Source organism: Tursiops truncatus, chromosome 4 (assembly GCF_011762595.2).
Source record: "Tursiops truncatus isolate mTurTru1 chromosome 4, mTurTru1.mat.Y, whole genome shotgun sequence".
NCBI lineage: Eukaryota > Metazoa > Chordata > Mammalia > Artiodactyla > Delphinidae > Tursiops > Tursiops truncatus.
Window position 1 is genome coordinate 116,257,372 of NC_047037.1, and position 288,358 is coordinate 116,545,729.

The window sequence follows — 288,358 nt, forward strand, 5'->3', positions numbered from 1 at the left end:
ACACATGACTAGAAAGTGAAGTGACTATGAAACAAATGGATTTGAACACTGTCCAGGCTCAGAGGTAAATTTCTAGGAATTCAGATACAGTACATCCAAGAAGTATGAATAATAGCAACTAAAAAAAAATCTGTTTCAGAATCTGTTTCTTGACCTAAATTAGGATTTCAGATAAAGTAGTCATTTTATTTGAAAATGCAAGTAGGAATCAAATGGAAAAAATTACAAAAATAATAAAAACTACCTATAATCAGTTGAAACTGTGTACCAATTCTGCAGAATGTATGCATGACAGAGTTTGCAATCAAAATGTGCTTACTTTCATCTAGTCTACGTGGAAAACTCTGTCCTGAGTATAACTGATTATAACCATGACCAATTCAACTGTATATCATTCTGTTAAAATAAATATTCAATCAAGAAAATAAAAAACAGGTAAATTGGACTGCATCAAAATTAAAAACTTCTGTGCATTAAAGGACACTATCAGTAGAGTGAAGAAACAACCCATGGAATGGGAGAAAACACCTGCAAATCACATATCTGATAAGGGGTTAATATCCAGAATATATAAAGAAAACTCAACAACAGAAAAACCAAACAACCCAGTTTAAAAAATGGGCAAAGAACTTGAATCTACATTCCTCAAAAAAAGATATAAAAACTCTCAATAAACACATAAAAAGATGCTCAACTTCACTAATTACTAAGGAAATGCAAATCAAAACCATAATGTTGTACCATTCAGTTAGGATAGTTATTATTAAAAGAAAACAACAACAGAAAATAATAAGTGTTGTCAAGGATGTGGGGAAATTGGAACCTTGTGCATTGTCAGGGGTATATAGAATGAGTCAGATGCTGTGGAAAATAGTATGGTGGTTCCTCAGAAAATTTAATATAGAATTGCTATGTTCCAAAGTTCCATTTCTTGGTATATCTATACCCAAAGGGAATGAAAGTAGAGACTTGAACAGATATTTGTACACCCACCTTCATATTAGCATTATTCACAGCAGCCAAAATGTGAAAGCAACTTAAGTGCCTATGGACAGATGAATGGAGAGACAATATGTGGTATATACATACAAGGGAATATTATTCAGCCTTAAAAAGGAGAAAATTCTGACACATGTTACAACATGGATTACCCTCGAAGGCATTATGTTAAGTGAAATAAGCCAGTAACAAAAGAATAAATACTGTATGATACTGCAAATATGAGGTACCTAGAATAGTCAAACTCAAAGAGACAGAAAGTAGAATGGTGGATGCCAGGGCCAGGAGGGGTGAATGGGGAGTTATTTTTTAGTGGGTACAAAGTTTCAGTTTTGTAAGATGAAAAAAGTGTTTGAGATGGATGGTGGTGATCATTCACAAAAAAAGTGAATTTAATGCACTAAACTACACATAAAAGTGGTTAAAATGGTAAATTTTACATTGTGCATATTTTATCACATTTTAAAAATAAACAGGGCTTCCCTGGTGGCGCAGTGGTTGAGAGTCCGCCTGCCGATGCAGGGGATACGGGTTCATCTCCCGGTCCAGGAGGATCCCACATGCCGCGGAGCGGCTGGGCCCGTGAACCGTGGCTGCTGGGCCTGCACGTCCGGAGCCTGTGCTCCGCGGCGGGAGAGGCCACAACAGTGAGAGGCCCACATAATGCAAAAAAAAAAAAAAAGGAAAAAAAATAAATAAAATAAAAAATAGAAAATTTAAAAATATATTAAAAAAATAAAAATAAACAAATAGTAAAATAATTAAAAATAAAATGAATATTGGGAACAAGATTTGGACTTTATAAAATGCCTGTGTTTCCATGATAGTGGTTCTTAATGTCTCGTGTAGAGAACTCTTTAACATATTCTTGTTTTGTAGAATGAGATAGTGATATTTGTGCCATTTCTGCCCTTCCAAAATTTATATTTTGTATTTCTGATTACTCAGGGTTTATAATTTACTGAAATCTTCCATTTGAGAAGGTAACTCTGAGCAGATTTGAGTTTCACCATCTAAAGATGGCTTATGAAAACTATTTTTAGCCTTCAAAATGTTTATTTCTATCTCAAAAACTTTTTCATGCAATGCAGGAATTTCACCAGGTGGTAAAATGTCTTTATGACATGTTGGGAGAAGATTTGTGCCATTCTAGATGTGATGATTCTCTTCCTAACCACTCATAGATTTAATTTTTTTCATTAAAATCATATTTTCTTTGTTACAGAGGCTGAAATCAAGCAAACATCAAAGGTGACACCCAAATATTTAGGTATTGGTATAGGCAAAACTAGAAAATACATCATCATCTCTGTCCATTTTCTGCTAATAGTAACAATATTGGCTACTAATAGATTATACTAATAATAACAACATTTATTGGCTGCTTTCTTATGCAAGTACATGCAAAGCCCTTAATATTTTTCTACACTTCTTAATACTTTTATTCCAGTATACAATAGTTTATCGAGTCAGATTATGAATATTTCATTTTAAGGAACGCATTTTGTGATGATATCCGTAGGCTTTGAAGCAAATTCCTTCTGTATTTTAAAACCATCCTTATTTCCAGCCAGCCAAATAATGAGATGAAAGTGTCAGCTCTTGAGAGAGAATTCTTTGTGAATACAACGCTTCTGGTAATAGAAAGTTTTTATATCATTTTACTCCAAAGAAACAAACAAATAAAAGAAAAGAAAGAAAGAAAAAAGAAGTCTCTTGACATCTTAGTCAGAGAGTTGCTAGAGCATTCTTCATGTAGAGAAATGTTCTACTATGAGGAAGCCCTAGATGAGGGATAATTAAAAAGATCTGGGAACCTATATTAAATGTTCAAGCTAAGAAGTCCAGGAAGAGAGTGAATAAGCTTAACGTCACCACTTTAGTCTGGAAGTTTCTCCCTTCTTATTTCTCTAGGTGATGAGTCTTTGGCTAATTATTGCTTCTGGCCAATCCTTTGACTTCAAAATGTTTTATAGTTGCCTTTCATGTGTCAGGTCTAGTTTTGTACTAGAGATAAGTATTCTTCATTGCGGTTTTTAGAATCTATGCAATCCTAGCTTACCATTGATGTCACATTTTTGGAAGGATGTGAATGGCTCCATGCAATGTTCAAGATACTTAGACTTTGAGAGTGTCTTGATATGACTGGAAGTTTTCAAATACTGATGGTGATGTGTACCTGGCACAGCAAGAACTCAGGAAGTCATCAAATGGGATTCTCAAAGATAAATACCAATACCAACTTTTTCAGTCTCCCTGAGAACACTATAACTACTTATGGGACATGAGTTACTTAAGTGACCAGAAGAGGAACAACCAAGCAGGGATTCATTAAAGAATTTGCATGTTGGGGAAGTCCTTAGCCTAGTTAAGGTTTATAAAAACTCACTTCTTTGAGATGGACTTAAAGTATAGCATCCCATGTTGCCATGACACTGGCATGACTCACGGGATCAATAATCTCTTAGACCCAGATTGGTTTTTGTTTTCACCAAAAAGTCATGACTACCATAGGGAGGGGACAATAACACCAGTGATAACATTTATTAAATTGTGTATGAATAAGAGAGAATTGCTTTAGAAATGTACTTCTTTTAATATGTTTTAAATGGTAAATTTTTGGCAAAATGTTCTAGTAAGGCTCACTCTCCATGTATTGGAGGTCTTAATTCAGAATTATATGGGCCTTTTAAAAGTCCTTAAGCCCAATTTTACACTCTGTGTGGATATGTCTTCTCAAGCGTCCTCTACAAATGTAATGGAAACTCCACTTGAATACCTACAAAGATACAGCATGTAGCCTTCCAAGAAAACACATTATAAATAAGTAAAATGTATAGCCATTGTTTTCAGACATGTTTTGTTGTTATACTTACCTATGATATCCATCTTAACTAAAATTTCCAAGCTTACAAGAAGTACTCCTTGCTTGTGGAAGAGGATTACTACATGATGATACTGTGTCTTAAAAAAAGTAAAAAAGAAATAGAGGGAGAGAAGATGGGGAAATCTACTTCTCTAGTTGCTTCCCTTTTTTTCTCCACAAATGTGCCACCAAAAGGTTAGCAAACACTTTTAGCAATTAAAATAAACCTAATAAACACTTCCAAACAGCTTTATTGACATATAATTTATATACCATAAAATTCATCCTTTTAAAGTATACAATTCGGTGCTTTTAATATTTTCACCAAGTGGTGCAACTATCATCACAATCCAATTTAAGAACATTTTTATTGCCCCAGCATACATACGTTTTTATTTTATCTATTTATTTTATTTATTTATTTTGTTGGCTGCGTCGGGTTTCAATTTCAGCACACGAGATCTTCACTGAGGCATGAGGGACCTTTCATTGAGACCCAGGCTTCTCTCTAGTTGTGGCATGCGGGTTTTCTCTCTCTAGTTGTAGCACACAGGATCCAGGGTACGTGAGCTCTCTAGTTGTGGCACATGGGCTCCAGAGCGCATGGGCTCTGTAGTTTGCAGCACACAGGCTCTCTAGTTGAGGTGTGCGAGCTCAGTAGTTTTGGTGCATGGGCTTAGTTGCCACGAGGCTCGTGGGATCTTAGTTCCCTGACCAGGGAACAAACCCGCATCCCCTGCACTGGAAGGTAGAGTCTTTACCAGTGGACCACAAGGGAGGTCCCCATACATGCTTTTTTAGTTCATTTCGTTTTTTGTTGTTTTTATTCTTTTTTAATATATTTATATATACAATTTTAAAGGCTACATTTTATTTACAATTGTTACAAAATATTAACTATATACACTATTGATACTATGTATAAAATAGATAACTAGTGAGAACCTATTGTATAGCACAGGGAACTCTACTTAGTGCTCTGTGGTGACCTAAATGGGAAGGAAACCTGAAAAAGAGGGGATATAGGTATAAATATAGCTGATTCACTTTGCTGTGCAGTAGAAACTAACACAACATTGTAAAGCAATTATTCTCCAATAAAAATTTTTAAAAAAATCAAAAATAAATAAAACAGTGTTTCTCAACCTCTGTACTATTGAAAAAAATATATATATTGGCTATATTCCCCATGTTGGACATTACATCCTTGAACCTATCTTATACCCAATAGTTTGTACCTCCTACTCCCCCCACCTCTATATTGCCCCTCCTGGTAACCACTAGTTTGTTCTCTATATCTGTGAGTCTGCTTATTTTTTGTTATATTCACTAGTTTGTTGTATTTTTTAGATTCCACATATAAGTGATATTATATAATATTTGTCTTTCTCTGTCTGATTTATTTCACTTAGCATAATGCCCTCTAGGCCCATCCATGTTGCTGCAAATGACAGAATTTCATTCATTTTTTATGGCTGAGTAGTATTCCAATGTATATGTATATCATATCTTCTTTATCCATTTGTCTTTTGATGGACACTTAGGCTGCTTCCATATCTTGGCAATTGTAGATAATGCTGCTATGAACATTGGGGTGAATGTGTCTTTTCAAATTAGTGTTTTTGTTTTTTTGGATATATACCCAGAAGTAGAATTGCTGGGTCATGTGGTAGTTCTAGTTTTAGTTTTTTGACAAACCTCCATGCTGTTTTCCACAGTGGCTGAACCAATTTACATTCCTATCAACATTGTAAAGGGTTCCCTTTTCTCCACATCCTTGTCAACTTTTGTTATTTATGCTTTTTTTGATGATAACCATTCTGACAGGTGTGAGGTGATATCTGTGGTTTTGATTTGCATTTTTCTAATGTTTAGCGATGTTGAGCATCTTTTCATGTGCCTGTTGGCCATTTGCATTTTCTCTTTGGAAAAATGTGTGTTCAGTTCTCATGCCCATTTTTTCATTCGGTTGTTTGTTTTAATGTTGACTTGTATGAGCTGTTTATATATGTTGGATATTAATCCCGTATCGGTCATATTATTTGCAAATATTTTCTCCCATTCAGTAGGTTGTCTTTTCATTTTGTCGATGGTGTCCTTTGCTGTACAAAAGCTTTTAAGTTTAATTGGGTTCCATTTGCTTACTTTTGTTTTTATTTCCTTTACTTTAGGAGACAGATCTTGTATTTCTGGGTAAACATAAGAGGTATTTTTATTAATTTGGCAATGGCTGTGTCAAATCTAAAATGAAGGAAAAAATAGGTGAAAATTTAGACAGTTGGCAAAAAGAAGATAATACAAAATAACTCTTTTATTCATTGTCTTTAGAAATGTGAAGATTTCTGAGAAGAATCCTCAAATCTGAATTTTCAGTAAAGGAAATTCTGGAAAGTAAAATGTGCCAAGCACCAGATGTTATCATTCAAATTCTTTTAAGCAATAATAGATTGTATTTGTTAGGCAGATTTCTACCTCAGATTACAAAGATGTAGTTATAGATCCCTTTTGAAGAATGTGTACTATTTTAAGGAGAAAACAAAACCACTCAGCTTTAATCCTAGCTTCTGGCTCTGTCAATGCATGAAATATATTATCACGTGATTACACAGTAATAAGCGTTTTTATAGTGCTTATTCATATAGAAAATATTCTTTGTGGTCCTATGGAAACTACTAAAGACCAGATAGATGCTATGTTATAGCATCTAGCTAGAAAAAACAGGTGTACATTCATTTTATGTTTACAAGTCTTATACAATTCTTACTAATTTGTGTGTTTTATTTTAAGTTTGCACTGCATGAGTTGAAAGAGAGCTCAATGGTCAAGTATTTGGGGGGATTAGCCATTGTTCTTTATCAGGTCATTGTTGCACTGGGTTCAGCTGTCTTTGATAATTTTCTTCCAAACGTGACTTAATGTGCTTACCAAATCAATAATAAAATTGTTTTTTAACTATTCTGTCACCCCAATTTTCAGATATTACAAAATTTTTCTGCTTTTCCCATGTTGCCTCCTCCCCCCAAAAAACACACATTTTACTTATTTATTTATTTATTTTGCGGTACGCGGGCCTCTCACTGTTGTGGCCTCTCCCGTTGCGGAGCACAAGCTCCGGACGCGCAGACTCAGCGGCCATGGCTCACAGGTCCAGCTGCTCCGCGGCATGTGGGGTCCTCCCGGACCGGGACACGAACCCGTGTCCTCTGCATCGGCAGGCGGACTCTCAACCACTGCGCCACCAGGGAAGCCCTATTTATTTATTTTTGACTGTGTTGAGTCTTCATTGCGGCGAGCAGGCATTCTCTAGGTGTGGCGAGCAGGGACTACTCTTTGTTGCGGTGCGCGGGCTTCTCATTGCGGTGGCTTCTCTTGCTGCGGAGCACGGGCTCTAGGCGTGCGGCTTCAGTAGTTGTGGCTCACGGACTCTAAGCACATAGGCTTCAGTCGTTGTGGCTCACGGGCTCTAAGCACATAGGCTTCAGTCGTTGTGGCTCACGGGCTCTAGAGCACAGGCTCAGTAGTTGTGGCTCACGGGTTTAGCTGCTCTGCGGCATGTGGGATCTTCCCCGACTAGGGCTCGAACTCGTGTCCCCTGCAGTGGCAGGAGGATTCATAACCGTTGCACCACCAGGGAAGTCCCCAAAACACACCTTTTAGAAGAATTTTTAAAACACATTTTAAAACTTTTTCAAAATATACGAAAATATTTTAAAATAGAAATTGCTGGGTCAGTCTTGCTTATTGAAACAGAATCTCTGGGCCTCACAGGCTGAGAATCTAAACTTTTTAAAACATCCCACGTGGTTCTTTATGAAGTTGTCTTATTCCTTTCTGAGAGAAAGAATTTGGGAAACACTGGGAAAATACAGTGCAGCAGAATTTGGGAAGCAACTTGTTCAAAATTGTGGGCTACGGTGTTTCAGGACAAATTCATGAGGATGAAACTATCATGAAAGGCAGGTACCTCTCTGCCTTGTTCTCCACTCTTTGTAACAGTTACTACCACATTGCACACCCACAAATATTCGTTAAATGAAAGAATTTTCTTTATGGGCAGATCTCAAATTAAATTTGAAGTCACTTCAGAAAAAAGTAGGCCTGGGGATAAAGGAATCCAGAATGAAATGAATATTTCATATAACTATTTTTAAAAAGACCTCTGGTTATTTTAGAGTCAAGAAAATTCTAGACATTTTAGTGAAAACTACGCCCTGATTTGATCCACCTTTCTGGATGTCCGTTAAATCAGAAGAAAATGGACAGAAACTGAGAAGTATGGCAGACGTCTTTCCTACACCCTGAAATACTTATTTGAAAAATCAGTTTTTTTAGAATATTTAATAGAATGACAGAAGGCTATCCTTATTGCAGCGCTTTGCCTTTGTTGCGTATTTCAGGGGATGTTGTACAACCCCTTACTCACCAACAATTTTACCTGTTGACTCTCAGTTGTTTGGAGACACCACTTCACTCCGTCTGGAGAAGAACAGAGAGAAAATAAAAGGAACAGCACAGCTGGTTCCTCAGGCAGCGTGACTGGAATTCTTTCTCAGCTTTTGTGTTCACTTAGAAATGTTATCTTAATCTCAACTGACAAGAGTGTTCTTAAAACAAAACTCAGAGGTAGAAGGCTAGAGGAATGCTTCAGAGTCATCCAAGAAGAACAAAATGAATAGGATCTGCACAGCAATTACATTTAGAAACTGAAACTTACTACCCACAATTTAGACACTAGATGGAAAGACAAATTGTTCCTTTCTATTTTGGGGTGAAGATTATAATAGACCATAATAGTGGCTTTTCACATTAAATAATGTTTTTCCATTTCTGTAAAAATGCCTTAATGTCAAAAAGGAAGGAAAATCACTTAGACTAAGGGGGAAAATAAGCTATGTAGTGGCAATAATTCATTTATTCTTCTATCCAGCAATTATTAAACACCTACTGTGTACCTGATTTTGTTCTAAGCAGAGAAAGAGATAATTATCATAAGGCTCTAAGAGAGAATCTCTTTAACTAGGGGGCACCTCCAAACAAAAACCAGGGATGAGGGAAGGTTTCTTAGAAGAATTGTAAGTAAGCAATATGGAGATTTTAGAAACTGAAATTTGAAATATTTTAAAGCAGTATCATAAAATTGTCTATCTACATAAATGTAGCTATTATTATTATTGAAATCTCTGTGTGTCCTAAGCATATACAACTCACAGAAGGAGAAAAAGCATCTCCGTGCCATATGTAGAAGGGATGTATTAGATTTAAACATTTCTGATAATCCAGTCTTCATTAAAAATAACTAATGATGTTCACATGATTCAGACATTATGCTAAAAACTGAAATTAGGAGAGAAGAATTTTTTCAGGAGTAACTGAAGTGAGCAAACTTGAATCATAAAGCTTTGTTTCTTTATTTTTAATTTTTATTCATCATTGTGGGAAGGATTCATTTTATTCTCCAGGGACCCAAGGGCACTTTTTTTCCTTTCCTCCCTCGCTTCTTCCTCCCTCCTTCCCTTCTTCCCTTTCTTCCTTCCTCTGTCAACTGAAAAAAAAAAAAAAAAAAAAAAAACAAAAAATGCACAGCCTGAAAGTTGAGAATTATGTTTTATTCAGGGAACTTACTGAGGACTATAGCCGAGAAGACAGCCTCTCAGATAGCTCTGAAGAACTGTTCCAAAGAGGTAAGGGAGGAACAAGGATATATCCGAGTTTTGCTGACAAAAACAAAAGCCAAAAAGCTGCCACGTAGTCGAACATCAAAAGAATTACTGCTAATCACCAAAACCAGACATCCCAAGTTAATGATTTTAGCGCTTTTCTATGTATGGGAAGATGCAAGAGTCTGGGCTCATTGAAATTATCCCTTTGACGTGAATTCTAACTATCCAGGGCCAGTATCCTGTTTTTCTCCATCCTGAATTCCCCTTAGGGTGCGCTTTCAGGAGTGGACACAATGTCTCATGGCTTGATGGTGGGCATCATTGATCGTTTCCTGAAATGGCAGACAACATTCTTTGTCCACATCTTTTCACTCTTTCTCTGTCTTTTCCTTTTTGGATACCTCAGACCTCTAAGATAGATGTGACACAATTATTTTCAGTTGCTCTTTTGTATCCACTCTAGAAGTTCCAGGACTCTTGTAGAGTGTGCAGAAAAATGCACAATCACTTAGGCATTCAGTGAGGATTGGGGAGGGACAGAGATAAGGGCTGTTATGCAGGAAGCTAATTGTAGTCATCACAGAAGGGAATCTGAGGAATGAGAGGCAAGAGGGAAGAAAAGATATATTAAACATCATGTTTTCAGTACTGTTGATGTTGCCTTCTATCCTTTCTTATAAGATGCAAGATTTAAAATAATAAATAACGAAGGAATGATAGTAATATTTCTAAGCCCTTTTATGCCCGTTCTCTACTCTCAGTCCTTATGATACTACCAGAGTCAGGAGAAATTTTAGGTCATAGGCTAAGAGGAAAACAATAGTCAAGGAGAAGAATTCCAGGTGTGGTGAAATGGAAAATGCTATAGTTTTCAGAGCAATGATCAGGACACCTTGCCTTCCACTTCCAAGTATGGGGCTGGGGAGGGAGAAAGGAGATAAGCCTGCAGCAGATCTGATGGGATCACTGCTGCACTCTTGACATCGTTCCCCCACTTTCAGCCAGTGTTCTCAAACTGCAGTGCTTATGGAATGGCAAGGGTGCTTGTTGAAAATGCAGAAAACTAAACTCCATGTAAGTGTTTCTGACAGCATACCTCTTTCTGAGACACACAGGCTAAGAGATAAGTTGCTACAAGTTCCTTGGAACACAGTGTAAAGTCTGTTGGGGAACTAAAAGAAGCCAAGTTGACCATTTAACAATTATCAGGTTCTTTGGGCAAATATTGACAGCTCCCAGTGATTAGAGGGAGGTGTTGGCTGACGATCACATAACTTTGCTACCTCATGGTATGTTATGAAAACAAGTTTTAGATTGAGGCCTGTCTAACGTTTTCTAACAAGCCAGCACAGTCACATAAACTGTGCTTCTAAGATTGTGGTATCAAGGCTAAGATGTTCTGAAAGCAGATTAGCGAAACTTCTGGTTTGGGTCAAGCAAAAGTGTCCCCTCTGAAAAGAAGGTGCTTCGCCAAAGGGAGCTGTGGACCTCGCAGGCTGCTCCAAAGATATTAGCTGCAGCCATTGCCATATCCTGACTCCATCTTCATCCGTGGGTATTGGTGCTTGTTGCCTCTTTGTATTCAATCACACAACTCAAGCACAACTCATTTTACTATTTTAAAAAGTCATCCTTCATATTTCTTATGAACTAAAAACTCTGGTATAGACTTCCAAAATGATATTTGAAGTTTTTATACTGCTACGTCTGAAGTATGATTACCTGTTTAAGGTACTACAAATGTTAAAATGATCTTAGAGCAATGAATATAGGAAGCATTCAGATGTTAACTAATACTGTTTTTCTTGCAGTTACCGTGGTTGTCATTTTCCTCTCTGTTATAGCATATGACATGTTCAACTATTTCTCTACATGTCTAGCTTACAAAACTAGTGTTTTTCAAACCCATTAGAAGGTTATAAAATCAATTTAACGGTTTCTATGTAGCATTTTTGAATAAAATACACAGAAGAGAATAGAAAATATTAGAGTATATCAGCCTTTGGTTCAGTCACAGGTGTATAAACTGAGTAGCAATAGAAAATCTATTTTCTACTATAGGTCATGGTCAAAGAGAAAAACCCTATACTAAATTGTATGCCTCAAAATAAGGGAATAACAGCCACTGTCTTATTTATGTTTCTATCCTCAAGGTTTAACATATGTGTAGCTGCACAGTAAATGTTTGAAGGCATGGATTCTTTTTTTTTTTTTACTGCTAAGATGAATTTCACCGTAAAATGGAACCAAAGATCTTTAAACCTTCTGCATAAGCTGAAACTGAGTGTAAGTAAGTGAGCATTTGTAATTGATATTTGTAGAACCAAACAGTAAAAGCGTTCTCTGATGCTCTGGCTTGAAGAGAACTGCAATTATTTCCCTAGAAATCTTTATAGCTCACTTTTTCTTATGTCATAGGGTTCTGCTTTTTTAAAAACTTACTTATTTCTGTGAAATGCATGCCTGTGTCCTTTATACTAGTTTCCTGTGGTTGCTGTAACAAATTACCACAAACACAGCAACTTAACACAAATTTATTATCTTACATTTGTACAGAATAGACATCTGACATGAGTCTCACTGGGCTAAAATCAAGATATCCACACGGCTGCATTTTTTTTTTTTTTTTTTTTTCAGGAGAATCTGATTCCTTAACTTTTCCAGCTTCTAGAGGCTTTCCCAGGCTCATGGCTCTTTGCTCCATCTTCAAAGCCAACAGTACAGCACAGACTTCTGTTTCGATGGTCACAACTTCTTCTCTGACTTTGACACACCTGCTTCCCTCTTTCATTTATAAGGACCCTTCATTTATAACAACTGCCCCAGGGAACAATCTTCCCAAAGCATTTTAGATAATTTTCCTTCTACTTGATTTAATGACATCACCATCTGGGTAATTTCTTTTTTTTTTTTGCTTTATGCAGGCCTCTCACAGTTGTGGCCTCTCCCATTGCGGAGCACAGGCTCCGGACGTGCAGGCTCTGGACGCGCAGGCTCAGCGGCCCAGCCGCTCCACATGTGGGATCCTCCCGGACCGGGGCACGAACCCGTGTCCCCTGCATCGGCAGGCGGACTCTCAAACACTGCGCCACCAGGGAAGCCCCCTGGGTAATTTCTTAAAAGACTTTTTTTTTTTTTAATCCACACCTGTAATTTTATTTTATTTTTTTCTAGATTATATTTTCCCTTATAACTCAACTCTCAGAGAAGTTAGAAACTTTTTTTACCTTCATCATTTTTAACCAAAATTATAGACCGCAATGTTATGAGTGTGGCCTTTTTTGTTCTTGGCTAGGATGTGACAAGGGAAGTGTTTGTTAAAGGGGACGTAAAGGGAAGTCACAGAAATAGTATTAAACAAAGAAATATAAATGTACATGCATCATAAGAAATTAAGACCAATATTCTTTTTTAACATAGGAGGCATTTTGGGTAACAAACTATTTTTAAAGGTCTAATTAAAGAGTATACATTCTTTAATTAGTTAATAAAATGCAGTAGCCATGTGTTCAAAAACAAATGCAAGAACCACTTATGTAATAGAATGATAATGCTTTTTGATATAATATTTGTAACACCAAAACTTGTCTACTTAGCAGCCAAAAATAAAAACATGAATTGGAAAAATGTAGTTATTAATACAAAGTTCAGACCTAATACATGTTTTTCTGATCTTTAATTATTATTTCCTTCCTGTGAATGCATCATGGTGATGCTAGGTTTCAAATGCATTAGTTTTTATAAATAAACTGTATTACTCCACATGTTGAAAATATGTTCACACCATGCTTTTTCAAAAAATTTCATATGACTTTGGGGATAAGGGTGAATACAGTAACATCTTACTATCTGTGATTTTAGCATCCTTAGTTTGACAATTTGCTGAAGTTTGTGTAACAATTCTAAATTTTATGTTGAAATTTTAAAAATATATAATTTTTAACATCTGTATGGTTTAGTTAATAGCCTGAAAAGAAAGAATTATAGAAATAGACATACAATGCACAAAATTCTAAACCAGTGAAAGTGGTTTGTTAGTTTACAAAGATGCATGATCTGCATAAATCTGCATAACACAAAACTCTGGGGAAAGAATATGGCTGTCCAGAAGAAAGTCATTGCAGTGTTTCCTGAACAATTGAGGAAAGTGATTCCTAAGAGCAGCTACCTATTGGCAGAATGTTCTAACCCTGTCTACTCTGGTTTCTTTTGGAAGCCAATGTCTTCTAATAATCTTTTTTTTTTTAATTGAAGTATAATTGATTTACAATATTATGTTAGTTTTAGGTATACAGCATAATGTTTCAGTATTTTTGCAGATTATACTCCATTATAGGTTATTACAAGATAATGGCTATAATTCCCTGTGCTATACAGTATATCTTTTTTGCTTATCTATTTTATACATAGTAGTTTGTATCGATTAATCCCATACCCTAATTTGTCCCTCTCCCTTTCCCTCTCCCCTTTGGTAACCATAGGCTTTTTTTCTGTATCTGTGAGTCTGTTCCTGTTTTGCATATACATTCATTTGTATTACTTTTTAGATTCTAGATATCAGTGATACCATACTGTATTTGCCTTTCTCCATCTGACTTATTTCACTGAGTAATACTCTCTAGGTCCATTTTCAGTAACCACATTTCAATTTTTTTCTGCATGTCCCTATTTTCTATGAGAATTTGGATTTCCAATCAGATTTTTGCTATTTATGGGATTTATCAGCAGCACAGATCCTTGGCCAGGAATTATGTCACTTTACCTAAAAATTTTACGGCTCCTTTTAAAATAAAATGTGCTCTGCACAGCAAATTTTAAAATCAAACATCTCTCAAAGGATTACATATTTCTTATTACCTTGAAGATGTTAAATTGCTCTTATAAATTAGTTTCCAATCTTCTTTTTCCAGTCTTACCTTAATTCTCCATGGTTTTAATAGCAAGGTGAACTTGCTGGTTTCTCTTGGTTTATTGCTTTCCCTAAAAATAATCTTAATAGCTTAAGTAGGTTTGTAAATTTGATTCTTTCTAATAGTTTTATTTATAAGTGGTCACATTTCCTCTCTCAAGCACAAGTTAATATTTCTATAAACAATCGAGTTCGTTTGGTTTTGAAATTATGCATCCATTTCAGTTTGAAACTACTATTGTTCCTAACCAATATTAGCTGAGGCAGATATAGTACAACTTACCTTAATAGTAAATATTTCTTGGAGTGTTTACACTAAGGATTCAATGAAAATTGGTTTGAGTCAAAAGGATTAAGTTATAAAGCAAGCAGAGTCCTTGCTGGAAGAAATCAACTGTAAACTTTGAAGTCAAAACCAGGTTTGAATCTGGCTTTACCACTGATTAGCTGTGACTTGGAGTACATTACTTGTCCTCTGTGAACCTCAGTTTTCTCATCTGTGCAATCTGGAAAGCACCTATATTGCAAAAATGATGTGAGAACAACATGAAAGATTGTAGGTAAATCTTTATTATAGGGCCTACAGTAAGCATCTAATCAACCGTTGTTACTATTACCTTGAATGTTTTGCTTTGGCTTTTAAAGAAGTTGCAACTATTCTTAAAAGATTTTTAATTGATGCATGCTATAAACTGTTTTTAACATCACAAGGAATACACAACATACCAAATAGACAAAGATCACAAAAAAATTCAAATTAAAAAAATTCAATCTACCAAAACTAAATCAAATAATTTTTTAAATGTTAGATTGACAATAATTTTTTAAACAGAATCTTTTTATGAATAGACTGGCATTGCAGATAAGTGTGTGTATGTGGGAGGGTGAGGGATGAATATTTCTATTAAGCTGCTGAGACAGTTAGTTATCTGTATATAAAAGAACAAAACTGGTCCCTTACCTCACACCGTATTGAAATACCAATTCCAAGTAGACAAAAGACTTAAATGTAAATGAAAAACTGCAAGACTAAACCAAAGTACAAAATAAATATACATGAATATATACTAAATGTACATAAATATATACATGAATAAAGATAAATGTTTGCATAAATAAATATATTGGGAAGAGGAGACAAATCTTTCTTACAGAAGATTAAAGTTAACATTCCCAGTGATGTCTTGTAGATATCATGCACCCCTTGATATTCTGGGATGAGAATATCACTTATGTAGTATTTTTTTTCAAAACACCCTTAACCCCATTCTGATCATGAGAAAAAACATCTGAAAATTTAGATTCAAGGACTTTCTACAGTTACCTGGCCAGTACTCCTTAAGATTGTGAAGGTCAAGAAAAATGAGAAAAGACTGAGAAATTGTCACAAATTAGCAGAAGTGACAAAGAAATGCAATCTTACCCAGGACTGGATCCTGGAATAGAAAGGTGAAAAACTGGTGAAACCCAAATAAAATCAGAGTTCAATTAACAACAATGTACTAATGTTGGTTTCTTAGACTTTTTTTTTTTTTGTGGTACAGGGGCTTCTCACCGCTGCGGCCCCTCACGTTGCGGAGCACAGGCTCCGGACGCGCAGGCTCACTGGCCATGGCTCATGGGCCCAGCCGCTCCGCGTCATGTGGGATTTTCCCAGACTGGGGCACGAACCCGTGTCCACTGCATCGCCAGACGGACTCTCAACCACTGCACCACCAGGGAAGCCTAGTTTCTTGGTTTTGACAAGTGTACTATTGTAATGCAAGATGCTAACAAAGGATGGAACTGAGGGAAGAATATATGGGAACTCTGTACTATTGCTGAAACCTTTCTGTAAACCTAACATTATTCCAAAATAAAAAGTATACTAAAGAAAGACTGTAAGACTTAGAAAATAATATGAAAAATATCTTTACATATTTACGATATAGAGGGATTTATTAACCAAGAAAAGAAAGTACATAAAATTGTCGATAAATTTGACTGCATTAAATTCTAGAATGTCTGTTCACCAAACAATGCTGCAAAGAGAGTAAAAATAAAAATCACAGCCTGGGAGAAGATATTTACAGCAAATACATTTCCATGGCAGAGATCTCTTGCAACGCAAATTGAAAAAGACAAGAAACTCTGTGGAAAAATAAGGAAAAGAGTTAAAAGACACTTCAGAGAAAAGAAAATCTCAAGGATCAATGAATATATAAAGGATATTCAACCTCATTACTATTCAGAAAAAGTCCACAGTGAGATATCATTTCATATTTACCTGACTGGAAATTGTAAAGACTGAGAATGTCAAGTGTTATCAAGTATGTGAAACACCAAACATTTATGCACTGCAGGTGGGAGTGTAAGGCTATATTGTCACTTTGGAAACAATTTGGCTGTATCTAAAGTTGAAGATATATTTATCCTACGTGTGGCAAAACAATTGCACTCCTACCCTAGAGAAACTTTTCTATATATGAACAAGAAATATGTACCAAAGTACTCCCAGAAACTCTATTTGTAATAGCAAACAAACAAACAAAACAAAACAAAAAACAAAACTAGAAGCAACCCAAATATCTACCACAACACAATTCCATCTAACAATGAAGATAAAATAGTAACAAGCAACAACAAAAATGCATTTTAAGAATATAAGTTGGAGAGAAAAGAGGAAACTATAGAAGAAGGCATACAGCATGATTTCACTACATAAAATTTAAAAATGTTGAAATAAACATAGTTTAGAACTTAGTGTTTAGGGTTACGAACATGAGGGAAAGCTATAAAGAAAAGCATGAGAATGGTAAACATGATTCGTACAGCTGTTACCTCTATGGAAGTAAGCACACAAGAAACTAAAAATTATGCAATATACTCTATATTTAATGGGATGGTGGGTTTATGAGCATCTGTATTGTTATTATTTACCTATTATGAGTAGCGTAAAGAGGATTTAATGTCTACCTAATAAAAATAAATGAAAGAGAAAGAAAAAGAGAGATGGAGAGAGGAAGAGAAACATGAGAGGAAGAGAGAGGGAGAATGTGGGTTACCACTCCCGCTAACAACCATACCCAGGAAGTATGGTTACCCCAATGTACTAAGGGATTCCCAAGGTTAGAACTAAGTTTGTTAGTTTGGTAGATTTCACTTCCTCTTTTTGTTATCCCATATCTAAGTGCCATTTAAATTAGCTGGGATCAAAGTACAGATGTGAAACTCCATTATCTGTTCCCTCTAGCTCAGCCTCTCGTGACACGCAGCGTCACAGGTCTGGCCCCACGCTTGCTTTGGTAGAATTGCAGTCCTCTCTTCTTCCTCTTCTCATTGCCACAACAGAAACTCTAAATGTCTCTGTCTACAAACCTGGACTCTTCGATACTGTAATAAGCTGTCCTTCCTGAGGGTTTATCTCCAGAGACTGGGCTGCCTTTTCCTTCCTCCCTACAACTTCCTTCAGCCACACTTTGTTCAAATCCATTAATGCAATGGTAACGGAAGAATTTCTAAAGCAAAGCTGGCCGATCATTGCCAGAAACACCTCTTATCTCTTCCTGTTCAAGGAAGCTGTCAGGGATCCTGCGAAAGTAGCTTGAGAGAAATGCAGACCTTTTTTTTAAATGAAAGATTCGTATTAGGTTTGAGAATGTCTTGTTTGCCTCCGATTCCAGAAGAAAAACATCGAGCAAGTGTAGAGGTGGGAGACAAATGGACCAGTCCAGATAGAGAAGATGGTCTAAACCAAGGCAGTGGATGTGGCAGAAGTGGAAATAGAAAAGAAAGGACAGATCTGAGAGAGATTCGTCTGGAGCCTTCTTTTTTAGTAGATGAAAAGCTGTCTAGAGGGAATGATGTAAAAGTGAGCCACCCTCTCTATGAAACAACAGTGGATGGAGACTTAAAACTTTAAACCCTAAACTTACCGTCTACAATGACACAAGGAGAAAATGGAATACATACGAAAGCTCAGATCATTGGAGCAAAAGTATTAATGGAGCACCCAGCTTTCTATTTACTGCAGGAAGCAACAGAGAAAACATTACTTGTGACATAGTAAAACCTTATAAAATCAATGATTAATCTTATTCATGACTTGCTGTAATTATTAGTATTATACATGGATTGGACTAATTTTTAGGATTATACATGATTTGCACCATGTCACTTTGACGGTTCTCAACTATTCACATTTATCCTTCTTTGTTCCATGGCAAAGAAAAGTAAACAATATATTGGGAAACATGGAAGTGGTTTATTAAATGCTTTTGGCTGGATAATTTATTCTTTTAATATTTATAATACAAGGGTTTTCTGAGAAAATATTAAAAAACTATTATGAAAATGTTTTAAGAATAATTTATGAATGATGATAAAAGATCTGGAGGAAGGAAAGTGGTTTGCTTAGATCAACACCTCATGCCCTAGACAGAGTTTTTAAAACCAAAAAAAATTCTGGAAAAAAAAAAAAGAGTTCAGCCACATTATTTTTGTCAAGGAGACCAAGACAACTATTTAAACTATAGAAAAAGGCATCAGGTAAATGTATTTTATGACTCTGAGTTCATCATTAAAAAAGAGCTTCTAGATCTCAGGTATATATTTTGCTCTCCCATGGGACAAAAATATTTTTATAACATAATTTGGCACATTTTATGACCAAGGTAAAGCAAAGAATACACTGTAACATCAATGAAAACTCTATAAGCAAACTACAAGGGGGAAATATTACTCAAATATCAATTAAGTAGAATTCAAGATAAGTGTGGCATTTTTTATCCTCTCTTACATGTAAAATGTTTATGTGCTGTAAGTGTTTAGGGGGAATTAGCTCTAAATGTGTATTCCCTGAACAAGTTTGTTTTTTGTTTTTGTTTTTGTAGGCCTGTATATCTATTTTGCTTGTACTTCAATGGAGGCAATATCCCAGGTCACATCTTTTACCGTTGCTCTCATTACATTGTACAATTTTTTTCTTTTTTAGTTTGTTTTCTCCCTTAGAATGTCAGTGCACTGAGACAAAAACTACCATTCTTTATCTGGATTTCTTTAGTTCTTTGCACAGTGCATGGCACACAGTAGATGCTCAATAAATATATAATGAGTTGATTTCTATCAGTGAGTAAACACATGTAATGTTTATTCCAAGATACTTAATTTCCCTAAAAATTGTTATCTCTGAGGATAGAGTTAGATAAGCAATAAAGACATTCTCATCTTTGCAGATGCCTGCTTAGACTCCATAATTATATAAAGTCCTGTAGTAAAAACTTTGTACAAACTCCGCAGTAAAATCTTTGATTCATCCCTCTAAAATACTATGTAAATTTTGGAAACCAAAGAAAACCTCAGAGTACCTTTTCTCCATGAAATATAATACAATTAAATGGCTTTCTTATATTTTGGAGAGGGACTATCTCATCCAGAAATGTAATAGAAAATCATGAATTTTAACATTTCATAAAATGTAGCATAAAGGAGTATGAATCTTCTCTCTACCCAGGCATACATATTCGGCTCTGTGGGTTGCTAAGATACACTAAAAAGTACAGAAATGCGATTTGGTTCTTTAAAAATAGGCTAGGCAGCTTTCTTATTTCTGACAAATTTAGTCTCTAGGGAATATACACAATCTCAGTACAATCATTTATTTTAGTCACTTTCTGGCCTTAATCAAATTGTGGTTTGAAAAGATTTTAATCTTAGGTTTTAATGTTGAGGTCAACGTTATCTTCAAGCCTTAACCAAATAAATACTAAAAGGCAGAGAGGTCTTTCGGCTTCCCACTCTTTATTTAGGCAATCTGTAGAGAACAAGCCAGATCCATTCCAGTGAAAATCAATGATTTCAATTTGCACAAGTAGCTAACTCATGTTCTCTGCCATGTCTTCTCCTTTTTGCAGAAAAAGAAAGGTTACACCACAGGACAAAGCCCATTTATTTTGAGGTGAAGTGGTGGAGAAAATGAGTGAGGGATATCATGCTGAATTCTTAGGTTTTAGCAGATCTTTGGCAAATATATGTTTTCTAGTTGACCCAGATAACAATCATTATGGATATCTTTAAAAGGTTCAAATTATTCCTGTTGTAGAACCTGACTTCAGAACCTATCACTTGTTTTCAGCTTTCAGTATTTTCCAGCTGAATGACACTCCTGGTCATGCCCCTGACCACAGTCTCACAACCTGTTCATGGATAAGAAATAAACAGAGATGATTTTTTTTACAGTATCCTGGTCCTAAGTTGAAGGTATAAAAGGAATCTATATATACACACATACACTAACATGTATATATTATATATACTATATATAAAATATATATCTTGTATCTATGAAAGTTTGAAATATATATATATTTTTAACAATCAATACAGACTTTAAAATCCCACCTATGGGATTTTATGAGATGTCAAATGAGAGCAGAAAAAGGATGGGCAGTAAATTAATCTGCAAATCCAGCAGACGGGAGGCTGGTAAACCAGTGGCCACTGGCATTTCCACCAGATGCTTACTGGAAGGGTAAGAAGTGGTCCTCACAGGCAGGATCTGTCCCAGAGCAACAAGGTATGTAGGCCACCAAGTGATCCAACCAAAAAAAAAAAAAAAAAATATATATATATATATATATATATATATATAAAATACATTACATATTTTAGACGTTATAGAATTATGGACCTAGAAATAGTAGATGCAGGTCAAAAATCTCTGCCTTGTACTATCTCCTAATCCCTAAATTGGCTTCTATTTTTAGTCTTCACGTTATTCACATTCCCTGTGTTTCTTTTACATCACAGCCTCTCTTAATTCTTTGCAGAATTTCATTTCCCTTCCATCTCTCTTTCATATAGCATCTCTTATTTTACCGGCCGCAGAATTCCATCTTTTTCTTTCTTCCTTCCTCACTACACACTCAGTCTAGGTGAACATGTCAATGTCATGCTTCAATTAATATCTACATATAAGTGAATTTAAAATATTTATCTCAAACCCGTTCCTTTCTCATTTTTATGCTCTAAATTCACTTCTCTGAAGTTATGTTTTCAAATTAATACTCATAAAACGAAACTCATTCTTCAGTACTTCATATCTGCCCCTCCTCCTCTGTTCCCCATCTAAAATTCTCATGACTCAGTTACTGATACAGTCAAGGGTCTGATGGCAGAGATTTCTAGTAATGTTTCCCAGTCCAGTGTCGACCCTCTCCAACTACCTCCATTTATTTATTTACATATTTATTTGTTTTACTAGATAATGCATAAGTGAGGTAGCAAATGCAAAAGTTGCAAGTTCTCCAATTCCTCTCCCCACAGGAACTATGACCAGTTACTGAACTGTTACAACTTTTTCCAAGATAGCTTTTTCTCTGTAAGCATATATGTAAATACATCTGTGTACACACACACATGCGCACACAGAGGCAACATATTGTTCTTCACTTTTTTCATTTGACAGTACATTTTGGAACATATCCCATATAATTCATAAAGTGGTTCCTCATTTTTTTTTTTAACTGTTGCAAGTTATTCCATTAAATGTTTTATGTAGTATGGCGTTCCATTAAGGTAGAAAAGCAAAATGTATGACAGTAGTGCAAAGCCTGGGAGAGGAGAAATGGAAATATACTATTGTGAAGTTATATTGCATATGAAGTGGTATAATACTGCTCTAAGCTAGATTATGTTAAAGATTTAAAGATATGGTAAAGATTTATACTATAAACACTAAGGCTACCACAAAGATGCCGAAAAGATAGCATCTCTTTAAACAAGCTTCAAAGAAGATGCAGAAAATTACTTGGTACGAACAATAAGTCATTGATTTTGGAGAACTATACTCACCTGACTCCACAACAAAATAAAAACAATTACACATAATGGGAATAACTGCCAATATTAACAGCAGAGACCACTGAACTTTTTCTGGAGAGGGGCTCCTCAAGATAATTGGAGGCTTTCAATTTTTAAAAAGCAGACATTGCCTTTGTTCCCCTTTCTCTTTTCTGAAACCAAGTAATAATTTCATAATACAATATCTTTATTTCTTGCTGTCTTCTTAACCTTGATCAAATTTTCCCTGCCCCTGGTTGCCCTACTTCATACATATATACTAAATTACGGGGCTAAATGGTTTCATCATTTCCTTAAAGTTGGCATTTCCCTTTCTATGTCTTTATGTTCATTAAATTATTGATGGACTTAAGAAAGGAGAAACAAGGAAGAAACAATGTCTGCTCTTTTAAAGCTTCAAGTACCTATTTCCCCTTCAGGAATTTCTTCACACAAAAAAATTCAAGAGTCTCTACCAGAGATGAGATGTTTGCATTTACTCACAGCTACTATGCTTAATATTTTGTTTTTTCTGCATTCAGGGTACTATGTTTGAAAATCTTTATACCCTTAAAGACTTGAAAGTCTAATTATGCAGGTATAAGGAAAGGGAAAAAAATGATTCTGTGAGTTGTAAAACTAAAAATTGTCCTTTTTTTTTTCTTATACCATCAGTAAACCTTTCCCATATTCCACTAAGCAAAAATAATTATTGCCAAAATCAATTCCCAAAACCCAACTATTAGACTTCAAAAATGTTAAAGAAATAAAATATGCTATGAGAATCTTAGGATACACAGTCAAGGACCGACCTGGGTTGGTGCAATCCTACCTTTTCCTGATGTTTCAGAAATCCAAACAGATTGTTTTAAACCCTCCCCCACCCATAATCTAGATTGTTTTAAACCCTCCCCCGCCCATAATCTACATGTAAATAATCTACTTTGTAGGATCATCTGCATTAGCATGTATGTGTTTACATCTCAGACAACATTAATTGTCCCTTCTCTGTGCTATGATAGCACTTATTACTCATGTATCATTATTTCTTTCCACCTGAAACAGATTTTTCAGCCAAGCAGAGGATCTACTGCTATGTGTTGAATGCTTCCTGTGTCCTGGCACTGTGCTAAATTCTGCACATATTTAATCCTCTGCAATCATTTGGCCCTCACAAAAATCCAATGAAGTAGGTACTATTGCTATCCTATTTTAAAGATGCAGAAATGGAAGCAAACAGAAGCTAGATGACTCGTCCACACAGCAATAAATGATGGAGTCAAGATGAGAACCCAAGCTGTGCAGCTCCAGGGCTTGTACTCCTAACTAGTACCAAACTAATTCTCTTAATAAGACATATGTAGCCAATGATTTCTTAACCAAAACCATACTGATGGACATTTAAGTTGATTCTAAACTTTTGCTTTTATGAACAGTGTTATAATGAGTATCTTTGTACATACATTATTTTATATGGGAGGGTTTATCTATAGAATAAATGCCTTGAAGTAGAATTTTTAAATCAAAAAGCATGTACATTTTACATTTTGATAAGTATTGCCAAAATGTTCTCCACAAGCGGTAGTAAGAATTTATATTCCCAAGAGCTATAAGTTAGAGTAAAGCAATTATATTCTACAAATTTTAAGTTATTTTTGGAGTGTATCAACAGGTTCTTTACTTTTCCCTCAGGTTCCCTCCTACACTAAAAATCGATGCAATTATCCAAGGATTTGGACCACAAAACATTTTGTTCAAATATTCAAAATCTAGGTAAAAGTATGTCTTTGTTACTTTGAAGGATAGGGAAGGATGAAGTTATCTGGACAATTATATCTGTTACCCCATTTCAACTGGTATGTTTAAATTTAAAGATGTTAAAAAGGGGACCACTTTATAATTAGATTCTCTGTGAATCAAATATCAACTAGACATGGGAAAACTTGTTTTTCCATACATAAATTGTGAAAAATCTGAAGTATGTTCAAAGCAAACTAACCACAAAATGATTTAAGAAAATAAACTTTTTTTTAAAAGAGGGAAATTAAAATGGAAGATTGTTTCAAAATAAATATTTGGCAATATTGAAGACTTTTTAATACAAAATTTTTCATCTCACAAATTCAATGTAGAGAACTTTCATACCTCGATTTTTTCAAATGCCAAATGAAATTTTAATTGAACCTAGTGCCAAAAATGAAAAAAGTAGATAATTTTATGAAAAGTTATAGTAATGTTTAAAGAGCCATTATCTTATTTAAATTGAATTATACAAATGGAAGTTTTAAATCAATTTGAGGTTTCAAAATAACTCAGTTGCATTTTAAAATAACTTAACTTGTATTATGATGACATATTTTGAATGTTTTCTAATTGAGTGACTAGTAAGAATTAATCACCTTCTCACGTTAGCTCATTTAAGACCTCCAACAGCCAAGTGAGATAGAAATTCTTCATCTCCCTTTTACAGATAAAACTGGAGTTCCGGTAGGTGATGTGACTTATCCATAGACATGTATAGATAAAGGTAGCCATGCTAGATCTCAAGTCCCACAAATATAAGACAGCAGATTCAGTTTTGACTAACAAGAAGATATTTCTGTCTGATTTCTGAGTGTCAGCTGAACTAGCAGTGGCTACCTCAGGTTTTGAATATTGATTGTTTTAAGTCCCTACTATTTTGTTTTTAACTGTCCAAAATAAAAGGGAGGAAAATCATTGTTCTTTGCGAGTAAATTACTTAACTCTTTGCACTGCCAAGATCTTCATGCCCAGAGAGATGCGAGGCATAGTCAGTAGCTTTACCAAGACTCCTTTAATATGGTCTTATTAATATTGTTAGTAAAATAGGCAACTTATTATTGAAAACCAACAGAGTAACTTTAAGAAGTCACATATTCAAATGCCTTCAAGAATCTTACAATTCTAGAAGTAAGAATAAGGCTATGGGAAGTAGTAGGTCCAGAGGTTTATGGAAGAGGTACGCTTTTATAAAGGTGTCCAACTTCAAAAATAACCACAATCATAGGGACCAGAGAAACAAAGTGTGCATATTGGACCTATGGCTTTGGGGTCAGTGTCTTGGCTATTTTACCAAAACTGAACCTGAATAATTGTGATAACTAGAAATAAAATAAAATAATATTAACAATAATAACAGAAAGATGATTGTAAATTGGATTCCAAAAAATAAACTGCTTGTTAATCATAACAACTGGCAGAATAAAGAATACTGTAAGTATATATTTATTTTCAGCTTTGCTTGGAAAGAAAATACTAGTTTTTTAACTATGTACATATTTAGGTAGAATAGGCTAAAAACCTTCCCTACACAAATTTTAAATTTAAATAAACTGCTACTCAGATCTAACAACAGAAGCCCAGTTCTAGATCTCAAAAGAGATGTAAGCCACAAATGAGAGAATATGATGCTGCCTACAGTCAGTCACACTCCTCAGTTTGTTACCATCTCTTCTCATTGGGAGGCTCTCCAGTGATAAAAAGGATTTGCAATGACCATAGCTCTGAGGGTGGCTTCTGTCCCCTAAATCTCTGATCCCCTTTCCATGGTACCTTCCCAAAAGAAGAATGAAGTTCTGCATATTTTTATACAGAGAATGATGCAACAAGCTAAACCCACTTAAAAAAAGCAAAACCATAAACAACAAGGATTTATTGTATATCACAGGGAACTATATTCAATATCTTGTAATAACCTATAATAAAAAAGAATATGAAAAAGAATATATATATATTCTGAATCACTTTGCCATACATCTGAAACTAACACAATATTGTAAATCAGCTATTGTAGAAAACAAACAAACACAACCCAAAAAAACCCTATGCCATATTGTTGTGCATTTGGTATTCAAGTTCTATAATAGTCTATACTTTCTAAGTGAAGGAATGCTGAATAAATTGTCCATTATATTAGATGTGTCAGAAAAAATGCTTATGGGTTCTAACTAAATATCCAATTCGCTAGAACTTAAGATACCTGACAAAAGATACCCATAGACCCCTATTCATGATCAGGACTGAAGAGTCTCCTGTGACTCAACATATCCACACCCAAACTCATTATCCTTCCCTGATAAAGCTTTTTCTTCATCATACATTTTTTTATAAGTTATTCAAGGTGCAGCTTAAATAATCATCCATGACATGTGTTGTGAGTACCCTAATCACAAGATCTCTCTTTCTCTCTCTTCTGAAATTCTGTAGTATTTGTCTGCAGTAATCAGATACTTTTATACTCCCATATAAAATAAAAATTAAATTAAAACAGAAAATAAAGACTTATTCATCATTGACAGGCACTAATAGTCCACTCCAAAAGAAGAATATTTTGTTCCTGGAAATGCTACTTGGAATTGAATAGCCAATACAAAACGAATTGTCATCTGCACTAAGTACTTCCAAATTCTCAAAGGACCATCTTCAGAGAGAAAACAGGCTAAAGAGATTTAAAAAAAAAAAGAAGAAGAAGAAGAAGAAAAAGAAAAGGTAGATACACTGAAGGGAACTGTGAACGAGAGGAAATCCTCATTTTCCAGAACAGTCAATTACAATAAAGCAAAATAATTCTTTTCGGTTCTGTTAAAAAAAAATCAGGTATTTCATTTTATCATAGCTGTTTGTACATAGTTACCATTTCCAACAACACTGTAGGCTCCAAAAAAATAAGGGTAATATTGTATATCTTAACTATGTTTTAGTAAGAAGATGACTATAATATATGGTCCCAGCTGTCAAGGCACCAGAAGTCTCAATTCTTATTCTTCCACAAATTACCTTACATAAAATAAGTGTTCAGTCAAATTTTTGAAATTCTTTTACTTGCTTCCCAAGCCCATAATAATAGCCAGAAAAGAAATGCAGACAAAGAATTTTTTTTTTTATTTTATGGGATATCATATGAACATGCCAATTTTTTAAATAGCATAAAAATTACAGTATAAACAGGACAAATTATTTACTTAATACTTTCAGTTTCATTAATGTATTTTGGGAGGAAAAAGGAAACCATAATGAATAATATAATATTACATTATATAATAATATTAGTTTCTGTTTTTTGATTTATTCTTTAGTTTTAAAATAATTAAATAAAAAGAACAAATTTTAATTTCATTAATATTTAGATTTAGTAAAATATTTCATATAAACTAAAATAGGTATTTATCAAGTAAATATACCACACTTTGAAGTTCATGTTTTTCCACTGTTTTAATGTTTAAATACAAGTAAAAACTACAAGTGATCATATAGACCATGACAAAGGAGCCAAGAACATGCAAGGGGGAAAGGATAGTCTCTTCAGTAAATGGTGTTGAGAAAACTCATATGCAAAAGAATGCAACCTGACTACTATCTTACACCATACACAAAAGTTAACTCGAACTGGATTAAAGACTTGAATGTAAGACCTGAAACCATAAAACTCCTAGAAGAAAAAGTAGGTGGTAAGCTCCTTGACATAAGTTTTGGAGATGATTGTTTGGATTAGACACCAAAAGCAAAGGTAACAAAAGCAAAAATAAACAAATGGGACTACATCAAACTGAAAAACTTATGTACAGTGTAGGAAACCATAAACAAAATGAAAAGATAACCCCCTGAACAGGAGAAGGTATTTGCAAATCATATATCTGATAAGGAGCTAATATCTAAAATATATAAAGAATATATGCAACTCAATAGCAAATAATCCGATTTAAAAATGGACAGAGGATATGAATAGACATTTTTCCAAAGAATACATACAGATGGCCAACAGGCATATAAAAATGTGCTCAACATCACTAATCATCAGAGGAATGCAAATCAAAAGCACAATGAGATATCACCTCATGTTACAATAGCTATTATCAAAAAGACAAGAAATAACAAGCATTGGTGAGGATGTGGAGAAAAGGGAACCTTTGTGCACAATTGGTAGGAATGTAAACTGGTGCAACTGCTATGAAAAACAGTATGGATGTTACTCAAAAAATTAAGAATAGAACTACCATATGATCCAGCAATTCCATTTCTGGGTTCTTACCTAAAGAAAATGAAAACACTAATTTGAAAAACTATAGGCACCCTCATGTTTATTGCAGCATTATTTCTAATAGATAAGACATGGAAACAATCTAAGTGTACATCAATAGAGGAATGTGTAAAGAAGACATGGTATTTATATACAGTAGAATATTATTAGCCATAAAAAAGAAGGAAATCTTGCCATGTGCAACAAGGTGGATGACCTTGAGGACATTATGTTGAGTGAAATACGTCAAATGGAGAAAGACAAGTAACATATGAACTCTGTTATATGTGTAATCTAAAAACAAACAAAAAGAGTTTATAGATACACAGAACAGATTGGTGATTACCAGAGGCAAGGTATGGGGGGTGTGTGCAAAATGGCTGAAGGTAGTCAAAAGGTATAAATTTTCAGTTATAAAATAAAAGTCATATAGCTACAGCATGGTGACTATAGTTAATAATACTGTATTGCATATTTAAAACTTTCTAAGAGAGTATATCTTAAAAGTTCTCATCACAAGAAAATAAATTTTATGACTATTAGGGTGATGATGGATGTGAAATAGACTTATCATGGTAATTATTTCACAATATATACAAATATGGAATCGTTATGTTATACACCTGAAGCTAATGTAATATGTCAATTATACCTCAATAAAAAAAATTGCACTTTGAATTTCATACTTTTCCACTGTTTTAAAGTTTAAATAAGTGAAATCTACAAGCGGTAACATAGAATGCTAGAATTAAAGTAAATTGAGTTCTATTTCTTCATATTTTCAGTATGCTCTCATCATTTATTTTGACCCACTGTTTAAATATAGGAAGATGTGCTATCATAGGAGTTATAGGAGGAACTGCTCCCAAAGAAAACTCAAATGAGACTAAACTGCTACAAACTTAAACTACGAGAATGAAACTGTGTACCTGAGTCTGTGTGTGTATGTGTGTGTGTGTGTGTGTGTGTGTGTGCGTGCACTTGTGTGGGGGGAGGCAACTATATCCAAAGAATTTTCCAGAGTTGCTTCCATTTATAAAACAATGTTCATTGAAGGGTAACTAATTTAAAAATGTGCCAGTTTGTAGCTTGCACACAATTATCGAAACACAATAGTTACCACAGCTATTGTTTAGAATTTAGACCAAGAGATCTTTTTCTGGCAGGAGTACTTTAGCACTGACATTGTTTGGAGATGCTGATGCCTGGTGATAATAAAAAGCAGACCGACTTTAGTCAGTTTTATTATTGTTTTTGCAATATTTCCGTGCAATGCACTCCTTCATCCCTGTTCTGCCCTTGTTATTCCACTGCCTGAAGCCTAACTGAGATAATGAATGTGAAAGTACCTGGCACCGGGTCATGTTATATTATGGTGGTGATTGCAATGGTGAGTGTTAATCATTGGCAGAGTTTATCCTTTGTAAAATACACAGGCGCTTCTTTTTAAACCGCTTTCAAGTTTAGTACACCAACCATTTTGTCAGTGGAATACTACTATTTCTGGATTTAAAAAAGTTGACATCTGAGGCATTTAAGTTTGGGTGACTCATTTTAAGTCAAGGACTTAATTTGTTTAAAAAAAAACCATGGGGACATTTGCATGTCTAGGCTAACTGGTACAAGTGTAACTCTCAATGAGCAAGCATCTTCTGGTGTTACCAAGAGTCAGATGCAAGAAAAATCCTTTTCTAGTCCAAAGAGTTTCAGAACAAGTGAAATATAAATGTGAACAGGGCAGTGCACCAAAATCTCCGTCAATGGATAATAAAACTAAAGGAGATCGCAAACCCAAAACGTTTTATTTGAAAACTACAAACTCAGCTTGACACCAATAAAATTTTACAGCCTCTTCAAAAACAATAAGTTGTTCAAAAAACACTTCATAAATTTATCAAATGAGAGACCAGATTGTTGAAGAAAGTGACAGAGGGAAACATTTTGATCGGTTAAAAACCAACTCAGAAAAAAAAAAAAAAAACAAACAAACAAACAAACAAAAAAAAACTCAGTATACCCACCTCATCCCTAACTAGTTTAAACTCAGAACTGGAAATTTTTTTGATAAAAATAAACTATTATTCAACTATGACACTGATTCATGTTGATTAAAAAATAAATAATATTCAATTTTTAATATATCATGATTACACTGTCCTCATTTTATATAGTGTTGATTTTATTTTTAATGAAACTTTTATTAGTCTTACCTACTAATCATTTATAATGTATATTGATTATATAATAATAATGATGTATATTGATTTTTTGTTATTAAACCTATGTTATATATAAGCTTTATAAATGTTTATAAAAGTATCTATAAAAATTTTATAAATTTGTACATAAACTGTATTAAATCTCTAGTACTGGTGCTTTATTTTATTAGTTCTAGCAGTTCTTAATGAAATATTGGTATTAATAGCAGTATTTAAGCATTTCCCAAGTTAACCATATTACACCGTATCAAGATACAGGTACTACAGTTACTGTATGCATGCTGTCCTAGCTTGCTCTGAAGAAAAGAGAGTATCTTTTTTTGTTTTCTTATTGACAAATATACACTAATACGTATAAAATAGATAACTAATAAGAACCCACTATATAGCACAGGGAACTCCACTTTGCTGTACAGTAGAAACTAACACAACATTATAAAACAACTATAACCCAATTTAAAAAGAGAGTATCTAAAATCCATCTTCAGCTTATCTTCAAACTCAACTGACTCAATTTCTGGATAAGCAAAAAACATGTTAGACTAAAGTATGATGATCAGCAATTTTTTTTCTACTTTAACCATTTTTTCTAGCTTTTAGAATTCTATAATTTTATATTATAATTCTATATCTATAATTATATCTATAATTCTATAATTTTCAGTACATTTCATGCAAGATCGTTGAGGCAAATTTAAATGTGTCCTGAACATTTACTTATCTCTGCACAAAAAGTCAATCAAATGTCTGGTTTTCTTGTCATTTTGCAAATGAAAATATGTTCTCGGGACTTCCCTGGTGGTCCAGTGGTAAAGAATCTCCCGTACAATGAGGGTTTGATCCCTGATCAGGGAACTAAGATCCCACATGGCACAGGGCAACTAAGCCCTCATGCCACAAATTACAGAGCTCACGCGCTGTGGAGCCCAGGCATCGCAACTAGAGAAGGGAAAATCCATATGCCACAAATAGAGAAAAGCCCGCACACCACAACGAAGAGCCCACGTGCCGCAACGAAAGATCCTCCGTGCCTCAACAAAGATACCGCATGCCACAACTAAGACCCGATGCAGCCAAAAAAAAAAAGTTCTAATGTACTGGTGTTGAAGGAAACAAGAAAGTGTTCCTTGGAATGTTTTTGATGTCACCTTGAGGAAATTGTCATACACCATCTGCTAGTTTATTAAGCCAACAGAATGGCAATATTGATGAATTCTTCTTTAATAAATGATATATATTTATATAGTTACCAGCCATAACCTAATGCCCAGAAGCATGGCCAGGTACTTTGAAATACATTCAGCTTAAATTATCTATAGGTGTTTTGTATTTGTAAAGTGACAGATACTCTAAATAATCTATCTTACTTTGTGCTGCACTTCATTTGTACATGCTGGCAAGTGTGTATTTAAATCCAGCTCACAAATGACAAGGTTAATAATCTTCCCTGTCTTCATTGTCCTTGTGGGTTGTCATCTGAGAATTCTCACCCTGTTAAGAATGTACAGGCTGAGGAAAGTTCAGCCTGGTTGAATGTCAAAAAATATTTCAGAAACTATCCTCTCTGTTTTATTTTCCTTGGATTTAATAACATGAATGGGGGATGGTTACAACTATAGCCTAGAAATGAGAGTTCTTTCATAAATCATTAAAATCATTCAGTGACTCCCAAGGAAGAAGGAAATTCAATGAAACTTCTTAAGCCTCCCAAAATGTGGGTTATGAGGAGAGAGAGAGATTGCTCATATAATCAATAAATAATCAATAAATAACTAAGTTTAAAAATAAAGGAATTATGTGGAAAAAAATCAAGGAATACTTCAGGATCTCAATTCTACAATTTAGTTTATGGGAACACAAGCTGATAGATTTAAGAGAAAATAGAAATATGCGGTCAATCATTGGATCTCTAGCATTTTGGCATTGCTTACAATTAATGGTATTAGTCAGAGTTCAGTTTCGCAGTTGGAATCACTCTAGGTACTTTAAGAAGGAAAGCAATCAAATCAAGGAATTATATAAAATCCTTGGAAGAACTGAAGGTGTGGATTGAAGACTGGGCCTCCATATCTGACTTGCCAGAGTCAGGAAGGCAGGGAAGCAGGAATCACTGATGAAACCACTGAGTTATAAAAATTCATCATTGCCATTCTGCTCCAAGGATTAAAAAAAGTCACTGCCAGAGGAACTCTCACAGCTCCGGGGAAACTGGCGCTGGAACACTGGCCCCCAGAGACCAGCTGCCTTCTCCAGTGCAGTTTCCTCCTGACATCTCTAACGCCACATCTCAAGTATGTCCACCAGCAGAACAGAGTGTAAGCAAGCAGGAGGTGTCTGCAGCTCACTCCCACTTCCTGGGATCTGGCATCTCTGTTGGAGGAACTCATTTTATGAAGGACCCATAGGTGCAAGAGAGACTGGGTGTGATGGATTTTGGTCTTCCAGTCTCTGCAGTACAGAAAGACCCACTAGAAGGAAGTGGGGATGGATGTTTTACCCCAATAAAGCATATTCGATATATTTACAAAGTGTTTTCACTGTCAGAGTGATATGTACTCTTTATAAAAACCTACTGAGATAGGTAGTGCTATGCCCATTTAACAGGAAATTTACAGTGTGAAGTTTTTCCATGTCTAAAATTACAGAGGAATAAGGTGCTAGGAGGAGTAACTTGATAACAGTTTTGCTTTTGAAATCCTCCCCATTAATACCATACTGCCTCTATAGCGGGTTGCTGAGTGAAGGCATTATTCGTATTTTGTTTATCAGACATCCATAAAAGATTTACTCAGTTAAAACTTAAAAGAGAAAGACCATTCAGCGAGAAATAATAGATACTTCTGTAACAAATATGAAGAAGTTATGTTCTGAAATTGATTCTGTTAGCCATTTATTGAATCAAAGAAATGATATGCCTCAGATTGATTACTTGAAGAAGTAGTGACATATCAAAAATCCTGATATATTTGGAAATGTTCACTTTTAATAGTTTTTTTAACATCTTTATTGGAGTATAATTGCTTTACAATGGTGTGTTAGTTTCTGCTTTATAACAAAGTGAATCAGCTATACATATACATATATCCCTGTATCTCCCCCCTTTTGTGTCTCCCTCTCACCTTTAATAGTTTTAAATGACAGAAGTTATGAAATACTGTACCATGTTATCTCAATTCAGAAAAATACATATATGAAGACTACATCAAAATCAAATGGCTATCTCTGGATAATGGTAATTTGAGTGTCTTTATATCCTGGAGATTTTACTCCTTTTCCAAATTCAAATTTTAAGCTAACAGAGCAATAAATATTCCTCTTAAGACAAAACAAAAACTTTTAAGAGTACTTAAGCATTAAGAAATAATACACATAGGGCAAGGGTAGGTAGAAGAATGTTAGGCAGGCAAAATTATCAAAATAAAAACAGTTGAAAATAACTTTTAAAAGGTGTGGTTCATGTTAAGAAGGAAAAGAGAAAATGTTCTCAACTTCTTCCCCATATTTTTTAAAACAAAATCATAAGAACATTACAGATTCGGGATCACAGCTAGATTATGTTCTAAATGGATTTATTTTCTTTTTAAAAATAAACCATAAAGCATCACTCACATACATTATTTTTAAAATCCTTTCTTTATAAATGCAAATTTTCTTATAATAAAACTAAAGCTATATATCAGCAAGAGACAGTGTTTGTTCTCAGCATCATCTCTGAGTATCTTAAGTGACGTTCTTATTTCCTTAACTCATTTGATATATAATCATTCAGACAAGTTGTAAACCTTATTCACTATTTTACGTTATTCAACATAGCATCGTTCCAAATAATTTCATTTTTTTCTATAAATTGCAACTTTAAGAAGAAAATGAGTACTGTGAAAATCTCATAACAACTGTGAAAATAAGGTTTTGCCTACCTTGATCTCTAAAACGGACAATAGAAAATAATCTTCAAGCATATCAAGTCATCTAATTAGAAGAAAAGAGTGACAGTATATAGAAGACCTGGAGTCTAGTGTCTACAGTGTCTTATTTAGTCTCAAAGAGGTAATGTGAGGCTAAAATAATAATATATATAGAAATGAGCTTTCAAATTATAGAATGCAACATATATGTATATATATGATAGAATGACTGAGCTCTTTATTTAAAAAAAAAAAATAACAATTAGAAAAAAATTATTCCTAACCCAACATTTTAACAATGGACCATAATCTATACTTCTACATTTCAACCAATGGAATGAAAAACCAAATAGAAAGGCTTTTTCCTAAATACTCTTCATGGCTGAGTAATTTTAAAAATATCTGCCTGGGGCTTCCCTGGTGGCGCAGTGGTTGAGAGTCCGCCTGCCAATGCGGGGCACACGGGTTCGTGCCTCGGTCCGGGAGGATCCCGCATGCCGCAGAGCGGCTGGGCCAGTGAGCCATGGCCACTGAGCCTGCGCGTCCGGAGCCTGTGCTCCACAACGGGAGAGGCCACAACAGTGAGAGGCCCGCGTACCGGAAAAAAAAAAAAAAAAAAAAATCTGCCTGGAGTGGGAGGACTGTAATTCAGCTTCCCTTTGTGCCCCAAGCCCATTGAAATTTAGTTTCTAAAATAAAAAGAAACCTTCAAAATAAATCTGAGCAAGTAATCAGTATTGCTTAACTGAAAAATGATTGACCAAAATTAGTTATTGAACAAGTTTTCTTTTTTGTTGTTTTTGTTTGTCTTGGGTTTAACTCTCTGGACGAGATTATTTGGTAAAGCAAATATGATTTTGAAGTTTTTACAATGGTGGTGATTCACTTTCTTTTTAAACTGAGAATCTCCCATTTAATTTGCATTTGATGTTATAATGTGTTCAAAGATGAATCACTGAAAATGACTTCTTTGCTTGTGTTTTAATTTCAAAAAAAAAGATAATTACATAACAGTCTAAAAGGAATCTAGAAATAATTATTATTGAATTAATATGCCTCTATATTGCCAGTGATTATGATTTATGTATAATCTAGTTAAAACTTTATGTGTTTTCCCCATCTCACTTCAAATATTGTTTTTGAAATAAAACCTTAAATGCTGAAGTTCATTATTAAATTAAAGTAAAATCATACATTTGAAACAGAAGTTTATCTTAAATACTTAGAAATTGGTAACTTTACTTTTTATCCCAATAAACTAGTACTAGGATAACACATTTTTCCTTCTGGGACCTTGAAACACTGCGTGCACACACACACACACATAAATAGCTCTGGTTCAGATAATATGATTTTTAAAAGCATGTCAACTTAGTTGTGAATTATTACCCCAATAAGATATAATTAGCCAATCATTTATTTCCCTCATGAGTTTACTGAGAATTAATAATGCTATTCCTGAAATGACCTTTCAGACTTCACCTCTGGACTGTAGCACACCCATGCTTAGCTTCACGTTATTAATACCTTTGTACTGAATTAATTCCAGCTATTGGAATTAAGGTGTCTTTGAAGAAATCAGCAAATACTGTACATTCATACAAACCTGAATATTCATGGATAATTTATAGCTTCCTACGTCAAACGTTGATGGAAAGCATTAGAGAATAGATTGTGGATTATGCAGGGATGAAATTTCAAGAGGATTGAATGGGGATTAGCTGCTACTGTTTTGGAATCTCAGGCCTATGGAATGCTAGACTGCCAGACCTCTCGACTCAGATATGCTAGCGCAACAGATTTCATAGTTATTAGTGCCACTCACCCCAATAGCTTATGTCATCTCCTGTGACACATCATGTCTGTTTCCTAATTGTTCACTTTTTCTTCCCCAAATATGTATTTGATCCCTTTCAGGAATAATTCTTATGCTCTCCCAAGCCTGGCAGTCTCCTCTCTGACTTCTCTATTCCGAAATGGACATCAGCCAAGACATTTTCAGGAGATGATTTGCTGTCTCCAGTGCTACTCTACTGACAGCTTTGAAAACCTAGATGGGGTCAGAAGACACTCCAATGGTGATCACACTCTAGTCAACACTGCATCGATATCAACATGGCTTATTCATTTTGCTTAACTGTTAAGGCTCATTTTTTCCTGTCACTCTCCCCACTCATCCACTCCACTGCCTGTGTTATGAACTACCTGTGTTTTCAAGTAGTCCTTGTGTGTTTAGAAAATGCAAACACGTTGGACTATCAGCCCAAATAAAATGTTATAATATTAACCTATAAAGTCCTGCTACGACCGGCCCGGAGAATACAGGGATTTATTTATTCTTTATTTTGGGGAAAACATATTTTCTTAGAATCATGAAATTTTTAAATTGGGAAAATGTTGCTCGTTTGTGTGGTAATAAGTAAGAGAGTTTGGTGTTGACAGGACTGAACAGAAGAACTTGAATCAGATGGGGAGCGTGGGTAGATGTGTGCTAAAGAATTCAATTTCAGTAAAAAGTGAAGCCAGAGATATATGCGTCCGTAGATCTCACTAAGCACATCTTCCTCACTTTTTCCCTTGTTCTTTGCCCCATTCATTTAACTCCTGCTACCTTAAACACCCTAAGTGGCTACTGGAATGTGGGTAGGGAAAGGTGAGGTGGGGGAAGAGGAAGGAGAGAGAGTAGAGGAGGACAGAATTTTGAGGATTTTAAGGAGGGGTTGAAGGACTGGAGTTTCCACTGTCACTGGCCAAGTCAGACTGGAGAAGTAGCAGCAGCTTCTGCTGTGAGCTGAGTAGCTGGTGATTTCATTCCAAAGGCAGCCACACAGAGCTCTTTCCAAAGAGGGAATCAGTAACTGTTTATATAAAGGGCAGAATTGCCCAACCTTAATCCTAAGAGACTTACATTACCTGTTTGTGAGATAAGTGTCAAAATATTTGGGGATACCTCCCACTAATTCCGTTTACAGAGAACAGGCTAGCATTGTCGGGGGAGGTTTGGGGAGAGGTGCTTGACACTCACCTCCCCACACCTTTCTAAGAGGGACAAAGCAGTTTTTACCCCAGTAATGTGGAAGAACTGTCATGTTACTTAAAGAAATCAGCTAAGTCAAACAGAAGCCTGAAGTTGCCGTTGTATTTGCTTATTAACGGTGTGAACTTTTCATTGAAAAATCTCAGTATAGCATATACCAACCTACAAATGCTGTTAGCACTTTGATCCAAGGATGGTGTAAAAATATTTAACAACTGGTACAGCACGGGAAATGACCAGTTAAAAAGGACACAAACCAGGGCTTCCCTGGTGGCGCAGTGGTTGAGAGTCCGCCTGCCGATGCAGGGGACACGGGTTCGTGCCCCGGTCCGGGAAGATCCCACATGCCGCAGAGCGGCTGGGCCCGTGAGCCATGGTGGCTCAGCCTGTGCGTCCGGAGCCTGTGCTCCGCAACGTGAGAGGCCACAACAGTGAGAGGCCCGCGTACCGCAAAAAAAAAAGGACACAAGCCAGAGCATTGGCAAAGAGACCTAGAAGATCTGGGAGTTCAGAGGAAGGACTAGGGTGACCAAGGCATTACAAGTTTTTCATTACTTAAGTGACATGTACCAGGCAAACAATGTACCACCTGAATTTCAGCCCCACCTTGATATAATTCAGCTGTAGATGACATACCATTCACGGTCTTTGGCTGACTGATGTGATTCTGCCAGAAAGAACTTGCTAGTTCACAGTGGCATCCTGTGCAACATAAATACATGTTTTACTCCACTGAGTGTTTTAACATTGACTAATTATGGTTTCCTTACCAAAAATCTGACTCACATGAAAATAATGTCAAAACAAATTCTGTTGCTTTTCACAAAAATTCTAAGAGTTTGGCTACTATGTTAATCAAGGGTACTAATTGTGAAATAATGGATTAATTCATCAGATGTTCAGTCAGTGTACAGCTAATACAATATAAATATAAATAATAACAAAATTTCACATCAGGAATCTGCAGCAAAATTTACCAAATAAAGGACAAAATAAAGCTTGAATGTTTAAAGAATATTGGTATTACATTTCCATTTCTTAGATTACTTTATAAATGTCTGACTCTACGTACGCAAAATGTTTAGGTATGTTTTCTCAAGTTCAATTAGTATGATTTTTTTTTTTTTTTTTTTTTTGCAGTATGCGGGCCTCTCACTGTTGTGGCCTCTCCCGTTGCGGAGCACAGGCTCCGGGCGCGCAGGCTCAGCGGCCATGGCTCACGGGCCCAGCCGCTCCGTGGCATGCGGGATCCTCTCAGACCGGGGCACGAACCCGTGTCCCCTGCATCGGCAGGCGGACTCTCAACCACTGCGCCACCAGGGAAGCCCAAGGTATGATTTTTATGTGATTACTTCAGCCAACTTACTGTTAAACATAGTGATCGTGGTAAAAAAAGTACCTATTAATTTATCAAATTATTAATGTCAAGTTTCCAGAAATCCTTGGCACCCCTGGGCTTGGAGCTGCATCACCCCCAGCTCTGCTTCCATCATCACATGGCTTCCCCTCTGTGTCTGTGTCCAGATTTCCCTCTTCTTATAAGGACACCAGATGTTGGATTTAGGGCTCTCCATAATCCAGTATGACCTCATTTTAAGTACATCTGTAAAGATCCTGTTTCCAAAATAAGGCCTCATTCTGGGTTCAGAATGGATATAAATTTGGAGGGACACTACTGAACCCACAGCAGTGGGTGAGGTGCTGGAGGATGAAGGGAACGAGAAGTGCCCACCATTGAGACTGAAAAATGAGGCAGGCAGCTCCATGTAATCAATGGATCGGTTTATTTAAAAAAAAAAAAAGTGGGTAAATATTTATAAGAGTTATGTTTATTTTTTAATGCTTACTGAACCTCTTTGACATTAAGGCTAGAATTCCACATATTGCTATACTGAACACCTTCAACTCTTCTGAACTTAAGAAAGTGCATAAAATGGCTTATGAGAGTTTTATGCCTTCCTAAGTAATTTTATGTAATTTAAATTTTAAAACGTAAAAGCATAAATAATGAGGAACTGTTTGGGGGAACACTGAGATGAAATCTAAATAAAATAGTGAAACAGATTTCAAACGGACTGAAAAACAGGAGAAAACTCTTTCACATCTAAGATGGAAATACTACTCTGAAAGAAGCGGAGAACAGTTAAATATCAAAACCCAGTTACCACAGGACGAGTCGATATGGAGGATTATAACAAAAACTATAACAAATACAACAAATGAGAGGTGTTCCTACCAAGAGTACTAGTATCAGTTAGAATACTTTGTTTGCAAATAATAGTTTTTCTCAGTTAGATTAGGCTCCAAAAGAAAAGAGAGAGAGAGAGAGAGAAGAAAGGAAGAAAGGGAAAGAAGGAGAGAGAAAGGGAGGGAGGGAGGGAGGAAGGAAGAAAAAAACTGGCTCCTTTAATTTCTAAAGCCTTGAAAATAAGTCTCCTTCAGAATGTAGAAAAAGACTTCATTTTCTGCTCACTTAAATGTACTCTTCAAATACTAGAACTTCAAAAAAAACAAAAGAAAAAAATATTTTCCCATTTATGCTTTATATCATAATAATAATAGAAGAGTTATAAAAGTGTTTTCATCAGTATTTTTGCTACAAATATATCTTGAAAGAGCCTCGTATTAAATAGGCTTTGTAGGCCAGCCTGGGAACTAGAATGTTTACAATAAAGCAACATTTTCTTTGTTCCAAACAACTTAGAAGTCTGCTTTTGAAACACAGCTAACTCATATGCTAACTGCTTATATCAATATACAGTTGTAAAAGGGATACATTTATTACCACATTTATAGTGCTTAGTAACATTGATCATTCTGACACATTAAATTAAAGTCAGACTTTGTTTACTTATTGTAGATATTTTTAGCTGATCAACTCTCACTAGCACTACTTTGTTTTTTCTAGATTAAATTAAATCAAAGGCACAACAAAATATTTTGGAAAATATGAGTTTTACTTATGTCTGAATAAAAATATTTTTCCCCTTTAGAGTATCCGTTGATGCCTGCCCCTGGCATCTAGCCCATTCTTTTATCTCAAAAGCACTGAAATATTCACAAAGGAGTGATTCTGTATCCTTCATGTTACAGATTCCCCTAGAGGTATCAGCTAAAGAAATAAAATTTGAGTCCATTTCTGTTTTTCGTAAATTAAGCTGGGTCATGTTTCACTCATGATCCATTTTTGTTTCCTATTCAAAGATGATAATTCAGTCCAAGGATCTTCTAACACACATGGATATCATGTGTGTTATACTGTGTTTATCAACGACAGGGAGCAGTTTTCCTTTTGTATTCATCTGTAGTTGGATTTAACCACTGCTCTCAGGCTGTCTTGAATACACTGAATGAAATCCTTTCACTGCTTTTGGGATCTTAGCTTCCTGACCAGGGCTCGAACCTGAACCCCCTGCATTGGAAGGCAAAGTCTCAACCACTGGACCGCCAGGGAAGTCCTGACTCCTGGGTGTTTTTTTTGTTTTTTTTTTCTGTACATGGGCCTCTCACTGTTGTGGCCTCTCCCATTGCGGAGCACAGGCTCTGGACGCGCAGGCTCAGCCGCCATGGCTCACGGACCCAGCCGCTCCGCGGCATGTGGGATCTTCCCGGACCGGGGCACGAACCTGTGTTCCCTGAATCAGCAGGAGACTCTCAACCACTGCACCACCAGGGAAGCCTCTGGGTGTTTTTTGAACTGATGTCTCTATACTGTAACAAGAAGTTTAGTAATTTAGGGGTAAGCTGGTTTCATTAACACCAATAGTGAATGAAGATTTTCAACAATTTTTTTCCCCATCTTGATAGGAAGAGTAGAAACTAAAATTCCATATTAGTTCATTTAGGTCTTATATTTATTGATATTTTAAGGGGGGGTGTGTTAGTTTCCTAGGGCTGTCATAACAAAGTACCAGAAAGTAGGTAGTTTAAATCAATAGAAATTTGTTGTTCACACTTTAGAGACAAGAAGCCTGAAATCAAGGTACTGGCAGGGCCATGCTCCCTCTGAAGCCTCTAGAGAAGGACCCTTGCTTGCCTCTTCCAGATTCTGGTAATCCGGGTACCCCTTGGTGTGTGGCAACTCCAGTCTCTGCGCCCACCTTCACGTCATCAACTTCCCTGCGGGTCTCTTTTCTCTTATGAAGACACGAGCAATATTGAATTAAGGGCCCGCCCTGCCCTGGCATGACCTCATTTTAACTTAACTATGTAAACCTGCAATGACCCTATTTCCAAGCAAGTTTACATTCTGAGGTACTGGGAGTCAGGATCTCAACACATCCTTCTGGGGGTGGGGTGGGACAATTCAACCCATAACAGGGAGCTACCAACATAACACATTTGTTTCCTACATGAGTTCTGAACTAATTGAGAAGTAAATCTGAAGAGAAGGTGAATGGTGAGTACAATATCACTTGTATTGATGATAAAGCTCATTTTCTGACATACCTGAGAGCAGCTGAGCTTCCTAATTCTAAGACACTGAAATTCCATTACTTACTTATTCGTTCACGGACAGCCTTGGGCTGCCGCAGCTCCTTCGTATGACTGCTTGCCCCTGAAGGATGTATAACATAGGAGCAGAGCAAAATACATCTTTTCTGCACACAGGTGCACTGACCCACCACTCCACCCCCCAAAAAAATACAAAGGGAAAGCCTCAAGCATGTCATGTTATTAGAACTCCCTCCGCAGAAAAGTTTCTGTTTCATCAGAAACAGGGAAGGAGTTTCTGCACTGCAATAACTGAATATGCTTATCAAGACATTTTCATTACTGTTAATACCATCAGTAAGGCTCAGAACATTTCTTCTGGAGCTGATTTTAAAGATGTTTTCTTAATATTTTTATTATAAATGCATATATAGTTTATTGTATATGTTCTGCAGAACTTAATGTTCCGTTTTACAGAATTTTAGCCTAAGTTTAAGGTAGAATATTAAGATAGAATGTAAGTCTACAATATTTTGTGTGATAGTAAATACTTTAGAACCACACAACATTAAACCCATCCTATGTTGAATAAATTAGGGCTTGTCACAAAGCGGGCTACCAGGAGGGTCACTTGTCTAGAATTGCATGTTCGTGAAGGGTGTCAAACGTTGACTTTTAAAATATTCTCCAAAAGGAGAAACATAAAATCGTACAGGATTGAAAGAATGTGTTTCACAACTTTAATTTGTATCCTGATACCAGACCATACCAGTTTTTATAAATTCTGAAGTTATCTTGTAAATAGAAAAATTATATTTCATCCTAAAAGGATTAATTTGTTTAATATAAACAAGAAAGTTAAACTACAATTTTATTAACTTTTTTTAGATAGCCTTATTTCTAATATGTTAGAAGTTTCAAAAATAAGAAGAGAGCTGTGCCTCTCCAAAACTCTCAGCGCCTAGCTGAGGCTTCCCATGGGACTGCAGCCCCAGCCAACAGCTTGACTACAACCTCATGAGAAACTTTGACCTAGAGGCACCCAGTTGAGCAAGGCCCAGGGGCCCTGATCCACAGAAACTGTGAGATAATAAATGTTCGTTGTTTTAAGCCTTTAAGGCACTTATTGTATAGGAATTTGTTATGCAACCATAGATAACTAATGGAGGAAAGGGGAACGGCCAAAGATTCTATTGTAATATAGTGTTAAGATCATGGTTTTAGAAGTCAGTTTTTCCAATAACTTGGAAACATTTCATTTAAGTAATATATAATGCTTTCTTGATCAAAAAATATCAAATACTATTTGATGTATTTGGGGTGTAAAGAGTAAAATTCAGTCTCTCATCTCCCTAAATTCCATGTCCCTCCCCTAAATTAATCATTACATTATTTTTCCCAGACCCTTTTCTCTGCATTAACATTTTCATCTGGAATGTTTCCTTCCACAGAAATAATATGGACTATTCTGCACATTTTTTTTTTTTACTTAACCTGTCTTAAAGATTTTCTCACAGCCGCACATAGATATCTAACTTATTCTTTTACCTTCTCTAGTACTCCACAGCACAACCATAACACAATTTTATTTAACCTGCCCTGTTCTGATGCATATTTGAGTTGTTTCTAGTATTTTACCCTGACCAAAACTGTCATAATTAATAGACTTGTATTTATCTCTTTGTGCTCATGGACTAGCATATTCCTAATGTAGACTTGTACATGCGGAGTGTCAAAGGGCATGGGCTGTTTTTTTCTTTTATAGATTTCCCAAGCTGTCCTTTATAACAGTAACAATTTACACTGCCCCTGCAGTGTATTAGAACACTGTTTCCCCCACATCCATGTCAATACGAGATATTTCCCGTCTTTTGAACACATTCCACACTCTTCTTCCACCCCGCTGATAAGTGATGCTTTGTATTTCTTCTAATTTCTATAGTTTTGTTTTTAAATTGTTTAGATGTTTAAATCAACTGTTAGTTTTTGAATAATGTTTAATTAACTTACAGATCAAATTGGAGAAGATGACAAGAAGAAAACACTTCCAAATCAGAAATAAGTAATATTTTTCAATTGACTTTAAATGTAAACCCTGTTGAATCTCTTATTTCCTTCTTATTAGAATATCCTGCAGTTTTTCTATATAGTTAAGACTCAATGATTGAATTGAATTGATTAAATTATCTTGAGGTTTCATGTCAACTGCCCTTAAATTGTACAGTGGGTACCTATAGCCCAGACCTTGGTTTCTAAATACCATCCTCCACGAAAAAATAATTGGGGTTCCTTAGAAAAATGAATTAGTCAGTTCACAGCTGGGGCAGGGAAAGTACAAGATAAGCCTGGAACATCTTGTAACAGAAAGTATGGAAGTACTCAAGCTATGATGGTGACGTGCCAGAAGGACACAGGAGCTGGCTTGAAGGGCCTCCAACTGGTCACATTAGAACAATTTAGCCATAAACATGAATAACAATAGTAACTGATTAAAACCTATTGAATAAAATAAGAACCCATGAGTTTATGCTGATATAAATAAATATATAAAAAAATAAATGAAGAAGAAAGGAAAGTTTTTCCTTAGAAGGCCAACTAAATGAGGGGATGACAGAAAATTACCATTCAGCAATCATCATAGCAATGCTTGATACAGGCAGGAATCATCGGTGAATGCTGAACCTACTGAGCAAAAGTCTTATGAGGAATGGATTGTATCAGTCAGAGATCTCCAGAGAAACAGAACCAATAGGAAATATATATAGAGAGAGAGCACATCTCTCTCTCCCTCTCTTCTTTGTATAAAGCCCTATAAAGATATATAATCTATTATTTATAATATATATTTATATAAATATACACAGTTCTAAAAACATCCCAGGTTTTCAGATGGTAACTAGACTTGTGGTGATCATTACATAATGTATAAAGATACCAAATCACTATGTAAAACACGTGAAACTAATATGATATTGTAAGTCAATTATACTTCAATAAAAATTTAATAATAAAGATTATTATTATAAAAAGTAATAAAAATTTTTAAACTCAGGTTGTCCTCCTACGGTCTTCAACTGATTGGATGAGGCTCACCCACGTTATTGACAGTAATCTTTTTTTTTTTAACATCTTTATTGGAGTATAATTGCTTTCCAATGATGTGTTAGTTTCTGCTTTATAACAAAGTGAATCAGCTATCCATATACATATATCTCCATATCCCCTCCCTCTTGTGTCTCCCTCCCACCCTCCCTATCCCACCCCTCTAGGTGGTCACAAAGCACCGAGTTGATCTCCCTGTGCTGTGTGGCTGCTTCCCACTAGCTATCTATTTTACATTTGGGAGTGTATATATGTCCATGCCACTCTCTCACTTCGTCCCAGCTTACCCTTCTCCCTCCCCTTGTCCTCAAGTCCATTCTCTACATCTGCATCTTTATTCCTGGCCTGCCCCTAGGTTCTTCAGAACCTACTTTTTCTTTTTTTTTTTTTTTTAGATTCCATAAATATGTGTTAGCATACGGTATTTGTTTTTCTCTTTCTGACTTACTTAATTCTGTATGACAGATTCTAGGTCCATCCACCTCACTACAAATAACTCAATTTTGTTTCTTTTTATGGCTGAGTAATAGTCCATTATATGTATGTGCCACATCTTCTTTATCCATTCATCTGTCAATGGACACTTAGGTTGCTTCCATGTCCTGGCTATTGCAAATAGAGCTGCAATGAACATTGTGGTACATGTCTCTTTTTGAATTATGGTTTTCTCAGGGTATATGCCCAGTAGTGGGTTTGCTGGATCATGTGGTAGTTCTATGTTTAGTTTTTTAAGGAACCTCCATACTGTTCTCCATAGTGGCTGTATCAATTTACATTCCCACCAACAGTGCAAGAGGCTTCCCTATTCTCCACACCCTCTCCAGCATTTATTGTTTGTAGATTTTTTGATGATGGCCATTCTGACTGGTGTGAGGTGATACCTCACTGTAGTTTTGATTTGCATTTCTCTAACGATTAGTGATATTGAGCATCCTTTCATGTGTTTGTTGGCAATCTGTATATCTTCTTTGGAGAAATGTCTATTTAGGTCTTCTGCCCATTGTTGGATTGGGTTGTTTGTTTTTTTTGATATTGAGCTGCATGAGCTGCTTGTAAATTTTGCAGATGAATCCTTTGTTAGTTGTTTCATTTGCAAATATTTTCTCCCATTCTGAGGGTTGTCTTTTCCTCTTGTTTATGTTTTCCTTTGCTGTGCAAAAGCTTTTAAGTTTCATTAGGTCCCATTTGTTTATTTTTGTTTTTATTTCCATTTCTCTAGGAGGTGGGTCAAAAAGGATCTTGCTGTGATTTATGTCATAGAGTGTTCCACCTATGTTTTCCTCTAAGAGTTTTTTAGTGTCTGGCCTTACATTTAGGTCTTTAATCCATTTGGAGTTTATTTTTGTGTATGGCATTAGGTAGTGTTCTAATTTCATTCTTTTACATGTAGCTGTCCAGTTTTCCCAGCACCACTTATTGAAGAGGCTGTCTTTTCTCCATTGTATATTCTTGCCTCCTTTATCAAAAATAAGGTGACCATATGTGTGTGAGTTTATCTCTGGGCTTTCTATTCTGTTCCATTGATCTATATTTCTGTTTTTGTGCCAGTACCATACTGTCTTGATTACTGTAGCTGTGTAATATAGTCTGAAGTCCAGGAGCCTGATTCCTCCAGCTCCATTTGACAGTAATCTTTATTCAAAGTCAACAAATCATAAATGTAAACATCTACAAAATATCTTCACAGCAACATCTAGATTAGTGTTTATCCAAACAACTGGGCACAAGAACCTAGCCAAGTTGACACATAAAATTAGCTATCACAGAGATATTTATATAATCTCTAAATAACTCACCACAAACTTATTGATTTTAAAGGGAAAGGTAGTAACTTCATAAACACCAACCTATTCATTTGGTCAAACTTAACATCATCAATAATGGGAAAAATCCTCATTGGATAGGAATCCTCGTATTCCTGTCCAAAATGTCTAATATTATGTAACTATGGGAAAACATCAGAGACACTCAGATTGAGGAATGTTTTACGAAATAATTGACCTGTACTCTTAGAAAAAGTTAAGGTCATGAAACAAGACGGAGAAACAGTTCAAGATTTAAAGAGACTAAAGAGATGTGCCCACGAAATGCAATATGCGATCCTGGGTTGGATTCTAGACAGAGGGCGGATCACAGGAGGAGGGCAAACAGGGCTGTAAAGGGTATTAGTCATTAGTGGAACAACTTGATGAAATTTTAAAAGGAATATGTGTAGCTAATAATGTCAAATCCATATGGATTTTCCTGATTTTAATAATTATACTGTGGTCTTTTAGAAGCATGTCCTTGTTCTTAGAAAATATATGCTGTTATTTAGGGGTCAAATAGCAAGATGTCTACACTTATTCTCAAAAGGTCAGAAAACGTTGATAGAGAGATAGAGAGAGAGAATGATAAAGTAAATGGTGCTAGTTATAAACAGTTGTTCAATCTGGGTCAAGAATATACGGGAGTTATTCATAAGAGTCTTATAACTTTACACTGTTTGAAATTATATCAAAATATAATTTGCCCAGAAAAGCAATGTTTAGGATTTGTTTCCCATACTATTGATAATCGATGTTCTCTAAAAGTGGAAATTTTTTCTCAGAGCATTTGGCTATAGTTCTCTCTCTTAGTTACTGAGTTCAACACAAACTCCACTTTTAATTCTCTAAGGAATTTGGGAGCTCTTTCCCACAGTTAAATTTTCATTTGGTATTATAATTACTATGAAACCTATGAGTTATAGGTTTCAAATTGCTGCAAATCACAAAGCAACACAAAATCAATTGAAAAGTGTGCAGAATCAGGAGACTAGGCTAATAGTCTAGAGGCATGAGTTTTATTTGGAAATTAGCCCTCCTTTACTCATGAATACTGTGGCTCTTAATGTTCATGAACTATTTTATATACTCAACTATTTTTAATTAAAATTGTCATTGCATATGTTGAGTTTTAATACAGAAAAGAGAATGAGACTCTAATCCAGGAGGTAATTATACACTCCTCTAGGAGGTATAGATTCACTTAGGAATATTTTTAATTATAAGTAAAACAGAAAGAGAATAGCCCTTACTAGTCTACACACTGACTAGCCTTCATTGAAAACCCTTTGTTTTTATGTCTAGTAAAACTCAGAAAATAATTGGGGAGAAAAAACACATTTTTTTCAAATATTAGTTTCACTTTTCATTCCTGGTTCAAATGTAGAAAATTTAAACCAGAAATATTATTTGTTCAATACTGTTAATTAAAACATTCTGTGTCCGTGAGTTACACTTTCTGTGAGTTACAGTTTCAGAGACCAAAAATAACAATGGATAAAGAGAGTATATTTTCAGGAATGTAGAGTTTGTTATTTAAAAACAAGAGCAGAAATTTTGACATATTTTTGAAAATGGATAGATCATACTATTTGAAATTATATGGTTCTGAACATGAATGCAATTTCTTACATATAAAAATAGTTGTTTCCCTATAAATATTAAGTAAATTGAATTTGTAATTAAAAGACTCCCCAAAAAGAAATCTCCAGTACCAGATGGTTTTACAGAATCCTACCAAACATTAAAGGAAGAAGTAACTCAAAATTTACACAATCTCTTCCAAAAACTAAAAAAAGGAGGGGATACTTCCCAACTTCTTTTAAGATGCTAGTATTACTCTGATATCAAACAAGAAAATAAAAACCCAGTTCAAACAAAGAAAATTACAGGCCAATATCTCTCATGAATATACATACAAAAATCCTCAACAAGATATTAGCAAATAGAATTCAGCAATAAATAGAATAATTATACATCACGATCAAGTATTTATTCCAAGGATGTAAGGCAGGTTCAATATTTGAAATGAGACAAGGATGCCCACTATCACTACGTCTGTTCAACATTTTATTGGAGGTCCTAGCCAGTGAAATAAAGCAACAACAACAAAATGAGATGCTTAAGAATTGTATAAAGAGAAGTAAAATTTAATTATTTGCAGTAATATGATTGCTAACAGAAAACACAAAACAATTTATAAATTATTAGACATAATTGGAGAATTTAGCAAGATAGTAAAATCAGTTGCATTTCTATAAACACACAGCAAACAACTGGAAAGTTAATTAAAGACAAGATGCCATTTGTAATACGGTCAGAGAATATCATGTATCTAGAAATGAATCTAACAATAGATGAGCAAGACTTCTACAGGAAATTATAAATCCTCATTAAGAGATATTAAAGCAAACAAACGTAAATGAAGAGATATATCCTGTTTATCAGTAGGAAGAGCTATTATTGTAAAGATGATATATTCTCCACATTGATCCTATAAATTCAATGCAAGTTCAATAAAGTCCTAAAATGGATTTTCATGAAAAATAATAAAATCTTCCTAAAATTTATGTGAAAGAATAAAAAGTCAAAAGTAGCCAGGCAACTTCTGTAGAAGGAGGGAGAGGAGATATGTCCTATCAGATATCAGGACTTAGTATAAAGTTATAGTAATTAAGACACTGTTGGTAGCAATGGTGTACCCAAGTCAACCAATAGAATAGAATAGATGCATGGATACACCTAAGAATGTATAAAACTTTGGAATTTGATAGACATGGCAAATGAGATAAGTGGAGAAAGACAGGGCTATCCAATAAATGGAACTGAAAAAATAGTTACTTCTTGCCAAAAAGATACTTAATACAAAAATGGTTCCAAATGAATTAAGAACTTAAATTTAAACATTTGAAGCCTTAGAAGAAAAAATTTAATTGAATATCTTTTACACCTTAAGCTAAAACAAGATTTATTCAACAGTACAGAAAAACTGATTATAAAAGGAAATATTAATAAATTTACACACAGAATTAAAAACTTTGGTTTATTAAATAAATCTTAGAGATAATGAGCAGTAAGCAATTACAGACTGGATGAAGATATTTGCAATAAACACAACAAATAAGGATTTAATATCAAGAATATGAAATTAAGTCTAAAATCAATAACAAACTGCAAAGAATTTGATAGTAAAATGGGAAAAAGACAGGAGCAGTCATTTTACAGATGAAAAAACACTTATGTCCATTAAATGTATGAAGAGATGTTCAATATCTTTCATCATCAGGGAAATGAAAATACCCAGATATTAATTAGATAACTCTTTATATCACTTTTATTGACACAATAGAAAAATCTGACAATACCAAGTGTTGGAGAGGATGTAAATCCACAGGGTCTGTTATTTTTCACTGGTGGGAATGTGAATTGATTCAACTACTTTAGAAAACAGTTTGGTATTTTTTTTCTTAAAGTTGAATATTTACATTCCTTAGGATCCAACAATTCCTCTCCTAGGTATTTACCCAAGAACAACTTTCGCACATGTACAAGGACACATAGTTTATTCTCCAAGCAGCAAAAATCTGAAAATAACCCAAATGTCCATTAACAAGAGATTGTATGAATATACAGTAATATTTGTAGAATGGAATATTTTAGTCAATATGAATAAACTGTAGTGACATGCATCAATATGGATGAATGTTAGCAATATATTAAATGAAAAACTCAGTTCCAAAATATTAACAAAGTAGTTATAAAGTGAAAACAATGAAAATAAAAATATGCTTTAAAAAATAGTTGTTTCATGAAGAACTACACTTTAGTAGAAAACATGATTTGGAAATTATTATTCTTTAAATATCATTTACTGCTACTAAAGGAACTTCCGATTTTCTTTAATAGTCTTATAAATTCAGTCCCATCTAGCACGATGGTGATGTAAAATTTTATTTATTTCATAAATTCTAATTTAAGAAATCAACAAAGTATTGATGTGTTATACTCTGGTGATTAACAACCTTAATGTCTTTGGCCATGGAAGTAAAATGGGCTCTAATCAAAGCCTAGCATGAAAGGATTAACCATGTTATACAGGTGATTGTTGTACATTGAAGCATCGGGTTTTCCAATGTAAAAAAAGCAGGTACAGGGCTTCCCTGGTGGCGCAGTGGTTGAGAGTCCGCCTGCCGATGCAGGGAACACGGGTTCATGCCCTGGTCTGAGAGGATCCCGCATGCCACGGAGCGGCTGGGCCCGTGGGCCATGGCCGCTGGGTCTGCGCGTCCGGAGCCTGTGCTCCACAACGGGAGAGGCCACAGCGGTGAGAGGCCTGCATACCGCAAAGAAAAAAAAAAAAAAAGCAGGTACAGTTGTCTACAAGTATTTTGGACAATGGGGTGAAATAACTAGAAAGCTATTCTGTTTTTTAAGTATTATTTATTTGGTAGTACTTGTATTTACAGAGTACGTTCCAAATTTAAAAATACTTCAGGTCTTAAATAAGTTTTAGTTGCCTTTCCATTCTCTGATTAGAAGATTAATCTTGTCAGTGTATGAAGTTACCACTTCTTTTACTAAAATGAGTGCCTTGATGAGGCATTATTGTCATATTTCATTAATTGTAGGGTATCTGTTTTCAAAAAGTTGATAATATTCATCCCTTTTCAATACCATGACATATTTATAACTAAAAGCAAATATTGGAAAGATGGCTGACTGAATCCAACATACTGGCTGAACTCAAAGTATTGTTTGTTAACTGAACCTGTATATGAAATAAACCCATTACTTTAGCCACAGCTATAACACGCTTTCTTAAAATGGCCTGTGGAGAATGGCAGTTGTCTTATGGAGAAATTTCCTATGTAAGATACCTGCTCAACTAGAATTTATTTGCAGTGTTTGTGTATAGAGTTACGTTTTGAGTCCAGTTTTATGGCTACTGCTCTGATTCAAGCTATCACCAGCTCTTCCTTGGTCTAATGCAATAACCAAACTGATCTCTCCCTCCTTCTTCTCTTGTTCAACTATACTTTATTTCCTATTACCGCCAGAGTAACTTTTTAAACTTTACATCATTCCTGCTTGAAATTCTCCTGTGATTTCCAATTGTAATTAGAAATCAAACCTGCATGATCTGGGCACTGTCTCCCTCTTTGGCTTTGGGCCATCTGACTCTGTTCCTCTGAGATGTCACCATGGTTTCTGATGTAAGTCTTCTGCATCCTTGTCTCTCTGTCCTTCCTCCAGCTCTTTGCAAGGCATTCTTCTGCTCAGGATTCAAGTTTCAGCTCAAACATTTCCTTTCCAAATCAATCCCCATAACTCTATCTTGATTCACCCTGCATTGTCTTCAAAATATTTATCACTATCTATCATTATCTTGCTAGCTTCCCCTAATGAAAACATTAGTTCCCTTAGTATAAGGACATTTGTCTCTAAGAAGATACTTGGAGTAAAAGCAGAACTCAATAAATATTTGTTTTATGAATAAATCTTCAAAATCAGCATCATTTTTTTTTCTTCTGGCTAGGAACTATTCCTTTTGGTGAAGCCCTGAAGTTTCGTAAACTGCCTCTTGGCTCTACATAAACAAAAACTTTAAAACTAAGATGGGAATCATCAGATTTTTTTAATGTTTATATTTTTATTCCTTTTAAAATTAAAAAATATAGAGGTACAATTCTGTTTTGTGAGTTTAGGGAAAACATCAAAATGTCTGCTTTCTGTTCAAATATAGCTGCAATGGAAATGCGATTGCTCTAGCGTTATGAAGTGTGTAGTGTTATTTTTCTTTAAGCATTTACGTAACAGAGATTCTGATCATTGTTGAATTTGCAAACAACACTTAGTGGAGAGGAGGAGATGGCAAAAGGCTATGTCTTGCTTCATTGCAGTGGAATAATATTTAGCCACTGTGTTGTTTAAAACATAGAGCAGGCAGATCATACAGGTCTTCATCTGGAAAATGACATGAGTCAGATTCTAACCATGCCCTGATTGCACAGTCTCCATTGTAATCATAGGTTTAGACAAAACTGAAAACTGTGCACAAGCCTCTTTCAGGTCATTTGAGCATTGCACAATCAACAGGGAGTATGTGCTAGACTCAGCTGCCCAAGGAGAGGGGCCCAGCTAGATTCATATCTATATTCCCAATACCTTGCATAGCCCTGGTGGTGGATAAGAAATGAACAAATAAACAGATCATATAGGTGAGAACTGATCAGCCTAACATATTATCTGTCATCCATGAATTTAGTTGTTCTAAATTTTCATTTCCAAGTCAGTCATTTTTCTATTTGCAAATATATCCCTCATTCTAATGTTAGCTAAGTTGGCTCATTAAAAAAGAAATTTTGCACGTATCCCTTCATCAATATTTATTAAGTGATTTCTACTATGCTAGGCAATATAGGTATAATGGAGGGAGCGGGGGGACAGACAGACCTGCCCTCATGGGACATATGATCATTTAGGAAGAAAAAGTGTGATCAACAATCACCCAAGTATATAATTATGAGCTGTGCTAAGTGCATTTAAAGATGCTTATGAGAGTGTGTGGCAAGGACACATGACTTAGTCTGAGGCGTCAAAGAAGGCTTTGACAAGAAAGTGACTTTTGAGTTGAGATTGGAAAAATGGTTAAGCATCAAAAGTGAGGAGTTTGGGGAGAGTAGTATTTATAGGGAGAGAAGATCATGAACACAGGCCTGAGGTGGAAGGGAAAATGGAATATTGAAAGAAATGAGATAATAGCTGTGTGGCTGGAGATGACACAAGGACGGAGAGAGACTGGCGTAAAATGGGACTGGAGAGCAAGCCAGGAGATAGATCATGGGGGAGGTGGGATTAGGAGGCATTGTTAACAGACATTGGTAAGTTTTATATCTAGATAACAGGATCAGATTTGTGGTACTGTTATTCCTGCAACGTGTTGGAAGTGGGACCAAATGCAAGGCTTCTACTGGAGACTTGGAACATCTCTCAGGCAATGGCAGTGGTGGCAAAGGGAACTAGCTAATGGCATCTGACCTCTTAATCCTACCATTTCCTGGCACACAGATGAACAGGCTCTTACAGTAAGCTAGCAGAAACCTATGCTTAACATAAACCATTGGGTCTGGGGTTAGTGGGGGGAGGTGGAACACAGAGTTTGCCATGATTACACCATCACTGAAAAAGAATTGTTTAATGATGCTATAAACAATTGTAAATGAAATTCATAATGTTAAGGTCTTGTCATAAAATGATTTTCAACTCCAAATAATAATTTTATAGAATTTTCTCTTTGCTACATAAACAGATTTAGTGAGTATATAATTTTGATATGTTTAATTTATAGAAGCATAGAATTCAAGCATTTGATTTTACAGTGACCCTCAATGTCCTCCATGACTTTACTACTTGAAATGTGGTCCAGGGACCAACTGCATCATCATCATCATCTAGGAGCGTTTAGAAAGTCAGAACCTCGGAATCTCAGCCCCTACCCAGACCTACTGAATTAGAGTCTGCATTTTAAAAAAATCTCCATGTGATTTGTTTACACATTAAAGTTTGAGAAGGATTGCCTTCATTCATGTCCAGTGTAGGAAACTCTATTTGAATAATTGAAAGGACTAAGTTGTACGACTTTTTGTTCAAGTTCATTAAACATTAATATTCTGCTCTTTCAATAAGGAGCTATTTAACACTGAGTTGTCAGAGGCAAACTGGAAGAGTTTGGCAAATCAAACTTTTAAAAGTCCTATTCCTCAAGCTTTTCCCCTCCTTTCCCTTTGATAAGCACGTTATTTATATATCCCTCTTTAAAATGAATAGTGTGAGATACACAAACATATTTTAATGCCTTCCTGGTAGAGGAATAATGTTATTTCTGGAGTCATACTTTGAACAAATGTATTTGTGATAGAAATAAAAAATGTCATAAATATGATAAGAGGGCTTGAGCATGAGAGGGTTCTTTTCCATTCATTTTAGAGTTAGATAACTATTTTGTAAAGCAAAGTTTGTTAATGTTCCTTTTGATCTGGCAAAGCAAAGTCCCAGAGCTTGGACTAGAGCAGATGTTGAGTCAAAAGAATTAAGATATTTCACATCAAAATGAATTTGGATTTGTTATCTTAGTGCTTGGATTTGTGCTCTATTTGTTGCTGTGAAAATTATTACAAACTTAATGGTTGGCAATAACACAACTCTATTATCTTATAGTTCTGTAACTTAGAAAGCAAACACGGGTCAGCATGAGGGCTCAGTCCCTTTCTGGAGACTCCATGGAAGAATACATCTTCTTGCCCTTTCCAGCATCTAGGGGCCTCCAGCATTCCTTGGTTGTGGCCCCTTTCATCTTCAAAGCCAGTAATGTTCATTGGGGTCTTACTGACATTGCTGTCTCCCTCTTCACTTTTATTTTTATTTTTTTTAACATCTTTATTGGGGTATAATTGCTTTACAATGGTGTGTTAGTTTCTGCTTTATAACAAAGTGAATCAGTTATACATATACATATGTTCCCATATGTCTTCCCTCTTGCGTCTCCCTCCCTTCCATCCTCCCTATCCCACCCCTCCAGGCTGTCACAAAGCACCGAGCCAATATCCCTGTGCCATGTGGCTGCTTCCCACTAGCTATCTACCTTACGTTTGTTAGTGTGTATATGTCCATCCCTCTTCACGTTTAAAGAGCCTTGTGGTTACATTTGGATCCACCCAGATAATCCAGGCTACTCTCCCTGCTTTAAGGTCAGCTGAGTTGCAACCTTAATTCCCCTTTGCCACATAACATATTCACAGATTTTGAGGATTAAGACATGGACACATTGGAGAGACCATTATTCTGCCTACCATGATCCTTGTAGGGAGGAGTGAGTGGCACAACCTGGGAAGAAAAGTAGAGAAGGAATTCTGGAGAGAGGTAAGGATTGGGCATCTCCTGGAAAGAGTGGTAGGTCATGTTTTCATGAGAAAGATATCCAGTCAGAGTTTCCCTATAGTGGGAATTGATTGTCAATGAGACTTTCAACTGTTTTTTATGATGGTCTTTAATACCTCACGTTGCATTGATTGTTTTGCCGCATATTTCTTCATTTCTCCATTAAACCCTTACATGGAATGAAAAATCTGTTGCTTAGGGTGAACTTTCTGGAATGGAGAAAGAGGGTCGGGAAGCCATGGTCAGTGGAGCCTGGGGTGAGGCTAAGCTCAGAGGGAAGAAGAGCTACAGGGAGAAGATGATAAGAAGGAATAGTGAGTGAAGCCAAAAGCAGAAATTCACAGCAAGAGAGTACAGGAAGCTCACCTCCATTCCCACGCCCTGCCACTCACAGTGTTCAGAGGAGGTGTGTTCATGACAATTCATTTCATCTAAGTAAAAGGGATCATTGATTTAACAAATTCAGACGAAGTTCCTCAAATGCGTTAGGCTCTGAGATACAAAGGCACATAAAATATGCCTCTACCTTCAAAGTGTTTGCAGTCCAAAGGAGAAGACTGACAAGTAAATGTCTATTATAAGGCAAAGTATGCATAGAGCAATGCGCGGGGAGCATCTGAGAGCACGAAGAGAAACTTCCAGAGCAGATTGCACTTGCCAGGGAAGGCTTTCCAGAAATGATGTTTGAGCTATGTGTGGCAATATGGCTAGGAGATGTGTGTACATGGAGGGAGGATGTTGGGCCTTTCAGAAACAGCAAATAGCAATGTGTACAAATGTGCACTCCGAATATAGATACTAAGGATAGACTCCAATCTTATCTTTGTCACCCATTAATTCTTTCTCACTTCTATTGCAATGGTGTAGAGTTTCTCTTCCTGTAAAAAAGAATCCCATCTGATCCTATCCACTCCTACCATCTAAGGGTCTCTGGGATACATGGGTTATCCTCTTTCCTACTTGAGTCTTCATTCTTTCTCTGGACCCTTTTTTTCTGTTCTTAAACTAGTTCTCTAATGTCTCCCATGTTTAATAATTTTGCAATCTCTATCCCAGCCCCACATCTTTATTCTGCTGCTTCCTCCTCTCTCTTTCCTTCCCTGTCAAACTTCATGAAAGGACTCTGCACTAGATTTTTCTACTTTCTAACATCTTGTTTACCTCCAACTCTTAGCTAGCTGAGTTCCAAATGCTCCCTGCAAACCTGCCTAATACTGCTTCCATCGAAGATACCAACTTTTTTGTTGAAATAAAACGGTGTTTTTTAGTCACTAATTTTCTGAACTCTGACACATTTGACACTGTGACAGACTTCCTTCTGGGAACACTCTCTTCCTTTCTCTTCAGGGATGACAAGATTCTGATCCCCCACTTCGCTGGCCAAGCTCACATCCCCTTGTCAGCTTCCTTTTCTTCCACTTCTCCACTAAGAATCGGTGTTCTATAATGTACATTTATATACTTTTTTATTTTAAAGTTTATTCAATCAAATAGATTCCTTGTTGAAAAAATGTGTCTTAGAATTCAGTTTAGTAGGACTCAGCTTTAAAAGTATGCTTCAAATAGACAAGTATTGCTTCAGAGAGTTGACATTGTAATTAGAAAAATAAGTGAAGTCCGCAAAGATTACAAATAGCTTTGTTATAAGGAATAGAGCGTGGGAAATATGATGACTTGTGCTTGTCCGCAGACACATTTTCTCCCAGACATTTCTGTTACTGCTATTGAAGGAAAGCAAATATGCCAACTTGACTTGAAAAATTCTGTTCAAGAGTGTAGGAACAGGACAGTGCAGTTGAGAGAAGAGGGTAGAAAGTAATTGTGGTTTTGAACTTCACTTTGAAATAATTAATGAGTGGCATAAGAATAATCAATAGTAATGAGCTAACAGTATGTACATACAACTTCTATTTCATGATTTTTTTTTAATTGGGGCAATTTTTCAGAAGAATAAATTAAATTATCAGCATCAAATAAACTGCCATCTCATTCCCTCTTCAATGACTGCGGTTAAATTTTTTAAATTGAAAACATCCTTTAAAAAAGTCAAGAGTATTTTTCTGGTGTTGAGAAATGTTTTACTAATTACAAGGCTCTACCACAGCCCTCTGCCCACAAAAAAGTGGTTTTGAAATAAGAGTTTATTTTCTTAAGAAAAACAAAGTGTTTATACAGAACCGGCCAAAGCAAGTCTCTACAGGTTGAATAGATTAAAAGGTCGGAGCTATTGGAACCCCAGAGTGCCTTGCACAGGGAATCAAGTGGGAAGGAATGGAGAACCTAGGCTTGGGAAATGCAGCAATGCTCTGTGATGGTTAGAGAGTTATTCCACATATCCTATAGTAACTTGATTATGTAGACACATCTTTGTAGATGGAGACACAATAGTCAAATGGTATAATAGTGTTTACATTTTGACTTAAATTCTACAGAAATGTAGCAGTCACACTAAAGATAAATGGTATTTTACCTAATCTAAGTATTCCCAAAAATGTGTTGGTACCTTACAATTATTTTGTAAAAAGTCATCATTTTTTAAAGTTCTGGATAAGTTCAATATTTTCTGAAAATATTGGCTCTTTTGAAGTCGAATAATTATATACTAACTTATTTTGTAAGTATGAATTATTTTTATGTCTGGCTCAGACTGTCCTTTTTCTGTGATTTATTGTGGAATCACATTTTAGGGGAAGGCTTCGTTCTGGGGAATTATTTATAAAATACATGTGACAAAGGGTTAATAAAGTGCTTTTATAAGTCAGAGTACGTATCACTAGCGCTACCATTTATTGATGTGAAGAAATCTTGGATATAATTAGGTTTGGGAGGAAAACTAAGAATTTTTTTCAGAGAGCTCTCGATTTGAGCTGCCTGTACAACATATGTTATGTATATAATTATATATCATATTTACATAACTAAAAGGGCATTCAAAAGTTTTTTTTGCTTATTAAGATTTTACCTTTAATATGCCATGAAAGTCTTAACTTTATATTTTTCAAAATATGTTCCCAGGTGCATCTCTCAGGCCTCCAAAGATTGCTCCCATCTTCTTAATGCAATAAAAAGATGCTGGATATATAACAGATTACTGTGCAGTTACTTAAAGTTGTAGTTCTAAGTAACTTATAACGATATGGGAAATACATGTGATATAATTTAAGTGAAAAGCAAGATATATTTTATATAAAGTATGATCACAACTAAGTAAAAAAAATGTTGTATAGAAATAAATATTTGGAAATAAATATGCCAGAATGCTAATTTAAAAAATATGCTGGATATAGCTCTATCCTCCTCTTTTTCAAAGTTATTATAATGTCAATGACTTTATTTGTCACACATCTTTATCTAACAAAGGAAAAAAGTTTGTAAATGTTAGAAACCTGGGACTTCCCTGGTGGTCCAGCGGTTAAGAATCCACCTTCCAGTGCAGGGAGCATGGGTTCAATCCCTGGTGGGGAAAATAAGATCCCACATGCCGCGGGGCAACTAAGCCCTGGCGCCACAACTACTGGGCCCACACGCTCTGGAGCTCATGAACTACAACTAGAGAGAAGCCCATGTACTGCAACTAAGACCCGATGCAGCCAAAAATAAATAAATAAATATTTTTAAAAAAGAAATGCAATTTTAAAAAAATGTCAGAAACACGGTTTTGAAACATTTCCATTAGTTTTTTAATTGAATAAGCATTTTGTGGGTTTAAAAAAGAAAGGCAGCTGTTTGAACTCATAGCTTGCTGGTAAACACATTTCTGCTTAGGGAAAGGTAAGAGAGTGAAAGTGACCTTTGCATGTCTTCATTAGCTTCAAAAGTTACATTACCCCAAAGGACACATCGAAATTAAACCCACAGTGATTATTTTGAAACCCAGACAACTACCAATTTTTACCCAAAACAAGCAAAAAATGTGAACACGAAACTATGTTTTTGTATAGTAAGTATACACTGTAACTGTACAGCTTCCCAAAGAATCTAAGAATTGTCTTACATTCAATGGTCAAGAAATTTTTTTTAATTGGTAATTATTTTCATTTAAAGAGAGTGTTTCCCTTCTCTTTAAATACAAATACTGTATGATTTCACCTGAGCATGGAATCCCCAACAAACAAGAGAAATGAACAAACATAATTTTTCTGTAAATCTAAAACTGCTCTTAAAAATAAAGCTTATCAGTCATCTTTTTTTAATATTTGGTAAATTAAAAAATACTTCACTGCTCTGTCAGGGGTGTTGAAACCAGATCATTGACATGATCTCATTACCATATTTGCATAAGACCAACCTGTCGCAAGTGCTCTCTGCATCTTCAAAAAGGCTTTTACTAAGACTCTTCCAATGTGCTGTCAGTGGGTATTGGGCTAGTAGTCACAGGTGTCCCCACTGGCTTTTGTGCAGGTTTCTCTTGTTTAGTTTCAGTAGTAGGTGCATGTTCAGAAGATGGAATCCTTGATGCTGGAGCGATGGGTACAGGCGCAGAGGTGGGAGCCAAAGCAGGGACAGAGGTTGGCGCTTGAGCCAAAGCTTCTGCTGTGGCCGAACCACTGCAGCAGTGGTGGCTGGATTTGATCTCTGGGCTGCATGTATCGGGGCCTGCTGTTTCACTGCTTTGGGTTTCGTCACCATAGCCATCAGGAAATTTTCCTCATTATGATTATATTCTTTGTAGATAGTATCGTTGTTAAAGATTTTGTCTGCAGAAATGAATTTTTGTCCCACTACCCACAATGCATTGCTCCCCTTCAGTGCTTTTACTGCAAGGCTGCAGCCGACTCCAAAGGGTCCAGTCAGCTGCACTAAGCTGAATTCTGGAACCCAGGCCCTCACTAAGCCTGGAGCCTGCAGCCTAGATCACATTCCCAGGGCCAGACTCCTGCCCCCTTCCCCAGCTCCCCATGTCACAGTGCGCTGTCCAGGTCTCTGGAAAGCTCTCTTTTCCTCAGACCCACTGACACATGTGGCCCAAATTATCTTTAAATGACGAAATAGAATCAGGGTTTCTTGGTTTCAAAAGAAAAAGGGAGAAAACAGTCCTATACTGGTTAGTTCTCTTTACCTTAAAGTAAGCTAAAGAGGCATAGTTCACACTGGAGAGATTATATCACACTATTTTTAAAAAATAAATTTTAAATATTAAAAATGATTTTAAAACCACCTTTCTGTTTTTGGCATTTGGTAGCCGGCAAATAATAACACCCAAAGGTATACAGTGAAGAGGCTTGTGGAGGAACAGATTTAATCAAGAGTTCAATTTTGAACAGTCTATGTGTGAGGAACTTGTCAATATCCATGTGGAATTGTTTGTTGAGTAGGCAGATATTAATTTTAGAAAGCTATGGGACTAAGTAACATTATCTGAAAAGTGAATATACGTAGAAAAAAATTCTCTGGGGCAGAGCGATGTAGAGACTGTCAAGGTAAGGCAGAACCAAGTTCCTCAAAGGAGGCTGGGAGGGAGTGGTCAGAGAGATAGAAGAAAAATCAAGAGCAAGAAAGGTCTTGACATGAAGTGAAGAAAAGTGTTTCAGGGAGGAAAGGATGATCATTTGCTAAAAAAAAAAAAGCTGTTCGTGGGCCAAAAGCTGTTTATAGGTAAGGCTATATCCGGACTGAGAAGTGACTATTGGGTTTGGCTGCATGGAGGTAACCGGTGACCTTGAATAAACAGTTCTTGTGGAGGAAAGGAGACAGGAGGCAGATTGGAATAGGTTCAAGGGAGCGTGGGAAAACTGGACTTGTAGACAATGGGTAGAGACAATTGTTTTTAAGAGCTTTGGCTCTAAGTGGGAGCAGAGAAATGGAAAATGTTGGAATCAAGGTGAATTTGCTGTTCTTTTTTTTTTTTTTTCCTTCTTTTTTTATGGAAAAGAGAGGGGGAAATTGCCGGAGTGAAGTCTGAGTAGGTGAGAGGAGATGAGAGGCAGTACACAAGAGCAGGAGTTGACCTTAGGACCAGGGACGGTCCATCATGTTTAACTACAAAAGGGAATATAGGATACATGAGCACAGATGCAGGTTGGAAGGTTGGTATTTTTTCTATGAAATAAAAAACAAGGCCGTCAGTTTAAAATGATGGGAGGAGGTGCTGGAGGTTTTTGTAGAGAGGAGAATGTGTGAAATAGTTATGAGAGAGTGGGAGATTGAACTGACTTGGGGAGATCTCACAAACTCTCCTCTTAGGCAAGTCAGATACCTATACAGGGAATTCAGACTGATAAAATAGTTTGGGGCCTTTTTGTAAATTTCATTTCATTGAAAAATTGAGAAAACCCAACTAGTTTCCATTCTTCATGAACTGCATACAGAAGTAGTAGGCTTCAAAATTTACCTTCTTGGGCTTCCCTGGTGGCGCAGCGGTTGAGAGTCCGCCTGCCGATGCAGGGGACACGGGTTCGTGTCCCGGTCCGGGAAGATCCCACATGCTGTGGAGCGGCTGGGCCCGTGAGCCACAGCCGCTGAACCTGTGTGTCCGGAGCCTGTGCTCCGCAACAGGAGAGGCCACAGCAGTGAGAGGCCCGCGTACTGCAAAAAAAAAAAAAAAAAAAAAAAAAATTTACCTTCTTCATTGTCCCACAGAATTTCAGGGTTTCAGTTTACTTCAACTAAGAATACAGCCCCATTTAAATTTATTTCTATTTAAGCCTATAATTATAGAGCAATTCAAGAAACCACCAAGGTGTTTGAGTTATACAGAGGTACCCTACTTCCGAGGATTGGCTGATTGAAACCACAGCCTTAGACAAAAGGTCACAACCCTGACCCACAGTTGGCCTGACATGTAAGACAAGATATCAGATTATCACAGAGCCCCTCGAATGAGGACATCCTTCATTATGATATACCAAAGTAATGATCATTTAAACTTCGGTAATGTTAATGGTTTGTTACAACATCTGTCAGTGACCACCTCATACTAACAAAAAACAAGAGACAAAAATAAAACTTTCTCTATTTATAATGTTTGGAAGAAAAAATAACACTTTCCTTTACCTTTCAGGTTGTTGGCTGGATCTCTGTAACAAAAGACAGATTAATTAGAGAAAAGCATATAAATTTATTTAATGTCAGTTTTGTGTGACACAGGAGCCTTCAAAAGGAAGTAAAGACCAAAGAAGCAGTTAAACCTAAGTGTTTTTTATGCTGGGTTTGATGAAGAGTGGAAAGATGAGAAAAGGTATGACAGGACAAAGGGTATGATGTAATTGTAGTCAAATGGGGGAAACTTAGCAGGACCTGTACATTCACGTTCAGAGATAAGGCTGCTCCTTTCCTCCTGCTATAGAAAGGGCACCTCTCACTTGAGGGCCTTATGCCTTGTTTCAGGGGAGAAGGGGGTGGAGAGTCCTTCTAGCACCTTCCATTTCTCAAATTCCTTCAATTTAAAATATTCAATATACAACAGTGCCATATTTGGAGTTAGCACGTTCTAAACCCCATCAGTAAGAATACTTTCCCTTTATTCCAGAAGAGCTTCAATAATCAAAATAATCCTGGGACTTCCCTTGTGGCGCAGTGGTTAAGAATCTGCCTGCCAATGCAGGGGACATGGGTTTGAGCCCTGGTCCAGGAAGATCGCACATGTCTCACAGCAACTAAGCCCTTGTGCCACAACTACTGAGCCTGCACTGTAGAGCCTGTGAGCCACAACTACTGAGCACAAGTGCCACAACTACTGAAGCCAATATGCCTATAGCCCGTGCTCCGCAACAAGAGAAGCCACCTCAATGAGAAGCCCACACACCACAACGAAGAGTAGCCCCGGCTCGCTGCAACTAGAGAAAGGCTGTGCCCAGCAAATGGCTTGGTTGCAAAGACCCAACACAGCCAAAAATAAATTAATTCATTAAAAGAAAAAAAAACTCTGTAGGAGGTGCTTTACCTATTTACAAAAAAAAAAAAAATTCCTGAGATTGTGACACAAAATGTGATTTTTAAAAGTATTTTAGGTTAAGAAACCAGAGCAAGTAGTTTCATAAATACAGTGAAATGCTGAACTTGATCAAAGTTTCCAGATACTGTAAGTTATTTAAATAAATATATTAATACCCAAAATAGACAGAATAAAATAAGACCAAACATTACTCTTGATTAATGGGAGTATAAATAAGGTAACCTCTGAGGAAGATTTCGTGAAATGGCAGTGACTGCTATTACTATGTTTATTAATTGAGAAGCAACAGTTTCATAAATTAAATAACTAAAAGCAATGTTCACTATGTCAACAGTGAAAACTGACAAAAATTAAAATATTAAATGTCAACAAATACTAAACACTGACAGTTTTTTTTAATTAAGTTTTACAATATACTTAAATGACAAGATATTTAGTTCCGATAGAATATTTTTAAATCTTGCATTTAACTATTATTTGTGCCTACAAGTTTAGAAACATACAATTAGAAATAATTTGATTAGACTTCTGGGTTCAGCTCTGACAGACAAAAAATTTGGAAGTTGTTACTGCTGTCCTTACAATAAGAAAAGGCTGGATCAACTGAAAATCCATGACTATCCTTGAACACGTCAGAGAACTGAGGTTGCAGGGCAAATTACCAGGCAGAAATCTGAAGAGACAAGTTCATGCAGAGACACACAGGTGAGACTTGCTGACCTGAAGCAGAAGCTGCTGGAGCCATAAACTGGTAGGAACAGAAACAGTAATTTTGGTGAATACCTGGCTGGAAGCAGAACGTGGATTAAGATAAGAGCGAGAGACTTCTCGGGCTGCAGTCTTAAGAGGGTCCCTACATTTTCATGGGCTTTGTGTCTGGTACCTCCACTAGGTTCTCACCATGAAGATCCAAGAAAGATCCCTGTGGCGTTCGGGGAGAAGGGAAGAGTAATCATTGTGAAATAAACCAACAGTTGAACCATAATGAAGGATACTCTCCTGGCAAAAGGCCTTTTTCAGAGCCTTATCCCAGCTGGTGGAAGGGAACCCCTCCCGTTCCACCCCCCTCCAGGCTTCCTGTTTCACCTGAAGAGGGAAAACAAAAACAGAAAACAAAAGCATAGTCAACAGGGATCGGAGGTTCAAGGAAATAGATTGGGAAGGCTGCAGCCAGGGAAGGGAGTGCAGGGCGGTGGGTAGGGGAAGCTGTACCATGGAGAAACACCTGTGAAGGTCACAGTCCAAGATCAAGGCTGATTAAAACACTGAAATTTAATTGAAAGATTATAGAACGCTCCCCCTTGCCCACACCATACTACCACACCAACAGGGCTCCAGTAAAACAGTAGATTACACCTCTAAGTCCTACAAGAAGCAGACTCTGTCTGAGGAGGCATTCTCAGGAAAGCCCAATGTCAAGAGGAAAAACAAAGCAAGCACACTAGAGGAATTCGAATCTTCTAGAACCTATTGCTACAGCAAAAGTTAACATAAATCTTCATACTAAAACCCTATTTACCTCATTCTAATTATTCGTACATATCATATTCACCTTTCTTTTTTTTTTTTTTTGCAATACACGGGCCTCTCACTGTTGTGGCCTCTCCCGTTGCGGAGCACAGGCTCCGGATGCGCAGGCTCAGCGGCCGTGGCTCACGGGCCGAGCCGCTCCGCGGCATGTGGAATCGTCCCAGACCGGGCCACGGACCCGTGTTCCCTGCATCGGCAGGCGGACTCTCAACCACTGCGCCACCAGGGAAGCCCCATATTCACCTTTCAACCAAAAATTACAAGGCCTGCCAAAGCCAAGAAAAAACAGACTGAAGTGACAGAGCAAGGCATTAGAACCAGACTTAGATGTGACACAGATTTGGGGATTATCAGACAGAGAATTGAAAATGGCTGTGATTAGCCTTTATGTGCTACCCAGAGAGGGGTCCATACAGCATTGTTCTGGGTTCTGTTGTAAGTTAGAGGGAAACTTTCACAATGTCCAGAGCCCTCAATGTCCTGCAAATAAAGAGGAAGAGTTCCTTAAATTCCTCGCAGCAGGAACACACTTAGGTGGTACCAACCTTGACTTCTAAATGGAATAGTCCATCACCAAAGGTAAAGTGATAGCATCTACGTCATAAATCTGAAGAAAATCTGAAAGAAGCTTCTGCCGGCAGCTGGTGCCATTGTTACCTTTGAAAACCCAGCTGATGTCAGTGTCATATCATCCAGGAATATTGGCCAGTGAGCTGAGCTGAAGTTTTCTGCTCTACTGCTAGCTGCCTTACTCCTAGAACTTGGAACTAGATCCAGGAAGCCTTACTGGAGCCGAGACTTTTGGTGGTTACTGATCCCAGGGCTGACAACCAGCCTCTCACAGGGACATCTCCTGCCTACTATTGCTCTGTGTGACACAGACTCTCCTCTGTGCTATGCGGACATTGCCACCCATACAAGGGAGCTCGCTCAGCAGGTCTGATGTGATGGATGCTGCCCCAGAAGTTCTACATGTGCGTGGCACCGTCTCCCAGGAACACTCATGGAAGGTCATGCTTGATCTCTACTTCTACAGAAATCCTAAAGAGATTGAAAAGGAGGAGGAGGGTGCTGCTGAAAAGGCTGTGACCAAGGAGAAATTTCAGAGTGAATGCACTGCTCCAGCTCCTGAGTTTATTGTTACTCAACCCGAGGTCTCAGGCTGGGCTGAAGGCATGAAGGTTCCTCCTGTGCCTTTTCAGCAGTTTACTGCTGAAGAATAGTCTGCAACTCCCACTGCTCAGGCCATTGGACATATAGGAGCAACCACTGAGTGTTCTTAAGCTGTTCATCTACAGATTCTTAAACAGAAAATGGAAATAAGGTTGTTGGAAAATAAACAGTTTCTGAAAATTTTTTTAATAAAACAAAATAACTATGATCAATATGGTAAGGGCCCTAATGAAAAAAAAAAAGGACAACATGCAAGAACAGAGACTTAGTATAAGCAGAGAGATGAAAAATCTAAGAAAGAATCTAAAAGAAATGTAAGAAGTCAAAAAATACTGTAACAGAAATGAAGACTGCTTTCTATGGGCTCATCAGTAGATGTGACATGGCCGAGGAAAGAATCAGTGAGCTTAGAAGTGAAGATAGTGAAGATAGATCAGTAGAAATAGTTTAGTTAAAGAATCTAAAGGTTGGAAGAGACATTAAAAGTTATCTAAAATATCTTCTCATTTTCCTTCTGAAAATTTGGATTAAAAATACATTCTCTTTTCTGATGGTATGCCAATGATGTAAATAATTATCTAACTCTTGCCATCAAGACTATTGCAAATAGAAGCATATCATTTTGACACAACTAACACAGATGTAACAACTTTAGGCATTTAAATACCATTTGCCTATAAAGAACAATGCAACACACAAGTTATAAACATTTATGATTTAATTTGGAAAATTAGAACAGGATTTATCCCACTATTGCATATTATCATGAACGATTCTTTTTAACATCTTTGTACTGTCATTCTTTACTAAATGCCCTACATTTTTCATGCTTTATTTTTATACTTGTCTACTGCTACTTTGATCCTATCTGGCATTAAGGATCAGTTGTCAAACATTGAAACTAAAAGCTTTTATCTATGGCCTTGCCTCCTTGGATTCCAGTATTCAACATCACTCAGTCAGTGTTCAACTTCAGTCCAGCTGTTCATGTTTGCACATTTAGGTAACTTGCTTCCAAATATTCATGACAGTGAACTACTGAAAGTCAAGTTACTGCTAAGTGGACTTTTTTATATATTGTGATGTCAGAAGAATAGTGCAGTAGTTTCTTAAGATTATTAGCTTTTCCGGGTTTCATTGAATGAAATTGGTGTTTAAGCGCGTATTCACATATTTCATGTACTCATATGTGAAATTCTGTGCTAGTGTAGAGGTGGCTAAGAAGAGGTGGCCCCTGCCTTCAAGGCGTGCTCAAGCTAGAACTGTAGTATTAGAATCAACTTGGAAGATTTTTAAAATTCTGTCATTCAGCCTTGTTTAAGTCAAAGTCCAGACATATAATATTTCTTAAGAATGTCTCAGATAATTTTAATGTGCCACCAGGATTAGAATTACTGAACTATATTGATAAAAAATATCATGCAAGTAGATTGAAAGTGATAGATAAGGATGTTACACACACATACACACACACACATGCATGCACTCGTGAGATTTCAGAGGGTGGGGAGTTCATGTTCAACGGAGAGAGGGCAACAAATGTTTCTGAGCTTAAAGGGCTGTAAAGATTTTGGAGAGGAATACCTGACTGAGTGGAGTCGCATTCCTGGCAGGGGGACACTAATAATGAAAGAAAACAAATAAATGCACTTGACAATGACCTTTTTGAATGATATAGAGAGGAGCCAGACCCAGAAGAGAATACTGCAAGGAACTGTGGGAAGTAAGGTAAGACAGAGAGCAGGGTCCCACACTGAGAAGACCTTAAAAACTTGAATTTCAGGGTGATGTCATTATAAAGCATTTCTTAAATAGTTTTTGTTTTTTGCATTATTTAACTATCAGGACACTTAAATCCATGATCCTGTTACCCAGCTTAAGTATTAAACTTTATTAATGCAGTTGATATCTCTCCCTTCCCTAATCATAACTGTCCCACCCTCTGCAGAGGTAATCCTCATCCTAAATTTGGTGTTTATCATTCTCATACATTTCTTAATACTTAGATACATAGGGACTTATTTTCCCAAACAAAACCAATTTTTCAAGTTAAAAATTTATTGTAAAGAATTGAAGGGAATAAATATGGCATTGAGTTTACAGATAAAGGAATGGATGTCAAGGAATGGGAAGGAAATTTAGCACCTTAAATATAGAGAATGAGGAAACAATGAGTCAGACAAAGGTACTGGGCTTTGACCTGAGAGATTAGAATCATGATGTGGTGTTGACAGGTTCAATGAATCATGGAGGGAGAACTGGTTCCTGGCAGTGTAGACGCTGTTTTGTGGAATTTGGCTCTATTGACCATTCCCTCCTTGATAAAGCACTCGCCTCATGGCTTTCTGCCATAACTCTCTTTCAACTTTGTTTCTCCCTCTCCCATTGTTCTTTCTCAGTCTCCCTCACGGCTTCCATTTTGTGTTACAGCTCACACTTCCCTGGATAGACTCATTTCCTTCCAGGGCCTTAACACACAAATGCTGATGACTTCCAAATCTGTCTGGTCAACATGTATGTTTCCTCAGTTCTAGACCTGGATATCTAATTGCTTGTGGTTATCTAGCTCCACAGTCACTTTCAGTGTGTCCAAAATTAGTCCTATTACCATCTTATTCTCCTTCTGTTTTATTCATCTTTTTAATGACATATTCCCTCTCCCTTTACTCTCTATCTTTGCAAATCACTCCCAAGATCTATCTTCTTACCCAAGCTAGAAAACTTTCCCATGCTTTTCCCTAAACATCAGCTGTGCCCGCTAATTCATGCTATGTCAAGTCAACTTCCTTAATTGTGCTTGTATTGACCCCTCCCCAACTCTCTCCACTACCCGAATCTCAGGTTCATTTTGTCTCTTCCCTGGTCAATTATGACAGTCTGTAACCTTATCTCCCCAGCCTCAGTTTTGTCCAGCTCCTGCTATCTGTCTCCCATCTGCTCTCAGAGCGATTTTATTTTTTTTTTATTTTTTTTTTGCTGTACGTGGGCCTCTCACTGTTGTGGCCTCTCCCGTTGCAGAGCACAGGCTCCGGAGGCGCAGGCTCAGCGGCCATGGCTCATGGGCCCAGCCGCTCCGCGGCATGTGGGATCTTCCCAGACCGGGGCACGAACCCGTGTCGCCTGCATCGGCAGGCGGACTCTCAACCACTGCGCCACCAGGGAAGCCCTGCTCTCAGAGCGATTTTCTTAAATATAAATATGATCATTTTCTGCCCTTACGTAGTAAAAAAAAAAAAAGAACCCATTACCTTCTGCAGAGGCTTCCCATTTTGCTCTTCTGAGCCCTAATTAGGATTCTACAGAGTTGACTCAAAGGCAACCAATGGTACAAAGTTAGAGGCTGAAAGGGCAGATGACTCTTTTGGGGGAGACATAAAAGAGTTTTAGATCTGTGTCCTAAGGCAAAAGAAATAAATGCAAAAATAAACAAATGGGACCCAATTAAACTTAAAAGCTTTTGCACAGCAAAGGAATCCATTGACAAAATGAAAAGACAACCTATGGAATGGAAGAAAATATTTGCAAATGATATGACAGATAAGGGGTTAATAACCAAAATATATAAACAGCTCTTACAACTCAATATCAAAAAAATAAACAACCCAATCACAAAATGGGAGAAGACCTGAATAGATATTTTTCCAAAGACGACGACATACAGGTGGCTGGCTAACAGGCACATGAAAGGATGCTCAACATCACTAATCAAAACAGAAATGTAAATCAAAACAACAACGAGATATCACCTCACACCTGTCAGAATGGGTATCATCAAAAAGAACACAAATAACAAATGCTGGAGAGAATGTGGAGAAAATGGGACACGTACACTGTTGCTGGGAATGTAAATTGGTGCAGCCGCTATAAAAAACAATATGAAGCTTTCTCAAAAAACTGAAAATAGAACTGCTATATGATCCAGCAATTCCACCCCTGGGTATACCTCCAGAAAAAATGAAAACACTAATTTGAAAAGATACATGAACCCAATGTTCATAGCAGCACTATTTACAATAGCCAAGATATGGAAGCAACCCAAATACCCATCAATGGATAAATGGATAAAGAGATGTGATACAAATATATACACACACAATGAAATATTACTTATATATGGAATATAAAAAATAATAGAAATGAATGTATATGCAAAACAGAAACAGACTCAGATATAGATAAAAAGCTGGAGGTTATCAAAGGGGATAGGGGCAAATTTGGGGTATGGGATTAAGAAGTACAAACTATGTATAAAATAGATAAGCAACAAGGACATATTATACAGCACAGGGAATTATAGCCACTATCTTGTAATAACTTTTAATGGAGTATAATCTGTAAAAATACTGAATCATTATGCTGTATACTTAAAACTAATATAATATTGTAAATCAATTATACTTCAATAAAACTTTTTTTAAATGTGATATTTTCACTATCATTATTTTTTCCAAAAAAAAGAAGAGTTGGGGGAATTCCCCGGTGGTCCAGTGGTTAGCACTCCATGCTGTCACTGCCAAGGGCCTGAGTTGCATCCCTGGTTGGGGAACTAAAAATCCCACAAGCTGTGCAGCACAGCCAAAAAAAAAAAGAGTTGGGTTCAAAAGCCACAGGTCCTTTCCTCAGCTTCTATCCTTCTGTTAAGTAAATCATTTCCCTAGTATTTATTGAGCACCTACCATGTGCCAGATATTCTTCTCAGTGCTGTTACACATGAACTCTTTTAACTTTCACAACAACTCATGGATGTAGGTAATATTTTTATTCCCACCTTACAGATAAGGAAATGAGTCATATAGATGTTAAATTACCCAACGTCACTCAGCTTGGTGGAGTCAAGAACCAGGACTTTAATCCAGGTAATTTGACTCTAGAATTTTGCTACTCAAAGTAGGATACATGACCAGCAGAATTGTATCACTGGTCATATTATTAAAAATTCAGACCTTCTGCCTCCATCCCAAACTTACTCAATCAGAATATGACTTTCTACAGGATTGCCAGGTGATGTGTATGTCCATTCATTTTTGAAAAGCACTGGGTTCTTAACTATTATATTGCCCCCATATGTCAGTAATTCACTTCCTCTTTCTTCTTTAGACACATGGGCTGGCTCTTCTTTTTTATGGGCCTGTCAGAAGCAAAATACAAACCCAGAATCTTTCTTCTTTACATTTCACTGAAGGAATGATAGCAAGAGGAACCCCATTTGTAATATATGAACGTGAGCTCCCAGTAGTGAGATGAGTCTTCCTGAACACTCCTCCTTTTATGGCTGTTTCATCATTTGTCTTGAAACTGGCATCTGATAATCTCAGCATAGTGAAGACAGGAAATTAAGAAGCTAGAACTTTTCTGGTCAAGGGAAGTATAAACCAGTTATGCTAATAGTTATTATTCTAACCAGTTCTTGGTATAGGTGAATTTTACAGCTCCTGAAGAGGAAGTAAGGGACTGATGTTCAGAATGAACCCTGGCTGTCCAAACACTTGATATTAAGTTAGTACCACTGGCTAAGCAGGCAGGAGGAAGGGGTGAAAGCTGCTATGGCTTAGAGACCAAGTAGCAGGGAAAGTTGGAGATCAGATGCCATTACAACCCTAATTGACATCATAATCACACATCACAATCTTAACAGTGAATTTAGGTGACATGTATCTTCTAAGTTAATACGGAAGGAGCAGGTGGGTTTCAGGATATACTGTAAACCATTCATGTTTATGAAACTCACTCATAGGGGCTTTTCAGGCCAGCCCCAGCCTTGGCTCCTAAGTCACCTGGAGATTGTCGCCAGCACTTTGCTGCGTGTCTCACAGAGTGCTCAAAACCCAGCCAAACAGTAATGATAAATGGATGGTTTACAGAGATGGTTCGGAGAGATGGAGAATGTGCCACATCACACACCATGTGGCAGAAACTTAAGCAAAATCCTCATTAGACATGAGGATTCTTCATGTCTTTCTTTCCTAAGTGTTTTCTTCCCAATCTAGCTTTTTTCGCCTTTTCTTTCTTTCCTCCTTTCTTTTTTCACACAGTATCTAGCTAACTGCTGTATCGTTACAATCATGAACTCTAATTCTAAGTTAAATGACTTAAGCAAAACATAAAGTGGAGAGTTCAAAAAAGAGTAATTCATTTTCTAGCTGGTTTTACTATCTACAGCATCCATTCAGGGTCCTTATTCTCAGGATCCTGCCAAACAAAAGCAGGTTTCTTCCTAGCTGGGGGTAGGAATATCTATTGTTAAGAAGATAACAATAGTTTCTCCATACTGCTATATTCTCCTCTGTTGTAGTACTTCTTCATGGTTATTTTATATATATATATATATATATATATATATATATATATATATATATATATATATAGAACAAACACTAAAATCCTTTACCCTATTGGCAAAGGTCTGAGTGGACATGCCATTCTCAACATACACAAGACAAGGTGCTTGCTTGTTGGATGGACGTATTTATGTGAAAAGCATTTTAAACAGGTCTTTGTGTACTTCAGTGACCCTGGGTACCTCACACACACCTAATCAGAGAGGCCCGACTTATATATATTTTTATACATTGGATTTCCACATGATATTTCTTAGGAAAAGGAGCTCCAATTCAAGAAGCAGTTTTTAAAATATCAAAAACAAGTGACAGACAACATAAAGTCCTACAAGTGCAAACTTATTTGCGTGGTGCAGGACTCTACATTATCTGGCCTCTGCCAGCCTTCCCAGCCTTAACTCCTGCTGTTCTCTTCTTACCCCACCAAGACCTGATGCTGCCAACCAAAACTCTTGGGGTTCCCAGAAAGCACACGATGCTTCAAGCTTCTGTGCCTTCGCTTGTGCGGCTCTATCCATTTACCTGGGGAGCACTTATATCCATTTTGAGACACAATTTGTGTTACTGTGGCAATGAAGATGTTCTGGCTGCTGTAACAAAGCACCATAGACTGGGTGGCATAAACCACCTAGTGGTTTCTTTGCTCACAGTCCCGGAGGCTGGAAGTCCAAGATCAGGGTGGCAGCATGGTTGTGTTCTGGTGAGGGCACTCCTCCAGGGTACAGGCTGCTGACTTCTCATTGTGTCCTCGTATGGGGGAAAGAGGGCGAGAGAGCTCTCTGGGGTCCCTTTTATAAGGACACTAATCCATTCGTGAGGGTTAGTTAATTCTTGAGGGCTCTGCCCTCAAGACCTAGTTACTTTCCAAAGGCCAACCTCCTAAAATCACTACATAAGGGATTAGGATTTCCACATATGGATTTCACTGGGGGACACAAACATTCAGTCCATTGCACTGATATTCCCCATTAGAAGTGATCACATCTGTTCTTGTTACCCTGAACATACTCATATCACTGTACCTATATCACTTGTATTAACATGTGTTTTTGCTTTTATAGACAGTAAGCTTTTTGACAGCAAGGACTCTTTTTCTTATTTGTCCTTGAACATCAGCCAGTGTCTGACTAATGTAAATATCCTTTGAATCTTTGAATGGGAATTCATTTTGAATGGTTATTTCCAATCATAAACAACAACAGACTTTGATGCAAGAAAAGTTGCATAGGTGTACAGTCTGCATTAAGGCATAATTCTTCTTGAGAAGACTTAATATGCCATGGATCTTTTTACCACTCTTGTATTTGTTTTCAAAGTGTTTCAGGTAAATATACAACATTAATAGTTTAGTCAGAACCAGTATCAATAGTGCATTACAAGATAAAGGTGTAATTTTCAACTACTTCATAAAGTCTGAAAGGGCTCTCTAAAGTCTCAACAACAACAACAAAAAATCCAAAAAACCCAATTGTGAATGAATCTTAATTTTTAAAAAATTTCTAAAATTTTGTCAAATTCTGTTGACAAACAGATTTTTTCCTAAGAATAATTCCATAATTTCGTATATCCCCAACTGCTGTGTCTGCTTATTAAGAAAATAAACTTATAAAAATAAACATTTTCAGAAAGTTTGCAATATATATATTTGCATATATGTGTGTGTGTATGTGTGTGTATATATATGTGTATATGTATATATATAAGTATATATGTGTATATATATATATACATATATGACATGATACTTAGCAGGTAGTGATTGTCTTCTAGAATTGTTATTAGATACCTGGAAAAATTGAAAAGCAATAAGAAAGATTTACAAATTAATTTTCATTCTAAAAAGTAAGGCATACATTTGTGTTTGAATGTGTGTCAATAAGATGCGCTGCCTGACAGCACAAGAATATTGTGAAAAACTATCACTATGTTTTAAAAATGATAAGTCAGAGTTAGGGCAAGAAATTAATGCAGACCAGACCACTTATACCTTGGAATTAGCATAGACTTGAATTAAAACTGAGATTGTTAAGAGTTCTTTTCTAATTGCACTGTAATAGAAAAAATCTATTTCTAGCCCTGTAATTTATTCGTATTCATTCTATGACTCACATTTATGATTAAATATGGACACTGCCTGGATATTCATCTAGATATAAAGGAAAGAAAAAAGCTGTTTATCACCTTAAGGATAGAATTAGTAAAAAAACACATTAAGGTGTGAAAAATGAGCAACTATTAGTATGATATTTTATCCAAAATATGAAAGGCAACTACTTAACCTTCTAAATTCAATAAATCCTGTTATATAGGCAGAATATACTCTTTTCAAATGCCAACTTTATGTTCAGAAAAAAAACAAATACCAAAAAAAAAACCCCACCAAAATCTGAAGAATCTTTTTATCTCCAAAAAAGAGAAGACAATAATTCCCAACTGTGTACATATTACTTGCATTCCTCAACAGCTTAGTCCAAGAATAAGAAAGTATCTTAGGTTTTCATTTAGCTGAATTGAGGAATAAGAATATATAAATTTCCCTAGATTTTTAGTTATTAATAAACAGAATATAAATATAATTTTTGGCTTTGAGGACATCCCTGAGTACAATTTTTTGTCATTAAGTTTTCTTTTTGTCAGTTGTTCCCAAAGAGAATATCAATGTTGAAACTCAGAAGCCAATTCCAATTTGTTTTAGTGCACGTCTAGTATCTGAGAGGTTTTCTATTTAATATTTAAACACGTTAATAAATATTTAAACAGCAAGTACTTGTGCTGGGTAAATTCTAACCACAGTAGAATGGAAACTACTTTACTGTTCCCAATTACCTTAAGTTGGTAATTCTCAGATATGAGGCTTTTTGATGTGTGATTGTATATGTGTGTGAGTGTGTGTGTATGTATGTGTAATCACTTTCAGTCTATTCAATGTAAAGTAATTTCCAGATTAATTTTGGGCCAAGTTGAATAAGCAATAAAGCTAGTTGGAAGATTAAAATGACTCGTCTTAAACTTTTTAGTATATGCTTTTGAACAAAATGAAAGTTTTAAGAGGAAACCAAAATTCTTTTCTTTTTTTTCCCTCTTATCTATTTACTATTATTATTATCCAATAATAATTATTTAACAAGAGATTTACCCTCTTAGCAATTTTTAATGTGTACAATATTATTAACTATAGGCACTATGTTGTACAGTAGTTTCTAAGATGTATTTTTCTTGCATAACCAAAACTTTGTACCATTTGACTAATACCTTCTCATTTCCCCTGCCCCATCCTTTTGGGGGTTGAGGTTATTTGTTTTTCTTCCATCTTTGTCCGTGGAAAATATGAGATAATAAAAGTGAGTTATTTTAAGCCTCTGAGTTTGTGGTAATTTATTATGCAGCATAGAAAACTAATATGCAAGCCTATGGAATATTACAGGTAACTCTGGTAGCCTTTTACCATTATAATACGTTTTTACATGTCTATATTCTCATACACTTCGTGAGAGCTGGACTCCTCTTTGGTTCTCTTTGTGTCTCTCTTCACTTAGTGCTTAAACATTCCTTGAATGTTCTTTTAATGAATAAATTAATGGATGAATTCCTTTTTGTTGTACTCTGGTTCTTTTTCAGTTCAATCTTTCTGCTAAGAAACTGCCCTTCCCATCTCCTCGTTTTATTCCTTCCTCTGACTGTTCTCAACTGGAGAAATGGTTATATCCAATAACCAGCCATTTCTGGTTACAATTAGCAAGTATTACCAATGCCAAGTATAGTGAAAGTTTATCCCCTTGGGTTTGGGTGTCCATGTGAGCTATTCAAATTAATGTATTGATATCTTTCTTCATATTCAATCATAAAGACATTTTTCCATTGGCATATCATCAGCTGTCACTTAACAATTACTAGGACATTCTTAAAATGGATTTCCCATAAAAGTTGTCCCATTAGAAATACTACAAGATACAATTACTCTATACATTCTGTTACTTAGGAAAAACTGTGTCAGTCAGGGTTCATTGTGACAGAAATCAATTCTGCCTTTAAGAAAATAGTGTTGGAAACCTACCTGGCAGTTGACAGGATAAAAAGAAGGATAGAGAATTTGGATTGGAAAAATAGGTCAGAACCAGGAGAAGATGGAAAGTTAGAACCCAAGCTAAAGTGATGACCTTCATGCTGTCAGTGTAGCGTGTTGCTACATTCCTGGCTTGACGCTGGACATCACTCACAAAGCCCTCATCACCACCATCCTCCCACTTGATCCCCACTCCCACCACCAGAAATAATTCTCAATTGTCTCTTTTTTTGCCTCCCTAGCTAAAGATTCAGTGGACTGGGGAAGCATCTGATTGGCAGAGCATTCTATGGCACTGGGAGAGCAAGTATCTGGCATTCTGGTTTCTGTGGCAGTAGGTGGAACCCTACCTCTCACCAAGACACAATGGCCATCTGTCCAGACATGGGGTTTAGATAATGGGCTGCCTCCACCCAAAAACACAACCCCTGATACATCCAGTACAAAGTGTTGGTGTTTTTCTTAAAATAGGCTTAGTTGGATGGAATTGTTGAAAGAAAACAGATAAGAGTTTGCAGAAAGACTTGAAACAAGGACAGAGAAATCTGGAACATTAGAGTAAGATTATTTAATGGCCAAGTGTACAACCACTTTTGGCAATAGTTACATAAAGAAGGAGATAACCCCAAATGGTTCTGGAGAATTCTTGTCTTCCCAGAAATTGCCATTCATATGCACAGCTGTGGATAATTCCATTTAAGTGAATGAGGATTCTGCAACGTTCAAAAAATGTGATAGCCATACTGAAGAGTGTTTTTTTTCACCCAGTGTCTCCTAATCACCAGCTAACTGTTATAGAGGTTCTGGCTACAGGGTTTCCTGCCCATCTCCTCGAGGTAATTGGTTCAAAACAAATACAATAGGTTCATGATCATTTACTTCAAATTTCTGTGAACCAAAAGTAAAGTTCAAGTTTTTAGTACCTTTATTCACTAGGCTGGGACATGAGACCTGTGCTGTCAATTACTTCTACTTCACTCTTTCTCCACCAAGGCCTATATCAAATGCCATGCTCTCTGTGAAACCTTGCTTTATTTTCTTAGACTAAGTCCATTTTTCCTTCCTTTGACTTCCAGTAATTTGTAAATAAATTTGCTTATTAACATCTCTTATTTTGTTGTTTATATTCTTGATTCTCCTACCAGATTGTGAACTGTGTCAGAGTAAATACCATCTTCTTTAGGAAGAGTTAGGTGCTCCTTATTCCTGGTTTCCTCATTACCTGGTACACTATGACATTGTTTCTGTAGCTGACTCCCCAGCAGACTGTAGGCTTTTGGGGGTTGAGGTTATTTGTTTTCCTTCCATCTTTGTCCATGGTACTGAAATTCAAGAGTCAATAGGGTGGAATCATTGGTTTGTCTTAAGTGGACTGGTCATAAACAAGATATAATAAACTTCCATTTATTTGGCAAAATTATCATATTTTTGGAATTCCAGTGAAACTCATGTGTGTGTGTGTGTGTGTTTCTGTTTTTTTGGAAGTTAATCCTAACATGCCATGTGAAAAAGAGTTAGCATTACATCACTTACTCTTTGAAGATAGAAAAAAATAAAATTGAGGATTGAGTATAAGCCCTTAATATAAGAAAGCATATCTTCTTCATCTGTTATTGCTCTCCTGACAAAGATCTGCATAAGTGAGTGGTAAGTCAATACCACAATGTACCTTTTTGAATTCATTTTGAATAATGTTGGCAAATGAGGCAGTGTTGCAAAATATATTATCTTCTTAAATCAGCATACGTCAGAGCTAATACACTGGACTAAGAGTCAGATCTGATTTCTTTATTTTTTTATTTAATAAATATTTGCTGAGGTATTATGCTAGGTACAAGGTTTGACATGACCATACACTTGCTGTGTACTGTTGGCAAGTCACTCAACTGCCCTGAGACTAGGCTTCCATATTTGTAGAATGGATATAGAGTATGTCCTGCCTTGTCTCATAGCATAGTTAGTGAGGGTCAAATGAGACACCATATATTCAAGTGATTAATATATGGTAAAGCACTTAAATATAAAGTTATAATACTTATTATGTTCTGTTATTTATAACATGTATAATATAGCTACAAATTATATTAGCTAGTGCAATAAAACTATATTTATTAAATAGCACTATAGCTAGCTCTCAAAACCAATTCCTAATTTCCATAATTTCATACTACCACAATATTATAATAACTTATAACAGTATCATACCTTTGAATTGTCCTCTACCATTTTCAGAGTACTTTGAAGTAAGTCTTCTTTGATTGTTTCAACAACAGAGAAAGTAAAGTCACCTACTCTGCTTTATTTTTTCATTCACATATTTCTAGGGATCTACTTTTCTGTATGATAATTTCTAAATCTAGAGCTAAACTGACTTTTGAATGGTACTTAAGTAAGCAAGAAATTTTGGTTCAATTTATTTCTACCTCAGTTTCTCAAAGGATCACCATAGTGATACATGATACCTGAGAGACATAAAGAATTGTCAGATCAGTTTTATTTCTAGTTCTTGCAAAATGCCTGATGACAATGGAAGTCTACAGTAGTGGGTTTCAACATTTTTTAAATGGACTGCATTTTTTCTAGGACTGCTTTACACACTGAAAAATTAGTGAGGACCCCAATGAGATTTTAAGTCTGTAGGCTGTATACCCTTCATATTGGAAGTTACAGCTGAGAAATTTCAAAAATATTTATTCATTATTTCATTTAAAAACAAGAAATGCATTACATTTTGATATAAATATTACTTTTATGAAAAGCGACCACCTTTTCCAAAACATAAAAGATGAGCGAGAAGGATGATATTGTTTTACATTTTTGGAAATCTCTGATATCTGGTTTAACAGAAGACAACAGAAATCTCTAATTTGCTTCTACATTCTATCTGTTACCACATATTGCTTGTGTTGAAGAATAAGAGGAAAATCTGGTCTCACACAGATATATAGTTGGAAAAAGGAGCATCTTGCAGACCCCCTGAAAGGGTTTTGAGGACCTCCAGGATCCATTAACCACACTTGAAAAATGGCTGGTCTACAGTGTAGAGGGTTTAAATGCCAAAGCTTTGAAGTCAGACAGACCTTCTACCTGAATTCAATCCAGTTTAATATGTTTTGGTTGTGTGTCCTTGGATAATTTACTTAAATGATAAGACACAACTTCTTCCTCTGTGAAAAGTGTAATAATTCCAACTTCATGAGGTTGTGGTAAAGATTAAATTGCTCGGATTGTGAAGTGCTTAGCATAGGTCCTGGCCCACAGTAAGTGTATGGAAAACAGTAGCTGGCTCTAATGTATCATAGGCTGTTTCTCGTACCCTGCGCAAAATAGAAGGCCTAGAATAGTCAACCTAACTCAGCTGACAGTAAGGACAGTCTTAGATGGAAGTTCTGAAATTGAAACCAATAGGATCTAATTTTAAAATATGCTATCCTATTTTCACTTATACAAGATTAATTCTCAGTTAATATTGCCACACAATTGCAGGTGTTTATGATAGCCCAAACTAAAGCTATGGTAGATTTGAACAGAACCATTTAACTAACCTTCACATAAAAAAATTCCATGCATTGTTGTTAATGCAAAACAGACCAAACTGCTAGACTGAGAAAATAGTAGATTATTGTATATACATCTCATTTTATAAGATGGTAATAGGTATTCTAAATATACTAAAAACAGTTTCTGAAAGCCTAGAAAGTAGGAAAGGGGATTTTTAAAATTTGGTTTTATTCATTTACTTATTTTAAAAATTTATTTATTTTATTTTTGGCTGCTTTGGGTCTTCGTCGTTGCACACGGGTTTTCTCTAGTTGCAGTGAGCGGGAGCTACTCTTCGTTGCGGTGCATGGGCTTCACATTGCAGTGGCTTCTCTTGTTGCGGAGCACCACTCTAGGCGCATGGGCTTCGGTAGTTGTGGCACACAGGCTCAGTAGTTGTGGCTCATGGGCTCTAGAGTGCAGGCTCAGTAGTTGTGGTGCACGGGCTTAGTTGCTCCACAGCATGTGGGATCTTCCCAGACCAGGGCTCAAACCCATGTCCCCTGCACTGGCAGGTGGATTCTTAACCACTACGCCATGAGGGAAGCACTAAATTTGGTTTTATTTTTGTTTATAAATTCATTTTAATTACACTTATTGAGCGCCTATTTAGCATAAACATTGTGCAGAATCCAAAAATGAGTAGCACTTCTGCCTAATCTTTAAGGTTTTTTTTCCTTTTGTTCTGTTTCTACTTGCTAATAGCTTTGTTTGTGCCAAAATAAATTTCTGGCTTGCCATATCTCTAGTATGTATTTTTAAAAATTAAAGACATTTATATCTGAACTTTGTGTCCTTTTTACTATCCAAGAGAGAACACAAATGATCATCAAGGGTCTGAAATTAGTGGTAAACTAGTTGCCCAGGAATAACTAAACTAATTCTTTTGTACATTATATGATATATGAAACTATTACAGAAATGTCAGTAGAACAGTCCCTTCTTAGACTGTCAGATTTTGTAAACTGATCTCACTTAACTCTGCTACTTGTATTGTTTTCCTAGACTCAGAATATTCAAACCCAGCTGAATAATTCTTCTTGGTGTTCATCTAATGGTTTTAACTTCTCAATTTATAGATCATGTGGAATCCCTAATAATAATCATAGCAAGAACCTGCTCACATTTATTATGTATTTACTTTGTGCCTCATGGTGTTCTAAATACTTTACATGTACTTAATCATGTAATCATCAAAATAACCCTATATTATTATTCTCATTTTATAGATTACTGAGACCCAGAGAACATATGACAGTAAAGGTCGTGTCAGAAAAACACAGTACTCTCTGAATATTTAAATCAAGGGATAATTCAAAGGATTGGTTACACAGGTAAGGGAGGAGTACACCAAAGAGGGACAGTGAGTTAAATCAGAGTTTAGCAACAGCAAGAAATTATTATGACTCTTAATTTGGAGAGATGATGGGAGGAGGCAAGGTTTCCAGAGCTCAGGGACTTGCTTCACCAGGAGAACCTTGAACCAGGGTAGGTCAATCTGGTGAAAAGTGGAACCACCGAAGAGACATAGCTCAAAAAGATGCCCCCAAGGGGAGAGGGAGAAGGAGAAAGCAGAATGGCCTGGCTTCTCCCTTTCTCTCACATTCTAATACCCCACCTATCCCTTTCATTGGCCAATCCATTCTGAAGCCAGCTGAGCTGAGAGCATGGGATATGCATGGGTAGTTCTTCCGTGATTCAGAGCAGAGCAATAGAAGTGCAAGGAATGTTCCTGATAGCAACTAGGCAAGGAATATGCAGAAGGCTTTAGGAAGCTGGCCAAGATAAACCAGCTATCAGTCTTTCAGTGGCTCTTTGGGATTTGGACATACGTAGTAATCATATGCCCTGAATAAGGGAGATAGAGGTTTCGAAAAGTGACATTAGTCACTTTCTGATGTGTTTTTTTCTGCCCATATATGTCATAGGATAATTTCAGGGAATGTTTGCCTACCACTATAGCAGGGGAAGAGAGGTAAGAAATGAGAAAGGGTCTGGGATTCTAAACCATTTTCAGTGTCAGAGTATGCCTTTGAGCATGTTCAAGGTAAGAAGAACAAGTGATTCATGCAAGAAATCTCCACTTTATTGTACTGTCTCTCAGTTGATGAAGTATAGCTTTTTCTCCACGTAGATCTTGCTTTCAAAGTAGACCTTGCAAAGATATAGTTCACATTCAACTAGAATCTGTTTTCAGTTTTTCAAAACTATTCTAATTGGAAGTGTCAATATTGGCAGAAAATGTGGAGATACTATCTTTTAATGTGTTAATGCATCCCTTGACAATCTAAGAGGTTATGGGATGGGGCAGGAAAACAGGATATTTGACGTCACATAGGCATGAAGTATAGGATTATAAGTAAAGTAGGCTAAATATAACTGCTATGAGCTGAATTTTGTTCCCTTAAAGTTCATAGTTTGTCCCAACCCCTAGTACCTCAGAATATAACCATATTTGGAGATAAGATCTTTAAGGAGGGATTAAGTTAAAATGAGGCTGTTAGAGTGGGGCCCTAATCCAATATGATTGGTCCTTATAAAAAGAGAAAGAGACACCAGGGGAGTGTGTATACAGAGCGTCAACCAAATATGCAGAGGCAGCATCTGCAAGCCCAGGAAAGAGGCAGCAGGAGAAACCAACCCTGCTGGTACCTTGATCTTTGACTTCTAGCCTCCAGAACTGTGAGAAAATAAATTTCTGTTGTTTAAGCCACTCAGTCCATGGTATTTTGTCATGGCTGCCCTAGCAAACTAATATGCTGACCAAAGAAGCAACATCTGGAGACTCTCAGTGTGGGAGGCATTATTGATGGCTGGAGATCCTAATAGTGATATATTTATAAAACAATATGGCTGCCAGGACCACAAAGCTGTCAGATTGGAATGAGAAGTTAGAGTTAGACACACACTGTAAAAGTGTAAATACACTTGTTTTTCTCTCCTTCATGGCTGTCCATTTAATTCAATATGCATTTTATTGTGCATGTATTAGTCAGGAAGTACTCTTACAGGTTCCAATCTGAACACTCGATTGCTGAGTGGTGCTATTGTGACATCATAGAAACCTCCTCTTTGAATGATTGCTTATGGTTCCCTTATTGGTGGAAACAAAATTGTCCCAGAATGTCAATACACCTTAAGAAGAAAAATAATTCCAATCCTCTTCAAAGTAGATTTAAAAAACACTCTTCTGTTGTGGCAACTGTTCAAATCTACCCTGTGAACTGAATGTTTCTCACTTGTTCATATCTTACAGATGTGCTTTGGCAACATATTAGACTTTGGGTGTCCAGAAACAGATTTTCAAACCCTTTCTAAATGAAAAGAAATAAAGAGTCAGGATAGAATAATACCACCCTTTCTAAATGAAAAGAAATAAAGAGTCAGGATAGAATAATACCAATGTCCTTGGTTCATATATAAGATATAATATTAAATATTGTTAGAAACATCATTTTGATCCACAATAGAAAAACAGACTTTGTGTTAAAATCTAAACATTTAAACAACCTAAATATCCATCGACAGATGAATGGATAAAGAAAATGTGGTACGTATATACAATGGAGTACTACTCAGGCATAAGAAAGAATGAAATAATGCCATTTGCAGCAACATGGATGCAACTAGAGATTATCATACTAAGTGAAGTAAGTCAGAAAGAGAAAGACAAACACCATATGATATCACTTATATGTGGAATCTAAAATATGGCACAAATGAACCTATCTATGAAACAGAAACAGACAGACATAGAGAACAGACTTGTGGTTGCCAAGGGGGAGCAGGGTTGGGGGAGGGATGGATTGGGAGTTTGGGGTTAGTAGATGCAAACGATTACATATAGAATGACTAAGCAACAAGGTCCTACTGTATAGCACAGGGAACTATATTCAATATCCTGGGATAAGCCATAACAGAAAAGAGTTTAAAAAAGAATGTATATATGTGCATAACTGAGTCACTTTGCTGTACAGCAGAAAGTAACACAACCTTGTAAATCAACTATACTTCAATAAAAATAAATTTAAAGAACTAAACATTAAATTTTATATGAAATTTATCACCTTACTTGCTTACCTAAGTGCCAACAATCCAGAGCAATGCAATAATTTAGGAATTATTAAATAATATAATGGGGATATATAATTCCAGCAACCATCCATATTAAGGCTGACGCATGAACAGCAAAACTGATACTGGGGCACATTTTAACAATGATTTAGGATATCTGGCAATGCGTCTTATGTGCAAATTTATCTCAAATTCTCACATTTTTAACCTCTATTCATTCCGATTGTATGCTTTCAGGAAAAAAAAATACCTATAAGGAAACATGAAATTTACTTCTTAAAGTTCTACAAAACCACAATTAAGATTTAAAGAAAATTAAATAGGAAACCATCAAAAGTGATTAGGGTACAAACTACCCTATAAAGAGTTTTATTTGGTAATAGTATAGTAAGCACTGGTAAGATAATTTTTTGTGGAACTAAAATCTAACTCAGGGGTGGGATAGGGAGGGTGGGAGGGAGGGAGATGCGAGAGGGAAGAAATATGGGGTTATATGTATATGTATAGCTGATTCACTTTGTTATAAAGCAGAAACTAACACACCATTGTAAAGCAATTATACTCCAATAAAGATGTTTAAAAAACTAAAAATTAAAAAATAAAATCTAACTCAGAGGAACATTTATTGCCAAATTCTAGAAACTAAACTAGTATCTGGCAATATCCTTATAAAACCACAGTACCAGATTTTTATGTTAAATTTAACTTTCTTAAATTCAAATGTCATGAACTGGATAGATTTTAAAAAAAAATCTGTAACACAGACAAACTTGGAGTTGATATGTGGAAAGAATTTTCATCTATAAATGAGGAAAAATGGGCTGTAGTAAGCTTTTGTTGACAAGTCACCCTCTTTGGGTCTCAGTGTTATAAAAAATGTGTGCATTCTATCAGAACTGTTGCATTATTCCTTAAAATTCTGGGTTTCCAACCACTTCACAACCTTTCAAATTCTTCTGTTAAAGATGTAAAATAAAATTTGTAATCTGTCAAAATCAAATGAGCAAATAAACATGAAGACTCAAGAGAAAGACCCCAAAAGCGATTGAAGACATCTAAGGGTGCAGAGCAAAGACAGTTTGTAAAGTGCACAGATTGATTACAAAACCTTAGGAGTTACTGTAATCCATGATTATTAAATAAAACCTGATATTTCAATGATCACGTACCAAACTTGCTTTTCTTGCCATCAGATTAAAAACTGTATCCAGATTTGCATATGTGTGCATTGTATTTGTGACAATACGCACTGATTATTCCCCCTCTCCCGCCACACCATCACCCTCACGTCCCTATCTGCTTCCTATCCCCAGATTAGCTCCTGAAACTTAAGATATTTTTGAGGCTACAGATTGCTTTCTCAATATTAGGTTTTCCTTACAATGCCACATATAGTCAAGTATTCCAAGCAGGGTGGTTAACAGGTAATTGTTTGGCAACTGGGATATTAGGTGATGTATACCATCTAAGCAGTGATACTTTTGTAATATTGTCTGTTGTATAGACCGTATTTCATTTATATCAAACCTTTGGAAAATATACCTTATTTCTCCAGAGCCTAGCAGTGACTGGCACACGTTTGAATGAAAGAAGTAGACAGAGAATATCAATATTCATTTACGTAATGATTAGTTAAGGAATAAAGTACATTCCAGCATAAGGGCTTCTGACAGCCTTTTGCTTAAACCACACTTGACTTTTCCCTTCGGGCGAGTATACTGCTTGTGAAATTCCTAGAAAGGCCAGAGACATAGAAAGGAGCTGGGATTCGGGACCCAAAGCGGTTTTGGGACGTTATGCGGCCTGGAGAGAAATGTTTTGTCTTGGAGGAGTTCGGAAAGCCAGCGATCTAACAAATTCTGGGCACAGAGAGAAACGCTGCCCTCCCGCCTCGGCTTGGAGCATCGCGGAGCCAAGGGCAGGCGTCGCGCAACCTGCCGCAGGGGCGGCTCCGAGGCCCGGCCCACGTGGCGCTCCCTCGCTCCACCCCCGGGAGCGCGGGTACGGGGGGTGGGGCTCCGGGGCGGCTCCGCCCCGCCCCACCGCCCCGCGGGTCATAATGTAGGGTTAGGGCGGCCGGAGGGCGGGGCTCGGCGCGGGAGGAGCCGCCGGGCGGGGGCGGTGACGACTGTTGGGGGAGGGGAGGGGAGGGGAGGAGGAGTCGCGGCGGGAGGAGGAGGACAGCGCCATTCCGGCCGCTCCCTCTGTCCCTTTTCCCTTCCCCGCAGTGGCCCGCGAGCCGCCAGCGAAGGAGCGCGTGAGTGACGCGTCCGGACTTGCTCGCGCCCTACCGCGCCGAGTGTCCGCCGCCCCGCTCATGGCCCGGGCCGCGGCCGACGAGCCGTGCTGAGGCGGGCCGCGCGGAGTCGTGGGGCCGCCGCCGTGGCCCTTGCTGTCTGCGCCTCGCCGCCAGCCCGCGGTGCCCGCGCACGCCGGCCGCCATCGCCTTCGCGCCTAGCTGGCGGGGGCGCTGTCCTCCCCGGCCGTCCGCGCCGCTCCCTGGAGCTCGGCGGAGCGTGGCAGTCAGGGCCGGCGGAGGCTCGAGGAGCCGGACGCCGCCGCCGGTGTCGCCGCCGGCGCTGCGGGGGCCATGACCGTGGAGCAGAACGTGCTGCAGCAGAGCGCGGCGCAGAAGGTGAGGCGAAGCCGCGAGCCGGTGCGGCCCGGCCCCGCTCCTCCTTCTGACATGCCGCCCTCACCCGCCTCGGCCGGGACCTCCCCGGCCTCCCCCGCTGCCGCCCGGGCCTCCGCTGCCCTGGGCTTCCCCCTTGCTGCCCCCCGCCCCTACCCGCTTTGGGGGCGTCGCGCCCAGTTCCGGGCTGCGTGTGGAAAGCGGGGTGTAGTTAGCGTGTTTCAGTCCACTTCCTTCTTGCCGATTGTTTTCCTGTAACAGACGGTGCCGGGTATTTGGTTGAGCGCGACCTCACATTCCTACACTCCTCTATATGGCTTCTTAATTAAACTTTATCTTCCTCCTCTTTTATAAAAAAGGAATAGCCAGTTGTCATCCCTTCTGAACCCAGTTTTTATTTCCAAGGTAGAAACATTCCAGGCCTGCTATTTTGCAAAAGGGTCTCCACCAGAATTGAATAGTCGGCCTGGCGGGACAGGTACATTAACCAGGTAGACTCGGTGTAAAAGTAGAGGATTTGGCTGGTTCCTTTTCCTTTCTTCCTCCCTCCCTCCCTTCCCTCCCTTCCTTCCCTTCGTTCCTTTCCTTCCTCCCTTCCTTCCTTCCTTCCGTTTCTTTTTCTTTTCTTTTTTTTCTTTTTTGAATATAGAAACTGTCCCTTAAGGAAACCTTTCTGGCCGTGTTTATTCCAGGAATTCTTTGTCCCCTAAGTTTGACCTTGTTCCATCGTTCACCCTTTACTCTTGCCTTAGTCACACATTCGAATGGTCACTCACTTAAGAAAAAAATCTGCGTGAAGTTTCAGATCTTTTACGTTGAGTAATGAGAGATGCTACTTTTTTTCTAGATTTTGCTTTCAGAATCTCAAGTGCACTATCACGGCTTGCACCATATCCTGAAAAGTAGTTGGCTATGACTTAATTTTTTTTGGGGGGGGGGGTGATCATTGGTGTGAAAAGCATTTTGGGCAAAAGGAAAACATTGCTTTACTCGTCTTGGAATTATGGGGGTAACCAGCGTTTACAGAGAGCAGCTACCAAAAGTATATTTGATTTTTCTGGGAGAGTAGTGAATGCCCCACCCTGTTGTAGATATCCTACCTGTGCTTGATTTTAGAATAAGGGCTGCTGTCCTGCTGACTATGTGTATACACGCAGCTTGCTAAGTTTTTGCTTTGAGATTATTTTTAGAATTTTATTATAGTACTTGAGGTAATTGAAGATGCTCAAGAATTTTGGAAAGCAAGGATAGTGCATTGTTAGTTTAGGCGCTTTGGGAAACTTGTCTTTGGAACTCTTGTGTGCTGTACTGGTTAATTTAGAAGACTATTGCAGACTGCAGTTTATTTACAGTGAAATAATTCTAGATTTAATAATGGGAGTTTAGAACAGTTTATCTCCTAATCCCCTCCATTCTGTTTGGAATACCTTAAACTTTAGTTTTTGATGTTGAGTATGACAAAGTCTTAACACTTAGAGGAGAATCTTGTGGTCATATGTATACTAAGCAATATTTAATAGGTTTGGTGTCGCTTCTGTTTATAGTTCTGTCCAAAGTTGAATATTAAAGGCTATGTGTTACAAAGTGGGAAATATAACTATTTTTCACATCTCTTAAATTTGAACATTGGCAAGAAATTTGTGAGTTTTTTAAATTGATTTTGTACTAAAGTACTTCTTTAGCATAAAATTAGGTAATGCAGATCTGCCCAATTCAGAGGTTTATGCATAAAATTGTGAATCAAGAATCAAATTACTGAAAGTGGTCCTGGCCACCAAGTCCAGTTTCCTAGTTTACTGAGTCCCCTCTTTAAACAAAGGGAGTAGTTGTTAGTCTAAAATATTACCATTATGATGCTGTTTTTAGTGTGTGTCTGTCAGATCATCTCATTGATAACTGTGGACATTTTTTTAGAGCAATACAATTGCATTTATTTTTATACTTCCATCATGGTGTTTATGTATTATTTTTAAAAGAAACATGTAATGTGTTTGCTTTCTATATCAATATACTATTACTTTGTTACTCAGAACTATTTAAAAATATTCGTATAGGTTCAAATACCTTAAACCATCCACTTAAAATGAATTGACAATTTAAATCCACCGTGCTAGTAACTAGGAAGTAGACTTCAAGCTAGTAACTAGGAAATGAACTACTTTAGAAGAAACAAAAGTGAAACTCTTTGCTTTTAAATTAGAAACTTTATGAATTATTAGTAAAACGAGAATTGCCTAGTGCATATTGCATAACCAAAATCTTAGCCTGTTTTCTGCTGTCCTTTAAAAAATTGTGTGTTGTATGCTCATGTATAATATTAGCTTTATATAAAGAGCCATATTTTGGTAGTTGGAACAGTTTTCTATTTTTCAAGATTTTTTTTTCTTCCAGAAGGATGTATGATTAAAAAAAAAAAAAGCACAACACTCATATGTCTTTTGTCACCTACAGAGTAGCTTGTCACAGGGTAACATAAGGCAAGGGCTTGTCTTTTCCTCTGATGTGTTCTTTGCTTGATTGCTCAAGTTTAGCCATGGCAGGGAGTTATGAGATTAATTGTAACTGCAGAGAGCTGTTTTTTTGAGGTTTAAGATGATACAGGTGAAGTGGAGTTGGCAGCAGATTAGCTACAGTTAAAATCTGTCATAATTTTGTTCTTGAACATGTGTATTCGGCCTTTGTGCTTGATATTTACCGAAGTGTAGGATCCTTGCATCTCAGAAATTTGATTCATAGATTCAGGTCCCAAATAAGGATTTTTAAAAAAAATACATCTTTATTGGAGTATAATTGCTTCACAATGCTGTGTTAGTTTCTGTTGTAGAACAAAGTGAATCAGCCGTATGCATACATATATCCCCATATCCTCTCTTGAGCCTCCCTCCCACCCTCCCTATCCCACCCCTCTAGGTGGTGGCAAAGCACCAAGCTGATCTTCCTGTGCTATGATGCTGAGTAGCATTGACATATATACACTACCAAATAAGGATTCTTTAGGGCAGCAATATAGTAGCCTTCCTCTCAGGGACCAAATTAATTTGTAGAGTTAAGTGAGCTGGATACTATTTTCATTAAGTGTATCCTCCTGAGTTAAATAAAACATAAGGTTCATAAGGGAAGGTATTTTGCCTATTTCATTTCACCCTAGGGCTTAGAACAGCTCCCTGCACTTAGTAGGTTTCAGTAAATATTTGATGAATGAGTGAGTGTTTTCTAAAAGGAATGCAAGCGCAGGGGTTATTTTAGTTCCCTAACTGAATCTCACGATTTAACATTATTGAGAAACGATGAAAGCTCGAAACTGTGGACAACTGTTAGAATAAAGATGGTGTAGTGAAAAGACTAGGATGTGGGTTGATCTAAATCACCTTTCTATGACCTTGGGCAAGTCATTAAATGCCTCTGAATCTTCTTTTAAAGCCTTAAAGTTAGTATGATTAGACATGAGCAACTTTTTAAGATCTGAGTGTTTAGTGTAGCAAAGCATACATTTATTCCAGACAGGGAGGATAAAAAAGAAATAGTAGAGGATGGAGGCAGAAGGAATCTTATGGATCAACAGTCAACTTTCACTTAGTTATACTGGGGGTTAGGTGGGAAGGATATCACAGATTAACCAAATTAAGAGTTAAAACAAAACTTGCAAAACAATACAAGCTGAATTCAGGGTAAATTTCTTAGTTAAAATAATGTGGTATTTTCTAATTTAGGTATTATCTAAAGTTATAAAAATATAATACAACATTTCAAGGGACAGTTAACATTATATAAATCACTCTAAACATTATATAAAATGGATATTCTTTAGTATGAAATAGTTGGTTATCTTGGTATTAGCATAAGACTTGGTTTGCAGAGAGAAAGGGATCCAGCTGCTTATTCCCTTTTTACTCCTTTCTTTTCTCACCTAATTTTGATTTGTTATTCTAACATTGTATCCAGCTGCCTTAATGAATTTTCATTAGTTCTACTATTCTGTTGATATTCTTCAATATTCTTTGTATGCAGGCCATATCATTTGCAAATAATTATCATTTGACCTCCTCTTTGCCAATCTTTACACCTCTTTACTCATAAACTGTTTCATTGTTTTAGCTAAGATTACAGAATACTACTAGGGTTAATACTAGTTTCTGTTATGTATTGTTTCATTGTAATATGAAATGTCCTTACAGTTACACGTTTTTAAAATGCTTTGAAATCAGATTTAGATGTTGACTCTTTATCACATGTCTTTTGTTTTGTTTTTTTTTGCGGTACGCGGGCCTCTCACTGTTGTGGCCTCTCCCGTTGTGGGGCACAGGCTCCGGACGCGCAGGCTCAGCGGCCATGGCTCACGGGCCCAGCCGCTCCGCGGCATGTGGGATCTTCCCGGACCGGGGCACAAACCCGTGTTCCCTGCATCGGCAGGCGGACTCTCAACCACTGCACCACCAGGGAAGCCCTGTACATGAGGTTTTAATGATCATATGAAAAGGATATGTATTTTTTTGAGAGTTATAGAGTTCTATATTTATATATTAAATGAACACTTATAGTGTCATTTGAATATTTCATGTTTTTTTCTTTATGTCTTAAATTCTGAGAGATACTGACATCTCTACTTTTAATGTAATTTCATCAAATTATCTTTGTATTTCTAATGGATCTAATCCAAACTTGTGTTTTTGCTGGTCTTTTAGTAAGATTTCGTCATTTCCATATATAGTGATAACAAATTTAATCCTTTTATTTCCCTCTGACTTTGATTTATTTAAAGAGCCTTTTCTGCTCTTTTAATTCTAAACGAATATATTTAAGCATGTTTTTTCTATAAGTAATTAATAGTTTTCTCTCCTTCCCTGTGCCCTCAATAAGATAAGACTGTTTAGCATACTTTTACTTATAGCATTCTTGATTTTGTTGGGATAATATGGAATTCTAATTTAAATGATGATATTTAAAATTTTTTACAATATACCTTTCATCAAAAATATTACTTAATTGTGTTACATGTTAGTAGCTAATAAGTTTTTAAAAATAGGTGTTTAGGTGTTTAATTTTAACTATGTTTTTCTGTGTAGTTTAATACCGTTTGATTTTTTTTGGTAGATAAGTTGTTAACCCTCTGTATAAGCTTATAAGATTTCTTCTTTGGTTTTAGAGTGCAGAAATTTCACACACGTGTGTGTGTGTGTGTGTGTGTGTGTGTGTGTGTGTATTTTTAACCATCCTGGCGAGGATTTTTGATCTGAAAACTTTAGTGTTCTTCTCAGGAAAAAGATATATATTTAAGAATTATTACTTCTACTCTATTCCTTTTTTCTTTCTCCTTCTGAAACTACATTATTTGAATATTAGATACCATTTATCTCTGTACCTTGCTTCAAATTTCATTTTATAATTTCTTTCCCTTTTTGCTCTATGTGCTAGGATAACTTTTAACTTTGTCTACATTATTATTTTTGTAATGCCAATTCTGCATTTACTCCCTCCACAGGTGGTGAGATATTTTTTTGTGGATTTGTTTTAATAATGTATACACTAGTTGGTTCTGAAGTACACAGAATTGAATTAATCATAAACGTTGGATCATGATCAGCTCTCTATGCAAATGTTTTTATTTACTTATGAAATAGCATATTAATCTTTAATGATAAGCACACATTGAATGCACTACTTAAAACACAAGTGAGAACTTTGAAAGGAACCTATATCTAACCGTATAGTCCCCTCATCGCATCCCTCCATTTTCATTTGAGATTGTAATCAGCTTGAATCCTGTTTTCATTTTCCCCTTGAGTTCCTTTTTATTGCCGCTCTGAATTCCTGAAGGTATATGTTTTTAATTTTAGTTGTTTTAACTTTGGAAACTTTTTTCACCTTGATATATAAATGAAATTCATCTATATAGTAGTAAGAATTTTAAAGTTATGTTTGTAACATCTAGATCTTATTCTGTCTGTACTTAATATTTTGTACCTGGTGTGAGGTAGGGATCCAATTTAATTTTTATTTTGTATATGATTTTTTGTTGTTGTTAATCTTACCTTATTGAAAAGTTAATGCTCTCCCCCACTGAACTGACAGACCATCTCTGTCATATATAAAAGCTTTATGGAAAATTTTTTCACCCTCTGCTGTTTTGTTCCGTCATTTGTTTTGTGAATACCGTCCTGTCTTTGTTGCTTTGGCTTCATAGTAATCTCTAGTACTGAAAAAATAAGTTTGCCCCTCTTCTTCCGAAGTATTATGGTACTTTATCTTCCTTAGAAAGTTTAGCATAATTTTACCAAGTTCTCTGAAAAACCCTGTTTGAGTTTTTTAGTAATTTTATTGAATCTATATACCAATTTGGGATCATTAACATCTTTATGATTGAGTCTTTCTATCCATGAACAGGGTATACTTCTTTTTATTTAGGTCTTCTTTAATTTTTTTTTTTTTTTTTTTAGTTTATAATTTTAACAGTAGAATTCTTACACATTGTTTGTCCTATGTAGTTGATACTTTCTGATAACAATAATATGTGGTGCTTTAAAATGTTTGTTATTTGTTACTGGTGTGTATGAATGCAGCTAGCTTTTGGATAGTGATCTTATATTTAGCCACCTTGCTAAACTTTATTCTAATACTTCCATAGATAATTTTGGAATGTCTACATAAAAGATATCATAAATAAATCATGACAGTTTTATTTATTTGCAATTTCTATGCCTATAATTTCATTTTTTCTTATACTAGGTAAGACATATGATAAATGTTGTTTAGAAGTGATGATAGTGGATGTTTTTGTTTTATTGCTGCTTTTATTTATTTTTTTTTAAATTTATTTATTTTTTCGGCTTCACCCCCTAACAAATGAACAAATGGTTTGGTTTATTTTCTTTCTTGTTTTTTACTCTTGTGAACTAAAACATGCCAGTCTATTCTGGGACACTGATAGTATAAGATCACACCCTTAAATGTAATAATTTCTAAGCTAATGTCACCCTAGGAGACCTTTATAAACAGCTATCCAGAGTTTTCTTGCTACACCCTGATCTTGTCATAGTGAAACAGAGCAGGACCCTATGGTCCTTGCCCCCCACCCCCCCGCCATGTCCTTAGCCTGCCTTTGTAAAAAAATTAATTAATTAATTAATTTATTGGCTGCATTGGCTCTTTGTTGCTGCGCGGGCTTTCTCTAGTTGTGGTGAGTGGGGCTACTCTTCGTTGTGGTGCGCAGGCTTCTCATTGGAGTGGCTTCTCCTGTTGCGGAGCACAGGCTCTATGTGTGTGGGCTTCAGTAGTTGCAGCATGTGAGCTCAATAGTTGTGGCTTGTGGGCTCTAGAGCACAGGCTCAGTAGTTGTGGTGCACGGGCTTAGTTGCTGTGTGGCATGTGGGACCTTCCTGGACCAGGGCTTGAACCCGTGTCCCATGCATTGGCAGGCAGATTCTTAACCACTGCACCACCAAGGAAGTCCCAGCCTGCCTTTTGTCTGTGGAAAAACTTATCGATGACTTCATTTTAATCCTCCTCCCTTATTTTCCCCATGATTTCTCCATCCAGTTTTAGTAATGTTTTATGGTATCTCTGTTAACTGCCTCACATCCTTCTTTATTGCTGTTTTTAAAGGACAGTTCGTTACTTTGTTACCTGATATACTTCTAAAGTATTTCTCTTGGACAAATACATAGGAGTGGAATTGTTGTAAGATATGGCTAAATGTTTATTCAAAATGGTTATACCATTGTACATTCCCATCAGCAATGTATGAGAGTTCCAGTTGGTCTATATCTTTGTTAACACTTGGTATTGTCAATTTTTATATTTTAGCCATTTTAATGAGTATGTAGTGGTGTCAATGTGTATTTCCCTAATGACTAATGGTTTTGGACATCTTTTCATGTGCTTATTGGCTATTTTTGGATGACTTTTAAGTATTGTTTCTCATTTATTATTCAGTTTTACATTCTCACAGGATCAGCAATAACAAAAGCTACTTATTTTTCCAAGTCTGAAAATGGCAAAAAAGTTAAAGATGTTCCTAGAGGTAAAACACTTAGGAGCATGTACTGATATGCTTACAAAACAAAATGAAATTGCACAATTTTTCCTTCATTTTATATTTTTTAAAGTAATACCTCATAAAGAATGCTCACTACTGAGGAATGAAAAGCCTTTTCTTCTTCATGCCTCAGACTAACATTAATCACTTTAATAATTAATAGCACACACAAGAATAATCTTTATGATGTGTATTTTTCCCCACAGGGTACAAAAGTACTTTCACATTGTAGTTAGCTTGGAAGTTTGGAAAGAACTTGGGGGACCAATGATGGGGTGGGATGAACTGTGGACAGGTAAACAATTGAGCAGAGAAAGACTTTTCTTACGGTTTTTGGTCCATGTGAGAATGAGACAGAAGAATAGCTTGTTTTGAACTAGAAACTTATTATTTGTTGGGTTTTTGTTGGTGGTGTTCAGCCTGGAAGTGGCTCTGTTGGGGTGAGTGGCACTAACTTTGAGGACAGGTTTGGCTGCAGAGCTGAGAGCTAGGTCCTTAGTGAAGAGGAAGGATGTGGGGGAGGAGTATAGAGAGAGGGACCAGGAATGAAGAACCATTAGTGGCCGGGATCTGATGCTGTGCTTGCACTAATGTGAGAACCAACCATACACCTGCATATATAAAAGTTTATGCATCATAATTTGAGCCAGAATACATGCAAGCTTGGGCTGGAGGTGTGGGGCTTGCTGTATCCTCCACTGAGGCCTCTGAGCTGGTCTTGGTGTGTCAGAAAGAGGGCCCCTAATGTCTTCCCATGAGACCTTAGAGAAAGGCTTTGGGTCAGGACAGGGCCAAGGAAATGGGTTGAAAGGAAATTAGCAGCAGTCTACTGCCTCAGGTCTAAAATTTCCAGCGTTTGGAGGGAAGAAGGAGCTCTCTGCACAGGCCTCCTGGGGTCATGGGCACTCTTTGTGCCTGTTCTAGTTGTACCATACATATTCTCAGAACTGACTTCCGGGCTTCCACAGTGGTGCCGGGACTTCAAGTTGGTAATAAGCTGCAGAACTAATAGAACTGATGATATTTCCATTTTTGCTTGTGGCATCAGAGGGAGGGCACCCAGGGTATCTGAGCATGTGATGCTTTGGTGGGATAGAGAAGGAAGCATATGAGCATATGTGGTGGTTATTTATACTTATGGTTACACAAACTTAACCATTCTGGTGTTGATAACCTAATTGGTTATCTTTTTATATGTTTATGGACCATTGAGGCTTTTTTTCCCTGCGAAATTCACATTTGTTTCTGTTTTTTTTTCTTCGGAGGGTGATTGTTTTACCTTTTTTGATTTGAAGGAGTTCTTTATAGTTTATATACTACTTTTTTTCCCCCAACTTACATATTCTGCAAATATCTTTTTCCGTTTATCAGTATGTCTTTTTACTCCCTTTATGTTGTTCTTTCATGAATAGGAGTCCATTTTGATTTAGTCTTATATGTAATTAGTTTCCTTTATTTTGATCTTTCATACCTGTTTCATAAAGATACTCTCTTTTATTGCCGTGTAATCTTTTTCTTGTTTTGCTTTTGGTATTTAAGTCTTATTCCAATTGGATTTGAATTTTGCATGTCTAAGTAGGTGTCCGAGTTGATTTTTCTCATCTGGAGAACCAGCAGCTTTATTGAAAAGTTTCTCCTTCCCATTAATACTCCACTTGATGGCAGTATTTTTTTATCCTTGAGTTAGGACTGTTTTAAAGGAAGACAGGAAAGGAGGTTTCTGGAACTCTTTCTTGAACTAAAGTATTTTTATTATATTTTTACTGAAGCTTGCATAAATATAAAATAGATATACATTTATTATGTTCTATTGTGTAGCTTTTATGCACTGAAACCAAAAACCAACTGTTAACTCAGTTGTAACCAAAATTAAAAAAACAGAATAACAAGGTTAGCTTAATTTGACAGATGGTAGTGTTTTACAGAAGCTAACTTGGCAGTTGCAGCTTCAGCCAAGGAAAGTAATGTATGTATATCAGGATATTCTTGTAAAATATCTTTATTAAACATTCGGAATAGATTTTATTGCTGCTGTCATCCACATTCCATCTGTGACCCTGGTACTTATTTGATAGCCTTTGTCTTAAGAGTAGTGTTCTCAGCCTTTTTGTTGTCAAATCTTCAGAGATGTGCCACCAAGAATGATCATAGTTTAAAACTTTTTTTTTTGCTATAGCTTAGTAAATGTATTGTAATTATTCTAGTATCTCTTAAGCAGAATGTTGAACTGAACAGGTTTTGTGATTTAGTGTAGAGTGGAATACACTTGCTGTGAATAAGAGGTAACAATTATAGCTTACTTTTAAGTTAGTGCCATATAAATATTATGTATTGGAACTTGTCAATATTTTGCCTGTGAGCATGTCTTAGTGCCTGGATAATCAAGAGGGTGAGATACTACTGTGCAGTGTGATAACTCCTTTTGCAGATACCATGCAACAGTATTGTTGTACTGGAATAATAATTGTGTTGTAATTATTACCACTTCCTTTAGGAGTTGTTGAATTTTGTTGTGGTGAAAGTTTTAAACCTTTTCAAGTATGCTGCCAAAAATATTTAATATTTGAACAAGTACTACAAACACAGAGAAGTTGAGAATTGATGGGTAAGAAGACAGTAGCAAGTAGGCCTAGCTATGGGCAAGATTTTTGTAAGCTTGTCAGCTTTTGCTGTGTACTTTCAGTACATATATTTAAACTATTTACATTTGGGCAATACAGCATGGTAAAATTTGGCTGTTAATACCATATACTATGTGTCTACTTAACTGTAGGAGTTTTTGAAGGTTTAGTCTTTGATTTTCTGCTTTCTTCTTTGCAAGCTTTGAGAGATTATGTAGTTTCTCAGTCATATATGTTCATTACTACCAAGTTTGTATTTTCAAAATAAAATTTTCACCCTCACATAAACTCTTGTTTCAGGTTTTCAATTCCTGTTGTACATTTCTGCTTAGATACCCAGTCGACTCTCATTATCATGTCCATCCATTCATTTATTCTTTGTCTTAAGCAGATAGAGAAATAAATAATACACTATAAAAAAACTTATAGTTTGGTGGGTGGGAGCCAGAAATGCATACATTATATTAGAAGTTAAGTGAAGTATATACAGGATATATTGGTAGGACCAAGGAGAGGCTCTAAGAACAGGAAAGGCCTCATAGAGGAGGTAATGTTGAAGATGTATGGGGAGATTGAAGGTAGCATTCTAAACGAAGACAAGTCCATGAGCAAGGACAAAGAAACCAAACAATTTGGTGCCTTCTGTTATCTGCAAGTAGCTGTACGAGGCTACGCGTGGTAAAATAAAAAGTAAATGTTTAGTCTTTTCTCCCGGTTTCTGCCACAGAAATTTACTGTCTTTGTATGCTAATGAGATAACTCCTGGTTGGGGGACTAGATAGTTTCAGAATGGGAGCTGTGCCTCAGAAAAACCAACCACTATGATTAGCGAGTTAGAACTTTCAGCCCACTCTCCAGTTCAAGGAGGGGAGAGGGACTAGAGATTGAGCTCAGTCACCAATGGCCAGTGATTTAATTGATCATGCCCACATAATGAAATCTCTGGTGCCTTACACACTTTTAATAAGTGCTCAGTAAGCGGTGGTTCTTGGATAGCACTTGCCATATATGGTTAATTTTCCTCTTCCTATTGTTTTTGAGACTTACTCTCTTAAGAGTACAGAATTGCATCATTAACGTAGTATTAGAATACAAAAATTGCTTTTAAGGAAGTTGTATGAGTAAGAGTCCAGTTAGGACACAGAAACTACACAGTAATTTGAACTAGTAATAGATGATTGGCTACTAAAGTGCAGAGAGAACTCTAAAGAATAAAGGAAGGAATACATTTGGGAGAGGTCTTACTAAGCCCCAAGTATGAGATTCAGTTCTTACTGGAGAGGTTGTGATTGAAGCCCACTGGATGGAAGACAAGTTTGCTGAGGTGCTGGAGGCTGAAGGCTTCTGCAAATGGCTCTTTTATGGGTCCGGGCAAGAAAGCTTTATTAAACCTAACATTATATCTAGAAGAATGGAGTTCGTAATAGTCAGTAGGATGTATTATGAATGTAATTAGTGTGACCAAATACTGTATTTGCTTTAAGGAATTGTTTGTGACACGTATAGCTGCTAGGAATTATGTAGTATTCTAGTCTGAAAGTTCTACGTAAAGCATACTTATTAGTATAAGGGATTTTATTTTTGGACTGAAAGTTAATTATGAAAATTTACAGAAACCAAGAGACACATAAAGATTTAATTGGACACAAAGATTTTATATATCTTAGAGAGGTATATTAGGAATCAGCCAGATCATTAGCATCAAAAACAAGTTAAATATATACTTTATTTAAACTGAAAACGTTGCAGTTCAAGGATATGATTTGATTCACAGAAGTTTTGTTTACCCACATATTCCATAATGTAGGCATTCTAATTTAAAAACACAGTTCCAAAAGATTTTGCAAGTTGGGTTTTTGGAACTCTAAATGCATATTGCCATAGAAACCATGTTTCATGATATTAGGTTCTTATTTGGCCAAGATATGTATTTAATTTTGTGTGAACTTAGCTTATAGCGCTGTGTACCAGTATATTTGGGGAAAATTGTGTTTAGAGTTTCTACTTCTGATGCATGTCTTATATCTGCCAGTTAATAGGGATGGGAGATTCTATTAGGGGCATGGACATCATGCAGATGTTAGATTGGTTGAAGGGCTGGAGTGGAAGGTAAGGGTATGAACTCTTAGGTGAGGAAGGATGGAAACAAACATTTATTGAGGGCGAACAAAGTATCTCATTTCTTCACTTCTTATTTTTTTGGGGGGATTACATAATGCTTAAGATTGTAGCTCTGGATTCAATAAAAAGGTGGGAAAAGACTTTAAATTCAGAATTTCTAGCATTTCTAAGGCTAAATGTAAATAGTGAAGAATAAAAAAGCATACTTTTAGATTTATACATCCATAGAGGTATGTGATTAATTTATTTGAATAAATAAAAAATAAAGTGCTGTTAACCCAGCAAGATTGAGATAAACCTTAGCTCTCTGGCAGTGGAAAATACAGGATACCCCAACTATTCTTGAGATTAATATGTAAATTATTTGCAGTTGGGAATTTGAACAATATTGTACTGTACACTCCCCTTCAGGCAGGATTGACAGGACCAGAACTAGGTTATAAAGTGTTCTGTGAACTTCTAGGTGCAATGTAGGAAAGTGTAGAAAATTTGCTAAGCGGCGTGATTTACGCATGCTTCTTGTTCCCATCTCCAGTAATTAGTTTGTACCTCCTTCCTGTGGATGAGTTCAAGCCCTGTGATCTGACTTACTCCAGTTCACCTCTGCAAACTCTGCTATATTCATTTATTCAGTCAATATTTATTGAGTTCCTACTGTGTGCCAGACACTGTACTAGTTAGTTATCGGGAACACAGTGATGAGCGAAATAGAAAGTCTTGTGCTCTCTTTGATTTAGAGTCTGGTGATTAACATAGTATGTTATTACAATCTGTGGTAAGTGTCAGGGGAACCTCTAACCTTAACAGAAAGGTTAGACCTTTGAATTAGGAAGTTGAATAGTATTTTGTAGACCCTAATGAAAGAGGGAAGAGGAAGAAGGGGAAAGTAGTGCAGGGTGAAGCTAGAGATAGCTGGGGCATGCAAAGGGCCCTTTAAGTCATGAGAAGGGTTGTACTGTAGGAAAATTCCTCAGAGAGGTCATAGATTATTACATATGACGGGAAATGAAAGGTCATCATGTTGTCCTCCTTAAAATTACGAATAAAAATAAAAAAGACTAATGAAATGAAGTTTTTTTTTTTTTCTTATATATCTGGTTAGAGGCAGGTTTGGGTCTTACAAAGATGTACTTGAAGGATATATTATGTACTTGAAATTATCTGTCAATGAAGTTTGGGAACTTTTTGTTATGGTAAGAGATAACATGAAGTAAGGCAGTTCAGTGTTAATTAGGTATATGCAGAAGGTATTTGTAAAAATAGATATATGTATGGTTATGTACCTTAAAGGCAGTAGTATAGTTAATCCTTTCATTGATAGGCAACTTTGAAATGTTTACCATTTGGTGCCTAGCAATGCTGATTCTGAAGTTTAGGGCATGTGATTCTGAAGCTTATGAATACTTTGGGATTTTCTATCAAATTGGGTTTTTTTCTTCTTTTCTTAGAGATTTTGAGGTTTTTTTAGAGGTTATTCTAAGAGTTACTGTATTTTTCCCCTGAAGATGAAAACCTTTGTCTTTCTTTCTTTTGCACTAAGCCAAGTTTTGTTTATATTTAGAAATTCAGTCAAAGGAACCAAGGACTGACTTAAGAGTCACTCACCCCTTAACACAGAAAGCTTTCCTGCCTTGTGGTCATCATTACTCCAGTTTTCTTGTACCATTATCTAAGTATTTTATGTCAGCATAGTAATGGATTTTTGGGCTGAGTTTTCAATTTTCACTGAATCTTTAATCTGCAAAATCAGATACCATAGAGAAAATGTGGAAGAGACATGGGCTGTGGAAGTTGAAAAATTAGTCATTTCTGTCTCTGTACTCATTAGTCTCTTAAATATTCTATTAGTTATAAAATGAGAGTAACTTTCTAGAGGGTTTATGTGTGTGCACGTGCACGTGTATTAAATGATATTATACACCGGAAGCACTTAAAACAGTCTGGCATACAGCAGGAGCATAATAAATGCTTGTCTTCTGTTTTGGCTTAAGCCAGTGATCATTTTTTGCATTCTCAAGAAGTTACACCAATGTTAAATATGCTGTAGTCTTACTTAAACAGATTTAAAACAGACCCAGCATTACGTAGGATGAACGGCAGGGGGTGGGGTGGGGAGACGGAATTTCTGTGAAACACTCTGATCCTTACTTTATATTGAAATTACTGATGCCTTCTTCTCCCTGAAGTGCATAGTACTGGATTTTGCACGTAGTAGGTACTTAAGGATGTCATCACTCAGTAAAGATTACATCGAGGAAGGAATCTGAAGGCCTGTAGATAGTCTTGGTTTGTTTGCTTATTGATTTTTGTAGTGTTTGCAAGCCATTGAATCTCTTTGAACATTGTGTCTTGGTCTTCTTGGTCCAGCAGTGTGAACATGTTGCACCCACCTCCTTATACTTTAGTAGATAAGAAATCCACACAAGGAAGACCTCAGAGCTCAGAAAAGGAATTCTAGAAATGATAGTGGGTTAGATCCACCTTGGATCCAAAATCGCTAGTCAAGGAGGAGAGAACCATATGCAGGACGTTTTTAGTTGAGGATCAGGGTATATCAGACCAGAAGTTTGGTGAATAAGAAGGTGCAGACCTTGAAAGAAGACCAGGGTCTTAATCACAACAGAAATAATAGCAACAAAAACATATAATTGTAGGAAATGAAGGTGCACATTTTCAAAGATAGGAAAAGCACAGCTGGAAGATGCCAATAACAAAGGGGAAAACTTGACAAATGAGGTGGCTTCTCTACCATAAACTTAGAATTTTTCTCATAGCTCGCCTCTTTCGATCTCAGTCCTGTTTCTTGCTAACTTAGTTAAGAAAATACATTTACTTTTTCTCCTTCCCACTCTGCCTTCTTCCCCACCCTCATCCTTTTCTCTTTATTGTTTCATTTTTCAGTCAAAATTCATGAGATGAAGAACCATGCACCTGAATTATTTTATTAGGATATTTAGCTGACATTATTGTGAAAGATGAACAAAATACTAAGTGAAAACAAAGTCTTAGGACTTCCCTGGCGGCGCAGTGGTTAAGAATCTGCCTGCCAATGCAGGGGACACGGGTTTGAGCCCTGGTCCGGGAAGATCCCACATGCCACAGAGCAACTAAGCCCATGCACCACAACTACTGAGCCTGAGCTCTAGAGCCCATGAGCCTCAACTGCTGAGCCCTTGTGCTACGACTACTGAAGCCCATGTGCCTACAGCCCATGCTCCACAACAAGAGAAGCCACCACAATGAGGAGCCCACACAACACAATGAAGAGTAGCCCCCGCTCGCTGCAACTAGAGAAAGCCTGCACGCAGCAAAGAGGACCCAACACAGCCAAAGATAGATAGATAGATAGAGAGAGAGAGAGAGATAGATAAATTAATTAAAAAAAGTTTTAGACATTGCTTCTCTTCATAAAATACTCAGTATTCTTATTATACTCTCTAGCAGTCAACTATCCGTGTAACAGACCACAGCAAAAGTTAGTGGCATACCAAAATATTGTCATCGTGTTCAGATTGGTTGGTTGGGGTGGCTCTTCTCACATGCCCCATTCTTCTGGGGCAACAAGTGGGCTACCCAGCTTATGTTCTTCTTGAGGAAGTTGCAGAAGTTCAATAGGGGAAGCCCAACCACGCAAGCACATTTCATGTCTGCTTGCATACTGTTTGCTAATATGCCATTGATGAAAGCTTGTCACATGGCCAAGCCTATCATCAGTACAACAAGGAAATATATCGTGTTTCTAGTGAGAGGAGGTGAGAAGTGGCAAAGGGTGTGGGTACAGAGATGGGAGAAGAATTGGGAGTCTAATGCAATGCAGGCTCTGTAAACTTTTCTGGGTTTTACATTCTTTTTTACATCTTACCTTGTACTTATTAACATATACACACAAAATTTTGTATTTTACCACTTTAGCTTAATATGATTTTGTAAAGATTAACTGCTATATAGATTATATATTTGCTATTTAAAAATATACAGTTGTTTGCTTAAATCAAACTGTGCTTCTAGGTTCATTTATATCAAAATCATTTGAGATGCTTCCTAAAATTGCAGATCCCCTAACAGATCCCCTAGCAGATCCAGATGGCCCTGGAATCACAATTTCTGGGTGTGGCGCCTGGGAATCTTCTTTATTGACAAATTTATCAAGGTATTCTTTTGCACATTACAGTTTAGAACCTCTTCCTTAGTGGAAGGACATTTGCATTGTTTCCATTTTTCCAGCGTTATAAATAATAGCGAGCATCATTTGTACACATGACTGATTTCTTTGGGGTATTCAACAGTCTTTTCCTGATACACGATTGAATAATTGCAGTTGAGGAAAATTATATTCTGTGTAAAGAATGGAGTTTGGAGTGCTGGTAGGGGTGATTACAAACAAGCTTGTAAAATCTTTGAAATATTTTATGTTCACTAAAATAAGACATTGCAATTAGATAAGGAGAATTTCTATAAAATTTGTATATATCTTTAATTTGTAATGTTGCGTATTGTGTAAGTTAGTCGTGGTTCCGTTGCTAGCTAATAGTAATTTTTAAAATGAAAGTAGAAAAGTTGACAGGTCTAAAGAGAATTTTATTTTTCTCATGTTTCAGCACTGTGAATTTGGCAGTTCAGTTCTTTTATTCAACTATTTTGATTCTTTTTGGCATTTTATATGACCTTTGTTTATATACTTTATTATGTAATTTATTTTTAGTCTCAGTTATCTCAGCTTTTAATAAGATGTTTATGGAAATTAAAATTCATTGATGGCATGGCAGATACTGCCAATGCCTGTTCAGTACATTCTTTTCTTTTTCCTTAGCAACAGATTTGCAGAAAAGCTTTTTGCCTAGCTGAAAAATACATTTCCCAACCTCCTTTGCAAGTATGAGTGGCCACATGAGACGTGACTTTGTTCTGCTCAGTGAGGCCTTAAGTGGAAGTCACTAGATAAGGCCTATTAAAGAACACAGAGTCATTTAGCAGACACCCTTTGTCCTTTGCCCTTTATCCTACCTAGAACTTGGACAGGATGCTAGAGGAGGAAACACTGAGTGACATTTAGTGAGTGTCACCTACGAATGTTTAGTGCGAAGACAGAAGATTTCAGCAGATCATTTTATTCTAGTGGTGACTTGTTTTCCATGTCATATCCATTGAGCTTTCCTTATTTCATGGTGCCATCTTACAGTTTTGGGGAACTTGTTTTAAGAAATGCAGAGATGGGGCTTCCCTGCTGGCGCAGTGGTTGAGAGTCCGCCTGCCGATGCAGGGGACACGGGTTCGTGCCCCGGTCCGGAGACCCCACATACCGCGGAGCGGCTAGGTCCGTGAGCCATGGCCGCTGAGCCTGCGCGTCCGGAGCCCGTGCTCTGCAACGGGAGAGTCCACAACAGTGAGCGGCCCGCATACTGCAAAAAAAAAAAAAAAAAAAAAAGAAAAAGAAATGCAGAGATGTAGGGAGGAGCATGGTTCTTAATTAGGGAAGTTTAGGGAACGGTTTTGGTAGTAGAATCTTATCCTACCTCTTTTTCTCTCCAGTAGAGTATAGTCGATTATATAGATCAATAGAGTATAAACAGATTTAAAGCAAATGGGGGCAAGTGATCAGTTTTACTTCGGATCTTTTATGACAGATTGGAAAATGAGATGATCCTTTTTTTCCTTGAATAGGGTAGAATCCCCGTGGTGTAATATATCCACCTAGTGCTTGGCCTACCAAAGGCATGTTTTTTCCAAACGTCCTAGGTGCCTCAATGCCGGTTGACTTAAGGTAGAGGGAGCGATTAGTAGGGCTGCCTGGATTTCATTCTGTTGTCTCATCCCCTAGTTAAAGTAGCCCAATGAATACCTGTTTTCCTTAGTTAAGTTTAGCCATCAGGCAGATCACTTCTTTTCTTGCTGGGAGGCATTAAATTAGGCAGTGAAGAATGGGCTTTTAGAAACATGAGAATGGAATGAGGGCTACCACAGTATGGTTCATTCTTCCTAAAAGAATGAAATTTATTCAGTCTTTGTCAAGTTCTATTGTTTTTTTGTTTTTCACTCTAGTTTATTTTGTGTTTTCTGTTTTTTTCCCAAAGGTCATTTATTTTCTTGTCCTTGTATATTTTCAGATTTCATAGATAACACTTTTGGTTTTTCCCTTCCTCTAGCACCAGCAGACGTTTTTGAACCAGCTGAGAGAAATTACTGGGATTAATGATGCCCAGATACTACAGCAAGCCTTGAAGGTATGGCCTCTGTTTCGCGACATACAGTTTCTAGTACACCCTCATCTCCACTGCCTACCATATTTGAAACTTGAGTTTTTAAATTATACCATGGGTGGTAGTAGAGATATAGGAAAGAACTTTTATAAAGTTAAGAACCTTACTTAACATAACATAGTGCAACTTCAAGCATGTTAGCTTTTAGCAGCCTAATGTTCCAAGATACCTTGGAGTGAAAGAAGACCTCTCCATGTGAAACACTTTTCATGCAAAAAGGTGGGAAGTGAATCCAAGTGCTAATGGCTGGTTTTACTCAAGAGACATGATTTTAGAGTTTAATTGGGGGTGTGGGGTAGGGTGGGGTAGAGGCGGAGGAGGAAGAGGAGGTGGGAGAAAATTAATAGAGTATCAGAAGTTAACATTTTTTTCTTCCAAGAAGGAGAAATATAAATTGGCTAACATTCAATTAATTGCACCTTAAGAACATTCAACATCAAACTGTTCTATTATGCACCAAATGAAGGGCCTGAGTTTTGTTATATTTTACAAAGTTATGCTCATTTCCACACAGTGGCACCCAGATGAGTCAAATCACATGGATATGCACATTGAAAGAGAGCGAGTGAATGAAAGATGTTCAAGAACTAGAACTGCATTTTAAGTTTATTTATAGATTGCTGCCAAAGGCTAACAGCAGTACAACATTTTTGCTACTATAGGCATACACATAGCTTCAGTCCTTTGCAAGTTGCTCTGAGAGACAACATTAATTATATCATTTTTGATTTTGTGCCAAAAGTTCTTCATTTGTTTCTAGAAATAATTTATCTTTTGGATGATTGTAATCATAACTGTAGTGATAATAACTAGCACTTATTAAGCACTTACAGTGCTATTCTAAGTACTTTATGTGGCTAACTCATCCTCCTAATAACTATGACGTAGACATTATTTTTATCCCCTTTTTAAAAGATAAGGAAACAGAGAAGTTAAAGTGACTTGCTGAAGATCACATAAGTATGTGGAGGAGCTTGGAATAGAAACCAAGCAGCCTGATCCCAGTGCCACACATAATTTCTCCTTTCACTGGAAGCTTTTTCTCCTGCGGTACGCGGGCCTCTCACTGTTGTGGCCTTTCCTGTTGCGGCGGACACGCAGGCTCAACGGCCATGGCTCACAGGCCCAGCCGCTCTGCGGCATGTGGGATCTTCCCGGACCGGGGCACGAACCTGTGTCCCCTGCATCGGCAGGCGGACTCTCAACCACTGTGCCACCAGGGAAGCCCTTACTGGAAGCTTTGCTTCAACTGTTTTCCCCAATCAGGAAAACAATGAAACAGTACGGTTAGGAGCATTTTAATGCATGGTTATGAAGCCACTGTAAGTATTTGGAGAGGAAGCAAAAGTGTTGTGCCTCAATTTTTATGATTATGACATTTAGATGATTGCCAGTCCTTTCTTTATTCTGCTAAATATGATTAAATCATTCCATGTCTTTTTTCAGAAATTGCCTTTCCCGTTCTGTTATCACTGAGTGTGGGGCTACACCCATTACTTTGTCAGGGCAAATTTGGGGAATTCACTTATTTATTTATTTATTTTAACTTGGGAAACACGTAGTATATGCTAAATTAAGTAAATGTAAAGAATTAAATTATTGTCCACATTTCCTTTGAGGTAGGTTGTGTGACCATGGTTTTTGTTTTTTTTTTTTTTAAACTTTTGTTTCAGTTATCAGTATCTGGGGAGGAAAACAGTGTACTTAAACCTTAATTGTTGCTCAATATAAATTTGTAAGATGTTTAATAATGAGTTGACTCTCTCAGCAATATACTGACAAGGAGTCTACTTTTGGGAGCCACAATGTCATTGATCGATTTTAGCACTTTTACTGTTTTTTATTTTGAGAATTTATTTATACCTCCAAAGTGAGTGTAGATCCCTGCTGCATTCAGCTTATTATTATTGTATAAGAGAGTATATAGAAAGCCCTTAGCACATTTCTTGGCACATAGTCAGTGTTCAATAAATGTTAGCCATTGTTATTACAGTTATTTTACCACTAGTTTACTTATCTAACTATAGACTATGCTAAACCCATATTTTGTATGATTCATTTAAGTATCTTATAATGGTTGTGACAGATAACAAAGTTTAAAACAGTGGTGCTTTTCAGACTGCACTCCTAATTTTTTCTCTCCTCAAAGGCTGCTAGAATTGGAGTTAGGATGGGTTGGAGACTTCATTCTTCCAGTTGCTCAGGTCTCAAATCTTGGAATCATCCTGTTCTTTCTCCTTTTATCCTTTCCCACATTTAATATGATAGCAAATAATGTTGGACTCTCTGCTTGTACCCATTCTCTCCTATAGTCTATTCCCAGCATACAGCCAGAGTAATCCTTTTAAATTGTAAGTCATACCATGTCATTTCTGTCCAAAACCCTCCACTGGCTTCCTATTATGCTTCGTGTGTATGCTAAACTTCTAAAGCCCTACGTAGTATTATGGGTTATGGCCTTCTGTTACAAAGATAACTTCATTACTAATATCTGGATTTCATAATATGGTTTCACTTAGCTGTCATAGAGCTAGTGTTATATTTATCATTAACTGTGGAGAGCATATAGAGATAAGTGGGCAAGTCTCTTCTCATTTTGCTATTTCAAAAATTCTTAGTTTTTTAGCATCTGTTTTCTTCTAAATTAACTTTAGAATAATTTTGTCCAGGTATTCATTTTTTTTTTTAACATCTTTATTGGAGTATAATTGCTTTACAATGATGTGTTAGTTTCTGCTTTATAACAAAGTGTCCAGGTATACTTTTGATGAGAACTACATACAATTTATGTATTTAATTTGGGTAGGATTTTCATCTTGATAGTATTGAGTATTTCTAGGAGTTCTGTGTGTCTCTCTATCAAGCTTCAGACCATTTTGCTGTTTTCTTCTTATGAGTCTTTGATATTTGCTTGTTAGTTTGCTTCTAGGTAGGCATTCAGCATACATACTAAAGGGAATATCTTTTATTGTCCTTGTTTGCTGAAGTACTATTTTAAATATTTATTTTTCACCCTTTTGTGTGGTCAGTTCCAGAAAACATTTTTTAGTTTGTTCATTTGTTTAGGAGTGTAAGTTATGATTGGATAATTAGTTATAGAATTAATTTTTACATTACATTAGTAGTTTTAATTAATAGAAAAAGGAATTACTATTTATATAGTCTACTTTGTTTACAGTGAATTTATACTGTAAAATTAAGAATCACATAGAATAATTTTAAATCTGAAAATGATTTTTACTATTAGTATTAGTTGTTATGGAGAAGATTACATAATCATATGAGAATGTGTAGAGTTATTCCAAAATATTTGATGTTCCGTTCTTGATATTTGAAGGATAGTAACGGAAACTTGGAACTAGCAGTGGCTTTCCTTACTGCGAAGAATGCCAAGACCCCTCAGCAGGAGGAGACAACTTACTACCAAACAGCACTACCTGGCAATGATAGATACATCAGTGTGGGAAGCCAAGCAGATACGAGTAAGTATACTTCTTTCTTAATATTTTAATTAGAATGTAATGAAAAATTTTTCTTGGAGCTGTGTTTTGTTTAAACAGAGGTGAAGAACAAAAAAGGAACAACTTCAGCTTTGGTTCTTTTTGGTGTAGTGGAAAGGCGCATATGTTTTTTTTAGCTGCTATCTTTGTTTTCAGTTTAGGAGTAAAAGATTATATTTAAGTTGTATATCCTTTTATAAAACATTTCATATTGTATTCATTGTTTTGAAATATGGAACATCTAAAGGTCTTACTCATTAAAGAACAAAAGTTTCTGGAATTTTAAATGGGGCACAGTCATTTGTTTTATTGATGTTAAGTGTTGGTAGAGATCTTAGTATTATTTTTGAAGATAAAGTATTGTTTCTAATTACTGATAGATTTACTGTTTAACAGAATTTTCCTTCCCTTAACTCCAACCTCTCTCCAGAATAAAGATCTTGGAAAAAGGCTTACTACAACATAACAAAATAAATAAATACACATATACACATACATACATTTGGAAAATTTTACACGGGACTCTAATTTTTCTTTATAATGTGAATAATTTATGCTTATATAGTTGAGTTTTGAAATATATGTTCATTTATCTCTATCTCATTATGTAATAACTGCATTATATAAAATGTAGGTATTTCTGTGCATTCTGGATTTGAGAAGTTTGATTACTAACTTGTACTTAAAGAGAATTTTTGATTTTGTTTTATAGACTTTCTCAAAGTTAGGAAACAACCAGGAAGATCCCATTCACATAGATGTTTATAGCTATTGATTGACATTAAATGCTGTTTAATGTTCATTGATAAAATATTTTAATTTCAAAATTTCAAGGTAATCTTAGTGTTTTTGCTCCAAAAATGGTCTTATGTCAGCCAAAGCTAGGATACTCCTATCTCACACATGTAATAGGTGATGGGAGAAGTTTTATGTATGTAAGACAGACTCAGTTGCTGTGTCCAAGTTCAAGACAAAGTGTGGTTTGGCCCCTATCTACATCTCTACCTTCATTTTCTACTGTTTTCCTCCTCTCACTTTACACTGTGATAATGCAGAATAGATTGGAAGTTCTCATTCACCCAGTGCTATTTAATTTCTTCTGTCTTTACACTTGTTGTTCCTTCTGTCTGGAATCTCCTCCAGCCTTTATCCCTAGCCTAATTTCTTCTGATGTTATAAGACTTAGCTTAAGAGCTGCTGGCTCCAGAATGTTTCCTCTAGCCCCTAGAGTGAACCAAGGGCTTTTCTGACACCCAGAGCATACTTCTGTCTTAACGAGTACTGTGCTATTTTGAAATTATTTGCTGTGCCTTTCTTGCTTACCAAACTAAACTAAACTTAAAAGAGACCATTGGTAGTCCCACCATTATAATAGGATGTTATTGTTTCTCAAAAAGTGTTTGTTGAGTTGTTTTTGATAATATGTGTAAAAAAGCTGTTTTGAAACCAATGAAAGTTCTCTTGAACAGGGTTGAGAAGCTTGTTATAAGAAGTTGGAAAAAAGAGAAGTGGTATAAATAGAGGAGGAATTAGTATGTGAGAATAACATATCTTTCAAGGTTCTGAGACTTGGGAGGAAAATGAAATTAGGTAGAAAAAGGAAAAAAAGAAAGATTTTGATTGAAGACAGCTGGTTAAAATGAAGGAGACAAAACTGAGTAAACATGGTTCAGCGTTCTAGTTGAAAGGATGGAAAGATTTTAGAATGATAGCTGTGAACTCAATATAGATGGTAGACTTTGAGACGTGGGACAGCATATATAGATATGCAGGGGAGAATTAGGATTATAAGACTGTCATTAAAGATGATGTGTGAAAATTAGAAAATATTGTTTAAGTCACATGTTAACACCTGTTCAAGACTTTGACAAGGAACAGTGAAAATGTTATGGACAAAAAGAGAGATTTGAATAGGTGCTCTTAGGGAGGAAGCAGCCTGATTTCAGAAAGCATGTGTCCCATTTGTTGATAATTGAAAAAAATTTTTTGTGTGTATGTGTGTAGCTCTCGGAAAATATGCACTAAGTACTTTCATATTCCGCTTGAAAGAAATGGTAGAGAGATGGAGTTTCTGGTTTCATCTTACTGATTATCTTATTGAGCAAATTGCTCGTTGTTGTGGTTTCTTTATTGCTAAAATGAGCTGTCCTTCTAACCAGGATGCTAATTCATATTTAATAATTGAATAATTTGGATAGTGCGTTCATAAAGTTGGTTTGAGATTATTGAGAAAAAAACTTGTAGAAATATAGTGGGGTGATTGTATTATAATAGTATTAGCATTAAACAGAAAAATATAGCTGATGAGGTGACAATAGTTATTTTCTATTTAACAGATTTGTACCATCTTTCATAAAGTTCTAAGAAGTACAGCTGCCTTTAGGAGATAGTCTTTGTTCAGCATTTAAATTTAGTAGTGTCATAATAATACTACAAGTGTTATGACACTTGTATAATACCAAGTGTTACAAGGTTTAAAACTGAGAAAGTAAGTAGATGTCATGCATTCAGCAGATTCTTTAAATGACTATGCTGTAATTGCTGAGTAGAAATGAAATCTCTGTGTATTTTTAATTCTTGGATGGGGTGGTAAAACGTGGGAAGGATAGGAAATAATTATAAATGAATATATATATTCAAACGCAGGCCTCTTGGGGAAAACTCTGTAAGTGCTGAAGGAGTGTGGAGTATTAGAGTGATCAGAGTGTGAGGAAGTTTTCAAGGGATTGTTCTAGATATAAAAACCCTTTTTGAGCATTTTCTCAATTTTATGTGAAATGCATTGTTACTTGAAAGTTGACCATAGTCGAACTTAATTCTTGCAAATATGGTAAGGGTTTTTATTTTTTCAATTTCTTCTTTTTTTTTTTTTTTTAAGTATAAAGTCTGTTACAACCAGGCTAAAGCATAAACAAAGCTTTGCTAACTTTAAGTGTGTCATCTGTTGGTTGTAGTGCTGACAAAACATCTATATTTTGAGATAAAAGTCTCTAATGCTAAATATATAATGGTTCTTTATTGTTATAAGCTAGAATATAGCTTATAACTGAAGGTCTCTTTTAGAATATCTAAAAATACATGTTTTTTTGATGACTAGAAAAATTTAGCTTTCAAACTAATATCCCATAGAAGCTACTTTTGGGGTTGCTGGGAAATTTTCATATACCCAAGTATATCAGAAGAGAAAGCAAGTTATGTCACTTGATTAGGAGAACACATATTTGTGAACTTTAATATTGAAGGAGTAATTACATTTTCAATTGTTGGCCTTCTCAGTGTATTTTTACCTTTCATTTTTGAGAGAAAAAGGAAACATTTCAAGGAAAGCTTGTACTCTGCATAGTAAGGAATTAAGAAGTATTGCTTTGGTAACATTCGATACTGTAATATAACACTCTGTTGAGTTCTGGGAAAAGACCCAAACCATTTTGTAGTACTGTTAGCAAAAATTTGAGGCACCTTTTTAAATTACTTACATCTCCTGTCTAGATTGGATATTGTGAATTGTCAAATGAGTGCCTCCTACCTCTCGCTTAAATGAGAAATAAAATTACTGTGTTAGGAGTTTTGAAGTTAAAAATGCAAAGGGAACTAGGAAACAATGCAAGATATAGAGATATCATAGGTGTATTTAATAATCAGAGAAGAGATTGTGTGAAGTCTTTGTGTCATGGCAAACTCTGTCATAGACATGACCATATAAGGCTTTTGCCCAATTTGAAATCAAATAGTAATATTCTTTCTTTCATGATCATTAAATTCTTTTTAACTTTTTTAAAACGGGAAAAAAATGGTATATACCCGCCAGAACGAGATGTGCTACAATTGAGCAAAGTATGGATCAAAAGATAAGAGGGATTTGGGTAGGTAATTTTAACACAGAAAATAATGCCGCATATTGGCTTAAGTTTTAGAGAAACTAGTATAACACATTGGAGTGAGTGTTAAGTGGTAGACTCTTCACAAATTTAGAATCACTGTATTTTTTTTAAGACACACTGTATTTTTTTTTTTTTTATCCTCCAAAAGAACTTGAATTATTTGGTAAGGATTGCATAGAAAGTGAGAAAAATGTTGAAGTTCTGTCCTAGAACTCTAATCTTGGTTATATTGCTTGGCTAGCCTAAAAGTGATTTAAAGCACAAATGATAAATAGATCCCAGTCTAGTGCTCTCACCCCTGCTGAGGGCAAATCACTTATGTTAAGCAGGTTAGGATTTTATTCATTGAATACTGATATTTTTCCCATTCACCAAATTTGTTAAACAAGCATCTGCAGATAGAAAACAAAAATTAGTGAAATGGAAGTTAAATCTCTTTCTGTAGAGATTTCTAATGCATAAAACTATTTTGATGATTCACCAAAAGTCAATGTTAAGCTTAAAAATGAGATGCTACAATGGTATGAAAATTACTTGTAACTGATTGGATGCAATTAGACTTACATTCTATATTAGACATACACTGTAGAGTTACTTGTATAACTTTATGAATTTTCTTTAACTTTAGGACAGAATGATAGCCATGGGCCTTTGCACTTCTTGTTGACTAATATAGAATGTTAACTTTTAATTTTTTCCAAGTTGGAAAACACAGTAAAACAGATGACAAAAATCAAGAATGGCTCCTTTATTATTACTTTCCTTACTTAGTAATGCTGCCATTATAAATTTAGCAGCTATTATTAAAAACAGAGCAAGACCATTTAGAGCTGAGCTGTTCAATACAGTTGCCAGTAGTTACATGTGGAGACTTAACTTTAAACACAAAATTAAGTAATACTGAAACTCAGTTTTTTCCGTTGCCATAGATACATTTAAAATGGTCAATAGTAGTCACATGTGACTAGTGGCTACCTTATTGGACAGTACGGATAATAGTACATTTCCATCATCACAGGAAGTTCTATTGGACGTCACTGTTTTGGAGAATGTGAGTTTAGCAATGAGAGGATTGGAAAAGTAGGAACATCTTAAGAGAACTGAGTGACGGCAGGGGAGAATGGGAGAGTGGGATGAGCAACAAAATTTACATTGCTTTTGTCTTCTTGATTTTAAATATCCTTTTAACATGATACTTTATTATGCTACTTGTCCTTTTACTAGAAAAAATTTTGGATAAGGTATATATTCTCAAGTATTCTAACTAGTGCCACTGTGGAGATGACTCATTAATTTTTATTTCTATTCCATAGTCTAGATATTAACCTTTATTTGCTTAACAAATATTTATTGATTGCCTAATATGTGTCAGGCTTTTAAGCCCTTAAAAAATCAAAAAGTGTCTCCGTTTACATAGGGGGAAGACAGACAGTAAACAATAAATAAATATTGTCAGATAATAATAAGTTCATGAAGAACAATAGAGCAGGGTAGAGGGACAGAGGCCGGCAGGGATGAGGTTGTAGTTCAGACATGGGGTATGCTATTTTAGATGGAAGGTTGGTTGGGAAATGTCTCATTTATACAGAGACCTGAGGAAGTGAAGGGGTGAACCTCAAGGATGTCTTAGGGAGGTGTGTCCCAGGCTGGGGTCTTGAGGTAGGAGTATGTTTTTGGCTCAGGAGGTGAATGGTGAGGACAACAACCGTGGTTGAAGCAGAGTGAGAGTGAGAATGGTATTTTTCTCATTTCCAGTCGGCTGACCATCGCTTTCTTCATATTTGCTTTTTTCTCTTAAGGGTATCCCTGTCCTTTTGGTGGGCCAGAAGATTTTTTCTGCTCTGGTACCTACTCTTATTACAACTCTTCTCAAACTCTTGTTCAGCACTTTTAACTCCTCTAACTCCCAAAACAGTTATTTCTACTCATATCACTCCCCTGCCTAGAAATCTTTGCTGGTGGTAAATATAAGCTTGGCTTATTAAAAATAAAAAAGTGTTTCCCCTAGGTTTAGCTTTATGTAGGTAAGGAAAATAATGAAAGAACTATTTTTTTCTAAAATAAAAATCTTTGCATATATTCAATTGATTATGGGCTAAATTGGCTCTTGTGAACTAACTTGGAAGCCTCATGTCATTTTATATACCATTTTCATGAGAAAAAATGAGTGATAAACAATTCATACATTTGAAGTCTAATTTATTGTTAAGTTGATGACTTTCTGTTTTGGAGTTAGCAGAGAAATGTTTGGTAGTTGGTGTGTAAGTTTTTGGAGAGTGGAAGATTTATTGGGGTGGATGTTATGTTTTGGTATATATATTTCTGACTTTACAGGAAAAAATGTTTTATTTTGGTCAATCTTGAAATGTTGTAGATTACTGTTCATAGGCTTTTGTAACGTGATTTTCTACAGTGTTATTCAGCTGACACTAACACACTTGTGCCCTTGAATTCTGTTCACACTAATGCTAATACTAATACTGGAGGGAGGATTGGTTCAAACAAAGTTTGGTGTTTTACCAAGGTCCTCCCTTGGCATTGACAGAAAAATATTCATAGTACTTTGGTATTTGGATGGAATTTTTACAAAGGCTAAGTTTTTATAGTTGACTTTTGCCAGTTAGAAATTGTTTACTGCTAAGCTTATTCTCTGTTCCTTTTTGAATAAACACATAAGAAAATCATAGAGGGCTATTTTTCATTGTGAAATTGATAGTTTATTACATATTTTACAGAAATCATTCTAGTAAACTCCAGAAAAATAAATTTAGGATTAACCATTCTATTAAAATAAAGTTTTATTTTCTTAATATCTGTTCTTAAAATCGTACTCACATACCAATGTGAGTAGATTATAGTAATTCAAGATTTCTGTATTGTTCTAAAATGACCTACAGAAAGAAGCTTTATGAGGTAATGGGAACATCATGGAGAAAATTATTGTAATTATAGTGAAACTACAAATAATAAATAAACCTTCTCCATCACTTAAAGGAACAAGTCCCAGCTTTTCAGTTAAGAACTGATAGTCTGTGGTCAGCTAACCTTTCTAGCACTAAAGACTATAATTGCTTGTTTCTTCCTCTGCTCATACTTATAATACTTCTGACACCAGATATGTGAGTTTTTTTCCCCCTCACGCGACCAATTCTCCAACACCAGCTGGGTGTTCTACAATTCTGATACCCTCTACCTGGAGTTAGCATCAGACCCCACAGGCTAAATGCTCAGTCCCATAAGATTGCCCCTACCTTAGACACCAGTCACAAGTAGTGGGGCCCCAGGTTACCCACATTCTGTCTGACTTGGCTACAACAAATTGGGGTTCTCAAGACCCCCTCAAGTTTGATCATTTGCTATAATGGCTCATAACTCAGGGAAACACTTACTTTTACTGGTTTATTATATAATAAAGGCTATGATAAAGTATGTACAGCCAGATGGAGAGGTATATAGAACAAGGTCTGGAAGGGTCCCAAGCCAGGAGTTTCTGTTATGTGGAGTTGGGGTGCACCACCCTCCTAACATGTGGATATGTTCACCAACCTGGAAGCTCCCCAAACCTTGTATTTTAGGGATTTTTATGGAGGTTTCATCAGGTAGGCCTGATCGATTATTAACTTAACCTCCAGTCCTTATGTCTCCCTGGAGGATGGGAGGTAGGGCTCAAAGTTCCAAGCTTCTCATCATGGCTTAGTCTTTCTGATGACCAGTGGCCCATCCTGAAGCTATTTAGGAACCCCCCAGAGTCAGCTCCTTAGAGCAAAATATGTTCCTGTCAAGCTAGGAAATGCCAAGTGATATAGGAACTTTATGTCAGGAACTGTGTCAGAGACCAAATATTAGAACAAAAGGTTCTCCTAGTGTCTTATCTTGCTCTTTGAATGAATTGTTTATCCGTGCATGATTTAATAACACAGCGCATTGGTAATTTGGAAAAGGTTTCCTTCCAAATGTTGGAAGAAAGTCTACATTATAAAACAAATAGAAATTGTTAATATCACTCGATTTCACCAGAAAAGCCTTTTAAGTATTGGGAAGATGTCAAGCTCATAGTGGTAGAAACAAGTTTTCTGAAGTTTCCGTTTTTGCTTGAAAATTCCATGGTAATCATTGGCAACAAATACTCTTCATTTGTTCTTCAAGTGACAGGCTCACTTTATTTTTCAGAAAATGTCTGCCAAATACTGATGTCTGAATAATCATAGTTTGTAGTTTGTCAGTTGTTCTTTCAAGTAAAAATAGTGCTCCATGAAAAAAAAATCAGTTCAGCTTGCAACTCAAGCAGTGTTCTAGTGTTTTTCTTTACCAACAGCATACTTTGGATATACAGCAGAAGTACTATGCATACTTTCTGTTTTGTCACATAGAATTAAAAGAACATGTAAAACAATGTTTGAGATTTAATAAAATTAGTTTCCTCATTTTATCAAGAATTTAAGAGACTGGCTTTTTTTATTTTGAATAATGGGTGTGCATAGTTGTAATATAATTAACTTGATGCTACTGCCTTGATTTGTGCTAAGATGCTGTGGTTTTATGCATTGTTGTTTTGCATAATCACTGCAAATGTGACCCCAGTAGGAAAGGCAAATAACATCTTATTATTATTATGAGAGTATTTTTTTATTTAAGGAACGCCTTCCTTCATAGGGTCATTGGGGATCCCAAGGATCCATGGATTACACTTGGATACTGCTAGTGTAGAGGAAAGACCACTGGACTTAATCATTTGAAGACTTAAAGTTGAAGCCTGTGTACCATTCTTTATTCTTATACTATTAGACTTCATTTCTTGCAACTTCATTATCTCATTTATGAAATAGGGTTAAAAGCATCTTGCCTAGTTTTTTGCTTTTGTGTTGCTTGAGTTACGATTGCTAAATTATGAAAAGTTCTAAGTATAACTTGTTGCCATTTCTAGGTGAGTTCTGCTCTAGCCAGTTTGGTTTACTTGTCAGTCATGAAACAGTAAACACTCTAGATAGTTCCAAAGAAGAAATTTAATACAGGGAACTAGGTTCTTAAAAAAATCAGTGGAAGCAATGGAGGAAGGATCTCTAACTCAGCTTTCTGAAATGACTCCTGGATTCTTGCAGGACTGGCCAGCCAGGGAAACCATTCCGTCTGCCACAGTCAGGAAGATAGTGAATCAGGAGACTGCCTTTGGGACTACAGGGTTCAAGAGCGTACATAGCTCTATAGCTGCTGCCCAGGGAACAAGCAGCCAGGATTAGGTAACTGCCACTGAGCTGTGCCTGGGCATTGGAGTGCAGAGTCTGGTTACCACTTCTACTCTATCTCTTGACATACCTGACGCTGTAAATTGGATACTGGATTGCTACTGTGGAACAGCCCACATTTCTTCAGTCATGCTGGAGAAAAACAGCCAAAAGCAGCAGGATAGTGGCTTCCCCCCTCAAGTCTGCCTTCCAAATCTTATGCTGATGCATCCGATTGGTGGAACCTAAATTTTATCCAGAACCATAACTGCAGGTGAATCAGGAAAATAAGCTTGTTTGTTTTAATCTTTTCAGCTTCTGTAGTTGTAGAAGGCACACAAGGAGGATGAGAGATTGGAGTCTGAGGGCTAATTGATCATGTCCCCAAAACCTGTTTTTCTGCTTCTTTGTGATTTTCAGGTTATTTTCTTTACTTCCATTATTCTCTCTTTACTCACCCAAGTTCTAGTCATTATTTAATGATCATGATAGTTCTCATTTTTATGAGGCCACTTCATGCCTCTCCAGTCCTAGCTTCTTTATCAATATTTCAGCTGGACTGAATGACTACACCCGGTGATATCCATCTACAGCTGTGGTTTGGTGGACTCGGAATTTGTAAACCAGAATTAGGAAACCTTTGGCCTGCTGACGTACGTATGCATGCTCCATCATTTCACTTGCTCTATAACTCTGTTCCACATTTTACTTGACTGAGTTTTTTGGACCTTACTTACTACATTTTTGTGAGGTTTTGTTATACTCTCTAAGAACATTAAAAAAATCTTCCGTGGGCAACTGTTATTTTTAATATTCTCATAAGCTGCTGTTTGGAGAAAAAAGTGTATATAACAATAGAAGTAGACTTTTGAAACTATCAATATACTTTATTTTTTATTAAGTGCAAAATATTTTTTTTCTAGTAGTTATATATAACCCTGTAGCCAGATGGTAAAATGAAGACACTTTATCTCCCATCCCCAACCCTTTTGTTTGTTTCTCTCTTATTCTAAGATTACAAAGAAAAAAATTAATTTTAACATGTCTCGAATACAAATAAACAAAGTGATTATAAAACTTGTCCAGGATACCAACCAGCATAATCCCAACTATGCAAAGATAAGGTAGTAACAGCTATACTTCTTTCTCTTTCTCATCCCATTATTTTGTAATATCCTACTTAGTAACATGTTATGATCTATCATTGTTTAAATGATAATAGGAGTATAATTGACATCTTTTGAGGTAAGGAAATAAATCGATGTATATTGGGAAATTGGATTAAAAATCAGTTTTTTTGAATGTGGTAATAGTTGTAGACTTTATTCTTTGGAAGAAGAACACTTACAGCATCTAGACTACTTTATTTTATTCTAACAAAAGAAAACCTGTCATTTACTTGCATATTTTTCTTTTTTGTGAAATGAAAACCTTTTTTTAATTAAAAGGAATGCATAGAACATTAAATAGAAAGTGAAAGATCCTTATACTTCCTTCTCCCCATAACCCTCCTCATCGAAATTAACCACTGTTAACAGCTTCATACATTCATCCAGACTTTAAAAGTGTATATAAACATAGATATATATGGTCAATTAGTTTCTGAAACATAGTTTTTGAGAGCTCATTTAATTATTATACTTTAATAAATGTCTAGGTAGTATAGCCGACTGGAATGTGTGTGTATTTGGGTTGACTTCAGAAAGCATAAATATAAATGTTTAATTATGTTGGCTTCAGTTTTTGTTGTTAAAGAACCTGTTTTTAGCAGTCTTTCTGCTTATTAGCTTTTAATCAGAGACTTCATAGTAAATATTGAGATTCCTCTGTAATGAAAAATATTTATACTCTTAATTGCTTTAGGTATATTTTATAGAGAAGAACATTCAATTTCAAAGTATAACCAATTTAAAAAGTTTGCATTCTCTTCAGAGAGGCTCTTATACAGAATTAAGTTGGTGCTGACTTTGATTGGAAAGGGTATATTGGGTATAAAATCTCCATTATAAGAATTACCTTTCATTTTGTTTGACTTTTAATTTTGAGAAAGATAGTTTTGCTTTTCAGATGTGATTGATCTCACTGGAGATGATAAAGATGATCTTCAGAGAGCAATTGCCTTGAGTTTGGCGGAATCAAACAGGGCGTTCAGGGAGACTGGAATAACTGATGAGGAGCAAGCCATTAGCAGGTAAAAATATAATTTGTATAAAGTAGATATAAATACTATTTATAATAGAAATAATAATTGACTTTAATTTGAAGAGGCACAAAGATATACTTTGCAATTCTAAATAAACTATTAATAAACTTAGTATTGTTTTTATATTTTATGTAACTCAGATTTTCTTATTCTAGATTCAACTGCATTTGAAACTTAGATTGTTTTTAGGATTTTGGAGCGGCATTGTGGGGCATTAAATTTAGGTATATATTTTAATATTTCTTTGATTTTTTTTCTTTCTTCCCCTAATTCCTTTTGGATACATTGTCCAATTCAATTTATAGTCATTTATGGCCAGGGTCAACAAACTTTTTTCTGTAACGTGCCAGTGGTAAATATTTTAGGCTTTGTCAGCCATCTGGTTTCTGTTGCAGTTGCTCAACTCAAGTGTTGTAGTGTAAAAGCAGCCATCGATAATGCATAATTTAATGAGGGTGGCTGTGTTCCAGTAAATCTCGATTTACAAAAACAGAGGGCCAGCTGGATTTGGCCCATGGGCCATACTTTGCCAACTTCTGATCTATAATATGATAGTATATTTATAGGTTTTTTGTTTTTTTTTTTAAGAAATAAGCAAGATTCCAAGATGTGTGATGGAATGCATCTTTTTTTTTTTTTTTTTTTTGCGGTACGCGGGCCTCTCACTGTTGTGGCCTCTCCCGTTGCGGAGCACAGGCTCCGGACGCGCAGGCTCAGCGGCCATGGCTCACGGGCCCAGCCGCTCCGCGGCATGTGGGATCTTCGCAGACCGGGGCACGAATCTGCGTCCCCTGCATCGGCAGGTGGACTCTCAACCACTGCGCCACCAGGGAAGCCCTGGAATGCATCTTTTGATTTAATTACCAAAACTTTTTAGTTTGAAAAAATTTGATCCACCAAAGGATTAAATAAGTTTGATTTAAAAAATAAAACTTTAAATTATAACTAAACATAATCTTCTAAACAACTCTTTGGAGCCAATGGTAAGTTTATCTTACTGAAGAAGAAATTTGTCTTTTAAGAGGTTAAATGATTTTCCAAAGATACACAGCTAAGATGGGTCTTATGACTCCAATGTTCTTTTCCCCTGTTAACAGAGTTGTTTGGTAGCAGAATGTACCAGCTTTCTTAGATAATTTCCCTTGGCACAATATTAATAGTACATTTCTTTCTGAGTAATCTGAGATTACCGTAGGAGATGCCTCAAAATGCTATGTTTAGCAAAGGCACATAATTTTTTGTAGTAATACTTTTTAATGTCTTTGTTACTTTGGAAACTGCTTTGTATAATAAGATATCAAGATGGCAAGCCTTAATTAAAATTCATTATCCTCTTTAGTTGTGGCTAATATCATTTAATACCAGTAATTTTAAATGAAAACCAAAAGTACATGTGCTATTTTTAGACATTTTATTTAGGCTTATTTTTTGAAGGATTTGGAGAAATTATAAAGTTAGATTTTGTCTTATAAAAATGAATTGGAATGAAATATTTGTCTTGAATAATTATAAAATTTGAAAATACTTAAGCTTTATGAGAAATATTTTAAACATGAAATACATCAGTTGGAATTCATATTTAAGGGGAATGATAATCTAGTATGTGAAAAAGAGATTATAAAATAGAATATATACTATGATACAAATATTTTTAAATGTATATATATTGTTATATATATTAATTTATATTAGTACATAAATAGAAAAAAGTCTGGAGGGTTATATACCAAGTAGTGTCAGTAGTTTTGTATCCTGTGTTTTCTAATTAAAATAACATAATTAGATAATCAGTATAAATAAATAAATAAATAAAAGTTAAGAAATTTAGATTATTCCTAATCTCTATTACGTACAATATATGTTATATATTCTTTAAGATACTGATTTTTGTCCAAATGGAAAAAAAAAACTCTTTAAGTTAATGCACTTTTTTTTCCCTTGATCTTTTAATTTTAGTATACTCTTAAAATAGTAAATACTTTGCAAGTATTTTTATTGTAGATAGCATTGCAGAGAATTGCTATAGTGTAGTATAACAAAATTTTATGTAAAATTATACTCAGAAGTAAAAAAAAATAATTTACTGTTGCAAAATGTAATTTTTTCCCTGATATGCATAGATTTTATAATATATAGTTAACAAAAAAGTTAACTGCAACATTCAGTAAATAAGCACATTTATAAATCATATTGTATTAGAAATAAGGGAATATGAGAATTCTAGTTAAGCATTTGACAAATATAACATTGCAGTGAGTTTTATTAAGGCTTAGACTCTAAATTCAAAAGGGAAAATGGTGAATTTTTTAAGGAAAACATTTATATATTATGCTTAAAAGTAAATTTATTTGTTCATTACCTAGTAAGTTCAGATGACAAAATCTTGCCAAGTAAAATCCTAGAATCATTTGACTATGGTTATATTTCAGTATACATACTTTAATATGAATTCACACATTTGGAATACTGCGCTATTGTGCACACCTAGATGAAATAAAACCTTTTTACATCTTACAATCTTGTGTTCAGGCACCCATAAATTTCATGGTAAAATTTCTTAAGTTGAACATTTTACAAGTGTACTTCTTAATATAATTACTTCTTAATGTCAGGATTGGATGCATTTATTATAATTATCTTAGTTATCACTGCACAGACAGGGAACAAGTAGAGTATGGATAGTAGAAATTTGTTAATAAACTCCATTGTGGCTAGTTTGTGTCTAGCATATTTGTTGTGAAAATGGCTTGCCTCATGAGATGACTTTGAATAAGTTGGGTAGAAGGTAGGGCTAGGTTCTAGTTAAAATTGTTACAAAGACCACACCTTCAACAGTTTCAGGAAACATGGTAGACTAAAACAGATATTCTAGTGGAAACAACCAGAATGTGTTGTTTCTGTTGGATGTAAAATATTTTAAGATCTCTTGAAAGTATTATAGAATTGTTAAGATAGTAAGGGCTATAATCAGACTAAATCAAAGTGAAAGGTGGAACCCAAAGAAGTAAGTTCGGAATGCTGAAAGTCACTTTTTGACATGATGACATTTGCTTGTGTGTATAAATTTGAATTTCAGTTTTGATATCCTTGTTGAATGTGGGAAAAAGAAGTTAAAGGCCATTGTCTATATTAGGTGGGAAGTTTTAATAAGAAATCATTCCCCTTGTAAAGTTATGTCAATGGATGACATATTCACAAATAAGGGTAAATCAGAACTATCCCCCCCTCTGAAACCCCTATAATACTACAAAGACAGTTGCCTTAGCTATGAGGAGTGTTGTTGGAGGGGATGAGATTTGCTCCTGAGAAGTTATACCATGGTTGTACAGCTAAAATTTGTGTCACTTTAATGATTCAATAAATCTCTACTTGAAAGAGTACTGTGAAAATATCTTCTAGAAATGAAAATAAGAATTACTAAATTAAAAAAACGGAAAAGAAAAAACAGAACACAGGTTTAATAGCAGATTAGAAATAGCTGAAGAATGTATTAGTAGACTGTAAGCTATATGAGAAGAAATTATCCAGTGTGTAACAGATAGCTAAAAAGTTAAATAATATGAAGAAAGGTTGAATGACACGGAGAATAAAATGAGTAGGTCTAACATACATTAATTGGTGTTACAGAAGAAGAGGAGGGAGGGAGTCAGAGGCAAAATTTAAAGTGATAATCACAGAATTTTTTAGAAGCGAAGAGGTAACTTGTAATTTCATGAGCCAACAAATCCCAATCAGAAAAATGAAAAGAAACCCACACATAAATTCATTATAGTGACACTCCAGAATACATAAGACTGGGAAAATCTTAAAATTACTTAGAGGAAAAAGGTAGAATTATCCTAAAAATAGTACCAGTGAAAGTGACAAATGACACAAATTTACATAGCAGTTAGACACATGAAAATAATAAGTTCGACCAGTTAAAAGTGGACAAGTTGCCATGTTGGGTATGATGATAGATTATAGCAGTGGTGGTAATCTTTGTGGTACAAGTTTGTTGAGTCACCTCATTGGAGAACAGCCACCACTGTATATCCAACACAATGGCTAAAATGAAAAAGACTGACAATATCAAATGTTGGCAAGCATGTAGAGCAATTGGAAGTGTCATATATTGTTCGTAAGAATGTATAATGGTACAGCCACTTTGGAAAACTGGGAATTTCTAGTGTATTTCAACATATATTATGCTAGGACTTAGCATAGTCCACGTTTCCACTTCTAGGTATAGACCCTTGAGAAAGAAGCACATAGTGCCTTTATTGATAATAACTAAAAACTGTAAACAACCAAATATCTGTAGGAGCAGAATAGTTAACAGTGGTTGTATATTCACACAGTGGAATACTAAGCAATGTAATGGAAAACATTTTCCTGGTAATTTAAAAAATGTGGAGGAATCCACAAAGTAACATGTTGAGTGAAAGAAACTTGACACAAAAGAGTAACTGCTGTGTGATTCCATTTATGTGATGTTTAAGGACAAGCAGAACTAGTTTATTGTGGTAGAAGTCAGATTGGTGATTATCTGAGAATTAGAGAGACACTATTGATTGGGAAAGGGCATGACAGAATTTTGGGGAATAACAGAAATTTTCTATATCTTTGTCTGGGTGGTGGTTACATGCAGGGTGGTATTCATTGGTAAAAATTTCACTGAACTATACATTTAAGGTTTGTGTTTCTTATTATATGTAAATCACCTCAATAAAATACTCTTACCAAGAAAAGATGTATTTAGCCCTGTTGGTTGATAATCAATATAAAAAAGGTTATGTTTTTATGTATAAGAAAGAATGATAAGGAGAAAATTTTAAAAGCTACCATTTATAACACATAAAACTATTAAAGACCAGGAATAAATCTAATAAGTGTGCAAGAACTTCTAAGAAGAAAATTATTAAATAACACTGAGACATATTAATAAATATGGAAATAATTGGAAATGTATTCTGTTTCACAAATTGGAAGACTGAATATTGTAAAACTGGTTAGTTCTCCTTAAATTAACTTACGGGTTTAGTGTGATCACAATCAAAATACCAATAGATTTTTTTTAAAGGAACTGTAGAAGATGAATACTCCTTTCGTCCCTCCCTTCGTCCCTCCCTTCGTCCCTCCCTCCCTTCCTCGCTCCCTCCCTTCCTCCCTCCCTCCCTTCCTTCCTCTTCTTCCTTCCTTCCTTCCACCTTCTTTTTTCTTTTCTTTTTGGTTGATCTGTATAGCTTAAATGATATGCATGTTTTCCAGTGAGTATGTTGCTTGCTTGGAATAGACTTAGATGATCCAAAGTGGAATATTTTCTATAATGCAGTTTAAATAACAATACAAAAGAAAACAAGCAAAAAAAAAAGCCCTCAAAATCAGTACGATAAAATTCTACTAGGAACATGAACACTTACTGTAAGTAAGTGCTTTGAAGATTCATTCAATATAGTGTGTAGAAGGAAAAGAGACAGCAAAACATTTTGTCATCTTTTTATATTGTTGAATGCCATGGTCATGACTAGTGTTGAAAAGATAAGGTGATTGTAGTTGGGGTTGGTATTTGTGGCTTTTGGGCTTGCCTTTTTCAGTATGCTACATTTTGTTCTAAGCTATTTCTGAGCTCTGAGATTTGCAGTGTTATGTTTTTATTCTCTCTCTCTACTTGCAGCCTTAATATCTGAAATGTAGCTATTGGCATACTTTACACTTTAAAGCCTGGGTAGAGTCATTGGCTTTACTTTGTTTTGTGAGGCCAGGGAAGGAACCCTTATGAGGACTTGCCTTTATATGACGCTTATATTAATATGCCAGGACTGGACTATAGCAAAGGACAAGGGCTTGGGAATGGAGGGCTCATATTTGGGCTAGAGGTTGGGCTTTTTTTTTTTTTGTGTGGTACGCGGGCCTCTCACTGTTGTGGCCTCTCCCATTGCAGAGCACAGGCTCCGGACGCGCAGGCTCAGCGGCCATGGCTCATGGGCCCAGCCGCTCTGTGGCATGTGGGATCTTCCCGGACCGGGGCACGAACCCGTGTCCCCTGCATCAGCAGGCGGACTCTCAACCACTGCGCCACCAGGGAAGCCCTAGCCCCTGTTTTTTGTTTTTGTTTTTTTAAAATCATGTACGCTCTAGGGATGAAACAAATCCATGTTTCTATCCTCTGGTTGCTGGTGGGAGAGACTGGTTGATTAATAATTTTGTGCAGTGTAATAAATGTATTTATAAAGTCTTTTAGGATCCAGGAGGAAGTGGTAGGAGGAAACCTAACTGGAGCATGTTGTAAGTCCTTGGTGATTAAAAAACTAAATGTGTTATAAGCTCTAAGTGAAGATCACAAAGTCATGGCATTCTTTAATCTACTATTTTTAGTACCATAATTCTACCATATTACCATATGTTTAAGGAATATTATAATAAATCTACTTCTTTAAAACTCATGCTTTTATTATAATGAATGATGATCTCTACCATATGACTGAATTGAGTTATACATTTAAGTATGTATACCCACCCACCAAAAATAAATGTGGTTTAGAAATGGATACTTCAAAAATTTTTATATCTTTAGGTCACTTTGAGAAACAGTGAACATGTATGTCTTAAGCTCTACTCAGTTATTACAGTTTGTATGTAATTTTACCTCTGTAAAAAGTTTTATGGGAATGCTGGAGAGATGGTATCTTCAGTTTATATCCTTGACTTTCTTTCCCTCCTCTTGTAACAAAAAGTGCAGGTAAGCTGCTTGGTCCTAGAAAGTACATTTGAGGCCATACATTCTCCCAAAAGTAGGCAAGGGAACTAAAAAGCTTATATTATCTTATCACATTAATGTTTTCATACAACGTGAAAATCAGATGTATTTTCCTGGTGGGAGGGGGCTGAAGAGGAGGGTGCCTGAACTGACTGTATCGAACCATTAAAAAAATACTTTCTGGTTTTTAGTTTTTAATAATCTTAACTAGATCTGGAATTAGAAGAATGTCATTATCTCAGGGGAGTCTAGATTGTAGATTTGGGATGGGTTGTTGACACTTGTGGGGAACAGGAGACCTAGTTTTACTCAATATGGTCTTGAGGCTGAGTTTCATTTTGTTATTAACTTCATGTGACTTATTTTTTCAATTTTTAATATTTATTTTTTTAACCTCTTTATTGGTGTACATGTGACTTATTTTTAGACTTTAATTTTTGTAGACAGTACATTTTATAGAAATCAGGTCTTCTCAAGTTTTCCATGACTGTTGTCTGTGTGACCCGTTTCCTGGTCATTATGATACAAATGATCTGGTGTGTTGGCATTGAAAAGGGTTATTTCTAATTAGTATTTTATTATAATTAGAAGTTTAAAAATATGTAATGGTAGAGGGTCATCCACCTAGAAGATTTAGGAATGAGTGTAGTTCTCCTTGTTCTCCTTCACTTTTGATCAGTTTATGCTTTTGGAATATACTGTAGAATCCTCTTTTTTAATGGTTATTGTACATGCCCACTGGTGCTAATCAACTGCTTTATGCCTCTTCTGTCCCTTATATATGACCGCTGGTGCTAATTCTTCTTTCCTGTTTGTGTTATTGTTGCTACTTCACCCAGAACCCATTGCTTGTTTTTTAGTTCATTCATTTCTAATTACCAATGAGGAATAAGGTTCCTTTATTTATACTTCTGGATATACATATGTTACAAAAGGAGCAAACTTTTCAAATGAAAACATTCCCATTTATAAAAGTCAATAAATAATTAAATATACCTTGTTATATAAAATAGACTTTGGTGTTGTATTTACCTTTTGTATACCATGTGTTAACTTTTCTCTTTTGAAGTAGTCGCCTTGTACAAATTTAATTTTTCCAGTTGATTATTCTCATTCTTGTATTACATTATGTTGAATTGTACAACTTGAACAGTAGGAATTCTCTCAGGTTGGCTCTTTGACTTACCTCCCCCTTATGTTCTTTAAAACTTATTTCTGATAAGAGTGGGATGTTCTAGATAAATGCTGACTTTCTTATGCCCCAATTCATCTAATAAATACCTTCCAAGGAGTTCTACTACTTTTTAGTGGTCAATAGTTTAAGAGAAAAAGCTTGTATGGGCTGAGGTTGCATGGAGAGTTGATATTTAGGCAGAGTACTGCTGCTAATGTTGGACCACTCTTAAAAGTGTATACTGTTTATTTTTAAATATGTGAGTTTACTTTGATCTTTACATTGTAATGTATCATGTTGTTTTATTTTTTAATTAATTAATTAATTTATGGCTGCGTCGGGTGTTTGTTGCTACACACAGGCTTTCTCTAGTTGTGGCGAGCAGGGACCTTCGTTGCGGTGTGCGGGCTTCTCGTTGTGGTTGGTTTCTCTTGTTGTGGAGCACGGGCTCTAGGCGTGTGGGCTTCAGTAGTTGTGGCACACGGGCTCAGTAGTTGTGGCTCGCGGGCTTAGTTGCTCCGTGGCATGTGGGATCTTCCCAGACTAGGGCTTGAACCCGTGTCCCCTGCATTGGCAGGCGGATTCTTAACCACTGTGCCACCAGGGAAGTCCCTATCATGTTGTTTTCTGCTTTCTTTTTTTCAGTATGTGGTTTTACTGATTCCCAAAGAAGACTCTATCCTACATTCATATAAGTTATTTTAAGTAATACTAGTTTGGAATCTAATACATTGTATCTAAGGTCATGTTGTAAGGTTAGAGACAAAAGAATAATTTACTTTTTCTGCATAATTAAGGAAGATAGCTATATTATTTTGACATTAATCTGATAGAGCAAAATCTTTAGGAGAAAAATAGTGTAGCATGAATGAGATCTTCTCAAGAAGCCAAAAACGTTGAAAAAACTTACTCTTGCTGAGGTTTTGTAATGAATACAGAATGCGTTAAGATATTTAGCTATTATTTATGCTTATTTAGAATCGTAAGTAACACATGTCTTGAGCAGGCAAAAATGCATGGTTAGTTTATATGTGAGGATTAGGGTTTTCCAGCATGTTGTTACATGTTTAAGAGCAAGAAGAACACCATTAAGCAAAGTAGCATTACTCTTAGCCATGTTTAGGTATTTTAGATATATTTTTAGATATTGTGTAAGTGCATTTATTTTGAAGAGTTTAATCTTTTATTATTCTGATATGTAGATATTTATTTCAGTAGATTTCTCCCTAGGCAAACTTTTGGGTAAAGAAGTGAACACATAAATATTCTCTCCCTTTATTTAGCTCTTGTAGAATCATGGATCTCTAAAACTGAAAGGAACCCTAGAATTTACTTTACCCTTTTTATAATAGAAAAGGAAATTAATGGTCAGAGGAATAAAAGTACAGTTTTTTTCAATTTTTAGTTTTCTTGATTCAAAGTAATTCTTATAAAAATAGTCATTATGTTATATTGTAAATATGTATTTCAATACAGTGACTTTTCAGAAAACTTACCTAGGTACTGTATCCCTGGTACTAAGCCTCTAATTTGTTGAAATATAATTTAATATATTTCCTATTACATAATGCTGTCTTTTTGTGTTTGAAATTTCCTTTTTCTGAGAAAAATAGGCTGCATGCCTCTTGATGTGTTGGCATTGCCACGGCTATGTTCTTAAAACTAGCCTCCGCTTGAGTAAATTTAGTTTTAAATATTACTTCCCCAGATGGATTGTCTAGAGCTTAATCTATTAAAATCCTTAGTTTATAGTATGCTATTTTCTAGGGTACAGCACTAAATTAATACTGTACTTTTTTCCCCCATCATCTTCTTCCCATTGTTTTAGAGTTCTTGAAGCCAGCATAGCAGAAAATAAAGCATGTTTGAAGAGGACACCTACTGAAGTTTGGAGAGATTCTCGAAACCCTTATGATAGAAAAAGGCAGGACAAAGCTCCTGTTGGACTAAAGAATGTTGGCAATACTTGCTGGTTTAGTGCTGTTATTCAGGTAAGAGTCTTTATGCAGATCTTATTTGGTGGGCCTGACAGCAATGGAAAGTGGGTTGGGGTTGTGTTTCTTTTAAGCTGTATACTTTATATATAACTGCAGATCAGGTTTTAGTATGCCTTTCTGTCTACTAACCTAGTTTGGGGATTGCAGTATTCCGCACCCCACTTTGTTCCTCACTCCCAGTATGGAGTTTTAATGATAGAACACTACCTAATGCCTTATTCAGAATTAATTTTTCCTCCTTCCCATTTGTTGGGAATTGTCAGAGTGGAAAGAAAATATTTTTGTATATAAATCCCTGAAAATTTAGGGAAGGATGTAATCAAGGTATGAAACCAAAACTGTTTTTTTTTGTGAGTCAAATCAGAATTATTTATATATAATGGAAAATATCATTCAAGAATTATAGTCATTTAAATACTATTTTTATGTAAGAGAGCATTTTATTTGAGGAGGGAACAGATTGACAAATAATTCTCAATACATATGTGAGAATGACGTAAGAATAAATGTTGATAAATAAAGAATAACATATTTTCTTTCTAACTTGGAAAGGCCTTAATGAAATGTTTCTTGAGCTCCTTATTCTAAAATGAAAAATGTTTGTATGCATAGATATCCATCATCTTCTCAGTTTGGACTAATTTTCTTTTTTTTTTTAAACTTTTATGTGATATGACTTTTGACATAAATCTTTACCATTCTCAGACATTGATAATGTTATCTGTCAAATTGTAAAACGTTAAATTAAAGTCTCCTTAAATAAAACAATCTATGAATAACATGCTCTTAATTTTAATTGCCATTTAGGAAAATTAATATTTGTGCTTATTTTCCTAATACAGCTGAATTGTAGCTTATTTATTATTTCTGATGAGTACTTTTTAAATCATTAGATGTATTCTAATTTACATTCTTTTACATTCAAAATATCTCTTCATTTTGTACTTTTCCAAAACTGTATACTGTGTAAACTTTCATATGATATTAATGCAACTCACAGGTTATTAAGTTCATTTCTACAAGGTTGTTAATTGTGTTCTCGAGGCGATTAACCAGTAGTTTTAACTTTTTTTCTACTTCCGTGTTATAATTTCCAACTCTTTTCTGCCTTTCTGGCAAATAATATTATATAATTTGATTTCCTTTGGTTTTCTGGATTTATGCCTCACTTTTTAATAAACTGTGGTATACGCTAGTTAATAATATGGTACGTTATTTGTTTTCTAGCCTATTAAAATGTTAAGGAATACCTGGATTAGCATAAATTTGTGATGATACTTTTGTTCTTGGCCTTGAGTATGCATTAATTGTTCACTTACATGCCAACAATATCTCAAACTTTATTTGCTATCTTAATCTCTTAGATCTTCTTAATAGGCTGTCTTGCTTTACTTGCACTGTTAGTAAGGGCTTTTTTGCATTTCATTGTTCAATCTAAATTTCATAATTTAGTCATCATTTTAAAATATGAAGCACAGTTTTAAGGCTCTGATCTGAGTGTTTATGAGTATGCTTTGCAGCCTGTATTTGGACAAGTAGATGCTACCTTTACACTATTACAGCCAGTAAATGAGGCTCATTGATTAGCTGTTTCTCTTAGAAAACTATAAGAAGTAAGAAAGTGCTTCTAAAGAATCAATAGTTTAGTTAGAATAAACACCTAGGAGAAGTAACCGCTAACCTTGAAAAATTTGGATTATAATAAAGTAATAAGATACTGACTTGGGGATGTGGAAAAACATTAAGCTTCAGAGTTCAGAAAATTGTGGGTGGGAAGAAAAATTTATCTGGAGATAACTTCATTTTGTTTTTGAATGTAATTTTAAAGTCTCTTAACCCATTTTACTTTTCATTTCTAGTAATTGAAATATTTTATTTTTTCATTTCTTGACATTTGCTTAATTTCACAGACATCTGAAATATAACAGTTTATCATCATAAATGGAACTTTTCACTTATGAAAGAAAATTTGGGTAGGAAATCTGTATTAGTGCTGGAAGTTTTTAAATTGTATTTTCCAAAGCAAGGTGGAACTTGTTCAGGCTGTGACATAAATGTACTGTGAAGTTTCAATTACAAACTTTTCTCAGGGATGGAATTTATTATACTTAGTTGGCAAGACTAGTATGAAACAACAGGGAATTCTTCTCTTTGTAAGTATTTCTACCAATTATAGTAGTTTACTGGGATTATAAATCTCTAACTTCAGAGTAGGTAATGAGTATAGGCTACAGAAGGCACAGCTTTGTTATATTTGTTCCTTTAGGTACTGAGACCTAAGTATTTTGGAAGAAAAGGGGAACAGAATATCAGAAAGAGACTGTAAGCAAGGAGAAGGTTGTACAGAGAATGGCTTACATAATCTTTTGGATGCTAATAATATTAGCCTGACTGTCTTTAGATTGGGTATCAACCAGTTATCTAGTCAGGACTATTTTCATCCTGTTCAAAAGGAACTTTTATGTAGAAAGTACTAATTGGGGCTGCTTTTTCCACTAGGGTGTCAGTGAATTAGGCAGTTACTTATAGGAATATGTTCTCCTCTTTCTCTGGTTTGGGGTGTTAAGTTCAAGTAATCCATGGATTCTCACGATAAACCTTAGCACCATTCCCATTTGGATGCCTCTGAGATGCTCAGAAGTAAGGCTTGAAGCCCTTTTTCATACTCAGAAGGGTTATGGGTTGGATGGTAAAGTATATGGTCACCTTATGCATAAATTATGAAACTCTAAGTTGACTAAAATACACGCATCCTGAGGGCAGAGAGCACATCATCTAGGTTACTGTTCTGTACCAGTGTATAGTAGAGTGTCTGACACGTTGGAGGAACCCTTTAAGTAATTACTGAGTTAGTAAATGAATGAACGGTAAAGGAGCATATATTACTTATGGTGGAATTGAAGACTTAAGATGCTTCTACCACTCTAATGTATTAAAAGTATGGTATTGAAAAGGTGCTGCAAGTTTTCAAAACATTTCAGGATATCATTTAACGTGTTTTTCATAGCACTTGCTTTTGTCTCTAATTTTCATCAAAGAACATGAGTACATAGTTCAAAGAGAAAACCAAAAATCCCATAGCAATAAAAGCCTTGTGAAAAATAACAGCCCTCTGCTCCAAACCACCCTGCCTGAGAAGCATAGTCCTGCTTCTTAAAGGCATCTACAACCAATTCTGTTTCTCTAGCTATCTTTGTTTTTCTAAATGACATGCCTTTCTGCAGAGATAGATGAGGATTTAGCTCTTTTCATTTCACCTACCTAGAATTGCCTTTCCTTTCATCTCCCAACATAGTTATATCACCAGTTAAAAATAGTCAGTAGTCAGTGTTTACATTTTCTTTGACTTTGTAGACATTATAGTGGTTTACTAAGACTACCCCTCTGTAATTCTTTGTTTTCATGGAGTTGTCAGTTGCCACCTTTTCTTCTTTCTGTTTTCTGTATACTTATTTATCCTTAAAAATTTCCAGCTGCTTCAACCTCTCTTTTGAGGTATTATCCATAGTGTGTTTCATATACTCAAACATCTCAAACATGTTAACTCTTTTCTTTTCTTTTTTTTTTTTTGGTGAGGGGAATCCTTTACAACATGAGATTTCTGTGCCTCAAATCCAGACTGGATCCTGATTTTTTTGTGGTTTAAGCATGGTTGCTAACTTTCCAAAAGCAGGTCTAGAGAAAGGGAATTGGGGAAGGGACAGTTGGGGGTCAATTGGCAGGCTTTTACTTAACCCTATTTGTAGCCCTGAATCTCATCCTACCCTGAAATACACCATGACTGATTTTTATGAACCCGAGTCAGTTAAATTATATTCAAAGTTTGAATTTTCCTGTATTCCACAGGAAGAGAGAGAGAGTACTTGTCTGATGCTTCTCAGTCTGGGAAGGACATAGGGCTTTAATTGCTCTGTATACAGACTTTCAGTTTTTAATCCTGCCAGTCTGTTTCTATCTCACATTGAAACTTATCTGATACCGTTTCATTTTTTTAAAAATCCACCAAGGAGAATTTATGTTGCTCTTCCTTAGTATTTTTCATTATAGACAGTTTATGTCTCCCTTTGCTCTCTTGTCATCACTCTTTTTGTTTTCCACAAATTATGTATTTAAACTCTCATCTTCCATTAGCTCTCTGAAATTAGCAAGAGTTTAACCAAACTCTACTTTAACAAATTTCAAAATTGACACATTAGCTTTGGACTGAATGAAAGGATACTTGTTTTCAATGTGTATGACCCACAAACACAATTTAGGCAGTAGTGACAATTACTCTTTCCCACCCCTTTGAAGGCATGTGTTGACTAATAGTACTATGCCTGGTTTATGGTATAGATTGGTACTTAAAATAAATTTCTGTGATTTGTTGTGATAATCCACGGTCACAAATTCTACTTCGGGTAGTAACATATTGTTTTCGGACATCTACCCGCTCATATTTTGCTGGAGTCCAAAACAAAACAAAAGAAAAATGAAATCAGCTTTCTGAAGGCATCATAAACCCTAAAGCAGTGAGGAATTTTGAGGCTACACTTTGAGAGAACAAGAATTTCAGAGAGTAAGCTTCACATTTTGGGCTGATTTTATCTTTGAGGCAATTTCAGGAGTGACTACTGATTGGCTGGGGAGCTAAGCAAAGTTTCACACAGGCTTGGAGCCCTAGGAAACACCTCAGATTTTCAGTTAAATTCTAAAGGGCTACACCCTAGAATTAACTGAGAACTGAAAAATAGGCCAGGCTTTATAATTTGTGAATCCCAGCTTGAGATTTTCTCAGAATTGATTGGATTAAGATGATCTAGGCTTGCAAGTAGTCTCAGTTTTGCTGCCTGCCAGAAGGAAATGTAAATTCTGTTAGAAGATACTATCATCTCGAACTTAGAATTTTCTCCTTTTGCGGTATGCGGGCCTCTCACTGTTGTGGCCTCTCCCGCTGCGGAGCACATGCTCCGGACGCGCAGGCTCAGCGGCCACGGCTCACAGGCGCAGCCACTCCGCTGCATGTGGGGTCTTCCTGGACCGGGACATGAACTCGCGTCCCCTGCATCGGCAGGTGCACTCTCAACTACTGCGCCACCAGGGAAGCCCCTTTTCTCCAGTTTTTTACATACAGTGTCTAGCACTCAAATCAGTCATAATTAGTTATATCAGAAAATAAGACATGTCCAAAAATTAAGAGAAAATAATGGATAATTAGAAATATACCTACAGGGAAAACTAAAAATCGAATTATTTGTTATGTAACTATTACTATGCTCAAGGAATTAGAAGCATGATTGAGAATTTTGATAGAAAACTAAAAACTATAAAAAGAACAAAATAGAATATTTTGTTCAAAACAAAATATTTCTAAAATAGAAAATTTAGAACTGAAAAATATGATAAATGAAGTTAAGATATCAGTGGAAGAGTTTAGCAGGCTACAGACACACTGAAGAGAGAATTAGTCAACTGGACAGTTTGTGGAACATTTTCACACTAAAGCCATGAGATACAGATGAGAGCATATAAGAGATATTTTGGACATGGTGTAAATTGTATTAACACAATTTATTTTTGGTTCCAGAGGGAAACTAAAAGGGAAATAGGATAAAAACAATATTTGAAGAGATGACAAAGAATATTCCAAGCTTGATGAAAGAGATGAAGCCACAGATTAGGGAAGCAATAGGAACCAGGTAGTATGAACGTAAAGAATACTACACTAAGGCACATCATAGTAAAAGAGAGAAACACTCTAGACAGAGAAAATAGTAAAAGTAGCCAGATAGAAAAGGTGTATCGCCTCTATGAAGGAGCAAAAATAAGACTAATGGTTGACTTCTCAACAGAAGTGCTATCTTTAAAGTTCTGGGAAAAATTAACTGGCTGTCTAGAATTCTATAACTAGCAAAAATCTTTAAAAAATGAAAAAAGCCCCCACAATTTTCAGTTTAGCAGAAGCTGAAATACTTTGTTACCAGGAGACCCACACCAAAGGAAATTCTAAAGGGTGTTCAGGAAGAAGAAAAAAGTTTTCCAGTGGGAGCTCAGAGCATAGAAGTGGGATTGAGATTCTCCAGATTTGTCAATATTCTCTTTCCTATTTAAATTCCTTTTAAGAACAGTCTGTACTTTGTCCCCCTTACTTTTATCCCATTTCTTCAGGGCTCATTGCTGCTATTCTGCCATTCTACCATTCTACTGGAAAGGTGACTTCCCAATTGACAAGTCTAAAGATTATTTTCTTGCCCTTACCTTACTAGAATGTGGCAACCTTCAACCTTTGCTAATTTTGTCCTTCATGAAATTTGCCAGTGATTCTTGGATGTACTCCAGAATCTTCTATGGTACTTTATATCTTTGTTGAGAGGTTCCTGACATAGGAATTTTTAAAGCTCTGCAGTTATTCTGATACACAACTATGTTTGAAAACTTTTCTACTCCTTTTTCTTCTGTGATCTCATACTCCACATTTCCTTTACTATTTTTATTTTGTCTTTCTTATAGCTCTTTTTCCTCTGGCTTTTAAATGCTCCTTCCTTAAGTTTCTGATTTTGGTCTGTTATTGTACTTATTATTTCTGACTTATAACATCTGCTCTCATTGTTTTAACTTGCAATAACAAGATAATACAAGGGCAGAGACTTGATATATTTTATTCTCTGCTGCCTGTCTTCCTTGTGTCTGGCATGTAGTAGGTGCTCCATAAATATTTGTTAAATGAATGAATAAATAAACGAATATGTTCATATTGTTTAATTAAAAAATACTTCAGATCACAATTATCAGTTTTATGGTTTTACCTTTCATATTTACGTCTTTAATCCACATCTATATCTATATATGACTATTTATATATAGTGGACCAGTTTTCCCAACACCCAGTACTAAACAAAATCTTGTTTTCTTATGGATATGTGGTGCTATTTTTATTTTCTAGCAAGTTGGCTAACCCATCTTTTACTAAGATTTAATACATTATAACCTCCAGTGCAATGATTTTCAAACTTTATAAACTGTGACTCACAGAAAGGAATACGTTTTACATTGTAAAACACTTTACACATACATACGTATGTAAAAATATCACCAATGAAAATTTTACAAATGATACTCTGGTGAATTGACTGTTTATGACATGTTCTGATATTTTCCATTATATTTTATTTCAGTTTTTAAAATTAGTGTTTATCATGATGACATTAATGGGTTACAAGCTATAGCTTAAAAACATAGCTGCAGGAAGCTTTTTCATGAGCATCTTTCACATGCTTTCATTATGCTCTACATGATCAATATTACTGTATTTTTGAGTAACACTGCTATTGTTATAATTAAATATCTGTCTCCTTTCTAGGTTGTGTGTCTCCTTGACCATTAGCTATAATACGTAATTTCTTTGTGTCTCTATCACCTAGCATCTGGCCCATAAATTTATTTGTACTGTATTTTTGTAGAATTGATACCTCTAGAAAACTCATACTGAACATAACATGTCTAAAAAGTTCTCAACTTTGCATTTGTGTAGATTTTATTTTGAGGAAACTGCTTAGGCACATAGTAACATAAAGAAAGGAAACTTTTAATAATATATATTATGTTTTTTTGAGTTGTCCACGTATAATTTTCTCCTTTGCAGTACCATAAATATTGTTAATGATCAAGAATAATATGTCAAAATAAAAGAAATGTGACTTTTTCTCAGGGAGAAAATAGGCCTTCTTGTGCTAGTGGGAAATATTCTGTATATAAAATAAATCTTTCAGGCCAGTCATATTTTTATAGTTCTGTTAATAGAATTTTCCCTTCGGTTATCTTAAATTGTTGTTCTTTTTCAGTCATTATTCAATCTATTGGAATTTAGAAGACTAGTTCTGAATTACAAGCCTCCATCACATGTTCAAGATTTACCCCGAAACCAAAAGGTAAAATTATGAAAATTTTCATAATTTTTTTTTTTTTGTGGTACGCGGGCCTCTCACTGTTGTGGCCTCTCCCGTTGTGGAACACAGGCTCCGGACGCTCAGGCTCAGCGGCCATGGCTCACGGGCCTAGTCGCTCTGCGGCATGTGGGATCTTCCCAGACCAGGGCACGAACCCGTGTCCCCTGCACTGGCAGGCAGACTCTCAACCACTGCACCACCAGGGAAGCCCTATGAAAAATTTTTAAGCAGAGTATATATGGTCTTCATATTCTTTTATCTGTGCTTGCTTTTGGGAAATTTGCCAAATCAAATCTGAAATAGTGTCAAATTTGAATGTGAACCTATTAATCTCAGCTACAACAGTAACTTCCCATTCTTGGTTAGTATATTGTAATTATGAATTTTTCTTCACCTGTGTGTCAGTAATAGGCCAATTTTTTTGTTTCACTTTAGTAATTTCTTTTTTCTTCTTTTTTTTGGATGTCAAATTTCAGTAAATTTTATAGGTTACCATTTACAATTCAAGGCCTTTACTCAGTTGCCTCCTGAAAAATTGTGTGGAAATCAAAAATTTATCAGTTATTTCTGTAGCTGAGCTCTTTAAAAGGTTAGTTTTGCACTTGTTGTCTTTGCAGTGCGAATCTGTAACTTCTAATATTGTTAGGCAATATAATGTGACAGAGAGCACAGGCATTAGGACCATATTTCCTGGGTTCTGGCTGTGGACCTGCTTGGTCTAGTTACTGCTCATTTTCCTTATCTGAAAAGCATAAATAATAACAGCAGTTATTTTATAGAGTTGCTGTGAGAATTAAATGAGATAAAACACATAAAGGACTTAGAAGTACCTGGTACATAGTAAGTACTAGGTGTCAGCTATTGCTAGTTATTGTACTGTTCATATTAGCTTTTCAAAAGATAGGACTGATTTGCACGCAGAAATTCATACTTAATGAAAAAAATTAATTATGGAGTTGATATCCTTGAGTGTAAGACTTCAGTGATCTTGTCATAAAGAAACTGTAGCCCTAAAGGGGACTGGTTGCAAAGACAAAGAAGTTATAGGTTTCAGTAAAGTGTTGAACTTTGTGTGACCTATTGTTAATAGTAATAATACATTATTAAATTATGTTTTCCTTTTAGTATCTAATTTTGAAAACTGCTTTTCCTGCAAACACGTGAAACATTTATAATGCTAGCTAGTGGGAATATAATTTGATTTATAACCAGCTTTTCAGGCCGTAATCTTTGGCCATAGAGTGTCAGACTGATAAGCCATTTTCAAAAGGGAAGCAAGATCACCTGACCAACTACTCATACTTCCAGAGAAATTAAGCAGACACCTTTAAGTCATTACAGTTTTTACATGAAACTTTTTGGACTGTTGCCTCCCTCTGTCACAATTTGGTTAGTTTGTTGTTCTGATGTCTTGGTTGAAGTATATTTATAATTCACATGATTATTTAGAATTATTACTTGCAATTTGAAAGATATCTAGACAATCCCCCTAGTACTTGGAAATTATTTACACCTCTAAATAATCCCAGGAACAAAGAACAAGTCGAAGAAGAAATTTCAGGGTATTCTGAACTGAATAAAAAGTAAAACATGATGTATCAAAATTAGAGGGATTTAGCTAAAACAGTGGTTAGTGGAAAATACATGAACTAAATGCCTTATTAGAAAATAAGAATTGTTTCAAATTAATGGCATCAGATTGCATCAAGAAATTAGGGGGGAAAAGCTTGTTAATTTGAAAGCAGAAGAAAGGAAATAATTAAGACAAGTACATAAATCAATGAATTAGACATCAGGAAAACAGTAGAGAAAAATTAATGGAACCACAAGCTGCTTCTTAAGAAAGTTGGTAAAATTGATAACCTTCTAAGTAGACTGAGTAAGAAAAAAGAGAGAAGAAACAAATTACCAAAATAAAGAATGAAAGAGGGGCACATCACTGCATATTCTGTAGACAGTAAGAGAATAGTGGAATATTATACACAACAGGCAAATATTTAAAAAGCTAACAGCTATTGAAACCGATGAAAAGATAGATAACCTGAGTATCTCTATATTATATTAGAATTTTTAGTTAAGAACCTACCCACCAAAAAAAAAAAAAAAAAATCAATAGCAGCAAGATTTATTGGTGAGTTATACCAAACATTGAATGAAGAAATAATAGCAATTCTCTACATGTTTTCCCAGAAAATTGAAAAAGAGATAAAACTTCCAAATTTACTCTATGAGACCAGCATTACGCTGAAACCAAAAGTAGAAAAATATATTTCAAGAAAAGAAAACTACAGACCAATATTCCTCATGAATAATAGAAGAAAAAATTGTCAGATTTTTGGCAAGTTGAATGCTGTAGTACATATAAAGGATAATAATACCTCATTGGCAGGTGGAGTTTATCCAGGACTGAAAGATTGGTTTAGTGTTCAAAACTCAGTATAATTCATCATATTAACATATTAGACAAGAAGAGCCGTATGACTATCTCAGTAGATGAAGAAAAAGGATTTGAAGAAAGCTAATATATATTTATGGCAAAATCTCACAGAAACTAGGAAGAGTAAAAAACTTTTTTATCCTGATAAAACTCATTTATGAGAAACTTACAACTAATTATAATACTTTCTGGTGTAAGACTGAACCCTTTTCCTCAAAGATCAGGAACAAACAAGATGTCCCTCACCACTTTTCTATTAAACATTAGACTGGAGTTCTTAACCAGTGCTGTAAGGTAAGAAAAAGAAATAAGCATGCAGATTGGAAAGGAAGAAACAAAGCTGTCTTTTCATTTATATGACTGTCTATTTAGAAAATCCTAAGTACTCAACTAAAAAAAAAAAGATGCTAGAATCAAGAAGTGATTTCATTCAGCAGCATTACATGATACAAGGCAAACATACAAAAATCAACTGTATTTCTTAATACTAGCAACACACAATTGGGAATTTAAATTAAAAAGTACTTATGTAAGACAGCATAAAATATGGAATATTAGAGATCAAGTAGCCAAAGATATGGAAAACTACAAAACATTGCTGAGAGAAATTAAAGAAATAAAGAGATATACTATGTTCATGGATCAGGGGATTCAATTTTTTTAAGATATCAGTTGTTCCCACTTTAATCTATAGAATCAGTGCAATCCAGTTATAATCCCAGCAGGCATTTTCATAGGAATTGACAAATTGATTGTAAAATCTATATGCAAAATCAAGGGATGTGGAATAGCCATAGCAGTTTAAAGAGAAAGGCAGTGTTGGAGGAATTAATTTTTTGGCTAATGATCAAGACACTGTGTTATTGGTGAAAAGATAGTCATATAGATCAGTAGAACAGAATAGAGAGTCCAGAAATAGAACAACACATATAGGGGTAATTGGTTTTAATCAGAGTTGCCAAAACAATTAAATGGTCAAAGGAAAATCTTTTAAACCAATGATGTCTTAGACAGAAAAATACTTTCCAACCTTTACAGGACACTATTTATGAAAAAAAAAATCACAATGAACTAACTATAGACCTAAAACAAAGAAATAAAACTATAAAAATTCTTGAGGAAAACATAGAAAATTTTAGGGTTCTGGATTAAGAGAAGATTTCTTAAGAAGGACAATAAACAGGCACAAATCATACAAGAAAAAAATTGATATTTTCATCAAAATGAAAAGCTTGTCTTTGAAAAATTCATACAAAATGAAAAGGCAAGCCACAGATTGGGAGAAAATATTAGCAAAACATATATCACACAAAGGAATTGTATCTAAAATATGTACAGAACTTTTACATCTCAATAGTAAGACAAGTAACCTATTACTATATTGGGAAAAATATCTTAACAGATTACAACACCAAAGAAGATACACAGATTGTAAATAACTACATGAAATGATGCTTAATGTTACTAGTCATTAGGCCAAATGCAAATTAAAATGAGGGGTGCCACTAGAAGAACTAAAGTTAAAAAATATAGCCCATATCCAGGTGTTTTAGAATGTGGACCTAGAACTCTCATTACACTGCCAGTGAGAATACAAAGTAGTTTAATGCCTTTGGAAGACAGTTTGTTTGTTTCTTAAAAACATCTACCATACAGCCTTGCCATTTCTCTTCAGTTCTTTACTCAAGAGGAATGAAACCATATGTCCACACAGAGCCACATCCAATAATATCCACTGCAGCTGGAACAGGTTAATGGATAAATAAGTTGTGGTCTGTCCGCACAATGGAATCCCACTCAGCAATAAAGTGGAATTAATTATTAATGTACATAAACATATGGATGAAGTTCAAAATAATTATGCCGATTGCAGGAAACCATTGACTAAAATGAGTACATAGAATATGATATGATTTATATAAATTTCTAGAAAGTGTAAAGTAACCATGGTCACCTGGGAATGATTAGGGAGGGGAGTGAGGGATGAAGAAAGTTTTGGGGTGATGGACAGGTATGTTATTGATTGTGGTGATACATTCATGGATGTATACATATGTGAAGCTTGTAAAATTGTACACTTTCTAATGTACAGTATATTGTACATCAGTTATATCTTGATAAATCTGTTTTAAAAAAGATAAAGAATTGCGTTTGAATAATTTCTAGATGTGGTGGTATTTTCATAATTTATGCAGTGGCTAGTCTTAACAGCAACCACTCATTTTGCCTTTTGAAATTCAAGATGTTCTAGCCACAGGAATTGGCTGAGAGCAAAAAATGTTTTATTAAAGTATTTAACTTTTCACATGTGCATCTCAGCAGAATTTCACTTGATTTCAAAAGTCATTTATTTCATTCTTGTCACTTGGCAAGGAATGTCTCAAAAAACTGCCTTGCCTTAGGTACAGTGATAAATGAAGAAATTGATCACAAGAAATCAAGGAGATTTCTGAAAATTATTTTATGGATTAAAATTTTTAACATTTACACTCTTGAAACCTATTTATATAGGGCACTTGTTGGGGAATAGTAAGTACCACAGAAAAATCATGGATTAATTTTTTATCTCATTTAAAACTTTTGCATTTCATCTTTATCATCAATGACGGAATTTGTTATGCTTAAATAAAATCCATGTTTTCTATAACTTAGCGTTTTTATGTTAGACTTTATGTACTTTCTGATTGCTGTAATGGGTATGTAGTTTTTAGATCAAATAAATATTTGGAATCAATTTTATTCCTTTACACCTATTTCTTAGGACTGCTCTTTAATGTATTGTGGGAGCAACTGTTTCTTTATTAATTGATTATATTATTCTGGGTAACAACTGTACACACACAGACACACTGCTACAAAACTATGCAAACTTGGAAAATTTTTCTAATATTTAAATAGTATATGTAAGCTTTATCTGTTAAAATTGTTATTTCAGGAGCTAACCATAGTAGGAACTGCCTGTCTGATTTGTTACCATAATGTATTTCACTAAGACATGTGAATTACATTCTTATAAAAAGTTTTCTTCTTATTTTAAAATAAATTGTTTGTGATTGATAATATTGGGTTGTTTTTGTTCCTTATGGAAGAAGAAAAACAATAGTGAGTTTTCAAAGGAACACTAGAATGATGATACATTAGTCTAATATTAGGATCTAGTCTAATTACTTATTAGACTAATGTGTCTGATAATTAGGATTTTCACATAACAGTGGCAGTAGTGATTCATTACTGAATGAAAAACATTAATTTCAGTAGATGTGGAGTTTGAAGAGATCATTGACTTGGAGGGGCCTGGGAAGGCTTCATGGAGGAGGGGGATTTTTGCTTAAATGGGTTTATTGAGCATAAAGTACTTAAGTAGTGCCTGGCACGTGGTTAGCACTCATTGAATATTGGCTCTTGTTATTGCTGTCCTCAGCAGCAGCTGGGCTTTGCTGAATGGAAAGGATTGTAATAAACAAACTTAAATGAGGATATTCTTGGCTGGGTAATGACATGATTTACTGTGAATATGTGGCATTTATTCTAAAATTGTGATCTTAGTCTAGGTCCTCTGCTCTTTCCATGTTTGACTCCTTCTTTCAGTCTCCTAGATGACAAGATCACTCTTCTTTTTTTATGATAATAGGAGTGCTAGATTCATCCCTAATCTATATTAGTCAAATTTTTGGTTAATTTTAAAATGAGTATCTCTTTACCAGTAAAGATTTTAATCTTCACTTAAGGATTTTTTCTTTTTTTTCAATAGGAGCATCGGAATTTGCCTTTTATGCGTGAGCTTCGGTATCTATTTGCACTTCTTGTTGGTACTAAAAGGAAATATGTTGATCCATCAAGAGCAGTTGAAATTCTTAAGGATGCTTTCAAATCAAATGACTCCCAGCAGGTAGCTTTGTTGTGCTTACTAGTTTATTAACTTTTTTATTTAATCTGATCTTTTCTTAAGCATTTTTTTCAAAGATAAATGACAAAGATGTTGTCATTTATCTTTATACAAATAAGCTGGAGCCACTTAAAACATTGTTTATTTGGAAGATTTACTTTTAAATTAAGAAGTAGTGATAATCTTGAAAGTATATGATAAATGAAGCTGTAATTTATATTATAATTAAAATGAAAGCAGTAGGTAAAATTCAGAATGTTCACAAATTTTTAATTAAAAATCTTCACCAAGGTGTGATAACCCAGTGTCAGTATAGTATACACGCTTTTGATATGCCTCTTTTTGCTGGCAGAAAGTAGTTTTCCGTAATTACTCAGAAAAGGTTTCTGAATGACATTAACTTTGTTATTTTATTTTTCTTTTATTGCTCTTTTATTTCCCAATCTTTATGTAGTGCTGTTCGGTTGCTTTTTATCAATTTTTTAGAAAGAATATTGGGAATTTTCCTATAAAAATAGAAAATGTCTGTAAACAAACCAACATTTTCACATATAATGTGAGAAGTCAGAGAAATTAAAGAAGGAAAGTGGAAGAGAAGGAAAGAAAGTAACAGAGAATAATAGCAACAGTGTTGGAAAAGATGACAGTGACATAATGGGCAAAAAATAAAGACGATACTTGAGATTTTAAAAATATGCTACGTTTGCAGTGTAGGTGTTGTAGTACTTGGATATATATCTGTTACGTGGATGTGTGGAGAGCTGAAAGATGTCTGATTTTGCCACTGCCTTCCCTGTGCTTTTTTTTTAAAATTCACTTTTTATGGCAAAGATAAATGAACAAAAAGGGTGGTCACATCAGAATTTGCTTATATTTGTTGTTTTTCTCCCCCCTAACAATTTCTTCTAAAGAGTATTGGATAAGTAGAAAACCTTTTTGTTTCTTGTCAGATATAACCTTGCAGGGTAAGTAATGTTATAGAAAAGTACGGAAAGTCATTTTAAAGTCTTATATTAGTGTGCTAGGACAGCTGTAACAAATTACCACAATCCAAGTGATTTCAAGACAATAGAAAATGATTCTCTTATAGTTCTAGAAGCCAGAAGTTCAAAATAAAGGTGTTGGCAGGGCCGTGCTCCCTCCGGTGGCTCTCAAGGAGAATCCTTCCTGTTAAGGAAGTTGTCTTTATATGTTAATAAGTTTAGTTGTCTTTATATGGCTTTGGAGCAATTTATTTAAGCTTCCTAGACCTTAGTTTCAACATTTTAAAGGTAAATAGGTTGGCCCAGATGCTTTTCAAAAAACTTCTAGCTGTGAAAATGTATAATAGTAAGTTTGTTTTATATTTGGGACTATTTTGATAAAGGCAAATTGCTTACACTTATTTATCTGTCTTTGGGAAGTCATAGTAGGGTTGCTTTATGCCCCCAGCCCACCCCAGCCCACTCTACTCCCCATGCAGGTTCTATACAAACCTGTTTGCTATGCTCCAGGTTGGAGTGTTGAAAGAATTTTATGGTAGTTGACAAGTACAACTGCCACTGCTTATTCCTGTTTATCTATGTCAGGTGATCTAGGACCGAAGGGATGGCAAAAGGTGAAGGTTGTGCTGGTTCTGATTGGAGAATCAGTTCGAAGTTCATGAGGTAGTAGACTTGATAGTTGAGGAGTCAGTGATTAATTAGGCTCAACCTATCCAAATTAACAGATACCTTAGTAAAATCGGATATGGCTTAAAAAGCTGTGCATTAACAGTTGAATTGAAAAAATGAATTGTTTAAAAACACATATTCCTTCTAAGACAGAAACCAGTAATAAATCTTTATATAATGAAGAACTCTTTGGTAATGTGGGTCCTTAATTTTATAAAGATTCATTAGAGAGCTCTTTGTGGGGAGGTAATAACTCTTTTTAAAAATCTCATTGATAAGTTTGAATTTATATACACACACACACACACACACACACATATTTTTTTCCCTCCTAAGGTGAAACCCAGTTACATGATTATGAATATAATGCTTGTTTTTCTCAAATAATGATTTTATGCTCTGGTTAAGTTATAAATATTTCTTGCATTTGATGTGAAACATTTCAGATGATACCGTTGTGAGGAGTCAGTTAATTATACATTTGAAAAGACTGGCTGTAAGTTTTATGTTGCAGTATTTAGTGTTTTCATTGGTAGGCTCGAATATCAACAAGACTTTTCTTTTCCCCCCACAGCAAGACGTGAGTGAGTTTACACACAAATTATTAGATTGGTTAGAAGATGCCTTCCAAATGAAAGCTGAAGAGGAGACGTAAGTTATTGTGAAATTTAGTGATGGAGATAAATTAGGAGATCGATAAATAACACTCATTTTTTTTTCTTATGTATTCAGTGTCAACAGAGAAATAAGAATCTGAGATAAGTGTGTGGAAACCCAAATGTTATCTGTATTTTTGACAAACTCTTTGGAATTTATGGCTGCAAATGTTGGGTAGCTTTAGATGTCCAATATAAGGTCAATCTAGTGAGAGATATCTAAGAAGTGATCTCTGAAAAAGCTAACCCCACATCAGTTCTTATTCCATGAAGTCATATTCCATGAAGAAGATGGGTCAGTGGTAGGGAAACATGCCAGGAGTAATAATTCTGATGAAATCTTTTTACATGGAATCGTGAGGACATTCATGATTCCTTCCATGTAAAGTTTCTTCTTAACATTCCCTGGGGCTTTTTATTTTGTGCCCATTTGGTTGAACCACTAAGACTCTGGTCATTTAAAATATATGGGCAGACCTCCTTAAGGGAAGAAGTTCACACACTTTCAGGGTGGTCCTACTCCCACTCTTCTGAGGCCACTCTCCTAACACCAAACATTGGTTCCTTTGTGCATCTTCCTGAAACATTGGTGGACCATTTAGGATTTGCCACCGCAGGTTCTGATATGATTCTACAAGATGCATTATGTAAATTAACACCTAGAATACAGGCAAAAATCCAAGGCTGAAAATTCTTTCCTTCTCTTTTTATCTATTTTTGTTCTTATTTGTTCTTCTTCCAGTTTTATTGAGATATAATTGACATAACAGCACTGTGTAAGTTTGAAGTATACAGCATAATTATTTGACTTACATACATCATAAAATGATTACCACAATAAGTTTAGTAAACATCCATCATCTCATATAGATACAAAATACAAGAAAAAAATATTTATTCCTTATGATGAGAACTCTTAGAATTTATTCTTACAAATTTCACATATAACATACAGCAGTGTTAATTGTGTTAATCATTTCAGTACTTAATTTATCTTATGACTGGAAGTTTGTACCTTTTGACCACCTTTATCATACAAAGATATTTGATTATTATTGACTATATTCCCCATGCTGTACATCCCTGTGACTCACTTATTTTGTAACTAGAAGTTTCTACCTCTTAATTTCCCTCACCTACTTCACTCATCCCCCGCCACCATCCGCCTTCCTACTGGCAACCATCTGTTTGTTCTCTGTATCTATGACTCTGTTCTGTTTTATGTTTGTTCATTTGTTTTTTAGATTCCATATGTGAGTGAAATGATACAATATTTGTCTTCCTCTGTCTGACTTATTTCACTTAGCATAATACCCTCTAGGTCTATCCATGTTGTCACAAATGACAAGGTTTCATTCTTTTTTTATGGCTGAATAATATTACATGGAATGAGTATATACACACTCACATACACACACACAGACACACACATCTTTATGCATTTATCTATCAGTGGGCACTTAGGTTGCATCTGTATCTTAGCTATTGTGAATAATGCTGCAGTGAACTTAACGGTGCATATATCTTTTTGAATTAGTGTTTTTGTTTTCTTTGGATAAGTATCCAGAAGTGGAATTGCTGGATCATATATGGTAGTTCTGTTTTTAACTTTTTGACAGCCTCCATACTGTTTGGCATAGTGACTGCACCAATTTACATTACCACCAAGAATGCATGAGGGTTCCCTTTTCTCCACATTTTCACCAACGCTTGTTGTTTGCTGTCTTTCTTGTTTGTTTAGCCTCCATATGTTTGTGTTTTTTACATTTTTTTCCCTGTAGTTTATTTCTAATCTCATAGTGTTGTGGTCAGAAAAGATGCTTGATATGATTTCAATTTTCTTAAATTTACTGAGGCTTGATTTGTGACCCAACATGTGATCTATCCTGGAGAATGTTTCGTGTGCACTTGAGAAGAAAATCTAATCTGCTGTTTTCAGATGGAATGTCCTATAATATCAATTAAATCTATCTGGTCTATTGTGTCATTTAAGCTTGTGTTTCCTTATTAATTTTCTGTCTGGATGATCTGTCCATTGGTGTAAGTGACGTGTTAAAGTCCCCCACTATTATTGTGTTACTGTCGATTTCCTCTTTCATAGTTCTTAGCATTTGCCTTATGTATTGAGGTGCTCCTATGTTGGGTGCATATATATTTATTAATTGTTATACGTTCTTCTTGAATCGATCCCTTGATCATTATGTAATGTCCTTCCTTGTCTCTTGTAACATTCTTTATTTTAAAGTCTATTTTATCTGATATGAGTATTGCTACTCCAGCTTTCTTTTGATTTCCATTTGCATGGAATATCTTTTTCCATCCCGTCACTTTCAGTCTGTATGTGTCCCTAGGTCTAAAGTGGGTCTTTTGTAGACAGCATATAGATGGGTCTTGTTTTTGTATCCATTCAGCAAGCCTGAGTCTTTTGGTTGGAGCATTTAATCCATTTCCATTTAAGGTAATTATCGATATGTATGTTCCTATTACCATTTTCTTAATTGTTTCGGGTTTGTTTTTGTAGGTTCTTTTCTTGTGTTTCCCACTTAGAGAAGTTCCTTTAGCATTTGTTGTAGAGGTGGTTTGGTGGTGCTGAATTCTCTTAGCTTTTGCTTGTCGGTAAAGCTTTTGATTTCTCCATTGAATCTGAATGAGATCGTTGCTGGGTAGACTAATCTTGGTTGTAGGTTCTTCCCTTTCATCACTTTAAATATGTCCTGCCACTCCCTTCTGGCTTGTAGAGCTTCTGCTGAGAAATGAGCTGTTAACCTTATGGGAGTTCCCTTTTATGTTATTTGTCGTTTTTTCCTAGTTGCTTTTAATAACTTTACTTCGTCTTTAATTTTTGTCAATTTGATTACTATGTGTCTCAGTGTGTTTCTCCTTGTGTTTATCCTGCCTGGGACTCTCTGTGCTTCCTGGACTTGGGTGGCTATTTCCTTTCCCATGTTAGGGAAGTTTTCAACTATAATCTCTTCAGATATTTTCTCGGGTCCTTTCTAGGTCTCTTCTCCTTCTGGGACCCCTATAATGCGAATGTTGTTGCATTTAATGTTGTCCCAGAGGTCTCTTAGGCTGTCTTCATTTCTTTTCATTCCTTCTTCTTTATTCTGTTCCGCGGCAGTGAATTCCACCATTCTGTTTCCACGTCACTTATCCGTTCTTCTGCCTCAGTTGTTCTGCTATTGATTCCTTCTAGTGTATTTTTCATTTCAGTCATTGTGTTCTTCATCTCTGTTTGTTTGTTCTTTAATTCTTCTAGGTTTTTGTTAAACATTTCTTGCATCTTCTCAATCTTTGCCTCCATTCTTTTTCTGAGGTCCTGGATCATCTTCACTATCATTATTCTCTATTCTTTTTCTGGAAGGTTGCCTATCTCCACTTCATTTAGTTGTTTTTCTGAGGTTTTATCTTGTTCCTTCATCTGGTACATAGTCCTCTGCCTTTTCATTTTGTCTGTCTTTCTGTGAATGTGGTTTTCCTTCCACAGGCTGGAAGATTGTAATTCTTCTTGCTTCTGCTGTCTGCCCTCTGGTGGCTGAGGCTATCTAAGAGGCTGTTGCAAGCTTCCTGCTGGGAGGGACTGGTGGTGGGTAGAGCTGGGTGTTGCTTTGTTGTCTTTTTGATAATAGCCATTCTGACAGGTGTGAGGTGATATATCATTGTGGTTTTGATTTGCATTTCCCTGATGATTAGTGATGTTGAGCATCTTTTCATGTGCCTGTTGGCCATCTGTATGTCTTCTGAGAAAAGTCTCTATTCAGCTCCTATGCCCATTTTCTTAATTAGGATTTTTTTAATTTATATATATTGAATTATATGAGTTCTTTGTATATTTTGTATATTAACCCCTTATCAGACATATCATTTGCAGATATCTTCTCCCATTTAATAGGTTGCCTTTTCATTTTGATAATAGTTTCCTTTACTCTGCAGAAGCTTTTTAGTTTGATGTAGTCCCTTTTGTTTATTTTTGCTTTTGTTTCCTTTGTCTGAGGAGACATATCCAAAAAATTGTTGCTAAGATTGAAGCCAAAAAGCCTACTGCCTATGTTTTCTTCTAAGAGTTTCATGGTTTCAGGTAGTCATTAATACATTTTAAGTTTATTTTTGTATATGATGTAGGAAAGTGGTTTGATTTAATTCTTTTGCATGTAGCTGTCCAGTTTTCCCAACACCATTTACTGAAGAGGCTTTCTTTTCCCTATTGTATATTCTTGCCTCCTTTGTTATACATTAATTGAGCATATAAGTGTGGGCTTATTTCTGGGCTCTCTGTTCTGTTCCATTTGTCTACCTGTCTGTTTTTGTGCTGGTACTATACTCTTGATTTCCATAGCTTTGTAGTTGTATAGTTTGAAATGAGGAAGCATCATACCCTTGGTTTTAGCTAACAATTTTTTTACATATATCTATTCTTTTTCAGATTCTTTTCCCATATAGGTTATTACAGAGTATTGGTTAGAGTTCCCTGGGCTATACAGTAGGTCCTTGTTGATTATCTATTATATGTATAGTAGTGTGTATATGTTAATCACAACCTCCTAATTTATCCCTTCCCCTCCACCTTTCCCCTTTGATAGCCATAAGTTTGTTACCTATTTCTGTGAGCCTGTTTCTGTTTTTTAAAGTTCATTTGTATCATTTTTTTAGATTCTACATATAAGTGATACTGTATGATACTTGTCTTTGTCTGACTTACTTCACTTAGTATGATAATCTCTACTCCATCCATGTTGTTGCAGATGGCATTATTTCAGTATTTTTTATGGCTGAGTAGTAGTACTCCATTGTATATATGTACCACATGTTCTTTATCCATTCATCTGTCAGTGGATATTTAGGTTGCTTCCATGTCTTGGCTATTGTAAATAGTGCTGCATTGAACACTGGGGCGCATGTATCTTTTTGAAGTATGGTTTTCTCCGGATATATGCCCAGGAGTAGGGTTGCTGGATCATATGATAGCTCTATTTTTAGTTTTTTAAGGAACCTTCATACTGTTCTCCATAGTGTCTGTACCACTTTATATTCCCACCAACAACATAGGAGGGTTCCCTCTTCTTCATGCCCTCTCCAGCATTTGTTGTTTGTAGACTGTTTGATGATGGCCATTCTGACCAGTGTGAGGTGATACCTCATTGTAGTTTTGACTTACATTTCTCTAATAATTAGCAATGTTGAGCATCTTTTCTTGTGTGTGTTGGTCATCTGTATGTTGTCTTTGGAGAAATGTCTATTTAGATCTGCCCATTTTTTTGATGGGGTTATTATTATTAATTTTGATAGTGAGCTGCATGAGCTGTCTCTGTATTTTGGAGATTAATCTCTGGTTGGTTGCATCTTTTACAAATATTTTTTTCCATTCTGTTGGTTGTCTTGTCATTTTGTTTATGGTTTCCTTTGCTATTCAAAGGCTTTTAAATTTAATTAGGTTCCATTTGTTTATTTTTGTTTTTAACTTTCATTACTCTAGGAAATGGATCCAAAAAATATTGCTGTGATTTATGTCAAAGGGTGTTCTGCTTATGTTTCCCTCTTAAGAGTTTTATAGTATCTGGTCTTACATTTAGGTCTTTAATCCATTTTGAGTTTATTTTTCTGTATGGTGTTAGCAAATGCTCTAATTTCATTCTTTTATATATAGCTGTGCAGTTTTCCCAGCACCACTTATTGAGGAGACTGTTTTTTCTCCATTGTATATTCTTGCCTCCTTTGTCATAGATTAATTGACTGTAGGTGCATGGTTTTATTTCTGGGCTTTCTATCCTGTTCCGTGTATCTGCAAGTCACTCTTTGTGCCATTACCATACTGTTTTCATTACTGTAGCTAAAGTCAGGGAGGCTGATTACTCCAGCTCAGTTTTTCTTTCTCAAAATTGCTTTCGGTATTTGGGGTCTTTTGTTTCCATACAAGTTTTAAGATTTTTTTGTTCTAGATTGGCAAAAAATGCCATTTGTAATTTGGTAGGGATTACATTGAATCTGTAGATTACCTTGGGTAGTATAGTCATTTTGACATTGTTGATTCTTCCAATCCAAGAACATGATATATCTTTCCATCTATTTGTATCATTCATCTTCGATTTCTTTCATCAGCAGCTTATAGTTTTCAGAGTTCAGGTCTTTTGCCTCCTTAGGTAGGTTTATTCCTAGGTAATTTATTCTTTTTGATGCGATGGCAAATGGGATTGTTTCCTTAATTTCTCTTTCAGATCTTTTGTTATTAGTTTATAGAAATGCAGCAGATTTTTGTGTATTAATTTTGAATCCTGCAACTTTACCAGATTCATTGATGAGCTCTAGTAGTTTTCTGGTACCATCTTTAGGATCTTCTGTGTATAGTATCATGTCATCTGCAAACAGTGACAGTTTTACTTCTATTCCAATTTGGATTCCTTTTATTTCTTTTTCTTCTCTGATTACCATGGCTAGGGCTTCCAAAACTATGCAGAATAAAAGTGGCTAGAGTGGACATCCTAGTCTTATTCCTGATCTTAAAGGAAATGCTTTCAGTTTTTCACCATTGAGTATGATGTTAGCTGTGGGTTTTGTCATACATGGCCTTTATTATGTTGAGGTAGGTTCCCTCTATGCCCACTTTCTGGAGAGTGTTTATCATAAATGGGTGTTGAATTTTGATAAAAGTTTTTTCTGAATCTATTGAGATGATCGTATGGTTTTTAATCTTCAGTTTGTTAATGTGGTGTATCACACTGATTGATTTACAGAGATCGAAAAGTTCTTGCATCTCTGGGATAAATCCCACTTGATTAAGGTGTATAATCCTTTTAATGCGTTTTTGGATTCAGTTTGCTAGTAGTTTGTTGAGGATTTTTACATCATTCATTTTTACATCATGTTCATTAGTGATATCGGCCTTTAATTTTCTTTTTTTGTGGTATCTTTGGTATTACTATCAGGGTCATGGTGGCCTCATAGAATGAGTTTGGAGTGTTCCTCCTCTGCAATTTTTGAAATAGTTTCAGAAGGATACTTGTTAACTAGTCACTAAATGGTTGATAGAATTCACCTGTGAAGCCATCTGGTCCTGGGCTTTTGTTTGTTGGAAGCTTTTATGTCACAGTTTCAATTTTAGTGCTTGTGATTGGTCTGTTCCTATTTCCTATTTCTTCCTGGTTCAGTTTTGTGAGATTGTACCTTTCTAAGAATTTGTCCATTTCTTCTAAGTTGTCCATTTTATTGGTATATAATTGCTTATAGTAGTCTTCTATGCTCCTTTTTATTTCTGTGGTGTCAGTTGTAACTTCTTTTTTTTTTTTCTAATTTTATTGATTAGAGCCATGACCCTCTTTTTCTTCATGAGTCTGGCTAAAGGTTATCAATTTTGTTTGTCTTTTCCAAGAGCTAGGTTTTAGTTTCATTGATCTTTTTTTATTGTTTTTTTAATCTCGATTTAATTTATTTCTGTTCTAATCTTTATGATTTCTTTCCTTCTGCTAGCTTTGAGTTTTGTTTGTTGTTCTTTCTCTAGTTGCTTTAGGTGTAAGGTTAGGTTGTTTAATTGGGATGTTTCTTTTTTACTGAGGTAAGATTGTATTGCTATAAACTTCACTCTTAGAACTGCTTTTGCTGTGTACTGTAGGTTTCAGATCATCATGTTTTCATTTTCATTCACCTCTAGGTATTTTTTGATTTCCTCTTTGACTTCTTCAGTGATCCATTGGTTATTTAGTAGCATATGGTTTAGCCTCCACGTGTTGGTGTTTTTTTAGTTTTTTCTCGTATCTGTTGTCCGATCTCATAGTGTCGTGGTCGGAAAAGATGCTTGATACGATTTCAGTCTCAAATTTATAGAGGCTTGCTTTATGGCTCATGATGTGATCTGTGCTGGAGTGTGTTCCATGTTCACTTGAAAAGATTGTGTGTTCTGCTACTTTCAGATGGAATGCTCTATAAGTATCAATTAAGTCTATGTGATTTAGTGTGTCATTTAAGGCCTGTGCTTCCTTATTGACTTTCTGTCTGGATGATCTGTCTATTGATGTAAGTGGGCTGTTAATGTTCTCCACTCTTATTGTTTTACTGTTGATTTCTCCTTTTATGGCTGTTAACATTTGCCTTCTATGTTGAGGTGCTCCTATGTTGGATGCATATGTATTTACAATTGTTTTCTCTTCTTGTATTTTTCCCTTGATTATTATGTAATGTCCTTCTTTGTCTCTTGTAACAGTCTTTATTTTAAAGTCTATTTTGTCTGATATGAATTTTGCGACTCCAGCTTTCTTTTGATTTCCATTTGTATGAAATACCTTTGTCCATCCCCTCACTTTCAGTCTGTATGTGTCCCTAGATCTGAAGTGGGTCTCTTGCAGACAGCGTACATAAGGTTCTTGTTTTTGCTTTTGGTTGGAGCATTTAATCCATTTATGTTTAAGATCATTACTGATACATACTTACTGCCATTTTGTTAATTGTTTTGGGTTTGTTTTTGCAGGTCTTTTTTCTTCCCTTCCTATATTTTTCTCTTCTCTTGTGATTTGATGACTGTCTTTAGTGTTGTGTTTATATTGCTTTTTCTTTTTTGTGTGTGTATCTATTATAGATTTTTGGTTTGTGGTTACTGTGAAGTTTTGATGTAGCAGTCCATATGTATATACAAGATTGTTTTAAGTTTCTGGTCTCTTAATTTCAAATGCATTTCCAGTATTCTATATTTGTACTCACCTCTTCTCACAGTTGCTGGTTTTGATACCATATTTATGTATGTATATTTTCCTGCCTTTACTGGTGAGCTTTCCCATTTGTAATTTTCTTGTTTCTAGTTGTGGCCTTTTCTTTTCTGCCTAGAGAAATCCCTTTAGCATTTGTTGTAAAGTAGGTTTGGTGTTGCTGAATTCTCTTAGCTTTTGCTGGTCTGTAAAGCTTTTGATTTCTCTTTTGAATCTGAACGACAGCTTTGCTGGGTAGAGTATAAGAATATACTTGTAGGTTTTTTTCCCTTCATCACTTTAGATATATGTGTTAGTCCATTCTGGCCTGCAGAGTTTCTGCTAAAAAATCAACTGATAACCTTATAGGGATTCCCTTGTATGTTATTTGTTGCTTTTCCCTTGATACTTTTACTATTTTCTCTTTGTCTTTAACTTTTGTCAATTTGATTAATGTGTCTTGGTGTGTTCCTCCTTGGGTTTATCCTGTATGGCATTATCTGTGCTTCCTGGACTTGGGTGACTGTTTCCTTTCCCATGTTAGGTAAGTTTTCAGCTATTATCTTTTCAAATGTTTTCTCAGGCCCTTTCCTCTCCTTATGGGACCTCTATAATATGAATGTTCGTGCATTTAATGTTGTCCCAGAGATCTCTTAAACTGTCCTCATTTCTTTTATTCTTTTTTCATTATTCTGTTCCACAGCAGTGATTTTCACCATTCTGTCTTCCAGTTCACTTATCCATCCTTCTGCCTCATTTATTCTGCTATTGATTTATTCTAGTGTGTTTTTCATTGCAGATACTGTATTGTTGAACTCTGTTTGTTCTTTAAATCTTCTAGCTCCTTGTTAAACATTCCCTATATCTTCTTGGTCTGTGCCTCCATTCTTTTTCCAAGATCTTGGATCATCTTTACTATTACTCTGAATTCTTTTTCAGTTAGATTGCCTGTCTGCACTTCACTTAGTTGTTCTTCTGGGGTTTTATCTTGTTACCTCATCTGGAACATGTTCCTCTGCTGTCTCATTTTATCTAACTTTGTATTTGCAGTGTCACAGGCTGCAGGATTGTAGTTCCTCTTGCTTCTGGTGTCTGACCCCTGGTAGGTGAGGCTGGTCTAAGAGGCTTGTGCAGGCTTCCAGGTGGGAGGGACTGATACCTGCCCACTGGTGGGTGGAGCTGGGTCTTGTCTCTATGGTGAGCAGGGCTCTGTCAAGCAGTGTGTTCAGAAGCAGCTGTGGGCTCAGGAAAACTTAAAGCAGCCTGTCTGCTGATGGGTGGGACTGTGTTCCTATCCTGTTGGTTGTTTGGCCTGCGGCATCCCAGCACTGGAGCCTAAGGGCTCTTGGGTGGGACCAGGTCTTTGCATCAAAATGGTGGCCTCCAGGACAGCTCACGCCAATGAGTAGTACTCACCAGTACCTCTGCCACCAGTGTCCTTGTTCCTGCAGTGAGCCAGAGCCACCCCCTGCCTCTCCCGGAGACCTTCCAAGACCAGCAGGTAGGTCCGTCCCAGGCTCCTGTGAAGTCACTGCTTTTTCCCCTGGGTCCCGGTGTGCACAAGACCTTGTGTTCACCCTCCAAGAGTGGCATTTCTGTTTCCCCTAGTCCTGTGGAGTTCCTGTGATAAAGCCCTGCTGGCCTTCAAAGCAAATGCTCTGGGGGCTCCTCCTCCTAATGCCAGATGCCCAGACTGGGTAGCCTGATGTGGGGCTCAGAACTCTCTTTCCTGTGGGAGAACCTCTGCAGTATAATTATTTTCTAGTTTGTGGGTTCCCCACCCAGCATGTATGGGATTTGATCACGAATATGCCCCTCCTACCTTCTCATTGTGGCTTCTTCCTTGTCTTTGGAACTAGAGTATCCTTTTTTGGTTGGTTTCAGTCATTTTTTGTCAATGGTTGTTCAGCAGGTAGTTGTGATTTTGGTGTTTGTATGAGAGACGGCTAGCTCAGGTCCTTCTACTCGGCCATCTTGTCTGCTCCTAGATAGCTTAAAGAGCACTGACTTTGATGACGAAAACCAAGTCCTAGCCAATCTGCCAACTAGCTGTGTAAACTTAGACAAGTTGTGCCTTTCTGAGCAATAATTTTCTCATTCCGAGAAAGGAGTTGCACTTACATGTGCTTTCCCACCAGGCACTTAAAACCAAACTCACAGGCCCTGCGCCACCTCAGACCGGTTCCAGCTGGGTTACTAGGGGCAGCTTGATACTTTTGGTTTTGCTCTTTTTTCTCAAGATTGTTTTGTGTATTCAGGGTCTTTTGTGTTTCCATACAAATTTTAGAATTATTTGTTCTAGTGTTGTGAAAACTGCCTTTGATATTTTTATAGAGATACATTGAATCTGTAGATTGCTTTGGGTAGTATGATCATTTTAACAATACTAATTCTTTCAATCCATGAGCACCATATATATTTCCATTTGTTTATGTCTGCAGTTTCTTTCATCAGTTTCCTAGTTTTCTGAGTACAGGTCTTTTAGTTTCTTAGTTAGATGTATCTTTTCTTTTTCTATTTTAAAATTATGGCCAGGCTTATTGTCCAAAAAAGGCATAATAACGTAGTCTGCAATGAGATTGAATTAAAGTAAAAATATTCTAATTATATATTGTTAGCAACTAGGAGATGCTTCTAAAATTTTATATAGCCCTCCTCATTTGTTCTCAAATTCTCAGGGGAAAAATAAGTTTCCAAATTATATCTACTTGATCTTTTAAGGAAAAATCCAAACAAATTATACTTGAAAGTCAGATTCTTTTGCCCTTTCGTTGCAGTCTAACAAAAAAGAAATCATTTTTGACTTTCTGAGTTTGTTCAGCCTTTACACTACAGGCCTGAATTGAGTTGAATTCTGTGCCTGAATTGAGTTGAGGTTCTTCAGGTGAAGCCTGTATTCTCTTTCACTTGTATGTGTGTAGTTCTTTCAGTCCTTCAAATGTTGAATTTCATATACTCTAATTTTAGATTTTGAAGGATTATTAGGACACATGATTAACATTGATCTCTTACTTTTGAAATTTTGAAACAAAACACAACTTCAGCCCTTTAACTTTCAGTCCAGCTATAATATTCCTAGATCTTAGTACAATCCAGACTCAAGTTATTGTTGCTAAAGACTGTAGCAGAAAATCTGGATAATGTCATAAATGGAGGCAGTCATCATGGTTTTAGTTCTGCCAAGATGCCTGTCATTAAGGGCCAGTTGGTCTTAGACAACTACTTATAAACTTACGTTGGAAGAAATCTCTCGAGATTATGGTGCTAAATCTACAGTATCTGAGGGAAAAAATTCTACTGTTGGAAACTGTCTTGAGAATGTGGCATTGAACAAAGCCGCTTCCTTCTTGACATGTTTAGAAGTTTATGATGCTAACAGCTCTGGTCAGGTGCCCTTCTTTTCTGTCCACCAAAACTCTTAAGTTACATTTTTCTTAACGAGCTTCAGTTTTCTGGCCCTCAGTGCTGCATTGAATGTAAGCTCTTTCTAATAACATTTTTCTGTGCCCAGTGGTTGTTGCCATTGCATCGGTATGGGATTGTTTAGGCCTGTAAAACATGCTTTCTAGGTAGTTTCTTTCTTCTCTTCATGTTAGCTTCATTTGTAAATCTCCCTATCAGATTGCTGAACTGACTCTGCTGTTGATGCTTCTGAAACCTGAGTTCCAGCATCCAGTGAAGATCATCATCTCTATGATATGCTCTTTCCTCAGCTTTTGAAAGTTCTAGGACTTGACTCTATTTCTTTCTGCTACTTTTTTTTTTCTGGGCGGGATAGCCCTTTAAGGTTCAGTTACATAGACGTTTTTTTCATTCTTCTTTAAGGAAGGCTTGGCTGAATTTTTAATAGTTTAACCTGCTTCTTAGCTTCTACCTCATTCAGGACCAGCTGTGTTTGGTGGACGAGTATCTTCTCTTTTTCTTCTTTTGACTTTGTATTCTGACCTATAAATTTGTTTTTGTCTAACATGTTCCTCTGTATTTTCTTGATAGGGCCCTCATAATGAGAGCTAGTGAAATATGAGTTAGGAGTATGCCCAAGTAATTTATTGTTCAAACATGCATTGTCCACCTTCACCTCTTTTGTGTTGCAGAATTCCACCAGGGTTCTGTCCTGTCAGACCAGCAGACAGCCCATGTGTGGACTTGATCTATGATTGTCCACGCTGGCTCCTCTTTAGTAAAACTCACGTTCCTTGTACTTTTCCTTAGAGTTCCAACCCCCAAAATTTATTGAGCTTGTTTCCTCAGAATGTGAACAATATCTATATCCTCATCAATGATTACTGAGTCTCTTTGAAGTTCTCTCAGTAATTCTTTGAATGTTTTACCCTGAAATCCCTAGTTCCTCCTCAAATCTATCCAGATTTTCTATAAGCAGCTCATATAGTAACCTATCTGCAACACAACTCCCTGATTACTTTTTATCTCTAGCCTTAGAAGACTGCCACTTGACTGTTGCCTGAATCCTGGTTATTTCTGAAAGGATCATTCTTTTCTGATTTTGGAGATCTTTCCTTATTACTCATTTACTTTTGAAAAATTTCTTTGGGTCCCAGTGTCAACTTTTCTGATCTGGTAACTAACAAGTTCTCTCCCCGTTTCCTAAAACTGTTTTAAAAGAAGCTAGAACTTTCCCATTTCATCTAAAATTGTCTTATTTGAAATATGTCCTTCTCCTCATTCATTTCTCAGTAGTTTTGTTTTTTCTTTACTGTTTATGGAGCTAAAATTTTTTTTTTTTTTTTTTTTTTTTGCGGTACGTGGGCCTCTCACCGTTGTGGCCTCTCCCGCCGCGGAGCACAGGCCCCGGACGCACATGCTCAGCGGCCATGGCTCACGGGCCCGGCCGCTCCGCGGCATGTGGGATCCTCCCGGACCGGGGCACGAACCCATGTCCCCTGCATCGGCAGGCGGACTCTCAACCACTGCGCCACCAGGGAAGCCCCAAGCTAAAACTTTTTGAACCACTATGCTCTGCCTATCTAGAACAGAGCTTTCCAGTTGTTGTGCCATGGTAAGCCAGATTATAGGTATGTGGAGGTATTGATCCTGTTTCTGTGATCATGAGAAAACATGTGGTTTTATTCCAGAGTTCTCTGCATATATTATCTGTGTGCCAGTGACATTAAAAAGATTGGGAAGCACTGAGTAGGTTACTCTATCAGTTGCCCTAGATCTCTGAACTCTTTCTGTGTTGACCTAATTCCCAAGGCTAAAGTGTCCCTGATACAGGTTTTCTTTAGTGATTTCTTTTGCCCTTTGCTATTTGTGTCAATCTAGCTTTTCTTCATGCAGGTGGTGGGTATATCATTTTTGTTATATCAATAGAAGTCTCACGTCTTTTAAATTGCTCTTCACTTGGGTTCCTTACATTTCTGTTGATAACCACAGTGTTAGTCCCTGATGTTCAAAGCTTAAATGCACAGTAAAGAGTAGGACCTCTGAGAGGTTGCAAAGAAGGACAGGGTAAACAATTTCTAGAAGATTGGTCTGTCTGACTCCTTAGGGAAGGTCAGTGTGCATACCACAAGTCAGTGGAGAGCAGACCAAAATTCAGATACGAAGATTTGGAAAGAGAATTCAGAATTAGTCGAGCAGCTCTTACCCAGTTTCTTCGGCCAAAGTCACCAACCTGGTATGTCACTGCTCTTTCTATGCAGTATGTATGTGACAGTAAGGAGAGAAACCAGGAATGTTGCTTTTCTACATGGAAATATGACCTGTGGAAATGGATATACTAATATTTATGTCTAAAGATTCATAGACATTTACATTAAGAGAGACAATCTTTGGATTCTTCCTCTCCCCCATATCAGTCTCAAGTCACAGTGTAAAAAATAAGGTGTGAAATAAACTGTTTTCATACAGTTAAAATGCCCAGAGATTAAGTATGCATAGTGGGAGGATTCATAGGTTTTAGAGGCAGACTTGAGTTTGCTTTTCAGTTTGAGCACTTACTAGTTGTGTGAATTTGGGCAAGTGACTTAGCGTAGTCTACAGTTTTATTACCAGTGCAATAGAGGTAAGAGTGCCACCTGCTGCCATTTAGGGTGGGCTAGATAATCCTGTGGCAACATCCCCCAAACTTCAGAGGTTTATGTCATAGCCTTAGCTATGCCCAATGAGTGTGAGCAACGGGCTCTGCACATCCATTGACAGGGCCTTACACTGACAGAGGCTTCATCTCATCACAGGATTCTGGGATCACCACATCAGTGGAAAGTATATTGGTTCTCAAAGTTACAGCCCAGAAATGGCACACATTACTTCCACTCACATTTTGTTGTGCAGAGCAAGTCATGTGGTTTACTTAACTTCAAAGTTAATGGGAACACCTCATACCCATTAGGATGGCTGCTATCAAAAAACAAAAACCAAAAAAACCCTCACCAAACCAAAACCAAAACAAAACAGAAAATAACATGTGTTGATGAAGATGTGAAAAAATTGAAACTTTTGTGCACTGTTGATGGGAATGTAAAACGGTGCAGCTGCTGTGGAAAACATGGTGGTTCCTCAAAAAATTATTACTAATATAATTATTTGATGGAGGGAATCCTTTCACAGTGTATACATATGTCAGATCTTCACATTGTACTTTAAATACCTTACAGTTTTGTTGGTCAATTGTATCTATAAAGATGAAAAAAACAAGAATTAACCACATAATCCAGCAATTCTACTGCTGAATTTATATCCAAAAGAATTGATAGCAGGGTGAAAGCAACTGATGTGTCCATGGATGAATGGAAATACAAATGTGTTATACACATACAATGGAATATCCTTAACAAGTAAGGAAACTCTGATACATCCTACAACATGGATGAACCTTGAAGACATGATGCTAAGTGAAATTAGCCAGTCACAAAAAGACAAACACTGTATGTCACTTACATGATGTGTCAATAGTTGTCAAACTCAAAGGAACAGAAAGTTAGGATGGTGGTTGCCAGGGCCTGGTGGGAGGGAGGAATGTGGAGTTGTTTAATCAGTTTCTCAAGATGAAAAATAGTTCTGGAAGTTGGTTGTACAACAGTGTGAATATACTTAACACTGCCAAACTGTAAACTTAAAAATGGTTAAGATGGTAAATTTTATATTGTGTGTATTTTATCACAGTTCAGATTTTTTTCAAATTTCAATAAAAAGTAAATGGGAAAGTGCTTCTTACTATGTACCTAAAAGTAGAGGGACAGAAATCTCTTTGAATAGCAGTGATGACCACCACACTACCTCATAGGATTGTTCCAGAGATTAAGTGAAGTACTTCCCACCAATTATTTTATGGTTTAAATGAGGGTGAATGTAACACATATATCAAGAGACAGATAGTGTCCTTCTCTCTTTTTTAAAATAAATCAGTTTTACTAATTTAAACACAAAATTTATGAAGAAAAAGTCTCTCTGCAGTTGTGGACACAACATACTTTTATATAGCAAGGCCAAAATAAACTTTGTGTTTTTAGACCACACGGTACAAAGCGTTAAAAAAAAGTTTAAAATTGTCAGTTTCTATTTGCTTCAAGCAAAAAAGAAAAACAACAAATTTATATGTTAAAGAATTTGGAAAATTCACAGATGACTAATTTTACCAGCAACATGAAACTTTATGGAGTTTCTCTTTAGCTACCTGGGTTGAAGCTGGTGTTTTTCTCCTTCACTGCTGATGGCTATTGTTCATTCTTCTGGGTAAATGTGGGAAATGACTTATTGAAATTTTATAGAAATTTATTTTGATTAAAAGTGGCTTTCCCTCCTTCCCAGCAAGTCCAGATAAGCATGTATTGTACAGACTAAAAGTTCAAGGTCGAAATGATAATGGAAGGATCAGGCACTTCCTGAATACAGACTCTACTTAGGTCTTCTTATAAGAGGTCCTACATAGTAATTCATTTTAACCCTTACAACAACCTTGTGAGTTCCATTACTATTACTATCCTCAGTTGACAGGTGAAGAAACGGAAAATAAATTTAAGTACCTTGGCCCAACACTAAGTCGCAGCGCCAAACACATGATAACCACATAAATGTTATTGTCTTGGCATATATTATTGTTCTTTTAATGTTTTCTCTATTATTTACAGTTCTAAAAATTAAGAATTATAACCACATTTATATTTTTAATGTGATTTTTAGGGATGAAGAGAAGCCAAAGAACCCCATGGTAGAGTTGTTCTATGGAAGATTCCTAGCCGTGGGAGTGCTTGAAGGTATAGTTACACATGTTTACTTTTTTATTACAATTGAGATATTATTAGCTTTTAGCTCCTTTGTCATGATAGTGACTTTATTTGTGGAATGGTTTTTCATTTTAATTTGACTTTCTCTGTCTAGTAGTTTCTGCTGCATTGCTACTGCTAATCATTTATATAAAAAGCAAAGAATTGAGTGCCTGTAAAGGAAAGTACAGAGTATATTGTCATATGCTACTTGGTACTTAGTTAATGTTGTCCTGATGTTCTTTGCCTGGGACAGGTTCTGTGATACTGTGAATTGTTAGGATACAGGGATTAATGGGGCAATTGGTGGATCTTTTAAAAATAATATTGGAGTTTAATACTGGGCTTGGTATGATGTATGATGGTCACTGTTTTTGAGGGTTTCAAGTCTATGCATGTTGAAAGCTGTACTTAGCAATTTAGCATAGTCAGGGTATTGCAGGGTTTCCATTTTGGGGGTGATTATAAAATTCTTCAGAATATAGTTTTCAAGAAAGAGTTGTACTCTGTCTACTGAAAAATCAGTTGAGTGATACTATTCCTGTTATGTAAAATCCAGGCCTCACCAGTTACTCTTTGGTTTTCCTAACAAGGGCAGGGAACTGACTCATAATATATACTTCAAGTAATAATATTACTAAGTCCCAAAGCATACATTTTTGAAAAATTGTTATTCCCAAATGACCCTATACATCAACTTTTGAAAGTTCACCCAAATCACCCAGAGTATAAAATTTGGGAAATTAATTTTTCTTCAGGATCTTAAGTGATGGAGTCCCATGAAGTTTTGTTTGAATGTAGTTTTATATTTGAGATTTGGAAAAAGGGAGACACTAACTCAGGATTTAATCAGACATCCTAAAGGTTATATTGAGGTATTAGTACATTTTGTTTGCCTCAAATGCTAAATATTCATTATATAAATAGTGGAATATTTTATATAGTGCATTGTATTCCAATTTGGGATGTCCACACTATCATACCAGTTTTTATCTGAAGTAGAACACTGTATATAGCAGAAGAGGAGCTCTAATCAGGTTGTGACTGGGCACTATTTGTAATACTTCTCATGAGCACTTCTACCTATATTATCTGGATTCTTAAAAGTGATTATTAAAATTTCTCAGTCAGTGAAGTCTTTGTACTTGGTTTTGGTGAGTTGTTTAAAGGCTACTGTGCTGCATAAATGTGCTTTTAATACATTTCCAAGTGAACTATGTGTTTGCTTTGTTAACAATTTATTTTAGAACACTTTATTATTTTTACATATATTCTTCTTAATGCCTTTTTTTAGACTAGTGACTCTCAATTAGGGGTGATTTTCAGTTTGTTTACTAAAGTACTCTATTGCAAAACTTCTTCAACTCTTCTAGAATTTCTAGGCCATTGACCCCTCCATTCTGTTCTTCTCAAGTCTTTGCTTTACTTCCTTCCTTGTCCATTATGATCATCCTTACACATTTCTAAAACTCTTTCCCCTCATTCCCTTCTGGCACCACCTCTCTGGCTAGTCTCTGACCCTCATGGAACTATTATTCCTCTTCTCTCTGCATGTACTGAGAAGCTGACCATTGCTAGGAGAAAGTCACGCAAATGAGTTAACTGTAATGGATCATAAAGTTGTAGTGACTCTAAGCTTTACTCGTCCCAAGCCTGTAATCCTACCTGGCAGTCATCTTTGTTTTGTTTAATCACTGTCTTCTTTCCCATTTTCTGCAATAACTATTTCCAGTTTTTCTACCTCTAATCTAATTTCTTTGTGTCTTCATTTTCTGAGAAAGATCTTAACTCAAATTTCATGGATTTACCATGAAGTTAATGAAGCCTAACTATGGGTCCTCGCTAAGGCTCTGAATCTAATTTTTTACTTATAACTTTTTTATCATAGTTCTTAAAAGTGAGTTCCTCATATATATGAGCTTCAGGCTTCCCAACTTGGATCCATTCCAACCTCTACCACATTCTTTTATTTGTCCCTCCAGGTAATAGAGGAATTATTTAGTCTAATATCAATGGCTATTCATTACATGTGCTCAGAATCTCATCCTTTCATGTTTTCACTCAGGCCTTATTCTGTCCATTATCTTGCTTTTTTTCTGTATCTTTAGCTTCTTCCTTTCACTGTGTCTTTCTCGTCAATATTTAGACATGCTCTGGTGTTTCACATCTTTAAAATTAAAAAAAAAATCTCCCTTCACATGCTCTTTTTCAGTCAGTCTTATTCAGAAATAAGCTCCTTTAAAGTGAGGAGTTTGTTTTCACCTGCTATCTCTCCAATTATTCTACCTGTCCCACTTTCATTTTCTGTCCCCAGACCTCTTCTCAAGGGGCTTTTTAAGGTTATTGATTTCTTACATGTGTGTTAGTCCATCGAATCCCTCTCAGTTCTTATTGAATTCTTATCAACTATTAATGCTGTTGACTCCACTCTCTCCTTCTCCCCCTTTTCCCCACTCTTTCCTTAAAAACACTTCTCTGGCTTCTATCACACCATATTATCTTGGCTTTCTCATGCCTCTGTGGGTACTTCTTATGAGTTATATTTATAGTTCTTCCTGTATCTAAAGGTAGGAGATCCTTGGGAATCAGCTTAGGTCCTCTTCCTCTTCCTGTCAGATAATTCCTTGGGCAGTCTCATTCACTTCCTTGATTTCCTGCTATCAATAAGCTAGCAGTTCTCCAATTTATAGCTTCACACCAGTCTTAGTTACAGACTTATGTATGTCCACCTCTTTTCAACTTGAAATCTTATGGGCCATTCGAAACCAATGATTTTCCCTGCTGCCTTAAAACAAAAGTAAAAAAAAAAAAAAATCCTCTACTCTTCCTTCACTGGTGCCCCTTTCAGTACATAAAAATCAATTCAGTTGTTCATGCTAAAAATCTGAGTATCATTCTTGATACCTTGCTTTCTCTTCTGTTCCCCATCCTGCCTATGGGCCATTCAGTCAAGTCCTATCGGTGCTCCCTTTTGTGTATATTTATAAATGTGTGTATGTCATTTCATCTGTTTTTATACACTTTTACTAACACCCTATTCAATGCTACCTTTATTTTTAGATAGATTCTATAATAGTCTCCTGACAGTCTATCACTCACTTAACACAGAAACCATAAGGATGTTTCAGAGATATAAATCTGAGCCTCTTATTCCTAGATTTAATTATTCAGTAACTTTCCATTATATTCAGAATATACTGGAAAAAAATTCTCAACAAGGGCTACTAGACTTCGTTAAGAATTTGATTTTGATCCCTCACCTAACTCTTCATTGTCGTCTCCGTCTTGCTCCCTTAAGCTATACTTTCCTTCCCTTAATTCGTTAAAACATGCCAAGTTCTTTGCAGCCTGAAAGTCTTTGCGTGTGCTGTTGCTTGGCCAAGAATACTCTGGCTCCCCGACGTTCTGGCCTGGCCAACTCCCATTCACCTTTACAGTCTCAGCATAAATGTCATTTTGCTATGGAAGTTTTCCCTGCTTCACCCTCCAGCCCTAAAGACTAGGTTTGTTCCCCGTTTTTATACCTTCTCACAGCACTCTGTCTCACCACCCCTTTTATAATATCTGTAATTATAAACAATTGTTTGTTCATAATTATATGTACAATTAATGTGTATAATGTCTTTTTCCAGAAGAGGATAGGAGTTTCCTCGGCTCAGAGACCATATCTCTTTTGTGCACTGCTATATATATTCTCAATGTTAGCACACTCTCTTACCCTTAGAAGGTACTTTTTTAAAGAATAAACATATATATATATATATATATATATATATATATATATATATATAAATATGTATGTTTATATACATATATACATAATATGTACTTACATATGCATGTATATAATTACATACACACATAGGGGTGTGTAATATCTATAGCATAGCTGGATGTGAATATACATATGTACAGGTACAAACCAATAGGAAAGTTATACCAACTACTACTGTCTGGAGCATAAACAGTTATAGTTTTCAGGTTCAGGAGATAATTACTATATACATCTATTTACTTTTAGTAGCTAAAAGGCCATATTGAGGAATATTAATTTCCCCCCTCTTATAGGTAAAAAATTTGAAAATACTGAAATGTTTGGTCAGTACCCACTTCAGGTCAATGGATTCAAAGATCTACATGAGTGCCTAGAAGCTGCCATGATTGAAGGAGAAATTGAGTCTTTACATTCGGAAAATTCAGGAAAGTCCGGCCAAGAGGTGAGTTTAACATCTTTGTTCCCCTTTCCTTCAGGTCTTTCTTAAAATGTTGTGAAGTGCAATTTAAAGCTCTAAGGATATAGCTACTAATAATTGAGAGAATACTCAGAAAATGTATTTGGATTTAATTATGATAATTTATGCATATTTGGGAAACCTGCAGAGTCAATATACTCTATAATCTAAGTTAAATTTTCATTTAAAATTTTTCTCAAAATTTGATGTTAAAATCCTCCTTTAGGACACTGTTCAGTCTTTTAAGACTTTTCAGTCATGGTGCTGGCCATTACAGCATGCTAGTCCTGGAAGTAAGGAAGAAAAACACTGATGTTAGAGTGGAATTTTATATAGACATATGTTACTTACCTCAAATATTGTTGGAATATGTCCACACCCAAGTAGGCAACACCACACTCCTTTTCTTGTAAAATTACTGTGTGATTGCCTGAAGCGCAGATGAAAAAACTTGCTTTCTCAAGAAAGAAAGAATTAAAAAAATATATTACAAACCTATTTATCTGTCTCCACTGGTCTCTGTCTAATAACCTATCTCCATCTCTCAATTCATCTCTCTAGCTCCATCTGTATATCCTTCCATCCATATATTCTTCTAGAATAATAGAGTAAAAGATAAAGGACAGATTATGTGCGCCAAAATCAGTCATCATTAAGCAATTGCTGATAGCTGTCTAGATGTAAACTCCGTGCATGAGGGTGGGGGTCTTCATCTGTGCCATTCACTACTGTATCCGTAGGGCAGTGTGGTGACTGCAGATAAAATTACATAATACATATTGACTGACTGAATGAAATGTCTCAGTCATATTAAAAAAGTTGCCAAGGTCTTTATTCTGAATAGGTACTTAATAAATATTAAGTGATGGCATCTCTGTTTATCTAAAAAGGGACTAGGTTCTTGTATTTTTCAGAATAAATTGCTTTTATTTGAGTTGTATGCTTTTTTAAAAAGATAATTCTATCACCATCCTCATTTCCTTTTCTTCCCTCACTCAAACAAAAAAGGAAATAAATAATATTTACTATGTTTTGGCTGTTTTTTTTGAGAGAGAGAAAATATTTGAAAAGTTTTTCTCTCTACATCATAGAGCATCTATTTCAGTGATTCTCAACAGATATCTAAACCTCACTTCAAAGCTATCGAATCAGAATCTAGGGTAGGGGTATGGTATATGGCCACCAGAGCTCCACAGATGACTCTGATATAGACCTTTAATTAAGAATACTTAAATTAAGCATATTTATTTTATTGATTGGGAAACAAATCTGTAAAGATTGGGACTTTCCAAGGATCCCAAAATGGAACAGGTTTGCAGAGCCCCATGAAGTGCAATCTGTTTCCTATTAAACAAAAGAATGATGGGTTTGGGCAGGGAAAAAAGGGATGGCATTTTCCTCACATTGTCAAAGTAGCTTATAAATGAAACACACTATGGTTTATTGGTAAATAATTTAATAATTGGTAAATAATCTTTCTCACATATTCCTAGCTTTTAAAAATGTTTTTCTTACATTGACTCTGATTGTCATTATTTATTTTTTAAAAAATCTAGTTTGTCCTCTGTCTTTGGCTTCATACTCTGAATGCCCTATACCACAATATATAATTTCTGCCTAGGTTTTCCCATCTAACCTAAGATACACAGTGGTTTGTTGTCATCTCTGAATTCAGTTTCTAAGCAGTCTCAATAATAGCAAATTTGATTACCTGTGATTCCTAGTACCAGTTGCCTAGATTTGCTGAACACAGTAGTTTCAATAATAATTCAGCCTGGTTTAAGTGACTCTCACCGACTAGAGCAGAATATGTTAAAAGTGTTTAGTAGCACCCTTAAATTATAGTCTTATTATGTGCTTCAGGAAAGCTGTTTTGTTTCTCTATAAAGACCAATGAGTAGCATTTTAGGCTTGTTTCTAAACAAAATTGGCATAATCCCCGATGTTAATACCTTTTATCTCTTACACTATTATTTAATAAAAATTATTGATTTTACTTTGATACAGAAAACATCTGTTTTTTTTTTTTTTCTGAAATAGCTGGGGCCAACTAATATAGGAAGATCTCTAGTCTCCAGAATTGCTTATGTTAAAACATCCAGTGGGCTGTAAGAGTTTACATTTCTGTAATGACTACCAAGAGGCAACTGAATAAATTAAAAATGATTATATGTAAGATATTTTTCTAAATCATAAATTTTAATTAAATGGTGTGCCAATTGTAAATGAGTTATACTCTCCAAGAAACCTGGAGCTATTTTTTGATTGCCTGTTGGAGAGAAAGAATTTCAAAGAGTAAACACCTCACTTCTGGTGTGGGTATTCACTACTAATAGTATGATGTACATCCTTTTAGACGATTGCTATGCACATATAAATATTGTATTTGTCTGTTCATACTGTCCTGAAACTTGCATTTTTTTACTTAGCAGTATATTGTGAGCATCCTTCCATGTCAGTATATAGCTTTACATCATTCTATTTAGAACCTGCATAGTATCACTGTAGCCTGTATTTATAAAATTAAATTGTTGTAATTCTTCTGTGAGACAGTAGTTGGACAAAGAATTATTTCAAAGAATGTCTTCCTGTAAATACCCTTGAGCACTTAGGAATGAAGGATAGTTAGAAGTGGAATCTTTAGGTCACAGGGCATACTCATTTAAAAATGTAAGTACTGCCAAATTTCCCTTCACAAAGTTGTACCAAGTTATAATCAAAGTGCTGAGAGAAATTTTACAGAGCTTTAATTAAAAAACTAAGTTATAGAAATAATACCTATGTGTACTATATTAGATATATGGAGATATTATATAGGAAATATATAGGGCAAAGGAGTGAAGGCAATTAAATGACTGAAACTAATTTTTGAATTGGAATTGCAAGTTTTCTCTTCTCGTGCTTAGTTTATATCCTAGCTTTGTTTGGTGTTCTGTGGGGAATTTGCAATGATAGGTCTGTTTTTTCTTGTTCCTCCCCCGCCACCCCCCATATTCATGTAATCTTCCAAAAGCAAGGTAGTTAAAACATATTAATAGAAAAATCAGCTATTTACTCATAAAAATGGCCACATTCTCTCTAGAAAATATTTTAACAGGTCAGATTTATATTTACAGTAAATTCAGGAGTACTGCTGTTGCCATTGCTGATTATCTAAGTTCTTTTTTCATTAACTGCAGAAATCTATTACCCCTGTCAGTTCATTTTATAATGTAGTAATAATAATAGTAATCATAATGATATGTGTTTTGAGATATGGAGAATATAAGCATCATTTTTACCTTTAATGACCTATGTCTCACAGCGTGGCATACTGGTTAGATTAGGGATAAAGTATAGAGTTTTACTGAATGGAAAAATATTTTGAAAGAAAAAAGTCTCATTGGTTTATATTATTTGAAATTCTACTTATGTACTGCTGTATTTATGATCTAAAAATCACAGAGCTAGACATACCCATAGTATTTTTGTAAATGAATTTAGGGAATGGTGTGGCCATCTCTCGTCCTGATCAGCATGATAATGAAAAAGTGAAATCCTTCCACTCCTGTAGTAGGAAAAAACTGTCACTGCTGTTGGAGGAAACAGATCCATACAGAGACATATTACATAATATATTATGAACATTCTTTCATATGATATGGAACCTATTTCCTGGACTATTTATGGTTTACAGAGAAGCATACCACCAATTTGGGTCATTTCATTTCTGCTGGCCATTGTAGGTTCCCGTGAATTAAAGTATGTTAACTATTTAAAGTTAATACTTAGATTTAATTTTAAATAGTAACATTTAAAGCATTGCAAAAAAATGAAGGTAATAGTACTTGAAATCTACTTGTTTGAGTATTATAAAATGGAATAGAGAATATCATCCTAAGGCATCAGACGTTTTCCTTGTGATATGTGTGGGGTATATTTTAATTCTTAATAGTAATTTTAGGTGTGGATTAAAGCTTAACTAAAAAAAATTCTTTCCAGTGCCATGGGAGAACAAAGCAAATAAGCAAACTTTGCTCAAGAAATTTTAAAACTTAAGAGATGTTTCTAATATTAGATCTTCCATAACTTTCCCTAGTCAGTTTCAGGTAATATCCATAAAGCAAATTCCTTAAACTTCAACTTTTAGTAAAAGGTAAACCAAATCCAACTCAGGAAATCTCAATTCAGGTAATCATTAGCATTTTGGGAGGGAGAAATAGTTTTTAATAACCATTTATTTTTATTGATTTTATTTACAGAAAAGTAGCAACTTTCAAGATCATATTCAGTTTGCCACATGTGCAGTTTCTGCTTTTCTTTTTCTTGAATGTTTGAATTTAAATTAGCATACTCTTAACTTATTGACATTTATGTGGTGACATTTTGTGGCACTTGAAAATACCATACACAATATAGTATGCAAGTTTCTTTTTACAGAAGTACATTGCATGGCTTAAAATAAGCACTTCAGAAATACTTGTTACATTAATTTATACTTCTGTATTTGTTAATTCACAAGTTTTTTCCTTTTTCTTTCTCTTTAAATAAATAAGGTTTATGTAAAGCTTGAATCTGTTTATTGAAATAATTTTGAAGTTTTGTTGCATTTCACGCTTAACTGAACAGTTGCCAAAGTGTGTGGAGGAAGTGCCTCATAGCAGTGAGGCATTCAATTCTTTAAGCACTAGTCATTTTTTAAAATATTAAATGTAGTTATCATCAGTATAAACTGTGTTTCCTAGTGATAAATCTTTTTCTCAAATTTGTCAAAATTCCAGTGGGAACATTAAATTTAAAACAGGAAAGTATCAGTTTCTAGTTTTAGCATGAGAATTGTGATCATTTATGCTATAAAATATTTTTTTTCTTTAGTGTACTACCTCTTACATGTTACTTTGTCACAGGTGTTTGACCATGTGGTTGATTGTATTAAGTATATGTGCCATTCCTGGTAGTAATTGTGACATAATATTGAAGAAGCCAGAAAACTTGAGATACTAAGCCATGCTTTTATTCAGTGTCTTTCTCTTTGGGTTAGAAACTCTAATGTAAAGAATTAATCATTGAAGAAGGAGAGTCATTAGAAGATTTTTCTCTTTCCTGGTTGTGTGTTACCCCATTGGAATTTTCAAAAGGTGTGAAAAACTTTTAGGAGGAAGTTGAGTTTTAACTAAATTGCATACCCAATCAGTTATTTGTCATGTTAGCATTATTATGATGCATATAAAAATGCCACTGCTAACTAACATCCTGTGCCTAAAATTGCAATGGAGAAAACAAAAAGGTGATATTAAGGGGTTTTGTTACTGTTTTCTTTCAGCATTGGTTTACTGAACTACCACCTGTGTTAACGTTTGAATTGTCAAGATTTGAATTTAATCAGGCATTGGGAAGACCAGAAAAAATTCACAACAAATTGGAATTTCCTCAAGTTTTATATCTGGACAGGTATGGTTTGGTATACAGCATGACTTAGTTTTGAAACAGTTCAGTATCCAGTGAAGACTTATTGTGCTTAGAGAAAATTTTGCTTAATTTCCTTAAAATAATTTTTACTTTTTGCGTAACGTATCTAATACTATTTGTCAAGGAAAATGGAGTTCCCTTTTTATTTAGAAAAGGATAGTTACTGGGAATAATGTTATAAGGAAAACTACTAATTTGTATTGTCTGTATGATGTTTTATTATAAAATTTTGGATGAGTTGATCTTCTGTGATGATGGCTAGACTTAATATTGTGTCTACTTCTGTATTTGCAAATACTGATAATTGCTGTATTTCTTTTTCCTGATAAGATACATGCATAGAAACAGAGAAATAACAAGAATTAAGAGGGAAGAGATCAAGAGACTAAAAGATTACCTCACAGTATTACAACAGAGACTTGAAAGGTATTGAAACTTCAGTGAAATTATGAGCTAACTATAGGAAGTCATATTTTTAGTGACTGTCTAGAGCTTTAATTTAAAATTTGCTTTGAATGATTTGTGATTCTAGGAGTAAATAATCATTCTGGATTGATATTTTTCTTGAATAGTTTAGGCTTGAGTTTCGTTAGAGACTAAAATAATTCATAGTTGGCATTAGAAGATGATTTTATTGTTTAAAATTAAATATTCCTACCATAAAGAGGTAATACGCATGGTACTAAAAATAGATGTAAAGTTAAACTAGTCTATGATTGAGATTTCTTCTTGTCTGAGACTAAATATTACTCTTGAGATTTCCCTTAAAACTAACGGTAACTGAGTGTTTCTCCTTAACACAGAAGATACAAACTCAGATGCCTACGAGAGGCTCATGGAGGCTTTATAAAGAAGGGAAGCAAGTCAAGCGTGAGCTGGTGGGCAAAGGGAGTCAGAGAGCACATCCCTGTGGAGAGAGGGTGGCTGCTATCTGCACTAGTAGGCGGTGCCACGCGTGAACATCATCTTCCTATTGTCTGTAGCTTCGCATTGTTTCCAGAAGAAGCCAGAATCTAGAGTATGAAATATTCTGTAGTTGAGACAAAAGTCTACAGGCTGAAATGTGGTCTGAAAGATCCCAGTTTGCAACTTCTGATCTAATCTGTATTCCCTTGTTTTAGTATTAATTTGAAAGTTAATAGCCTAAAACTTTTTATACAAAATAATATGTTATTTTTCAATAGTTTTAATTCTTAAAAGGTATCAGTAATCATATTGAAAAATAGTCAGACATAAACGGTGGGAGGAAAATGTTAGTCACCATCTTGAGACCAGATAACAGATCTAAAAATAAAAGTCTCAGGAGATGGAAATGTCAGTTTTCATTTTACTGTTGGGTTACATCTTAGAGCAGCATCTAAAATTTATAACAGTGTATACACACATTCAGTCTTAATCAGCTTTGGTTTTGTGTTCCTTTGGAGAACATTTAATTTATTTCTTGAGTGTATATTTAGTTTTACCATCTTCATTTGAAAGCAAAATTAATTTCATTGTTGAGGAATATTTATTGAAGTGTTTTTATTATGTTTTATAACAATTATTGGGAAAAAAACCAAATGTGCTTTATACACAAATGAAAGCATTCATACATTTTATGGTTAACAGGTATTTAAGCTATGGTTCGGGTCCCAAACGATTCCCCTTGGTGGATGTTCTGCAGTATGCGTTGGAATTTGCCTCAAGTAAACCTGTTTGCACTTCTCCTGTTGATGATATTGATGCTAGTTCCCCATCTAGTGGTTCTGTACCATCACAGACATTACCAAGGTAAAAAGTTTTCTTGATAGAAGAGACAGCTGTGTTACTGTATTACGTAATAACATAATTGATGCCTTTAAAGACGGTTTTATAAAATGCATGTTGTGATTTATTTTAGTGAACTCTAAAAAGATGACATTCACTTAGAAGGTTGTATGCTTCTGGGGGCTTTCTTATTTCATTGTTTCAATGGATTTTATGGTTGTGGATTGAAATTTTCATCATACTTTTTTCCATTCAGAATTATACTTCAGGTTGTATGTTATATGTATCAACCTTTCATCCATGAAAATACTACTGTTAAATTAGAAAATTTTCTGTAATGTGAGCTGCTAAGTATTAGCAAGGGAAGGTTTTATAATTCTGGTATATGTAAGCTTTGTATAAATAAATATGATTAAGCCATTTCTACTATAAAGCCCCAATTTTATAGTAATGTAGTTCCATATATTAAGAATCTCATTAGGTTATTAGATTAATCCACATATTTCTGGGGGTTTTTTTAAGAAAACTTTTTCTTTTTGAAATTATAAGCCAATTTAGTGCTGTTTGTTTGGCACATAATCATTGTCCAGAGCTTCAACTTCAAAAGTTTAATAATGAATATTCTGTACTTTAAAAATACAGCACAACAGACCAGCAGGGAGCTCCTTCTTCAGAACTGCCAAGCACATCACCCGCATCAATAGTTGCCATTTCGTCGAGATCAGTAATACACAAACCATTCACTCAGTCTCGGATACCTCCAGATTTGCCCATGCATCCAGCACCAAGGCACATAACAGAAGAGGAACTGTCTGTGCTAGAAAGCTGTTTACATCGCTGGAGGACAGAAATAGAAAATGACACCAGAGGTAAGAAGTTTCTCATAGCTACTCTACCTCAGATGGACATGATTAATGTTAGAATTGAGAAGGGAAGTCACCTATGGATTATGGGTTTCATGTGTAAATATTAATAAAGGTTTTTTTCCCCTACAAAGTGTTTTCTATAAGATAAACTAGTTTGGCTTCCTTTTTTATGATCTTAATATCAGGTTTAGAGAGACCAAAAGATTTTCCCTGTATTACTTAGCTAATTAATGACCTAACAGATGGTCTGATTTTCTGGTTTAGTGCTCTAAATTTATATCAAACTGGTATTCACAGGTACTCCATTGGTGAAACATCATACAGCATCAGATTTTGTACTTAATCAGTTATGTACCTCCCTTGATGTTTGTGCAGTGAGTTCAAATGATACAATATTTTCTTTAGGTTGAAGAATTAGAAATGTGAATTTTAATATTCAGTCTTCTCTAGTAGGTTTCCAAATATGATCTATTAGCTCAGTGCCAGTCTATAACGAGTTTTAACTGGATGTAGTAAAATCAAAAAAATAAGGACAGTGCTCTGTGGTGTGTGTGTGTGTGTTAGTGTTAAGTTGCCATCTGTCCATGCTTGGAAGGAACTCTCCTTTATTCTGAAGTTATCTCCTTTACTTTTATCCTACTTTACTGTTGTTAAAATCTCCTTTTTCTTAAAATGAAGTGATATTAATATTTTATGGTAGTTTTATCATAATTTTTCTTGCATGTCAAAATATAATAACCTATTATTGCTCCCTAATTTTATCCTAATTTTATTGATCTATGAAAAAACATCTAGGAGTTACTCTTTTTATACCAAAAGGTTGGACTTGTACTAAACAATATCACTTGTTAGATTTTAAATGCCCAACTAGATGCTTTATAGACAATATGGAAATAAAAAGCAGTCTGTATTTAATAGGGAGTAAATAGGGTGTGGTGGTAACTAACAGTTAGCATTAGTAACTAAAGATTTTCCTTAGTATTTTTCATATATAAGGAAATTTTTTGTATTTGAAATCATTAGTAAACATTAATTAAGCACATAGTTTTTCCTGAATACTGTGCTAGGTGTTGGATAATTTTCTAGTGGACTTGGCAGATTGTGTTTGTTTTCATAAGATTACATTCAGAAGGCTGAAAGCTAAGAACTTTTGACACCAAGGTCGTAGCATTGAGGGAGGAAAGAAATGAATTTGGTATATTCTTTGATGTGGGTCATTGACAAGAGGGAAGGGGGGGAGGATCAGGGATGATTCCCTTAGTTGTTCATAGTGATATGTATAACTACGTAGATGGAATGCACTTTGGAAATGAGCAAACTGGTGGGGAGCAGGCCCTCACTTTGGGGGAGGAAGTAGGAATATGATGAGTCCACTTCTGGCCATTTTAAGTTAGAGGAACTTGAGAGACATGTCATAAGGTTTTGGACCTATAATACTATGCATCAGGTATTAAAGATTTTCCTTGGAATATTTGTTTTCTCTCTTTTATCCCTGATGATATTTGCTGTTAGCATTATTTTTTAAACTATTACGTAGTATTCCAGTATATGAATATGATATAATTTATTCAATTTCTATGTTGTTACTAACTACCAATAAAGCTGGCCTTCCGCATACATATTAGCATACTTTGTGAGTTGAGTATATTAAAAATGCTATTTCTGATCCAAAGTGTATATACTTAACATTTTGACTATTTAAAAATTTCCCTCCCAAAACAATGAGGCAGTTTACATTCCCAATAATTTTGTGTGAGAGAACCTGTTTCCCAGTACTCTCCCTAGCTCTGGGCACTTTTTAATTTGTGGTAGTCTGATAGTTGAAATGAAAATGGTATTTCAGTGTCTTGATTTGCATTTCATTAATTATGAGTGAAATTCTATTTTTCTCTAAATTGGTGACCTTTGCCCATTTTTTATATTGAACTATTTGTCTTTCTCTTACTGCTTAATAGAAACTTTAATGTTATGGGTGTTAACCTGTTGCCTGTAGTGTATGCTGCAGATAATATTTTTCCAGTTTGTCATTTGATTTTCTTTATGTTGGCTTTTGTTTTCTTTCTATAATAATAGATTTTCTTAAATTGGGGGAGGGAGTCTTTTCATTTATGGTTACTGGATTTTCTCGCAAGCTGTAAAAGGCCTTTCCCTAGTCTAAAGTTCCTAATTTTCTTTTGTAGTCTTTGGTGTTTTTTTCCTGATTCTGTTTAACAGCTTCATAGTATAGTGTGGTTATACTATAATTTAATATAATTCCCTATTGACAAATATTTAGGTTGTCTCCACTTTTTAAAAAACAATTATAGGCAATATAACTGTGAAACATCCCTACCTCTAAATAATTTTGTAGGATAGATTTCTACTGGAAGTAGAAATAATGAGTAATGGGAGTCTCATAACTTTATTTCAGTTGGTGATTAAAGTGGATTTTTATTCATTTACTTCTGTACATATACATATATGTATGTGTGTGTGTGTGATGTGTGGTGAAGTTATTTTATTTCACTCTAAAGGTTTTCGTATAGGTTATAGCTCCCCTTTTCAACTTATGTGCCCTAATTTCCTCTGGCTCCAAAGTTACATATTTTGACACAGGGGGAACTTCATCAAGATAAAGAACTTTATTCTTGATTTAGGGCAATAAAAGAATAAACTACAGGAAAAAAATAAAGTTTTTCCTGTTTTATACAAATATGTAGGGGGGGTTAGTTTTAATTTTCATTGGAAACTTCCTTTATAAATTTGAACAAAGTTCAGCTTTATTGGCTCTGCACATTTTTAAAATAAACCATATTTGTTTTCATTTTTCCTTTGTGCTATATCTTTTATAAAGAACTAAATTTCATTTTATACAAATTCTGAATAGTAAGTTTTAGAACAGTTTTAGAAACTTTTTCTTATTCCTCTAACATATTGGTAGGAAAACCCTTATTCCCTACCTTGTAAGTCTCAGTAGAAACATACTTGATGTTAATCATTAAATGGCATCTTCTATCCTTAGATTTGCAGGAAAGCATATCTAGAATCCATCGAACAATTGAACTAATGTACTCTGACAAATCTATGATACAAGTAAGTTGAATTTTGAGCTAGTAAGCATTATCAAAATTATTTACATATTTTAATTTATCTTTATGTTATTTATCATAATTCTCATACTTTTTGTTATAAAATTGTTGAACTTTAAGATTTTTATATTAATATTTTCCTCATTCAGTTGTATTCTCATACTGTATTTATTAGCCTACCTTTCTATTCTTTTATAATAAAATTTATCAAAAATTTCTAAAAGGGCTTAGCATTTAAAAAAAAATTCTGTGGGAAAATTACATGGTTGTTTAACGATATTAAGATTATGGGAGTGGGGCTTCCCTGGTGGCGCAGTGGTTATGAATCCACCTGCCAATGCAGGGGACACGGGTTCAAGCCCTGGGCCGGGAAGATCCTACATGCTGTGGAGCAACTAAGCCCATGCGCCACAACTGCTGAGCCTGCGCTCTAGAGTCCGTGAGCCGCAACTACTGAAGCCCGCGCACCTAGAACCCGTGCTCTGCAACAAGAGAAGCCACCGCAATGAGAAGCCCGCGCACCACCATGAAGAGTAGGCCCCCACTCACCACAACTAGAGAAAGCCCGCGTGCAGCAACAAAGACCCCGCGCAGCCAAAAATAAATAAATAAACAAACAACTAACTAAATAAAAGATTATGGGAGAAGGTAAAGGGCTCAGTTACATTTTAACTTCTGAGGCTCATATAATGGCTTATTATATAAGCCATTTTGCTGAACTCATCCATCAATTTATAACTGTGAAGATTTAAACAAATCATGTGCTGTATATAAAAATGTTCATCATAAGTTCTTTATTCGAAAGAAATAAATAGATCAACAAATATACTTACAAAGTTTTGAAAATCATCTTATTTACATACCTGTCTGTTTTACATGTCTTTAGTTTGCTTATCCTCTCCGCCCCCTGCCTTCTTTTATTTCATAGTTTAATTTTTTCAAAACTTTAATTCCAGCCAATTTACTCTTGTTAAAAAACATATGCTCCCATGGGATCCTCCAGTCAGATGGTTTGTGGGTTTCATGGGATGTGGTGTAACAGACTACATAACTACAGTTTAACTCTTCTTTTTCATATTTAGGTTCCTTATCGCTTACATGCTGTTTTAGTTCATGAAGGCCAAGCTAATGCCGGGCACTACTGGGCATACATTTTTGATCATCGTGAAAACAGGTGGATGAAGTACAATGATATTGCTGTAACAAAATCATCATGGGAAGAGCTAGTGAGGGACTCTTTTGGTGGTTATAGAAATGCCAGTGCATACTGTTTAATGTACATAAATGATAAGCCACAATTCTTAATACAAGGTAAGAATATGAAATATATAGGGTGGTATATATTTTTAAATAAGTAACCCTTTTATGTGACTCTGGTCTCTGGTGTGATTAGTTAAGTGTAGTTTACTAAAGAGTGTGATGAATATGATTAGGAAATGCTGCTGGGTTATTGTAGGTGAGAAAACTGGAATTGAAAAGTAATGTGACCAGGGCTGAAAACTGGAATATATTTTGTATTCAAAGTTAACTATTTAGTAACTATTATAAAATGTAAATCGGACTTTTTTCTCCTTGTTAAAATCCCTTTAATGACTATGTCACACATTGACTCATATTCAAGCTCCTTAACCTGACATAAAAAGCCTCCATTTTCTGGCCTCTAATTGTCTCTCCAGCTTCATTTATAACCATTGTCCATTTCAAACTTTATGTACTTCACTAATATTTGAACTTCTTTGGCTCACACCAAATCATTTCACACATTTATATCTATATGTTCTTATGTTTTCTGTTTTTATTTTTTGCCAGTAATGATCTTATTTCTTTCTTCTTTTGCCTAATTCTTTCTCATCTCTCAGGATTCAATTCAGATGTCATCTGCTCTGCCAGGTTTTCCTTGACCTGCCACAAAGTATCCCTCCTTGTGTTCTCATAGCATACCTCTATTGGGCACTTATTGTGTGTTGGAATTGTATGTTGACTTGTCTTTCGCACTTCACTCTGGTCTGCTCAAAGCCAGGGAGCATTTCATACTGTGTCTTAATCTTTTTATTTCTCATATTCTAATATAGGCTTTGCATATAAAAAGCACTTAATAAAGGTTTGTTGAGACTGATAAAAATAAACTTTCCTTTTTTATTTAACCGTTTAGCAAAACTAGTTAGGCAGTTCATTTATGACTGAAAGCTAAAATTTATTTTGTGTGTGTGTGTGGTAGAGGTTGAGTAACGCTTTTAAGTACTACTTATGTGATGTTGAAAGAAATCTTGCTATATTGATTGATTAGTTTTCAAATTTCATCTAAGTATATTGCTATACTTAACTGCTTCAGATGAAAAAGAATTTTAGTTCTATTTTGAGCTTTCGAGGTTATGAGTTATTTCTTCTCATTTTGTGGTTTTACTTCGTGAATAATCAAACGTCTGGTATTTTATAATAGAAAAAGTAGCACTATGTCAGTGTTTGAAAAGTAGCAAACAATTTTGGCCTTATGTCTTGTTCCATTTTTTTACTCTTCAGCCTAAAAGTAAAAGCTGAGAACATTACCTATAATGGATTATCAAATATTTGCATCATTGTTTTTCTGAGCATTTGTTTGGGTTTTCTTTTAATATATAGGTAATATTGATTCGCCAAGTGGTAATAATTTGTACTTTAAATACATTTGAAACACCTTCTATTTTGAGCTTTGCATTTTTCCTTTAATCCTTAATTTTATAATAGTTTTTGAAATATGATTTGCAGAGGAGTTTAATAAAGAAACTGGGCAGGCCCTTGTTGGAATAGAAACACTACCACCAGACTTAAGAGATTTTGTTGAGGAAGACAACCAGCGATTTGAGAAAGAACTAGAAGAATGGGATGCACAGCTTGCCCAGAAAGCTTTGCAGGAAAAACTTGTAGCATCTCAGAAATTGAGAGAGTCAGAGTCTTCTGTGACAACAGGTTAGTCCGCTTTTATTGCATTTTATTATCAATATCATGTTTATTATTGATATTTTATTATAAAAATAAGATATGCTCATTGAAAAAGCAAAAACAACATAAAACTTTAGTTATCCTAAAATATGAAGACTCCAGTAAAAATCATCTGAAATTCCATCACTGAGATAATAAAAGGCAACAATTTAGTTTACTCCTTTGCCAGATAACACTGTATGTACATATATATCATTTTCAAGTTAAATGAGATGATTCTGCTAACTCTCCCTCTACCTATTCTGCCTACTTTGATTGACTTTTTTTGGCAAGATGCTTAGAAAAACTGTGAAACCGCAGGTAACCCAAGCCAATTCACTAAAGCTATCAAAGGAATGAACTCTAATAATTTCATATTTGAGCAAAATAACACTACTGGTAGATAGTATTAATTCATATAGAGTATTTATTTGATTTTTTTTTCAGAATTCTTAAAGTTAAAAACAAAATTAGCAGGAACTAAATATTTAATATATTCCAAGCAAAAATCTGTATAGATCTGTAAAACAAATGAGAAGATAAGTATATAAAAATATAAATGTTAAACATTCTACAATTATTAGGTGATAAAATCAATAAAATATTAAGAATAACACTGTACAAAAGTATCTTCTAGCAAAGCTGAAAATACAATGTCTAATGATTTTTTTTAAGATTAATTTCATCACTAAGTTGTCAAAATATTTTAGGATGACATTTTGTACTGTAGGAAAGGTCCTCTTTCTGTTTAGTGGTTGGGGAAATGAGAAGAGATAAATTAAACAGATATTTTCCTTAACCCCATTTGTCTCTTTCTCTCTTTTTTTTTTAAATAACTCTGAGTGGATCATTTTGAATCACCCTTTTTTGGTAAGATCTGTGTGTTTTGTTTTTATTTTTGAAGAAAGCATTTTAGGTGTTTGTTTAATTTCATCTTTTATAGACAGATTCCCATGCAGCTTTACCTAGGTAGTTTTCAGCATTATCATCTGAACTTTAGAAGGAATTATTCTTTCAGTGAGAGATTTGTAATACCACAATATGGTATGGTGACTGATGTAGGCATGCACAGATCTTTCCAGACTTGGAACTTGTTCTAATATAAATTGAATAGTTGAGTCCTTGATCTTGATTTTAGGTGACATCGATTCAGAATTTTTAAAAGACCAAGATAATGGTATTATACCAACAAAGATACCAACATATTGATACAGAAATGCAGTACAGTATATCTGAATACCACCATTGTAGTCTCTGGTGAGCTCTACCAGACGAGGACTGTACTTTCTTCCTGTACATCAAGGGCCACTGTGTAGAACAGGTGAAACTCTATAGTTTCACAACAGTGCAGTTTCATTATAGTAACTTTGTCCATATTAGTAGGAAGTAAAATAGCTCGGTAGATATCAAGAGGTTTCTGAGTTCAAATCACAGTGTAGTAACTATGTTACAGTTCCTTTCATTTTTGAGTCAGTTCCATCTCTTTGTGATTTCATCCCTTGTCTTCTGTACATATCCTTTCCAAATTACTCCCTAGAACTTGCCCCAAGATGGAGCTACTCTGTTATTCTTTGCTTAACTTTTAAGTGCTCCAGTTGCACATGGCTCTTCTTATCTTATTAGTGGGAGGACAGGGCTGCACAATTGGCGTGATAGTGGCACCTAAGCACTCAGATGAAGGTGAGTGCTCCAGTCATTGGTTAAGCTCCAACCCTATTATTCTTGGCTCAGTTATATTTTGTAACATCAAAATATTAAATTCTATACAGTCTCTTTTCCATCTTTTCTGTTTCTCACAAGACTATCTAAATTTACAGACTTGACACATTTTATTTTTACTAAATCAGACTAATACATATTCCCCACTAATATTCCTGTCTGACAGGACTAGCCAACTTTTCCCCATTATTTACATTTGTCATCTTATATTCCCTCGCTATGAAAAGGCCACATGTGTGTATGCTCCACACCCTTTTTATCCTGGTCAATACTTCCTATCGTACACTTTATATGGTGTTTCGTAAGTTTTAAAAAATTCAGCAGTAGGTATTGGGCATATATGTTCATGTCCCTCTTTAGTATTTTAAAAAAAAAAATTGAAGAGAAGTACAGATGTATTTCTGAAAGGAGCCAGAATAACTAAAAAATAAAGAGATGGAAAGGTCAATTCATATAGAATTACTATGATAGTTATCTTCCAGACTGGGTTTTTAGAAAGCAGTGACAATACTGCCTCAGTAGAAAACATTGTGTCCTGTATAGGATTGCTAGAAATATGCATTTTGAGTTAGTAGAAATAGAATGTTCTAAATCTATAAATTTGGGGGTGAGATTATTGTTTAAAAGATTGGTTTCTATTACTGTATTGTCTTACATATCATATTAAGAAATCCATCTTCTGTTACAGGGGAATTTAACATACCACAGTTGAATAAGGGAATCTATTATAGTGTTCATTGGAATCACTTAACATCCTATCATAAGTAGAGAAATTTTACTTTAATGCCTATGCCATCTTTTTCCTGTTTCTCCTCACAGTTTTCAAAGTAATTTGTTTAATTTGGTATAATACTTTCAGACTATCAAAGAGAACCTGTGTTTAAATCTCTCAGGTGTGCACTAGGATTATGAGTGACTAGTGGAAGTAATACAAGGAAATCCTGTTTATAAAATCCATCAGTGATTTTTTTTCTCTCCCTGCAAATCTTTTCAGTAAAGCTGTAACCTAAGAACCATTAAAATCCAATTTCTTAAGGGTGATATTCCAAATAAGAATATTAATTTATATAGTATTAATTAAATGAGTATTTGTTCCTCTTCTTTAACAGGTGACGAAGAAATCCATAGGCATCACTTCTCCCACACAATTCATTGTCTTACTGAAACTAAATAATAAATGATAGAAAAGTATTCTTTAGTCCATCTCACACTACCTCCCTAACCTGCCTAGTGCAAAAGAAAACTTACCTTAACACTTATGTTTAGAGATTTAGCCAACGGTTCTTTACCACGGTATATATCGATACATCAGAATTACCTGGGGGACTTTTTCTGAGTATAAACAGGACATACCACCTAAGATTTACTGGGCTCAGAATCAGTGGAGGAAGGGTCCAGAATATAAAAAGATGTTCAGATAATTCTGAGGTGTACCTGTGGTTAAGCAGCATGGCTCTAGGCTGTATGTATAAAACAAATTATTCTGAAGGAGAGAGAGCTTTGCCTGTTTTGCTTGTGTTACCCATATCTTACTCAAAAACTATTTGAAGTCCTTACAATATATATAACATACTCAGATTTTAAAAACAGAAAGAAAGGAGCTGAAACCAAATTTTTGACAAAAATAAGCTGATATTCCAGGAAAGTACAGCTGGTTCCTGAGAGTCAGACCTGGTAGAATGAACAATATCCTCAATATTTTCAAGTTCCTTTAAAACAGGGACCAGGTGATGCTCTTATTTAAATCTCCAGAATCTAGCATAATAAATGACAAATGGTTGATGCCCCTTGAATATTTTCTGATTTGATTTCATTCCCTATGGAAATTGCAATAATGAGTCTCCTAGGGGTGATCCTCAGTGTATGGGAATGCAACCGTTTAAAAAGGAATGTAAAATTACACTTAAAAAGGAGTGTAAAATAGATAGCTAGTGGGAAGCTGCTGCATAGCACTGGGAGATCAGCTTGGTGCTTTGTGACCACCTAGAGGCGTGGGATTGGGAGGGAGGCTTAAGAGGGAGGGGATATGGGGATAATATGTATGCGTATAGCTGATTCACTTTGTTGTACAGCAGAAACTAACACAACATTGTAAAGCAGTTATACTCCAGTAAAGATGTATATGTAAAAAAAAAAAAAAGGATAGCCAAAATAACTATACATTAGGGAAGAAGGCTAAAAGTATGTTGTGCAGATATAGCTCTATCCTGGATAATTTTTAGGTTTAACTTTGGTTCCTAAGCCTGTACTCCCCACATTGCTGAGAATTCTGTTTGTGGTGCCACCTAGGAATCTGAAGTCTTAAAATTGTTTCTGTGATGATTCTATGCAGCCAGCTTAGCATGGCTCTTTATAGGCTGCTTTTGGGGAATCATTGATTTTAAATACATTTCTGTAAGAAAAATGGACTGCTATTCTTTGATGCAGTACTCTTTAAATATTGTTCTAAATGTGCATGTAATAAGTATGACTCATTAGTAAGTTAAGGTATAAAATACTTCTGAAAGATATGAGTTGTTGTTCTTTTTTTAAATAGTTGATTAGAGAGCAGATCCTTATGCTTTAACAGAAAGTCAATTGCTTGTCAAGTTGACTCTTAAAATGCTAAAGGCCACAACCAGGAAACAGGCATAGAACACCCCCAAGGTCCTCCCAACCCCTTACTTCAACATGAAGGTGGACTAAAGGAGCAAGTTCTGAGTACTCTCAGAATGTTGGATTTTATATAACAGCCAAATAGGTGAATGAATAAGTTCTATTATCAACATAGAACATGGCTGGAAAATATATTATGTGGAGGATAGCCATCCAAAAATCTCAGTGAAGCATCCATAAACTAAATAAATGATTAGAAAGATACTCCGGGTACAGGGACATTTTATACCTCTACAGAGAACTGGTCATTCACGGTGAAATGAGTGTGTTTAGGAGTTTGTAGCTGCAGGTAGGTAACTAAAGAAAACTTCCCAGGAATTAAGAGTAACAAATGTCACATAAGTAATCACCAGCTGTATTTCAAGCTGAAGCCTGAACAATAACACTTTAATAACTGTGGGACCAGTTAGTACATAAAATGCCAGTTAGTGCATAAAGGAAACAGCGTGGTCTCTGTTTATTGAGCTCTTACCATTTATATAGGCTAGCAGGGATGAGACTTCTGTAGGGTTACAGGATGAACAAAAACTATTGTGCATGCAAAAAGCATAAAAGAGCCAGATGTTTTGTCCTAATGTTGTTTTTAACAAAGAAATGGAAGTTGCCTAAATGTATGGTAAAATATTAGTTGTATGAGCCCTTTATACAGAAGAACACGGTATAACCAGTAAAAATTGTATCGACAGGAATAATGTTTGTTATATTAAGTTAAAAACAGTATATTCAGAATAACTTTTTGTTTAAAAAAATTTGGGTAGGTAAAATCTGGAATATATAATACTAAAAATATTAATAGTGCTTATGTCTAGGTAGTGGAAAGAGCCTTTTATTTTCCTCCTTTGGTTATTTGTTCTAGTGAACATGTTTTTTACTCTTCTGGTTTGACAAAATGAAGCTAAAACCTCTTTCCTTTTTTATGAAGACCCTCTATTATAATCTGACTCCCTTGTAATTCTTTCAAGACTACTATTCTATGTTTCATCTAAGCCAGGGTATTCCCCATTATTCTTGCTTGTAGGTTATTTTCCTGTCATTAAGGCTTTGCTCATGAAGTATCCTTCATTTGGAAAATGTCCTCTTATCCTCACTATTCTTGAAATTTTATCCATTTTAAGACTTTCCTCATATCCCCAAATCTTTATGAATCCCCCTAATTACCCCTGTAGCAATTGTTACCTTTTTTCCTCTATTCTAGTCCCAGTCTATTCTCACTACCAAATTTATGTTATATTTCATCTTGATTACCAGTGTAAAGGCTCATTAATAGCAAGGATTTTATTAATCTTTTATCTGTCCTTACAGTGCCTTTGCATATGCTATTCCTTCTGCCTGGAATCATCTTGTTTCTCATCAATAAAATTTTCTCTACAAATCCTTCAAGACTCAGCTCAGTTGACATTCCTCCTTTCTTAGCATGCAGCATCATTCCAAGTGTGTGTATTAGGTCCACAATGCTTCTGTAGGACGTTGTGCATAAGTCTGTTATTGCATTCAGTACTTTGTGTTGTAATGGAGTATACATTTATCTGATTTTGTTGAGAGTTCCTTAAAGTGAGTAAATTTTCTGTCTTTTTTTTTTTTTTTTTTTTAAACCATTGTTAATACCTAGCTCGGTACTAAAAATGGCATATGCTCAACAAACATGTTGGGAATGAAGTTTGGGTTTTTGTTTCCAAACTCCCAGAACCGAATCCTTACAGGTTTACCTACTGTGATTACAGTACCACTCAAATAAGTTCCCTGGAAGATATTTACACAGGGAAAATTCTAGAGGAAATAGTTTTATATGACATTTAGGCAGAATCATTCAGCATCACATAAGGTTTTTGGACTCAAATCCCTATGTGGAAGGAAACCTTGACGCTGGGGACCTAAGGTGTATTTGACTGTGTCGATCAGATAAAATTACTTTTTCTCTTAAGGACTTAATTTACATACATTGTCCAGGTTTCCCTGGCTTAGACCAGTGTCACACCAGATGGATTTCTTGGCCCTCATTGCATTACGCTCACATCCTATTATCAACTACTGATGTTTTATCTATTACAGCGAGAAGAGACAAAGAGGGAAAACACAAGTAATGAAAGCTTTATCAACAAGAAGTCTCTCTCTGTTAATCCCTAGAGCAGCTGACTTAATTCACTTACGAAAGCTTCCAGAAGCAGAAGACTTGCTAAGCTGGAGTTGTAGTGGTTAAGATTTTCTTAACCTTGTCTATCATGCAGGGACACTGAAAGAACATTGCAGTCCAAAGTCAGGAAATACAGAAATGAAGACATTTAACTTTTTTAAACTTCTTTACCTATCACACACATTGTAAGCATTTCTTCCTTTAGTTTTCCTTGTCATAGTGTATTTCACTCCCATTATCCTAATCACTCATACCCAAAATTTAAGTCATCTTCACATCAGTCTCCAAACCTTTATGTCTAAAATGCATCTTGAATCTAACCAATTCTCTCTTTCTTGCTGTCTCTGTTATCCAAAAGAATAGTCGTTTCTTGCTCGTATTGCTGTAGTACCTTTTAGTACTTTCATTGACTTCCAGTTTTACTTTCCTCTCTAATCTGTTCTTTGCAGTGCGGTCAGATTAATGTTCTTTAAACTTGACATGTTGCCATTGTATTTAAAATGTTTATTCACTTGCTTTGCCCTTCAAAACTTCTGTGACTCAAAGGCCTCCGTTTTGTCCCTATCTGCATCATCTCTTGCCACCTCTCCCCTCTTGTTTTACTATAGTCCAGCCACACTAGATGCCTTTTGGACTGAGCTTATGCTCATTTCATGGGCTGTTCATTCTTCCATTTTGAAACCTAATCCATATAACTTCAGCTAAAAAGTCAGTTTATCTCATATCCCATAACCTGAATTACCCTTGCCCCATTTTATTCCTATAATGTATTATTATGATATTGTCACAATTCATATGCGTGATTCTTTGGTTAGTAACTTTCTCCATAGTTGACTATAAATTCCATGGGGGTAGGGACTGGCTGCTTTGTTCACACTCAGAGTCCCAGTGCCTAGCCTAGAGCCAGGCACATAGTTAGACACTTAATTAGAATTCATTGGATAAATGAATGCTCGTGCATCTATGTTGAAATTACATTATTTCTTTTTGAATAATATTTCACTTTGAGAAAAGTTTTAAATTAGTAAAATATTGGAAAGGTTGACAGTAATCCTGTCGTGTCCCACCAATTGATTGAGCAAGGACTTATCCTATCCCAGTAACGCTGTAGAATATTTTAGTGTACTTTCTTATTTCTTTTTATCCATTCATTAGCTTATTAATTCATTTGTTCCATTAAGTTATTGTGTGCTTATTATATGCTAGGTATTGAAGAAATAGCAATACAAAAGGGAGATAGCATCACTGCTCTTTGGATTCTTACAGTCTAGCAGGGGATATGGGCTTGAAACAAATACTTAACAAAAATAATGAAGTTATAATTGTGTGGTAAGTGCTATTAAAAAGAAAGTATACGTTTACTCTAGAGCAGTTATTCTCACCTGAGAGTGATTTTGTCCCTCAGACGGCATTTGACAATACTGGAGACATTTCTGGTTGTCACACCTGCGGAGACAGTACAACTGGCATCTAGTGGGTGGATGCCTGGGTACACAGGACAATCCTCCACACCAAAGAATCATCTGAACCAAAATGTCAGTAGTGTTGAGGAGGAGCAACCCTGCTTTAGAAATGGGGTTATCAGGAATACTTCCATAAGGAAGTGATATTCAAACAAAAGCATATATAGAAGTTATTAGATGGTGGGGGGGGATGAGAATTGGTGAACACACAGGCAAAGGGAAGAACATGAGGAAAGATACAAAAGTTGGAAGGTAAACCTCTTCTCTGATGTATTAGATAAGCTGAAAAAAGTCTGGTATGTGTTCCTTTTTGAGTAAAGGGCAAAGGACACCTGGCGATGTTGGAGAGATAGGCAGAGACCCATTTATATAACGCCTTGTAGGTCGTATAAGGATTTTGGGGTAGTCTGTTAAATACCCAGTGGACATTCAGAGTACATTGTTGCATCTGTGGGTTTCGAACTCAGAACATAGGCAATAGATATAACTTTAGGAGTTCTTCACGGAAGTAGTATTTGAAGTCTTGAATTTATATTGGTACCAGTTTGGCAAGTTTTAATTGTTTTTCTCTGACAACACTCAGCTACCAGGAACAGGTTCAGAAAAGATAGAAGGTTGGGTTCGTTCAGGGTTAGGATTTTGTTAGGTAAGTATGAAAAAGGATACTGTGTCCAGAAAAACAGCTACTGTGCTCTCTACAGAAACTCAGACCAGGATTGTTGTACAAACCACCCCCCCTACCTCTTTTTTTTTTCTTTTTTTTTCGGTAGAATGCTCATGATTTTCCAAAGTTAGACTTTGATACTTATCATGACAAAGAAATTTACTATGAATTTCTTAGCATAAACTATAATGAGTGCTTTCTTCAGTAATTATTTGACTACTCTGAGATCTGATTCTTTCTTTTGGTAAATCCTGGGGGAAGTGCTGTATACTGAAGCATGTATTACTTTAAATTGAGTAAGTAAAGTAAAATTAATTATTGTATAACTTCAAATGAGAAACAAATTACAGATATATCTTAGTATAGACTCACTGATTTATATTAGATATACAATTGATTCTTTTCTCATGAAGCACAAGCAGGAGAACCAGAATATCTAGAGCAGCCATCAAGAAGTGATTTCTCAAAGCACTTGAAAGAAGAAACTATTCGAATAATTACCAAGGCATCACATGAGCATGAAGATAAAAGTCCTGAAACAGTTTTACAGTCGGTAAGAATTTTTCTTTTAGCTCTCTGAACATACCCATCAATGTTCACGAGGTTTCCTAGCAGTATAAGGAGAATGACCTGTCTGGGAGTCAGGAGAGACCAGGCCAAAGGACGGCTTCGCTTGAACATGATGAATGATTGTAGGGTCACCTAACTGCCAGGCTGTAATTTCCTCAGCTGTAATTTTTAAAATGCTTCTTTTTAAAAAAAAAGTTTCTATCTTCCTGTTAGAGAATTATGAAAAATTATAATCATAGACTAAACTAGTCATTTGATTTGGAACTTAAAAAAGAGAAGTACAAAATTTAACATTATTTTTCTTTTCTTTCAACCCCTCCTCCCATCTTTAGTCTTACTACATTGGAATAGTTGGTAATATAAGGTATAAATTTCATTGTTTCATGGACTGTGTTTAACAAAATACTAGATAGTCTAGGTCAGAGTATTATTAGTAGAATAAATATGATATTATAAAACACTTTATGCATATTTCGTGTCCTGTATAAAATTGTCATTATAAGCCTCCTTTATTGTTAATTTTCAAGTATTCAAGTGTGTCTTTTTATAACAGTAAGTTGAGCACATTGGTATTGCATTACGTTTCAATGAATATGATATTCTGAGAGATGTTGTTTCAAGAGTTTCATACTACAAAACTATTCAGTTGCTATAGTCATTTATTTTTTATTTTATTAGTGAGCACAAGCAACTCTAATACAAGTTTCGTGATAGCTAATTTTAGGATTTGAAGATTCCACTCCTAGAGTGCTAAAGCGAACAGGGCATGTAATTTTTCAACACGTAATTTTCCACTGAGTGAACTTAATCTCAACAATAGCCTGCTAATTACAGTGATGTCTTTAATATGATAAGATCTTGATTAACCAAAATGTTCAATTAATAGGGTATTCTGTTAATTATGTTTTGATGAACAAAGTAATCAGAAATTATTTTTTAATTTAATTTCCTTTTTGAAAAAGTTTGATTATATATCATCTTACCATTAAAAAACGTATTAATATAGATTTTTTTTTGATCATTTCGAATTTTGCAAATGTCCCTGGAGACTAAAAAACTTGAGATGAGGAACTGCTAACTCTAAAGCACTTCCTGAAAAATGCTTCTTTTAATAGATCTGGGATTTCTACTTCTTGGGGGATGGTAGAAGAAACCCTAGGGAGGGAGAAAAAACACAGGAGTAGGTAACAAGGGAGAAACATTTTTGCCTGATATAAAAAAAATAATTTGCCAGGGCTTTTGCTAATTAAGATTTTTATTTGTTAGAGCCTACATTATGGTTAATAAGTATCATTCTTTTAACTGGTATCAGAAAGCTGGAAGCATTAATTAGCTTAATGTAGAATCATGATTTTTTTTTTTTTTTTTTTAGTTCGGCTAATCGTGTAATTTAAATTTGTAGAAATCAGCACTTAAATTTTGATTGATTAGTTTATTCATATGGATATCATCTTATATGCTAGCAATCTGCTGCTTCACCTTTACTTGAAAAAAGATGGCATTGAGGGAATATGATAGCTAGCATAAATATTTTTCTATCTGGCATATCTTCTGGAGTAGCACCAATAGTTGGCCACATTGTCTGTATAAATTCTGCAGCATATCTGAGAATATATTAATCATGACTGTCTGACCAGTGGTTCCTGGTCTCATGGTCAGTTGCTTAGGATCATGGTAACCACCTACTGGGTTTTCTCATTTAAAGGTATGCATTAGAAACTAAATTTCAGAGTCTTTAGATTTGGGGATTAAATAGTCCTGGGTTTTTGAATATTAATTTTACTTCTTGCTAGCTATGCAAACTTGAATAAGTTGCTTAATTTTTCTAAACCTTAGTTTTCTTTTATATAGAATGGAGGTGATTGTCGGATGAATTAAGATCATTTTTTTAAGTGCCTAGCATGTAGTGTAGGCCCTAAGTCTCTCTTTATTTCCTTCTGTTACTTAAATCCTAAACATTTTACAAATACACAATAAAGTTCCAACCTTAGTAGAAGAAGAATTTCCCGGAAAGCTTAGAATCACAGAAACCATAGAGAGATACTCTCCAGATGTTTAGACAGCTTGCTTTTTAGAAGAATGTCTTTCATTTTAAGTGAAATATTTTAGAAAATTTAAAAATTCAAAAAAGTAGACTCTAAGAAAGAATCATGTATATTTCCACTACCCAAAGTTAATCACTTAATAAGTTGGTATGTTTTCTTTCATTCTTATATACAGATTTGGGATTTATTTTTGTAATTGAGTTACTACTGTATATAAAATTTTATATCTTAACTTTTCTTCTTTTAATCACTGAACATAACCGTTTCCCCATGTTACAAACTAAAAAACATTTAATGGTTGAATAGTATTCCATTAAGTGATTAAATTCTTACTTACTTACTCATTCCCCCTTATATATTGATTTCTACTTTTACATTATTATAAATAGGCTGTTAAATATGAAACTTTTTCCATATTTCTGGTTATTTCTTTGGACTAGATTCCCCATAAGTTAGTAGGTTAAAATGGTATGAGCATATTAAGGGAGCCAAAGGGGTTGAAGATATATAGCTTTCTAATCACCCTTTTATGGGACCACTTTTTTAAAAAATCATGTATTTAATAGATTCAGGCAATTAATAAAAATCTTTGTGTTCTAATTATTTTTACAACTTATTAACTGAGGAACTTATCTTTAATCTCTTTCAAGTTCAGCCTTTGTTAAGGTGTTCATATGGGACCTGACAGTAAAAGGAAAAGATAAATGTACTTCAGTGAACCCTAAAATTCTTTATATGAAAATTTTTTATGGTACTTTAGGATATCTAAACTTGATGGACACAAAATAACTACATACGCCCAAAATTTCTTCCCTTTTTCAACTTTCACCCAAATAATTAATTAGTGTTATTGCTGTTGAAACTCTTCTGTGGCAACTGGAAAGGATTATAGAACATTTATTTTTCCTAAGTGCAGTTATTTTTCAAAGGAAACATCATTTTTTAAGGATAAGTATTCTAAGGAATACATTTTCTGGTTGCTACTTGCCTTAAATTTGTATTTTTTCTTCTTAATATAGTATTGTTTTGGGTTGGTTTGCTTATGAGAAATTTTTCACCAAAAGTTAAGACAAATTTCTTAGTTTACCTGCTTATATTTCACTCTTGTGAATGGAGACGTAGGACAATTCTTCCTCTCTCAAATGCTGGAAGGATTAAAAATCCTTAATTAAATGTCATAGACCAAGCTTATCTCTGTAAGTAGTAATATTGGGTTAGGATTATTCCGGTATAAGCAATTTCAAGAAGCATAATAGTATAATATTTGTAATACCTATCATTTATAGAACAACAATTAATGTGTCAGGTTTTGGGTTAGCTGAATATTAGCTCTCAAGATCATGACAACCATGCAGGTTGGTTGGTTCCTCTTGAAAAATTGAGGACTCAAGCAGAACGAGGAAAGCTTTTCTGAAAATGTTATGGTTAAAAATAACATTTCTTTTAAAGGAAGCAATGCCGGTCTTGGCCATTATTCTTGTTTTATTGTTCAGTTAAACTTCTTCTGCATATGTACTTCGGAATATTCAGAAAATCTTCACATCACTAAAATTTACCTGTATTTTAAACTGCAGTAAAACCACTCTGTTTTTATTAAAATTTTCTGTTTATTTGATGTCAAAAGTAAAGTTCATCTTTGCTTAGGGAAATTTTTATGGTGCAATTTGAAATTACTTAAGCAAGCTGCTTTCAGGCACCTTAAGTACTTCTGAAATTTGTTTGTAGGTGAATAGTGAATATGCTAGTTATAAATCCATTCAGTAAAGTAAGATCCTTGTGAAATCTGAACAGTGTTTTGAATGAACCATATTAGTGTCTTTTTTTTGCGGTACGCAGGCCTCTCACTGTTGTGGCCCCTCCCGTTGAGGAGCACAGGCTCCAGACACGCAGGCTCAGAGGCCATGGCTCACAGGCCCAGCCGCTCCGTGGCATGTGGGATCTTCCCAGACCAGGGCATGAACCCGTGTGCCCTGCATCGGCGGGCGGACTCTCAACCACTGCGCCACCAGGGAAGCCCCATATTAGTGTCTTTGAGTGGACTTTCTGGATTTCACACTGGCTTCCACTCCATTAGTTTGGGTTAGTGAAATTCTTAGAATTTGTTAACAAAGAAAAGAAGAAGAATCTGAGTTTTTAAAAATGGATATCACTTTCTAGCAGCTTTCCCCAAAACAAGAATTCACTGGACACTCATGATGTAAATATATTGTACTAGGTCTCATAGGCTGCGACCGAGTGGGTTTAAACACAGTAGAGTGTGGATATTAAGTAGCTATACAATCGATTATTAGAAAGGATAGAAAGGTAAAACCATAAGAAAGAAAACTTACAGACTCTCCTGGATTCAGAGGAGGTCATATCTTATTTTGATGGAGATCTCTAGAAAGGCTTTGTGGAGTTATTAGAATTTAAAAAAGTAAATAAGGGCTTCCCTGGTGGCACAGTGGTTGAGAGTCCACCTGCCAATGCAGGGGACACGGGTTCATGTCCCGGTCCGGGAAGATCCCACATGCCGCGGAGCGGCTGGGCCCGTGAGCCATGGCCGCTGAGCTGCGCGTCCGGAGCCTGTGCTCCACAACGGGAGAGGCCACAAAAGTGAGAGGCCCGCGTACAGGAAAAAAAATAATATTAAAAAATAAAAAAGTAAATAAAACTTTCACCTGTAGAGACAGCAGTAGGAAATACAACTTCAGTATTAACTATTTTTAAGAATTTGAAGATGCTTTGTGGGGAAAAAAATTAAAATTTAATTTAGTGTTTGAGATGCAAAGTGAAAGCTGGAAATCTTGTATTATTACCTGATTAATGCATTTGCTTTAGTGTTCAGTTTTAGATGTTTTCATTTCATGCTAAAAAAATGCAGGTATTTTTAAAAGGATCAAGAGTTATGCACTTAAACTGAGTGCTTCCATTGTGCTCTTTTCTAATGTTCACACTAATGATTTTCTTCTGCAGAAACCTGAAAATACCACAAGCCAACCACCTTCTAACCAGCAAGTTGTAGAGGTGGCGATTCCTCATGTAGGGAAATTTATGATTGAGTCAAAGGAGGGGGGTTATGATGACGAGGTACCTTTATTATAGCCCTCTGCACTGTTTCCACTTGTTTTTTGCTATTTAATGCAAGCACTTTGGGCATGCCTGCACCCTTACATTGTCTGTTGCTGCATAACATACAGCTTTGCCACCCACAGTCTGAAATTACCTTACCAATTGCTGACAGTACTTCGAATTTCAAATGAACATTTAAGTAGAAAGCTTATGGATTTGTCAAAAGAATAATTTTATGTTGCTAGAGTTAATTCTTTTGTGCAGACATAGGATTTGTTTACTCTAGGGTTGATAGGTTTTGATAAGGTTTGTTTAAATAGCAGAAATTTTGAGCACTTAAAAATATTTTCCTTTCCTACTTTCCTTGAATTATGGATTATAATACTTCGCCACTATTTCCTACCAGAAGATCCTACAATCTGATTAGATATAGATTAGATACAGATTAGTGTATAGATAACTGTTTTGTTCTTTTTTCTTCTGCACCCTCTGTGTGACTGAATTGAATGATTCATCAACATAGTCGAATGCCTACCAGTGTTGTATACACTGGGCACCTCCATCTTATCTCTTCTTACTGCCCCACTGTTAATTCTCATCTGCTTAGTTTTCTAACAGTATGGAGGCATTTTTGTTTCCCATGATATGGTTCTTGGGAATCCAGATGAAAATTGCTGTTGTCCTGATCCCATCAGATATTTTTTCCCCTCTACCACGTTTTTCTTTACACTGTTCAGTTTTGATCTTTTCTGTATTTGAGAGGGGGCCAGTAAAGCTGTTTCTGAATAGTAACAACAGAAAAGACAGACCCTGGATCCTATCATTTGTTAGTTTTTACTGGCATGGATGAGAATTGAATGTATATTGAATAGTTTTTTCCAAGTAATGTTTTTTTCAGACTTACTTCAAGGTTATGATTAAACTCTTATATGAGTTAATCAGCAAAATCAGACGTGTCATAAAGACATTACTATTACTGTGCTACTGTAAGAAAGCATGGGCCGTAAAGAGAATAAGAAGCAGGTTTGTGAGTCAGGAACTGGCCAGAAGGATTTTCTGAAGCAGTTAATGTTAGGTATATTGCAACTGTCAGTGTGTACTCCAAAATAAATACTATGGGTAATAGGTTCAGTGAATCAGAGGTAATGGATGCAGTCTCTTTATTGCTCTAATATGATAGCTTCTTAGTGTCTTGAGTTGTTTCACTTTGCAGATATTTTAAAATACAAACATTTAAGAATACAGTCATCCCTTGGTATCCGCGGTGGATTGGTTCCAGTACCCTCCCTGTCCCCAGCAGATACGAAAGTCCACAGTTGCCCAAGTCCATTATACAAAATGGCATAGTACATAATAAACTATTATGAAGACAAAGAAATATTTAAATATTTAGTACTTAATAGCAGTACGTTTTTCTGTTTAACTGTTACCATGTTGGTGCTTGCAGATTATGGAAACTGGCATGTTTTTAGTAAAAATGTTAATTTGTTGATCAAGCATCTTAGTGCTTGTTTTAGGGTGAGCCTTCTGGCATTTAAAAAAGTAGAATTGTGATTAATCATTTAACACTACCTTTTGTGCAAGTGCTTATGCTCTTGGCAGAGTTTTTTTTGTGTTTTGTGTTTTTTGTTTTTTTTTTTTAATTCGTTGGAGTGGTAGTTTAACAGTGCATGTGCCTTGTAACTTTTAAAAAGAAGTCATATGGGTACAGGGCTGCTGCTTAGATATTTAGACTGTATGGTTGTGCAGGCAGGGGTGCCGGGCCAACCGGCAGAAGTGGAGTTGGAATTGAGCTAATGCTCAGTTCCCCGAGCCTTAAAGAAGAGGCATCTTTTTTAATAAAAAAAGTGTTGCTTTTTCTAAATGGTTCTCTTAGAGAGCAGCACATTTTTCTAAATTGTCTGTCAAGAAGGGGGTGCCTTTTAAAAAAATTCTTCAGTTCAGACAGTATGCCTTTTTGCACTTCGCACAAAGGCACGATGTCAGCTAACTGTGGCCCTGTATGGAAGATTTCGAGATACTTATATGCATATCAGATCACATTTGCTACAAAAAAGTGCAACGTTTGATTTATAAATAGTGAAAAACAAAGGACTTTTAACATGCATGTAAAAACAAAGGACTTTTAACTTGCATGTAAAGGAATTATTTTGGTTTTTTGATTTTTTTTTTTTTTTATGATAACCATTCAAAAGTTCTTACTTTAAATCCCTTGTGGCAGATCATGATGACACCGAACATGCAAGGTATTATCATGGCGATAGGTAAATCCCGGAATGTATATGACAGGTGTGGCCCTGAAGCAGGGTTCTTTAAGGTACAATGAACGTTTTCATTTTATTTATTTATTTTTAAAATAAACTTCTTAAAACGTTTTATTTCCTTGAATTAAATTTGTTTTCCTGTATACCTTCTCTCTTCCTATCCATGGCTAATCATGGCCACATAATGTTCTAGGGGTTTCTTTTATGCATGAATCTAAGACTGATTATTCTTTTTAAAGTCAGATAATTAAACAAAAACAAAGCAATTTACCTGAGCTATCCTAATAGTACACCTCTGATTTGTTAGCAGAAATTTATTGTATTTGAAGCAAATAAAGGGTATTGATGGGCAAAAATAGGAACTGAGTAAATACTTCTGGTAATAGTTTATTTTCTCCTCTGGTAATATTGTTAGTCAAAATTATAATATTTTTCTTTACTTTTATTATCATTTCATACTAAATTGATTTCTTCGTTTAGTTGTTTCTAAAATGATTCATTCATTTATTATCTTATATTTCTTGTTTTCTCCATAATTAATTTTAATATCCTTGTCATTTCAAGACTTGAGGCCATCAAGCTGATGCATTATTCCATGACTAAATCTTTATTCCCTCTAATACCAGATCTAATGTTTTGATTACATTATTATTTGTTCTTATATATTTGAAAGATGAAAACACTGTGTTTTGTTTGTCACTTTCTTTAGGTTAACCAAAGCCAATTCATTACTTTACCCCCCCACCAGGCCCCTTTTAGTGTTTGTTATTTAAAAAAAAAAAAGAACAGCTTTATTGAGGTATAGTTCACTTCAACAAAGCTACATGTTCCCTTTCTTGACATTTAAAATCTAAAATTTTCCCTTAATGTTCTATACCACCATTCACTGCAGTCTTTAAGAAACTGCTTATTTTCAGTGTTTCTTTTGGTATATAGTATAAACAAAGGCCTTGTGACTAGTAGCCTTATATCAATAAACACTTTTGAACTGGTTAGAATTAGAGTGACCAATCATCCTGGTATGCCTGGGACTGAGGGGTTTCCTGGGATATAGGACTTAGGTGCTAAACTGTTGAAGTTCTGGCAGGCTGGTCCCAAGATGAGTTGTTCACTCTGTTAAGATCCCATGAGAGAGGTTGAAAACTACTCTTATCAAAAAAAAAAGAAAGAAAGAAAAGAAAAACAACTTTTATGTTTAAAAATTAATCCTTATTCCCAGGCAGTCTACATTTCTTTTCTTAGAAAACACTAAATATGTGTGTTCAAAAGTTTTCTTGTTTCTTATGGAAGAGTTATCTGTCCTTGATAGTACCATTGTCATCTTTGTCAAGTTGGGTATCTTTATCTATTTTCCAGTTGAACTGGAAACTTAACTTTTATTAAATTAATACCTGCATATATTTTAAAGAGCCAACTAATTATACATACTACAAACAACAGTAGTCACATCATATCCCTCCCACCCCCAGCTCTGGTAACAGCTTTCAGTTATTTCATCAAATCCTTTTGGCATTAATTCTATATCTTTATGTAGAGTGCTTGTGATTTTGTGATTCTTAGTTTACACATTTCCTGTTGAATTCCCTACCATGGGACGTGAATGATGAGCCCTCTTTATTCTCCTGCCCCATATACACGCACCAGCACATACAGTTTTCATCCCTCCATCAACATACACACACACACACGCAATATGTGTATAAGAATCTTGTCATTTGATTAATTCAGAATTCTCAGCTTGTATTATTATTTCTTCTGTGCTACTCAGGGTTGAAGTAAGTCATACATATTATTACTTTTACTTCTTTTCCCTCATCTTTCGTTTTCCTTGGAATTGGTTGTTTTGTTTTTTATTTGCTTAGTTTTTTGCTCTGTTCTTTGTCAGCTTTATTTTCTTGTGGAATTCTATTCTGGAGCTTTATGACCTGCTCCAGTTTGCATTGGTTTTCCTTTATTCCTGGTATATAACTGATGTCTTGAGATCTCCTTTCATCATCACTTTGGGGATGCCCTTTGCATCTTATCCTTCGTGTATTTTCTATATCTCATATATTTGTCTTTTTAAATATACCCTCTGATTTTGAAGCAGCACAAAATCTCTGAAGTTTATATTTGTGTATATTTTCATCTATCTGTAATTAAGGAATACGTAGGTGAACATTATCAGTTTATAATTAATGTATACTTTTGGTATAGGTAAATGATTAGCATTTGGAAAGTTCTAGCTGATAATATAAAATTTGAGGAAATTTGTCATATAAATAACAAAAATAACGTATACAAATGCAATCATTCAGTAATGTAGAGGTGTCTTAAGTAAAACTGATAACAACAGTCTGCTTCTGCCCTGTTGTAACCACTTCTAACATTTGTATAACCTTTCTGGTTTTTTCCCTTTGTTTTTAAAAACATGCATATATAGAGAAATTTTTTAACTTTTACTCTTCATATTATTTTGTAACTTATATCACTCAGAAATATATTGTGGGTATTCTTAAAGTTAAGACAATATATCTACCACATTATCTACACCACCTGCATTTAGTATTCTGTGGTATAGATGTACATATTACTCTCTCTGTGGATGTACGTCCTATATTTTTTCCCAGTCTGCCATTTCTGTTTGAATTTAGTTTATGGTACCTTTTTCCATAAAGAAGTTTTAAAAATACTGTGATATCTATACTGTCTTTCTTCTCCTTTCTGGATTCTGGAGTTTCACTGCTATACAAAAAGTCTTCAACCTAAGGTATAAATTTTCTGGAATATTTTCTTAAAACACTTTTCTTAATAAATTTTTATTTCATGAATTTAAAAATACCCTATTTACATTTAACTCAGTAGCATTTTATTTGGGCTTTCTGCATTCTATATTAATAAAAAAAATTGCTGTAAGTTTTTATTTGGGGGCTGTCTTCCTCAGGTTTGATGTCATGCTTATTAAGTTCATTTACTAAATTCATTTAGTAAATGGATTTGAGCTCTCCTGTTTTTCTTTAACTCTAGTGTAGTTTACATAGGAGTTAACTGTTCCATAAGAGTAAACTAGAACTCACTCGTAAAACCATATGAGCTTAGCCCCTTTTTTGGTTATAGGTCTTTTGACAGACTTTTGGTTCCTTTTACAGCAGTTGACCTTTTGATTGTTCCATATGTTCTTGGCAGTTGACTCTAATCATTATCGACGTTCAGTATTTAAATTACAAAATATATACATAGCACAGAATCTAACATATGATTCCTTTTGTCTTCCTATGTTCCCTAAATCAGATATAATATAGTTTTAATTTTCTTCCTTTTTAATGCTTAGTTTATTAAAAGTTGAGGGAAAGAGTTTTGTTTTTTTTTTTCTTCTATCCTGTCACATTACCCAAAAAAACTTCGTTGGGTTTATTTTATATTAGCTTTTTGGCTGTGAGAAGTTTTTCAACTCTGCATGTTTAAGTACTTCTGTATATGGATTTCCTTATGCATTATTATCAGAACAATTTTTAAAATGTTATGTATGTTTGCTAGTAGTAAAACCATGTGATGAAAATGTTCTCTTTGTTACTGATAAAAAGATAAGTTGGGAAATGAAACTTACATCTAGCTGGGTAAGTGGATTTGCTAAGAATTAACTTTTAAATTAGGAAGGGTTACCAACCCAGTCAGTCACAGTTCCTATTTCAACCACAGGCCCTCCCACATGGGAGTCTGCCCCTGTACACAGAATATTAAAGAGTTAATAGGCAGGCAGATCTGGAAAAACAAATGAGAAAAGACATTTACCTAAGTCCTTTTCCCAAGTTGTGACTCTATTTATTAAGATTAGTTTTCACTGTTAACAGAAAGTCCCCAAATCATAGTGGCTTAAAGGCAGAAGTTTCTGTCATGTAAAAACAAAATCCAGGGCAAGTCAGTACAAGGCTACTGTGATGAGCAAAAAATAAAAGCCAGAAGGAAAAAAAGGAATAATATTCTCAAAGTACTAGTTGCCTGTATGTATATGTACAGGGGTGGGAGTGGGAGGGTCACATCATAATTATAATCATGGGATTAGTATAACTTTTTTCATTTACTTTCAAAGACATTAAAGTTTCTTTTTTGTACTTTTTTTTTTTTTTGTCTGTACCTATTAAAGTGCCCTTAGGATTTTAATGAAGCAGTAACACTTCTATATTATGAAACTTTTTTTCCTTACTGGTTATTTCATTGCTTCATAACAATTGTTCCCAGTTGACGTAACTTTATTAGTTTGTTTTTTACTTTAAAAATGCCTATTATCATTACCCCTCTGTTTATTCAGTAGTTATAAAAATATTTTTATTAAGATGTAAAACATGCTGAAAAGAACACAGTTCTTGAGTTTACAGCTCTGTGAATTATCACAGAGTGCACATATTCATGTAACTATCAACCAGGCCAAGAAACAGAACATTATAGTATTCCAGAAATTACCTTTGTTTCTTCTTTCTATGAACTACACTTTCCCCCTATCCAAAAGTAGATGTTATCTGAACTTCTAACAATGTAAGTTTTCTTGTTGAACTTTATATACCTAGAATCTTTTACTATAGGTACTTTTGTGTCTGGCTGCTTTTACTGAGGAACATGTTTGGAGCTTCATATATATTATTGGATATAGTTAGAATTTGTTCATTCTCTTATGGTATTCTGTTGTATGACTACACTATTTTTTTTCCATTCTGTTGATGGGCATATTCAAAAGGTATTACCTGCTTATATCAAGGTACTGTACTAAATCCAATGAATATAGCTGGGGAAATGATGGACTGAGTTCCTGCCTTAATGAAGCTTATTTTCTAGGGGAAAGCAAACACTAATTAGAGTCATAATTAGTATGTTAAAGGAGCAGTTTGTGGAAAGAGACCTTATAATGGAAAAACAGAGCTGTTATCTAGAGGGCTTCTTAGAGAAAGCGATGTTTAAACTAATAAAATATACATATACCAAAACATAGAATGAAAACATTTCTCTCTCACTTTTTAATTTTCACTCCACAGTTAGCTTCTGTTGATTATTTCTTGTATATGCTCTTAGGTAGATAAATGAGACTGATATTCAGTACTCATCCATACATTATAATTTAAATAAAAATAGAAGTATGCTCTATCTTTTCTTTTTCTAGTTTTTTTTTTTCATGTAATGTGGTGGATGATTATTCATGTCATGATTTGTAGATTTATTGTTTTTCATAAGTACATTTTATTTCCTGTTGAGCTTACCAAAATTTATTTAAACATTTTTTTAGAGCAGGGCATTCCAGTTTTTTCCTTGTTATGACAAACATGGATGGATCTAGTGATGGATCTGGCCACCATAAAGGCTGATGGGATTAGTATCTCAGAATTCTTACAGCTTATTCATGGCCTAGGTTAGAAAGTTCTGTCCCAGGCGAGCTGTTACTAGCAAAGGCTCTATGTTCAGATGCCTGGGTTTAAATTCTAGCTTTATCACTTAATAATTGTGTGATCTTAGGCAATTTACTGACATTATCATGGCCATTGTTTTTTATTTATAAACGAGAAGTTATCTTGAGAATTAAATGAGATAATCCATGTAGACATCATTGGACAGTGTCTATCACATAAAGTGTCAGTGTCACATAAAGAACACTCACAAATTGTAACTTTTATTAAATTCATCATTACCATTTTTGTTGCTGGTTTAGGTCATTGCCAGTATTTTTGTGAACATTCTTGTACATATATCATTTGAAAACTCATGTGAACATAGCGTAGTAGAATTTCCAATGTACTGTCATTGATGCTTAGCTGACAAAATGATATAAAAAGGGTAATCCCATTATTTTATGTATCTTTGATCTTTAGTTAGGCTAAGTATCTTTCTATAAATTTTTTGGCAGTTGGTATTTCTTATGTTAACTGCCTGTCCATTTCTTGCACACTTTTTTTGTTTTTTTCTTTTTTTTAACTTAAATGAGCATCTGATCTGCTAAGAATTTTGATTCATCTATAATTTGAAAATTGTATTTTGTGGTTTGTCATTTATCTTTAAATTTGTTTTTGGTGTCTTAACTGTACATAATGTTTTTAATCTTATAAAATATAGCAATATTTCCTTAATGGATTTGAGACTATATGATCACTTCTAAAATTATGTAAATCTTTAATTGTTACTTTAATGATTTTTATTGTTTGATTCCCAGATATGAGATTTCAGTTTTCTCCAAATAGAGAAATATCCAAAAAGTCCAAACGTATCATGACTAATAACACTTTGACTAATGCATTCTTTGCACACTGACTTAAAATACTGTATTGTATATTAAATCCCATTTATAAATGGATCTCTTTGGGTCTCTCTGTTCCATTGATCATTTTTCTGTTTTTGAACATTACACTTATTTACATTATGGACCATTTATTTGTAATATATTTTGTAGTAGAAACACCTCTTAATTTTTTTTCTTTTATAAATGGAAAGTTTGGCAAATTTCATTTTTTCTTTTTTGATAATTTTTAACCAACTGCAACTTGTCTCCTTAAATCCTTTCAGAATTTGATTGTACTTGCATTATATTAAGTTACAGTGAGGTGGATAATTATATTTTTCAGTATTTTTAGTCTTCTCAGAAAGGAACATGATATGAATCTTCGGTTTTTTGGTCCTCTCTTATGTCCTTAAGTAAGGTTTTATAATTTTACTTCATAATGGTCTTATACCTTCCTTTTTAATCTAATCTTAGATATATAAAAATTATTTCTGTGAATTGAGTTTATCCTCACTTTTAATACCAAATTATTGGTAGGGTAGGTAGTGGAAAAACTAATTACTTTTATGTATTTATATTGTATCCAATTATTTTATTGAACCCTTTGTATTTTCTAATAATTTTTTGGTTGATTCTTTTGATTATTTCAGTAAACTGCCTCCCAATAACTATCTCATTATTGGGATAATTTCCATTATACTTATTTCTTATTTCTGGTTTTATTATGTTGACCAGCCTTTTCAGAATATAAATAACAAAATAATGGTAGTAAACTCCTTTGTTTAGTTCCTGAGTGTAATGTGAATGTTTCTAGTGTTTTATTATTAAATAGAATGTGTAGTATTGGTTTTTTACAGATCCTCTCATAAATTTAAAAGCACTTTCTTAAATTTACAGTTAAGAGTTGTCTTTTAAACTGGCTGGTATTGGAATTTAGATAATTTTTTAATGCATCTATTTGAGATGCTGAACAGATTTCTCCTTAATCCTTGCAAAGTAAGGATCTTAGCATTCATCTGTCTTTTTTTTTAATCATTGTAAACACTATCTGTTCCTATATATTCTTTATGTACACAAGGTAGTTTTTATGTACACAAGCTCCCCTAAGATGTGGGTCTTGGCATCTATGTTTACTGACAAAATTGATCTATACTTCCTTTTTTTAAAAAATATTTGTCAATTTTTGATATCAGATTATACTAGTTTTATATAATCATTAAGGAGGCTTTCCCCTTTTTCAGGTTCAGAGCAGTTTAGATACAGGAATCATCTTGTCTTTGAAGATCTGACATGACAGCACAGCTCTGAAACAGAATGGGCCTAATTTCTTTATTGGGCATAGATCTTAGGCAGCCTTTTCAGTTATCTATATTTTTTCTGCATCTCTTCAGTTTTTCTGCGTCTTAAAGTAATTCTGATAACTTAGAGTTTCCTAGATGATCATCTATTTAATGAAGATGTTATAGTTTATTGGTATAAAGTTATGTATTATTATTTTATAGATTTTAAAACTTCTTCCTGTATTTTTGGTATTATCACCTTCCTTATTTCTGGTGTTGATTTCTCCATTTTTTGGTCTTCCATTCAGCTCTTTGGAAAGAAAAAGCCTTTGGTGGTCTTTATCTAATTGCCACATTATTTTATTTCTTCTACTTTATTTTGGTTTATTTTCTTTTTCTAGCTTCTTGAAGTAAATGCTATTCTGTATTGCTTAAGCTGGAATTTTCCTTTACCAATCTGGCTGTGTCCTTTAGGTTTTGAGATCTCATATTCCCAGTATTAATATAATTTTGATTCCTTTGGTCCAAGAATAATTTAGAACAGTATTTTAAAATTCCTAAGTGTTTAGTTTGGGAATTATCTTTATTTTTAATTCCTATTTATATTACATTGTGCTCAAAGAATATAACCTATATGATTCTGACCCTCTGGAATTTGAAGTAGTTTTTCTTCATCTCGTAGTACACTATCAGTTTTTAAAATAAACAATTTTAAAAATAAAATGATATACCTAGCTTTCTGAATTTTACTCCAGCTGATTTTCCCTTAGATCTTACTGCCTCCAGAGTTTACTGTATGTTTGTATTTTTGACATTTTCTAGTGTATACATCTACTTACATCAAAATAGTCTGTAAGAAGTTATAAATTTAGAATATGTTTTATCGTATGATTTAGAAAAGTAGAAAAAAGTCTAAGTAGAAATCGTTTGGAAGAAGATTTCAAAAAAGAGAGACTTTAACTAGTCTCATTGAATGAGTCATGTGTGGCTAGATGGGGAATGATCAAGGACATCATGCATGTAGGGAACTTAAGGAGCAAAGACGTGTGCATTTGTGGGGAGTCGACCCTGATCTGGGTAGAAGAGTAACAGGAAATAAAGCTAAATAGGTTAACACTGAGCCTGATTAGTAGGACCATGTTAAATGTTAACGGTAGATTGTGTACAGCTCTCCTAAATATACCAGTGTGGAACACCTTGTTGAAAATCTGAAGGAATATGTATGGTTGCAGTATACTGTAGAAGTCAGAAAACTTCTTGTGAAGGAAGTTCATAAAAAAAAAAAATAGTTGATAAATTAATTTATGCTGATAAAATGTGGTATTTTGTGGTTGAAAAATTGCTCCTAGATATTTAGAAGTACCTTTCTACCTCTCTGGTTTAATAAAACACCTATAGATTATAACTTTGGCATTTACTCATTAAAATTGGGAGAATCTTAAATAGAGAAAAATCAAGAGATAAACATAATCGTAGAGTTAAAGGTGATGTATATTCTAGCTCTAATAGAAATCTATTTACTATTTATAAAAAAAATCACAGCCTGTGTTTTGAAGGTGGCGGGGGGGAATGGATAATCATTTAGTGTTGTAATTCCTTATGCCTAAACCTATAATATTATTTAAGAGACAAATTTATTTTATTCTGGTCATACTAATTTCGGCCAAAAGGATGACATCTGAAATATTTAAATATCCAAAAACCTTCTAATAGCCTATGGCAATCATTGTCTAAGGGCCATAATAAGGAAGAACAGTTATTTATTGTTTTTCTTTTACACTTATTCTCAAATTCCGTATAGTTCAGTTATTAAATGATCATGTGCCTTTTTTTCAAATTGGAAAAATTTTTAATCTCAAATTGGGAAGATTAAAGAGTTTATAAGCAAAACATGCAGTAAAGTGAGCCATGATAGTCTTACATGACTAAATATAGTTAATTTTCATGGCTGTTTTTAACCACAGCAGTAACACTTTAGAATGACATGTATATTGAAAATAAAATTGGAATAATTTATTTTAGCCATAGAGTAATTATCTTACTCTATTTATAATGCTAAGCTATATATTAATAGAAAGGACTTATTAGCTCCCCTAAGAATATATAACTAGAATATTTCATTTACTGTTTTTCAGTTACGTTTTCTCAATTCTATAAAATACAGCCCAATAGGTGGTAGTTTCTGGATGGCCAAGAATTGCTTAAGAAAGGCATGCATTTAAAAGAAAAGAGAAAAACCCTTTCCAGTAGAATGGACTTTTTGTAAAATATATTTTGCATATAGCCTCAAATGTTTTATGGTTAGCAGAGTTAGAATTTAGATGTGTCTAATATAAATGAATATTTTTAAAGTGTTATGTTTAACTATATGGGCTTCTTATTTATAGTAGTATTTTATATATAACTGTACACATATTTCTTTATGAGCAGATATTTTCCAAATCATTTGCTTATGTGTGGGAACATGCATTAGTATTTATTGTTTCCCATTATAATATGAATTCTAAGGTGTTTGTAAAGAAAAAGTAAGCTCACGTATCAAGGTAGTAATAGTGATATTATGCATTAATTATCATTACACTGATAAAATTCAAATATTTTTGAAACAATGAAAAATTTATTTTATGGTAAATAAAAAACTTGCTTTTCATCCCTTATTTGTCAGCTCTGCAATTGAAGTTAATTGTGGTGATGTTATGCATTTAAGAGCCAGCCATTTTCTTTCAGATATGGGTATTCTAGGGAACTGCAGTTCAGCCCTAGAATTTGAAACATTAGAGGGGTACATCAAACTGAGCGTAGGTTAGGTGATATACCTAGTATCTCTGTCTTATGCCTCTGAATAGACTTTGACCAGGCTCTGATAAGCTTTATGAAGTTACTCACATGGTAAGCTTAGATGTATTTAAACTATGGAACATGGGACAATATTCTTAGATGTACTACCTCCTTATTTGTAATATTTTAAAAGGAAAAAAGCATATTTCACTGTAAGGATAATTAAGTTATAATATTGAAAGATTTTAATTATTATAATTAACCAAGATTGACATTGTCTTGTATTTTCTAGGCAATTAAGTTGGAATATTCAAGGTTGGTTAAATTGGCCCAAGAAGATACCCCACCAGAAACAGACTATCGATTACATCATGTAGTAGTCTACTTTATCCAGAATCAGGCTCCAAAGAAAATCATTGAGAAAACATTGCTAGAACAATTTGGAGATAGAAATTTGAGTTTTGATGAAAGGTAATTTGAAAATGTTTAATATCTTATTCGTATGCTCAAATTGTCCTTGTCTTTTTTATAGTTCCCAGTGCAATTTTTGAATGTTTATTTTACACATACACAGACATATTTCAATAAATGCAGTACAAAATTTGACTTCACTTAATGTGAACAATTGCTTTGTAATTTATTTGAGATTTATAATCATGACCTTTAAAAGTTTGAAGTAAAAATAATTTAGATCGCTTTAGTACATTTTAATTGTGAACTAAGGTACTGAGCTAGGCAATGTAAAGATACACAGAAGAGTATAATATAATTATCACTGCCCTTTGGGGACTTAATATTTGAATTTCTCAACCTCTCCACTATGGATATTTGGGGCCAAATAATTTTTTGTTTTTGAGGGGGCTGTCCTGTAATTTGTAGGATATTTAGTAATGTTCCTGGCCTCTACCCACTAAATGCCAGTAGTACTCTCCAACTGGTGACAACCCATACGGTCTCCAAATACTGCCAGATATCCCCTGAGGGAGCAAAATCACCCTTGTGTGAGAACCACTGGAGAAAAGTAATTATATGTACAAATAAAGTAATTAAACATCTCCTGACATAAAGAGAAGGCTTAGAATGGTTAAATTAATTTTGGTTTACCAAAAACTGTTTTCTCTTAGAAACTCCTATAAAACTATTTACTAATGTTAAAAATTTAAATTTAATCTAATTAGAATGAATACTATTTAAAACAATTTAGGCCTTAGGTAAAGATCCAAAGTACTGAAAAGTTATTTTAGAATACAGAAACATTTATACTATCTTGGAGTTCATTGTAAACACATTTAAATTCTGAAGTAAATGATTATCCTTTCATGAATGTCTCAAAAATAGTGAATTAAAAATATGTGAGTAGAGAAGAGTATGAGGGAAAACAAAGCATCCAGGTTTAATTTCTGCCTCACCATGTGTCTGCTGTGAAATTTAGGATTAAGTGAAATAATACAGGTGAATGGTTTTGAGCATTATCTGGTAGACAGTAAATGCTCAGTGAGTATTGGCTATTAATATTTTTATTAGTAGTAAGGTTGGCATCACTTATTTTGTTACATATAACTGTGAAGAGCTCAGAAGCTATAACCCTCATTATCTGGACTGTCAGTATACTATGTTCCAATGAGTATATGCTATTGAATTTGGGGAGGATACTTATGCAGTACTCACGTTGATTTTTCAGTCTTTTGCAGTTATTTGCCCTGGCAACTAAAAATAGTTTGTTTTAAGAAATCTGATTTCTCTTGTGCTTGAAATCCAGAGTAAAATGTGTGTGATAACGAAATATATTTTGGGCGGATTTCTTTAGCAATGGTTCTGATCATAAAATCTATTGAAATGTTTCCAGTCCTACCTGAAATGATAGGCACATTTTGGATTCCTTTTTACTATTTATGAATAATACCATTTGGAGGAAAATAAGATTTCATGTCTCTGGAGCTTACTTAATAATACATTATAAATTTTTAATTTTTTTTTACATATTCCATCTTTATTAATAGAATATAATTTAAAAGCCATATGTATCAATAAATATAACATGGTAAATTTGAATTAGAATTATTGCTTCTGTCTTCTTTATATATTTTGTAACTATCTGGTATTGTCCAAAAAACACATTTTTCACTTAAGTATTTGAAAGTTGTTTCCTCAAAAAAATATTACTCAGTGATAGTGGATTTCATTTTCATATGTGTTGGGTAGTCTAGTTTTGTATAACACATGTTGTTCAGTCTTTATGGAGTTTGCTTTTGATTTAGAAATACATTTCTTTTATTTGAAGGTGTCACAACATAATGAAAGTTGCTCAAGCCAAAATTGAAATGATAAAACCTGAAGAAGTAAACTTGGAGGAGTATGAGGTAATGTGCCTTTTGAGAGGTTGAACTGTAGATTGAGGAATTGTTTAATTCAGTAATCTTTCATTTCAGTACAGCTAAGCACGTGAGAAAATTTGACATAGAGTGTTGAAGTAACTTGCCTAAAGTTCTCATAGCTTCACGTCACAACTTTGTTAACAGAACCTATGTTCTTAAATACTGTACTACAGTGAAGCCATGCTATATTTTTTCTTTGCTTCATCAGATATTTTGGGGGGAAGTTAGAAATTCGTTTTAATCATTGTATGCCATATATATTTGTCATTATTGGACAGTGTTGTGTGAGAGATCTCGAGCACACACATGAGTAGTCGTATCATGCCTGTGGTAATTTTTGTGCAAAATATTCTCTTTGTGTTAAGTTTGGCTTTAAAACTAATATTTTTTTAAGTTACCAATTCAAACACCTAGTATTTTTTCAAGCTTTTAAATTTAACTTTATACATTGTCTTTTCAAAAACTTATAAATTTGGTAAATTTTAACTTGCTTTCATGAGTGCCTTTGATTAATGACTGCTCTCATTTACAAACTTAATTACTTTATATTCCCTTAAACAATTAGTGTAATTCACTACATTAACAGATACAAGGAAGGATACAGAAAACAGTTATTATTTTTATAATATAATCGTCGTTTATTTTTCTCCACTTATTTTTTGTTTTGTGTTGTATTTTTTTAATATTTTTATTGGAGTATAATTGCTTTACAATGTTGTGTTAGTTTCTGCTATTCACAAAGTGAATCAGCTATATGTATACATATATCCCCATATCTCCTTCCTCTTGTGTCTCCCTCCCACCCTCCATATCCCACCCCACTAGGTGGACACAAAGCACCGAGCTGATCTCCCTGTGCTATGCAGCTGCTTCCCACTAGCTATCTGTTTTACATTTGGTAGTGTATATATGTCCATGCTACTCTCTCACTTCGTCCCAGCTTACCCTTCCCCCTCCCCATGTCCTCAAGTCCATTCTCTACGTCTGCATCTTTATTCCTGTCCTGCCCCTAGGTTCTTCAGAACCTTTTTTTTTTTAGATTCCATATAGATGTATTAGCATACAGTATTTGTTTTTCTCTTTCTGACTTATTTCACTCTGTATGACAGATTCTAGGTCCATCCACCTCACTACGAATAACAGTTTCGTTTCTTTTATGGCTGAGTAATATTCCATGGTATATATGTGCCACATCTTCTTTATCCATTCATCTGTCGATAGATACTTAAGTTGCTTCCATGTCCTGGCTATTGTAAATAGAGCTGCAATGACCATTGTGGTACATGACTCTTTTTGAATTACGGTTTTCTCAGGGTATATGCCCAGTAGTGGGATTGCTGGGTCTTATGATAGTACTATTTTTAGTTTTTTAAGGAACCTCCATACTGTTCTCCATAGTGACTGTGTCAATTTACATTCCCACCAGCAGTGCAAGAGGGTTCCCCTTTTCTCCACACCCTCTCCAGCATTTATTGTTTGTAGATTTTTTGATGATGGCCGTTCTGACTGGTGTGAGGTGATATCTCATTGTAGTTTTGATTTGCATTTCTCTAAGGATTAGTGATGTTAAACATCCTTTCATGTGTTTCTTGGCAATCTGTATATCTTCTTTGGAGAAACAAGGTAGCTACTTTAATCTACTAAAGAGTGTCTTGAAAAACAAAAACAAATATAAAGAAATCTGAACATTGAAAGCTTTCCTTTTGTGATCAAGTAAAAGACAGGCATGTATGCCATTACCACTTCTATTCAGCATTGTACTGGTAATTCAAGGACAGTAAGGCAACAAAAAATAAAGCAAAAAGTAAGAGATTGCAAAAGAAGAAACAAAGTTTTCATTATTTGCAGATTTTATACCTAGAAAATACAAAATCTACAGATAAATTTATTGGAGATAAATAAAGATAATAAGAGAGCTCTGTAACATACAAGTCTTATGTCAAATATCAGTTTTATTCCTTTATACCAGTAACAAATAATCAGATAGAAATTCTAAAGAATAACAGCATTTTTAGTAGTACCCAAACTGTGGAGTACCTAGAAGCAAATTTAGCAAAAATTGTGCATGACTTTAGGAGACGTTATAAAGAAGACCTAAACAAATGGATATATGTATCGTATCGTGTTTGGGAAACTTTGTATTATAAAGATGTCAGTTTTTCCCAAAATGGTTTATTGATACTGTGCAGTTTCTGTCAGACTTCTAGCTAGTTGTTTTATGGAGCTTTAATAAGTTGATTCAAAATTTTTATGGAAATGCAAAGATCTCACTCTAGTCCTGACATTCTTGAAGAAGAACGAGGTAGGAAGGCTTTTTTACTTGAAATCAATACAAATTATCTTAACCTTTATGCTTTATAATAATATTAGCATAAGAATAGGTAAATTCGAGCAATAAAGCAGAATAGAAAATCTAGGAACACAGCCACAAATAAATGGACACACAATACATGCCAGAGATGGCAGGCAAATTGGTTGCTAACTCTACCCTTGTCTCCAAGATTCAAGTAACATGGGACTTGATTTTTTTTTTTTTCTTTGCGGTATGCGGACCTCTCACCGCTGCGGCCCCTCCCGCCGCGGAGCACAGGCTCCAGACGCGCAGGCCCGGCGGCCACGGCCCAGGGGCCCAGCCGCTCCGCGGCATGCGGTATCCTCCCGGACCGGGGCACGAACCCGCGTCCCCTGCATCGGCAGGCGGACCCTCAACCACTGTGCCACCAGGGGAGCCCCGGGACTTGATTTTTTATTTGTGATTTGATTCTACAGTCTCTCTACAAGCATGCTTCATCAGATTGGCTTCAGCATATTTTTATTATGAAAACGTCTCATATTTTTTCTAACTGCAGAGCCACTAAGTCTTATAGGTATTTACATGACATGTTTTTGGATTCTGTATATCCCACATATCTTTGTCTTGCTCTAAGTCACGCATCAGCAGACCTTGCCCACAGACCAAATCCAGCTCACCACCTGCTTTTTTTAAGTAAAGTTTTATTGGAACACAAGCCATTTGTTTAGGTATTGCGTATCAGCACTTTCACACTACAACCGCAGAGATGAGTAACTGCAACAGAGACTGCATGGCCTGCAAAGCCTGAAACATTTATTGTCTAACCCTTTAAAGAAAAAGTTTACCTACTTAACAACTTCTAAGGTGATTCTAATGACAATAGAGTGGCAATTTGAATACTTCCCCCAGAAAAGTTAACTTTATGCTTGCAAGACAATTTTACCTTTATTTGTTATTAAGGTCTACTTATAGTGTGGAAATTATGCCTTTTAAAATTAAAAATTAAAATGATTCATATTCAAGTAGAATGTAGCTGGTCAATAACTGGCCTGTATGTTTCTTATTTTCATTTACTTATAATAATATGTATATAAAAGCTTTCACACTTCTATCATCACTATCTCCTTTAGGTTAGTCCTATATTGAATTTTAGTTATGATTTTCCTTGAATCAATTTTTATTAAGTAAGTTAAGAAAAAAATCTTGATTTTATTTTTTTAAGTCATTTTCTAGAGTTATAAGTTGTAAGTTCTGAATCATTTAGTCACATTACATGCCCAATAATTGTGAGTTGTTTTGGAGGGAGAGGCTGTTGAAATGTGAAATGCATCTATCTTTTTCACCATAGCTCAGCTGAAAAGAGTATTCAGCAACCACATTTAAAATTTAACACAAATTTGGGAAAATTAAAAGGTTAAATAATTTTATTATGATGTAACATTTTTTTTTTCTTTCAGTTCCTTAAAACTGTGCTTCAAATAACAGTCTTCAAGCTTTGCTTCCTGTTAGAGGAGTTAGTTTCATTTACCTTCTACCTTCAATGTGATGTAGATCTATAATAATACTTTTTAAATTTAAGTGTATTTGCTTTACGTTATATTAGTTTCAGGTGTACAGCATAGGTTCAGTATGTTTACAGATTATACTCCATTAAAAGTTATTACAAGATAATAGCTATAATTCCCTGTGCTATACAATATATCCTTGCTGCTTATCTATTTTATACATAGTAGTTTGTATTTTGTAATCCTGTACCCCTATCGCACTCCTCCTTTCCCTCTCCCCATGGGTAACAGTATGGAGGTTCCTCAAAAAAATGAAAATAGAACCATCAATATAATCCAGCAATTCACTCCTCTGTATATGTCTGGAAAAAATGAAAACACTAATTTGAAAAGATACATGCACCCCAAATATTCTGTAATGATATCTTAATAATAAAATTTTACAATGAAGAATTTTTGAGAGAGAGAGATGACCTACCTGACTGATTATCTTGCCTTTGTATTTCTGTTTTCTTCTAGTGAGTCATTGTTGTTTAATTTCTCATCAATGTCTAATAATTTTTACATTTATTATTATACCGATAAATAGTTTTGTATGTAAGACAGTAAAGTCTTGATTTAGGTCTAGTTTATCTTTAATTATGAACTCTTTGCTTCTGTTAATTCAAACAGTTATCAAAACAATGTATTTATAAGCAGTTTTCATTGTAGTTTTAATATCTATATACTTTTACTATTTTCTTTCACCTACAGGAATGGCATCAGGATTATAGAAAATTCAGGGAAACAACCATGTATCTCATAATTGGGCTAGAAAATTTTCAAAGAGAAAGGTAAGGCAAGATGTACACACATGAAAAGGAGAGCTTAATTTTTGTATTCTATTCAGATGTGACCTCATCTATAGAAAAGGTTTTTTTCACAGTGTATATTTTCAATAAATGTTTTATTTTAGAACAGTCTTAGATTTACAGAGAAATTGCAAAATTAATACAAAGAGTTCCCATATACCCCACATACAATATATTTTCCATTTTAAGCTAAATCTGTAAAGCTGGCATTATTGTCATTGTTTTTATCAGCTCTCAAACACTGCAATTGAAACTTAGAATGGAATAGGATTAGACTGAAGCCTAGAAGTTTGCTGGGGACCGAAGAAGCTGGTAGCCCAGCAAATGGAATTCTTTGTATTCTTCAACATCTACCTTCCAGTCACTAGCCTTTTTCCTGTTCTTTCTGAGTTTAATCTTGACTTCAAATTAGAGATAGTGTTTCTAATCTGTCTCTTTCTCTGAACTTCGAGGTACTATAAAAAATATAGCTGTAGAAAACTAATCACTTGTCTTCTAAATACTGCGACTGTAAATATTTTAGATTACTTCTCATACAAATTACAGATGGTTTTAAAGGAATTTCTGCTTTTTAAATTGCAATCATTGTTACCGAGAAGAAAAGGATACATATTGATTTATTGACCATTATAGATTATTCATTAATGTGTATTTACTTATTATACACGTATTTCTCAATTCGTATCCTTTAACATTAATTTACTTGACTAAGGATTTTTTTATGTGCTATATTTAAAATACACTGTAATACTGCCACCAAGTAAAAGGGATATTGATTTCTTTCTTTTTTTTCCTTTTCTTTTTTATTGTGTAAAGTATAAGAAACCTCCACTTGAGGTAATAATGTTGTTTTTTTTAAATGCCAACATGCAACATTACTTCTAGAGCTATGCTGTCCAACATGGTGGCCACCAGCCACATGCAAAAATTTAAATATAAATTAATTAAAATTTTTAAAGCTAAGAATTCGGTTTCTCAATCATACTAGCCACATTTTGAATGTTCAGTAGTTACGCGTGACTAGTGGCTACTGTTTTGGCCAGCACAGATACACCACTTCCATTATTGCAGGAAGTTCTGTTGGACAGTGCGGCTCTGTTCGTTGGACAGTACACAATGCCATCATTCTTACACTTATCAAAATCTTAAAAGTTATCACACAAAAGTAAAAAGTAATGTTAATACTTGGATACAAATTATTAAAGTCCTAGTGATTGTGTACTTTTAAGATAATTTACTTTGGTTACTGAAATAGAAAACTGTTTTGATCAGTAGCTCTATTTTATTAATATTTTGGTCAAAGTTTTATTTAATAGGGATATTCTAATTAGCTTTAGGATTTTGGAGATTAAGTTTTCTGAGAAAAATATTAATATGGTCTTACAATTGAACAGAGTATCTAAAAGGTATTTCCATTTTATAGGTAAAGAAACTGGGCTCCACAGTGCTGCAATAACTTTGTCAAGGTCACACGACTGACTAGGGAGAGAAAAATTGAAATAGAGACCTCTGTATTCTTGTATAATTTAATGAAATCAGAAAAGGACAAAATGTATTCATTATCGCAATAAGAATTAACAAGATGAACCTGTCATTTTCTTGCTCTCTGCATAGCTTCTACATTAGCTTTTCTGAGTTAACATTTGTTAAAGGACTTTAAGTATAACTTGGAATTATGTTTAAATTTCATAATTTGCTTATTCTTAAATATGTTCTTGTTGGTAAAGTGAATATTCTTAGCATAGCAAATGTGAAAGGTCAGCTAGAAAATTAGTAGTGGTGACAAATAATACTTATGGAATATTGTAAAAAGAAATGTTAATTTTACCACTTTAAATATAGCGGTAACCGTTACTAGCAGTGTATAAAACATTGCCAAAAGGTTTTGTCAAACTTGTTTTTAATGAAAACTTAGCACTTGAAAGCCATAAATTGAATTATTTATTGATGGGTCATTATTACTTCTCTGAGTAATGAAATGAAATCATGTTTTTAGGAACCATAATTTTACAGCAGTAAAACTGGAAGATAAAGAGAATCTATCAGGCTACATAGTCTTATTTTATCTTAAATAAGAATTTGGTAACTGGACTGCTGAATTTTATTCTGATTACTTGAAGTGTAAGCACTTTAAACGTTGATAAAATGTAGAACGTTTTGTGTACTTCACTAGAAAATTGGAACATGTTCATAGTTTCAGAGCTATTCTCAGAGCGATGACTCAGGTCTAGAAAGCCAGATATGGATGTCATTCAGGGGAGACCTTTCAACAGGAAACTTAATAGCTATAAAAGGGAAGGTAGATGTGCCAGCAAACTAATTCAACTTAGTGACGTAAAACAACATTTAATATTATTATCACTCTTTAAACAAAAAAAGCTTTAGCTGAGACTATACCCATATTATTTCAAAATAAGATTTCATACCCTAAGTTTTCTCAAAAACAGATTCCTGGGAAAAGCTGTTTCCAAAACATAACTTAAAAGAACTTATTTTTTATGAAGTAGTTTCAGGTGTGTAATTTGATTTGTTATGAATGTGTACATTAATTTCCACATAATTCTACATTTAACATTTGGACTATAGACTTGTTTCTGAGCACCTGAAATTAATAAACAGTAACACTGATTGGCAGTAAACATTGTTTCTGTACAGTATTTCACTTTTTAGGATGTTGCATTTTTCTGAATTTGTGAGAAGATACGTTATGATTGGAAAATCTGACACATAGGAAATATCTTAAAATATCTTTCATATTTCAGTTATACAAATATATAGCTGTATATATTTTTTCCTACAGCATGTTAGGAGAAGAATAATCGTTTTAGAGACAAATATAGTACTCAAACATTTTTCCCATATTCCCTTTTTAAAACCTAGTTTGAACTTCTTTTTGTTTTTTTTTTGCTGTACGTGGGCCTCTCACTGTTGTGGCCTCTCCCGTTGCGGAGCACAGGCTCCGGACGCGCAGGCTCTGCAGCATGTGGGATCTTCCCAGACCGGGGCACGAACCCGTGTCCCCTGCATCAGCAGGCGGACTCTCAACCACTGCGCCACCAGGGAAGCCCATAGTTTGAACTTCTTAAGGTCTAGACTTATATAAATAACATATTAATATTAACTATAAAACAAAGGCCTAACCCTGCCTGCCTTTTATGTTAGTGTTTTCTTTTGTCTGTTTGTATCCCACTAGATTTCCCAGATTTAGAAGCATTTTTTCCCTTCTACTTCACCCATCTCCTTTGGATATTCTCCCCTCTTACATTTTTCTCAATGAGTAGAACTGTGCCCTCACATAGAAAAAAACCTGACTAAAAAAGAGTCACTGAATGAATCGAGTGCTGTTCGTTATAAAGGAACAAAGTAATCTGATCCTTCCCTCAAACAAAAATGACATTATGTTGTTTAAAAAGTAGATCGTTGGACTTCCCTGGTGGCACAGTGGCTGAGAGTCCGCCTGCTGATGCAGGGGACGCGGGTTCGTACCCCAGTCCAGGAAGATCCCACATGCCGCGGAGCGGCTGGGCCCGTGAGCCATGGCCGCTGGGCCTGCGCGTCTGGAGCCTGTGCTCCGCAATGGGAGAGGCCACAACAACAGTGAGAGGCCCGTGTAGCGGAAAAAAAAAAAAAAAAAACACAAGCAGATCGTTGACTTTCACATCAGTGTTAATTTTGAGTCTAAATGGAAATAAATACCAAGGAAGACAGAAGGAACTCTGAATTCATCAATTATGGCCTTTTTCTCAGTTTTTTCTTAATTCCTAGTTCTGTTTTTTGTTTGTTTTACTTTTAAGACAACTATCTGCTGGTTTCAGATGTGGCTGTTACTCAAAAGATGCCTTCAGGCATACAGTGTATCATCAGATGATACTTTTTATTTTAATGTTGTTCTGGATAATCAAAATTTAAATGTATACTTAAAATGCTTTAAAATTGTAATTGACCTTTTTTTACAAAGATAAAATAGTAATGCTGTACTTTTTTTTTTTTAAAGTTATATAGATTCCTTGCTGTTCCTTATCTGTGCTTATCAGAATAACAAAGAACTCTTGTCCAAAGGCCCATACAGAGGACATGATGAAGAATTGATATCACATTATAGAAGAGAATGTTTACTAGTAAGTTGAATGTACATAGTATGTGTTTACTTTATCATTTTGTCTTACATTGGGGCAGTTATCCAGACTCATATATAAGTGATTGACTATTAATTCTGATGGGGTGTCATGATGATGTCTATAATCTGGGTCTATTCCCTTGAGGTGGGAAAATACACTCAATTCTTCATCCCTTCTTCTTTAAGGATCTTAAGTTTTACAGATGATGAACCAGAAATGTTCTTAAAATGAGGTCAGAATAATTACATTTTTATATTTAGATTTCTTCTCATTCTGCCATTCCCTCTTTTGATGACCGAAGAGGGCCTAAATGATGAATTATCATCATTATTATTCCAGAAAAAGAATAGATTTTTCTGAGTTTTTATAAATAGTATATTTGGTGTACATAATGTTAAAGGATTCATTGTAGTATAATATCGTTTTTTTTCACCTAGTCAATGGAATTTTTTTCCTCAAATATTTTTACTATCTATGTGCTGAAATATTATTGTTGTTATAAACTGTAAGAAATCTTTTTGGCAAGTTTTTTTTTTCCCCCACCAGTTTACTCTCTAGATATCTGGAGTACTTTGTTAATGTTTCTTGAGTCAGCTAACCGTTATGTATAAAATTACAAATTCCATCTTTATACTTTTTTCTGATTAGATTTTATTTAGCTATTAACATGACTATAGATTGTGAACTTCTAAGTTGCAGTTTTTTTCTATAAAATATATAAAGGTATTCAAGAGTATGATTTTTGAATCTATATAGGTTACTTGGTTTATGTGTACTTTAAAAAACTTTAAGTAGGTGTACTGGTGAAATGTTTTCTTTCAGTAGAACTACATAGTATATGTTAATTGTAGTCTGCGGTATGTTTTCGGAATTTTTGAATGTGAATATTAGAGGCTTGTGATCTTGTTATTTTTCTCTTAGCTGATTTTGCTGCATTTGAGTGTATTTTAAGACTTTAATTGTTGATGGTTTGTATCCATTAAGGATGGTATTCTTAATTTGGTCAGTTTCAAAAGGTTTTTAATCAACCCCTGAGAAGGAAGACCTGAATTATATATATTTCAGTTTAAAAAAGTACAGTTTTATATAATTATATAAAATTTTGCATTGAATGAGTTAAAGCAATTTTTAATGTAAAAACGTTACAGTGTTGGGATATTGAAATATTTTGGTAAAACTGTTTTAAACATAAATACAACCAAAAAAACTTGATGGTTATTCTAAGACATTTATAAAATGGTAGAATGTGTTTCTTTTATCATTTTAGGTTAGTAAACCAGCCACACTTTGTTGTTTCACATAGGGATTTAAATAAAACCTCAGGAGGATTATTTTAGTGTTCCTTTAAGGTTTTTCTTTTTTTTTACATTGAGTATTTACTGAGTGTCAGATTCTGAGGGATGCAAAGATAAATAAGACCTATTATTTATCCTAAGAGAATTCAATCTGGTGAGTGATGTACACAGATAATTTTTATATTTCAGAATAAGTATTATTATGAGAAATATGCAAAATAATATACCTGGAATTGTTGGGGAGAAGCTTAAGAGATAAGGTAAACACTGATCTGGATCTTGATGGATAAATAAGAGTTTAAAGCCTTGTAGAGAAGAGAGAAAAACATTCCAGACAAAGGAATATCATATGAAAAGGCATGGGAAGTATACAACAGAAAATGAAGATAAATCCATTGTGGCTAAGTTATGAGGAACAGGGTTAGGTGGAAGTGATGAAGCCAACAGGATTTGTTGTTAGACTGTGAAGAAGCTTATGCACCATTCTAATGCATTGGTACCATTGTAAAGTTGGTGTAAGTTTGGCTTGATCAGGTTTTGGAAAATCATTCTGGCAGTCGTATACTAGAAGATGAACTGGAAAGGAGTAAAGATTGAAATGAAGAACGCTAGAGGAGATAGACAGGGAAGAGAGGGCGAGAGCCTCAACTAAGGCAGAAGTACAATGAATATGAAAGAGAGGGTATATAAGATGGTAAAGGAAATGAAATCAAGGACTTGGTAACTATTAGATGAGTGGGAAGAAGGAAATAGAAGCATTAAGGCTGCCTGACTTACTAGTTCTGTCTTTGGCTTTCGGGACTCTTAAGAGAATGAATAAGGTTGGCTTTGGACATACTATGTTTGAGTTGTTTCTAGGATATGTTTTGATTTAGTGAACTTAACATCGAATTTCAGAATAATTACATGTCTTTGAAAGCAAATTATAAAAATTACACTAGATACTTAAAGGCTTACCTCATTTAATCGTCTTAACCACTGTGTAAGGAAGGTAATAGTATCTCATTTTTCATATAAAGACGCTGAAGCTAGGAAGGTACTTGTTTGCTGAAGGTTAAATAATTTGCTTAGTGGCTGAATTGGACTTTCAGCATAAGCCTCTCTACAAAATCAAGATAAATTGCACAAGAATGACATAACATAACCGTAAGAAATAATAAAATTTTTGTATTTGAAGTTCAGCTTAAAACTATTTAAAAATCATATTTATCATTCTGTAAACGTAAGACTTCAGACATAAACGTCTTATTATACCTGTACCTTTTTATCTGTCTCCTATGTCTCTGTTTCTTATCACATGGATTTCTCTCTTCTACTCAATTAGATGTCAGCACACTTGGCCTGTGCTCCAGCCTACCACTTGTTTTTATAAATAAAGTTTTATTGAAACATAGGCGTGCTCATTCATTTACATATGGCTGCCTTTGTACAGCAACGGCAGAGATCAGTCATTGCAACGAAAACGATATAGCCCTCGAAGCCTAAGATATTTCCTATCTTGTCCTTTACAGAAAAAGTTTACTGATCCCTGTATTGTAAGGGATTGTAAGCTCCATGAGAGTTTTCTGTATTAATCACTTGGGTACCCCTGCATCTAGAACAGTTTCTGGCACATGGCATGTACTGAGTAAGAATTTTTTGAAGGAGTAAATGAACTAATGGATTACCTTTATATTTTTGTATCAAGAAGTATAACAGTCCCTGTTGAGTTGACATTTATGGAAAAGATGATGAGTTTTTCAAAAATTTCTTCCTTTTTAAAATTACTTTGAGTGCTTGTCAAATTTTAGAATTGGGGGAAATTCACCTCTGGAGAACAAATTTTAAAATGGTCCCTATAGTGATGATCAAAGTAAAATAAACTGAACTTAAGCTTTAAAAACATGGCAACATTATTTCTCCCACTTCTTTTTTGCTTTTGTTTCTGTTGTTATATGCATAGCCTTTTCTAAGAGACTTTTCTTGCTCAATAGGTTGAGGTTGCGTTTTGTGACTTCCATTTGTTCTAATACTGTCTGCGAACATGCTTGTTATGTTGCCTTCAGTATTAACACTTACATTTTTATTTAATTAAAAAAGGAAACAAACTTGTTCTTTTTTTCATTGCGTTAAGAAATTAAATGAGCAGGCTGCAGAACTGTTTGAATCTGGAGAGGATCGAGAAGTAAACAATGGTCTGATTATCATGAATGAGTTTATTGTCCCATTTTTGCCCTTGTTATTGGTGGATGAAATGGAAGAGAAAGATATACTTGCTGTGGAAGATATGAGAAATCGATGGTGTTCCTATCTTGGACAAGAAATGGAATGTAAGTTTAAACAATGCAGGTGGACACCTGGGGTGTTGGGATTAAAAGCAGTTAGAATTAGATGTTAGTTATTATCATTTTTTATATTCTGTAACATGTTTATATTCGCATCAGTTTTTTTTCTTATTTACAAACTAAGCTGTGCACACTACTGTTGCCATTTATGTTTTACTTCTTCCCCCCAAATGGTAATGATTTTACATGTTTTGAAATGAAACATCAACTGACCACTCCAAATTAATAAATCTTGTTGAAGATAATTTCTCTCCCTGTCGATCTTTAGTTACATCTAATTGTTTATATTTGCAGCAAACCTCCAAGAGAAGCTGACAGATTTTCTGCCAAAACTGCTTGATTGTTCTACGGAGATTAAAGGTTTCCATGAGCCGCCGAAGTTACCTCCGTACTCCACGCATGAACTCTGTGAGCGATTTGCCCGAATCATGTTGTCCCTCAGTCGGACTCCTGCTGATGGAAGATAAACTGCACATACTTTCCCTAAACACACTGTATAAACTTTATTTTAGTTCTTAACCCTTGCCTTCCTGTTACAGGGTTTGCTTGTTGCTGCTATAGTTTTTAACTTTTTATTTTAATCACCGCAGAAGACGAAAGGACTCTACAGACTTTAGCCAGACTGCAAACAAAGCTGAGAATCGCATGGCGCTCAGACTTTGTTTTAACCAGAACTGATGTATAATTACAAATCCAGTTGATTTTATTATGGCAAAACCATGCTTTTGCCACTTGTCTTTACAGTATTACTTTGCTTTTATCTTTTCTTTATCTACAGCTTTCCATTCAGTCTGGATCCTCCATGACTACAGCCATTTAAGTGTTCAGCACTGTGTACAATACATAATATTTGGTAGCTTGTAAATGAAATTAAAGAATAAAGTTTTATTTATGGCTACCTATGTGTTTGTAAGCAGGTATATTATATATTAGTGTATTTTTTTAGTTATATAAATGAATTTTGTCTGGGGATTGTTTAAGATTGGGTGATAAATAGATTAATACACACTTTTAATTTTGCTCTAATGTTAGCACATTAGAAATTTACTGAGTACTTGACACTTAACTATATCTGTATTTTTGACTAAGTTGTTAAACTTAGTATGGCACCTAAACCTGTTTTGAATTCAAATCAGGTTTTCACTGAAGTGAGCGGCTGATATTTAAGTCAACCACACTGAAACTTTTAACCTTTTCTTAGATTAACCTTTTATTTTTTTATGTATTTACATATAATATAGCAAGGTGATTATTTCAAGAGATACCAGAAAAAAAGTACTTGAATAAGGGCTATTTAATAGTGAAACTTATAAAAAGTATGTATATGTATATATACATACATACACACATGTATACACACACATATTCTTCATAATGGAGGACAGTGTTTGCATTATATAATCATTCTATTTTTGTAAATTGTATACTACTTTATTTGAAAATGTTCTCTACTAATCAGTGCTGTGAAATGAAGTTGATATTGTTGAACTAGAAGTTATGAGTATCTTACCTGCATTTATTTACCTCCTTTTCAAAAAGGAAAAAGCTGTAGAACATTTTGTAGATGGAACTGCTGTTTAAGATTAATGAAGTAATATTGTGAATGAAATTCAATGCTTTAAAGGTAATCATTGTTACCAACAACCTATTTTTGAATTTATAAAAATTCTTTATAAGTGATACTTTGTTAGTGTAGTAAAATATATCATTATACTATGTGTATGTTTCTTATAGCGTCGCCAAAGCTAGTGCTCTTCATAAGTGCCTCTCATAAAAGATGCTGGGTGGAAGAGGAACAAGAAAATATTAAACTGTTATATAATACTCCTTATAAAGGTATCAATATACTGCTAAGGTATTAATGACAAAGAATTGGTACTATTTCTGTTGTAAAGTTAGATTTTGCATATTATAGCCATCAGAATGTGTTTTGGTTTAGATTTCAAGTTCTCTACTGAGCAGAACTAGTGCTCTGCATCGGTTTTCAAGTCCTATTGCAAGTTTGGAAACTTCATATGTATCATCAAAGCATTTATAAAGTATCTTCAGTATTTTATGATATTCTACCATAATGGTAAAGTTGTTTGTGTTTATGTGTATAATTGACCACTGAGACACAAACTGCTAAACACCATATGGAAATTACTCCTTTTACAAGGCACATCCAGGTAAGTATTATTATCATATTTACTCTGTACTTAAAAGCCAGTTTATTCATTCCTAGTTATGAATCTGAAGTTCTTATTTAAAAAAGGGACCTTTTTCAAGACCTAGGGAAACAACTTGTTTTTATATCAGCTTCTAATCTACTCTTAAGATTTAGGTTAGTGAAATTTTCTTAACATTATTTACTGGATTAAATATAACTTATGGCTAGTAATTTAACAATTGAAACCTCATAGAACTGTTGTCCATGGCAGATTTCACTTTGATTTAATGACTCTCATTTTGATTACTATAGTACTCCCTTCCCACTCCCCCACAATTACATTTTGAAATAATTTAGGGTAGAATTCAAATAGATAGAGAAGATTTTTAGGAACTTGTTACAAACATCTTGTATAAGGAGACTGTAGCCATGAGTGAACCTGTGAGATCCCATAATACTTTGCAGATTCGTTAAAATACAATACACTAAATACATTAAATAAGTAGTTCTCAAAGTGTGGTCTCCAGACAAGCAGCTTTTCAGCATCATCTGGGGACATGTTAGAACTGAAAATTCTTGAGCCCCATATCAGAACTACTGACTAACACATGTTAAAACTTGAAGAGTTAACAAGTTTCAACAAGTCCTTCAGAAGATTCTGATATCTGCTGAAGGTTGAGAACTACAGCACTAAATAAAACTGTCAGTAGCATTTTATGCACCTTAAATTGATGTTTAAATTCTGTTTACTTTTGAACCCCCATTTCTTGGAAACTTTTCATTATTTCCCTCACTGGCAATTTCAAAGAAGTGACTAAAAATTATTTTTCTTAGTTTTAGATTTATTGAGACTAAGGTGGATTCTCTCCTCCTATATCTAATTCTCCAGAAGTTCAGTGTCTTTGTTTTATGATTCAGAATTGTTGACTTTGGCTTCTGAGTCCTATTGTCCTCCCTCTGAAGTACAATCACACAGCATACTTGGGAAGAGTAAGTAGGGATACAGTTGTGTAATCATTTTTTTTAAATTTACTTTACATTGTTAAGCAGATTAAATATTATTTGTTGTGCCAGTGATAACCTCATCCAAAGCATGTGTATTTTGCTGCTAGGACTGCCATAATAAATACCACAGACTGGAACGGCTTTAAAAACATAAGTTTATTTTCTCACAGTTCTAGAGGCTGGAAGTCCAAGATCAAGATGTTGGCAGGTTTAGTTTCTCCTGAGGCCTCTCTCTTTGGCTTGCAGAAAGTAGCCTTCTCACTTTGTCCTCACATGACCTTTTCTCTGTGCATGTGTGCATCTCTGATGTCTCTTCCTCTCCTCTTCTTATAAGGACACCAGTCATACTGGATTAGGGCCCCACCCTTATGACCTCATTTAATCTTAATTATCTCTTTAAAGGTCCTGTCTCCAAATACAGTCACATTTGGGGGTAAGGGCTTCAACAAATGAATTTGGGGGTGGGAGACAACAATTCAGTCCACAGTATGTGATGGCCCAGTTTATATACCTCCTTTGCAGACACAAAAGTATTGTTGTTACAAGATCACTGTGCAAATATCTGTAGTTCTATTCTTTCATCTGCTTTTCTTTTACTCTCACTTTATTCTAAAAACCATGTCAAAGTTATAGCAAACCAAGTTAGAAATTGCTCACAGTGCATCCACCTAATCATTTCAGTATGTTTTCATTGAACAAATTTTTGCTGAATGAATGAAATAATTCATGTTGACTTGCCCTTGTTCATGTTTATTTTATTAGTTTCACTTAACATTATACCATAGGTCTGTTTCTGTTTTGCTGGTGTTTTTATTCTTACCTACTTTATATCCCTATTCCCCAGCTAGTACTGGAGGCACTGGTGTTAACCATTGTGGACACATATTTTTCCATGTTTGGATAATGTTATGCGGTGCGTACATATAAGCATTGGTGGGGTTTTTTTGCAGGGGGTTGGAGGGTGGAAAGGGAGAGGGTCGTTGCTTTTAAAAAATGAAAAAACAATCTATTTTACATATGCTTTCCCCTACCCCCTCCTGTACTTTCTAGCCTCCAATTCCTTCTTTTTCTAATTAGCCATTTGATAGAGGTGACTTACAATAATCAAATAATAAGTACTATAATACTACTAATAAAAGTAAATGAGTCATGATTGAGAGAACTACATACGCAATTGAATGCACACAGACATACACACCAGAATTTCAAATATCCTTCCTTACTCCATGCAAAGTTCTTTCACACCTTCACTACCATTCTCAACCTCCTATTCAGTGCAGCTCCAGTAAAATAGGATGATCTCACCTTTACCAAGAAAGTTGGGGAGCTTGGATATGGACCCCTTCAACTTTTCACCTCCACACTTGTAAATTTACAGTTAATTATTAACCAGGATGTGACAAGGGATAGACATTTTTGATAACCCAGTGTTATGAGGATGATACAAATAAAATCAAATTCAGTATAAAATGAATTTATAAACTTAGTTAAAAAATACGTTCATTATTTGGGAGACATATTTGCTCTACTACAAAAGTAGCTCACTGTTTTGCTTTGTATTAGCCCAAAGCCTGTACAATATCAGTTTGTCCTTTAGCAAATGGTTCTTTTTCAATAATCTGGAACTAGATTAATATCCTTAACCTTAGGTGTGCATCAAAAGGGTGAGCTTTCTTTATAAAAGGTGTCTAGGTCCTGTCTATCATGTGGATTCTTAAAAGCCTTTTAAAGTGAGAACTATTTTGAGAACATTTGGTAGGTGCTTGTCCAACTTTAATTTTTCTAAGGATTACCTCTGGCCCTCCCCTCAGAGACTAATTGAGCCTGACTAGTAGGGTGGAGAAATGTGCTTTTTGCATTATTGTATGTCACGTGAAAAGGCAGGGGGTATAAATTTGCTGATGCCCCCCTCAGCCATACTGCATGCGCATTTTAGTCTGCGCTCCAGCTGAAGCTGCACTCAAATGTTCTTCAGTCCTTAACTTGCTGGACTTCTTTCTCTCTTCTGAGTGGTAAGAGTGCAGGCTCTAGAACCACACTGCCTGTGTCCAGATCTTGGCTCAGCTCCTCACTGTCGTGTTGATCTTGAGTGCACTCTTTAACTCTTCTGTGCCTACATTTCTTCATCTATAAAATAGGATTACAGTAAAAACTGCCTTATATCATTTTTTTAAAAGATTAAATGTGTTTCTGTATTTAAAAAAACTCTTAGAAAATGTCTGCAACAATGTAAGTGTTCAGTAATCATCAGCCATTTTATAGTTTGTCACTATTGGCTTCTGCTCATGATTTTCAGAATCTCTGCCTTCCTGAGACGAGCTGCTTTGGACTACTCTCATTCCTATCTGCATTCTTTGTTTTCTTTTCTTTCTACTCCTTAAATATCAGTGTTGGCAAGGTCTGTACTTGACCCTCTTCTAGCTCTTCACCCTTCCTGGATGGTCGTGTCTGCTAGTTTGTCTTCCTCTGCTGCCTACATACTTATGATTCACAAGTTTGTGTTCCTAACCAAACCTCCCTTGTGCATTTTAGATCTGTACGTATGTCCAATTATCTGTTCAACATAGAGACTTGGATGCTTCACAGGCACTTTAAACTCTGTATATCCAAAACTGAATTCACTACTTCTTCCCAAACCTGATTCTCTTACATTCTTTTGGTGAATGATATAATGATTCAGAAATAAGGAATTATTCTCAATTTCGCATTTATTTCCCATTGATTACTAGGTGTTGACAGGTCAGAGTTTTAATACCTTGCTCATGCATCCCTTTACTACTGTTGATGAGGTTTCTCATCTTTTAATTTGGACAATTGGATTTGGCCTTGAGTGGCCTATCTTTGCCCTTGCCCCTTTAATCCATCTTATATACTGTTGGCAGAATAATCTTTCGAAGAGGTTTTGCATATCTGTCTTCCGTTGCTGGACTGAACTCCTTTAGAGGGAAATAGTACCTCCTGGTTTTGTAACCCTAGTACCTGTTAAAATATCTGGCAATTTAATAAAGGTGCAGTCTTGCAGGTTGTCTGGTCCTCCAATCACCTTAGACCTGCGTGGTCTAGTATGATAGCCACTAGTCACCTGTGGCTATTTAAACTTAAACCAAATATTAGTCATCCTAGCCATATTTCAGATTCTCAGTAGCCACATGTGACTGTTGGCTGCCGTATCGGACAATACATTTTAGAACATTTCTATTATTGCAGAAAGTTTCACTGGACAGAGCTACCTCAGACCCTTGCTGATATGGACATCTTCCTCTATTAACACCCCTGGAACATTCAAACACCCTCCAAAGTGCTAACCTGAGCAAATTGGCCATCAGCATTTACATCTCCTTATCTTGATCCTGCCATTAACCACTTTACTACATCTGCTCTTCAGAGAGCATCTCTACCATCATATATCCAGTCAGGAGCGCCCACACAAGGTATTTCTACAGAGGAGATGTGGTAGAGGCATTAGAGAGTAACCCAGAGGGCCTAACTGCAGGATGCAGCTACTATTCCTAGGGGTAGGGAAACAAAAGGAAAAGTTGGAGTTACCAGAACCTTGGAGCTCCAAAAAAAGGGTCCCCATGGAGTTGGTGCTCAAACCTCTGAGAAGGTTCACCACCTAAGTGCTCTTGCTACTTCTGAGGGATGCAATGAAGATAGCTCTAGAAGTTCTAAAGTTGAAGCTCTAAGTTCCAGTTGAAGAATCAATTGAAATTATTAGGTCACCGGTAGGATTGGCAAGCAAAGACAAAGAAGTAAGTCTTGTTTTCCTCTTTCTACTTTCCAACTTTAGTACTTCATATTGACAGAACCTAAATGGAGTGCAGAGAAGAGGTCAGGAAAATGCACTTTGCAGAGTCCCAGCCTCAGCATCACAGAGCAGGGGATAAAAGGGTGGATGGAACTGGAGCTGAGAGACAATAGGTATAGAACCTACACAATAGTTTCCGCTCCAAGATTTCATTTTTATCCAAATATGTTAATCACTAAAACACTAAATATTCAGAAATGTATCTATGGAGTATCTCTGGGACCTCAAGAGTAAATGCACTAGTTCTGATTGAAATCCTGTTGCTCTTTTTTTATCAAATGAAACTTTTTAATGATGCTATTTAATGCTTTATTTTTAAAGTCAGCAGTGGAAGGATGTATATATAATATGAATTCATACCCATTCACACGTTTTGCTTGTGTGCCATATGCCACAGTATCTGCCAGGTAGTATGTTTATAAAACAAACAGTGATTAGACAAAAGTAATAATCCCCCCAAATTCATCTATCTACCCAGAGTTAGACACTTAGCATTTTTGCGTTGATCCCCCTGGACATCTTTCTGTGCGTGTGCACATATACGTGCACACATACAACTATATCTAAATGAAATATAATAGATGTAGGCATATTTCCAAGGAAGTGTGTATATATATCCCACTGCTCTACAGCACTTGATTATAAGGAAGATGTACAATATTTATTCATGGATATACAATGTAGGCTGCTACTTATGTCTCTTTGTGTACTACTTTTATCTCTTTTGTCTTGCTGCTAAATTTGTAGATGTATAACTTCTGTCTGAGTTACGGAGTATACAGATATAAAATTTTGAGCTAAATTGTCAAACTTTACCAAACTTCCTGTTTATACTGCCACCACTAGTGCATGAGAGAGTGTTTCTTCACAGGTTCAACAACATAGAATATTAACAGTCTTTAATATTTTTCAGGGACAGCCGAAAATTTATTGTATTTTTAAAATTTTTAATGAGAGTGAATATGTTTCAATATGTTAATGGCCGCTTGTACTTGCTTATGACCTTTGCACTTTTTCTGTTGGGTGTTCACGTCTATAAATTTGCAATAGCTCACATTAGGAATCATTAGTTCTTTACTACTACACACACTGCAGATTTTTACCTTCTGTCATTTACTTTAAGCTTGCTTATAATATTAGTGTCTTATGACTTTATTTTTATGTAATCAAATCTGTTGACCTGCTTTATAATTTTCACCTTTGATACCATGTTTAGAAAGGATTTTCCCTGTTCAAGATTATAAAAATACCCATATTTTCTTCTGATATTTTTATGATTTTGTTTTTTATGTCAGTCTTTAGTGCAGTTGGAAATTATATTAAAGGGTGAGGTAAAAATTCACGAAATTTTTCCAAGATTATCTAGGTGTCTATAAAATACTATTTTTCCTTACTGATCTAAAATGTAATCTGCACTAGGTAATAAATTTTTATATTTGAAATTTATGAACACTCTCTTCAGTTCCACTTAATGTTTTTGTCTATTCAGCTACCATTACTAATTTAATGACTTGTTTTAACATTGATTTAAAATATTTGTTTTATAACTAATACACATTTTCCTAGTAGCTAATATGTTGTTACTACCCAACAGAGATGCACTTAATACTCATTTTTTTCCATAATTTTCTGTACTCTTTTACACATAAACTTAGACTTATTCAATCTTCTTTCAAATAAAAATCCTACTGGCATTTTGATTGTACTTACATTGGCTTACATAGATTGGCATATAGAGAAATCATTGAGCCTTTACAATGATGAGTCTTCCTATCCAAAAACAATATTGTCTATCCTTTCATTAGATTCATGTCTTTCAGAAGAGTTTTTTTTTAATTTTTCTTTAAGTATCTTAATGTGTTTTAATGTTTTTGTGGTGTTTATGAATTGAATTCTAATTGAATATTAGTGGTAGAGAACAGCAGGTCTCCAACTTTTTGGTCTCAGAACCTCTTCACACAAAAATTTTTGAGGACCTAAAAGAGCTTTTGTTTGAGCAGGTTATATCTATTGATATTTTACCACTTTAGAAATTGAGTAAAACAATATAATATTTAAAATGATAAAAATATCAGCATAACATGTTAACCAAAATAATATATTTTAAGTGAAAAATAGTTAAATTTTCTGCCTTCTTTTTCTTTTGGAGTTTGTTGTGCTTAAATCACAAACCTGAGGCTTGAAAGGAAATTAAGTGCTGATTATAACTGCTACATCCCTTATATTAATTATGAAAATTACGCTGTTCTCACACTTCCACATGACACACAGAATTAGCTTGAAATTTGGACTAGCAAGGACAATTATTTTAAAGATAGATAGGAATCATTTTTCAAAGTAGTCATGTAATTTCTTAGAAAAATAAAAATCATCTAACAGTTTCAAACTTCAGTGTGCCTTCCATAGTCCTGGAAATTTCACCGAATAAGACACCTGCTCTTTGCTTGGTTTACATTTCCCATACCCCATATTTTGAAAATGTCTCCAGGAAGAAAGCTTATGTGGTGTTCTACAGTGCCCTCGAGTATTGCAACCTTGCGTGTCCATTTTCCAAACACTGAAAAGAGTTGCTTCATATTTTTTAAACTGTTCCATGATGGCTAAATCACAGAAGTCTATAAATCTTTTAGAAGATAGTATATGGGGAGTGTCTTTAAGATCTTGGAATAACAAAGGATTTCTTAACACAGAAAAAGAATTAAACATGAAGGAAATTTTTGATAAATTTAACCACATGAAATTAAGAATTCTGTCCATCAAAAGATTCCCTGAAGAGAGTGAAAAGACAAGGCAATGTAGTGAGAGGATATTAGCAATTGGCAAGATGGCAGTGCAGTAAGAAAAATAAAGAATGGACTTACGGCTTGGGTGAGATAATCATGATAACATACTTTCTAAAATGTTCCCAGATCCTTTTTTCATTAAGAAAAGGATAGTCAAAGAAAAACATAGGATTTTTCAACAAAATGAAGTGACAGGAATTCTTATAAGCTACAAAATACAAGAGGATGGAGCCAAACTACACGCAACTACAATATTTTGGCAAGACTGACAGGTTTAGCAGATGTGAGGAGTTATCAGTAAAAAGCAAGCAAACAACAACAACAAAAAAACCCCAGGAAATTCTGTATGTCCTAAGACCCTCAGAAAACAGAAATTGCCAATACATACCATAAAGTGAGAAGACCTCAATCGGAATCTTCTGCAAATAGTTCTGAGAACGATAAGCAAAACAGGGAGAAGACTCCACTGGCTTCAGTTTGTGGTTGAGTACAAAAGGATGTGGACAAAAATATCGGAGGGGTCTGAGGCAGTCTAATCCTCAAGGAAATAAAAAATGCTCAAAATCAAAATTGCTTCAGAAGGGCAGACATCATCCTGGAGAAAATGCTGGGAATAGAACCTAGTTGAGATAGACCTAACCCAAAACTCTTAATATCTGACCTGCATGAACTCCTGCTCTTGCTGGTGTACCATAATGACATTCCTGCAGCCCCAGGAATTATGTCCATCATACCTGAAATGCTTGATTATATCCTTTTCCCCAGTGCACAGTCACCTTAATAACTGGGGACTTTCTCGAGGAGACTGAGTCTCCTCTTCATTCAAGTGGCTCTGCGGCTGCAAACTGGCTTGTCTTGGAATTGGTTGAGGGGCCACGACTCTTCATTTGCTGATTCAAGTGAAATTTCTATTCAACAGATTTATAAGCTTTTCTTCTTTAATAGTCTACCTATCTATTTTAGTCCTAGGACACCATGACAATTAGACGTTGCCAAAAATCAAGACTCCCAGTTATTTTTGGCTGTGCTGCCATTAAAGTAACCATATCTACCTTGTCTCTACTAGTTCAGTGATGCTACATGACCCCTTACCTCTCTGGGATCGTATTATTCCCATTGAATTCTCACAAGTTTGAGGGCAGCACTTCCCATTGTCATTTCTAGTGCACAGAGAATAGCTACAAGAGCTCTTTTAAAGGATGCTGGTGATCACGTCACCAGTATATTTCCCAAGGATTTGATGAAGGGAGTATCTTCTGGCCTCTCCAGTGGACACAGCAGGGATACATAATCTACTTCAGCATTGCAGTTTCTGTAAACTTGGGCAATTCCATATGCAGTGTACCAAGGAAGTTCTGGCATCTCAACTTTGTTCAGTTTTGGCCATATTCGAGTCCAATTTCAGTCACCCAACCAAGAAAACTTAGAGCTGCTGCTAGCCATTGAAGCCAAAAATTGAATCCAAGTTCTCTGCTTAGTGCTTTCATATCAATCAATTTAGCATTGTATTCGATGTATATTCCCTCACTCTTATCAAACATCCATTCTCACACATTGTCCTCAGGTTCCTCTCAAAATAAATTGGCAGAATTTTGCATTTTTTTAATGTACATAGTGTCTCCTCTTGGATCACACTTTAAGTTTAACCCTGGGGCCTGCTAGAATTTGAATCTGAATATAGGCCTACAAACAATGAGAGGTGGTGTGAATATTGAAGAGGATCAGCAGGTCCCTGCTAGACAGCCACCTCAGGTGAGGCCATTACAAGTTTTTCAGGCAAGGGAAATCCAAACTCAATACAGGGGAAGAAGGCTGCTCTTATTGACAAGGTTCAACAGAACTTTGGGGTTTAAGATCCTCAGCTTCACTGGAAACTTCCCTTGTGTCCCTGTTCCAATTTTCAGGGTCCCACTCTTTCCCAATCAATGACCTGACTTTAACATAAGAGATCCTCTATAATGCTGTGAACTCAATTTGCTTTTTAATTCAGCCTTGCACAGAATTCAACTTTGGGTATGGTTTTAGAAAAGACCTTGTGGCTATAGGAGACAAGGGTTTCATTTAAGATAGTTGCAGTTTTCTTGTCCTTTACTCAGACTTTGAGATGAGAATTATTTAACCCCCTGAGCTCATCATTTTCTTTCTTCAAATTCTTCAGTGCACTTTGATGTAACCAATCAATCTGTTAATACAACAAATTTTCACAAAAAATGGCAGCAGCTACTTAGTCACTCCAAGTCTTTCCTTCTACAAGTGACTTCATGTGATAATTTAAGTCACGGTTTTGCCACTGCAATTCACGGCCTACCAGCATCGCCTTTATGATAGGCAACGTTAATTCATTTTAATCTAATTGGATTGGAGATAAACATGATAGATTAATGTACTCAAGATTCAGTTACCCTGGAACCACTTCTGATACCAGTATCTACATTTATGAGGTTAAATGAGGGAAGCAGAGCTACTATGAGTTGTGAGATAAGATACTTATAATAATTAAAACTTACACAATTATGGCAGCATCTGGGAAGTGACATTCTAGGAGAGAAGTTGGCAAATCAGAGGAGGTATCACTGACCAGTAAACCTGGGGAGCCAAGCATGCCCAGCTGCTGAAGTGGGACTCTGAAGAGAAGGCTCCTAGATCTATGAGAAGGTATGCTCTGTATAGCTACCAACTCTGCAATGATGATGGGCCTGGGGCAACTGTTGGTCAACAGAGTAGGCAGCCAAAGAAAGCTGGGTGTGGAGTGGAGGAGATCAGGTTCAAGCTAGGACCTACTGGCACCTCTGCATTTGTCAGTCACCACATCTAACTAATGACCTTCAGAAAACAAGGCTCATTCACTTCTACTTTCCCAGTCTTGCAATTCTTTTGGCCAATGCTAACTAGCAACCATACAGGAAGGAGATTCTAGAAAGGGACTTACAACTTTCATTGTTGACACAGTTCAGGCTACCATAGTTCAGGCTATGATGAAGACATAGAAGAAAAACATAGCCACAAAGAAAAAGAATTATATGTATATATAATACAAAAATGCCTGAGAATCCAATAAAAACCTGAACTTGAATAGAGGCTTTACCAAAAAAAAAAAAAAAATCCAAATGACTGATAACCAGAAAAGTGTTCAACCTCATAAATAATCAGGAAAATGGGAATTAAAATCACAATGAGATACCACCAAACACCCACAAGATTGGCAAAAAACAAACAAATATTGGTGGGGATGTGTATGTAGCAATAGGAACACCTAAATTATACTGGTTGGTGTGTAAATTAATGCAACCTCTTTGGAAAAGTGTTTAGCATTATTTTAAAACATCTGAAGTTATGAGTACATTATTCAGTAATTCCTAAGTATTTTTCCTAAAGATAGGTACATGTATATCAGTTTACACATACAAAAATGTTCTTGGAAGCATTGTTTATACTAGCAAAAACTAGAAACAACCCAAATATCCATCAACGATAAACTGACAAATTGTAGTATGTTCATGTAATGGAATACTGTACAGCAATAAAAAGGAGAAGGTGACAGCTGCATATATCAACATGGGCGAATCTTATAAAGATATGGCTGACTAAAAGAAGACAAAAGCATATACAGTAAAATTCCATTTATTTAACATTAAAAACCCTAGGTAAAATAAAAATATGTAGGAATGCATTAATGAATGGCAAAACTGAAAAAAATATTAAAAGACAAGAAAGGATTACCATGTAAGTCCAGATAATAGTTACTCCAGGAGGGAGGATAAATGTGTGATTGGAAAGAGACACGTGGGAGGCCTCTGGACTTGCTTCCAATTTCATAGCATTTAGTAAGTTTTAATTTTCTGTTTCTATGCAAGTTTGCCATTGGAGTTCTAAGTCTGGAGCTTGGTAGAGGATTATCCTCTAGAGACATAAAGTTGAGAATCATCACGTCTGAGATGCAGCTAGTCAAGGGAATTCATGTTATGTGATAAGATGATGTAGAGAGAAGAGAGGAGGGCCCAGGACTGAGTTCTGAGGAGCATTAAAAGGTGTTACGTTGGAGGGAAAACCAGCTAAGGAAATAGAGACTCTCTAATGAAGTAGGAAGATCTGGTGTCTCTTACTCCAAGACAGAAGAATTTTTCTAAAAGTAGGAAATGGTCACCTATGATAAGTGTTTCTGGGTAAAATGAGGACAGAAGAGTAGGTGATTTTGACAAGGGTCTTTTCAGTGGAGTGGTGGAGACAGAAAGCATGTTGGATTGGCTTCAAGAATTTAACAACACGGCTGAATTGATAATTTAAAAAATGCTTGATGACAGGATGGTTACACTGAAATAACTTGATTGTTGTCTTCTAAATTCCCAGTAGGTGGTGTCATAATACTGTATTTAGAGAATAGTTTTTTTTTTCTTTTTAATAAAGTAGAAAAAGAAGAAAATGCTAGTATACTTGCTTAAACATATGTACTTTCATTTTAAAAACTTCTTTACTTTTTCCTCTAAGATGACACTATGATAAGCACCTTAATTCTTTATGATGATTCTTTAATTCTCATTTTTACAAGAAAGTATGTACTAAGTAATGGCTTTTTATTCTTTTATTCTCTATAGCTATACAATATTACATAATCAGTCAAAAGAATGAGATGGTTAAAATGTCCTACCCCAAGTTTCCCAGGATCTTTTTTTACTCTTTTGTCTTAGACATATGAAGAAAGAAACTGTTTTCGTCCTGGAAGTCAAACAGGAATGCAGGACCTGTCATTATAACCATTATAAGCTTTATTTTGCCCTCAAAATGTTGTCTACTTTTAGATACTCTTTTGAATTATCGATATCATAAATGATTGACCTTGTGGAAATCTAGCTATTTCTAGTTGAATTCAATGTACTCTTAATCTTCCTACCTCACATTTCAGTAATCCTTACATTTGCTTTGGCCATGCAATATATGCAGTGAGATAATTATAACTTGGAGGGTAGTATGGCCTCTGTGTGAGGATGACTCTCAACAGCTATGTAACAATCCGTGTTTTTAGGGTCTCCTCAGATTATATACCCTTGGAGGATCAGGCCAATGGATTAATGGGTGGTTTTGTTTTTGGTTTTGATTTTCATAACCACCACAATGCCCTTTTTGAACTATGCAAAACTGTATAGTAGATGTTTGTGTTTATTAAATAAATGTGCTACTATCTACACATAAACAATTCTCCTTGAAATTTTCCTACATCCTAGAGATATGGTGTCTACACTGTGGGCTCTATTACTTTGATAATTTCATACTTGTGACGCTTCAGTAGTCAGGAATCTGAAGATGTATGCTCTCCATGGGGTTAGTGTTTGATGGAATAATGTAAATTCTTTTGAAAAAGTTATAATTATTTCACTTACTTTTTAGAGTCTGCTAAAGAAGTTAAAGCATTTTTAACTTTCTGTTGTTTTCTGAAAATTAAGATATTAAAATAAGATAATTTTAAGTTAAAAAAGAGAGTTTTTGAAAAATACTGAGAATCTCGTTACATTCAAGGAAATGTTGAAAGAGCAGAAAGTATGACCATTTCAGGGACTTAATAAGAATCCATTGACGTTCCCGGGGCAAGTTGTGTCTTTACTTTATCACTGAGTGTATTGGTATGAAGAGCCATTTCCTGAAGGCTCTGTAAGGGTTCTCTCGGTCTGAATCTAAATTGTAATGGCCTCTAAAGTATAGAAATAATGAAATTTCTCCTTGAGAGGCAAGATCCATCACCCCAGGTGTTATGGGCTGAACTGTGTTCCCTTAAATTTTGTATGTTGAAATCTTAAAACCTAGTACCTTAAAATGTTACTGTATTTGTAGATAGTGTCTTTAGAAAAGTAATTAAGTTAAAATGAGGTGGACCCTCATTCAATACGATGGGTGACTTCATAAGAAGTCTGTACATGGACATGTAAAGGTAGAAGACCATGTGAAGACACAGGGAGAAGATAGCCATCTACAAGCCAAGGAGAAGGGCCTCAGAGGAAGCCAATCCTGTCAGCACGCTGATCTTGAACTTACAGCCTCCAGAATTGTGAGAAAATAAATTTCTATTTTTTAAGCCACTCAATCTGTGATATTTTGTTATGGCAGCCTTAGCAAACTAATATACCAGCCAATGTTGGTATGATCCTTTTGGTTTCTTCCTTTGGTACAAATCCTCTCAAATCTCTCCTTTGCTTAAAAATGAAAGAGAAACTTCATAGAATGCAAATCTGAGCACTACACAGAGGTCAGTAGGTCTGATTCTAATTAAGGTGGTCTCTAGCAGCATGAGGAGGCCAACATTCTCTTTGAATTCCATTCATCCTGGTAAGTGACTCTTTCTTGGGAAAAAAAAAAAAAAAACAAATAGATTCAGAAACCTACGGTCAAGAACTAAACTTTTGAGCGGAGCTTTTATTTCTGAGAATGGTACAATCAATGGCTTCAGAGAAATCTTCCCTGTTTAAAAAAAAAAAAAAAAGCTGCACAAAATAAAGTACATATATCTATGTGAAGGCACTGGAGAACTAACTAAGTAATGAAGATTGAGGATTTGTGCACACTTGAATCCAGAAAAGAATGAGAGCAGATATAGACAAGCCCAGCATCAGATGCTTCTTTTCTCTTCAATATATTTACCGGTTCCTAACGAGGCAGCTCAGAGGTGGGGAGGCTGAGAAGCACTTAGGCTGACTCACGGGGCAGCAGGGATTGGAGTTCAGGACCCATATATAAGAAAAACCCAGCGCCTAGGGCTTCCCTGGTGGCGCAGTGGTTGAGAATCTGCCTGCCAATGCAGGGGACACGGGTTCGAACCCTGGTCTGGGAAGATCCCACATGCCGCGGAGCAACTAGGCCCGTGAGCCACAACTACTGAGCCTGCGCGTCTGGAGCCCGTGCTCCACAACAAGAGAGGCCGCAATAATGAGAGGACTGCGCACCGCGATGAAGAGTGGCCCCCATTTGCCGCAATTAGAGAAAGCCCTCGCACAGAAACGAAGACCCAACACAGTCATAAATAAATAAATAAATAATTTAAAAAAAAAAAAAAAAAGAAAAACCCAGCGCCTAGAATGGTTACACACTAAAGACACTAAAGAACAAAAGCAAACAGAAAAAGGCCCTCAGAGGGACTAAAGCCCAGATTTGACTCATTTCAGTGACTGATAAAATTAATGTCAATTGGAGCTGCTAGCACCCTTAACTGAGCTGCCTGACAGAAATAAAAGTAAATCCTCTGTAGGTAAATATATATATCATCCAGAACCTGATATGATCCCTTTGAACTTTATATATAATCTGTACTCAAGCAAATCAAATAAGATGAAGCAAACATATACAACAAAAACTAGAGAAGACATGAATCTGAATTTAAATGACAAGCAAAAAGTCATTAGGAAAAAATATATGGAAGATTCAGATCACAGAATGATCATACAAGGACTTTAAAATAAGTGTCATAAATAGAATTTACTCAAGGAATTTAAAGGAGCTCAAGGAATTTAAAATAGAAAATTTCAAATGGCTGTAAGAGAGGTAAGAAAGAATGAATAGCAAAAGAAAAAGTATATATATGGAAGAAGGAAAATGTATAATGGTGGAGTAAGGACCTCTGAAAATATATTCCTCTATAAAACTATGAGAACATTAGAAAAATTATCAAAGCCACTTTATTTCAGAACTCTGGAAAATTTTCAAAGGATTCTGACAATCTGAAGAGTGTTATTCATGAAAAACAAAAACCTTTTTTTTTTAACATCTTTATTGGAGTATAATTGCTTTACAATGGTGTGTTAGTTTCTGCTTTATAACAAATTGAATCAGTTATACATATACATATGTTCTCATATCTCTTCCCTCTTGCATCTCCCTCCCTCCCACCCTCCCATCCCACCCCTCTAGGTGGTCACAAAGCACCGGGCTGATCTCCCTGTGCTATGTGGCTGCTTCCCACTAGCTATCTATTTTACGTTTGGTAGTGTATATATGTCCATTCCACTCTCTCACCTTGTCACAGCTTACCCTTCCCACTCCTCATATCCTCAAGTCCATTCTCTAGTAGGCCTGTGACTTTATTCCCATCTTGCCCCTAGGTTCTTCATGACCTTTTATTTTCTTTCTTCCTTAGATTCTATAAATATGTGTTAGCATACAGTATTTGTCTTTCTCTTTCTGACTTACTTCACTCTATATGACAGACTCTAGGTCCAATCACCTAAGTGCAAATAACTCAATTTAGTTTCTTTTTATGGCTGAGTAATATTCCATTGTATATATGTGCCACATCTTCTTTATCCATTCATCTGTCGATGGACATTTAGGTTGTTTCCATGTCCTGGCTATTGTAAATAGAGCTGCAATGAACATTGTGGTACATGTCTCTTTTTGAATTATGGTTTTCTCAGGGGATACGCCCAGTAGTGGGATTGCTGGGTCATATGGTAGTTCTCTTTTTAGATTTTTAAGGAACCTCCATACTGTTCTCCATAGTGGCTGTATCAATTTACATTCCCACCAACAGTGCAAGAGGGGTCCCTTTTCTCCACACCCTCTCCAGCATTTATTGTTTGTAGACTTTTTGATGGTGGCCATTCTGACTGGTGTGAGATGATATCTCATTGTAGTTTTGATTTGCATTTCTCTAATGATTAATGATGTTGAGCATTCTTTCATGTGTTTGTTGGCAATCTGTATATTTTCTTTGGAGAAATGTCTATTTAGGCCTTATGTCTATTTAGGCCTTCTGCCCATTTTTGGATTGGGTTGTTTGTTTTTTGATATTGAGTTGCATGAGCTGCTTGTAAATTTTGGAGATTAATCCTTTGTCAGTTGCTTCCTTTGCAAATATTTTCTCCCATTCTGAGGGTTGTCTTTTCGTCTTGTTTATGGTTTCCTTTGCTGCACAAAAGCTTTGAAGTTTCATTAGGTCCCATTTGTTTATTTTTGTTTTTATTTCCATTTCTCTAGGAGGTGGGTCAAAAAGGATCTTGCTGTGATTTATGTCATAGTGTTCTGCAGATGTTTTCCTCTAAGAGATTGATAGTTTCTGGCCTTACATTTAGGTCTTTAATCCATTTTGAGTTTATTTTTGTGTATGGTGTTAAGAAGTGTTCTAATTTCATACTTTTACATGTAGCTGTCCAGTTTTCCCAGCACCACTTATTGAAGAGGCTGTCTTTTCTCCACTGTATATTCTTTATATTCTTTATATTCAAAGATATATTTATATTCAAGGTATATTCTCCACTGTATATTCTGTATATTCAAAGATAAGGTGACCATATGTGCGTGGGTTTATCTCTGGGCTTTCTATCCTGTTCCATTGATCTATCTTTCTGTTTTTGTGCCAGTACCATACTGTCTTGATTACTGCAGCTTTGTAGTATAGTCTGAAGTCAGGGAGCCTGATTCCTCTGGCTGCGTTTTTCTTTCTCAAGATTACTTTGGCTACTCGGGGTCTTTTGCGTTTCAATACAAACTGTGAAATTTTTTGTACTAGTTCTGTGAAAAATGCCAGCGGTAGTTTGATAGGGATTGCATTGAATCTGTAGATTGCTATGAGTAGTAGAGTCATTTTCACAATGTTTCACAATGTTGATTCTTCCAATCTAAGAACATGGTATATCTCTCCATCTATTTGTATCATCTTTAATTTCTTTCATCAGTGTCTTATAATTTCCTGCATACAGGTCTTTTGTCTCCTTAGGTAGGTTTATTCCTAGATATTTCATTCTTTTTGTTGCAGTGGTAAATGGGAGTGTTTTCTTAATTTGACTTTCAGATCTTTCATCATTAATGTATAGGTATGCAAGAGATTTCTGTGCATTAACTTTGTATCTTGCTACTTTACCAAATTCATTGATTAGTTCTAGTAGTTTTCTGGTAGCATCTTTAGGAGTCTCTATATATAGTATCATGTCATCTGCAAACAGTGACAGCTTTACTTTTTCTTTTCCGATTTGGATTCCTTTTATTTCTTTTTCTTCTCTGATTGCTGTGGCTAAAACTTCCAAAACTATGTTGAATAATAGTGATGAGAGTGGGTAACCTTGTCTTTTTCCTGATCTTAGTGGAAATGGTTTCAGTTTTTCACGATTGTGGGCAATGTTGGCTGTGGGTTTGTCATATATGGCTTTTATTATGTTGAGGAAAGTTCCCTCTATGCCTACTTTCTGCAGGGTTTTTATCATAAATCAGTGTTGAATTTTGTCAGAATCTTTCTCTGCATCGATTGAGATGATCATATGAATTTTCTCCTTCAATTTGTTAATATGGTATAACACGTTGATTGATTTGTGTATACTGAAGAATCCTTGCATTCCTGGGATAAACCCCACTTATCGTGGTGTATGACCCTTTTAATGTGCTGCTGGATTCTGTTTGGTAGTATTTTGTTGAGGATTTTTGCATCTATGTTCATCAGTGATATTGGCCTGTAGTTTTCTTTGTGACATCTTTGTCTGGTTTTGGTCTCAAGGTGATTGTGGCTTCGTAGAATGAGTTTGGGAGTGTACCTCCCTCTGCTATATTTTGGAAGAGTTTGAGAAGGATAGGTGTTAGCTCTTCTCTAAATGTTTGAGAGAATTTGCCTGTGAAGCCATCTGGTCCTGGGCTTTTGTTTGTTGGAAGATTTTTAATCACAGTTTCAATTTCAGTGCTTCTGATTGGTCTGTTCATATTTTCTATTTCTTCCTGGTTCACTCTCGGAAGTTGTGCATTTCTAAGAATTTGTCCATTTCTTCCAGGTTTTCCATTTTATTGGCATAATGTTGCTTGTAGTAATCTCTCATGATCCTTTGTATTTCTGCAGTGTCAGCTGTTATTTCTCCTTTTTCATTTCTAATCCTATTGATTTGAGTCTTCTCCCTTTTTTTCTTGATGAGTCAGGCTAACGGTTTATCAATTTTTTTTATCTTCTCAAAGAACCAGCTTTTACTTTTATTGATCTTTGCTATCGTTTCCTTTATTTCTTTTTCATTTATTTCTGATCTGATCTTTATGATTTCTTTCCTTCTGCTAACTTTGGGGTTTTTTTGTTCTTCTTTCTCTAATTGCTTTAGTTGTAAGGTTAGGTTGTTTATTTGAGATGTTTCTTGTTTCTTAAGGTAGGATTGTATTGCTATAAACTTCCCTCTTAGAACTACTTTTGTTGCATCCCATAGGTTTTGGGTCACTGTGTTTTCATTGTCATTTGTTCCTAGGTATTTTTTGATTTCCTCTTTGATTTCTTCAGTGATCTCTTAGTTATTAAGTAGTGTATTGTTTAGCCTCCATGTGCTTGTATATTTTACAGATTTTTTTTTCCTGTAATTGATATCTAGTCTCATAGCATTGTGGTCGGAAAAGATACTTGATATGATTTCAGTTTTCTTAAATTTACCAAGGCTTGATTTGTTACCCAAGATAGGATCTATCTTGGAGGATGTTCCATGAGCACTTGAGAAGAATGTGTATTCTGTTGTTTTTGGATGGAATGTCGTATAAATATCAGTTAAGTCCATCTTGTTTAATGTATCATTTAAAGCTTGTGTTTCCTTATTTATTTTCATTTTGGATGATCTGTCCATTGGTGAAAGTGGGGTGTTAAAGTCCCCTACTATGATTGTGTTACTGTCGATTTCCCCTTTTATGGCTGTTAGCATTTGCCTATGTATTGAGGTGCTCCTATGTTGGGTGCATAAGTATTTATAATTGTTATATCTTCTTCTTGGATTGATCCCTTGATCATTATTTAGTGTCCTTCTTTGTCTCTTGCAATAGTCTTTATTTTAAAGTCTATTTTGTCTGATATGAGAATTGCTACTCTAGCTTTCTTTTGATTTCCATTTGCATGGAGTATCTTTTTCCATCCCTTCACTTTCAGTCTGTATATGTCCCTAGGTCTGAAGTGAGTCTCTTGTAGACAGCATGTATACGGGTCCTTTTTTTGTATCCATTCAGCCAGTCTGTGTCTTTTGGTTGGAACATTTAATCCATTTACATTTAAGGTAATTATCAATATGTATGTTCCTATTCCCATTTTCTTAATTGTTTTGGGTGTGTTATTGTAGGTCTTTTCCTTCTCTTGTGTTTCCTGCCTGAGAAGTTCCTTTAGCATTATTGTAAAGCTGGTTTGGTGGTGCTGAATTCTCTTAGCTTTTGCTTGTCTGTAAAGGTTTTAATTTCTCAGTCAAATCTGAATGAGATCCTTGCTGGGTAGAGTATCTGGTTGTAGGTTTTTCTCCTTCATCACTTTAAATATGTCCTGCCATTCCCTTCTGGCTTGCAGAATTTCTGCTGAAAGATCAGCTGTTAACCTTATGGGGATTCCCTTGTGTGTTATTTGTTGTTTTTCCCTTGCTGCTTTTAATATGCTTTCTTTGTATTTAATTTTTGACAGTTTGATTAATATGTGTCTTGGCGTATTTCTCCTTGTATTTATCCTGTATGGGACTCTCTGTGCTTCCTGGACTTGATTAACTATTTCCTTTCCCATATTAGGGAAGTTTTCAACTATAATCTCTTCAAATATTTTCTCAGTCCCTTTCTTTTTCTCTTCTTCTTCTGGGATCCCTATAATTCGAATGTTGGTGCATTTAATGTTGTCCCAGAGGTTCTGAGACTGTCCTCAGTTCTTTTCATTCTTTTTTCTTTAGTCTGCTCTGCAGTAGTTATTTCCACTATTTTATCTTCCAGGTCACTTATCCGTTCTTCTGCCTCAGTTATTCTGCTATTGATCCCTTCTAGAGAATTTTTAATTTCATTTATTGTGTTGTTCATCATTGTTTGTTTGCTCTTTAGTTCTTCTACGTCCTTGTGAAACTTTTACTGTATTTTCTCTATTCTATTTCCAAGATTTTGGATCACCTTTACTATCATTATTCTGAATTCTTTTTCAGGTAGACTGCCTATTTCGTCTTCATTTGTTACATCTGGTAGGTTTTTACCTTGCTCCTTTATCTGCTGTGTGTTTTTCTGTCTTCTCATTTTGCTTAGCTTACTGTGTTTTGGGTATACTTTTCGCAGGCTGCACGTTCCTAGTTTCCGTTGTTTTGGTGTGTGTCTCCAGTGGCTAAGGTTGGTTCAGTGAGTTGTGTAGGCTTCCTGGTGGAGGGGACTAGTGCCTGTGTTCTGGTGGATGAGGCTGGATCTTGTCTTTCTGGTGGGCAGGTTCACGTCTGGTAGTGTGTTTTGGGGTGTCTGTGGCCTTGTTATGATTTTTGGCAGCTTCTCTGCTAATGGATGGGGTTGTGTTCCTGTCTTGCTAGTTGTCTGGCATAGGGTGTCCAGCACTGTAGCTTGCTGGTCGTTGAGTGAAGCTGGGTGCTGGTGTTGAGATGGAGATCTCTGGGAGATTTTCGCTGTTTGATATTCTTTGGAGCTGGGAGGTCTCTTGTGGACCAGTGTCCTGAAGTTGGCTCTCCCACCTCAGAGGCACAGCACTGACTCCTGGCTGGAGCTCCAAGAGCCTTTCATCCACAGCGCTCAGAGTAAAAGGGAGAAAAAAATATAAAGAAAGAAGATAAAATAAAATAGTTATTAAAATAAAAAAATAATTATTAAGAAAAAATTTTTAAAAAGTAAAAAAAAAAGACGGACGGACAGAACCCTAGGACAAATGGTAAAAGCAAAGCTATACAGACAAAATCACACACAGAAGCATACACATACACACTCACAAAAAGAGGAAAAGGGGGAAAAATATATCTTTGCTTCCAATGTCCACCTCCTCAATTTAGGATGATTCGTTGTCTATTCAGGTATTCCACAGATGCAGGGTACATCAAGTTGATTGTGGAGATTTAATCCGCTGCTCCTGAGGCTGCTGGGAGAAATTTCCCTTTCTCTTCTTTGTTGGCACAGCTCCCAGGGTTCAGCTTTGGATTTGGCCCCGCCTCTGTGTGTAGTTCGCCAGAGGGCGTCTGTTCTCCGCTCAGACAGGACGGGGTTAAAGGAGCTGCTGATTGGGTGGCTCTGCCTCACTCAGGCCGGGGGGAGGGTGGGGTGAGGATGCGGAGTGAGCCTGCAGGGGCAGAGACCAACGTGACGTTGCAACAGCCTGAGGTGCTTCGTGCGTTCTCCTGGGGAAGTTGTCCCTGGGTCACGGGACCCTGGCAGTGGCGGGCTGCACAGGCTCCGGAAGGGGAGGTGTGGATAGTGAGCTGTGCTCGCACACAGGCTTCTTGGTGGCGGCAGCAGCAGCCTTAGCATCTCATGCCCGTCTCTGGGGTCCATGCTTTTAGCCGCGGCTCGTGCCGATCTCTGGAGCTCCTTTAAGCGGCGCTCTCAATCCCCTCTCCCCGTGCACCAGGAAACAGAGGCAAGAAAAAGTCTCTTGCCTCTTCGGCAGGGCCAGACTTTTCCCCCGACTCCCTCCCAGCTAGCCGTGGCGCACTAGCCCCCTTCAGGCTGTGTTTACGCCGCCAACCCCAGTCCTCTCCTGGCGCTCCGACCGAAGCCGGAGCCTCAGCTCCCAGCCCCACCCGCCCCCGCAGGTGAGCAGACAAGCCTCTCGGGCTGGTGAGTGCCGGTCGGCACCCATCCTCTGTGCGGGAATCTCTCCGCTTTGCCCTCCGCACCGCTGTGGCTGTGCTCTCCTCCGCGGCCCCGAAGCTTCTCCCTGCCTCCGCCACCCAGAGTCTCCACCCACAAAGGGGATTCCTAGTGTGTGGAAACCTTTCCTCCTTCACAGCTCCCTCCCATTGGTGCAGGTCCCGTCCCTATTCTTTTGTCTCTATTCTTTTTTCTTTTTCCCTACCCAGGTACGTGGGGACTTTCTTGCCTTTTGGGAGGTCTGAGGTCTTCTGCCAGCGTTCAGTAGGTGTTCTGTAGGAGTTGTTCCACATGTAGGTGTATTTCTGATGTATCTGTGGGGAGGAAGGTGATCTCCGTGTCTCACTCTTCCGCCATCTTGAAGCTCCTCCAAAAACGACAATCTTGGTAAGAAGAATGAGCTCTGTGTCATTTTAACTTTCCTTCTTCCCATCTCCTCCCCCAGCTCCATGGTAGCCTTTCAAACCAGCAACTTAGTAACCACTAAAGGGGACAGAATGGATTTTGGACTCTCCAAAAATCTCCATCCCCAGATAGTGGTTACTACCTCACCTGTCTGGCAGCTTCATGGAAAAGTCCACTTCAAAGGGCTTGCTGTATTTAAACTGACTCAGAACTTGCTCAGTGGGAAAGATATACTACACCCAGAGCATTTGTGAAATACAACCAGCAGCAATTTTTTAACATGCAGGTAGCTGAGGTAGCAATATCAGGTGGGGCAAACAAGAGGCTGGCCCAAAATCATAAAAGAAATATTTGGAGAATAAAATGTCCATATAGGGTTTTTTAAAGCTCTGATATATTCCTGAATCTAGAAGGTCGCACACACTGAAAGGGTTGTGATGTGTCTAGGCCAGGAAGGACCTAAGAAATACTTCTCTCTCACAGAAAGTAGACCAAGAAGAGTATGGTGGTTTTGCTAAGTTGAGAAGACAGAGATTAGGGTACACAGAGGCTATGTCTGGAATTTATGTAGCAGGATACTTGAAAGAAGGTCATTCTGAGTCTGTTCTGAGGTTCAAGATGTGGATTTTATGTTTTTTCTCTGGCTCTTTCCCTTCCAAGGTCTTTCTTCACTTCAGTGGTATTTTTCTGGCATCAGTTTTCTGGCTCCCCAACCCAGAAACACAGTGTGATTTTTCACAAGTGCCCCCCACACACACACACTGGGTGGCCTCAAAGATTCCAATTACCTTTAGGCTAAAAGTCGTAGAAATAGGTGCTTACTGCTCCACTGCCTTCCCTGGAGGGTATATGCCACATCTAAGTCTGCTTTAGTTTCCTCTTCAGTGCCTTAGTGCAAGGTTTACAGTTGTTTCCTAGGAGGTGAGTCCTCTGATAGGACATTATTCCACTATTTATGGAAACTTTCTGATTGGTTAATCTCCATAGTTCTGAAAAGTTGATACTAATAAATACCTAATAAACACTTAACTTGTAAACAAGTAACATCGGTTGTATACACTCTATTTACTCTGAGTCTAAAGGGACAGATAAGGTTGATGTTAATTTGAACCAATAGAATGTAAGACATATCAAATATGCCCAGGTCCCTAGTTAGCATAAAGTGACTAGCCTGCCACTCAACAGAAAAGAACAACACTGTACTCTCTCCCTCTCTCTGGAGTACTCTGATCTTGCAGCAGTTACATGAGGTTACTATGACCACTTAGTGCTGCTTGGATGGAGAATACTTATGAACAAAGGATCAGCTGGGAATAAATAACAGCCAAAGGAAATAGAGTTTTGGCTAAGTAATAGGCATAAGTTAGTACATCCCTTCCTGCTCTATCATCTGTTATGGCTTGTTTGCTTAATTGATTGATTGCTTAATTAGGTTGTTGAATGAAAATAAATGTATTTTGTAATAATAAGTAGTTTTCTTGGTTATTTCTCTTAATCAACATCCTCAGCCAGGTCTTTGCTTTAACCTGAGGTAGAATCTAAAGTCAGAGTATACACTCAAATTTAACAGTTGGTTCAGATACAACAGCCTTGCGACTCACATGCTCTAGCTACCCAGAAATTAAGTTTTATTCTTTTTTTTAACTTTAAAAATTATATATTGTCATTAATAACTTATACAGACAAGTTGTTTTATATTTACAGACCCGTTAATCATTTCGTTTGTTCAATATTTCTTATGTTCCAGCTGTCATCCTATAATCGGTTTTCTTCTTATGGAGGTCCATCTGAGGTTCCTTTAGTTAAGGTGATAAACATTCAAAAGTTTAGGTTTCTAAAATGCCTTTATTTCACCCTTGTTTTAGTAATAAAGTTTGGCTGGATACACTATTCTTGGTTGATATGTATTTCCTCTCAACACTTTAAGGTCTTCCCACTGTCTTCTGGCTTCCCTTGTTACCGTTGAAAATTCTATCAAAAGTCTTTCTATCATCAATCAATCTATCATGCCTTTGTAGGTGGTTTGCCTTTTCTCTCTGCTATTTTAAGATCTTCTTTATTTGTCAGATGCTTGCATTTTCACCACGATGTTTCTATGTGGATGTTTCTTTGTATTTATCCTGTTTCAGATATATTGGCAGATACTTTTCTTCCACACAATCATTGAGGGACTCCGATTTTTCCTTCCTGTGTCTCAATAATTTACTTTTCATAGTCTTATCCAGCCAGAAGAAGGGAAAAGAGACTATTGTGGAGGGACACTAGCTTCTTAATGTCATTGGCCTGGAATGACAAACATCAATTTCTTCCACTCACTTTTCATTGGACAGTCACTATTCACATGGCTACGTCTAGAAGCTAGTAGGGCAGCTGCTTCACAATCCACCTTTTTCTTTCCAAGCATAGAACACATTTACCTTCTCTCCAAGAAAGATAGCCCAAAGTCATTTGGCTATTACATCCAGACAAAAGTCGAAGCACTTTGGTGCTCAACGTACTAGGCTGAATAATGGCCACCCAGAGAAAGCCACAAATCCTGGAAGCATCCCTTCAAGCTACAAATGCTATCTTATAAAGAAACAAGGTCTTTGCATATGTGATTAAATTAAGGATCTTGCTATTGGAGATTATCCTGGATTGTGTGAATGAGCTTTAGATGCACTAGCAAGTGTCTTTATAAGAGGGAGGCAAAAGGAAATTTGAGATAGATAGAAGAGAAGAAAACAGAAAAGGAGAAGGCTATGTAAAGATGGATGCAGAGATTGGAGTGATGTGGTCACAGCAAGGGAATACCAGCAAGCACCCACAGCTGGAAGAAGCGAGGAGTGAATTCTCCCCTAGAGACTCCAGAGGGAGCACAGCCTTGCTGACACCTCGATTTTGGCCCAGGGAAACTAATATTGTACTGGCCTCCAGAACTGTGAGAGAATTTCTGTTGTTTGAAGCTGCCAAGTTCATGGTAATTTTTACAGTAACCACAGGAAACTGATATACTCGGATGAGGACTCCTCGTAATCATGTGAACAACATTTTTTGAGTGGGTCCTAAGGACAGGGAAGGAGGTTAAGTAGTCACCAGAACTTTATTTTCCTTCTTGGAGAAAGAAGAACATTTTAGCTGTGGATACTACATTATCATCTCTGATATTTTTGGTTTGATGGGATAAAGTTTGATAGCAGTTCACCAGGAGAAATGTTTTGGGGAGCATGCAAAGTAGACCTGCCTCTTCAGTGTTCTTTGGAGTGATCTTGCTCCTCTTTTAATACGCAGACAGCCCACAGGAGACTACATTCACCAGATTTTCAACTATTACAATCACTGTTTGATTGTATTTCATCTGTCACTTACCTGTTAGCTGTGGTGTTTAAGGAACGAGAGACTTGATCTCAGTGGTCTGTGTAGTGAAAAAAGTGTTTGGACTTTCCAGTATTCTTTCACCCTACTTTAGCTAATATCATCCTGACTTCCACAGAGTTAATTAACTCTCCCAGTTTGTGCGATTTTGGTGAGACTGCAAATCACCGTGCTCTCTCTTTGATCCATGTGCTGTAAAATGCTAACATTAGTGATAGGGAGTAGCCTTCCATTCAGGTAAGTTCAGAGGTACTATAAATTATGTCATCTAACATGTACAGACGGTCCCCAACTTAGATGCTTCGACTTACTATTTTTCGACTTTATGATGGTGCCACAGCGATAAGAATTCAATAGAAAGTAAACTTCACATTTTTTAATTTTGATCTTTTCCAAGGCTAGTGATATGTGATACGATACTTTCTCATGATGCTGGGCAGTGGCAGTGAGCTGCAGCTACCATTCAGCCACGTGATCACGAGGGTGAACAACTAATATGCTTACAACCATTCTGTACCCAATACAACCATTGTTCTTCACTCTTAGTACAGTTTTCAAAAACTTACAGGAGATATTCAACAATTTCGGCTTTGTGCTAAATAAGTTTGCCCACCTGTAGTCTAATGTAAGTGTTCTGAGCACATTTAAGGCAGGCTAGGCTAAGCTAGGATGTTTGGTAGGTTAGGTGTATTAAATGCATTTTTGACAAGATATTTTGAATATCTTACGATAGGTTTATTGGGACATAACCCCATCAGAAATCAAGATCTGTATACAAATCAACTTCTCTTTAAAAGTACGTAGTTGATCTCATTTCATTTGGCATTTTTACTGATGCATGCCTGTGTAAATATTTCAGCAGCTTTTCCACTAAAGGAAATTTCCTTTCAAGCATCAATAATAAGCAGATTGGTTTGATAATATTTATTCTATTAGGTGGTTTATTTATGTTGACAGTAAGTGGATACTTTAAATATAATGTCTACTGAAAGAAAAATTGTGGGATCATATGTTTTTAAGATAGTGTTTTAGATTTCCTATCTTATTATACCATGATTTTTTGGAAACAAATTTGTACTCGTATCGTCAGTTACTATTTAAAACTGTTTGAATGTACATGTCACTCAGGATCCAATCGGGAGATGGAAGTCACATTACAATTTTAACAAAGAAAGTTTAATTCAAAGAATTAATAACTATAACCAATTACTTAGCAACAGAAAAACTCTAAAAAATAATTGAATTGAAGAACACATCTAGGGAGAAGCCACTATCTCTAGGGCTGAGTCAGAGCACCAAGAGAAAGACCAAATCTGGAAGAGGTACTCTTCCCCACCAATGGAGAGGGTGTGGCCATGACCATGGCCCATTGGATGGTGTCCTCTGAGGTATATTGCCAGCTGAAATTGCCAGGAAGCTGCCTTCTGGGTGCTTGGAAAGCTGTCCATAGGAGAGTGTTGCTTCATGGAATTTGCTGGGGAGCTGCCCTCTGAAGTGCCAGAGGAACGTGCCATTGTGGAGGTGCCATTCAGCAGAACACACTGTTGTCCTATGCACTGCTGGATGCTGTGCACCACAGTAGCAAGTGGAGAAAAACACACTGAAACAAAGCCTCCTTTTCCAGTAGTGTTCTCTAGCGCCATCTGCTGACAATACTTACCATTTTGTCCTCTGAGAAAAGAGAAATGTTTTCAGGGTCCAGCTCCAGGATCATCAGCAGGGCAATGGTGAGTGGATTTGGAGATGAGAGGTAATCACTTGGTAACTGATACAAGGTAAGTGAAATTGATCTTTTTTCCTAAGTGAAAGCAAGGGATTTTGCAAGACTTGGTGTTCCATTGGTTTAATCTGATAAGGAAAATCAGTCCTTGAGTAGAATTTTACATAGGGTTCCATATAGGTATTTAAACTGCAAAAACAAGAAAATAGCTCATGTTTTGTTTTTGGAGTATTTCTTTGAAATATCTAGGTACACTTATGCAGTGAAAATACTGGAATTCTCAGTTTTAGCCTGTGAAAATGCTCCGTTAGAAAATAATTTTCTTATAAAGAGACAGACTGCCCACAAACAGTCTATTCCCTAAGGGGAAAATCTGTGGTTTCTTAAAAATTGAGCTCAGATTGTGTTTGCATGGTTAGGGCCAAGCTGATTTTTGTGTACTGATGAATCATCTAAGACATGGAACTGTATTCCATCCAACATAATTGGATGGGAATAAATAGGCCATCGGCTGAGGTTGCATGTACAACACATTGTAAACTATAAAGTTGTATGTAAAAGCTGTTCCAGAAGGATTTCTGTTTTGAGTCTGCTCTTTCTAATGTCATTTAACTCCCATAAAATTTTTCCAAATACTTGCAGAAAAAATTCTTTTTTTTTTTTTTTTTTTTTTTGCGGTACGCGGGCCTCTCACTGTTGTGGCCTCTCCCGTTGCGGAGGACAGGCTCCGGACGCACAGGCTCAGCGGCCATGGCTCACGGGCCCAGCTGCTCCGCGGCATGTGGGATCTTCCCGCACCGGGGCACGAACCCGAGTCCCCTGCATCGGCAGGCGGACTCTCAACCACTGCGCCACCAGGGAAGCCCCAGAAAAAATTCTTAAAAACTGTTGAAGTGACAAGGCAGAGCTCAACAGGTGGGCCAAATTTACAATTTACTCTTTGTAATGCTCTGTGACTATTGGAGTTTACTATAAAATAACAGATTCTAGATATCATCTATAGAAAAACTAACTCCTTCCCAAGTGGGTCTGAACATTATTAGAACTTCAGACAACTGCTACCCACCCCCTAAGCTTTTCTCCAGAAATTCTGACATTTCATACTATCCTTGTAATGTTCTAAATCCTTATTGTCTAGAGTTTGTTTTGGGATGGCTGCAGAACCAAGCAGAGAAGAACTAAATTGGAGCAAGAATTTGCTATTTCCCAGGATAGGACACAGAAATGTGACCAAATCCTGAAAATCAGGAAGAATGTTTTATATAGTTGAGCTAAACTTTTGTGCTCAGATTTCTAGAGTTTACCTACTAACATAAGGATTAACCATATCTCAAAGTTGATTTGCCCACAAGCACGTGGACCACAGACTGGTTGGAACCAGAAGGTCGATGATGCTGACTCACCATCAACCAATCAGAAGAATGTCCACGAGCTGATGACGCCCTCTTTGAACCGTTACTATAAAACTCCTCACTAACCCCTCCAAGTTGCGACACACAGTTTTTTTTGTTGTTGTTGTTATTTTTTGTTTGGTTGTTTGTTTATAATTGTATTTATTTATTTGGCTGCATTATGTCTTCGTTGCTGGGCACGGGCTTTCTCTAGTTGTGGCGGGCTGGGGATACTCTTCATTGTGATGTGCGGGCTTCTCATTGCAGTGGCTTCCCTTGTTGTGAAGCACTGGCTCTAGGTGTGCGGGCTTCAGTAGTTGCGGCTCACAGGCCCTAGAACACATGGGCTTCCATAGTTGCAGCGTGTGGGCTCAGTAGTTGCGGCGCATGGGCTTTGTTGCTCCGCAGCATGTGGGATCTTCCTGGACCAGGGATCGAACCTGTGTCCCCTGAACTGGAAGACGGATTCTTAACCACTGCGCCACGAGGGAAGTCTGAGATACACAGTTTTGAGGGCATTAGCCTGCTGTGACCCCCCTTTGCCTGGCAAAGCAATAAAGCTATTCCTTTCTACTTCACCCCCCCAAAAAAAGGTTTAAGAGTTTCCAAATATCATTAACATGTTCTCCAATCATGCACAATCAATTGTAATCTAAGCAAAAAGTAAAATACAGCATGGGGGGCTTCCCTGGTGGCGCAGTGGTTGAGAGTCCGCCTGCCGATGCAGGGGACACGGGTTCGTGCCCCGGTCCGGGAAGTTCCCGCATGCCGCGGAGCGGCTGTGCCCGTGAGCCATGGCCGCTGAGCCTGTGCGTCCGGAGCCTGTGCTCCGCAACGGGAGAGGCCACAACAGTGAGAGGCCCGCGTACCGCCAAAAAAAAAAAAAAAAAAAAAAAAAAAAATACAGCATGGGTAAAGCTAAAGTGTTTGCATCTCATATTTCCATCTAAACTGTAGAGCTGAAAGGTGGGTGTCTCGGATACTAGAGAGTGGGGCATGGGCTGCTTACCACATACTGTGTTTGTAAAGTTTCTATAACAGCATCTTTGTCTAATTAAGTAGTGTAGATTCTCCCCCTCCTTAAATTAATTCCCCCCAAACTCCACATCTCTTAATTATTATAAATACTGGTTTCATTTTGCTTGGAAGTAATTTTCTGCTTCCTACATTTTTGTGGTTTACAAATTTGGAAAGAATTATAGCCAGTGTGCTCTACTTCAGATAACTCTGCAATACTACAGAGTCCTCGGTGAAAAGTTCCATTTTCTGTGTCTTGGGGAATTTTCAAGGACTCATTCACAGCACAGTCAAATGGATTTTTAGAATAAGGAAAAATCCCCTACAAATATGATCACATGTTAGAGAAGTTGCATAAAAGAAGGACTCTCTCCCTCCTTCCCTTCCTTCCATCCTTCTTTTATTTTATATTCAAATTGAATACCATCTCTTTTTTTCCCCGTAACAGGACCCATCCCTGAGATTCACAAACCTCCAGATAAAACTAGTAAAAGTGGAAAATGATAAATTTATCTTTTTTTATCTTTTATCTTTTTATATTTTCATTTGTATTTGTTTAAATGGAAAAGTTAGTCCTCCTCAATTTTTTTCTCCTGACATTAAAACCAGGTGAAAGATATCATATAAAGACAAATGACCATGCAATTAAAGATGTCTCATAGTTTTGAAATCCTAGCGGAGTCTGCCAACTCTTGCTTTTAAGAGTGAAGAGGTTTATGAGAACTTTTAGAGTCTTATCTCAGAGGGAAAAAAGTTCTACAAAAAGCCTTGTATTGATTCTGGATCATGACATTATCTCATAAATAAAGACTTAATAAAATTTGACTATAAAGAGAGAGAAGAAAGTATTTGCAATGAAATGATATCTTAAAGACTTATCAGATTCAGTAAAATAATTTTGGGTTTGTTTTTTCAAGGAACTAGGCACTGAGAACTCTTTAAGGAAGGAAAGTAGTTCAGAGCAAATAGGAAATTAATTATTTAATTTAAAGTTTGATGTGCCACTTGCCTTTTGTGATATATATCCACTTGACTGGAATATGGGGTGACCAGATATTTGGCTAAATGTTATTTCTGGGTGTGTCTGTGAGAATGGTTCTGGATGACATCATCATTCGAATCAGTGGACTCAGTAAAGCGGATTGCCCCCCGCCCCCCATGTTGATAAGCATCATCCAATCTGCTGGGTAGAACAAAGTGGGCTGAGAAGGGAATTTGCCCTTTCTGCCTGACTGTAGAACTGGGACACCCATTTCTCCTGCCCCTAGACTGAGACTTAGAGCACAGACTCCCCTGGTCCTCTGGCCTTTGGACTCCCACTAAACTACATCATCAGCTTTCCTGGGTCTCCAGCTTGCAGACGGCAGATGGTGGGACTTCTCAACCTCTGTAATGGTGTGAGCTAATTCTTCATAATAAATCAATCTCTCTCTCTCAATATATAGATATAGGTAGATATAGATGTAGATACAAGTATAGACATACTATCTACCTACCTAACTATAGATGTATATATAGATATCTACACAGATAGATATATATATCTATAGATAGGTAGGTAGATGTATATATATATATATATATAATTGGTTCTGTTTCTCTGGTGAACCTTGACTAATACATCTTCACTAGTTTCCATTATTTCAAATAATATTTATAATTATGTTTGACTATATTTGAGTAATTCTAATTTGTAAGCAATCAGGTATGCAGGCACTCCTAAGTGATTGTGGCATGTATATGTAGAGATTGGGAAGGATGGTGAAGGAGACATGGAGATAAATGTTTGTAGACAAATGAACCCCAATCCGTAACTCAGTTTTAATGGTTTCAATTATAATCTGCATGGATTAAATAGAATGTGGGTACTTTTTATCTTGATTCTTAATCTCTTAATCTATATTCCAATCTCATTTTTTAACAAGCCACCATTAATTACATCAGTAATAACAAGTTGTCATTACTTCTTTATGGTTGTTGGTGCTGAGTGACCATTTGCACAAATACATTTCATTAAATGTGAATTATAATTCATTACATCTATTTTAATCGGGCTGACCACTTCATTGAGAAACTACAGTGAATCTGCTAAAGAAGAATTCTGTTAAATTCCTTGTCAGATAATGTCAACATCTGTGTCATCTTGGTGGTGGCTCTGTTGATTGTCTTTTCTGGTTCGAGTTGAGATTTTCCTGGTTCTTGGTATGAGGAGTGATGTGTGATTGTATCCTGGACATTTTGAATATTATGTCATGAGACTGGATTTCATCTAAATCATATTTTAGCAGGCCTCCTCTGAAGCTGGCAAAGGATTGGGAGCATCTCTTCATTACTGCTAGGACATGGTGGAAGTCTAGGTTTCCCCACCTCTGTTAACCCCACAGTGCGGGCAGGGGGTTGTTGAGGGGTACCTCGTTACTTCTGGGTTGGGGGTGAGAATTCAGGCTTCAGTCTAGACCTTCACGGATACCTCCCTGGCTAGAATGGCTGCTTATTGCACACAGGTGTCCTCCACTGATATGTGGGGCAGGGATAGGGTGGCAGTGGTAGAAGTTCTGACCCTCTGCCAGTTTTCATCTGATACTGCTGAAACATGGGGGGAGAGGAGGGAGGGGAGCTTTATTACCACAGTGCAGGGGTACAAATCCAGATTCCCCATGTGGTATCTGCTGACACCAGGGTAGGGTGGGATGCATTACAGCTTGATGGAGATGGACTTCCCAAGCCCTCACTCAGCCTTCTCTGACACCATACCAGCAGAAGTGGAGGCAGGAGCAGGGTCATGAGACAGCAGTTTTCTCTGTGGTATTCGTTTGGAGCTGAGTTGTTATTGTCTAGGCCGACTCTTTCCTAGTCTTCTGGGTAGAGAAAAATAGACTTTCATTGAGGCTTAATTGTCTATGCCCATTAGTATTTTCTGCTTGCTGGTTTCTTCGGCTCTAAGTCTGAGGTATATGAGATAAAAAGAAAACCCAGGTATTTCACCGTGGTGTCATTCCTTGGGTCCACAGTTTAGCCAGTCTCTGTAGCCAGCCTGTCCTCTTGTCTCCACCATTCAGAGCCTTCTTTTGTTTTATATATAGTGTTCAGGATATCCAGCTGTACTTAGTGACAGAAATGGGCAAATGTGCCTCCCGTCAGTCTTTCCAAACTAAGAATGACTTTTTGAGTGATCGATAGTAAAGGTACTGAAAAAAAAAAAAAAAAGGGCATGAGCTACATGGGAGTGGGATGGAAGGAAGTTACTAAAAAAGCCAAAAGAAGTGGGAGAGAGGAGACAGGGATTAATTTAACTGAATATGGCGAAAAACACTTCAGCTGTTTGTAACCAGCATGTTCCCACAAAGGTATTTCCCAACCATGGTCATACTATCCACAAATATGCAGATTTACCCCTATGCCCTCCCCCAGGATGATGGGACGTAAATACCCAAATCTTTGGGGAGAAACTGGATGAAGCAATAGTAGTGGCTCTGTGAACCTTTCTCCAGGATTCTTGCTTAAGTGCTGGGCAGATCGGGCACCAGTGTGACTGCCTGTTTGCTTGGTGATGTGAGTGTCCTTTGTTTGCTTTCTCTTTTCTCTACCCATATGAAAACTTGACTCCTCTCATCGTGGTTTCAGGTGAAAGCAATGCAAAGCTTGGCACCAGAAATTCCATTCAAGACAGAATTTTGTGGTTTTACCAGACTTGTGAGCCCTGACACTTTATTTTAACCCACAGTTTGTAACCTCAAAATATCCCAACCCATGCATGTCGTTTTTAGAAGAAGAAATTTCTCCAGAAACCTAAAAATCCCCTGTCCTTCAGTTCTCCAGTGTTCCATCATTGAAGTCACAATTCCCATATTTATTACGTGAGAATCATATCTGATTTTCATTTCTTGCTCTCAGTTTAGCCAGCTGGGGTGAGACCTTGTACAATATGGATTGACTCATGACTGAGATAGAATAAGATAGAATCACAATTGAGAACTGGTAAAAAAAAAAATTATTTTAGGAAACTTAACACCCAGCATATCACCTGGGACCCATGTTGGAATTTACTCTGCATATTTAATCAGGAAACTGCAGTTTATCCAAGCGTGTGTCAAGGATAAAGTTTGAATATGTGCTCCTTTACTCTAGATTATGGAGTGAGGCTGGCCCTAGAAGAATTTGAGGCAGTTGGCAATTTTCTTAGATTTCTGAGTTTTACATCACAAAATCCTGTGAGTACTTTCTGCAGAGGGTAGGGAGATAAGGAAAAGTATCTCAAGTCAAGAACTGGACTCAAGGGGCTCATGGCACTAACTGCTTTCTAGAAGCAATGCAAAGGGAACTACACTCATTTACTCATATATCAGCACTCCTAGATGTTTCCAGGGTCACATGAGCAACTACATGAAAACATTTGTGGATTATTACAAAACCTTGATGTGGCCTCTGTCTCGCTCTACCATCTCAGTATGGGTCATGCTTGAAGCAGGCAAAGGTGGAGGGGGGGGGTCCCTCTGTTGGGTACTTGTATCTTGAGAGAAAATCCTTGGTCCTTCATTACAAGGATTTGTACTTCTAGAGATTTCAGTACGCAGAACAGTAACCAGCATATGTAGTAAGTACTCAATAAACACTTCTGCTTTGACCAAATTCCTCACTATCAAAAAATATTAATCATTTTCAAGTGTCACAGTTCCCCAGATTCTGGTTAGGGCTCAAGCTAATGACTGAGACCCTGAGAGAGAATGCAGTTCTTGGGTATGTGATCCATTTGACAGAGGATTACAAATATTGTAGCATAATATTTAGGCATATTAACAGTGATTCCCCCACCTTTGCTTTTCTTTGTACTCTTTGATGTCTCTCAATTAATCAGCTAGAACATTACTTATTCATTTCCCTTCTTATTTGCAAAATACTCGATTAATGATATTTTAATCTCTTCAACATGGTTAAAAAAGGGGTAATTGATGAGTAACACAAAACTTGCTGCCTCCCACTGAAATAATAGATTCTTAGAGCTGGGGTAAGAGGAGAGTAAGATGGAGAAGCAAAGAGGAGAGTAAGATGGAGAGTAAGATGGAGAACATACTTTATAAAAGGGAGATGACCCTTCTCTTGGATGAGCTAGGGGTCATTCAGACACTCCAGATAAATTGGGGAGATTGGAGTGAAAGTGGTGCCTCTTTTCCCTTCTGAAAGTACAGCCATGGAGGCACATCAATATTACAGAACAGAAACCACTGTTTAAGATATCTAATCATATGGGTCTGTGTATTAGTTAGGATAAGCCAGCCTGTGGTAAGAAACACAATCTGGTAATGGCCAGACAAAAACAGGAGTTTATTTATTGATCAATAACAGTCCTGGTGGGTGTTTCAGATTACAACTCTCTGCTCTATCATTCAGGAAGCAAGGTCCTTTGCAGCTTGTACAGCTTGTATCTTTTCAGCCTTTAGAGATTCACTTGTCTGTGTCATGACAACAGAGGAGGAATGAACATAAAGGAGCATGTGTGAAAGGCTTGGGGGCCAGGCTGCAAGTGACTCATATTATTTCTGCTCATATCCTATTGGTTAAAACCCAGTTACGTGGCCACACCTCCCAGCAAGGGAGGATGGAATACTGGCTCAGGAAAAAGACAAAATGGATTTAGGTGGACAAACATCTCTAATCACCTTATGGTAACATTTTTCTCCTATGCCAGGTTGATACCTGATAAGTATAAATATCGCCTGAAACTAAGAGGAGCAAGGAAGTAATGAGAGATCATAGGCAGCCTCTCATCCTGTAAATCTCTGTGGACTTGTGTGATTAAGAACAGCAGAATAATCCTACATACTCTAAAAGAACATGGGACATAGCCTAGACAGAACATGCCCGCAGGAACCTTTCGGATGACTTAGCAGTGACCTGTGTTCGACAGAAATTCATGGACGGAAATGAATTATGAATTCCTCAGCTGATCTCAGGAGATGCCAGAATATATAGATTGTAAGACAAGAGCCAGATGCCCATCAACTCCCACCCACCCAGCATTTAGAACCCAGTGATAAGACAAATGGATATTTAAAGGATATTAAATTTTTATGATCTATTTGGAAGCTTGTGACAGAAAATAAACTGAGTAATAGAAAAATGAAATTGTATTCTGTGAACACCTAATTTTTATACTGCATTTTGTGCCTACTCTACATAATTAATTATTTAAATCATATTGCAAAAGAAATTAAGGATCTGATAAACCTTCTCTGAATACACTAGTCTTCCAGATGTCTTCATTGGCTTCTGAAAAACTTAACTGACATAAATAGCCCTGAAAATTATATAAAGTAGTGATGTACATTAAAGTACACTCTTTATTGTGTAATGGGTTAGAGTGTAGGCTGCCATGTTCTACTCAGGTTCAATTCCTAGACCTACTATGGAATATATAGCTTTGTGACTTTGGGCAAGTTACAACATCTGCTCCTATCTTCTCATCTGTAAAATGACAATATTGAAGTATCTAAATCTTAGGATTGCTGTGAGAATGGAATGAGGTGGTATATTAATGACAGTGCCTAGTAGAGAGTATGCATCCTGTAAATATTACTTATACTTACTTGTACTTCTAGAGATTTATGTGTGCTCTAGCTACTGCCTGGAATGCTTCCACTCCCACCTCCACTCCCACCTCAGGGTTCCTTTCCCCTGAACTTATTCCTCTTCTTGCAAACCCATACCAATATCACTTTCTTCTCAAAATGACAACCATTCTCTCATGTCTATTCATAGAACTACTTATTTTATTGGGAATAATGATGTTGGTGAAATGAAAATGACAACAATTTTTGTTTCAATCATCGTGATTTTTACTCTGTTTTCATGAATCTTCAAACTCCCCAGTACTCTTTCAGAGTATATTTTATTGTTTGCATTTTATGGACAAAAAAACTGAAACTCTGAGAGGGTAAGTAATTTATCCAGAATTATATTGCAAGTAAGCAATGAATCTAAAATACAAGTCTAGTTTATTTGATTTCTATTTATTGCATTACTATTATTTCTTACCTGAATGTCTCCTTTAGTAAACCATGATCCCCTTGATATTAGGAGGAATATAGTCATCTTTAAATCCCTAAAGTATAAGTCAAAAAAGATTGAGTGACTATGAAACTAATTTATATGACATTTATTATCTTGAAGAATTTTATGTCAGTGATGTATATGCATGTGTGTATGTGTTTCTATGTGAATGCTGGAAGAAAAAGAGTACCAGACCTGTTATTAGTAGACTGGTATTTAGTTCCCAGTGGATTATATTAGTTATATGGTCATTAGTTATATTAAAAACAAAACCTTTAATTTTTTCATGTCACATTTTCTCCATCTGTAAAATGAGATCTAGGAATTGCCAAAAAATAAGACCACTACTCAGTATCTGCAATGTAAATGCCAAAATTACAGCATAAGCAAGGGAGAGCTCTGATGACTAAGCTTAATCTTGTAGAGCAAAGCATATTGACAGTCTTTTTTTAAAAAAAAATTATTGGAGCATAGTTGCTTTACAATGTTGTGTTAGTTTCTGCTGTACAGAAAAGTAAATCAGTTATACATATATATATATATATATATCCCCTCTGTTTTAGATTTCCTTCCCATTTAGGTCACCACAGATCATTGAGTAGAGTTCCCTGTGCTATACAGTAGGTTCTCATTAGTTATCTATTTTATACATAGTAGTTTATATATGTCAATCCCAATCTCCCAATTCATCCCACACCCCCCGCTTCCACCCTTGGTATCCATAAGTTTGTTCTCTACATCTGTGTCTTTATTTCTGCTTTGCAAATAAGTTCATCTGTACCATTTTTCTAGATTCCACATATAAGTGATATTATATGAAATTGGTTTTTCTCTTTCTGACTTACTTCACTCTGTATGACAGTCTCTAGGTCTATCCACATCTCTGCAAATGGCACTATTTCGTTTTTATGGCTTTAGGAAGACTTCGTTTGGGGTCATGCTAGTTATAGAGGAAGGAGTGTGTTGAAGTCAATCTTAGAAGCATGTTTTGTGTTGCAAATAGAAACAGAAGTAGGGTGATGTTTTGTCTTAGTTGCAGAGGTACGTACACTGAAGTGAATTGTCCCTGAACAAGTAGACAGATTTAAAATCACTTCTGCTGTTACCATTGCCAAATATCTGTCATTGATACTTTAGACAGATTTAAAACCAGTTCTGGTAGTTATATGTTCCTATGACTGTGGGATAATCCGGATTTCCTTTGGAGTTTCAGGCTTTTTATCCTCAAACCCTCTTTTTGTTCTTCCTAAGCCAAAGCTGCAGAAGAAAACGCTCGTATGTAGAGTTCAACAGGTCCTCACCATTATTGTTGATTTGCCTTGAAGGTGGGGTATAAAAATATTTAGGCTCTGGAAAACTGGTGATAAAACAATTATAATGAAACGTTCTATATGAGGGGACTGAAAGGCACTATGGAAATTTATTCAGGTAGCTGAATTTCTTTTAAAAGCTGTTTCAGTTTTTTAAATAGACTTTATTGAGGAATAATCTACATACAATAAAATGCACTTATATAAAGCATATGGTTTTGTGACTTTTGAGAAACATATACCAATGCAAACAGCAATCCAATAAAGATATAAAACATTTTCATTATTCAAAAAAGTTCCCTTCTGTCCCTTTGCAGTTAATTCCCTCCTGACCACCTCCAATCACCGGCAATCACAGATCTGCTCTCTGCCACTCTAGATTAGTTTTGCCTGTTCATATGAATAAAATCAAACAGTACATATACTTTTGTATCTGGATACTTTTGAGAACATAGTATTTTTGAGATTCATCCATTTTGTTGTGCATATAAGTAATCTGATTCTTTTCATTTCCGAGTGGTATTCTGTTATATGCATATACCATTATTCGTTTATCCATTCAGCAATTGATGACCATTTGAATTTTTCAAGCTATTATTTTCTGTTTTTAAATATTTTTTAACATCTTTATTGGAGTATAATTGCTTTATAATGTTGTGTTACTTTCTGCTTTATAACAAAATGAATCAGCTATACGTATACATATAACCCGATATCCCCTCCCTCTTGCGTCTCCCTCCCACCCTCCCTATCCCACCCGTCTAGGTGGTCACAAAGCACCGAGCTGATCTCCCTGTGCGATGCAGCTGCTTCCCACTAGCTATCTATTTTACATTTGGTAGTATATATGTGTCAATTTTACTCTCTCACTTTGTCCCAGCTTACCCTTCCCTCTCCCTGTGTCCTCAAGTCCATTCTCTATGTCTGCGTCTCTATTTCTGTCCTGCCTAGGTTCATCAGAAAAAAATATTTTTAGATTCCATATATATGTGTTAGTGTACAGTATTTGTTTTTCTCTTTCTGACTTACTTCACTCTGTATGACAGACTCTAGGTCCATCCACCTCACTATGAATACCTCAATTTCATTTCTTTTTATGGCTGAGTAATATTCTATTGTGTATATGTGCCACATCTTCTTTATCCATTCATCTGTCGATGGACATTTAGGTTGCTTCCATGTCCTGGCTATTGTAAATAGAGCTGCAATGAACATTGTGGTACATGTCTCTTTTTGAATTATGGTTTTCTCAGGGTATTTGCCCAGTAGTGGGATTGCTGGGTCATATGGTAATTCTACTTTTAGATTTTTAAGGAACCTCCATACTGTTCTCCGTAGTGGCTGTATCAATTTACATTCCCACCAACAGTGCAAGAGGGTTCCCTTTTCTCCACACCCTCTCCAGCATTTATTGTTTGTAGGTTTTTTTAATGATGGCCATTCTGACAGGTGTGAGGTGACAACTTATTGTGGTTTTGATTTACATTTCTCTAATGATTAGTGATGTTGAGCATCCTTTCATGTGTTTGTTGGCAATCAGTATATCCTCTCTGGAGAAATGTCTATTTAAGACTTCTGCCCATTTTTGATTGTGTTGTTTGTGTTTTTTTTTTTTTTTGATATTGAGCTGCATATACTGCTTGTATATTTGGGAGATTAATCCTTGGCCAGTTATTTCATTTGCAAATATTTTCTCCCATTCTGAGGGTCGTCTTTTCATCTTGTTTATGGTTTCCTTTGCTGTGCAAAAGATTTTAAGTTTCATTAGGCCCCTTTATTTTTGTTTTTATTTCCATTTCTCTAGGAGATGAGTCAAAAAAGATCTTGCTGTGATTTGTGTCATAGAGTGTTCTACCTATGTTTTGCTCTAAGAGTTTCATAGTGTCTGACCTTCATTTAGGTCTTTAATCTATTTTGAGTTCATTATTGTGTATGGTGTTAGGAAGTGCTCTAATTTCATGCTTTTACATGTAGCTGTCTAGTTTTCCCAGCACCACTTATTGAAGAGGCTGTCTTTTCTCCATTGTTTATTCTTCCCCCCTTTGTCAAAGATAAGATGACCATACGTGCATGGCTTTATCTCCGTGCTTTGTATCCTGTTCCATTGATCTATATTTCTGTTTTTGTGCCTGCACCATACTGTCTTGATTACTGTAGCTTTGTAGTATAGTCTGAAGTCAGTGAGCTTGATTTTTCCAGCTCCGTTTTGCATTCTCAAAATTGCTTTGGTAATTCGGGGTCTTTTCTGTTTTCATAAAATTGTGAAATTTTTTGTTCTAGTTCTGTGAAAAATGCCTTTGGTAGTTTGATAGAGATTACATTGAATCTGTAGATTGCTTTGGGTAGTATAGTCATTTTCATAATGTTGATTCTTCCAATCCAAGAACGTGGTATATCTCTCCTTCTGTTTGTGTTGTCTTGGATTTCTTTCATCAGTGTCTTATAGTTTTCTGCATACAGTTCTTTTACCTCCTTAGATAGGTTTATTCCCAGGTATTTTATTATTTTTGTTGCAATGGTAAATGGGAATGTTTCCTTAATTTCTCTTCCAGATTTTTTGTCGTTAGTGTATAGTAATGCAAGAGATTTCTGTGCATTCATTTTGTGTCCTGCTACTTTAGCAAATTCATTGATTAGCTCTAGTAGTTTTCTGGTAGCATCTTTAGGATTCTCTGTGTATAGTATCATGTCATCTGCAGACAGTGACAATTTTACTTCTTCTTTTCCAATTTGGATTCCTTTTATTTCTTTTTCTTCTCTGACTGCCGTGACTAAAACTTCCAAAACTATGTTGAATAATAGTGGTGAGAGTGGGCAACCTTGTCTTGTTCCTGGTCTTAGAGGAAATGGTTTCAGTTTTTCACCATTGAGAATGATGTTGACTGTGGGTTTGTCATATATGGCCTTTATTATGTTGAGGTAGGTTCCCTCAATGCCTACTTTCTGGAGAGTGTTTATCATAAATCGGTGCTGAATTTGTCAAAAGCTTTTTCTGCATCTATTGATATGATCATATGGTTTTTATTTCTCAGTTTGTTAATATGGTGTATCACATGAATGCTTTGCATATATTGAAGAATCCTTGTTTTCCTGGGATAAACTGCACTTGACAATGGTGTATGACCCTTTCAATGTGCTGTTGGATTCTGTTTGGTAGTATTTTGTTGAGAATTTTTACATCTATGTTCATCAGGGATATTGGCCTGTAGTTTTCCCTTTTTGTGACATGTTTCTCTGGTTTTGGTAAGAGGGTGATGGCAGCCTCATAGAATGAGTTTGGGAGTGTTCCTGCCTCTGCTATATTTTGGAAGAGTTTGAGAAGGATAGGTGTTAGCTCTTCTCGAAATGTTTGATAGAATTTGCCTGTGAAGCCATCTGGCCCTGGGCTTTTGCTTGTTGGAAGATTTTTAATCACAGTTTCAATTTCAGTGCTTGTGATTTGTTTGTTCATATTTTCTATTTCTTCCTGGTTCAGTCTTGGAATGTTGTGCATTTCTAAGAATTTGTCCATTTCTTCCAGATTTTCCATTTTATTGGCATATAGTTGCTTGTAGTAATCTCTCATAATCCTTTGTAATTCTACAGTGTCAGTTTTTACTTCTCCTTTTTCATTTCTAATTCTGTTGATTTGAGTCTTCTCCCTTTTTATCTTGATGAGTCTGGCTAATGGTTTATCAATTTTGTTTATCTTCTCAAAGAACCAGCATTTAGTTTTATTGATCTTTGTTATTATTTCCTTCATTTCTTTTTCATTGATTTCTGATCTGATCTTTATGATTTCTTTCTTTCGGCTAATTTTGGGTTGTGTTTGTTCATCTTTCTGTAATCGCTTTGGTGTAAGGTTAAGTTGTTTATTTGAGATTTTTCTTGTTTCTTAAGATAGGATTGTGTTGCTTGGCTCTTAGAACTAACTTGGCTCTTAGAACTTCTTTTGCTGCATCCCATAGGTTTTGGTCACTGTGTTCTCATTGTCATTTGTTTCTAGGTATTTTTTGATTTCCTCTTTGATTTTTTCAGTGATCTCTTGGTTATTTAATAGCATATTCTTTAGCCTCCATGTGTTTGTATTTTTTTACAGAGTTTTTCTTGTAATTGGTATTTAGTCTCATAGCATTGTGGTCGGAAAAGATACTTGATATGATTTCAATTTTCTTAAATGTACCAAGGCTTGATTTGTGACCCAAGATATGATCTATCCTGGAGAATGTTCCATGACCACTTGAGAAGAAAGTGTATTCTGTTGGTTTTGGATAGAATGTTGTATAAATATCAATTAAGTCCATCTTGTTTAATGTGTCATTTAAAACTTGTGTTTTCTTATTTATTTTCATTTTGGATGATCTTTCCATTGGTGAAAGTGGGGTGTCAAAGTCCCCTACTATGATCGTGGTAGTGTCGATATCCCTTTTTATGGCTGTTAGCATTTGCCTTATGTATTGAGGTGCTCCTATGTTGTGTGTATAAATATTTACACTTGTTATATCTTCTTGGATCGATCTCTTGATCATTATGTAGTGTCCTTCTTGTCTCTTGTAATAGTCTTTATTTTAAAGTCTATTTTGTCTGATATGAGAATTGCTACTCCAGCTTTCTTTTGATTTCCATTTGCATGGAATATCTTTTTCCATCCCTTCACTTTCAGTCTGTATGTATCCCTAGGTCTGAAGTGGGTCTCTTGTAGACAGCATGTATACAGGTCTTCTTTCTGTTTCCATTCAACCAGTCTATGTCTTTTGGTTGGAGCATTTAATCCATTTACATTTAAGGAAATTATCGATATGTATGTTCCTATTACCATTTTCTTAAGTGTTTTGGGTTTGTTTTTGTAGGTTTTTTCCTTCTTTTGTGTTTCCTGCCTAAAGAAGTTCCTTTAGCATTTGTTGTAAAGCTGGTTTGGTGGTGCTGAATTCTCTTTACTTTTGCTTGTCTTAAACGTTTTAATTTCTCAGTCAAATCTGAATGAGATCCTTGCTTTGTAGAGTAATCTTGGTGGTAGGTTTTTCACTTTCATCACTTTAAATATGTCCTGCCATTCCCTTCTGGCTTGCAGAGTTTCTGCTGAAAGGTCAACTGTTTACCTTATGGAGATCCCCTTGCATGTTATTTCTTGCTTTTCCCTTGCTGCTTTTAATATTTTTCATTATATTTAATTGTTGATAATTTGATTAATATGTGTCTTGGCATGTTTCTCCTTGGATTTATCCTGTATAGGAGTCTCTGTGCTTTCTGGAGTTGACTGACAATTTCTTTTCCCATGTTAGGGAAGTTTTCAACTATAATCTCTTCAAATATTGTCTCAGACCCTTTCTTTTTCTCTTCTTCTTCTGGGACCCACCCCCCCCCCTCTATAATTTAAATGTTTGTGTGTTTAATGTTGTCTCAGATGTCTCTGAGACTGTCCTTAATTCTTTTCATTCTTTTCTCTTTATTCTGCTCTGTGGCAGTTATTTCCACTCTTTTAACTTGCAGGTCACTTATCCGTTCTTCTGCCTCAGTTATTCTGCTATTGAATCCTCCTAGAGAATTTTTAATTTAATTTATTGTGTTGTTCACCATTGTTTGTTTGCTCTTTAGTTCTTCTAGGTCCTTGTTAAATGTTTCTTGTATTTTCTCCATTCTATTTCCAAGATTTTGGATCATATTTCCTATCATTACTCTGAATTCTTTTTCAGGTAGACTGCCTATTTCCTCTTCATTTGTTTCGTCTGGTTGGTTTTCACTTTGCTCCTTCATCTGCTGTGTATTTCTCTGTCTTCTTATTTTGCTTAACTTACTGTATTTGGGGTCTCCTTTTCACAAGCTGCAGATTCTTAGTGCCTGTTGTTTTTGGTGTCTGCCCACAGTGTGTGAGGTTGCTTCAGTGGCTCTTGTAGGTTTCCTGCTGGAGGGGACTGGTACCTATGTTCTGGTGGGTGGGGCTGGATCTTGTCATTCTGGTAGGCAGGGCTGTGTCCAGTGGTGTGTTTTGGGCTGTCTGTGAATTAGTATGATTTTAGGCAGGCTCTCTGCTAATGGGTGTGGTTGTTTTCCTGTCTTGCTAGTTGTTTGACATGGGGTGTCCACCACTGGAACTTGTTTGCCGTTGAGTGTAGCTGGGTCTTAGTGTTGAGATGGAGATCTCTGGGGGAGCTCTCACCAATTGACATTACATGGGGCCAGAAGGTCTCTGGTGGTCCAGTGTTCTGGACTTGGCTCTCCCACCACAGAGGCTCAGGCCTGATACCAGGGCGGACTACCGAGACCCTGTCGCCCACACAGCTCAGAAGAAAAGGAAGAGAAAAAATAAAATAGAGTACAAAAACAATAAGAAGAAAAAAAAGAAAGGAGCAACCAAATCAATAAACAAATCCACCAAAGATAATAAGTACTTAAAACTAAACTAAGATAAATATAAAAATCAGAAACAAAAACAAATCAGTCACAGACAGAAACCCCAAGTCTACAGTTGCTCCCAAAGTCCACGGCTTTAATTTTGGGAACATTCATTGTCTGTTCAGGTATTCCACAGACACAGGGTTCATCAAGTTGATTGTGGGGATTTAATCCGCTGCTCCTGAGGGTGCACAGAGAAATTTCCCTTTCTCTTCTTTGTTCGCACAGCTCCTGGGGTTCAGATTTGGTTTTGGCCCTGCCTCTGTGTGTAGGTCACCCTCAGGAATCTGTTCCCAGCCCAGACAGGAGCGGGTTAAAGCAGCGGCTGATTAGGTCTGTCTTTCTTTCTCAGGCCAGGGAGAAGGAGGGGTACAGTAGTCATAATTGGAATGTGGGTTGAGCCTGCGGTTGCATTGGCTGGCGTGACATTGCAACAGCCTGAGGCATGCCATGTGTTCTCCTGGGGAAGTTGTCCCTGGACAACTGGTGTGCTGCATAGGGTCCTGTGGGGGGTGTGGGTAGTGACCTGAGCTTGCACACAGGATTTTTGGTGGCAGTGGCAACAGCATTAGCATTTCATGCCCATCTCTGGGGTCCTAGCTGATAGTCACGGCTCATGCCTGTCTATAGAGCTTTCTTAGTCGGTGCTCTGCCTTCTGTGGGCACATGGGGAAGGAATCCCCTCTTCTCCTGCACCCCAAAACAATGGTCTCTTGCCCCTTAGGCAGGTCCATACTTTTCCCCTGACTTCCTCCTGGCTAGTTGTGGTGCACTAGCCCCCTTCAGGCTGTCTTCACGCGGCCAACCCCAGCCCTCTCCCTGGGGTCTGATCTCCGAAGCCCAAGCCTCAGCTCCCAGACCTGACCTGCCCTGGCAGGTAAGCAGACAAGCCTCTCAGGCTGGTGAGTGTTGGTCCGCACCGATCCTCTGTGAGGAATCTCTCCGCTTTGCCCTCTGCACCCCTGTTGCTGTGCTGTCCTCCATGGCTCTGAAGCTCCCCCCATGCCCACCAAAGGAGGAAACTTTTCCTCCTTCACAGATCCCTCCCAGAGGGACAGGTCCCATCCCTATTCTTTTGTCTCTGTTTTTTGTTTTCTTCTTTTGCCCTACCCAGGTACGTGGGGGTTTTCTTGCATTTGGGAAGTCTGTGGTCTTCTGCCAGCATTCAGTAGGTGTTTTGTAAGAGTTGTTCCACATGTAGATGTATTTTTGATGTATTTGTGGGAAGGAAGGTGATCTCCTCATCTTACTCCTCTGCCATCTTGAAGGTCCCCCCCAAGCTATTATTTTCAATAAAACTGTTATAAACTTTCATTTAGAAGTCTTTTTTGAACATCTGTTTTTTTGTGTTTATTATTGACTAACATGGTAAGTGAATTTTAACTTTATGAGAAGTTGCCAAAGAGTTCAAAACTGTACAACTTTACACTTTTACCAGCAATGTTTGAGACTTCCATTGTTCTACCTCCTTGACAACACTTGATATTGTCTGCCTTTTAAATTTCACCTACAGTAAGTCCCCTACATATGAACGAGTTTTGTTCTGAGAGTGCATTCTTAGGTCCAATTTGTTTGTAAGTCCAACAAAGTTAGCCTAGGTACCCAACTAACACAATAGGCTATATAGTACTGTACTGTAATAGGTTTATAATACTTTTCACACAAATAATACATATAAACAAACAAACACAAAAAATAAAGTAAAAGTTTTTAATCTTACAGTACAGTACCTTGAAAAGTACAGTAGTACAGTGCAAAAGCTGGCATACAGGGACTGGCATCGAGTGAACAGGCAAAAAGAGTTACTGACCAGAGGAGGGAGAGGAGGTGGGAAATGGTAGAGCTGAAGTATCCTCAGCAATAGGAGACAGAGGACAAGCTGCAACTTCACTCATGCCTGACATTGATGGCACAGGTTCTGGTTCCTTGCTAGAACCAGATGCACGTTTGCATCTTTGAAAGTTCACAACTTGAACGTTCGTATGTAGGGGACTTACTGTATTTTATAGGATGTGTAGGGATATTGGAGTTTCCATTTGTACTTCTTTGATAATTAATCATTTTTAGCATCTTTTCATGTGTTTATTCAGCTACTCATATCTTTATTTATGAAGTATTTATGAAAAAATCTCGCCTTTTAAAATATTTTATTTTACTTTTGAGTTGTAAGAGCTCTTTATATATTCAGGATACATGTGCTTTTCTATATATGTAAATTGCAGATATTTCCTCCTAGGCTGTGACTTGTATTTTCCTTTTCATAGTGGTGTTTTTTGGGCCTCCCTGGTGGCACAGTGGTTGAGAGTCCGCCTGCTGATGCAGGGGACACGGGTTTGTGCCCCGGTCTGGGAAGATCCCACATGCCGCGGAGTGGCTGGGCCCGTGAGCCATGGCTGCTGAGCCTGCATCCGGAGCCTGTGCTCCGCAAAGGCAGAGGCCACAACAGTGAGAAGCCCGTGTACCACAAAAAACAGAAAAAACATAATGGTGTTTTTCTAAGAGCAAATGCTTTTTTTTTTTTTTTTTGCTGCATTGGGTCTTTGTTGCTGTGCACAGGCTTTCTCTAGCTGCGGTGAGCAGGGGCTACTATTCGTTGTGGTGCATAGGCTTCTCATTGCAGTGGCTTCTCTTGTTGCAGAGCACGGGCTCCAAGCATGCAGGCTTCAGTAGTTGTGGCTCATGGGCTCTAGAGCGCAGGCTCAGTAGTTGCGGTGCATGGGCTTTGTTACTCCATGGCATGTGGGATCTTTCTGGACCAGGGCTTGAACCTGTGTGCCCTGCATTGGCAGGCAGATTCTTAACCACTGCACCACCAGGGAAGCCCAGAGCAAATGCTTTTAAATTTGTTGAGATCTTTTTATGTTTATATCTATGATTCATTTTAAGTCCATTTTTCTGGACAGTATGATGTGAGCATTGATGATAGTTTGTCATAAAATGATACTCAGTTGTTTCAGCATTGTCTGTTGAAAAGACTATTTTTTTCTTATTGAAATACCTTGGTTATCTTTCTTGAAAAATCAATTCATCATATATATGTAGGTCTATTTGTACACTTTCTAGTCTACTACATTGATCTATTTATCTGTTTTTACTCTCAGCACCAACACTATCTTAATTACTGTGGATTTCTAGTGAGTCCTAAAATCAGGTAGTTTAAACATCACATAAATTAAGTATTATATTGGTTTCTGTTTTCTCATCATTCTGTACAAGGAAGGTGATATCACTAGAGCTTACATATAAAGAAATACAAGCATCAAGACCAGAAGGCAGTATTTGTGCTCAAGCAATTAATTAATGTTTCTTTAGGTTACTATCAATATGATAAAACAACAAATAAAAGAATTTTAAAAATATTCTAGAGAACTCAAAGGGCCTCTGTTGTTGAAAACAGATTTAGATTACACTCGTATCACTAGAACATCATTTCAAAAGGTAGTTATCCATATGGAATGGTTAGTCCTTCCTTGCACTGATCTGATTCTGCAATATGCTAATTGCTTTGTAAATCTTTTGCTCACCCTTATTAGATGGTCTGACATGTAGTATGAAAATCATTCACAAATTTGAAAAAAATACAGAAAAAAATAATACCACTTTATAATTTTTTATCACACTTTCTCAGTATTTGCCATAAAATTTCTATGAACTAAATGAATTTGAATCACTACCCTATCATTTACTTAGAAAATTGCTTGTGTGTCTCTGTTTCCTTATTTGTAAAATAAAAATAATAAACCTGGCTCATAAGATTGTTGTAAGGACTAAAGGAGAAAGCATTTGAAAATTTCTGTAAGTAGAAGATGCCAGAAATATTAGTTTCCTTCCTTCCTTGACACCAGTGAGTAATAGAAAAGATGCTTTAGCTAATTTTGATTAGAAATAATCATGATTTTGTCTCTACAGATTCATAAATGGATGCACTTTAAAGTTTCAGTTAAAAATATTATTTTAAAGTCTTTATTAATTTAATGGCATGATAGAAACATCTCACAGATATAAGCTCTGTTTTTGGTATTCAACCCTTTGGTACTGTATCAAACACTTTCCAAAGTACCATTTAACTCACTCAGTGGAGGTAGATTGCATGAATAGCCTGCTGTGGGTTTTTCTTCCTTTCATATAGTTAACATTGATTGGGAATAAGTGCTTCAGATAGTTTGGATGATGTAGTGTAAGACAGAATAGTAATCATTTAACTACAGCATAAATTCAATTATTATTGTGTCTTATATCATAAGGTGTAATTAGGCAAAAATTAGCTTATGATTTCAGTTGATATAATTACTGTGGTAAAGGAAATATTATGATGTGTGAGTTAAGTATGGCAATTGTTTTTTCTGGATTTCTATGTTTCGATTCTCTGTTATCATTTCTACTTCCCATAGCAGTTTTCAGTCCCCTCCTGCCTTTTAAAGTCACAATACAAACTTTTTCATGCAATTTTACATAATTTTATTTTCTATGAAAGAGCAAACGGCTCAGGAAGGAGAAGAGAGCTGCAATATCAGCCTTCAGATGGTGTGGGCAAAACCAACAGGCACTTTCTTTTCAGCTGTGCTTTGACTTCAAATCACTTAAATTCTTCCTGAAAATAATTTTTTTCAACATACCCATATAACGTGAGCACCATCTATATTGAAAATGTTGAAGCCTAATGTAGTTAGGAGAATAAAACTCCTTAAGTAGTTAGGAGAATAAAACAAGATAATGTTTCTGCTCATTTATTATTAATATTCAAAAAACTATTCATAAGGAATAGCCAATAGGTAGATGACATTTTGTAGTCTTTGATTAAGAAAAGAGGCAGATGGGTTGAAAGTATTTGCGTTGCATTTCTAAGCTTCCTCAGATAGTGTTCTTAACTCCTACTGATTTTAAGTGTTGGAATTGCCAGCACATATAAAGATAAGTGTTTTAAGCTGCTGATTTGCTAGAGTCATTTAATATCTAGAGTTTGAAAAATGACAAAGGAAATTATCTAATATTAGTTAACAGGTATTTTTGGTTTAAACATATTTGCTACATGTTTTAGTGGCATCTTTTAAAAGCCTTCTCTTGTTTATTTAATACAGTTTTCAATGTATTACTACAAACTTTAAATACCAGAAACACAGCGTAAAATATGTTCTATGTTTGTCTGTCTTGAAATTCCAATCACATCTGAATAAACACTTTCTCTTTTTCTAAAATCATTTGATGGAATGCAATCCACTGAGTTCTGATTCACTTCAATGTATTATCACAACCTTGTTTTTAGAGGTTGATGTCCAAGAATTAATGTCCCTTAAGAAGCTCTTTTATTTATTTTTTGGCAATTGTTTTCCTATTGGGTAAAACGTTGAAACTCTTGACTAAAGGACATTTGCCATAGACTAAAAAACTATTTGGTTCCTATTCAAACCTAAGAAAATTAATTATGAGGTCAGACCTAATTCTGTTATTTATTTGGCAATAATAATAATACATCAAATGAATGCACCCTTTATTTGGATTTTAATGTATTTTTGGAAATATTCCATTTTTAAAAAGTTTGCACATTCCCTTTTTTGTTGTTGTGATTATGGCCATTTTGTGATAAAGAAATGAAAGCGTTGAGTTGTTTGTGGTCACATAGTCTCGATTAGTGGAAAACTGTCCAGGTCTTCTGATTCTCAACTCGGCTTTTTCCACAAGACTTCACTGCCAGTTCTGACCTTCACTCATTTTAGTTGCATGGTTTCCTTTTCATGTCCTCAAGTAAGCAAGGGTAATGCGGCTCTCTGTGTTATTGCAGCTGAGGGAAGTGAAGTGAAGGGGTCACCGGGGTCGAGATGACAGTGGAACTCTTACCGTTTGCTCACCAGGCTGCTGCTCAGCCCTTCCCTTCCTGCTGCCTTTGAAAACACACTTCTTGAAAGTAACTCCTTCTATTTCAAGTGTTCAAAGGTGGGCAAATCTTGTGGATTTTTATCAAACATAAAAGGATCATCAGCTTCATATGAGCAGTTTGCAAAGTGTAGTGAGAGAAAAGAATGTGAATTAATGTGTCTCTTACGGGCACTCAGGATGTGGTGACAGTCCATGAAATGATCACACGTAATTAATAAATAGCTACATGGGTGAGGGAGTTAACTAATGGATAAGCGGGTGATTAGTGGTTACCCCATTTTCCACTGTCTGAACTATTGATAAAAATGGTGTCTCCATAAATACAATGTGAGAGTGTATTAAAATTCCTCCACAATCCCTTTCAACTCTAAAACTGTATTGTTAGGGAATTGTTTTAGAAAACCAATAAAAATCAGAATGAGTTGATAGAATTGACTTATTTAGAATGAACACTACAAGGACTTGTAAAAGAAATGTATGTTATTCTGAAACTGAAGCTTTGACAAAAGATAAACTAAGAATCATCAAAGGGAAAAAAATGTCTCAACCAAAAATGAGTCACTTCCCGTAACCTTGTCTATTGGATTTTAGAACTGGGGGGGTCTCTCACTTTTGGGTGGCAATATAGAAAGCAGCAATTTTGTCTCAAGTGATTTCTTTTCCAGAAAAATACAATTCAAATATGTTTGCCTAATAAAATCACTGCTGATAAGAGTATAATATACCATACCATTGTAGTATTTAATAAAATTATGTTTTACTAACACGCTAGAAAATCTCAATAACTAAACACTCATGTGCAGTATCCTTTACAATTGAAGTCCTGTAACTTTGAACTTAGGCATGTTTAATACAATTCAAGCAAAAAGTATTGCTTTTACAAAGAACAACATCTCTGTACACATTCATGGTACTTTGCAATTTAATTTTTTCCATATGTAATATTTATCGAAGTATAGTTGACTTACAATATTATAGTAATTTTAGATATATAACAGGGATTTGATATTTTTATAGATTATACTCCATATAAAGTTATTTTAAAATATTACCCATATTCCCTGTTTTGTACATTACATCCTTATACCTCACTTACTTTGTCTAGTCGCTTGTATCTCCTAATCTCCTACCCTTGTCTTGCCTCTTCCCCACCTCTCCCCTTTGGTAACCACTAGTTTGTTCTCTGTATCTGTGAGGCTGTTTCTGTTTTGTTATATTTATTCCTTTGTTTTATTTTTTAGATTCCACGTGTAAGTGAAAAATACACTATTTGTCTTTCTCTGTCGGACTTATTTCTTATATAATATTTTACCAAAGTATTAGAATATAAGTGCTGTGGAAAACAGACATTTATTAAATTCACTGCACAATCCAAAGTAAAACTCACTTTTCTTCCTGCCCACTCCCCCATATCTATATTTTTGTCCAACTCATTCAAATAAAAATATTCAGGCTGAACTGAAGTTAAACAAGAAATGTAGATTGGGGAGGGCTGACAACAAGCAGCCTCTGTCTCGGCATCATTCCTCACATTGAACTTTGTGCTCTACACTTCATTCAGATAAATGCCCAAAGGTGCAATTTCTAAGTTGTATGGTAGTTACATGGTTCGTTTCATAAGAACACTGCCAAATTGTTTTAATGAGTGGCTGTATTATTTATATGCCTACCAGCAATGTCTGGGTGATTGTTTCCCAGATCCTCATGAGCATTTGATGTTGCCAATATTTTTAATTTTAGCCATTCTGATAGGTAAGTAGTTATATCTCATTTTGGTTTGAATTTGCATTTCCCTAATTGCTAATGACGCTGAACATCTTTATGTCTTATTTGCTGTCTGTATATGCTCTTCAGTGAAATGTCTGTTCAGGTCTTTTGTCCATATTCTAATTGGATTGTTTTATTACTGTTGTTTGAGAGTTCTTTATAGATCCTAGCTATTAATCCTTCGCTGGATATGTGTTTTGCACATATTTGGGCTCAATCTGTAGCATGTCTTTTCATAAAGGTGTTTGAACACACAAAAAGTGTTTAATTTTGATGTGGTCTAATTTATCAGTTTCTATATTTATGCATCATGCTTTCGGTATCATGTCTTAGAATTCTTTGTCTACCCCTAGATTCTAAAGATTTTCTCCTGTGTTCTTTTCCCAAAATTTTTATAATTTTACATTTAAGTTTGTGAGCCATTCTAACTTAATTTTGGTACAAGACATAAAGTTCAGGTTTGAGGTTCGAATTATTTTACCTTGGATGTCTTATTGTTCTAGAACTGTTTGTTGAAAAGTCCTCCTCCATTGAATTGTTTTTGCATCTTTGCAAAAAATCAGTTGGCAGAATAATATTCCATGGTATGGATATATCGTATTTATTTATCTATTCATCATTTGATGGAAACTTGAGTTGTTTCTGCATTTTGGTTACCAGTAATGATTCTGCTATGAACATTGGTGTGCAACTGTTTGTGTGGACATATCTTTTCATTTCTCTTGGATATATTCTTAGGAGTGGAATTAATGGGTCTCTTGGTAACTCTATGTTTAATATTTTGAGGAACTGCCAAACAGTTTTCCAAAGTAGCTGTACCATTTTACATTTTGATGAGCAATGTATGAGGATGCCAATTTCTCCACATCTTTACCAATGCCTGTTATCTGTCTTTTTTCATAACAGCTATCCTAATGGATGTGAAGTAATATCTCATTATGGTTTTTATTTGCATGTTCCTAATGAGCATCTTTTCATGTGCTTACTGGTCATTTGTGTATCTTCTTTGAAGAAATGTCTTCAGATCCTTTGCCCATTCTTTTTCTTCTATTCATTGTTCTGGTTTATTTCTTAAAATTTATTTTTTATTTTATTATTATTTTTTTAATATTTTTATTGGAGTATTTTGCTTTACAATGGTGTCTTAGTTTCTGCTGTATAACAAAATGAATCAACTATATGTATACATATATCCCCATATTCTCTCCCTCTTGAGCCTCCCTCCCACTCTCCTTATCCCACTCCTCTAGGTCATCACAAAGCATTGAGCTGATCTCCCTGTGCTATGTGGCTGCTTACCACTAGCCATCCATTTTACATTTGGCAGTGTATATGTCAATGCTACTCTCTCACTTCGTCCCAGCTTTCCCTTCCGCCTGCGCATGTCCTCAAGTCCATTCTTTACATCTGTGTCTTTATTCCTGCCTGCCCCTAGGCTCATCAGTATCGTTTTTTTAGATTCCATATAGGTGTATTAGCATACAGTATTTGTTTTTCACTTTCTGACTTACTTCACTCTGTATGACAGACTCTAGGTCCATCCACCTCATTACAAATAACTCAATTTCATTCCTTTTTATGGCTGAGTAATATTCCATTGTATATATGTGCCACATCTTCTTTATCCATTCATCTGTCAATGGACATTTAGGTTGCTTCCATGTCCTGGCTATTGTAAATAGTGCTGCTATGAACATTGTGGTACATTTATCTTTTTGAATTATGGTTATCTTACGGTATATGCCCAGTAGTGGGATTACTAGGTCATATGGTAGTTCTATTTTTAGATTTTTAAGGAACCTCCATACTGTTCTCTATAGTGGCTGTATCAATTTACATTCCTACCAACACTGCAGGAGAGTTCCCTTTTCTCCACACCCTCTCCAGCATTTATTATTTGTAGCTTTTTGATGATGGCCATTCTGACCGGTGTGAGGTGATACCTCATTGTGGTTTTGACATGCTTTTCTCTAATGATTAATGATGTTGAGCATCTTTTCATGTGTTTGTTGGCAATCTGTATGTCTTCTTTGGAGAAATGTCTATTTAGGCCTTCTGCCCAATTTTCGATTAGATTGTTTGTTTTTTTCATATTGAGCTGCATGATCTGCTTGTATATTTTGGAGATTAACCCTCTGTCAGTTGCTTCGTTTGCAAATATTTTCTCCCATTCTGAGGGTTGTCTTTTCATCTTGTTCATGGTTTCCTTTGCTGTGCAAAAGCTTTTAAGTTTCATTAGGTCCCCTTTGTTTATTTTTGTTTTTATTTCCATTTCTCTAGGAGGTGGGTCAAAAAGGAACTTGCTGTGATTTGTGTCATAGAGTGTTCTCCCTATGTTTTCCTCTAAGAATTTTATAGTGTCTGGCCTTACATTTAGGTCTTTAATCCATTTGGAGTTTATTATTGTGTATGGTGTTAGGAAGTGCTCTAATTTCTTTCTTTTACATGGAGCTGTCCAGTTTTACCAGCACCACTTATTGAAGAGGCTGTCTTTTCTCCACTGTATATTCTTGCCTCCTTCATCAAAGATAAGGTGACCATATGTGTGTGGGTTTATCTCTGGGCTTTCTATCCTGTTCCATTGATCTATATTTCTCTTTTTGTGCCAGCACCATACTGTCTTGATTACTGTAGCTTTGTAGTATAATCTAAAGTCCAGGAGCCTGATTCCTCCAGCTCCATTTTTCTTTCTCAAATTTGCTTTGGTTATTCGGGGTCTTTTGTGTTTTCATACAAATTGTAAAATTTTTTGTTCCATTTCTGTGAAAAATGTCATTGGTAATTTCATAGGGATTGCATTGAATCTGTAGATTGCTTTGGGTAGTATAGTCATTTTCACAATGTTGATTATTCCAAACCAAGAAAATGGTATATCTTTCCATCTGTTTGTATCGTCTTTGATTTCTTTCATCAGTGTCATAGTTTTCTGCATACAGGTCTTTTGCCTCCTTAGGTAGGTTTATTCCTAAGTATTTTATTCTTTTTGTTGCAGTGGTAAATGGGAGTGTTTCCTTAATTTCACTTTCAGATTTTTCATCATTAGTGTATAGGAATGCAAGGGATTTCTGTGCATTAATTTTGTGTCCTGCTACTTTACCAAATTCATTGATTAGCTCTAGTAGTTTTCTGGTGATATCTTTAGGATTTTCTATGTATAGTATCATGTCATCTCCAAACAGTGACGGTTTTACTTCTATTCCAATTTGGATACCTTTTATTTCTTTTTCTTCTCTGATTGCCATGGCTAAAACTTCCAAAAGTATGTTGAATAATAGTGCTATGGTTGGGCACTCTTGTCTTCTTCCTGATCTTCGAGGAAATGCTTTCAGTTTTTCACCATTGAGAATGATGTAGCCAGACTCATCAGGAAAAAAAAGGGGAGAAGACTCAAATCAACAGAATTAGAAATGAAAAAGGAGAAGTAACAAGTGATGCCACGGAAATACAAAGGATCATGAAAGACTACTACAAGCAACTATAGGCCAATAAAATGGACTACCTGGAGGAAATGGACAAATTGTTAGAAAAGTACAACCTTCCAAGACTGATCCAGGAAGAAATAGAAAATAGGAACAAACCAATCACAAGCAATGAAATTGAAACAGTGATTAAAAATCTTCCAACAGGTCTTCCCTGGTGGCGCAGTGGTTGAGAGTCCGCCTGCCGATGCAGGGGACACGGGTTTGTGCCCTGGTCCGGGAAGATCCCACATGCCGCTGAGCTGCTAGGCCCATGAGCCATGGCTGCTGAGCCTGTGCTCCACAATGGTAGAGGCCACAACAGTGAGAGGCCCGTGTACCACAAAAAAAAAAAAAAAAAAAAAAAACTTCCAACAAGCAAAAGCCCAGGGCCAGATGGATTCACAGGAGAATTCTATCAAACTTTTAGAGAAGAGCTAACACCTATCCTTCTCAAACTCTTCCAAAATATAGCAGAGGGAGGAATACTTCCAAACTCATTCTATGAGACCACCGTCACCCTGATACCAAAACCAGACAAAGATGTCACAAAAAAAGAAAACTACAGACCAATATCACTGATGAACATAGATGTAAAAATCCTCAGCAAAATACGAGCAAACAGAATACAACAGCACATTAAAAGGTTCATACACCATGATCTAGTGGGGTTTATCCTAGGAATGCAAGGATTCTCAATATACGCAAATCAGTCAACGTGATACAACATATTAATAAACTGAAGCAGAAAAACCATATGATCATCTCAATAGATGCAGAAAAAGGTTTTGACAAAATTCAACACCGATTTATGATAACAACTCTCCAGAAAGTGGGCATAGAGGGATTCTACCTCAACATAATAAAAGCCATATATGACAAACCCTTTGCCCATTTTTAAAACTTGGGTTATTTGTCCTTTTATTATTGAGTTGTAACAGTTCTTTACATATTTTGTATCCATTTCCTTTATCAGATATATTATTTCCAATTATTTTCTCCCATTTGTGGATTATCTTTTTGTGCTCTTAATCATATAGTTCACAGCAGAAATTGTTTTTATTTTTGATGAAGCTCAATTTATCTAATATTTCTTCCATCTCTTGTGCTTTGGTGTCATATCTCTGAAGTCTTTGCATTATCAAGGTCATGAAAATTTACTCTATATTTTTTTTCAAAGAGCTTTATTGTTTAGCTCTAACATTTAGGTCCATAATCATTTTGAGTTAATTTTTATTTATGGCATAAGAAAGGGTTCCAAATTCCCTTTTTTTCTCTTTTTTTTTTTTTTGCATGTGGCTATCCAGATTTTTCAGAACCATTTATTGTAAAGACTCTTTTTTCTCCATTGAATGTCTTGGCACCGTTTTTGAAAATCAATGGACCATAAATGTAAGGGTTTATTTCTGGGCTCTCAATTCTATTCCATTGATCTAAGTGTCTATCCTTAAGCCAGTACCACACTGTTGATTGCAGCAGTTTTGTAGTAAGTATTAGAATTGGGAAGTGTGATTCCTCCAACTTTGTTCTCCATTCTCAGAATTGTTTTGGATATTCTGGATTCCTTTCAGTTATATGTAATTTTATGATCCGCTTGTCAAATTTCAAAAAAAAGAATAAAACAACTGGGACGTTGATAAAGATTGTGTTGAATATGTATATCAATTTTTGGAGTGTTGTCTTCTTAACAATATTAAGTCTTTGCCAATTGAATTTTTAAAATTAATTAATTAATTAATTAATTGTTTTGCTGCATTGGGTCTTTGTCACTGCACGCGGGCTTTCTCTGGTTGCGGTGAGTGGGGGCTACTCTTTGTTGTGGTGTGCGGGCTTCTCATTGCAGTGGCTTGTCTTGTTGCGCAGGCTCTAGGCGTGCGGGCTTCAGTAGTTGTGACATGAGGGCTCAGTGGTTGTGGCTCACGGGCTCTAGAGCGCAGACTCAGTAGCTGTGGTGCATGGGCTTACTTGTTCCGTGGCATGTGGAATCTTCCTGGACCAGGAATCGAACCTATGTCCCCTGCATTAGCAGGTGGATTCTCAACCACTGCACCATTAGGGAAGGCCACCAATTGATTTTTGACAAATGTGCCAAGGTAATCCAACTAGGAAAGTCTGGTCTTCTCAATAAGTAGTGCTGGACCATAGACCTAAATGCAATAGGGAAAACAATGACACTTCTAGAATAAAACACAAGAGAAAATCTTCATTACATTACGTTAAGCAAATATTTCCTAAATATTATATCAAAAGCATAATTTGTAACTTGGACTTGAAAAAATTAATCGACCTTTAAATGACACCATTAAGAAGTTGAAAAGACCTACACATAGGGAATACTACATGGACTTTTTTCTTTTTAACATCTTTATTGGAGTATAATTGCTTTACAGTGGTGTTAGTTTCTGCTTTATAACAAAGTGAATCAGTTATACATATACATATATCCCCATATCTCTATCTCTTCCCTCTTGCATCTCCCTCCCTCCTGCCCTACCTATCCCACCCTTCTAGGTGGTCACAAAGCACAGAGCTGATCTCCCTGTGCTGTGTGGCTGATTCCCATTAGCTATCTATTTTACATTTGGTAGCGTATATATGTCCATGCCACTCTCTCACTTTGTCCGAGCTTACCCTTCCCCCTCCCCGTGTCCTCAAGTCCACTCTCTAGTAGGTCTGCGTCTTTATTCCCGTCTTGCCCCTAGGTTCTTCATGACCACTTTTTTTTTGTTTGTTCCTTGTATATCTGTTAGCATACGGTATTTGTTTTTCTCTTTCTGACTTACTTCACTCTGTATGACAGACTCGAGGTCCATCCACCTCACTACAAATAACTCAATTTCGTTTCTTTTTATGGCTGAGTAATATTCCATTGTATATATGTGCCACATCTTCTTTATCCATTCATCTGTCGATGGACACTTAAGTTGCTTCCATGTCCTGGCTATTGTAAATAGAGCTGCAATGAACATTGTGGCACATGACTCTTTTTGAATTATGGTTTTCTCAGGGTATAGGCCCAGTAGTGGGATTGCTGGGTTGTATCGTAGTTTTATTTTTATTTTTTTAAGGAACCTCCATAGTGTTCTCCATAGTGGCTGTATCAATTTACATTCCCACCAACAGTGCAAGAGGGTTCCTTTTCTCCACACCCTCTCCAGCATTCATTGTTTGTAGATTTTTTGATGATGGCCATTCTGACTGGTGTGAGATGATATCTCATTGTAGTTTTGATTTGCATTTCTCTGATGATTAATGATGTTGAGCATTCTTTCATGTGTTTCTTGGCAATCTGTATATATCTTCTTTGGAGAAATGTCTATTTAGGTCTTCTGCCCATTGTTGGATTGGGTTGTTTGTTTTTTGGATATTGAGCTGCATGAGCTGCTTGTAAATTTTGGAGATTAATCCTTTGTCAGTTGCTTCCTTTGCAAATATTTTCTCCCATTCTTAGGGTTGTCTTTTGGTCTTGTTTATGGTTTCCTTTGCTGTGCAAAAGCTTTTAAGTTTTATTAGGTCCCATTTGTTTATTTTTGTTTTTATTTCCATTTCTCTAAGAGTTGGGTCAAAAAGGATCTTGCTGTGATTTACATCATAGAGTGTTCTGCTTATGTTTTCCTCAAAGAGTTTTATAGTGTCTGGCCTTACATTTAGGTCTTTAATCCATTTTGAGTTTATTTTTGTGTATGGTGTTAGGGAGTGTTCTAATTTCATTCTTTTACATGTATCTGTCCAGTTTTCCCAGCACCACTTATTGAAGAGGCTGTCTTTTCTCCACTGTATATTCTTGCCTCCTCCATCAAAGATAAGGTGACCATATGTGCGTGGGTTTATCTATGGGCTTTCTATCCTGTTCCATTGATCTATATTTCTGTTTCTGTGCCAGTACCATACTGTCTTGATTACTGTAGCTTTGTAGTATAGTCTGAAGTCAGGGAGTCTGATTCCTCCAGCTCCATTTGTCTTTCTCAAGATTGCTTTGGCTTTTCGGGGTTTTTTGTGTTTCCATACAAATTGTGAATTTTTTTTGTTCTAGTTCTGTGAAAAATGCCACTGGTAGTTTGATAGCTATTGCATTGAATCTGTAGATTGCTTTAGGTAGTATAGTCATTTTCACAATGTTGATTCTTCCAATCAAAGAACATGGTATATCTCTTCATCTGTTTGTAGCATTTTAAATTTATTTCATCAGTGTCTTACAATTTTCTGCATACAGGTCTTTTGTCTCCTTAGGTAGGTTTATTCCTAGATATTTTATTCTTTTTGTTGCAATGGTAAATGGGAGTGTTTTCTTAATTTGACTTTCCGATTTTTCATCATTAGTGTATTGGAATGCAAGAGATTTCTGTGCATTAATTTTGTATCCTGCTACTTTACCTAATTAATGATTAGCCCTAGTAGTTTTCTGGTAGCATCTTTAGGATTCTCTATGTATATAGATACTGACTTTTTATCTGTTTTCTCGAATAGATGCTACTTTTCCATGTATATCTCTGAGTCAACAGAATACTGGTTCCTTTGTGGTGCCTGTTTTTTAACTCTTTCATTATTCTGTGTTTTAGTCATTGCTATGCTTCAGTTGATCCTGCATCTATATATTCTTGGTTGACTCTTTCTTGCCCATCAGTTCCCTTAACACAGATTAATTCTTATTAATGTTTAAACAATGTTCAACACAGCTATATTCTAGCCCCTTATAATAAATATATTCTGTTATCCTCTCATTTTTGTAATTATGGGCATGGTTTGAGTGGGAAGTGTGATCTGTATATTCATATAGGATTAATAAGACCAATTTTCACAGGTGTCTGTTATGCTTTGGATTATAACTGTAGTCTTTCTCCAAACACCTGTCATTATAGTCACTACCCAAGTATCCATCACAATTGGAACATGCCTCCTGGGTACATATTTTGCCTGAAGGCTTTGCTTAAAAATGCAGCTCAATAAAATTTCTTATGGCCACAGGACATTCAGTTCTTTTGGCAACGGTGATTTTCCACCTATTATGTATTGCTTATGACTGAGTGTAAGTGAATCTCTATATGTTTTTTTCCTCTTTAGTTACACCATTCCATTTTTTCCTCAGTACTACAAGTAAATTTATTCTACCTAGTATTTTTATATGTTCAAATCCATAGTAGCTTATTTTCTAATGGAAGACATTTTACAATAGTAGACTAGCAATGATAGTGTTCAAGGATACTGAATAAGTCATAGAGGAAGAGGCTTCAATATAACATTTTTCTTTTCAATAAGCAATATAAAATAAAAAATGTATAAATTGTTTCTTTCATTGTATTCTTATATTCTTAAAGTTTAAGTTACTTTTATGACATACTTTTTTAAAGTCTTAGCTGAATTTTACTGTCAGTTATATCTAATTTTGGATATTATTTCTTAAGAGGCCAACCTTACATGGCAGGAGGACACCATAGCCATGACTTAAGGTAAAGGTGAGATTAAAAATGGTGACTCCTGGTTATAGTTTATTTGTTACAGCTAGGATGATGTCAATAATGTTGATGATGATGATGACTTTGTTGTGGGGTGATTGTGAACATGTTGTTCTTGAATGCCAACCTGGAAACTCTTTTTCAGAATTATAGAGGTTAAAACAATATTCTGGAAACACATCTATAAAATAGGCATCACCAATCACCAGAATAATTAAGTGCATGCTGTATATTAAAAGTTTAAAGTTTCAGATGACAACATTTTGGATATGCTTTTATATACCTCTCTATTTACTAAAGTTAGCTAAATTAAATTTTCATCAGCTACTTTTCTTAAATCAATAGACAATTCCATCCTACCAGGTCTGATATGAGGTCATTTCATTACAGTGTGTACCTCATCAGAAAGAGAGGAGAGTTGTAAATTTAGTCATTATTAGTTAATGATACTATGCTGGTAAATGCTAACTTTATCTCCCCATTTTGCTGTGCACCATTCTGGGGTCTGAGGGTTATGGGTGTTTTTTTCTACTGGCTGTACTGTCATCCAACCACTGTATTGTTACATCTCTCTTAAAATGTATCTTGGTAGTGACTACAAAAACTTCAGTGTTTGCTCAACAAAGAGAAAATATGAAGTAAAAAGAAAATCCTTATGATATGGCATTTTTTGGTATGGAACACTTACATGTAACAAATAGTTGGATATTTCTTTTTTTATTATTATTATTTTAAATAGAACTTTATTGGAGTATAATTGCTTCACAATACCGTACTGGTTTCTGTTGCACAAAAAAGCAAATCAGCCATATGCAGACA

The 288,358-nt window shown here is 35.7% G+C and overlaps 1 protein-coding gene and 1 pseudogene across 5 annotated transcripts; both read left to right on the top strand.

Moving 5' to 3' along the window:
- Positions 1 to 65,611: 65,611 nt before the first annotated feature.
- LOC101338171 (small ribosomal subunit protein uS2-like) lies at positions 65,612 to 66,435 on the top strand (annotated as a pseudogene).
- A 20,076-nt stretch (positions 66,436 to 86,511) lies between these two features.
- USP25 (ubiquitin specific peptidase 25) lies at positions 86,512 to 225,004 on the top strand. 5 transcript variants are annotated; one of them, XM_073804389.1, is made up of 26 exons: positions 86,512 to 86,975; positions 105,890 to 105,967; positions 109,341 to 109,485; positions 120,674 to 120,797; positions 130,551 to 130,713; positions 138,540 to 138,626; positions 144,833 to 144,970; positions 147,194 to 147,270; positions 164,087 to 164,160; positions 168,238 to 168,386; positions 173,704 to 173,831; positions 174,180 to 174,275; positions 175,458 to 175,619; positions 176,238 to 176,464; positions 179,463 to 179,533; positions 180,612 to 180,840; positions 182,275 to 182,475; positions 191,533 to 191,672; positions 196,690 to 196,803; positions 199,007 to 199,102; positions 209,638 to 209,816; positions 211,627 to 211,705; positions 216,272 to 216,351; positions 220,364 to 220,487; positions 224,007 to 224,091; positions 224,401 to 225,004. In XM_073804389.1, the coding sequence occupies exons 1-26, from the start codon at positions 86,931 to 86,933 to the stop codon at positions 224,571 to 224,573; spliced, it is 3,264 nt and encodes a 1,087-aa protein (XP_073660490.1). In that variant the 5' UTR covers positions 86,512 to 86,930; the 3' UTR covers positions 224,574 to 225,004. The 5 variants fall into 5 exon arrangements, with proteins under 5 accessions (XP_073660490.1, XP_073660491.1, XP_019778103.1 ...); XM_019922544.3 differs by having other exon boundaries at positions 86,514 to 86,975; positions 223,896 to 224,091; XM_073804390.1 differs by lacking the exon at positions 182,275 to 182,475 and having other exon boundaries at positions 86,513 to 86,975; positions 223,896 to 224,091.
- Positions 225,005 to 288,358: the final 63,354 nt, after the last annotated feature.

Excerpts from the sequence above, each read along its gene's own strand:
- USP25 (XM_019922544.3), top strand. The coding sequence starts at position 86,931 with ATGACCGTGGAGCAGAACGTGCTGCAGCAGAGCGCGGCGCAGAAG. Across the intron at positions 120,798-130,550 it reads GAGGAGCAAGCCATTAGCAG|AGTTCTTGAAGCCAGCATAG; the intron begins GTAAAAATATAA and ends CCATTGTTTTAG. Across the intron at positions 179,534-180,611 it reads CTGACAAATCTATGATACAA|GTTCCTTATCGCTTACATGC; the intron begins GTAAGTTGAATT and ends TTTCATATTTAG.